Source organism: Cupressus sempervirens, chromosome 10 (genome assembly GCF_028749045.1).
Source record: "Cupressus sempervirens isolate cs-2001-9-10 chromosome 10, ASM2874904v1, whole genome shotgun sequence".
Classification (NCBI taxonomy): Eukaryota; Viridiplantae; Streptophyta; class Pinopsida; order Cupressales; family Cupressaceae; genus Cupressus; species Cupressus sempervirens.
In genome coordinates, this window is record NC_143127.1 from 68801134 (window position 1) to 69089491 (window position 288358).

The 288358-nt window shown below is 34.6% G+C and overlaps 1 protein-coding gene across 3 annotated transcripts; it reads left to right on the forward strand.

Annotated features, from left to right (window-relative positions):
- Nucleotides 1–70544: 70544 nt before the first annotated feature.
- UVH1 (Restriction endonuclease, type II-like superfamily protein) lies at nt 70545–181161 on the forward strand. 3 transcript variants are annotated; one of them, XR_016356814.1, is made up of 10 exons: nt 70545–71443; nt 102877–103432; nt 104305–104423; nt 124185–124355; nt 165087–165929; nt 179422–179532; nt 179703–179760; nt 179858–179963; nt 180066–180289; nt 180370–181161. XR_016356814.1 is itself a non-coding variant. In XM_089803881.1 (9 exons), exons 1-9 carry the CDS (start codon nt 70868–70870, stop codon nt 180578–180580), a joined length of 3072 nt encoding a protein of 1023 aa, XP_089660007.1. In that variant the 5' UTR covers nt 70545–70867; the 3' UTR covers nt 180581–181024. The 3 variants fall into 3 exon arrangements, 2 of the variants coding, with proteins under 2 accessions (XP_089660007.1, XP_089660008.1); XM_089803881.1 differs by having other exon boundaries at nt 179703–179963; nt 180370–181024; XM_089803882.1 differs by lacking the exon at nt 180370–181161 and having other exon boundaries at nt 179703–179963; nt 180066–180293.
- The last annotated feature ends 107197 nt before the right edge of the window (nt 181162–288358 follow it).

Here is a 288358-nt window from a genome sequence, read left to right on the forward strand (position 1 = left end):
ATTTTTCACTACTGCCAAGAATATGGTCATTATCTTGAAAATTGCATATGAACACATTTCAATGGTAACTACAACATATGGTTAAATGAGATTGTATGCTTTATTTGTCTTTAGACTAGTCATGTCAATAGAAACTATCTAACTTGGTCACCTGCACTAAGCAATAAAGGAAGCAAAGAAAAAGGAAAGGTTGATGCTGAAAATGTGAAGATACAGATGAAAAAGACATGGAAAAAGAAAGAATATTGCATCACATCAAATGTAGATAAGGTCACTTCATCCAATGGATTAGGTGATTGCATCACCCCCAACTAGGAAATCAAAGGTATGTGTGGAATTGACATTTTGAAAAGTTTTATTATGCATCAGTTCCAAATATCTAAGATCTGAAAAGATCATATTAGAATGAATTAAGATGCAATGAAGAGATTAGAACCAACATAAAATCTATCATTTTATTATTTTTTATAATTTTGTCAAGCATGGAAGGAATTGTAGTTGTTGTTGAGTAATGTAGATATGGTAGTGTGAGCCAAGCTTGCTATGTTAGTTGAGCATGTTAAAAATCCTATGATAGTTGAGCTTACAGCTATGTAAGCACTGAGCAATTAATATCGAATTTGAAGGGTTATATAGTCAATTTTCAACTCATTTTCACCTACCATAGTTTGAAGAGCATGAAGAGAATGAAGGAAAATTACAAAAGGAGTTTCAAGTGTTTGTGTACCAGATTCAACTGCTACTCAACATCATGCATCATATTTGAGAGGTATTTAGCTTGTGTTGGGTTATGTTGTTTTATTTTTTGCAAACCCTAAGAAGTAAAAATGGTAGCTAGCTCTTCTACAATAGTTAAGAAAGAGGGGGAGGAAGTTTTCAACGTTTAGTTAATTAGCAATGATGTGAAAGAGCCACCATTCTAAGCTATTCCTAAGATTGTGTACAAGGGAGATCTATATGGTGCATTATCCATGATACCACCAAAGGTCTTAATGGCTCAATATGTGAGATGTTGCTAAACTAGAAAGATTGGAGAATTTGGAGACATGGAGATTAGAGAAACCTATCAGAAGTTATGTGACAATGGAGTTTTGAAGGAGGAAAATAAGTTTGTCAAGCGAAAAGGGTTGTCGTGTGCCTTAGACTTTCCTCAAGGTTTTAAAATTGAATGGATCAAAAATTTGTTGAGTCATAAACATGACAATCAAATTTTGTTAGAGAATGGACCAATCGGGATTACAGAAAGGATTGTGCATAGAGTATCAGGGTACCCTACCCTAGATAGACTGAAGAGCATGTGGAGTGATGCAAATGAGGTTATTGAGAAGAACACAGGTGTCATATGGAACAAGCGAGGGATGTCAATTGATATAATTTTAGACCCCTTGGTAGCCTTTGTAGTCAAAGTAATAGCTCACAAATTATTTCAGTCAAGTCAGCTGAATAGTATTTCCTACATGGCAGTTGATCTCAATTATAAGATTCTAAAGAGAGACCATTCATATGACCTAGCCAAGTTGCAACTTCAACGATAGTTAAAAAATCTAGAAGTCATCAAGAAGGCCAAAAGTGCATATTGTAAGTTTGGATCTTTAATTGTTTGCATATTCTTCTATGTGCAAAACATGTTTCCCACTTTTGGTAAAGTTGCTTGGAAGATAAACAAGTCAGTAACACAGCATATTACAGAACTCATTGAGCCACTTGGAGATAATTTTGAGTCAGTAGTGACTAGTTATTTTGAGGATTTCAAGAAATCCATGAAGAAAAGATTGAGGATACATGTATCATTAGTGGAATAGCATTTCAATGATGTGTGTTTCCTACTTGATGCAAATTACACATACATGCAAGCAACAATACCCAAGGTTAGATGGTTAAAACCCTTGCCATATGAAATCAATGTGGATGAAGCCTCTGCAGCCATCACAACTCTACTAGTTGAAGAAATTGAAAAGGATTCTATATCTTTTGGAAACTATGATGAGGCTAAATCAAGAATAAAAATAAATTTACAAATTGCCTCGGCAATCAGAAAGAAGAACAAGATAGTAAAGAAGCTTAAAGAGAAGTTTGGTGAAGGTGGTAAGGAAGTAGAAGAAGAAGAAGGAGAAGATTATGATGATGATGAAGAAGAAGAAGCACAAGGTCAAGGACCTTTAGAACTAACACAAGGTCAAGCACTAGAGCAACCACTATGTAGGCTAAAGAAGTTGCAAAGCCTAAAGGAAAAAGAGAAAATGTCACAGCAAAGTTGAGTCAACCTGCTCAAAAGACTTTCAAGATATTAAGGAAGAAGTATAAGCCACAAGAAGATTCAGATGAGGAGAAGATAGAGTTTGGTGACTTGAGTCAATTCAAAGTGGTAAGCCACAATCCCTCTTTTGAAATTGATAATTTGTGTGAAAATATTAAGGCCAATGCAAATTTGTCAAGTTTCACACATGTTGATTTTGATAATCTAGGAAGTATAGAGAAAAATAATATAGAGGAGGCCATATCTAACATGATGGTAACTTTTAAGACCACTCATCTAGAGATTGCTAACTCATTACCAAAGAATTTATATGATAGAGTTGAGAAAGAGTGGCAATTTAGTTTTAATACTGAAAGACAAATTAGAGAAACTACTTTAGCCCAACTGATGCCTAAATTGGATAAGGAAATGATTTCTAAGGAAATGGAGAAGCACAAAAGGAAATTTTCTCCCAAATACCAAGCATTCCATATTCTAAAGAAGCAAATAGAAGATGTGGTAACCAAGAGTGCATCAATTTGGAAATCTATTTATGGGTTATCCATTAAAGCAATAACTAAGAAAAGTGAGCAAGTAGTTGCTATTACTGATAAAGAGAATCTAGTCAAGGAAGGTATTATGGAGGGAACAAAAGGAATGGTAGAGGAATTCATAGCTAGAGAAGAGCAATAAGATGTACAAGGTGTACAAGTGTCGAGTGCTAGTCCCCCATACGATGATCAAGAGAGTCAACAAGACTCATTGAGCATCAAGGATGTTCCTAGTACTACATCATAGAATGTTAATCCTTTGACTGAATATGATTTGAAGAAAATTTTACAAGACTCTATCAATGCAACACTTTTATGTAGTAATCCAATATTGGTGAGGGTGGATGAGATTCAAAAGGAAGAAGTTGCATCTAAAAGGGAGAAGCCACAAGACACATCAAATGTGCCCCCACAAAATATAGTAGTAAAGGAAAAGGAATCACTAAATCTACATATAGATCAAAGTGTAAACCTTGAACAGGAAGATGTTACACCAAAGACACCATCTATAATGCCAATAGCTATCATTCTGATGAAAGAGGCAGAGGCACAACTAGTAGCTACATCATTCTCGAGCCTACACAGTTTAATTTTACCAGCCATAATGATTATTAACAAGGATGGAACAGAAGAGAACAAGGGTAAGGAAGCAAATCATGTACCTATTCCACCATCACAGGGTGAAGTTCAGCAAGAAGGAGAAAATATTGAAGAAGACAAGTTGACTACTGCATATGAGGAGAAAATTTCAATATAGACACTGGTTACTTTGTGTTAGTGAACATTTTTTCCCTTTCAGTTATGCAAATTCATTAACCAAAAAGAACTTAGGCTTTTAGAAACACTTTTCCATCTCTTATGCTAGAAGTATTGAGAAGATAATATTGATTTAAAGACAAGCCAAAAGACTTATTTAAATTGTACTAAAGAATAATTGAATTAAAGATTATTGACTTCTAGACAATAAAATAAATAACATTTACATAGCAAAAAATATCACCATTGACCATAACCATGAAAACACTCCATATGAAATGAATCCCAATGATTAATATGGATAACCATAAATGACCAATAGCAAATAACCAATACCAATAAATCCTTGTATATATTTCTTGTTCATGTAAAAAGCATAATAAAATTGGTTCAATATAAACCTACTTAAATAACTTAAGTTACTATAACAAAAAGTACCAGAGTATCAATACCAAAAACATAAAAATTTTCACAATATATAGACACATAGAACCCATAAACAGTTATAAAACTAACTCCCCAGCAGAGTTATACTAAACTTAAAAACTGTAAGACAACTATCTTAAGGACTAAGAAACTAAAAGCTAAAGCCTTGCTTTTTAAGCTAAGTAACTAAAATATTGGCTACATTTCCTAGCTTTCCTTGATCAATGCTCACATTACCACCCATAGTTTTCCAGTCCTTGTAAGAAACTTCAAAATCCATAATCTCCTTTTGTTGCGGGACTCCTAGCTATTCTATTCTCATTCGTCAGATGGTGATGACTCGGCAGGCATACTCCATCTTCTTAATTTGCATCATCAAATGATCATAGCTAATGATAATCATGGAATCTATATAAGTGACAACTGTTAGGCTAGAGGTTGATACTTCTTTAGCTCCTTTCAAAGCTAGCAACTTACCCTGGCATTCAACTTCTACTTTCTTCAAGTCCTCATTAGACTCATCTTTGTTGCCTAGGATTTCAACATTGATGCATTTAACATCACTTTGTAGGATCTCCTTCAAGCAATTAAGCTCTTTGACTAGTTTTGAACATTCATCTAGGAACTGCTCGATGACCATGTTCCTCCACTATAGGTTAGTCTGGGAAACATACAAGAAATTTGTATCCACTCTAGAGTTCTTCTTCTTAGCTAAGAATTTTTCCACTCCATATTCTTGAACTTTTGTGATGTGGGACACAACTTCTTCCCATCTTTCTTTCTCCTCAACCCACATGTTTAACTTTGCCTCTAGGTCGTCCATCATTTGTCTGGGTTTCACTTTTATCTCTGTTAGGCAAGCAATGTAGTTGACTTCATGGGAGACCACTGATTCAAGCCACTCATCAAAAGCTTTAGAAACTAACATGTCCCTTTTTACTTTATCTATGAACTATTGGTTTGTTGGAGAGGTGACATCAATCATAAAAATCATCTAGGGTTGTTCAAGTTGTACATTTTGTAGATTACAAATGTATTCTACCAACACGTAAATGGATTGTTTTAGTTCTTTCTTCTCCTTCTAGTTCTTCCATATGCAATTGGTGACTCTCACATGTCCTGCATCAAGGATTTTCATGTTTGTTGCTCTAGAGACTAGCTTGGGGACTCTTTTCTCTATCGCATAATCTTGGGGGGTGATGTCTTCAAGAGTTTTTCCCTTGGATGGTTTGAATACATTAGCTACCCAATCGCCTGTTTGTTCATCAACTCCAAGCATGGTCTCTATCTTTAGATTTTTTATTTTTGATGATTTCCCAAGACATTTCCCAACCATAAATTCAAAGGAGATGTTTACCAACACAAACTCCTTTTCTTTCCTATGAACATATCAAACTAATTTGGTGTTGAAGAAGTACCTTTGGGTGGAGGTGTTTGTAAATAAGGGGGTACATAATTGGCTATTGTTGACCCAAAAGCATTGGCATCACCTTTTGTTGGTTGGAAACTCTGATCCATGCCTTCTTGTGCTCTTTCTTCTGGAGGTTCGAGCTAGGCTTCTATTTTGATCAAGATTGTACCAGCACTCTCTTGAATAGCTTTTTGAATCCTTTCCTTCTTAGTAAAAGAATGAGTCTGTCTTGTTTGCTGGGCCTATTGAACTAAACTTTGAACTTTAGACTAAACTTCAACTTCAGGGTTCAAGATACCTATAGAGGAAAAGGTGAAATCTTTGTTAGTATTAGTATCATTTATTGCTTGCTCTACATTTTTCACTTTTGATTGCCTTTTCTCCTTCAACTAGATTTTGGTTCTCACTATGAATGGCTCAGTCTAGGACTATAAATCATCTCCTTCAGGTGAATCCCAATCTATCTTTGGGAGGGGAAAGGCTTCAACCTATGTTATATAAAAGGGATCAACAACCTCTTCACCTTTGTCTTCCTCAATACCTTTCACATTCATTTGTAATTTGAATTCCTTTATTTGTTTTAGGGTCAACCTAGACCACCACATTTTCCTAACTTCATAGTCATCATCATTGTCAGCCCAAAAATCTTCTAGCTGAGGAACATGGTAGAATTTTGGTTGCAATTCAAAAGGGGGGTGTACAAAATCTTTATCATCAAAATCTAGGCGGGTAGTATAAGCCTCCAAGTTCATTGAGCTCAGTTCATGCTTAAGGGCCAAGGCATCTTGAACAGTTTTGCATTTATAGTGACCAAGTTCTATGGAAAAAGTAGAACCAAAACCTTTCCTAGCCTTGCAATTCTTGTCCACTTCAACTACATGTTTGCAGAACTCCATCAGAACATATCTATCTAGGAAATGCCTCGGTAGATTTAGTAGTCTTCCTTCATATTCACTGAGTCAAATATAGGTGAACTTTGCAAGTTGTGTAAAGAAACCATCATAGATTGATACAAATTACACAGCCTTCTTTGTCAACCTTCTTTGTTCTTTCCCTTGTAATTCAAAAACCAACTTAGCAAGAAATGGTTCTTGTACTCTTTTGAACTCCTCTCCATTCTTTTCCTTTTGCAAATAGGGGAAATATTCATAAATAGGCATGTCATTTACCCAACTAGTGTGTGATAGCTCGACCCATTCTTTACAACATGCCAAGACATAAAAAAAATATGAAATCATATAAAAACTAGACACTCTAGATGATTGGGAGTGTTCTTCATGTAGCCTATCAGCTATAATTTATGCCCAATCAATGTGTTTGTTTTTATCACTCAGAATAGTTTGAACAAAGAAATACATCCAGTTCTCCCAATGGAAGGCATGTTGATTTCCTTTAACCCTATTGAGGAGGGTGATCACGTCTTTGATCTTAGGGATCATATGATCTCTTTTCAATGAGTGAGGAAGGCAAGCACCCCCTTTCTTTGGCTTAAGCAACCAGTTCTTGGTGATAGCATTATTGAATGTGTTTAGGTCAACTAAAAACTTAGTATCTAAGAGGAAAATTGTCCAAGCTTGATATAATTCATGTGGCAGAATCCTCAAGGCAACCATGATTGCAACCCTATTTATATAAACTAGAACTTCTCCTAGATACATTCTTATGCATCTTTGGGTCACATCATATCTATTCTTGCATTCCAAAACTAGTCCTAGAAAAAGAACTGACTCTAGAAAACCATCAGCTTGTAGCAATCCACTAGTGACAACCTTCTCAGTAGTAGAACTAGGGTTGGGTTTGGAAAACCTATCCAACAACTTATTTATATCTTCATCAGCAAGGAAGATATCTTTTAATGCAGGCAAGAAACAAGCAAGAGAAGAAGCGGGCTTTTCTATAGGTAACTTTGGGTAGGAGCTAGCCATGAGAATCAAACTCAATAATCTTTTTTCAAAAATAATTAACAATTAGAAATAGAGTCACCCACCTTTAATTGAAAGAACGAGAAGCAACCATTAAGAGAAGGTAAAAGAAACTCACCATGTAGGAGAAACAACATTGTACTTCCATGATCAATCCAGTTGCAGACCACCTACAACTCCATACAGGGGTGAGATTTTACCTTTTTGTTGATATCACAATGAAAAAGGAAAATATCCTAGAAAAACCTTTAAACAAATACCCACAACATGACTTTACGTGGAAAGTACCAATTTGAAAACAACATTAACTTCATTGATGAGAGTATTTTCCATCCACACATAAAAAATCCTTCTACCACACTTAGTACCAATCATTTATTGCAAGGTGTCACTTCAACTTTTAAGGGAGGATCTTGGCACATCTTTGTACTATCACATACCGATCTTCTTGAAAGTTTTGAGCTCGTAAACTGAACTTTGAACTATTTAGAAGTTCAAGTTCAAGTTCAAAGCCATGAATGTATAAAAGTTGGGCATATGAAAACATTATAAACATTGTTAAAAGGGGAAAAGAGTAAAATTAGTAACAAAAATTTAAGTTTGAAAAGAAAAGCAATTTGAAGTTGTGTTTCAAAACACACTCGATATTTGAAAGAGTTTATGTTAACGCTGAACCCGACTCCATTTGGATGAGTGGGTTGAACTTTGAACTTTGAACTTAATCAGTTCAGATTTCAAGTTCAAGGTTACAAAAAGGTTCACATTGTAGGCCTAACGGAAATAAGAACTAGTGAATTTGAAGATTGAACTCAAACAAGTTCAAGATTCAAAGTTCAAAACCTAGACTCAAAAGGGATTCATTTGAAAAGCATCGACTAAGAATATGTGTGGCTTTTACATGGGTAACACTTTACCAATCTCTACATCTCCTATCAACAATCAAGCTCTTCAGAGGCCAAGTACACAAGATATTCCACTACAAATATCAAGGTTGAGTTCCACCACACCCAAGAGTGTTGAAATTACATCATTTGAGGATATAAGCTTAGATGAGGTGATTGAGATACCAAAGTTTGATTTGAATACAATCACAATTGATGAAAAATGAGCATTCTTCATCATGCTCTACAAAGGAAGAAGAGGCAAGAAATCTTAAGGAGGGGGCATAAGCAAAAGCAATTTTTGCATGAAATCAAAGACATATTCATTGATTCTTTCAGCCTCCCAAAAATAACTGAAGCTAATCCTATTATAGAGAAACTTGTCAGCATTGTGGACAAGATTAAGGATGAATACCTAGACACAAATGTCAAATTATTAGAATGATCTAAAAGGAAGTTTCATACCAAGGTTTTGGAGAAGATATCTAGTGCTATTGCATTCAGATAGGTTGATCTAGCAACCAAAATGGAAAATGTAAAGAAGGTGTTAGATAACATTTTCTCTCCATACACAGAGCTATGCAATGTTGAGATATTTTTTAGAATATAGTCCACTATTATAACTGAGAGGAGGGTGAATTAGTTATACAAATATTATCACAATTATCAACATTAAACAAACTTAACCATATAAGTAATATAAATTGAAACCACAACAAGATACTCATACATAATAACACCAGATATGTTAACTAGGGAAACCCTTGATTAGAGGGAAAACCCTAATGGGGATGGTACCCATAAGATGATGTACTAATATAAATATTCCTTGTTAGAGGATGGACCTTGTTAGGAGTCTATGAATACATTCAGTACATATGAGTCCCTATTAGGAGACTTTGAATCCCTAATAGGAGTTATGGAGGACACCTGGACCTATTGCCCAAACAGCTTCAAGGGCAAGACCAATGAATCCACTATCCAAATTATCTACATATTATTCCTTGAAAAATAATAGAAATGAAATGTACTTCCTTACTCTATCTTTGTCCTATCAACTGGACCTCTTCTTCTTCTAATCTTGTAACCATATCACAAAACTTGCATCCAATAATCCCTTGGATCTCTTTCACACATGTAGTAAGCACTCTTCTCCTTTTTGCACTTCATACAATGATCACAACATTTTTACTCACTTTACAAACAAGGAAAACAATTTTCCTTTATGCCATATCTTCATAATAATTCCTTGAGTCGACCTTGAGACTTTCCCAATTAATTATAATAAGATAATTAATTAATTACAATTACAATAGCATTATCAGCTCACAATCTATACAAAACTTCAAATATGTGATACTAGGGTCTATGCACTCACTGACATCATCAACGTACTATCCTCTATCATTGCCTGATTGTGCATCTTCTCATTGCATCTCAAATATAAGGTAGTGAACAAACATCAAGAACTATTTTCCCAATACTCTATCTCTGAACTGCTCTCTATAAATTAGGTACAACTTTTGTACATCTTCAACTTAGACTCTATGCACTTGACCACATCATCAAGACACTATGTAAAACATGTCCATAACTGTGCATCACTAGACAATCAAACCATTGTCCATACCCTTAAGATCTATGTTTGCTACTCAAACAATCTTTACAGAAACCATGCTATGTTGACATCAATGACAAACACAATCATGAATGCAACATGTCAATACTATCTAACGCTTAGAATATTCCCCCAAAGTAGTATCATTAGCATTCATGCTAACAATATTACTAAGGAAACTCAATAGGCTATTGACTAGTTGTATGGAGATTTGCAATTCACAGGCACCACATTGCAACAATCTCTAGGTAATAGTCAGTTACATTTGTAGAGGTTACTGTCATCTCAGAGTAGGCTTTTTGAACTACAAGAACAAGATGCAAATATTTAATCTTCTCTTATTAGTATCCAATCCATTTTGACACCTCACATGGAAGTATTACACAAGGAACTAGCCTATACAAATACACTATTCTCATCTTTCTACATATAAAGGCTTAGTTGACCTGTTGCCCAGCTAGACATTCAATATCAATCCATAGATAAAACAATATGAAATTGGGATGCAGCATTGAAGATAATAATGGAGCTACACAAACCATTTTGGATAAACACACTGTCAGTGTACAACCCAGTTGACATAAGTGTCAAAAAAGGGGATTATTAAATTTTGGATTACAATGTTTGTCAAGGTAGATATCTACTTAGCAAGAGTAATTGAAGAAAATATAGAAACAAAGTACCTACTCGGGGGGGAGTAATAAGGTATGGAAGATAGATTGCAAATTTTGAAAGTTTTGTATAGAAGTCATGTAGCGAATATACATTGTCTGACTTGTACACAAAATAAGAATGTATATGCCATGACAAAGTGTTTTTCCACTCATGTCAAAGGGGGATATTATTGATCTCATTTTGGTTTTGAAAAAGCAATGACAAACACTTAGTCATTATCTAGCATAATTATAGTGCATAGTGCATGTTGAGTGATCAGAGCGAGCCCAGCAATCAATGTGAGCTCAGTGATCAAAGCGTGTCAAGCATAAGTTTCTAGATAGTACAACCAAGTAATATGACTAGTATGTGTTGATTCACTCAAGTTTCAAGTAGTCTATACATACTAAGTGATTCAAGTGTTGAGTAAGTGATTCAAGTGTCGAGTAACAGTTAGTGCTAAGTTCTATAGAAGTTGAGTTATAGCATTGAGAGCACAATGAAGGCTGAGCATCAGAACCTTTGGATGCCGAGTGAAAAGTTTTTTGGCATAGTTATTTGTTATGGCACAAAATCCTATGTAAACCATTCTTGGCTAACATAATCATGAATTTATGGTTATAAGAGATAAGAATGGAGTCATATTTTGAATCCCTGTGCAATACATGCAACCAATCAGATTAAGGGAAACATTAGGCACAATATGGATCAATCACAACTATTGATCCTAACCTAATCCATCTCCACCTATGTTTATTTAAGAAAACTAAACCCTAAGAAGTTTATCATTGTGAGAGCAGATGAATGCTACGTTTTGAGAGAGCATTCATGGTGGCTATGGTGGCTATGATAGAGATATGCAAAGTAGAATCAGTCTAGAGGAACAAAGACAAGCAGTGAAAGGATTATAAAGGATAGATCTGATTAGATGGATCAAGACTCAATCGGTAAAGAGGAGATCTAATATCAAGTAGCAAGGTGCTAACTAAAGATCAGGTATTGAATCATTCTAATAGGTGATTTAGAGTAAATCTCTTAACCGAGTAGTCCTAATAGGCTGTTATAAATCTCTTAACCGGGTGCTTACTTAATTGTGAGTTGAAATACTTTAACAAGGTAAGACCTAACAGTCTTTATAATTATTTAATAGGGTAGACCCCTCACTAGGTAGATCATAGCTTATGATCAAACACTTTGTAGCCATAATTGGTCACGCTTTACAACTGCAGTAGTGAAGATTAGTGGGTGTCATCCCCACCCCAGTTTTACCTTCTCATTGGAGGGTTTTTGGGTAACAAATTTATTGTGTTATGTTTTATTTACTTTATTCTATGGATGTGATGCATGTTAAGTTATTTCAGTTTATATGTTAAGTTATGAGATGGATGTTGGTGATATGTTTTAGAGGCAAAAGTTTTAAGTGTTGATTAACCCCCCCCACCCCGCAGAAATTACTTTCCCATTGTTATTTCCAATAATCATCTCACCATTAGATCTTCTCTGGCCTTAGGTCCACTTGCTGAACCCTCAATGTCACCTTGAACTATAGTATTTATGTTACTTTTCTCATTTTTAGAGGATCTACACTCAAAGGATCTATGCCCTTCTTTGCCACTCTGAAACAATTACCATGAAAATCACCTCTAGAATAAGAATTAAATCTTCCTTGATAAGAACTAGTACCTCCTCAGTAAGAATCACCACCTTTTCACTTAGTATTTCCTTTGTCATCACTCTTCCATTCAAATTTTCCCTTATCTTGCATATAATTCTCAAATCTACCACCTTCTCTATAAGATCTAACTCTGCCTCTCTAGAATGTTGCACCTCTACCTCTTTGTCTTTGTTCATGCTTCTTTGCCAAGATCTCCTCAACTTTAAAGGGATATTGTAATTCCTCCACACTTTTTAATTTCACAAAAATCATTTCATCTTGAATCCCAGATCTCAATCCATTTATGTACCTTGCAATTTTCTCCACATCATCATCCACATGTTTAGATCTAATTTCCTATAGAATTCCTCAATATACTCCTTCACAGTCATGTCCCTTTGTCTCAAATTTTGCATCTTTCTCAACAAGCTAACTTGGTAATCAGTAGGAAGGGACTTGTTCACCATTTTCAGTTATGTCCTAATCTTCTCCTTTCCTCCCCTTTGTCTATCAGTTTGCAAATGCTTCCACCATAGTGAGGCATGACCCTTCAACCTAGTAATTGCAATTTGCACCTACCTATTATCAAATTTGTTTTCATACTCAAAGAATTTATCCATATCAGAGATCTAATCCAACACAACATTGGTGTCCAATTTTCCATCATAAGGAACAACTTCTACAATAGGCTTTGAATGTGCCCTAGATAATACTCTCAACAATCTTGCCTCATCTTGATCTTCTAAAGGTTTTGGATTAGGGTTTGGTGCTACTACTTCATCATTACTCACATCATCAAGATGCAATCCTCTCCTTTGGGCTATCTCTACAACATCTAATATGGATGCAATTTTTCTCAATGTATCCAATATGACATTGTTAGCATTTCCTCTACCTCGAACCATCTTTACAATCAAGTTCCTGCAAGATCGTAACCTTCTACAAGTTGTAGGTCAAATCATCAAATCTACTACCCTACAACCAAATCAACTTAGGATTCTACACAATCCAATATCCACAAGGATGAACCTCAATCTTTGATACCACATGACACAGGGTGGCTGATGGAAACTAGGGCCAAAGGCACACCCATAGCAGAAACACAAAATAGAGAACAACAACCGAAGGGGATAGAAGAGAAAAACACTTTTGATTCATCAAATCATCAACATACATGCCTAGTTGTGAAGCCTTCCAGGTTATGGCCAACAATATAATTCAAACTTTTGATCTTCAATGATGATATTCACATTCTAACTCTTCCAAAAAAAACTACCCTTAACTCCCACTAACTGACTAAAACTCAATCCTAGACCTCCTTAAATAGTTGTGTGGCCACATATTGGCCTATCATAGAAATTAAATGCAAATACCAAAATTACATATGAGCAAAGTTATCCCAACCTAGAACTAGACATAGAAAACTTGATCAAAGAAGGACCCCAAAAAATATTGTTAGTCAGCAATATTCGGTATATACAGGAACTCGGCACCAATAGAAAATTGACACCAACAAGAACTCTACACCAACAAGAACTTAGCTCCAACAAGAACTCAGCACATACTAGGAACTCGACAATGCTAGGCACTGCAACTCGACAGCAACAAAGAAACATGAAAAACATGTAGGATAGCAATGCAACCTAGGATGCTCTTGCATCACCATGTGTTTAGAAAATGTAGCATAGGTTCAAGGGCCCTTGGCTCCCAAGAATTTGTAGCAGCTATTCTCACTACTGGAAGAATAACTTCTGTGAAGAGTTGAGTTAAGGAGTTGAAGAAGCAAGTTCTGCTTTTGTGTAAATGTCATAATCATAAGGCCCATTCCCTTATAGAACCCTCTGCCACAATGAAATTATATATAAACCATGCAAAGGATGTTGAAGTGGTTCCCAACCTTGAAACACTCTTATAAGCAATGGATACTTGGCATCATTGCAGGGAGACTGTGCCAATACTTGAAACACTCTTATAAGAAAATACAGATGCAATACATGAAAAATTGCACAACTTGTAGTCCTCCCAATATTTGGACTATAAATTTTCAAAGACACTTGCAAGTGATTTCAATGTCATAGTACCTACTACAACACTTTCTTGGATTCTATCCAATGGCTCCCATAATATTCTCTATGTTGTCTAGCTGTTGTTTCTATCGTTTAGTCTCTTTCTAAAGTTGCTCCTTCTCCTTCTGGTATATTGCCACATACTCTCTCTTGTGCCTTAAAGTTTGATTATAAAGCTTCTAAATATCTACCTCTACCATATCTAAAATAAACTTCACATGTGTTGTAAATCTAACATAGGCATTTCATTGATAGCTTTCATTCCATCATTCAATTTTTCAAGATTGGTCAACACCCTCACTTGCAAACCTCTCATGTCAAGCACTTTCTATATTGTTTCAACATCATGTTCTTGCTTCTAAGATAACATTCCTTTAGGTGCATTTTCTTGCAAAACATTAATTTTGTCGAACAATTATAAACTCTTAGAAAGTGCATTGTTGTTTCCATGTATATATGCATATATGTATGTATGCATATATGTAAGTATGTATATATGTATATGTATGTATGTATATATGATGCAGGAGCATCCTGGGTGTAAGAGCAATCTTGCATCACCCAAAAATATTTTTCATTTCAATCTTTTCTATTTTAATAAGGACTAGTAGATAGGGTGGTTACTATTTATGGGAACTTGCTATTTTTAGTAAGTTTGTCATATGAGCTCAAAATTTTCTCATTTTCTACATGAAGGTTCATTTTAGAGTTGTAAGCCTACCATAAAAATCCCATTGCTCCAACTTAAGTATCAGAGAAATTATTACAGATTTTTGGTAGAAAAATTTGCAAAAAAATCTTCAAGCTTACCGTTGGAGGCCTTAGATTGGCCGGATGAGGTCTGAAAACTCGAGGAAAGGGTGCTTGCGCCATTCCAAGCCTATAGATCAGGAGCTGGCATTTTTGAAAAGTGATTATAATAGCCAATCAAAGCAATAGTTCATGAGTTATGGCCTTTTAAAGTTAGGCTATCTGAAATATCTAATATAATTGTCAAAGATGTATTTGGTTGACTCTATATGTATTGTTAGGGTCTGTCAGCCCTAGGTATTAAGCTTCAATGTCTAGAACCTTCCCAGGCGGCATAAAATTGCCTATTTAAGAAAGGCCTGAACGTTGTCTAGGATAACTATGGATGATAGTTCACAATCGATCTTGCAAAATATTGTAATGAAGGTGCTCATGTGGGTTAGCATATTGTACTTGTGAATTGTGTAATATTGCATTTGTGGTGCAAATAAGAAGTCCATATTTTGTTCTCACACTTGTTGTTTCTTTGTTTCTGTTATGAGTTTATGATAGTAAGGGGAACACCCACACACACACACACACACACACACACACACATATATGTGTGTTTATGTATGTATATATGTATATATACAAAGAGATTTTGTGGATTTTGGATTATGGATTATAAACAAAACAAAACAAAATACAATATTAATCATTCCCCATTTGTTTTGATCAATTTTGGAGAGTTGCACATGAAAGAGGGTCGAGAGCTCTTAATGTTGGTGGAGATCAGTGGAGATCTAGGATTTTTTTGTCATTCCCTTATAATCGCTACATTTCATTGTGGTACCCTTGTAATCTTTGCATTTTGTTGTCATGCCCTTGTGATCTTTGTGCCCTTGCTCTGCAATTTTGTTGTCATGTCATGCCCTTGTGGTCTATGTGCCCTTGCTCTATGATTTTTTTGTCGTGTCATTCCCTTGTGATCTATGTGCCCTTGCTCTGTGATTTTTTTGTTGTGTCGTGCCCTTGTAATCTATGCACCCTTGCTTTGCAATTTTATTCAAGGGGAGAAGAGGTACCTAAGTAATTGTTCTTTTTGCCCTTCTGAAAATGCATCTCTTTATATTTCCCTTGGTAGGTGAATAGAGAAGCTTCTCTTTATGTATATGTATGTGTATATACACATACATACACACATATGTGTGTGTGTGTCTATGTATGTATGTATATATACAGAGAGATCTTTTTTAAGGTGCTTATTGCATCTTAGCACAATAGAAAAATTGATTCAATTACATACATATTCCACAATCCAAATTAAAAATCAATAAAACTCACTCAGCTTGTGCTAAGTAACTTACCTCAAAATCTTGCACACAAATAATGTAGACCAGGAAAAATGGGCACAGTTCGCAAGAAATTTTATAAAAGAGTATCATTGCAAATGTTTTTAGAAAGAAACAAGTCATAACCCAATTAAATGATTCTAGTTGCTAATTAGATGGGTTGATTACAAATTTTTGTAGAATTGCCATCAGATTAGGAAAAATAAAATGAACAATCAGTTGTTCCCAGCTAGCAAGATCAAATACTATTTTCCAAGGTGATAAATTGCATGTGTTGATGCATCACTTACATGCAGGCATGAAGTTCATTCCCCAACTTATAACGATTGGTTAGATACAAAGGCTCCAAGATGATGCAGAGGTTAGGGTGGTGGGAGTCAAAACCAAGTTAATCCCACTTAAACCTATAAGGGCAGTACAAGGTTCTCCAAACCCTCTACAAAGCAAAAAGTACACAAACAACTCCAACACCTCCCCAATGATTAGGATGGGTGTCTTAGGCCAAATCCAGGTGGATTCAAAAGGTTTCAACCAATGTCTCATCCTCAAGTAACATCCAACACCCAAATCCCTCAAATTGTCATAGAGGCCTAATTGATTTCTTAATAGCCCTGTAGTGACACAAAAGTGAACTTTCCTCTCAAACTTTCCAAAGCCCTCCCTGAAAAAATGGTGGATTCACATACCCATTAAGCCATACTATAACATATCAAAAGGGTTCCATGTATTCCTTTGGACCATATCCTATTGCTACCATATTGTGGCTCAAAAATGCATGTAAAGAGGGCAATTTAACAAAGCAATTACAAGTTTCTTGCATTCCCAAGACCCCAAACTTTGGATAGTCTCTCCTTATGTTGTAAATGCTCCAAATACAAATGGAATTAGTCCCAAAACTTCTGTAACCCCAAAAGCCCCAAATCAATCTCCTACAAATCCTCAAAGGTGGGGTTTTCTAAATCTCTACCTTTTAAGCACCTTCAGACTCAATTGAAGGTTGTTTCACCTTGTCTCCAACATACCAAAGCACTTCCAACCATTAAACACCAAGATCTAATGGCTAGAACTCCTGTTGTTGCTCCATAGCCATGAATTTAGTGCCCTTTACTATACAAACTCCACCAATCCTTAGAACTTCCTATCAAAAAATTGTTAGATATGATTTTTACATATTTTTACAAGATAATTTCATGAGAATCAAACTTATACATTCATGGAATGATCAACATTTCAAGTAGAAACTCAAACTTGTTAATGAAAACAATGAAACCCTTAGAGTAGCGACAACAAACTTGAAAGGAATGAGCTTCAAAAATATCAATACATTAGGAATTGATCAAACAATATGAAAAATTCCTTATGAGATCATAAGACTACAAGAAATAAATGATAGTCAAGCCATCGCCAAATGCGTGAAAAATGAAGTTTTTATTGGCTCTCTTTATACAGTCTATACAATTGATCAATCCCAATACTGCTTTCTCTGTACAATGCCTCAAACTTGACTTAATAGCATCCCTTACAACTATGTCAACTAATTTGGATTAGTTTTAATGCCTAGCTATGCCTAAAACTCATTAAATCTACTTTCCCCCCAAAATGGAACTAACCATAGGGATTCAAATATTTGAATTTCCTAACTTACAGTTTATTGAATAAAACAACTAATTAACCCACTAAACTTTCCTATTACGTCCTCAAGACCAATTTAACCAATCATAAACCTTTGTAAGACTCCTAAGTACTCAATTAACTCCAATATGTCATTATGCCCATATTGCATTATCAAAGATCTTAAGGTCCTTATAGGCCCTTTAGGATTCATTATATTTTTATCATCTTTACAGCCTTCTAAGGCCATGATTGGCTTCAACGCATACCAGGTGATTGGTTTAAACTCCTCCTTTCCTTTGATCCATCTTCTTTTGTCTTCTTTAGGAATACTTACATGTCCTGATGCTCCTACATCACATACATTGGCCCAACAATGGAAGCCAAGGATGTAATCATGAATGTATTAGCACAGTCTCCCTACGAGGATCCCAAGTATCTACTGTTGTTGTTAATTTGGGCATCACTATATGATCCGAAATGTTATTAAGTACTAAAGCTGGTAGTAACTTCTTCCATGTCTCCAAAAAATGTAGCATAGGTTATTTTCATGTATGTATGTATATATTTATGTATCTATGTATTTATGTATATATATGTATGTATGTATGTGTGTGTGTGTATGTATGTATGTATGTATATATGTATGTATGTATGTCATGTATATACATATATATAAATATGTATACACATGTGTGTATGTATATATATATATATGTATATATACATACACACATATCTGTGTGTCTATGTATGTATGTATACAAAGAGATATTGTGGATTGTGGATTGTGGATTATAAACAAACAAAAAATAAAACATGACATTAATCATTCCTGATTTGCTTTGATCGATTGTGGAGAGTTGCACACAAATGAGGGTGGAGAGCTCTAGACATTGTTGGAGATCAGTGGAGATCTAGGATTTTGTTGTCGTGCCCTTGTAATCGGTGTATTTCATTGTTGTGCCTGTGTGATCTCTGCATCTCAATGTCATTCCCTTATGATTTCTTTATATGTATGTATGTGTGTATGTGTGTGTGTATGTATATGTGTATATATATACATACACACATATGTGTGTGCCTATGTATGTATGTATGTATATATGTATATAAACAGAGAGATCTTAGCATAATAGAAAAATAATAAAACTCACTCAACACGTAGCATGGCCACAAATGTGATGGTAATGACTATTGGTAAGTAGGTTCCTCTTTTTCTCTCTCATTTTTCATGTGTTTATTTCACTTGAACTATTATTTCTTAGGGGGGATTCTATAATATTGGATTTATTTTATGCAGGAGGCAATAAGGATATTCCTCGATGTACCTGTGTTAGATGTATGGGAACACTAAATAATTGTGATGAATTGCTCATGAGCAATGAAGATGGACTTCACCTAAGAGTAGCCCAACTTCTAGGTACTTTAAAGATTGACCCTTTCTTAAAGATTTTAGATGTTAATGGGGAATTTAGATGTAGGGTGGGCAAATGAACTTTCACCTTCATGTGGTTGGCCCTGATTAGTAGAGAATATTGAACTATTCTCGAAACCAAGTGAAGCTCAACATTAACCTATTATTGCATGACAACTAACTGTGGGAATCTCTTGGTTTCAGGCAATTCAGAAGGAGGCCATAGTTCAATATCCAATCTCAATTCATATGCATACAACATCAGGTGGAGCTGAAAAATGCAGTAGGTTTACATTTTTGTTAGAGGTCTTTAATTAGGTATTTTAAGTTATAGACCATCACGAACATTGTAACTTTGACTCTTGCAGCTAGAGTTATAATGTTCATGATGGTCTATAATTTTAAAAACTTAATAGACCTATTAAATAAATGTAATCGTGTTGCATTTTTTTAGCTCTGCCTATTGTCCATTCATATAGAATGTAATTGCACATGCATTCTCGATTCAAAGTGGCAAAATCTTATTTTGGATGCCATAGAAAAATGATATGCACCGGAAGATAGAAAAATGATGTCACTTTTGTAGGTCTGGAACCTTTCTTGTACTTTACAGATTGATCGTTTCTTAAAGATTTTAAATGTTAACGGGGAATTTAGATGTTAGATGGGGGTGGGGCCAAATGAGCTTCCACCTTCATGTGGTTGGACTTGATTAGTAGAGAATATTGAACTATTCTTGAGACCAAGTGAAGCTCAACATTAACCTATGATTGCATGACAACTAACTATGTGAATCTAGAAAATAAAAAATGGTTTTAAAATATAACACCCACTTGAGGCATAATACCCATCACTGAAATTAAGGTCAGAATGGTTGAAATGCATGTTAGGATTAGCCTACGATAGCTACCCAAGATAAAATCCCAATTTTTGTTTATCTCTTTCCACATGCTTCACAACCCCCTTCAAAATACACATAATGTGACACACTACCTTCAAATAAACATTTCAATCTATGCTTTTGATTTGTCTTTTTCTAAATCTAGATGGGGATAACATCTTACTCAGAGGGAAATTGTTGTAGACAACATGGGTTCTTCATATATAGTAATTTTCTTTGCACCCACACCAATAAAAGAAGTGTTTTGGGTTTATGATTCTTGTACACTAGCTTGGAAGGTGGTAATTCTTTGAGATAATGGTGTTCCTTTTAATGGTATAAATCAAATTATGTCAAGAAGTGTTTTGGATGTGGTGGTTAATTTCCAAGGAAAAGGAAAAGGAAATATAGGGGCATAAGATGTTTGATAGGAACATGTGGCTCTCTGGTAGTAAGAGGACAACAGAGAGCTTGAACATATAGCCATTTCATCACAACTATCCATTATTTTTATCAGTTCCTTGATATAATTGGTCACTTCTATAACTTCTTGTTGTTTAACATGAATTTAACTTCTTGGTCACATCTAGTAATCAAATTGAGGGGTAAAACATGAATTTATAGTTTTTAAAAAATAATTCAACTATCTGTTATAATTGCAATGACAAATTCTGATGGCTAGCCATCACTTGAATGACACAACTGTCACAATTACGATGGCCAATTCTAACAGTTCAACGTCCCTTCCATAGCATAGTTGTCGCATGGGTGTTGCAATTGCGACAGTGTTAGCCTAACCTCTTGCCCCTTCCTTCTTCCATGTTATGATAGTTTTATCTGTTGCAATTACGATGGATTCTCTTGCCATCGCAGTTTGCAACAACAAAAGTCTGACATCTGTCCAACGGGAGCCAATTTGTGGTTTTGCCACTTGGACAAAGGGTGGCCATCATAATTGTGGCAGCTTGTCATCGCAATTCGGGCCCAAATGTAGTAGTGAGATATTATTAATTACTTTGCAACATGCATATAAAAGTAAACCCATAATGATGAATAGTAAATAAAACCATACACAAAGAGAACCCATAACACCATTATTTGTTAACTAGGGAAACCTTGGCCAAAGGAAAATCCTGGTGGGGATTGCACCCACAAAATGATCTACTAAACAAAAGAATCCTATTAAGGATATTGATTCTGTTAGGAGTCTACGAATTACATATAGTGTCTTGGTCCTTGTTAGAGGACTTAGGCCCTATTAAAAGCTAATATTTACTGTGTGATTTAATTTTGAGTTTTGGTAATGTAGTTTTTATGTGGATTTGACTATGGAGAATATTTAATTCATTAAAAACTAATTAAATATGTATTTTAATTTAAAAGACTTAATTTGGAAGTCTAAATTAGAAAATTGGTTAAAGAGAAATTAAAATATGATGATATCTAATTAATTAGAAATTAATTAAATATGTGCTTCAGTTCAAAAGATTTAATTTAAAAGTTTAATTTAAGAAGTTGAATAAAAAGACAATTAAAATATTAAAATATTAATGATTTCATATTGCTTTATTATAACTATTTAATTATTAATAATTAACTAGAGTTGCATTTAATAATGAGCTTTTAATTATTATTAATTTAAATAATAAACCATGCATTAAATAGTGTTTTCACTGATTAATAAAGTGGAGGAAAAGAAAATAAAATAAAATTTTAATTGAAAGATTCTTTAAGTGTGCATGAAAGGATTAAATAGTAAAAGTAATTATTATTTAATAAAGTTATTGGCTTTTAAAATATTGGACAACAAAAACCCTAGTTAGGGTTATGGTTATTTATAAGGGGGTTGGTGGTTCATTTGAGAGACTCATAGGTTTCAAGGAGCAAAATTTGGAATTGGATCAAAAGAATTGTTTAAAGTTTCAAAGGGTTTGGATTTGCATGCGTTCACAGATTGTCTTAGATTTTCGCTGTGGTTTTGAGGTAGGGTTTCAAAACCTTGTATGGTTTTGTTTAAAAGAAAATATTGTTAGGGTTTAGCCATGGATAGAAATAACAATTACATTCAAATATAAACAATAACAGAAAAAAATAGATCACACAGAAGAGAACACAAGACACCAAGATTTAACTTGATTCACCCAATCCCTGGGCTACATCCACCAAACAACAAGTTCAATATTATTATGATCCAGTGATTACAATCTGTAATCCCTTACAACTCAATACCACTAGAAGAAGCAATTTTTGCAACACCCACAATGAAACAATCCCTAAATCTAAGCCCTTTTATACAAGTTTTTTTTTCGCTTTAGGGTTAAAATTAGTTACAACATGTCAGCCATAAATTGGTGAATATTAGCCATTGGTTAATAGTAGCCCACCATTGGCGAATAGTAGCCCAAAAAAAAAATTCAAAGAATTTATGCAGTATGTATAGTACTTCCCTGATCAGTCACCACAACTAACAAATATATATGTATTAAATTTATAATTATAATTTCCAATTTATTAATTTAGAAATTATAATTCAACCATTTTTTAGAGAGAATTGCCTAGACCTTTAATATGATTCGAATTTGGTTATATGGTTTAGTTTATATGTAAACAATTTTATACTAGGGAAATTTTAATTCTTTTGAAAATTTGAAAACCTTAGTAATTATAACACTTTGAAAGGACAAAAACTAGAACCCTGTTTGTAAATCGAACCTTTATGATTTCAAAATCAAATGATCTATGAAACTACTTTTAGTGTGATGCATGGTTTATTTTTACTGGGGTTCAGGTTTGACTTAGTACATTGACCAGTCAGGATGTTTACTAGAGGCTTGGGCAGATTTTGGTATGTGATGAAGTTATGGTTATCATTTGGTCATGATCTTTTATCTCTAACCATTGTGATGTATCCACGTATACCTATGATGATATTTTATCAATTGCTTGTTGGTGCTTTCTAGATACTTGTTTAGGACTAAGGTGATGGTGTGATTCTCCAGTGTAACCTTTAAGTTTTGATCGGATATCTTTTGATGCTTTCTAGTTGTTTGTATAGAACTGAGGTGATTATTGGGATTTTCCTACTATAACCTATGAGATTTTGATTAGTTGTATTTTTGTTATTTCTATTTGCTTTCATAAGATTGTGGTGCATATTGTGATTTGTCTTTAAGTGCTTTCTAGTTGCTTGTAAAGGACTGAGGTGAAAATTGTGATTTTATGAGTTGTGCTTTTCATGAGCTTAGGGTAGGTAATCTACGTGTATGTTAGGAAGTGGCTTGCAATGGAGGTTGAAGCCCTAAAGAGGTTTCCTGGGTAACCCATTATAAGTTGTTTTAATAAGTGATAATATTTCATTAAATGGGTTTTAAATAAATTAATAAGAGTCAGTTTTTTTCTTCGCCCATTCCTTCAGTGCTAGTACAGGCTAGGATGAGAGTAGAGAGGATGCTTGGTTGTGACCTTTCCTCATTAGTATTCCTTGTTTATAGGAAAGGATACTCATGCCTTGTGACTTGTACTATGGATGATTATGCAATCTAGTTATGTCATGAGGCATCTTATGTAATCATATATTATTTAATTGGATTCGTACTTGTGGTTATGCTATGATGTGGATTTTGTTATGTATTAGATTTAATCATAATAAAACTTATACATGTGATTCAACATCATGGAACCCTTAGGAGATGTAATCTATTTATGGATGGTTTGTATGTATGTGAGTTATTTCTTCTGCTATGTTATCTCTTGTTTTTTTAATCTTTCAAAAAAAAAATTGGAAAACTTAGTGAAACTTTAGGTTAATTTCTTTTGGGTTCCTTGGCAGGGTGTTACAGCTTCTTCATGAGAGGTCCTTGTAGACCTTCTTGTAGGTTCTGAATTCATTGATTGTACATGTGTAATCTTCACATCTTCCTCTAATATTGATTGTTCTAATGTGACTGTAGGGGCTACTAGTGAACTTAGTATTATTGCAGGAGTGCTAGGAAAAGTGTCATTAGCTAGTGGCTTCACAAATAGAATGTTTGACTAACCACTGGTCCCCATCTCAAATTTTGTCTTCTTTGCCTCTTTAAACTATTCCCTTATCAACCTGGAATCCTTAAGCATCTGATCAATCTTTCAATCCACTCTTTTATTAGCCTCTTTTCTATGTAATTGACTTGTCACTTCACTATATTTTTCCTCATAAGTACCCCATCTATGGCACTCCTCTTTCTTATTCAAGAATTACCTTTTCAAATCCATCAACCATTTGTTCAATTACTTCATAACCCGTAGGATTGATATATCTAACTCTAGGTTACACTGCTTCCATACATGTGAAGTTTGTCTCAACCATGAAATAAATGTCATCCTTGTACTTTTCAACTACTTATGCAAGTGTCCTTACTCTTTGTTTCATTTATTATTGGAATGATTTCATCATTTTGGTGATATTAGCTATCATACTTTCAAACTAGTGAGTAATCAAATTCATTGTGCATTTGCTTGAATTCCATTCATAGGTAGGCATATAGGAAATATCTTCATGGTATAAAAGAAAAGATATATTACCAAAGATTCAAATATAAATCCAACATATTTATCTTTCTTAATTCTTGAAATGTTATCCAATAATTGTTTCTTCAAAATCCCACACATGTTTACCTTAACCTTATGTATTGTCATCTTATATACAAGATGGATGACTCTAGTTGATACAAAGTTCTCCCTTTAAATATAATTCATCTTATATCCAATAATTTTGCTAATAAGTCTCAAATCAATTTGTTTATTCTTACTCAACATCATACCTCTACCATCCCAAATTGTTTCAATATTTTAATTAACAAGCTTCTTCACATTCTTCTCAAACAAGCATAATTGCTTCATTACTCAAACCAATCGCTTATTGAATTAGATCATTTTTAATCATTATTGGAATATTTCTTACCCAAAACATGTTTTCATGAATTTTTCTCAAAATAACTCTAGTCCACTTGGGTTGTTCAAATTCCTCATAGAACATGTACTTTTCAATATTTAACCAACCCAGATGCTCAAACCCTTGCTTGAAAGATAAATCATTGTTGTAAACTTTTCTCATGTCCTTAATAATATCATTGTTTTTGTAAACTTTTCTCATGTCCTTACTAATATCATTGTCTCCAATCGATTCAAAATTATAGTAAATATATGCACAGGCAACCTGGACATGTAAAACCCTATCCAAAATTTGAGAAAATGCTCATGTCGGATCATCTCCTAAAGACATGTAAGGATGTTTCTTAAACTTATACCAAGGTTTTTACCTATAATCACACACCATTGGATTTTTTGTTTCTATAATTGTGCTTCAAATTCAAAGCAAATGATAACCTCACATAATGATAAAATACCTCTTAATTCACAAATTTGGGCTTCACCAAAAATCCTTCCAAATTACTTCCAAACACTCCAAATATCCTTTAATTCATTGTGCTAAAACTTTGCAATATTCAATTGTTCAAATGGTGATTAATTAACTTGAATCCAACCCTTAAGTCTTCACAAAATTGGATCTTCATTAATTGCACAAGTGCCTACAATCAAAAAGTTGATATCCAATCTAGTAAACTTAATTTCTTCTATGACCTCAAATATGAAAATAAATTTTTCTATGAACTTAACCATAGTCTTAACTCATCAAATCCAAGCTACCATGAACTACATGAAACTTAGTTCCTCCATACAGGGGTCTGATGATTAACAAGTGTAATATCTCCTATTTTAAGTTTGTAAAATGATTGTTCAAGTTGATCCATAAGGTTTAGTACTTGGTATTGTTTCCATGTTACTCTCAAATGTGTCCTTTCTATTTTCAACCCATGTCTTAGTCTTCTTAGGTGTTCCCTCCTTTACAAAAGCTCTATTAAGACTTTCTACTTGCTTTCCTCTCACATTTTCATTCCTTCTTGCATTATTGTTCATTTTTCTTCTAGGATTACTTGTTCTCATGTTTTGTGATCTCATGTTAGGTGTTCTCTTACTATTGAAATTGTTCAATCTACAAAATATTGTTGCATCTCCCAAATTGTTGCAAATATGACATGTTATAACTTTGTTTCCAAATCTAGGTCCAAATCAACTAGTGTGTAATTTTTAATTTCTAGTAATATATCCAAACTTGTTGCACTTATAACTCCATTTCTGATAACATTAGTTTCTCCCAATGGTTTACTAGTTGTAGATTTAGTCCTTTCATGCATGCCATTATCAAACCTAGGTTTCCTACATTCATTAGATCTATAACCATAAATAAAATAATTATAACAATAACCAAAAAAATGGTTTATAATACTTACTTGTGCAATCCTTCTTTATGTGTCCTATCTGATTACATGCAAAGCATCTTCCATTGAATTGTCTCTTTGTATCTTTAGGTTGTTTAGGTTGATAAAGTGTTTCTTTTCTTAGATCTTCTTGATGATTAGGTTGTTTATTCACAATGTTTGGTTCTTCAATAACTTCGAATCATTTAGATTATTCTCCTTCAACATATCCAAACCCTATTTTATCTTCAATGGGTCTTTGTGCCATAATCTTCTCATCAAGATTTTTAGTGCTTGAATACAACTTCTTAATGTTGCTTAGTTTGTGTAAGGTTTCCTTTAACAATAATATTGTATTTGTCAAGTTATGCATAATATAACCTTGTAGTCTCAAGTTCAAACATCACCTTAGTAAGTGACGCAAGGAAGATTGAGTAATTAAGGCCAGAGGAACACCTAAATATCAAACTGCCTTATTGAGTAAACACAATGGAAGCAAAACATATAATATGACACCAAGGAGAGAGAGAAATAGCACTATCTTATAGATTCATCAAATGATCCAAAAATATGCCTAGCTATGAGGCCTTTCGAGTTATGGCCAACAAAATGATTACAAGTTACAAATCATGATCCATGATCTCACTGTCAATCTAATTCTATATGCTACTATTCCTTCAATGCTTTTTCTCTCCAAAAAAAACTCTCTAACCTAATCCTAGACACCTTTATTTATAATTTCCAAAATGGCTTATAGAATATTGTAGATCTTCGTATTAGAGAAGGTCTTGCCACATAATGGTTTGCACACATCCTAATGCATGGTCCTTATAGTAAATGCACAACTTAAAATAAATGAACAAGTCAGCTCACAAAGAACCAATACACATAGAAACTCGAACAAAGAAGGACTTATACATGACCGAGCATCATGCAAAATGACCATGGTATAAGCTTGGCCAATAAAGCACTCAATGAATAATGATGCTCATCACACATTGGAACTCGAACTCAGTCAAAGTTGCAACTCAACGAACACTGGAACTCAAAAAAACAACAAAGACAAGCAAGATAGCAAAGCAATATGGGATGCTCTTGCATCAGATAAATGGGTTTGAAAAGAAATAATTCTCTTGAATCATGAAGGTGTCACAATCTAAATTGAATCTAACTCAAATTGAGAAATCCATTTCGCATCTTCAACTAGTATGTTCTTCCACTTTACCAAATACTTATAGTAATCTCGCTAACTCTCTAGTCCAATATTTGTTCAGTTTGTTCAGTCTTCTTCTTAGGATAATCACTTGGTATAATAGCTTCATCATCTTCCTCATGATACTCATATAAATCAACAACATTGAATATAGGAGATATATACATGTCATTAGATAACTCAACTTCATGTGCATTACCACTGTCAAAATTCCTCAAGATTCTACAAGAACCAAACTTCTTCATTTTCAGCTTACTAAATGTACCAATAGGAAATCTACCTCTTTTCAAATGAACCACTACCTCATCACCAACTTCAAAAACAAGGTCTCTTCTAGAATTTTTTAGATTCTCCTTATACTTTTGATTACATTATTCCAAACCCAATTTAACTTCCTCGTGCAAAGACTTCATAACATCAACAAAAACTTCTCCTTTAGCACTCCTCTTCTCTTAACTGATAATATCCCTCAAATTTGATATACCTCTAGGTTGCATTCCAGTAACAATCTGAAAAGGTATTTTCCCAGTACTCCTATTCATAGGAACTATTATAGGCAAACTCATCTTGTGCTAATACCAAATCCCAATTACTCAAATTATCCCCAACTAAGCATCTTAGTAAATTACCCAAGCTTCCATTCATAACCTATGTCTGTCCATCAGTTGTGCATGGAATGTAGAACTAAACTTTAACTTAGTATCAATTTTCTTCCACAAAGTCTTCCAGAAATAGCCAACAAACTTGTTGTCTTGGTTAGAGAGAATAGTCCTCAACATGCAATCTAAAAACCTCTTCGAAGAAAAGCTCTACAACATGTATTACATCAGATGTCTTCTTACATGGTATGAAATGTGTCATCTTATAAAATCTATCCACAACAACAAATATGGAATCATATTTTCTTCTTCTCATAGATAAGCCAAGAATAAAATCCATACTAATGTCACTCCAAGGTTTATAAGGAACAAAAATAGGTTTATACAATCCAATATTCTAACTTACTCCTTTTGAAACTTGAAAAATTCCAGAACTCTTTACAAACTTCTAATATCCTTATACATATGTGGCCAATAATACTTGTCTTTAAGCAGACTCAATGTCTTATCAATACCAAAATTTCCAACCAATCCACCAATGTGCTTTTCCTTAATCAAATTAACCCTCATAGAACTTCTTGTTATACACAATTGAATCCCTTTGAACAACATATCTTCTTGAATAAAATATTCATAATACTTACACAGTTGATTTGATGATAGATTTGGTGCTCTACACTCTCTCCATGCCTCAAAAAAATTAGAATTAGTATAATACAACTCCTTCATCTCATCAAAGCCAAGAACTTTAGTCCTCATCTCAGTAAATAAAGAATATCTTCTTCTCAATGCATTCACAAGTTAGTTAGTGACTCCACTTTTATGCTTTATCACAAATGTAAAACTTGGCAAGTACTCAACCCACTTCGTATATCTATGATTCAACTTATGTTAAATTCCAAAGTATTGTAAAGCCTTATGATCAATATACAACACAAATTCTTTAGGAAGAAAATAATGTCTCCACTTCTTCAAAGCTTGAACAATAACATCATACACTAAATATTTTCTCTTGGCATCATTCAACTTCCCACTAAATAAAGCAACAAGTTTACCTTCTTGACTCAACACAACTTCTATTGTATTACCACTTGCATCACACTCAACTTGAAATACCTTATTGAAATCAGGTAAAACCAATACATGTAACTCAGCAACCTTTTGTTTTGAAGTCTCAAAACTCTTATCAGCTTCATGTGTCTAATCAAAATCCTTTTATCTCCTCTCATTGTCTTAGTCATAGCATTACAAAGAGAACTAAATTCCTTATGAACTTTCTATAGAAACTAGCCAAACCATGAAATGATCTTACCTCATCCACATTCTTAGGTGTAGGCCATTCAAGAATTACCTTAACCTTCTCAGGATCCTTCTTCAAACCATCAACTAAAATCCCAAATCCCAAATACACGATCTCCTCTTACATGAATGAACACTTCTTCAAATTAATCAATAATTGCTCATCCTTCAATCTTTGTAACACTTGTCTAATGTTTTCTAGATGTTCTTCCTTAGTCTTACTAAATATCAAAATTTTATCCAAATAAACAATCACAAACTTACCCAAGAATCTCTTTAGAACTTCATTCATCAACCTCATGAAAGTACTCGATGCATTAGTCAAACCAAAAGGCATAACCAAACATTCATGCAAACCATCCTTTTTTTTTGAAATTAGTCTTCCACTCATCACCCTCTTTGATTCTAATCTAATGATAACCACTCTTCAAATCAATCTTGGTAAATTACTTTGCTCCACTCAAACAATCCATTATGTCATCCATCCTCTACATAGGAAACCTATATTTTACTGTTATCTTATTAATAGCTCTAGAATCAGTGCACATTCTTCATTCTCCATTCTTCTTAGGTGCTAATATAGTAGGTACAACACATGGACTCAAGCTTTCTCTGATCAAAACTTTATGCAACAACTCTTGCACTTGCCTATTAAGTTCTTAATTATTGGTAGGTATCAATATATATAGTGCTTTATTCAGAAAACTAGCTCCAGGAATCAGATCCATACAATGACTTATGCTTCTTGTTGGTGGTAAACCATCAGGTATATCTTTTGCAACAATATCCTTGTATTCATTAATAAATTTCTCAATTTATGTTGGCACATAGCTTACACTATCATCTTTTGTTGTCACTCAATAAATACTTCCTTCTATCACTCAGCCAATACTATATTCTATCACTCTACCATTACTATCACAACTCAGTCATTTAGGAATTAGACCAAATTCTTCTTCATGTCTTTTTCAAATGGTTTCTCATTAACCACACAAACTTTAACAGTAGTTTAATTTACCTCATCTAGAACTTCAATCAAAGGTAATAATATTTCTTTCTTCCATTCACCCAAAGAGTATATTGAATCAATCTACCATCATGTACAACATTTCTATCATATTGCTAAGGTCTAGCCAATAGAATATGACAACAATCCATAGGCATAATATCATACAGAACTTCATCAAATTAATTTGCAATCTTGAATTTAACAACACATTGCTCATTCACCAATAACTTATGCTTGTATTTGATCCATGAAACATGACAAGGCTTACAATGTCTCAACCTCTGCAATTGTAACTTTGTAACCAGTTCCTCAGATGCCAAATTCATTGAATTGTCACTGTTAATGATCACTTTGCACCATTTCCCAGCCATCTTACATTTGTTTTTGAAAAGACTTCTCCTCAAGATAGGTTCTTCGTCTACTCTTTCACTACACAAAGTTATCCTTATTGTAAAGTTTTCCCTAGCCTCAGGTCCACTCGGTGAACCCTCAAGATCTTCTTGAACTACAACATTTTGGCTATTATAACCTTAATTCTTCCTTGTAAAAATTTTACATTTGAAGGCTCTATGTCCTTCCTCACCACATTTAAAGTAGTTAACACTAGATCCTCCTCTTCTATAACTACGTCATTAAGAACTACCTCTTCCTTGATAAGAACTACCACCTTTCCACTCGACATTGACTTTGTCTTCATTTTTGCACTCATTTTTTTCCTTATCTTGCATAGAATTATCAAATCTATCACTTTCTCCATAAGATATACTGCTACCTCTATGAAATATGTCACCTCTACCTCTTTTTATTTGCTCATGCTTCTCTATCAAAATCCCCTCATCTTTCAAGACATATTGATATGCTTCTTACAGACTATTCTCATCTTGAATTCTAGATCTCAAACCATTTGGTTACCTTACAAATTTTTCAACCTCATCATCAACATGTCCATATCTTATGTCCAATCTATAAAATTCCTTAGTCTACTTCTTCATAGTCATGTCCTTTTGTCTAAAATTTTGCATCTTCCTTAACAAGTTCACTTGATAATCGACAGGGAGGAACTTCTTCTTTAGTTTATTCACCATCTTCAGCTAGATTCATATCTTTTCTTTTTCCTTCCCTTGTCTATCAATTTGTAAATGCTCCCAACAAAGTCAGGCATGACCTTTCAACTTAGTAACAACTATCTTCACCTTCATATTATCATAAGTGCCTTTAAATTCAAAGAATTCTCCATCTCAAATTTCCAATTCAGCATAACATTGGTGTCCAATATTTCATCATAACTTATCACATCAACAATAGGATTTGAATGTGCCCTAGACAGGAATCGCAATAACCTTTCCTCATCAAATTCCACCTCAAATTTAGGGTTAGGGTTTGGTGTTCATTTGTCATCACTAACATCATCAATATGTACTCCTCTCCTTTGGGTTGTCTCCACAACATCTAATCTGGCTGCAATTTATCTCAACATGTCCATAATAGCATTATCAACATTTCCTCTACCTCAAACCATTTTGAATAGACTCCTTCAAGATCATAACCCTCTGCAAGTTATAGGTCAAACTCAGATCTGTCACCCTACAACTAAGATCAACTAGGGTTCTATGCAATCCAATCTCCACAAGGATGAACTTAGCTTTGATACCACATAACACAAGGAAGGTCGGGTAATTTGGGCCAAAGGCACACCTATCTATCAAATCACCTTGTAGAGTAAACACAACGGAAGAAAAACTCAAAGAACAACACCAAGGAGAGAGAGAGAAACAACATTGTCTCATAGATTCATTAAATTATCTACAAACATGCCCAATTGTGAGTACTTTCAGGTTACGGCCAACAAAATGATTACAAGTATAAATTGAGATCCATGATCTCAATGTTGATCTAACTCCATAGGATACTACCCCTCCAATTCTTTCTCTCTCAAAAAATACTCTCTAACCTAAGCCTAAGCACCTTTATTTATACTTGCCAAAATGACTTACAAAAGTTTCTAGATCTTCACATTAGAGAAGGTCAACCACATAACAGTCTACACACATACCAATGCATGACCCTTTCATTAAATGTACAAATTAAAATAAATGAACAAGTCAACTCACAAAAGAACCAACACACAAAGAAACTCGACCAAAAAAGGACTTAAACACGACCGAGCATCAAGCAAAATGACCATCGAACAAGCTCAGCCAATAAAGAACTCACCGAATATTGGCACTCAACACACACCAGAACTCGACCAACACTAAAACCTAAACTTGGTCAAAGTTAAAACTCAGCCAATACTGGAACTCAAAAAAACAACAAAGACAAGCAAGATAGAAAAGAAACCCAAGATGCTCTTGTATCAGTAAGATAAGATTTCATATATGTATTCTCATATCTTGAATTTGTTTGTCCTTTCTTCTCATCTTTCATCATACTCATCTTGAAGTTTGTAATTTCAAGCTCATGTTTTAGAATCTAATTTTCTTTCTTAAACCTTAAAGTTGAGTCACAATCCTTGATTTGATCATGTGGCTCCTTCTTTTCCACTCTAGTGCTCTTAATTTGTTCTTTCAATTTTAGAATGAAATCTTTTGCATCCTTAAGCTCGATCTTTAGTTTATTTCTTTCATTAGTAGTTGTATCAAGTTCCTCAAGAGCTTCTTCAAGAATCTTTTGTAATTATTCCAAATCCATAGTGACCTCACTCAATTTTTTAGCCTTCCTTGAGTAACTGTGCTATGATACCAATTGTTAGAAATAAGGAATAATGAGAGGGGGGGTGAATCAATGTTCCACAAACTTTTTTTCAACTATGGATAACATTAATAATATTTAAACTTGCATGGATGATCAAACTAAAAAGTAAATATAAGCATAACACAATGAAACTCGTAACACCATTATTTGTTAACTAGGGAAAACATGGACAAGGGAAAACCTTGATGGGGATGGTAACCACAAAATGATCCACTAATTAAAAGTATCTTGTGAAAGATATTGACCTTATTAGGAGTCTAGTACATCTATATAGTGCACATGTCCTTGTTAAAGGACTAGGCCTTGTCATAAGCCTCAAACCTCTTAGAAGTTGTACTTATAATACAAAGTGCAAGATGAGCCCATTTCTCAAACATGAAAATACAACTACACAGAGCTAATCAATAAAGATAGGTACAAAAACCTTTGGTTGCTTGTTGATATCCACAATATATGATTAGTTCTTGTAGTTCCTCTTTACAAAATATTCTTGCAACTTCTCTACTCTGATCTCAACATCAAACTTGCATTTATACCATCCATACAAAGTATAGCATCCATACAAATTAAGCATATAAATTTTATATCATTACAATACAATGTCATACTTTTCCAAACAAAAATGTAAGTCCTTTATACAAAAAAACTTTAGTCTTGTTGGCCTTTTTGCTGCTTGATACTTTGCTAAATCTTCAAGTTACATTTTCCCACATGTGTGTTAACATCTAGGAAGTCATCCCAACTTTTTTAAGAAAATATTATGATAAACCAAAATACCATTACACTTCGATTTACTTTGTTCTGTCATGTTAACCTATTACTGATAAATTGCTCATAACTCATCCAAAACTTATCAATTATTTTAGTGATCCTCCACATATGTTCTCTGGTGTCCATATTGTCTTCCTCTAAGTGTGCAAAACCTCATGTGCTTCCAAACAATCTTGCTAAATGAAATAAGTTAACTATTCCTTATATTTTTGCTTAGTACTTAGTCAAATTTATAAGTATTCTTCCTTCAGACTTAACTTTGAGTTTTTCCATGTCAAAATAAGTGATATGTTGCCATAAATGACAGCCATGTCAACAACTCTTGGCTAAATTTCCAACATATGTCATCCCCTCTACATGAAAAAAAATAAAAAAATCATATGACTAAGGGCATAGAAAAGCCAAATCCAAGCCACCAATTTGAATATACATACATAAAGACAGATCAATGGGCAAAGGCAACCCATATATAAGCCATAAATGCAACCTATAAGTATAGACTACTTACAACATCGTACAACTTGTAGACCCTACAAATCATCATACATATCCAAATCAAACAATGATAACCATGTTAACAAGAGTATAATTTGATATATAAGTTGAGTATACAATGACTATTAGAATGATTTAGAATAACTGGGGGGTGGTGAATCTATTATCCAAGGTCCTAATGTACCAATTGAACTTTTAATCACTTCAAATACTTCAAATCTAAACATTCAATAACTCGGTCTCTATAGTAAACAATTAATAATATAAACTAGCAGTCCATTATCTTAATATTTATCAAACTTGTAGAATGTAAAACATCAACAGTAAAACATCTCAAATGAAATCCACACAAGTATGACACCATAATTTAACATGGAAACTCAATTTGAAAAAAACCACTAGTAACGTGTCACCAATTTTTCACTCTTCTGAAGTGAGCTCTATTAGGAGCCAACCCTGTTAAAGGTTACAAAACACACTATTAAATGTGACCTTATTAAATTATATAATCACCCTGCTAAGAGTGGCCTTATTAGAGGACTTTAGAACATTCCATTAGAATGCCACCTTGATTAAAGGATTTAGATATGAGTGTTTGGTCAACCTTGATTAAATGATTTCAATACTAATACAATGGGTATAAATTAACAGTAGGTTTGATCTGACAAATTGTAACGCCCCACTAGGGAACCCAAAAGAAATTAACCTAAAGTTTCACTAAGTTTGCAAATTTTTATTTTTTTTGATAATAACAACAACAAATAATATATAGCAAATGCAATAACTCACATACATAAAACCATCATAAATAGATTACATCTCTTAAGGGTCCCATGACATTGAATCACATGTAAAAAAATTATGAATACTAAATCCAATACATAAAAAATCCACATCATAGAGTTATTACAAGTACAAATCCATTTAAATAATATAAAATTATCTAAGATGCCACTTGGCAATAATCATAATGCTTAATCATCCACTGTACAAGTAATAGGGTATAAAAAACTCAAAGAATATGCATCATGCATATAATGCATCATCTCATAAGATTTATGATAATAAAATACAATAAAATAGAATATAATCATCCAACAAAAATACAAGATCAGAAAGAAAGGTACATCTGCACAATCACATCCAGCATTGGTATCTAGCTGTCAGATCTCAATAGTATAATAAAAATGCACCACCACCCAACCTCGTGGAACCTAAATGACCCACTCCCACTATGCTGAGGAGATAAACTCAAGTCTCATGCGGATATCAAAACACAAGTCATAACCAACATCTAGGTCAAGGAAACACCTGAAAGCAAACTATCTCAAAACGGTACCAAGACACAAGTATCATCTAATCTCAGAGGCAAAAAAGATAGGTAGTAAATCTATTATGTAATTTGGCAAGTGTCATCACATGAGCCAACTCTAAGGTTATCCTGGCAGCCTCTCTAGACTCTAGCCCCCTAGTGTCTCTATGCGGCACCAATATCGTTTCGTACAGACAAGGCATACTAAGGAAGTAAAGTCACAACCAACCATCCTCTCTACTCCCATCATAGCTTGTACTAGCACTTGAGACATGGGCAAGGGGAAAAAAAGGATCTTATTAATTTATTTTAAAACCCATTTAATGAAATGTTATTACTTATTAAAATAACTTACAACGGGTTACCTAGGCAACCATTCTAGGCTTCGGCCTCCATTGCAAGCCACTTCCCAATGTACATGTTGGTGTTTTTTACACTACCAAGTAATAAGATACCTAATACCAAGATGGTAAAGATCAAAATAACCTAAGGATTAGCTACTTCTAGTGATCAACTAGATGATCTTCAGATCTGGACCCAACTTCAACAAAATCATAAAGATTTTTTACTCTTTTGGCTCTGCAAAACCAAGGCAGGTGCACTTGAGGGACAAAAAGATTTAAGGCTTGGTACTATTTCCACATTTCATTCATCCAATAACATTCTATCACAATACTCATCCCCTATAGCACATTGGTCATAATTCTTCTTAGATTTACAAGTAATTCTAAGTAACAATAGCTAACTATAACTCAGAGATTAAATGCAAACAAGTATTGACCAGCTATGATATTCTTCATGCATTTAAAGTAAATTGATTTTTATTTTAATATTTTTATTGATGCTCATGCATTATATCTTCATATGCTAACTAAAATTATTGATCAGTGCCTCATCCATTAGGATTCATAGTCTATCCAACTATTTGACCTAATTGATTGCATTACAATCAATATAATAAGAAATTCTCCCTAAAACCCATTCTTATGCATACCCTTATTACTGCCTAGAAATCTCATCACATTCACTAAAGCATTTTACTTAATCCATTGAATTAAAAGCAACAATGAACTGATATACAACCTATCCTAGTTGCATTAAATTGAACAAGCTTTCCCCATACAATCTCAAAACAACCAGTCAATAACAGTGAAGACAAGATTCAGAGAAAAATATATGGTGACAATTCACCTTTATATTAATTCTCTTTGAAAATTGTGTAACATTGGAATAGAACTCAAAACAACTCAAAATAGGACACCATGATCCTAGAAGATTAATGTATTCTTAGAATTGCAAAGAAAATACATCACAGAGATGACATCAAGAAAACTAGACCGAAATGGACTAGCAAAACAAAAAAGTATTACAATAGTTTAGACCCTCTCTCTAGCCTTGAAATCTCACTTATATAGTGTGAAATGCAACAAGCTTCAAGTGTAGAGAGTACTAACAGTTGTCCTTGAGACAGAAAAATATTTACAAGGTTATTGTCATGAAAGACAAAAATTGGTGCAACATAATGTTTTTGATTATGAATATTCTCTTGTGGGGCCACTTATGCTGCACCTTTTTGTTGTTGAGGAGTTTCATGATTGGTTTTAATGTTGTTTTTGTTCCTCTAAGGGTGTAACTGATGAACCTACTTGTGGTGGACCTAGTTTTGATGTCTGCAGACTTAATTCAACTCAAGGTTCTCCATCCACATCATCATGTACTGACAAAACAATAGTTACATCTAATTCTTCTACTACCATGTCATTAGCTTGGACATCTATGTTTGTTACTACAGTTGATTTTTTCTCTTTGTCTTCTTCTACTTTAACTGATGTATCAGTTGTTTGCATTTCATCTTGGTCCATCTCCTCATCATCAATTTCACCAATCACTAATTGTTTTGAATGCACAAAATCTGCCATCCACTTGTCAAAAAGTGTGTCATTTGGCTAGTTAAAACTCAAGACATCATGTTGTTTCTTCATAGCATACTCTCCCAATTTATCTATCTCAATAAAATCTTCCCATAAAGAATCATAAAATAATTGTACTTTTACAACTTCTTCAATTGTACTTGCCCACCATGCATTTCCCTTCTCATTTATGATTCTGTCCATCCTAAGACATAATAGGTCATCCAATTCCTGGGCTCATTTCTCTTTATCCTTCAACTTATCCTTTCTATCTAGGGCATGGGGGAAGAGTCCAAAATTTTTACTCTTATATTTTGCAAGATAATTAATGATTCCCCTTTTTAATGTAGTTCTTTTATCATCAAACTCAAAGAGATCATTAGTCAAGTCATAAGTCTTTTCTATATGCTCACAAGATAAATTAATAACTAAAAAACACAGAAGAGTAACATCTTTGTCCCTATTGTTCCATTCATTGACAACAAGCTTTAAAGAATCATCATTTTCTTTCAGCTCATTCCATATATTTATTACCTTTTCTAATTGCTCATAAATAATTTGGCCAACCAATTTTATCTATTAAATACATGATTGCTTTCCTCAATTTATCCTCGTACTGAATATCCAGTTCCACATGCAATGCCAATACTTTGCTCTTTTCTTCTTCAAAATCCTCTGCAGTATAATACTGAGGTCTCTGTGGTGTGTCTGGACTTTCAATTAGAGGACTAGATTTAAAAGGCTCCATTGGTGGATGAGGATAAGTGATTATGGGCCTACTAGACTATCCTTAGCGCTCTATCAACTTATTTTCTAGTTCTATTCTCTTATGTACTTCTTTATTATAGGCAGCCAGAACTCTTTCATATTTTTCTTGTAGTTCTAATCTTTCCCTTTTATCCCCCAAGGTTGTGGCTAGGGTGAGGTTGGTTGTTCCAACACTTAGCTCTGCAACTTCTTCACTTGGAGTATCCTCCACCCTTTTTACAATCAAATTTCCTATCAAATTAATATCATCAAGCTAAGAGGAACTAGCTCTGGATCCTTTCCTCATAGACCAAATAACTAATGCAACATGATCTTCATTGAATTTGGCACCTTTCAACTCCTTTTTCATCTTTTCATCTGCATTCAGTTTCTTAGTAACAGAGTTAAAAGCCATTGCATCTGCAATGTCCCAATTTGGCAGAAGCAAGACCCTGGATGATTTTATCATTTTCCTTCCCTCTTTAGGGGTCAAGCTCTGAAACTCTTGCACCATTTCCTCTTTTATTTGATTCTGCAAAGCTACCTCTTCCATCTTAGGATGTTTTGTTTTCATCTTATTACATCTCTCTTCAAATAATCCAATATTGGTCCTCCATACAAACTAGTAGAAAACTCTAGATTTGATAAAACTATCATCAGAAATAAGTTCTTGACTAGCATGTTCTACCATAGGGTCCAATTCCCTTCCTCTATAATCAACAATAGTTAACTCAAGGCTTGGCATGGGAGGTTCTTGAGGATTCACCTCTTCTAATTCTGTAGCAATAACAAAGACTCCCTCTTCGAATCCCAATTGCTTCATTTGCTCCTTAGTGAGATGTTCATCTCCTATATGTAGTCAGGACTGAGAGGGTGAGTACTCTTCTACTTGGGGCACTTGTCTCTCTTCCATCTTTTGCCTCTTGGCCATTGGCTCATTAGGTCTTTCTTCCAAAACAATACTGGCGGATCCAATTATCTGTTTACCCTTTTCAATCACAGACCTTTTATTCTGAATGAAACTATAACTAGGTCTTCTCTGAATAACTAGCAGCCCTGATCCTACTGTAGGGGTAAAAGATAACTTTTTCATGACCTCTTGGGCCTTATCAAGAAAAGAATTAATAAAAATCAATTTCTTCTCATTCATAGCCTCCATGATCTCTGGAAAAGTGATCATCAACTTATTTATTTTATCCGCCTTTGTCTTGGTATCCTTCAAAGGTTTATAATCCTTATCAAAATAATTAATAAATTCCAAAACCCTAGAGTAAAATCTCCATTTCTCTTTCTTAATCTCTTTTTCCTAAAGAGAAAACTTATTTCTAATTATGCCCTTGGGGAAGTAGGATTGATCCTTCTTGGCACCAGTTTTGGCTCTCTATCTGAATATATCAAAGAATCCCTCACTGTCATTGAAATGAACATGAGAAATAGTCATTTTATATTGATCTAAAAATTTACACAAAAACAACCAACCACCCTTGTTGATTATGAGCTGGTGAGCAACTGTGCAAGATGGGAAAATTGAGCCTCTAGACCAACCAGTTAGTTGTGCTTCCTCTAATCCACCTATCTACCATAGCATCTTAGCTATCCCTACCTTCAAAGGTACTTGGTAAGGAAGTACATGGGGGTTCCCTTGAATTCCATACACTCTAAAAAGTGTAGACACAAGGTATGGTATAATAGTTGTCTAATTGTGGGACACCTTCAAACTAGCAGGGTTGTCCATAGGCCTAATAAAATCTAGCAGTGCCTTAGGAATTTTGGGATTGTCCCTTAATATGAGGCTCCTTAACCTAGATGTGAAGTATATGTCAAATCTTAAAAAGCTAGCCTCCTCTGCATCCCAAGTCATATATGTACTCCATAACTGGACTGGCAAAGCTTCTCCCTCATATTCCCTATTTAATTCCATTTCTTTTTCGAAGAAAGTAACACCTTTAAACAAGAACATATGCATCAACAATGAATAATGGCCAGATATTTTGTCAACTTTTCTCTTTGCAATCCCAACTAAACCTAAGTGAATATGCTCTACTAGATAAGATGCAAAATCAAAGATGATATCCACACCAAAAGAAGAGATCTGTGTTATCATGTACATGAACTTTATTGGCATAAAATCTTGTTCATCCTCACCATAAACCCTACATAAAGTCATGTAAATGTTTATGGCCCTAGTATTGAAAAATTTCTTCTTGAAAGGATCTCTAGTTGATGCTATAAAAAAGGTCAAATTGCCAATTGTGGTCAAGTGTCCTCTCAATGCACCTTGTTTGACTTGATCCTTTCTAGACAAATACTCCTTTTCTAGTCCCTAAAAGTCAATGATCTCATGGTAATCTCTAATTGGCTCCAACCCAAAAACCCCTTGAATCTCTTCTCAAGTGATTCTTATCAGACACTCCCCATCTACTCTCCTCACCATCCTGCCTACTAGGTCATAATTTAGGGCTATAGCTATGAGAAGGTCTGAATCCATGAAAACCCCAGGGAATACTAGCTTTCCTAAATCAAAGTTCCAAATATTCCCATGGCGGGCAAATAATTTCCTCTCTAAGAACCATTTCTTGAACAAATGGAGCTCTATTTTAGAGGCAATGGCATCCCTAGTCCAATTCCCCTTATCATACAAACCATTTGCAATTTGAAGCCTAGGGTTTATAGGAACTAACTTCTTAATCTGGGCTGACTCATTTGTGGATTCACTTAATTGTTCGAGGAAATCATCATGGATATTCCTACTAGCATACTCTATTTTCCCAGAGAAACCCTTCTTTGGAGGTATGTTTGATAATAATGCAAAATACCAGAATGCTTTGAATTAATATATAGACTGAGATACTTACTTTGCTCTCTGTTTTTTGAATTTTTAATTTTGTAGTGAATTAATGGTATAGCAAATTCTTCATGATTTAACCAAGTGGAAAATAACACTTCAACAGGTTCTTAGCTCTCAGAAAATTAGAAATATGTTTGCATGAATAAAATCTCTTAATCTTGCACTATATCCCTGGTTTTACTTCACATGGGGAGCCTTAATTCTCATAAATGGATCATAAAGAAATAGGGTGGCACCACCTTTCAATTTAAAAAACAAGATGTCAATTTTCGAAAAATCTAATGATTGAACAATAAAACCTTTAATGACTCAGCTTCAACCCTACAAGTTGGTGGTCAATCCAATTAAATCCTTGCACATAAGCTTCTTCTTTTATTACTGGCAATTTGCATTGGACCCACTTGTGCCTCTGGACACGTATCATGCTCTCACTATGTTGCCAAGGGTAAAAGTTGAACAACTCCCTTTGGCAACAAGGTGACCACCGTTGATGATCCTAGCATCGGACCATAGAAATTTTATGATCATTTCATTATAAAAAAAGTGGGCCTACAGTATTTCCTCTTGGTCACTATGTCACCAAGGATAAAGTTCAAGCAACTTCCCATGGTGACAAGGCAACCCGCATCAATCTTGAGGAGATCTAACAGTGCGAATTAACAATACATTTCCTTCAATGTGAATCCTCTGTAGCATCTGACATTCTGACAATCTAAAATATTGACAAGGCTATTAATGACATGGAAAATATGACATCATCTTCAAAAGTTGGTCCTACCACATGTCCATGTGGTGGGTTGTCGCTATATCGCCAAGGATACAGTTCATGCAACTTCCCATAGTGACAAAGTGACCACCGTCAATTACGAGAGGATCTGACAGTATGGGTCATTCACTTTAAAACCTTATTTCTTTATTGACTGGGTCCCTCGGGCTTGGTCACTATGTCACTAGTAGTAAATACCTTGCAATTTCTCATGGTGACAAAGTGAAAACCCTTGATCTTAAGGAAGATCAAGGGTTATCGTTACTTGGTTGATTTTTTCGAATAAAAACATAAACTCGCAAAATTTTAAAGATAAAAGCTTGGGTTAAAATTATTTTGGGAACTTTAGGAAATATTTAAGCAATGTGAACAACCTTTTAAAAAGTTCCCAGAAATGGAGAGGGGGAATTTAAAATATTTATCTCGTGCATTTCAATTTGAAAAGGCACACAATGTAAACATAACCCAAAATCTTTCTAGGGCGACACTTAGTGAAACAAAATTTAGGGTTACTCTAGGGTTAACAAAATTAAAAACACCAAACCCTAATTGTCACAAAAGGAACCTAGAATATTCACTTAGAGATATATTCAAATAGACTTGTAGTGAAAACAAGACCAACAATACACATAGATTACCTACCCTAGGCTCATAAAAGTACAACTCATAAAATCATATTTTTTACCTTAGCCCTTAACAAGTGACTGGAAAGAACCTATAAATAAAACACAATAATCACCTCAGTCCTTTACAAGCAACTGGAAAGCACCTAAAGACAAATCATAACATTCACTTCAGTCCTATGCAAGCAACTGGAAAGCACCACAAGATAAATTGCAATAATCACCTCTATCATATACAAGCAACTGGAAAGCATCCAAAAGACAACTTATTGGAAAAATCAAAGGTTATATCAGGAAGTCATACCATTCACCTCAGTTCTACATAAGAATTGGAAAGCATTAACAAATATTGATCATAACTCAACATAGAAAACACATGATACGTCACCATGGTCGGGTATAAAAGATCATATACAAAACATCATCATGCCATCGCATGACATCACTAAAATAGTAACTCTCAACCTCTGATAGACATCCAAAACTGGTCAATACTCTAAGTCAAACCCGAACCCAAACATGATAAACATCATACATCTCATTAGAGTTTTAACAATTGTTTTCATAGTTCGTTAGGTTTTCAAAACACAAAGATTCAATAACCAAACAGGGTTATAGTTTTCCATTTTCCCTAATGTTGATTTGCTAATGTTTTTGTGTTCACAAGAATAATAGATTCAAAAATCTTATTTAAAAGTCAATTAAATATGACATTGAACTGTTAACCAAAACCCCAGTTTACCAATTTTTTCCAATTCACAATTCACAATTTACTGTACAAATACATTTTAATAATTAATTAATTAAAGACTTCAATTAAATATTATTAAAGTTCAATCAAGAATCATTTAATTATTAATGATTAAAATTATCTATTAATAAAATAATTACTAATCTATTAATAAAATAATAATTAACAAAACTATATTTAAAAACATTTATTAAATTATTTAAATTTAAATAAATTTAAATTAAAAAAGCTATATTAAAATAAAATATACCCAATGTCTTAGGCCTGTTGGCCACAGGCGTATTGTAGCGGCATGTCGCTATTGCTGCAGCAGCACGCTCACGCTGCCTACCTTTGCAACTACAGGGTGGGTGGGGAATTTTTAGCCCCACCCACCTTCAAACCTATTTAAATTTATTTATTTACTTTATAAACAAAATAAAATGATATCAATGCCCCCATTAAAATGAAACTTCTCAATTAATTTTACTTTATTTTAATTTTTATATTTTTTTAATTATCACAATAATTATAAATTATTGTAGTAATTATATATATATAATTTTCTAATGTGGATCTGATAGAACAAATACGAACAATCAATCGACTCTGTATAAAACAATCTTGATTTCTTTTCCAACCCCTACCCGTAACAAAATAGAAATCTCCAAAATTTACAAACGAGGGTTTCTAATTTTTAAATCATAAACATATTATTTCAAAATGAAGAACAATGAAATTTGCAACGAGGGTTTCAACCCAATTGAAATTTTGAAAATAATTTCATTTAGACATGAAGAAGACAAAGAATTCAAAGAATGGAAACTACTGCGCAAAAACCCACAAGATCCTACCTGGATCTAATGCTAAAACCACGAATGCACGAAGCTTGCAAGCAATTCCCCTTCTTTCAAAAACCTTCTCAAAAATTAGCTCCTCCAAATCTCGGTATAGAGAAATGAACTCTAGTTCCCTAATAAAGAGTTTTTCCCCAAATTAGGGCTTCGATTGTGAAATCAAATGAAACCCCTTTTCTTAATTAATTTATTATATTTTAAATTTTTTTTGCAACCTTTTGCAACTTTAATTAAAATCTCTTTTTAAATAAAACTCCTAAATAAATATAAATATGCTAAAATTAAACTGTAATAAAATCTTTAAATTTTTTATTTTTTAATTTCTTAATTAATTAAATATTGTATTTTCTTTATAAAATTTTCATTAAATTAAATCATCAAATTATCTTTTAATTTGATTTGATTATAACTGAAAATCACAACAGACCCACAAACTAGATATGAAAACTCAACTATAAGACAAAGCACAAATTCCAACTCCAGGGTCAAAATCATGAATTCATATCACTTGATGAATTCAGAAGGGTAAACAACTCAGATACTTGTCCTACTTTCTAGGACAATTGGCTTAGGTTAGGATTTGGACTCAAGAATTATCTCCCCACTTTTACCATTGAGATACTGTGATAGGGCGCTCATCCTGGCAATTCAAGGAAGTCGATGCCTGGTACCTGCAATCTGCATAAAATTTGAGCATGTACATATACATAGAATCTAACTAAATAGGCAATGGCAAGGAGTGGTGCATCATGTAGATCCTAACTTGTAGGTGACCTCCCTCCCTCAACCACATCAAAAATGTCACACATAAAGTAAAATATACAAGTATACCATACACATGCAAGTATGGGGTAAGTAACCATAGAAACTGCATATAAATCATTCATCTAACTATCATCATGAAATAACTGAAATCATTGTATGAACATACATGTATCATCATCAAAATAATCCTGAATGCATGAAATAACTAAGTATCAACTAGGTCATCAAATATATAAACTGAATATGAAATAACATCTAATCAAATCTAGTAACCAAGTACACTAATCATAAAATATAATCATAAATCTAGCAATATGAGAAGAAAAATAAACTAGGGGTAGGCATTACATCCACTCCCCCTAGACTTAGGCTTACTCTTGGAAGCCTACAAGAAAGATAAAACTAAAGCACTCACTTTGCAGATCCCATTGTTCCCCCTGTAGGAGGATAAGAGTCCACTAAAAACGCCCAAGCAAGAACAACAAAAAAATGTTCACAAAATCAACAAAGGCATAGCACCTTAAAGCTCAATCATAAGAAAATATGTTTGAAATCCAACTCAATAATTATACAATTGCTTGATCGATACAATATTTGAATAATTTGTTGCTGCCACATATTCAGCTTCAACTATTGATTGTGAAATATAATTTTGTTTCTTTCTTGTCCATGAGATTAGTCTCTTTCCTAGAAATAAATATCCACCACGTGTACTCTTTCTATCAACAACGTTATCAGCCCAATCAGAATAAGTGTATACTTTCAATTCAAACTTGATATTCTTCTTGTAATATAAGCCATAGTCTTATGTTCCTTTCAGATATCTTAGTATCCTTTTCATTGCCATTACGCAATTCTCTTTAGGGTTTGCAAAAAATCTTGCAACAATCCCAACTACTAGGGAAATATCAGGTCTATTGTGAACAACATATTGTAGTTTTCTAATCATTGATATGTATAATGCTTGGTTCACATTAGTTGAATCATCATTCTTAGAAAGCTTATGTCTTATAGCCATAGGTGTACTCACTGGTCTTGAATCTTTCATTCCAAAGGTTTTTATTATCTCCTTGATGTATTTTGATTGAGTAATGTAGATACCTAGCTTCATTTGATATACTTGTAATTCAACAATGAATTTGATCTCATCAAACATAGACATTTCAAATTCTTTCTTTACATCATCTACAAATGACTTGCATAATGCATTCTTTCCTCCAAATATGATATCATCAACAAAAAGCTTTGGATAGCAATATCTCATTGTTACCTCCAGTCTTCAAGTACATATTACTATTATCATTAGTTCTATCAAATATAATCTTTACCAAATAATTGTGCAACATTTCATACCACACTCTAGGGGCTTGTTTCAATCCATATAGAGCTTTGTGCAATTTACATACCATGTTCTTCTTGTTGGGATCTACAAATCCTTCTCGCTGTTCTATGTAAACCTCTTCTTCAAGTACTTTATTTAGAAATGCAGATTTGACATCCATTTGGTACACTTTGAATCCTTTAGAAGAATAATAGGCAAGTAGTGGTCTAACTCCTTCCAATCTTGCAACTGGAGGAAATATTTCCCCATAGTCAATTTCTTCTTCTTGTGCATATCCTTTGCATACCAGTCTAACCTTATTTTTTGTGACTTCTCCTTTTTCATTTAGCTTGTTCCTAAATACCCGCTTAGTTCCAATAACATTCTTGTCCTTTGGTCTAGGTACCAATGTCTAGGTTTTGTTCTTTTCCATCTGTTCAATTTCTTCATTCATTGCTTGAATCCAATCTTTATTCTCCAAAGCATCTTTTACTAATTTAGGTTCAACTTCAGACAATAAACATGTATCACTTCTAAGTATTTTCCTTGTCATAAATCTAGATCTTTGTCTCCAATGACTTGTTTAGGTGCATGGTGTCTTCTCACATATTTTTCTAGTACATGTTCTTTGCTTCTTTTTTCTTGCATAGGTTCATCTTGAAAATTAATCTCAAGTCCATTTTATATCTCTGCTTCAATTTCTTCTCACTCAACATTATCTTCTTAATGTTTGGCATCTACTACATGTATATTGACATTGTTCTGTTGGCGTTTGACACCCATAGTCTATTGCTTGACAACTTGCTGCTACAACTCGACATTAGTTGTTCATTATTGCTTGATAGCTTTATTCTCTTGCTTAGGTAACATGCAGGGAACACCTTAATCCACACAAGTGAATGTGCTATAATCTTCAGGTTTTGCTTTGCATTCAACTTCATCCTTTTCTAAATATTCATCTACTTTTACATTTACACCTCCACAACTTTGTTAGTGTTAGAATTCAAACACTTATAAGCTTTTACATTTACACCTCCTATTCACTCTAGCATCAAGTATTCCATTTCTATTATCCTTCAGTATATAACATTTGATTCTAAACACTTTAAAATACTTTACATTAGGTGCATACCCATACCACAATTCAAAGGGTGTAATATTTATACCTTTCTTGACTTGTACTCGATTCAAAGTATATATTTTTGTACTTACAACTTCTCTTTAGTATTTCTATTATACATTCTTCTCTGTCATTAGTGTTATAGCACAATCCATGATTGATCTATTTCTCCTTTCAGCTATTCCATTTTGCGGAGGGGTCCTAGGTGTTGATATCTGCCTTTTGATTCCTCTATCATTGTAGAATATATTGAATTCATTAGAGACAAAATCTCCTCCTCTATCAAGTCGCAAGCACTTCAAACTCTTACCTGTTTCCTTTTCAACTTTGGCTAAATACCACTTAAACAACTAAAAAGCATTAGATTACTTTAAGCAACACTACAATCATCATTCAAAAAATAGTCATCAAAAAATAGAATGAAATATTTGTCTCCACAGTAGCTTTGAACACCAATAGGTCCACAAAGGTCAGTATGAACCAATTCCAAAATATCATTGGATGAATAGGCCTTGCTCTTGAAACTAGACTTAGTCATTTTTTTCCAATTGACATTGTTTACACATAGCATTATCAGGTTTCTTCAATCTTGGTAACCCTCTTACTCTTTTCATCTTACTAATGATTACCAAATTATCAAATTTCACATGACATAACATCTTATGTCATAATCATGTATCTTTATTTTGTGCAAACAAACATGTCTCATCAAATAAATCTAGATAGAACAAGTTACCTCTTGTCTAATCACCACTTCCAATCAATTCACTAGTAGCATCAAATATCTTGCCCTTCCTGGGATGGAATTCAACTCTACATCATGATTTGTTCAACTATGAAACACTCAACAAGTTATAGTTAAGTCCTTCAACCCAATAAACATTGTCACACTTGATCTTGTTAGTCAATCATATTGATCCTTTACCTTTCACAAGACATGGTGCGTCATTACCAAACTTAACACAACTACCTTTGTATGATTCCATGGTTTCAAGCTTACTTTTATCACCAGTGATGTGATATGAACAACTACTATCAAATATCCACCTATCACCTTTACTCATGTATGAAATTAATGTAGTTTTCTCATCCTCATTAAAATCTTCTTTCATAGTAACACATACAACTTCTTCATCGTTACTATTAGACTCGTAATCAGTTTCTTCTTCAGTAATGTAACAATTTTTCTTACATTTGTCTTTGTAGTCCTTATTTCTCCTTTTATCTCGTTCATCTCTTCTTCCTTTGTACTTGCTTTCCCTTTTCTCATCCTTGTCTTCTTTGTTAGGACACCTTGCAGCAATATGACCTACTTTGTAACATGAAAAATAGATTATAGGAAGTTTACCATTGTATTTTCCCTTTCCTCTTGAAAGAATTCTTGCCATTGGTGCTTCAAGCTCATCAAGTTCATCATCAGAAGCATCACTGTCATTAGTCAAACATTTTCCTTTTCCTTTCTTACTAATAACCAATTGTAATTAAAAAGCATATTCAACAAAATTAGGAGTTAAATCATCAAATTTTGACATCTCAAAATCAATAAGCCTACCAATTACAACTTCCAAGCTTAGGCTATTACTAGGGGTGCATCTCAATTCTTATATTGCAAAAACTCTAATAACATAGATAGGAAGTAGAGTTCTCAATATCTTGTTGATCACAGTCTCATCATGAATCTTTCCATTTGCTCCTCTTATAATATTTACCACCTCTTTGATTCTTCCACAACATTGAATAATAATTTCACCTTCCATCATTCTTATTTCATCAAATTTACCTCTCAAGCTTTCTAATTTTTCTCTTGAAACATTTGTGTCCTCTCCATAGATGGTTTGCATTGTATCCCACATTTGCTTTGCAGTAGTGAAATATTTTATTTCATCAAACTTAGATAGCTAAGGGCTTATGTAATTTCCAACATAGCCTAGTTGTGTTCTTGCTTCTCTTTCATCTGTTGAGCTGTTAGAGAAACTGTTGTTATTTCCACCTATGCATTTTTTGTATAGTATATTGTACCATCTCAAATTCCTACTAGATGCAACTTCATCAAACTCTTCCATGCAAGGAAAGTTCTCTTTGTTTAACTTTGTCACCACCTTTTTGTACATCTTGATCTTTAGTTCCAAGTACCTTCAAACTTTTCTTTATAAGCACCAATGCTCTGATACCAATTGTTAGAATGATTTAGAATAATAAGAGGGGGGTGAATCAGTTATCCAAGGTCCTGATGTGCCAATTAAAATTTTAATCACTTTAAATGCTTTATATCTAAATATTCAATAGCTCAATCTCTATAGTAAACAATTAGTAACATAAACTTGTAGTCCACTGTCCCAATATTTATCAAACTTGCAGAATGTAAAACATCAATAGTAAAACATCTCAAATGACATCCAAATAAGTATGACACCAGGAATGAACGTAGAAACCCAAATTGGGAAAAACCACCAGTAACATGTAACCAAATTTTCACTCTTCTAAAGCAAGCTTTATTAGGAGCTAGCCCTATTAAAGGTTACAAAGCACACTATTAAATGTGACCTTGTTAAAGTATTTTAATTACCTTGTTAGAAGTGGCCTTGTCAGAGGACTTTAGAACATTCCATTACAATGCCACCTAAATTAAAGGATTTATATATGAATGTTAGGTCAAACTTGATTAAAGGATTTTAATACATATACAATGGTCAAAAAGTAACAACAGGTTTAATCTGACAAATACCAACTCAATTTGCAAATATAGATCACAGTTTAATTTACATGTCGATCCGTTGACTAGCCTTTTGTTAGGATTAAACCACAGACATAAATAACAATTACATAAAAATATAACCAATAATAGAAAATAATAGATCACATAGAAAATAACACAAGACACCAAGATTTAACGTGGTTCACCCAATCCCTGGGCTACGTCCACCAAACAGCAAGTTCGATATTATTACGATCTAGTGATTATAACTTGATTACAATCCGTAATCCCTTATAGCTCAATACCTCCACAAGAACCAATTTTGCATCACAACTATCAAACAATCCCTAACCCTAAGCTCTTTTTATACAAGTATTTTTACTACTTTAGGGTTATAATTAATAATTACATGTCGGCCCAAAATCCTGATAAAATAGGGCCCAATTTTTTTTTTGAGCTGATGCTCCGAGCCCCAAAGAATTTATGAAGTATGTACAATAATTTCCTGATTAGTCACCACAATCTAACACCTTTATTGTCATCTCTATCTCTAATCTTCGTAGAACTCCTTCAAGCAATCGCACTTCAACTCTTCACAACACTTCTCAGACTCTTGCTCGAGTTCGCTAATCAATAGCATCAACAACTACTTCAACCTTGATTAGATCTTCACCAACTCTGCTAACCTCTACCAACCTCTTTTAGATTAGCCCACATTCCTCCTTAAATAGGAAGTTCTAATCTTTTTCCACTTAAACATCACCGCAGATATTAGGGTTTTGTCAAATTCATTGAATCCTTCCATCATTTTGTCTCCTATTTTCTCTTCTAGAAACTTCTCCAAACTTTGCCTTGATTTCTTGCATAGGAACACTCAAACATGGTTTCTCTTGAATTAAATGTTTCAAGTCATCCATCCTTATCCTCCACATGCTTTACATTTTCCAAGAAATCATTATGTCGGTGGGAAATCACAATTTCCTTATCTTCTATCAAATGTTGTCCCTCAACCAACACTATGTTCTAACACTCGATCGTCACTGGATTACTTAGTCATTACTAACATTTCTATTTATTGCATATACTAACACTCTATCAATATTGATACTTGGTTGACATATATTTTGCTCAAGATATACTAGTGCTCGATAAACACTAGCATCACTTGGCATAAACTTCAAGTTTCATAATCTTCTACTCTTTTTCTCGATCAAGCCTATGCATTTGATCATTCTTTGATCACTTCTAGGCTTCTCTATAACTGTCTTCTTCACTTGTAGCATGATTAAATAATCACTTTATCTTGTCAAAGTCTAACTAATCAAGTACCCATTATAGTTCCTTTCATAGCTCAACCTTTCCTCTAGGTCCTTTTGTTATGTCCTTCTCAAATCCTCTTCATCAATCATCTTGATATGGCACTCAAATCATATAACAATGTATTACTAATAAGGTTTGACATCAATGACAACATAACAATTGTCTCAATTATAGTTTCCAACAATGACATCAAATTTCAAATCTCCAAAATATACCATGTCATAAACTCACAATGTTATCGTAGTTAATATAAATCATAAACTATTCAGAGCAATATATCACCAAATAAACCACGCTAAACCTACACCAAATCTGAACCAATGTGCAAAGCTCTCCAAGAGCTTACCATTAACTATTTAAAGTCCAAAGTTTGACTCTGTATGTCCAATTTATGGTAAAAACTATCCTAAAAATAAATAACATTTATCTTTTGGGCTTATAATTTACTTACCAAAATGTCAAAATCATAAAATCAAACCTATACCAAACTTTAGTGCTCTAAATTAGCTTTCAACAATTGTAAGAAGTCCAAAGTCGGACAAGATGAGTGAAATTTATGACTGTTTTAACAAGAAAGCCTATTTGGTCATATAAACCTTTTTTTTTGTGATGAAAATTCTAACAAGATTAAATTTGATAGGCATTAGGACCTACAACTAAAAAGCTTTGCATTTTCTCTCAACATGGCCAAACTATGGCACATTATCTATTAAAATTTGTAGAAAGGCCAACCCAGATCCAATGGTGAGATCCATTTTTTATTAAGAGGTCATTACTACAAGATCCTCCCTTAAACATTCATAAAACCCTTTTGACCAACAATTTCACATGCCCAAATCTGCTAACAACCCATCATAATAGGAAAACCAAAACCCTTAGATCTACCACAAACAACCTACAAAACCCATACATGTTGTCATTTCTTTCATTCTTTCATTCATTCTCATGGATTCAATCAAGTGTTACAATAATTGTTGAAGCTAAGGAAAGCTCAATCTACAACTCCCAAGAATTGTTGCATACAAACACCTGTGGTGGAAAGAGAGGAACATAGATATGGAGGATGAAATTCATAGATCCATAGAGGAGGCACTCTTGATGAGAAAAAAACAGAAATTGCTATTAATCAAAAAGTGTTGTTAATTACAAAGAGAGACCCATCCTTCTAAAGGAGATCAAAAATGTAAAGAGAAATAACCTAGATTGCATGATAATAATTTATTATTAAATGCCTAAAGTTTAGCTTAATCAAACTAGAGTTAATAAGAAATCACCTTATTACTCAAACACTCCCCCTTAAGATAAACTTAGGGAGTAGCTAAAAACCTAGAAACTACTACTGAAAGTAAATTTGGGTCCTAACAACAAGGCTTGATGAGGTACCCAACCACAACCAAATCTCTGTAAAGATAAGAAATAGAGAAAACAACATGGTAAAAACACTACTCCAAGATGATTTAGAAAGTCCTATAAGATAGGAACAAAAGGATGATCACGAAGAACACCACTAAAGCATGAAACTGTAAACATTGTCAAACTATTGATATGAAGAACCTCCATTTTATAGAACACGACCAGGTAGAGTAGACTAAGTCTAAAGATTTGGTCAATCAAAGATGGATGATATCTTCATGGCCTCCAAAAATAGGGATGAAAGAGTGTCTATATGGTAAATGATTCATCTCACTCATCATGAGGCTAATGTTATAGAAGGAACACTCACTTGACAAAGGAAGATGGCAAATATGGCCAACGTGAAACTCCCCAAGGCACTTTACAATGTAGTGCAAGTACAATAAGGCACAAAGATGTGCGAGATACCAAAAAATGTAATAGATCAATACTTTATCTCAGTGTGTTTGCAAAAGATTCTACAAAAGGATATCAAAAATTATTAGAAGAGACATAAGGTTGGTACAACAGATAGTACAACCCATGGCAAATCATCTAAAACAATGAAAAATGATCTCTGAATCTGAAACAACCAGTATATTCATTAGATTGCAAAAATGAAAAATATTGAGTAGCATGTAATTAAAGAAGAATCTGGAAGAAAAACTAATATCACTAGAAAGAACACAGAACAAGCTTTCCAAAGATATCAAGTGTTCAAAAAATAGAGTTTAGATGCTCAAGATATATCTCTTGGAGTGCAAAATGGAACCTCTAGATTTGACTATAGAAATAGGAAATCAAAGAGTATAAAAATCCAAAATTATTCGCACCATCACAACAAGCTCAGAACCAACTTTTCAAGGATATCTCATTTGCAAAAAATAGAATTCGTATGAGCAAGTTATGGCCAAAAAACCACAAGTAGATCCGTAAGGGCCAAAAAAGGCATTGAAGAGGCATGCAATTATCGCAACGAGTACCCAACTAGTTATTTCGCAATGGCTAGATGTCGTGTCGCCTATGCCTATATCACACAAACCACATGGCACACACTCTTCATATTCTTAGTATTTTGTGAGATTACCGTATTCCGTGTAATTTAGAGGGATTGTCGTGCAATATGTAATTTCAATCATTTTAATTAATACTTCTTACTACATATAAGTCAATTACCCGCAATTGGATAATTTGACAGTTTAAAAACAAATTTACAAAATGTTAAGTAAGAAAGATTATCTATCAAAAAATTAAAGTAGTTTTCTTTGCTCTTAAAAACTCATCAAAATAGGCAAGAGCCTACAACACAATGGTAAATTGTGAGCCTCTTATCAAAGAGGTCTTGGGTTCGAATCTACCGGTGCTTAATAAAAGAATAATACATAATAATTAATCTTGGCTTCGGCCTCTTACCAATAAAAAAAAACATTTATCAAAATAAATAAATTTTAATTATTAAAAATATTATATGTTTAAATCTTAAATTTTAAATTTCTATCATTCTTTTAAATTTTGATAATAATTATATACTCTAATCTAATATATAATTTATAATATTTTTTATTATTAAATTATATAACAAATTAAATTTTTTCACACATCTTAACAAAAGTCTGAACTTAATATAAAAGAATAAGATTAACACTTAATAAAAATCTTATTAAAGTATTAAAATTAAAAATTAATTGAAATTGTTCATTATATAATGATAATATATTTTTTAAAATTTAAATAATAATATTAAAATATTTATTATTCAATAAAAAAAATAAAAATTTTGAAATTCAATAAAAAAAATATTAGTCCTATTCTCATATAATTTTTATTTGAATATATAATTTTAATTTAGATCATATTTTACTTTAATTATTTTATTAAAATTATATGTTAAAAAATCATTAGAGTTTTTCAAATTAGAATAATATTAAAACATAACTTAAGGAAATTTTAGTTTTCAAATAATTATATATTTAAAGATATACATATTTTCTAAATTGAAATAATGGTATCATTAAATAATTTTTTATAAGATATTCTACAATATTAACTTACATATTATATTATAATATACTTATTACTAAACAAAAAACTAAAAATATCAAATGCAAAAAGTTAAATACTTAAAATGCTCAAATGTTGTTAATAAAAAAAAGCAATTATAAAAATGATTGAAGTTTAATCATAATAATGTTTTTTTTGTACAACACTTAGAAAAAATAGTTAACATTCTAAATTGTATGCAATACGATAATCTTACATAATACCGAGAATATAGATAGCTTGTGTCATGTGATTTGTATGACATGGGCAGCGACATGACATCGAACCATGTCAAAATAACTAGCTGAATTATGATGTCAACAAATTTTGGGCCTAAATTTGACAACCATTTGATCGTCAAACGCAAAAAAACCCTCTATTGATGTGGCATGTGACTGAGCATTGATATGGTGATATGTTGATGTGGCAGACTTGGTGACTACATGACACTGACATAGGCAAAGAAGGTGGCATGTGCCACATGGTGAATGATAGGCCTGTAGTCTATGCAATGCTGATATCAGCCTGCATCACCTTTTATTACTTTTTTTTAAAAGCTTTTTTTATGAAAGGAATGCATTTTTTTAATAAAAAGTTTTTGTGTGCCCTTAGTTTTGAGCATTGGATTTTTTTTAATAAAAATTAAAAAATCACGGCTGCCTAGATCGTATGGTCTAAGAGCATTTTTTCCCTCAGATGACAACGTTGTCCAAATTGAACATATTTTATATGGAAATGGGGGGGTTTTGGGCACTACAAATCTAATAGTGAGGTCCATTTGGGCTCAAAGTGCACCAAAAAAAGTGACTTCCAAGATCCAATACAAAAAAAAACTTTTCAAAAATAATAGAATTGAAAAAATAAGGCCAAATCTCTCATGAAGAGAACATGGGCATGGAATTTTGGAGCTCTGATACCATGTTGGATTTGAGAAATACAAAATCTATGAGCCCATGAACACCTGCATACAAAAGTTTGTCACAAGAAAAAAATGGAGATCAGACAAATTGCTCTGAAAGAGTAAAATGCATAATGAGAGAATATATAGATTTGCAATTATCGTCCTTATAAAAGGAGAAAGGTAAAATCTATAAGATAGAAATCTTAAAGAGAAATATTCTAGGTTGCATGATAATAATTAATAAAAATAATTAATTATTATATGCCTAAAGTTTAGCTTAAGCAAACTAGAGTTAATAAGAAAATCTTATTACTCTAACAAGAACAATACCATAGCTATGATACCACTTGTAAGGAAACTTGAAAGCAAAAGTATAAATGTTTCCACATAACCCATAATAGATCTAAAACATACAAGCACTTAAAATTCACATCCAAGACAATAGATATAACATACTGACAAAAAATGTGACACGAGATATACCCTAGAAAGCCCTTATTGAGGGAAAAACCTTGCCTCAAAAAAACTCTATCACCGTGTATTATTTAGCAAAATACCATTGCAATATAACCGTGGAAGTCTTCAAAACCATAGCCACAACTAAGCAATCTATGTAAACAAGCATGAATCAACACATTCCATGCCATGTTTCTAACCTCCACAAATGCTACCTTGGCTAATCTGACTCTCTTGTCTCACATCTACAACTACCCTTGCGATTTCTTTTATAGTAGTAAGCTCCCACAAAGCTACTAAGTGGTATTACATAAACTATGTGCTAAAACTATGTGCCACCTAACCCATTCAACCATTCTAATATTGTGTTTTTAACTCTCTTTTTTCCAATATTAAATAATTACATCGAATATTATCACAATGTTACAATACAACCTATCGAGAATGAAGGATTTGAGCAATACACTATACAAATCCACAAAGCCCTCGAATATATGCATGTAAAAACTTGTCACAGAGAAGAAAAAGACAAGAAGAGACGAGGGTTTGCTCTGAAAATATACAAATTGTATTCTCAGAAATGAAAAGATGTAGATTATTACAAAAGATCAATTCTTATAAAAGGAGATTGAAACCGAAAAGGGTAACCTAAAAGGTAAAAGCTATTTAATAATTACTAATTAATTATTAAATAAGAATATAAAAGGTGCATAGAGTGAAATCTTAAAAAGGGAGAAAAGGTAATTTAATCAATTAAATTAAATTAACCTTTTTCTCTAACACCCCCCCTTAAGATGAGCAACAATGCAACTACAAACAATGCATAAAGAGCAAGGAAACTACAATGCAATGCGGAAAGCAAATTTAGGTCCTGGCAATAAGGCCTAATGAGGTACCCAATCACAACCAAATCTATGAAACAAAGAAATAGATAAAACCTAGTGGGAAAAACTCTACTCCAGAAATAGATAGAAAAGAATGCACAAATGAAACATCTCAAGAGAATCTCTCAAGACCATAAGTATAATGAAAGCCTCCATGATAGAAGCTCAAGACTCCATAGCTCCCCCATAAAGGCATAACTCCTATGTCAATGAACATACCAATGTAGCTCCATTCTTAAGGAAAAAAAGGTAGTGGACAAGGATGATAATTCCCATGTATGTAAGGTGCAACTGGAAGTCCTAGCTGATGCTCAAAGGAGAAAGCATGAGAATCCTAAAATGGAATCTCTAATGGAGGTGGAATAATAGGCGTGCTAAATTTGTCATTTGAGAGGAGATGTGTGTCCTTTGATATATCCTCAACAATTGCAATAGGTGGCTCGATGACTAGATTTGCAATAGTAGGCAATGTTGAAGAGTGATCCTATGCAAGAGATGGAATCTAAATAGGAGGTGGAGGTGTGGAAATCACAACACTAGTCTTAGGAACTACACATAAGTTCAAGCAACCTGACTTCACCTTAGTAGACTCTCGTGAAAAAAGAGAACGTGTCTCTGATAGTGGAGATGGTGGACCAAATTATGAGAAGGAATATAGGTGGGAAGCATGATCAACAGTCCTTGTAGCAATAATATTTCTTGTCTCACTATCTCTGATGTGCACTGAATCTTGTGCAAACTCAATTGTACTCCATGTCCCACTGTGTGTAATCTGATAAATAGAGAAGGCTAGAGGACAAAGATGGAACACAAAGTACATCATAAAATGTACCATCATCAATGTCAATAGAACCTTTCCCACATACAATCATAACAGTGTTGTTCCCCATCAAAATTTATGGAGTAGGAGAAGTCTCAAAAGAAGAGAACAAATCCCGAGAAGATGTCATATGGTGTGAAGCAACTGAATCCAGTAACCATCTAGAAGAATGAGGAACAATATTTGCACATAATGCATGACCCCTTCCTATATCTTTACCATCTGACTAAAATGATGATGATGATGAAGGTCTGTGAGAAGTAGAAGGAATATCAATGTTGCTCTTCTAAAGGAAAGATGTCAAATCTAAAACTTATTTGGCATAGCCATCTAACTTATTCTCATAGCAATGTGACTCATCATGATTAGATTTATTACAATAAGCACATTTCAATCTTTCTGGCTTTGATTTACCCCCTTTAGGAAGAGGTGGCCCTTATGAACTGTGAGTGCTAGAATCAATCTGAGACTCTGTAGAATGAGATTTTTGAGTCTTCTCCTTTGTCCCTGAAGATGGCCAAGCTACCAATGCATGACTCTGTGAGCCTATGAGAGAATCCAACTAAGAGATCTTAGCTTTCTCTCGAGTCAACCGATCATAAAAAACCTAAAAGGATGACATGGTAAATCTATTACGCAAAGTATCTTTGGTGGAATAGAAGGTAGAAGAAAAAATCTAAAAGTTTCCATGAAGCTTAGAAAGAATCAGGAAGATACACTTAATGTTAGTCTCCATTTTCCCACAACCCTACAATAAAGATCTCATTTGTTTGAATTTCATCAAGAAGTCCTCAATGGAGGGAAAAGAATTTGGTATAAGTGAGGTAAGCTCTGCCTCAATCTGAAGTGCCCTGAACTCATTCACTATACCAAACAAGCCTTCAAGCTTGGTCCACATAGCTAGAGGGGTATTGCACCCATCAAGATGAAACTGTAGATTGTCGAAGACCTGTAAGGCAATCAATCCTATTGCCTCATCCATCTTGTTCCTATGTTGCATGACCTCAAAAGGCCTCTATAAAATTGGTTGTACTACATCTAAACAAGACCACAACCCTTTTGATAAGATAAGTTGTGTCATCAAGGTCTTCCATGTGTGATAGTTATGAGAGGTCAGAAGTTCTAGACAAGAAAATGTCTCAACCATTGTTTTAGAAGGTGTTTGAATTGTTTTTTGAATTTATTTCTAGTTTACATAAGTAAATAACTGAAACAATATGACAAAATTCTCCCCACAATGCAAAAAATTGAACCCCAACTGCTAGAAGGAATGTGTAAATGAGAGAAGAACAAAAAAGCTTCAGATATGAATCACAAATACCTATTTTTTGTAGGCCAAAAAATGACCAAATGCTAAAAGTACTGTGTCCACTCAATATTACTCCAAACTAATACCAGATGTGGAAAGTAGATGATAAATCATGTACTTCAAAAAAAATTGCATCTGAATATGTGTCCATATGAGCTCGAATGAAGCCTTTGAAGTTGCAAAAATTAGAATTTGTGATTTTTAGAAAAAAAAATTCAAAATAAAGATCACAAACAACTTGCATCAATGTGTAGATCACAAAATTCTACCTAAAACAAAAAAAATTGCTTGGAAAAAGGAGTCTATATGAGTGAGATATCGTTGTTTGAAAAATACCTTTGTAATTATTGTTTTTTGAATCACCATCGTCACACCTCCAAAAATCAAAGAAAAATGTCAGATATGTTCAATCAAACCCTTGTTCTCCTTTTTCTCTAAATATTGAACAAGCTACAGTAGATCTGACTTTGATATCATGAAATATTTGAGCAATACACTATACAAATCCACAAAGCCCTCGAATACATGCATGTAAAAACCTGTCACAAAGAAGAAAAAGACAAGAAAAGGTGAGAGTTTGTTCTGAAAATATGCAAATTGTATTCTCAGAAATGAAAAAAGATGTAGATTATTACAAAAGATCAATTCTTATAAAAGGAGATTGAAACCCGAAAGGGTAACCTAAAGGTAAAAGCTATTTAATAATTACTAAATAATTATTAAACAAGAATACAAAAGGTGCATAAAGTGAAATCTTAAGAAGGGAGAAAAGGTAATTTAATTAATGAAATTAGATTAACCTTTTTCTCTAACAAAAAATATTTCATGATAATCTCTACATGTTGCAAACCCATCTAGGTGCAACATTATATATGTTATCTAAGGTTTTGGAACCCTAAATATTTACCCTTTGAGAGATTATAAACCTACAAAACTTACAAATTATTTTGCATTTATACTATTTAATTCTTTATGGAACCCTAAATATTTCCCCTCAGAGAGATTAGAAACCTATAAAACTTACAAATTATTTTACATTTATATTATTTAATTCTTTAACGAATTAAATATTTTAAATATAAAGTCATTAAATATTAAACCATTATTCTAATTTCTCATATGATTAATTCTATAACGAATTAATTATTATTATAATATGAGGGTGAAAATAAAAGAGTTAATTCCAAGGGTAAGTTGATGGAGTAATTACATTTAGAAAAGAATGTTAAAATAATTTTAAAAATTTAAAGGATTAATTATTATTGTAATTTGCATTAGTTAGCGTATATTGGAAAGTTCAAAATAATTAATTCTTTGACAGAATTAATTACCACTGTAATGGGAAAATGGGTTTGGCAAGAAGAAGTTAGGGCAATTGCTAAACTTCTTGGCAAAATTTATTTAATGGGAGAAAACTATTGTAAGAGGGTTCTTCTCAGGTGGGGAAATGTCTGCACATTTTTTAATATAGGGAAGGCATTTTAAGTTGGAGTATTTGTAACAAAGAAAGGGAAGGAGAAATTGATTTTATTTTGCAAACTTGTTTATGATGCAGGGATAAAATGATCCTATGGTTGTTTTGTTTACATATTTTGAATAAAGAGAAATCTAATTTTAGATCCTATGGTTTGAATTTACATTTCTCTGGTTGGAAATGATCTTGTGGTTACTCCAACCATGTTCGAAATATGATCTTGTTCATTTATCAAGTTTTCTTATGTGTCATGGAACCCTGAGGTTTTATGCACTTTACATGTACTAAATATCAAATTTCCCTTTTGTTTCTTTATAAGCAGGAAGATTGATTAGATAGCCTTTGTGCTATGTATTTGATTTCTTTTCAAAAGTATTTAAACTAAGGTTTGCATTCATATCATGTTGATGAATGAATTATTAGTGTTCCTTCTTTGCCTTCTGGTTAAAGGCATATCAAAAAATTATTTATTTTGAATCAAAAGGAGGGACTTGTACCTCTATTTCAAAATTCTGAGAGCACTCGATAGGATAATTGCACGTGACTCTATTGTTGGTTTCAAGATTTGTCTTTCTTTTTGGGTATTTGAGAGTCATTTGTGAAGGTATTTTTGGAGAGGACAAACCTATTTACTAACAATTTTTGGCAACTCTGCTAGGGAAATAAAGCAAGTTCCAGTGCTTTTCTTTTCTTGGAAATTTGAAGGTTACCTCCCTGAGGACGGAGGTTGGCAACTCTAATTGATTGTGGTGAAATTTTTTTGGTATTATGGATTTGGTTGCAGCCTAGCCATGGGGGGATTAGATTGGGCCATTTTCTTTATCTCAATACTCAGCCTTACCTAAGAATTCATTAGAATATCTCCTAAAGTTTTCTAGTGATGCCAATCAAGACCCTGATGATCACATTAAAGCAATTACAGTTGCTTGCGAGATTCTTGGTGTGTAGGAGGAGAATGTTTTGTTAGATTATTTGTTGGAAGCCTCATTGGAAGTGCAACAAACTGGTTCCAAACTTTGCCTGATAGTTGCATCACTTGCTGGAGTGATCTTGAGGTAAAATTTCTACAAAGGTTAATGCCTGTGGTTGATGTTGCTAAGATGTTATTAAATTTCTTTCAAATCAAGATCAAAGAAAGGGAAACCATGAGATATTTTGTTGATAGATTTAATAGAACTGTTGGTAAGATACCCCTAACTAGCCAACCAACTGAAAACAATTAGTTGTGTGTTTTCATTACTGCTATAAAAACATAAATTAAATTCTTGCTTCTTCATTTAAAATTGCAAACACTACAAGATGCACAAAGGGAGGCTATTAGTTTAGAAGATGACATGATTCTAAGTGGAATGAAGTGTAAAGAAATTATACAGGCAGGAATATATCTCTGTGAACAACATAATTGTTTGAAAGAAAAGCCTAAACGGAAAAGGGTCATTCTCGAAGTAGTTAAATTAACATCTCCTATTTATGGAAGTTTAATGGGTTTCAATGATGAAGATCACCTAGTCTCTCCTGTGATAGAAAGCGCTCCTTGTAGTGTAGCTAGAGCCTATCATCTAAATGTTCATTGTGATGATGAGCATTCCTCACAGTCAACTAACTCAATGACCGGCCTTGATATATCTCCCACTAAACAAAGCTTGGAGAGTGTAATACCAAATGAAAACTTGTCAGAAGATTTTTCAAATTCAAAACTTGATTCTTTTATATTTGGAACTGTTAATGATATTTCATCAAGTTATGTTGTTCAGGAGGATATAAAAGATCAATGTACACAAGAGAAGATTGATGAGGAAGAAACAAAAATTTCTTGTCAATTCAGCAATCAAAAGGAATGTGTGTCTTTCTTATCTGGTTGCACACAATATCTTTAGGAGCAGTCACAACCTAAAGGGTTAAAGGGGCCCAAATACTTTTCTAAAAGTATGGTTGATCACACAATGCAAAATCCATCAAGGTGCTAGAATAACTCTTCCTGTGAGCATGAAATTGATTATGAATTGTTTCTATTTGATCGCATGGAAACTAATAAAGAGTCTCCTCAACCCAAGGCATTCAAAAGTGCTGAGAAAATTGAGATGGAGGCCAAGGGAAATTCTCTTATCCCCAAACCAATTCCATGTACACAATCCAAGTTAGAAGCATTTAGGTTTGACTACGAGGATGGGTTGATGGATTTTGGTCCTATGATGGAATCTTTTTGTTTTGGGATAGACTTCATAGACAGGTTCTTGAAACCTGAATCTTTGAAGAAGGAAGTTGCAAATTTAAATGAGAACTATGTGGGTAATCACTTCAATAATTTCAAGAAAGACTCTCACCATAAAGACTCTGTTTTATTTGCCAAGAATCTCATGGAAGACATCAAGAGTGCTGACAAGAAGCAACCTATGCAAGAAGATACTAAGGTGCCACAATTGATGAGCTATAATGTTGGCTGGCTTTTTGGTTTTAACCTGTTGTTTGAAAAGCTTATAGCTGTCAAGTTTTTCTTTTCAATGATTATACTCCAATTTTCAAGGATGGACTCACCTATGCACCAGCCATTGTTTCACACTGGCACATACTTCTCTCAACCAGTTAATGATTTTCCATAAGCAACCAAGTACATTCTTTTGAGTATGGGCTGCTTGCCCTATTCTTTGTACATGAAGTTTTTGTTGTGGCTAAGTGTAGTTTGCTCTTTAGTTTTGCTTGCCAGTAGTGTAGGTATTTTTGGTGTTTACCTTTCCTTCCTTGAGACAATCCATACTCTAATTTTTTTTAAAAAAATAAAGACTCTTATGAATTGATTGGCACACTCCATACCCACCTAGTTATACTACCCAACTTCAAATTCAAGGCTCAATTTTCAAATCTCAGCATGTAGTTTCAAAGCTTAGTTCAAAGATTGAAAAGTTCAGATGCATAGTTTGAGCTTTAAATTCAAGTTCAAGTTCAGATTGTGATATGCAGATTTTATTCAAATCCATGTGGTAGATGAGGAAGGAAATATTGTGAGTAGTGTTGTAATTATAAGTGATTCAAATTTTGTTCTGCATTGTAGCTGGTCATCCATAATATGCAGGCAGTACATTTTGAAACACACCTTGTGGTCTAAGCTTTTGTGCATAATGTTGTGCTTGCAGTGCTTGGAACATGAAATTTGTTTTTGGCACAATAAAAAGGTAATAATGATGGAGCAAAACAAAGCAAGTTTATATGAATGTGTACAACATTAATATAGCATCAGCAACATATTCGAGAAACTGGAGGGCTACACCACAGGTTTGATGAAGGCGGTATGGTTCATTACATTAATATTTCCTTGAATAAAACAAAATTTGGCTATAATGTTGACAAGTTTTATTCACCTAAAGTTGAAGTTGAAGCAACTTTGCAGTTCATGAGGAGATGCCGAACATCAGAAGGATAACTCCAATACACCTGTGTAGTGCAATGCATGTGTTGTTTAATCTACTACCTTTTAGAGTGAAGAAAAGGAAATATTTTTATTTTCAACTGTGTAGATAATTTGAAGCCCAATAATGATTTGGAGTCCAGAAGATGGTGCAACATTGAATAAACCCAAGCTTGTGGTAATAAAATAATCAAAGGCTTTCTAATGGATGATAATCAAGGGGATTTTATTTGACACTCCTATGTAACAGAGAAGTGATGAGTTGTATGATGCATTATGACAAATTGTTTCAAAGTTTGAATCTCTCTAAAGTGATGCTGCCACATACATTGCAATACTCATTCAAATGATAAGGGAAATAATGACTCTATGACCCAATGGACAGGCACTGGATAAAGATAGACAGAGATTTTGGAGTTCTCTACATCCTGACACAGAATGTAGCCCCCAGAAAGAGCCAATGTTATCTAAGGTTTTGGAACCCTAAATATTTCCCCTCTGAGAGATTAGAAAACTATAAAACTTACAAATTATTTTGTATTTATATTATTTAATTCTTTATGGAACCCTAAATATTTCTCCTCAGAGAGATTAGAAACCTATAAAACTTACAAATTATTTTGCATTTATATTATTTAATTCTTTAATGAATTAAATTTTTTAAATGCAAAGTCATTAAATATTAAACCATTACTCTAATTTCTCATATGATTAATTCTATAACGAATTAATTATTATTATTATATGAGGGTGAAAATAAAAGAGTTAATTCCAAGGGTAAGTTGATGGAGCAATTACATTTGGAAAATAATGTTAAAATAATTAATTCTTTTTAAAGGATTAATTATTATTATTGTAATTTGCATGTAGTTAGGGTATATTGGAAAGTTTAAAATAATTAATTCTTTAATAGAATTAATTACCACTGTAATGGGAAAATGGGTTTGGCAAGAAGAAGTTAGGGTAGTTGCTAAACTTCTTGACAAAATTTATTTAATGGGAGAAAACTATTGTAAGAGGGTTCTTCTCGGGTGGGGAAATGTCTGCACATTTTTCAATACTGGGAAGGCATTTTAAGTTGGAGTATTTGTAACAAAGAAAGGGAAGGAGAAATTGATTTTATTTTGCAAACTTGTTTATGATGCAGGGATAAAATGATCCTATGGTTGTTTTGTTTACATATTTTGAATAAAGAGTAATCTAATTTTAGATCCTATGGTTTGAATTTACATTTCTCTGGTTGGAAATGATCTTGTGGTTACTCCAGCCATGTTCGAAATATGATCTTGTTCATTTATCAAGTTTTCTTATGTGTCATGGAACCCTAAGGTTTTATGCACTTTACATGTACTGAATATCAAATTTCCCTTTTGTTTTTTTGTAAGCGGGAAGATTGATTAGATAGCCTCTGTACTATGTGTATTTGATTTCTTTTCAAAATTATTTAAATTAAGGTTTACATTCATATCATGTTGATGAATGAATTATTAGTGTTCCTTCTTTGCCTTCTGGTTAAAGGCATATCAGAAAATTATTTATTTTGAATCAAAAGGAGGGACTTGTACCTCTATTTCAAAATTCATAGAGCACTTGATAGGATAATTGCAAGTGACGCTATTGTTGGTTTCAGGATTTGTCTTTCTTTTTGGGTATTCAAGAGTCATTTGTGAAGGTATTTTTGGAGAGGACAAACCTATTTACTAACAATATAATAAAATAAAATAATACAATATAAACAATTGATAAGTAGGAGATAATTTCCACAAGTCAAATTATGATATTGCTATCAAGTTTTAACTGTGTGATTTTGAGTCAAACTCATTGACCCATGTTTCATGAGTAGTGATTCAACATGAATCCATCTCTCATGAGAATAAATAGAACACTTAGCACTCATTGGATCTAGGTGATGCTTACAAGGATGAAGCACCGGGACTTCCCGGGAGGTCACCCATCCCAATACCACTCTAGCTTGAGTGCACTTAACTACGAAGTTTCCTCCATGGTTAAACCCAAATCTTGCAACCCCATTTGCAAAACTTGTACCAAGTATTGTGCCGTATGAACCATTCATTATTAAGCCCCTTAAGCTCATCAATTGATAAGTAGGAGATAATTTCCATAGCAAGTCAAATTGTGATATTGCTATCAAGTTTTAACTGTGTGATTTTGAGTGAAACTCATTGACCCATGTTCCATGAGTAGTGATTCAACACAAATCCATCTCTCATGAGAATAAATGGAACACTTAACACTCATTGGAGGGTAAGTGCACCAAGTTGTGGTGCCAAAAAGATAAAACCTTTTTTTTTTCTTTTTTAGTTTTGAAAAGCGCATACGCACTATTAATTTTTTTTTTAAAATAAAGCGCGTATGCGCTATTAAGAATTAGATTTAAATAGCGCTTACACGCTATTGTGTGTACACACTATAGCGCGTACGTGCTTTTCAAAAAATAAAATTATAAAGCGCGTACATGCTATTTATAATTAAATTTAAAGAGCTTTAAATAACGTGTGCGTGCTATAGCGTGCACACACTGTAGGGCGCATGCACTATTTAAAGTTTTGCATTCTACCAAGCCTAAGGTTTGGTTTTGCCTTGGGGATCCAACCCAAAGGTTTGGAGTTTGTAAATTGGTTTGAGATGTGTTTTGCTACAAAGATACAAAAAATGATTAATTTTTCTTGTGTGCTCTCCTTCAAGTTTCCTCGTGGTTGAGCATCGATAAAATCGGGTTACATGACATTGTAGGTTTATGTATTAGCTATATAACCATATAATTTATTTTTTATTTGAAGTATTTGAAGCCTTTCATCTATAATTTCTTTTGAATGTATGTCCATTTTTGTCAAAAACCAACATGTACTAATTGGGCCATAGATTTTAGCTCGTTCATTGAATTTTGCAACAACTTAGTTTTTTAGAAACTAGACTCCATTCTACACACTTTGAAAAAAAGAAGTTTTAATTTTAGATTAGTTTTCAATCATTTCTAGGGGGAGCACATAGATATTTCATGTTTTTGGGATGTGTCTAATTAAAAAATTCATTAAAAAAAATACACATTATAAAATTACCTGAAAAATCTGGGAAAAACTACATAGTGCTAAGTAACTTTTGACTAGAGCGATTAAAGAATTAAAAAAAAAAAATTAAAATTTCAGGGGGGCCACACTTTGTATTATGTTATGTTTTTTTGAATAAATAGTACCACTTTCTGTGGCCCCCTTTTTTGAGGACCTAAAATTAAACCATTTTGAAAAGTAATTAGTAGTTTAGAAACTAGATTCAAAGGACTACTACTTTTGTTTTTGTCATATCTTAAAATTTTGAGCATAACTATCTTCAAATTCTTGTTGAAGTTCAGAAATTGTTGATTTCAGAAAAAAGGTGTCCACTTATACTCCCCTTTTGGCACCACAACTTGGTGCACTTACCCTGGATCTAGGTGATGCTCACAGGGGTGAAGCACCAGGAATTCCCAGGAGGTCACCCATCCCAGTACTACTCTAGCCTGAGCAAGCTTAACTACGAAGTTTCCTCCATGGTTAAACCCAAAGCTTGCAATCCCATTTGCAAAACCTTCACCAAGTGTTGTGTCTTATGAACCATTCATTAGAAAGCCCCTTAAGCTCATCAATTGATAATTAGGAGATAATTTCCATAGCAAGTCAAGTTGTGATATTGCTATCAGGTTTTAACTGTGTGATTTTGAGTCAAACTCATTGACCCATGTTTCATGAGTAGTGATTCAACATGAATCCATCTCTCACGAGAATAAATGGAACACTTAGCACTCATTGGATCTAGGGGATGCTTACAGGAGTGAAGCACCGAGACTTCTCGGGAGGTCACCCATCCCAATACTACTCCAGCCTAAGTGCGCTTAACTACGAAGTTTCCTCCATGGTTAAATCCAAAGCTTGCAACCCCATTTGCAAAACCTTCACCAAGTATTGCACCTTATGAACCATTCATTAGAAAGCCCCTTAAGCTCATCAATTGATAAGTAGGAGATAATTTCCACAGCAAGTCAAATTGTGATATTGCTATCAAGTTTTAACTGTGTGATTTTGAGTCAAACTCATTGACCCATGTTTCATGAGTAGTGATTCAACATGAATCCATCTCTCATGAGAATAAATGGAACACTTAGCACTCATTGGATCTAGGAGATGCTTACAGGGTGAAGCACCGAGACTTCCTGGGAGGTCACCCATCTTAGTACTACTCCAGCCTGAGCACACTTAACTACGAAGTTTCCTCCATGGTTAAACCCAAAGTTTGCAACCCCATTTGCAAAATCCTCACCAAGTGTTGTGCCTTATCATGCAATGTGTGCAACACACATAATCTCAACAATTAAATTGTCATTAAAGAGCAAAGAGGTCGGAGCAAGACTTGTCTTTCCCACTTTGCATCCATGTTTAGTCCAAGTCTTGATAACTTTTGAAGCAAAAATAAGATTCTCATAAAAAGAGTAGTCAATTTTCACCACTTATGTACTCAACAAAAATAACTGATGACAAGTTCTTTGTAGATTTTTTTGGACATAGTTTTATCTTAAGTTTAGGGTGCCATTTTATCTTAAACTTTTGAGTTGTGCCAAAGTTGGCTAGAATAAGAAGAGGAACCATGTCTAAGTAAGAGTTTATGGACATAATTATATAAGATGATAGATATAATTTAGTTTAATTAACAAGATATTGAAAATGTTGGAAAGAGCTTAGGTTTTATTAGGTTTGATTTTTAAACAATTTTGTGATTAAAAAAGAAGATTGTCATTGAAACAAATTTAAGTTGTATTTATTTCTTGTAAAAACATTTTGGTTTCCAAGTATGATTTGATTCAAATAAAAAAATAGATTTATATTTTGTTTATATTTTCTCAAAAAAAAAAAATTGTTTATCGTGTTGTTTTGATTTAAGTATTAATTTTTTTAAAAAGATTTAAATTTTGATTTATATATTAATTATCATAATTCGATAAAATTTTAGTTTAATTAAAAAGTCTATGCACTAAAATATCAAAAGTTAAATGTTACGATAAGATAAAATAAAGATAATTTATATGCATTTTGAGGTAATGTTTCACAATTACTTAGTTTTAATTCATTTAAAACAAATGTTTAAATATGATCACATATATGATTAGCTTGTTGAAAATTTCACATAATTATTTTATTTTATTACATTATCAATAATTTTAAATAATCTACATATTATTCATATACTATAATTTAATATTATTAAGTAATATATGATATACATATATTATTTATTCAATTATATTTATCAATTTCATAGTTTATTATTTATTATTAGATATTTAAGTAAGAAATATTCATGTATAGGATTTACATAATGAGTATTATCATGATTAGAGTTAGGTCTTTGACTATGGTTAGAGTTCATAGTTAGGATTATGATAATGTTTTAATGTTTATGGTAACAATTATAGTAAAGATCATGGTTAGGTTAATGTTTACATCATTGTTACCATGGCTAAAATCAAGATTTAAATTATAATTATGGCTAAGGTTAGAGTTTTGATTAATATACAATTTCAAGTTAGATTAATAGAAGAATTTCAATTTATACCATAGTTAGGATTATGATTGTGTTTAGAATTTGGATTATGATCTTATTTAAAATTATGCTTAGAATTGAGTTATAAACTTGTATAAGATTTGGATTATGTTACGATTGTGATTTATAGTTTCTAATAAGATTTAAATATATGCAAATAATAGAACAATATTTTCCCCTACTACATTTTCAACATCTTTTCTTAGTCCCTATTCCACCCTAAAATATAATTTTTAATACTTTATTTCATTCCTCATCTCTCCTCCAATCTCTATCCCTCTCCACCAACAGCACTTTATTCTAGAATGTGAGGCCTACAAGGATAGCAGGGATAAGTTTGCGGATACTATATGTGACAGTTCTTGGCATAACCTGTTCAACGAAGAGTACATTGAGCAATTGGGGGGGCTCATCATTAGTCTACACAAGAGGCGAACAGCGCTACTTAAGTCTGCTTGAGTTGTCTTGCTGTCCCATAGGCTATTTTTGGCCTCGTGGACGTTAAATTTTTTATCTATCTATCTACCAATTGATCTATGTAGAAGACAAAGTGTATGCTAAAAATTACCCAAGATTCTCCAAACTTGATCTTCAACCCCTATCCCTCTCCACGAATTGATCCATGTAGAAGACAAAATGTATGCTAAAAATTACCCAAGATTCTCCGAACTTGATCTTCAACACCTCATAGGTGCCCATTGTGCACAAGGTGCAACATTGTTCTACGGCTATGCTGGAGGCGGGTCTGTTCAAAATCGGGTCTTCAACGAGGCATAAAAAATTGAAGCAAACAAAAAGAAACTGAAGTACCAAATGTTTCACAGTTCGGTAAATTTGGCGCGTAAGGAATTTTCAGGAATATCCACCAAGTGGCCCTTCGATTCGTCGAAGCAGCTCAGGATTGGCGACGACCTGGTCGTGACAACACCGCTAAAATTTGTAATCGGGTGGAGTCAAATTCTGCCCGCAGACATTACAGATGCGCCTTTTTCAAAATCAACCGAGTCTTCCCATGCTGCCCTTTCACGAGCACATAATTGGAGAGCTTCTCCAAGATGACAATGGTGGACTGGTGGTGCTGGGTTCGGGTCTCGGCCTGCATAAACTCATTGCCTCTCTCATACGATTACACTCCCATTCAGATGGCATCCTTTTCATACTCTCCGCTTCCGACACTCAGCGCAGAACCCTCACAGAAGATCTCGGCTTGGCGGCGCCCCTTGATATTGACAGTCAATATTCGTCTCAAGACAGAGTCGAATTTTATTCCCAGGGCGGAGTTTTCTTCATCACGTCGCGCATTCTCGTTGTCGACTTGCTCAACGAAAAGGTACCGCTTAGCAGAGTCGCAGGTCTCATACTTGTCAACGCCCACAGATTGACGGAAACATGCACAGAAGCCTTCATAGTGCGTCTCTATAGATTTGGCAACAGGAACGGTTATGTTAGGGCTTTTTCCGATAGATCCCAGTCCATGGTTGCGGGATTTTCCAAGACGGAGCGTATTATGAAGTGCCTGTTTGTCAGGAAATTGCATCTTTGGCCGAGATTTCAGGTACGCAACATGTTAAGGAGTACACATATTAATTTTGTTCAAGGTTTAGGGCTTGACGGGTTATCAATATAGAAGTCTTTATTTTTTCATGGTAATATAAAAACTTATGTTTGTGTCAATTTTTTAATTTAAACGATAGTATTGAAACTCATGTTTGACACAGACTGGTTGAACACAAATTAATATTGAACTCAGTGTTAGGTGAAGATACAATGAAGACTTAATTTAAAACCTGTAAATTTTTTACATGTGTTTCATTGAATAATTTGATTCTCATGTATTGTAAAGCAGAACAACCTTAGCAAATTCACAATCAAGTTATCAACCATGTGCCTGTATTATTGATGATAAAGAGTGAAACTAGGAGGGAGCTGCAATATAGTTGTAATCCGTCTCGAGTCAAAGTTATCATAATGTATTTCTCAAAACTGTCGGGACTGAGCTACAGATATTTTATGCTAGGTAGGTTTCTCGTAACTGTTTCCCATTCAGTGTTGTCATGCAAATACTAGGACAGTCAATAGTTAACGAAGGAAACATCACAGACTAGATATCTTTAAGTTTAGTTTGTTGGAATTGCAGAGGTTATCTATGGAGACGTGGGCCTGGGTTAGGACCTATTGCGGAAGGCAAAGACATTATTTGTGTCATAGAGACACATGAGCACGAGGGATGTAAGATCCCATTGTTTGAAGGCTACTGGAAGATGGCAGTGTGGAATGAGGCAGCGGGGAATGGTAAAGGTCATGGAGGTATAATGGTTCTAGTAAAAGAAAGGGAAGGTCGTGCCATTCAGTTGGAAAAGACTGATTCTAATAAACAATTTATATGGCTCAAAATCGTGGAAAATAACACTTTTATCAGGATTGCAGCCTGTTACTTTGCTCCACAAGTATCTAAAACTTATAAAAAGTGTGGCTTAGATCACAATGACCCCTATGCTGCGTTAAAGAAAGATGTTGCTATTTTTTCGCAGCGTGGGGATGTTCTTCTTGTTGGAGATTTCAATGCTAGGACAACAAATTGGCAAGCAAGTATTTTCAGCTCCAAAGTAAATGATAACCCTATTTGGCTCACAGAAGAAAGAAATCATCAATGGGAAAGAATATCCGAAGATGCTAAAGGCTGCAATCATTTTGGGGAAGAATTGATCACTCTATGTGGCACATTTGATCTCATAATTTGTAATGGTTTGGCTAGATGGGCTAAGTCAGGCACTCTCACTTGCAACACATACAACGGGGCAAGTGTGGTAGATTATGTAATTTGTTCGCAGAATTTGTATGAAAATATTGAAGAAGTTGAAATTGGAGAGCACATTTGGGATATCAAATCAGATCATAGACCGTTGTACGTAAATTTGTATTGGGCAAAGGATAGGCGGATTGGAGCAAAAACCCAAGGCCCTCAATACCCCCCTTTTCAGGGCAGAATTTTGTTAACTTCAGAAAACAGTAACACTTTCAGAGCTACTCTTGAGGAACTTTGTATGGGACACCCTATTTATAAACATGGTGTTAACAGTTATGATTTATCAAATCTGATTCATGGGGCTCTTTCAAAATGCAAGAGAACAAAAAATAGAAAATTTGAAACTAATTGTTTTCTAGCCAATGCTTGGTTTGATAAGGAATGCAAGAGGGCTAGGAGAAACCTAAGGGAGTCAAATAAAACTAACCTTGACATTAAGGCCTACAAACAGATCCTAAAGAAGAAAAAAACTGATTTTATGTTCACAAGGAGAGAGGAGCTAATTTTCTTGGGTAGAAATAACCCCAAACGTTTTTGGAAAGAACTCCAACCAAGGAGAAAACAAACTGAAAATAATAATATTACTGCCACCCAATGGTTTGAATATGCTAAGAAACTTTATGAACAAGAGGGTGGAGTGGGACAGCCACCTTTGGTCAATGATGATGCAAATCTTTTCACTGTGCAAGAGATAGAGGCAGGGATAAAGAAGTTAGGTGGAGGTAAAGCAAAAGACCTTGTTGCGCTCCAAGCAAAATATCTGAAGTGGGGTATGAAAACTCTTGCACCGCACATCACTGAAATTTTCAACAAAATTTGCCAAGAAGGGTTTCCGAAAGATTGGACAATCAGCCTTGCAATACCACTTTTTAAGAGTGGTGATGTTAACAATCCCTCCAACTACAGGACTATAATGATCAATCCCCTCTTTGCTAAACTTTTTGGCAGCATGATAGAAACTAGGATCAGCAAATGGGTAGAAGAAAACCATAAACGTGCTAAAGGGCAAGCTGGTTTTAGGCCAAAGCACTCGACAGTGGATCATTGTGTCACTTTGAGACACATTATTGAAAAAGAGTGGGAGAAAAAGGAGGAGGTATTTTGTTGCTTTGTCGACTTTAAAAAGGCTTTTGACACCGTCCCGAGAGACAAGCTTTGGTTTATGATGGAAGAATTGGGGATTCCGATGCATCTCAGAGCTGCTGTTCATAGGATGCAAGAAGAGGTGAAAGTTAAAATCAGAACTTCAGATGGCATTTCAGAATGTTTTAGGAGCGATATCGGGGTCAAACAGGGCTGCCCTTTATCGCCTACTTTGTTTGGTTTATATATTGACAAACTGGAAGAGTGGTTAAACATGCAAAAGGGTGAAGGCATTCAGCTAGGTGAATTTGTTATAAAGCTGCTCCTATATGCGGACGATCTCATTTTAATTGCCAAATCTGCCTGTGGTTTGCAAGATCATCTATCTTCTCTTGAGCGCTTTTGCGGAATGGTGGGGATGTAGGACAATATCAGCAAGACTAAGGTTATGATTTTCTCTAATAATAAAAAACAACACCAACATGAATTTTATTACAATGGAAGTGTTCTTGAAGAAGTTGCGGAGTATAAATATCTTGGCATCGATTTCAACAAAAAACTAAGCTGGTCTAGCTGTAGGTATAAAAGGATATTAGGTGGGTGGAAGGCTTTTTATGCTCTTCAGAATAGGTGCCGTGAAGCAGAGTTGTGGGATTGGAAAACTATTCAAACCTTGTTCGGTCTTCTTGTGCTGCTAGTTGTTCTTTACGGGTGTGAATTATGGTCCAGCAACACTACTATAGCACAATGGAAACAAATCGAAGGAATCCAAAAGCGCTTGATCACAAGCAAGTTTAAAATCAAAAGCACTTTTTCATATGATATCATGCTAAGTGAAATGGGGGCCGCTCCTATTGAGGCACTTGCTATGGTTCGCCTTCTAAGCTATCTAAAAAGAATTGAAAAAATGGAAGAGGATAGATGGCCTAAAGTTGTCTTTAGTGACAGACTATGTAAGCGAAAAAGGACATGGATGCAACAAAACATCAAATGGATGAGTAAATGGAATATTCAATTCAATATGTGCCCCACAAATAATAAAGAAATAAAGGTCTTTGTCATGGAGAAATTCTACAAGAGAAATTGGGGAAGCGAGATTGGAAGAAAGAAATTATATTATATAAATGAGTTCGACCCCGCTTGTGATCAACTCCAAAAAGCATACATAGGAGCCAACATTTCTTGGAGGGCTAAAATTCTTATTGCTCAGCTTAGAACCAACTCTCACCAACTTCGTTGTGAGACCAGACATTGGAAGAGACCAAAGGAGGCTTGGGAAGAGAGATTTGCAGATTCTGCAATTCTGGGAAAGTGGAAACTGAACAACACTTTATTTTAGAATGTGAGGCCTACAAGAGTAGTAGAGATAAATTTGCAGACACTATATGTGACAGTTCTTGGCATAACCTATTCAACGAAGAGTACATTGAGCAATTGGGTGGACTCATCATCATCCTGCACAAGCAGCGAACATTGCTACTTAAGTCTGCTTGAGTTGTCTTGCTGTCCCATAGGCTATTTTTAGCCTCGTGGACGTTAAATTTTTATCTATCTATCTATCTATATAATTATAATCTTTAACGACGTTTGACAGTCCGCCTAAAATTTATCCTTTTATCTGACGCAATCTTCCAAAAATGAGTTTTGATTCTCTTTTATAGTGCACATGCATAGCGTTATGACTAGTGGTGTATATATCCATCTTCAAGTAGGACCAAAATCTCAGCATATTAAAGCCAAATCACCCATAAAAAGAAAAAAAAACCTAAGAAAAAAGGTAATAATCATTGAAAATTATCAATAAAGGGACATGAAAAAAATGCCAAATATTGAAGCTTGTTGGTTTTGGAAGTTAAAAACACCCATCTCTTTAAAAGAAATAGAACATTTTTCTCTGCAAGAAAAGATATATACCAATAAGTATACTTGATTTCTTAGATTTCTTATGTCTGTGTATCCCATCATATGTACACACACATAAAGGGGAAAGGGACCCTGCCCATATATGTAACACACTAAATATATAGCAATATGCCAAATTGCCATAGTGTGATACTCAATGGTCAATTCATTTATTATATATTCTGATTATAATGATGTGATTGTTTTTACCTACACACATGACCATGAAGAAAATAATCATGCATGTGATGATCCTCTATGGTCATCCTGTAGATGATATATTCTGATTACAAAGACATGAACTATTCTTTCTGTTTTTTTTGATCATTAAAGATTATTTTATTAATATATATAGAGCAAATGAAACATTAAAGTTGAGATATATCATTATTCACAATTTCACCCAAAATCTACCCTCCCTACTTGATATTGCCAAAAAGTAGACCATTCAGTGACATATATAGCGGCCATATACAATTGATGGGTGGGTAAGCTGTACAAAATTAACCTTCTATGACCAAAACATGGCATATACATCTGTTTTCTCACAAAAAAATGTTATCGTTGCCCATACCACCTACGCCTATTTGCAAACTAGAAACCACAGACACATGACAAATGATCTTTCTTAGGGAAAAAGGGAGATGACAATGGGGAGGATGATGAACCACCCAGCTCATTCGTGCCTCCACCACTCAGCGACTCACCAGCCTCAAAAGCAACACCACCCAACTCCACACATACAAGAGAAACCCCAATAACCTCGTCCACCTTAGAATGATTGCCACGAGTGCCAACACTAGACCATAGCCACAAGCATGATTTCTGTGGGGTGCACGACAAAACCTCTAAGCTCTCTTGCGCTTGCTTGTTAGGATTTAAAGAGACAAGAATAACAATTACATGCAAATATAACTGATATCAGAAAATAATAAAACACATAGAAGAGAATACAAGACAAAGATTTAACGTGGTTCACCCAATCCTTGGGCTACGTGCACCAAACAACGAGTTTAGTATTATTATTATCCATTGATTATAACTAGATTACAATCTAGAATCCCTTACAACTCAATACTACCGCAAGAAGCTACTATCACCTCACACATAATGAAATCCCTAACCCTAAGCCATTTTATATAAGCTTTTGCCGCCTACAAAATTAGGGCTAGATAATTTTGACAAGTTAAGCTAAAAAACCTTTGACGAGTCAACCTTGGGAAATGGTTGACGAAGCTTGCCTGTTAGGATCTAAAGAGATGGGAATAACAATTACATGCAAATATAACCAATATCAGAAAATAATAAATCACACAAAAGAGAATACAAGACATAAAATTTAACATGGTTCACCCAATCCCTGAGCTACATCCACCAAACAACCTTGGGAAATGGTTGATGAGTCAACTCAAAAAACCTTGATGGGTCAACTCAAAAAACCTTGACGAGTCAACCAATTTACCAATTTTTTTTTTGAGACGATGCATCGAACCCTAAAGAATTTATAAAAACTGTATAATACTTCCTTGGTCAGTCAACACATATCAACAATCTCCCAGTTGGGGAAACCACCTCGCACTTGGAGACTGACCTTCTAACAATGCCACTACCACATGAGGCTCTCACTGGACCAAACCACCCTGGACGTCGATTTTTTTTATTCTGTTCAGTTTAGAAGACCAATCGAAGTTGAAGAGGAGTTCAACTTCTCCTTGTCACTACCTTTGTTAACATATCTGCTGCATTATCATCTGTATGTATCTTGTCCAACTTTAACTGTCCATCATTCAAAATTGACCGAATGAAGGTACTGCAATTGTATGTGTTTTGTGTTTGCATGCAAAGCAAAATTGTTGGCAAGATAAATAACACTCTAACAATTTGTATACAGATAATTATTCCTCTATGGATGTCCCAATTCTTCCATGAAGAATTGAAGCCATATCATCTCCTTGGCTGCCTCTGTCGCAGCAACATACTCTACTTCTGTAGTGTATAAAGCATTCAACCTTTGTAATCGAGAAGCCCAACTCACTACTGTCCCACCAACAGTAAATACATAACTTGTAAAACTCCGCTTGGTATCAAGATCCCCAGCCAAATCTAAATCAACATAGCTTTGTAAATCAGTAGAGTGCCCAAAATGTAAACATGTACTGGATGTTCCTCTCAAATATTTGAGAATCCATTTGACTGCATTCCAATGCTTGATACTTGGATAACTTATATAGTTGCTAACAACTCCCACTACATGTGCAATATCCTGCCTAGTACATACCATAACAGACATCAAACTTCCTACAGGTGAAGCATAAGCTACTTTGGACATTTTATCCTTCTCTTATTGTGTCTTTGGACACATCTCCCTAGTCAATTTTAAATGACTAGGCAAAGGTGTGCTAACAACTTTGGCATTCTCTATAGAGAAATGTTGCAACACCTTCTCAATATAATCAGCTTGAGATAATGTCAATTTTCCATTCTTCTTATCTCTGCAAATTTTCATACAAATGATTTGTTTTGCTGCCCCCAAATCCTTCATAGCAAAGAAATGTGCTAACTCTTGTTTTAACCTCTTAATGTGATCCATGTTAGACCCAGCTACAAGAATATCATCAACATATAAATATAAACTAATATAGCTGTCATCATCCAACCTCTTAAAATAAACACAATGGTCAGAATGACATCGACTTTAACTATGCTCATTCATAAAATTGTCAAATTTAAGATACCATTGCCGAGGCGCTTGCTTCAAGCCATATAAACTTTTCTTCAATTTGCACACTAAGTTCTCCGTACCTTTGACCTCAAATCTCTGTGGCTGTGCCATATATATCTCTTCATCCAAATCAATATGAGGAAAAACTCTTTTGACATTAAGCTTCTCCAAATGCAAATCTTCAGTAGCCACAATACTTAAAACAGTGTGAATAGAAGTCAGTTTAATAACTGGAGAAAATATCTCATCAAAATCAATGCCATTTTTTTGTGCAAATCCTTTTACAACTAATCGGGCTTTAAATCTTTTCTTAACTCCATCCTCTTCTTTCAACCTGTAAACTCATTTATTCTGTAAAGCCCTTTTACTTGTAAACAACTTACATAAATGCCAAGTTTGATTTTTCAGCAAGGATCCATTTCTTCTGTCATTGCAGACTCCCATTGAATCTTTGTATCCACCTGCATAGCTTCATCATAACATTCAGGTTCACCAGCATCTGTTAATAAAATAGAATACAAAGAGAGAGAAAATATTTCTGGTGTCTACTTAGCCTTGTTGACCGTCTAACATTTACTAGGGTTTGTGTTATTTGATGTTGCGGAGCATGAGGGACTGTTGGAACATCATCCTTTTGAGTGTCATCCAACACTACATAATCATTTTCTTTCTTCTCATGTTGCTGCAACAGATCTTTGTACAACACTTTCTCATTGAATATGGCATCCCTACTTCTTATGATTTTATGATTTTCAAAATCCCAAAGCCTATAACCAAATTCATTAATGTCATATCCAACAAATACAGATTTCTTTGGCTTAGCTTCCAGCTTGGTTCTATTTTCATAATCTATATATGCAAATGCTTCACAATCGAAGGTTCTGAGAAAATAATAACTCACCTTACTAGTCCATGCTTCCTCTGGAATACCACAACCCAAAGGAGTAGTGGGACTTCTATTGATCAAATATACAATAGTATTGACAACCTCTGCCCACTTGTTTAAGGGCAAGCCAGCATGCAACCTCATGCTCCTTGTACGTTCCATTATTGTCCCGTTCATGCATTTAGCAACTTCATTTTCTTGTGGAGTCCTTGAAACAGTTTTCTGCCTATGAATACCATTAGTGGAAGAATATTTCTCAAATTCATTGCTGCAATACTCACCACCATTATCAGATCTGAGATATTTTAGCCTTTTACCAGCCTCATTTTCAACAAAATTTTTCCATCTCTTAGAAGTTACAAATACATTAGATTTCTGTCTAATGAAATAAATCCACACTTTTTTAGTTGCATCATCAATATATCTAACATAATAATCAGAGCCACCAAGGGAAGATACCTTAGCTGGTCCCCATACATCTGTATGCACAAGCTTTAATTTTTCAATTTTCTTTTCCTTCCTACTCTTTACAAAACTCAATCTCTTTTGTTTTCCATACACACAACTTTTATAGAAATCCACATTGATACATTTCAGACCTGGTAAAACTTTATTTGAATGAAGTAATTTCATACCTTTCTCACTTATGTGCCCAAGTCTATTGTGCCATAGTGTTGTATCAGAATCTACAACAACTGTTTGTTCTCCCTGCTCATGTGCAACAATTGTTCCTGAACATTCATTTTTCTCTGAAAATATCAAAGTAGAAAGAACAATATGACCTAAACAAAGATATAAGATGCCTACTTTCCCACCTTTTGCTACTATGAGGGAACTTTTTGAAATCTTTCAATTTTTATCATTAGAAGTAACTGTGAAACCCTCATCACCTAGTTGTCTTGTTGAAATTAAATTCCTACTCAGTCTTAGAACATGTCGTACCTCTTCTACCGGTCAATGATTCCCATTCTGCAATTTAATCTTAATTTTGCCCTTTCCAACAATCTACCAGGGTTTATTATCCCCCAAATAAACAAACCCAAAATCCCTTTGGACATTAATCAAGAAAATAAGCTCTATGGGGAGTAGTATGAAATGAAGCCCTTGAATCTAAAACCCATGAATCATCAACACTTTTTAAGGAAAGAAGCAAAGCATCCTCTTCGGATTTATTATTTACCACATTTGCCTCCTCGTTCCTTTCTTGTTTGTCTCCTTCATTGTTCTTTTGAGTCCAACATTTTTTTTTCTTATTCCTTGGTTTTCCACAGTGTAGCAATCTCTTCCTCCTCTAGATTGACACCCTCTTTCCCTTTGATTTTCCTCTTGATTTTCCACGATTTCTAGAATTGTTTAATGAGAAATACCTTATTTGAAGCGGAGGGTTTTTCATCAACTTTGCTAGGGTTTGTATCAATTCTTCTGTTGTCTTTGCTTTTGTAATATTAAATGCAACAGATTGCGCTAGGCATAAAGAAATACTTCCAAGTGCCTTTCGATTCAAAATATCTCAATTCTCATCTGTCATAGCGGTCGATTTCTTGGATTTTCCTTGCAATGGCCGTCTTTAATCCTTCTGATAAAGATAGTTCTCCATTTTGTATTTTCCATAACTAAAAGCTGTGTCCATTAAACTTCTCAACCTTCAAATTACCCTCGTCTGCCATAGCTCCCACTCAATCGTGAGACTTTCTTGCAGAGGATATTTGAAAAATGCCTTGCTCTGATACAACTTGTTACGATTTAGAAAGACGTAAATAACAATTACATGCAAATATAATCAATATTAGAAAATAATAAAGCACATAGAAGAGAGCACAAAACAAACCATGTAAACAAACCATTTCGGATATCCACCTCAACAAGCCCATTGTTTGTGCATAAATTTGCAAAATCTTCTTGAGCTGGACTCATCCACCCACTACCACCTTTTTTCTCACCTGGTTTTAGAATGACATTGAAATCCCCCCTAGAAGGACAAGCTCTTGATCACAGTTAGCAATGATCCGTGTAAGAGTCCTCCATAAATCCCTTTTTAGATCTGAATTGGCCGACCCATAAACATTGATCAAATTTGAAGAAACCATAAGTTACTTGGAAAAAATCTTCAACTAGATCGAAGATGAGTTGTTACCCATCACAGAGACCAACATAGTACATGGGTGCCATAAAAATCCCAAGCCTCAGGAGGCTCCAAGGGCAACCCAAAAAACACAATTCGAATGAGAGAATCTCCTCTTAAAGGTTGCTAAGTTTTCCTCCTTCAATTTAGTCTCCTGAAGTGAAACTACATCAGGCCGCACTTGACCAAGGCAATGCTTGATCGGGCGCATTTTGTCAGGGGCATTGCAGCCCCTAACATTCCATGAAATGTCCCTCATTGCTTTTGGTGATTTCTGTAAGAGTCCTCCATAAATTCCTTTTAGATCCAAACTGACTGACCCATAAACATTGATCAAATTTAAAGAAACCATAAGTTGCTTGGAAAAAATCTTCAACGAGATACAAGATGAGTTGTTACCCATCACAGAGATCGAGTACTTGGGTGCCATAAAACTCCCAAAGCCTCAAGAGGCTCCAAGAGCAACCGACAATTTGAATGAGAGAATCTCCTCTTAAAGCATTCAAAATCTTCCTCCTTCAATTTAGTCTCCTGAAGTAAAACTACACATTAGGCCACACTTGATCAAGGCAACGCTTGATCAGGCTCATTTTGTCAGGGGCATTGCAGCCCCTAACATTCCACGAAAGGACCCTCATTGCTTCTAGGAAAGGATATTGCCCAATAGCTTGGTTTGATTGATTGCACTGAAGAGCACATGAATATATTGAGGGGCGGGGGGGGGAATCAGTATATTATCAAATTTGCCAATTTAAACTTTAATTTAAACAATTGACTTCAAATTCAAATACTAAAATGAACAATTATGCACATGAACACAATAACACAATTTTTACGTGGAAACCCAATGTGGGAGAAAACCACGGCAATTAAATTGGTTTTATATATAACTTTGATCTTTTGCAAAATTTTGTACGCTCCAACCGACAAGAGGCTCTAACCATGAATTTTACGAGCACCAAACCGCTGGAAGCTACAACTTCCACAGTTTGCAGGCTCCGATCCCACTTCTCATATGAACTCTGAAATTCCATCTTTTATATGGTTGCTTGCTCAACCTAGTGATGGGTATAAAATGTTCTCCAATCTGAAAATATAATTTTCCTTTTGTTTCAGCCTTTGATTCTGCAAATATAAACTCTTCTTCTATATTCCTCTTCCTCTATATTCTGATAAATATATATCAGATTAAAAAATCTGAATTTATATTTATTATTTTATTCCTGTACTTCTCTTTTTTCTCTCTGCTGACTTGAATTTAGAATGATTTTCTCTCCCTTCTTATATCCTTCTCATTAACAGTTGTGTCTTCTCAATATGAAGTATTGCACTTTTCTATTAAATTAAAATCATACCTCTTGACTTTTAAATAATTTTATTATAATCATAACTTGATTTATATCTTAGTTGTATTTTATGGCACTTTACACATTTTATTTTAATTTACTTTACACATTTTATTTTAATTTAAATCTTCTACTGCATAAACACTTGAAATATTACTTTACATTCCAATGTTTATATAGATCAGCCCAATGGCTTTTCTGGACTATCCTTTCTGTTACAAGAATTCCTGCCTTAATATTTATTTTGCCTGTCACAAATACAAAGGTCTTGTTATTGATTACTGTTGATTCAACCATGATATGCCGCTGACTCAACCATTTGTTGACTCACAGATTCTATGTTGTAGTTGACCATTGATCAAATATGATTTGGATCGTAGTTGAAAAACTCGGTTTCGGCAATATCTCGACTAGCTTAAAATTTTTGAAAAACTTACTAGCTTAAAATTTTTGAAAAACTTGGAATTGCCAAAAACTCGGCAATAAATCGACACTTTTATCGAACATTTGAAAATATATAATTAATATAGATATATATTAATAAATAATTATGAAGACTATAAATAAATATATTTGTTCTCTATAATGAATATATAATTTATAAACACTATAAACTTATAAACTTATGAATGCTGTTAATAAACAATGCATATGCATATTAGCATTAAGAATAAATATACAGTATTATAATTTATTAGATATACAGTTATTAATTTATACTAATTTATAACTCTCTACAATGAATTTATTAATATACAATATTATACTACTTTAGTATTAATATATTGTATTATAAATTTGTATAATACAATATAATAAATTTTCAAAACCAGTTCAAATAAATTAAAATTTGTATACTATAAACTTATCTATAAACTATCGATCATCAATTCATAACTTATAATTATATAAATTTACAACTTATAGCTCAATAAAAATATATATAGTGATGTTGATGTGTATACAAGAGCATAACAATGATGTGTATATGAGGAGATTTGACTACTATGCGTTGACTTTCCAAGTCATTCATTGGGTATGAAATTTGGCGTACTTAGACAAATTTACATTAAATTTCCAAAAATGTTTTCTACAACTTGTTGAAGAGAAAAGCCATTATGTGTGTATCCTACAATCAGCACTCCATGTGATGGCATCTTTGAGGCATATCGTCCAAATAGTTCTTGTGTCTGAGTTTGTGCTTCTACGTTTTCTTTGCAGTCTGAGTCTGTGTGTCTTAATAGTCCTCACTAGTCACACCTTTCCTCAGCAGCTATCACAGCCTTTTTGTTAGCCATCGCAGCCTGCGGGAAAATGAAAAAACTCTAAACATTTTTTAAAAAACTGTATTGTTTTTCAAGTTAACTTAATCAATGGGCTTTTGATCCAAAAATTGTAAAAACTGTGATTTTTTCATCCCAAATGCGGTGCAATTTTTTCAAAATATCGTTGGCGATTATATCGGCTGGCAGTTTTGCTTGCAATATTACCAATTTATCGCAGTTTTTTAAAACTGTGATTTGGATGATTCTGATTATTTCTTCCACTTTCAGACACTCTTCGCCCCATCATCATGTGCATAACTTGACTCTTACAACAGATGTTTATGTGTTGTGCTAGATAAGTATTTGCTTTGACACCGCCGTGGGATCATCCGCCAGTCTTCTATGTCCCGACTTCTTGACTACGGGCTTCCTTTGTTTTCCGGCACATTATACATCTTCAGACAGTCTTAGTATGTTCGTGGTATATATATTTCCTTTGTCAATGACTGCAGATTTACCGTTGCAAATTCTTCTTCTTGTATAATTTAGAGTGATTACGTATCACTATTATATCTGGCTTTTTACGAAACTGTCATGATGGCTTCATTATCATGGCTTTTTCCTGGCACAAATGAGAAAAGAGTTCTTCTGCCATCTTATCGGGCTTTTCAAATTTATCGGACTTTGTCTTTTTATATGCTGACTCATCTTCTAAACTTCTGTCTTAATACATCTTTGCCCATCAATTCGCATATCAATAGTGCCGCCTGTACAAATGATTTCTGCCGTATATATGTTTGGTATAAATCTTCTTCTTTGCAGTAATCCTTCAATAACCTCTTATCGCTGCTGAAGACATCCAAACTTTTGTATCTTCCAATGCCCGCTGTGTTTGATAATTATTTCTGATTTAAACAATTTCTTTCTCCACTATCGAATATAGTTAAGATTCAAGAATATTAAATTCTGTCTCATTAGAACTGCCTACACTTCCTTTCATTTGCAGTCTTCTGTATCTCTGTTTACATATATATTTCATTCTGTTCGAATGGCACGAACAAAATATAATATTTATTATGTCGTAGGTATTCTTGCCCAATCATTGCATTTTCCCTTCATTGCTGCTTACATACTTTCTGCCTCATACCATCTTACTGCTTTCTCTCTTTTCAGCTCTAGCGTATATGCTTGGTACAACTTGCTTCATAGTTGTTGTTCGATCTTCATCTCTATTTAGGTATGCTACATAGGTGTGATTATTATGAGAAGACTATTTTGTTAATGCATCAATTTTTGTCATGAATGACAACTTTATCTTTGTTTCTCTGACATCAATAACAATAACTCCATCAATCTCCCCCTTTGTCATTGATGGCAATAACAAATATTCTCAAATGTATGCAAGTCTCCCCCTTAGTTCACTGCTCCCCCTTTAACCAGCAGGACCGACCACTCCGTGGTACCCATAGACCTGCGAGAATCTGTCATCGAGAGTATGTATTGCATGATGGCAATTGAGACCTTCCTCCAAATCTTCTTAATCTCATTGGGAGCATAGTAAGTCTTATCAATTTTCACCAAATTATCCCTTTCTCTTGCTTCTTAGGAAATTTCTTGATGACAGAGTCTGTGAGCTTTCGATCTCTATAAGTCATTGAATTGTTATTATCAATAGTAACGACCAAGTTATTTTATCAAGTCTAAATGGAGTAGTGACAGTTTACCTTCGAAGCACTGAGATTATATCCGAAGATGTTTTTAGGAAGAATATGGTTGTGACTATTGATTGGGAGCATATATTTAATATAGCTGTATCTAATGAATTTGGGTATTCTGTTTGTCATGAATAGTGGGTGGAAGACTATAGTTTGGACTATTATATCAAATACTGTAGTCATGTCAAATATTTTTAATGCCAAATAATGCACGGGTGAATATAGTTGAGTATCAGGCTTGAACAATGACTGCACTATTGACATTGATGAGTATCAAGCTCAGCGATTCACAATTTCCAGCACAAGATTATTGTAGTGGTATGATGTTAATCAATTATGAAACAAATGCATTCTTGGGGCCAAACATTGAATATATTTAACCGTAACTTGCAGACAATCAGAAATGAGATGCTGGTGACTTCTTACTTTCTGAAACGAATGTGCTTATCTTTTCTGTGAATAGTTGGGTCTGCTAATAACTTCATAGTTCGCAATTGTGGCTGGAATAAATGATACCAAGAGTTGTGTTGGTTCATTGGTGAGACTATGATGGAACTCTTGCTGCAAGCTTGAAGCTGGCAAAATATTCTGAAGGTTGATAATTATTTCTTATGTGCATAACCAGAATTCCAAACCAGGAATTAGAAGTTGGTTGCCTATTAAGTGTTCTTTTCTCTACAGAAGATATCCTTAGTCATGAGTCTATTCGCATTCCCGTGGAGGAAGAAGTTACACAGGCAAACTTTCATTGGGTAATTGGCCAAAATCACACGTCATTTCTTCAATGGAGTATTATTTGCCAAAGACGATGTTCTTGCCATAATATAATAATTATTGGTTTGTCTGAATACAAATTCCTGTGAGAGTATTTGTTGGTCGATGTTCTCTCACGAGTTGTTACTGTTAGAAACAATAGTCCACCAAGATAACTGAGAGGGGGGGGTGTGAATCAGTTATCCAATAATTAAAACATTGATCAACCTTCAATAATCTTATCCATTCAACCAAAGTAAACAACAACCATAACAAGATGCACATAGACAATTACACCAGATATGTGAACTAGGGAAACCCCTTGATTAGAGGGAAAACCCCGGTGGGAATGATGCCTACAAGATGATGTACTAATATAAATATTCTTTGTTAGAGGATGGACCCTGTTAGGAGTCTATTACAACATTTAGTACATATGAGTCCTTGTTAAGATACTTTGAATCCTTGTTCGAAGATTCCAACCCTGTTAGGAGTTGTGCCAACTTTGTTAGGAGTTGTAGAAGACATAAGAACCCACTGTCTAAACAGCTTCTGGGGCAAGCCCACTGAACTCACTGTCCAATTGATCTCTCAACTATTCCTTGCAGAATAATTGTATGTACTATACTTTAACTTCGTTCCTCTGTCCTGTCAATTAGACCAATCACTGTCAGACCTTGTAGACCAGGTTACGAACCTCGTATCCAAGTATCCAACTTTGGATCACACAATAAAACCTTGGCAACAAATTTTTCTTCACCTTCGCTCTGCTCTGTTTATCTTCGCATTCCGCTCTTTGTGCTGCTTACAATCATTCACATTCATCGATACATGATAAAGGAAAATGTCCTTCCTTTATACTGAATCCATAAAACAATTCCCTGAGTTGGCTGTTACACCTCAATTAATTATTATAGGACCACATTAAGAACATGTTACACTTAGCGATAACATTAATCTTTCGCCTTGCAACTTGAATAACTTTTCGTACACGTAACATTATGATGAGCAAGCTTAGCCACATCATCACCAACATGTCTTCTTCACATATTTAACTTCGGCTTCTCAGAATAACAACTCTGCTAAGAGATATAAGTTTCCCAGTTTATCAGAACATGCCTCTATAAACTCTATCTAAGAACAGTCTTCACAGAAACTTGCATAACTTCTTCAAGACTTAATATCCTATGCTTCCAAGGTTAGCTGCGTATACTAGACACATAGTATAATCTCTCTTTAACCTCATTATTGAAAGTACTCAACGATCTGTCCATACTAATTTGATGTTTACCGCCGTTCTTCTGTCAGCTACCACAGGAAACTGCTATGTTTACATCAATGACAAATACAGTCATGAATGTAACATATCATCATGATAATAATCTAATCATGTTTCTACAATACCCCCCCATAGGAATATCATCAGCATTCATGCTTCAAACAATCTCGCCCTTTTGCATTGATGACAACATAGTTGGAAAACATCTAGTTCTAAGAATACCAATTGCAAAAGACTGTTAACATTTCTTTTCAAATCATCTTCATCAATCATTTTCAAATCCTCTTCATCAATCATTCTCCCCATTGATATACCTCAATGTGCTTTACATCAAACTGTTTTTCCATGTTGTACTTCTCTTGTTGTACTTCTTGCCAACTGATTTTTCGAACATGCTGTACTTGTTTTCCATGCTTTTCAAATTGTTTTTCCATGTTGTACTTGTTTTTCATGCTGTACTTCTCCCCCATTGACATCAATGTCACAGGTTTTAGCAACCATCAAATTCTGTAACAACTGTTTCTGACTAGCTCAAGTGTCCAAAGACACCGTTGAAAAACAACATCCAACAAGAGTCCTAGATGACTCTGTCCATCACATATACTCCCCCATACAGGAAGCATCAACATTCAGTCTAGACAAACAATAGTGCTTTGTAACACTGGATTGATGCACTCTTGCATCATCTACTCTGATGTAGGAAGGGGCATAACCCCTAGCATACCTTACAAATACTCAAAAGTCTCTTTGGAAAGAGGCTTAGTGAAAATATCTTCAATTTGCTCTTTGGTGTTTACATACTCCATTCTAATTTCCTTTCTGCAACTTTCTCTCTCAACATGTGATACTTGATAGCAATGTGCTTGGTCTTAGAATGCAACATTGGATTCTTAGACATATTTACTGTGCTTGTGTTGTCACAATGTATGACAACAGGTTCACTGAATTCTATCCTTATATCCTTCAGCATCTGCTTTATCCAAACAACTTGATTACAATTGTTTGTTGCTGCAACATATTCCGCTTTTGCTATACTCTATGAGGTATAATCCTGCTTCTTGCTTAGCTAAGAAACTAATCTTCATCCAAGAAAGAAGGCTCCACCACTAGTGCTCTTTCTGTCATCCATATTGCTTGCCCAATCAGCATCAGTATAAGCATATAGAGTGAAATCATCAGATCTATAAAACCACAATTTGAACTCTGGTGTTCCTTTCAGGTATTTAAATATCCTTTTGACTGCTTCATAATGTGCTTCTCTGGGATCAGCTTGGAATCTTGCAACAATTCCAACTGCATTTGCTATATCTGGCCTTGTGTGAGTCAGATATTGCAATCCTCCAATCATTAATCTGTACTTATGCTCAACAGTAGGTGTCTCATCCTTTGTAGATAACTTGTCTCCAGTTACCATAGGTGTTCCAACGGGTTTACATGTTTCCAAACCAAACCTTTTCAGTAAATCTTTCAAATACTTAGTCATAGAAATAAAGATTCCTTCTTTGTCCTGTATAATCTGTAATCCTAGAAAATATTTCATTTCTCCTGTCATGCTCATTTCAAATTCCTTCTTCATTTCTTCTACACACTTGTCACTTTCATCATCATTTCCTCCAAATATGATATCATCAACAAATATTACCGGAATCATTTACCATCATCAATTTCTTTCCAATAGAGATTACTATCTGCCATACCTTTGCTATATCCAAACTTTGTCAAATGCTTGTCTAACCTTGCATACCAAGTTTTGGGTGCTTGCTTCAAGCCATACGATGCTTTCTTCAATCTGCATACTGTGTCCTTATCATCTGTTAAAGAACAACCTTCAGGCTGTTCAATGTATACCTCTTCTTCAAGTTCTCCATTCACAAATGTTGACTTGACATTCATTTGATATACTTTGAATTTCTTATATGCTACGTATGCTAAGAATAACCTTATTGCTTTTATTCTTGCCACAAGAGCATAGGTTTCATCATAGTCTATTTTTTGTTGTTGTGAGTAAACTTTATATACCACTCTTGCCTTGTTCCTTACTACTTCACCTTGTTCATTTATCTTGTTTCTGAATACCCATTTAGTTCCTATCACATTCTTGTCTGCTGGTCTGGGGACCAATTCCCATGTCTCATTTTTTACTATCTGATCCAATTCCTTTTTCATAGCTTGCTTCCAATAGTCATCTTTACATGCTTAATCTACATTCTTAGGCTCAACTTGAGATATGAAACATAGTTCTTCCTTCATTGATTCTGCTTCTTATCATCACACCTTTATCTCTGCTTCGGATGATCTGCTCGGGTGGATGATTCTTTGTCATATTCTTACTGAAGTAGGAGTTGTTATCTCAACTCTTAGCTTTGTTTGAAGGTTCTGAGCTTTGTTCCTGTCTTAGCTCTCCTTCATTTTGCAAATCATTGTTAGTCTCAAGGAATACTTCATCATTCCTTGGTTTAGTAACACAATCTTCATCTAAATTGTAATCAACTACTCTTTCTTGTAGCCTGAATTTCTCATCAACTCTTACATTTGCACTTTCCATAATAGTCACCAAAGTTGTTTCTTCTATTACTTCCCCTTTATTAACCAATCTAGGCTTATTATCACAGCCATTCAAGAATTTTTCCATACTTGTTTTAAATTCTTCAACTTTATCAGAAAGTAAACTCTTTCTAGTTTTTCTTATTCTCTTAGGACATCTAGTTGAAAAATGACCAAATTCTTTAAGGAACAAACAAAATTTTTCATACCTTCTGGCTCTCTTTTCGTAAGTAGATCAATACCTTCCTTTATCTTTATGTCTTCTTCGGATCTGGACTTATATTTCCTTGTGCTTCTATTCTTTTGTATACAAAAGAAGGATTCTGGATCTAAAAACTCAATGCTTTGTTCTTTACACAAATTTGATAACTCACCAAGAATTTGCACCATCCAAGTGTCAAAATTTCCTTTGCCTAACTTGGGACAATCTTTCCTGAATATGTCACCATGGATCTCCCAAAGTTGTTTAACTTTATCTTCAAGGACCTGATGCTTTGATACCAATTGTTAGAAATAATAGTTCACCAAGATAACTGAGAGTGGGGGGGGGGTGGTGAATCAGTTATCCAATAATTAAAACATTTATCAACCTTAAATAATCTTATCCATTCAACCAAAGTAAACATCAACCATAACAAGATGCACATAGATAACTACACTAGATATGTTAACTAGGGAAACCCTTGATCAGAGGGAAAACCCCGGTGGGAATGATGCTCACAAGATGATGTACTAATATAAATATTCCTTGTTAGAGGATGGACCTTGTAAGGAGTCTATTACAACATTTAGTACATACGAGTCCCTGTTAAGAGGCTTTGAATCCTTGTTAGAAGATTCCAACCTTGTTAGGAGTTGTAGAAGATAGAGGGACCCACTATCCAAACAGCTTCTGGGGCAAGACCCTTGAATTCACTGTTTAACTGATCTCTCAACTATTCCTTGTTGAATAATTGTATGTACTATACTTTAACTTCTTTCCTCTGTACTGTCAATTGTAACAATCACTGTAAGACCTTGTAGACCAGGTCACAAACCTTGGATCCAAGTATCCAACTTTGGATCACACAATAAAACCTTGGCAACGGAGTTTCCTTCACCTTTGCTTTGCTCTGCTTATCTTCGCATTCCGTTCTTTGTGCTGCTTACAATCATTCGCATTCATCCATACATGATAAAGGAAAATGTTGTTCCTTTATACTGAATCCATAAAACAATTCCCTAAGTCGGCTGTTACACCTTCTTAATTAATTATGATAGGACCACATTAAGAACAACACTTAGCGATAACATTAATCTTTTGCCTTGCAACTTGAATAACTTTTCGTACACGTAACATTATGATGAGTTAGCTTAGCCACGTCATCACCAACATGTCATCTTCAGCTTCTCAGAATAACAACTCTGCTAAGAGATATAACAAGTTTACCAAAACATGCCTCTGTAAACTCTATCTCAGAACAGTCTTCACCGAAACTTGCATAACTTCTTCTAGACTTAATATCTTATGCTTTCGAGGTTAGCTGCATATACTAGACACATAGTATAATCTCCCTTTAACCTCACTATTGAAAGTACTCAACGATCTGTTCGTACCAACTTGATCTTTACCGCTGTTCTTCTGTTAGATACCACAGAAAACTGCTATGTTGATATCAATGACAAACACAGTCATGAATGTAACATATCATCATGATAATGATCTAATCATGTTTCTACAATACTCCCCCATAGGAATATCATCACCATTCATGCTTCCAACAGTTACATACCTCCCTTGGAAATGCAATTCAAAGGGAAGAGGAATTTTGAGACCTTAGTGTAGTTCCCAGACGACACTAAGTTTATCTACTGGGTAAGTCTTTGTTCTGGAGATACTGTGAATTCAAATATTTGTCAGTTGTGGAAGTTCAAAAGTGGTCTAGATTGGATTTTGTGTTTAATAACACCATTGAATATTAATATTTGCGTTCATTATTTTAAATGCTCAACTCTCTCTCTAATGATTTGTGATGAATCCTTTAACTTTGAGACGTTTTCACCTGGAGTTCAATTGATTACAAAACATTTGGTATTTGTGCAATGAACAAGTACAAGGAATCCTATTAGGTGATATCATTATTGTGAGAAATTTTATTGTAGTTTAATAACGACAACTAGTAATCTTTCAAGGTTTGAGTGGGAGTTTGGAGGAGTATATGCCGATTTGTTTCTGGTAGGGAGCTGTAGGGAACAAGTATGTTAGAATAATCAAGAAACTAAAAAAATATCATTAGGAGAAATCACAAATCATTCACTACTAGTTCGTTGAGCCTACAATTCGACAATATCGTTTATGGTTATATGGCATGAGTAGGCTGCAATGATGTCTTGTGGCTTGGAATCATTTATTTCAAGGGAAGTCTTTTGGACTATTCAATCTAGATTTAAATCTAATATTGTGACTAGATATTTTAATTATTACATGTCCGTGGATAGATCTATGACAAGATTATTAATTGATGTTATGCCTGAATATTCTAATGGAGATACCTTTGACAATTAGTGTTGATGTTTTAATATTTATTGTCTAGACTCCAAACTTTCTAATGTTGGCGACTAGAAATTATGTGTATGTAGTGACACTATATGTAACAACCGGATTTTCCCGGTCTAAATTAACATCTAACATATGCATAGAATACGGTTATAACTTCGATTTCATAAGAAGGTAGTTACATCATTCATGTTCATGTGAAGAAGATTTACCGTTCAGTCAGTTAAACAAAAATTTCTTAACTAAATACTTGAAATACCTTTTAATGATATTACTTCAGAAATTGAAATCACATACTTTGGAAAAACTGAGACTGAATATCATCTAAGTATGCTTCTGCAACCACCCGGGTTAGTTCACAAATACACTATAACAATTTCTCAAATCGATTGCTATCTCAAAAATCATTTGATGAATACCACTAAATACCAATATAACGTAATTAGGGCATCACATATCATCTTACCAATTAGGGCATCAATTACCATCGGTTTATTTAGGGCTTCTAGTACGGCTTATCACTTAGGGCTTCTGCGACCACGGATTCAATTTAGGGCTTTCGCGACAACGGATTTTATCTAGGGTTTTCGCGACGACAGATTCAATTTAGGGCTTTCGCAACCACAGATTCAACTAGGGTTTTCGATACCACAGATTCAGTTAGGGCTTCCAATACCACCATATCAATTAAGGTTCCAACTGTCACTCAAACAATTAGGGCTTCGGATTTCTTTTCCTTCCGATTGCTTATCTGTGACAATTTCTCAAGATTAGATAATTACTTATATTCAGTATTCATTTATATGAAGTAAAATGATGATAACAATGAAATACTTCAATTTAATCTTACCTCATAAATAAAAATGATATTACCTATTTTTCCGATAAGCATTTGAATACTTGGCTTATCTCTATCTGACGCACAACTGACATCTTGAGAGGGTGAAACATTGTCAGGGGCTTTACCACCCAACCTCGGACCTCAATATATCCCCACACGATCTCTAACGAGAGAGGCCCTCCCTACCTGGAATTGGCAGGCATCCACTGGGCATCATGACAAATAGCACGCCATACGACTTGGCAACAGAAGATCATAGTTACAGGAATATGCATGAGCTATTAATTAATTCTTATTAAATGGTAAATATTAAAGTGACATAATTGATATTGATTCATGTTGTTACAAATTCCTCTTTTCCATCTCGTCACCTTTTTTTCTTGGCTACACAGTCGGGTGAAATCTAGGTGTTAGAAACTCTCAGCACAATTGGTTCTGCCAATTTTACATGCATCTAACATTTCACTAGCTGTGATTTCACAATAATGTTCTTTAAAGACTTCAAATTTATGTTTGATTAATTAATTTCCCACCTCTTCACCATAATGCCTGAAGGTTCCATGATGTTTGGATTAACAATAATATCTTCTATCTTTGCATGGCATGAATGAATGTATAACAATCTAAGCTAAAATAAATTATTCACAGCTTTCTTATATGCTTAATTAATACGCTCTTTAAGTATGAATCGTTTCCAATAACTAGTAATCTATTACTGTCCATCATAATTCAATTTGCGTTTATACTAGTTCCAGTACGTTGGAATTTTTCATGATTTCTTATTCTTTTCCAGATTGAGTAAAAATGGAATATTTTAGATTCTAAACTTCTTTGCATTTCCTTACATCAAATCGAGACCGTTTATAGTTAAGAAACAATAAGCGATAAAAACATGCTTTATGACCTAATATCTTGCAAGTTAATATCCAGCTGGTTGAGAAACCTTCTAATCATTGATCTTAAGCGATTTAGAGAAATTTATACTCGGTTATGTAATCATCATCTCATATAGAACAGAAATAAACAAACACAATCGAATCTAGAAAACTTAGTACTTTACAAATGGATTGTGGAAATCTGTTATTGTTAAGAGAAACATTATCACATAAGGAAATTCGTTATTCTCCATATAAACTACAACAGACTTCTCACAAATATTGTTGTTGTATAACCTCTAAAAGAAACGACATTCTTGGAAATGGAAAAACAATAGATCTTTTATTCAATACAGTTTCATTACTACCTGCTAACGCTAAAGAAAACATGTTCATAACTGCTGACTCACGGGTTATAATATGTATTCACAACATCAATAAAGTACAATGGCTTCATGAGTTTATCAGGAATCTTACATGGCTCTCTGTCATCTAAAATTGAGACGAGCCTGCATTTTAATAACCCCTCCCCCGACCTTGCTCTGCAATCCACGCTAGATGATAAGGGTTCAAATATAAATCAGAAATGATCTAAACAAGGCTCGGTCACTTATGCAATGGTTCACAGGCAACTCCATGGCTAAGCGTTTAGAGAATCCGAAAAAGAGTGGTGAAAGAATGGTTGAGAAAGTTGAATGCCAAAAGACGTTAAAGAATTCCATAATATAGAATAAGTCAGACTCTACAGCTTCCAATCGTTACAAGAACCATTTGAAAGCCAAAACAAATCGAATTTGACGAGGAAAAAGAATAAAGGAAGAAAATAAGAAGTTGAAAAGAGAATTGTAAAATTATAATAATCAATTCTTATAATTTGATAATTATTCTAATAAATGATGCCAATTCATTTTTAATATTTAAAAGTACAAATTTAAATATTTACAATTAAAATCCTTTTAAATACATTTTATAAATAATTTAATTATTTTAATTAAATTATTTACCAAGTAACTCAATTATTTTAATTAAACTATTTATTAAAATAACTCATGCGGTTCCACAGGTATTTTCCGTTCCAAGTCGCTAGGTCTTCTACCCATCTGTCCAGTGTTGGCGATGCTCCTGCCTAATTCTTTTCCAACAATGTTTCCACCCCACTGACAGTTTCCCATTTCGCGAGATTACATCAAATTAAACTGCCAACTGACTTCATGTTAACCTCAACGTCTATATTTCAAGCTAGGTCAAAATTTGGGATGTAACACTATAGTGATATAATTTCAGTCTTGGTGAGCCAACATTAAAAAAAAACTTTGGTAGAATCAAGAGAGTCATCATATTAGGCATTTGCATGGTGTTGAATACTTTATCAGCTATTGAAGATGGAAGCAAGATCTCATCAACAGAGGCACCAAATATTCATCTTATGTGATTTCTGGGAAAGAATTTACAGATAGTGGGCTTGTATCTTGATGTGACTGCAATTTGTGGGTTCTTCATGTCCAGTATATTGCTTGGTTCAGAGGAAGAGATTTGAACTAGAGGCCATCAAGGCGACCTATTAGAGGGTTAATGCATTGGAGAATATGATGAAGTCAAGACTGGAGAATACTATTAAATACATAAAGGGAGACCTTGATGAGCTGAAGTGGGAGGATTCTTTTAGGCTCAAGAAGATTCAAAGGAAGCTTGAGTGACAATGGAGAGTGCCAAGTCCTTTGCAAAGGATCAACAAGTTTTAGAAGTAGTGTGACTTCAAAGGCTCTTTGCAGGATTGTTTGGTCAAACATTGGAGCCAACTGTGATTCATTATGAAATTTGCACATTTTTGAAAAATGTTGCCCTTTCTGAGAGGGAGTCCTTGTTGAGGAGTCCCAACTAAGAGGCTGTCTCAACACCAGTGACTCTTACTATCTACTAGAAAATAACAGTGTTACAAGACTCAAAAAGTCTTTCAAGGACTCAGCGAGTCTCGAGGTGAGGCAGCCTTCCAGAGGCTAGTGGCCTCTTGCCTTGTACTCGACCGAGTCTTGGGCGAGTTTCCATGGAATTGCCAGAATCAAAGAGTTCCGTTGGCCTGACTCTGTTGTCAACCAACATAAAAAAGGTGCAAAAAAGAACATATTTTAATTATTTTTGTTTTATGTTTTTGGTATATATTGCATGACTAAGACCTAAAATGGTGATTCTATCAGTTACTAACACAAACAAGAGAGAAAGAAGGATTGAGAGAAGAGTATTGGGGTTTAGGAGATAGATTGACAAATCGGTTGGCTCTTATATATCGGTTACTGTTTGTTTGTGCTACTTTGTAGCTTGCATCTAAGCATTGAGTGAAGTTAAAAGAAGCATTTGGAAGAGGCTTCTACACACTTGAGTTTTTCTAGTTTTAGAGAAAATTTGAAGAGGTAAGTTACATTTGTTTGTGTTTGTAAATTTTTTGCATTCATGAATCTTTTTTTGTTTCCATTTGTTTGTCTGTAGATTTGTTCCATTTTATGTTGATGAAAAACTTGAAAAGTAAAGCAGCTTTAGTGTTTATAAATTTGATTTTCTATATTGAAGACGCTTTTTATTTATTTATTAATGATATAATTGCAGCAGCAGCAACATCATGTTTCAATTTGAGGGTAGTGTATCTAGGCCTAAATTTACTCTTGATGCTGACCTTGTTACAATATCAAAGGATAGGGCTTGGTAATGACCCATTCTTGGCCAAAAAAAAGGAGTTGTTACATGTAGTGGGGGAGGCATTAGTAGAATGAAATATCACCTTGCACATATACCAAGGCGTGTTGTTAGACCTTGCAAGGTAGTACCCCAAGATGTCATACGTGATATGCAAGCTCTTTTAGAGGTATCTCAAGAGAAAAAAAAGAAGAAATAAGCCACATAAAGAGATGGCATACTTAGGTGGAAGTGGAGAGGGCTTTTCAAGTTCTCTCTTTAGTTCCATCTTTTAGTACTACTACTTTTGTGAGTGTGAGCATTGGGCCTCAAGTTCGTAAGAAAAAACCACACTAGATTCCATCTTTGTTCCACACACAACTTTAGGTGTGGAACCATTGATTGAGGGCATGGGTTGGAATAATGAGAAGCATGAGCAAGCAAAAATGGCACTTGGAGATTTCTTTTTTTACAACCTTTCATTTAATGCAACAAGGTACTTGTTATTTTAATTTTTAATTTTTATGTCTTACTTTTCGTACTTTCAAGACTTAAGCATTTGTATGTCTTACTTCTCTTACTAATAACTTAATAAGTATACTTATATGTTTATTTAATTTGTTTAAGGTCCTCTTATTGGCAAATTGCGATAGATGCTATTACTATTTGTGGTTTAGGGTTCTAAGCCCCTAATGATGAGGAGCTGAAAGGTCCTATTTTGATCCGACAAGTGGCTGATGTAAAAGTTGAAATTGAGGAGCAACGTAAGGTATAGAGGACAAAGGGTTGCAACATCATGACCAATGGTTAGACCGATAGAAGAAATAGAACAACAGTGAATTTTTTGTCTCTTTATCAGGTTATTCAGTATTGTACTTAGAAAGTAAAAGTTAGAAGTTAGTATTAAATTGATCATTGAACTAAATTGGTTGATCATCGTACTAAATTTCTTAAATTTTTCTCAGGTGCCATAGTGTTTTTGAAATCAATTGATGCCTTGAGGAAAACAAAAATGCAGAGTATCTTTGTGAGGTATTAAAGGGAAGTGTTGAAGGAGGTGGGTGAGGAGAATGTTGTACAAATAGTCACAGAGAATGCAGCAAATTATGTTGCTGTAGGTAAACTTATTATGGACAGACACCACCACTTGTTTTGGACCCCTTGTGCTGCTCATTGCATTGACCTCATGTTGGAGGATCTTGGTAAACTGCTTTGGATAAAAACACGTGTAGAGCAAGGAAGAAATATTTGTAAATTCATATATAATCATGCTTGGGTCCTCAACCTTATGAGGCAACACACAAAGCAAGAAGAGTTGTCTCATGTAGGGTTACTAGATTTGCAACAAATCTTCTCACATTGCAATCCTTGCTTAAGTCAAAGGCCAGTTTGAAAGGCATGTTTGTATGTGAGGAGTGGACAAGATCATCACATACAAAGAGCAATATAGGGATTGAGACGACTGATTGGGTTTTCGATGCGAGTGGCTTTTGGCAACCGCCAAAGGAGATTGTGGAGGTAATTTTTTTTTTTTTTTTAATTTCCGTTTCATTTCATCATCTTTGTTAAACACCTGTTTATGTTCATAGTTCATTTTCAAAAACAAAACTTAAAACTTAAAGCTTAATGTTTCACCTTTCATAATGAGTGCAGTTGATAGATCCTCTTATTGTTCTCCTACGTATTGTTGATGAAGAGAAGCCCTCAATGTGATACATTTATGAGTGTATGGATTGGTTGAAAAAGGCGATTGGAGCTTTTTATGTTGGGAATCAAGATAAATATGGTCCCATATAAGATGCCATCATAGTAACACGGAGACGCGTCTCTCCCATTTTTTCCCGACGTCTTGGAGACTTCAACGCACCGGAGACTTGGGGACTTCATCTCCCCTTCCCCAACGGCACCACCAGATTCCGCCACCACCACTGAGGATGAGGGACATCCTGATATTCAGTATTTGTAGATTCGACTTTTTATGTTTAATGTTTGATGTTCCAATTCAAAGCAAAGTTCAAATATTTACTCTTTTACATCTTTATAGCCTATATTGCAATACATATTTTCATAACTATCATTTTAAGTACCATATGCATAGATATATACACCCCTCTTGTTCCCCCCCACCATCCCCCCACCGTCCCCAAATTAAGGCCCCCTCTGTCCCCCTATTGCGGGAACTTGTCCCCCCATTCCGTCGTCCCCTGTCCCCTAGGACGGTGCAACTATGGATGCCACTGATAGGTAGGGGCGCAATCTACTTCACAGGCCTATACATGTAGCTGCCCACTTCCTTAATTTGACATACCAATTTAGGTGTGGACTAGCCTCTATGATGTTATAGAGAAAATGTCACTTGATGAAACAATTGGAACAATTATAGCCAGTGAGATAGAAATGTATAAGAAAGCACATTGAGACCTGTTTGTATGAGACTTATGCAAGAAAAACGAGACATAACTGATGCATAGTAAAAATCTACGATTCCAAATTCTAATTTCTAATTCTATTACCACTTTAGATTGATGAAGTCAAAGTAATGGAATGATTTCAATTTATCTTGTTTCAGATGTATGGTGGGAGATATTTGGTACTAAGGTGCCAAATCTACATAGGATTGCAGTTCGTATCTTGAGCCAGCCATCTAGTGTTGCAAACACAATTGGAATTTGTTCGAGCATATACACTTGAAGAAGCGCAATAGGTTGGTAGTGAAATAGTTGAATGATTTTGTGTTTGTTCACTACAACCTTTGCCTTCGTCAGAAACAAATCTTTTGCATTGACACATCATCTATTGTATTAGAGAAGGTTGATCCAGGGTGGAACACATAGATTGATGATCTTGTCTCCAATGATGAAGACTTGGAGTATATTGATCAGGTGGATCGAGAGGCAAAGGTAGTAACGATGGTAGTGTTGGAGGCTAGAGCACGAGGAGACCTATTGCAGGACTCTGAGGTTGAGAGTGATGGATCCGACCCTGAAGATGAGGATTATGAGGATGAGTATGGTGATGAGGAGGATGATCATGAGCATGTCATTGAGGTTCGACCTCAGACATAGGGAGAGAGGATGGCTCTAGAGATTTCCATGATCGATATCTTAGTTGTACTCATAGGGCAGAATCTAGTATGAGCCTTTATTTTGATATATGTTTTGAACTTTTGATTCCATGGATTACATTCCATGAATATTGTAGACATTTGACAGTGACACTACATTTTTATTATGTTATTTAGTTTAACTAATTCCCTTTAGAAATTCACATTTATACTTATGTGATCAATGCAAAGTAGCTTCTATTTATCTCAATTATTGTGTATTTGATGCTAATTGACCAAATGATGCATGAGAAAAACTTTAAATCCTTTTCTTTGAATTTCTTGGGTTCTTTGATTTGCCAAGCCCTTGTCGTGTCCTTGCCGAGTCCGAGTCCGAACCCAATCTTGGCTTGCCAAGTTCGAGGCTTGTAACACTGGAAAAAAACATATTTCTTTGAGATGGAGAATACGAGGTGAAAGCCCTTGAGAGATGTTTGTTAATGAATATTTCTCTATTATGGATAAATATGAGGTTAAAACTCTTGAGAGATGTTGCTCTGTAATGCATATTTCTCTCAGATGGAGAACTACGAAGTGAAATCCCTCGCGAGATGTTGCTCTTTCTACATATGGGAGTAGCCATGGTGGGCGTTATGTTGAGAGATTCCATGATGACATCATGTCGAGTGACTCTGTAATGGGCACTTGAGTATAAACTTCTTTCCACACATGGGAGTAGCCATGGTGGGTGTTGTATTGAGTGATTCCTTGATGTTATCACATTTAGAGACTTCATGGTAAACTTATTTCCACACATGGGAGTAGCCATGGTAGTTGTCATGTTCAGTGATTCCATGACGTTATCACGTTGGGAGATTTCATGCTAAACTATTTTCCACAAATGGGTATAACCATTGTGGGTGTCATGTTGAGAGATTCCATGATAGGGATATTTGGAAAGATACCTCCCTAGTAAGAGGGAATGTCTATGTTATAGCACTGGGAACTATCTTTCTTTCCTAAATTTGAGATATATAAATCATCTAATTTTTTATTGAAGTCATCAAAGGGTTCTCACTATAAAGCAACAAGCATTGAAGAGTCGAGGTGTGGAAGAGTCAAGACAATGCAGGGTCGTCATTTTATAACAACAAGACAATGAAGAGTCAAGACAATTTCATATATTCTTCCGGGAGGAATCCATATACAAAGATATAGATTGATATTCCTTGTTTTATCGTGACATATATGTAGGAGTATTAAGCTGCTGATTTGATATTTTTTGTTGAGTGATTATATCGAATGGATATTTCATTAATTGTCTGCAGATCATAGGAGTGATGATCATTGCTTCAGTTTTGGGCATTGTGAAGCGGTCCTCTGCTCTTTCTTTAATCTATAAGTGATATATTTGTGGCTGTGTTTTTCTCCCTCAAGTTGGAGGGTTTTTTCGCAGGATAATTTACTGCGTCTTTTGTTCATTTATGTTGTTTTCTGTTTATCTTCGTTTCTGGCATGAAAATTCAACATCTGTAGATTTCTTGGGTGCACCACAAATAAATATTTACATAATAAGCATTATGCAAGGTGAACAACACACCTTTTACCAAAAATAAGCAGGCTCAAAGTTCAATCAATGGCTTTGTTGTGTCAGCTTCTTGATGCATAATTTGGTTTTTAAAGAAGTGCATTCTATAAGATTAACAAAGCACATCTATTTGTCTATCCATCTATCTATCTATCTATTGATATATATATATTCCACAGCTGTAACTAATGTCAAAAAGACACTCAAAACATAGGTAAAGAATAATTAATGCCGATAGGCATTCTACAATGGCAGAATGGGGGAGTGAGATGGTGTGAGTGTGTTAACTTTAACTTTACTCTTTTACTCTTTTGAGTTTGACTCAAAAATCACACAGTTAAATCCTGATAGCAATATCACAACCATCTACATGTCAAAAGTTTAAATCTTATCATAAATAGAATGTACTTTTAAAAATAATTTAATAAATACCACATTAAATATCCGTATAATTATAATATTTGGAGATATAAATCATCCACTTTTTAAGAAATTAAAATAAAAAGCTTAGTAAAAAACTAAATAAATGGAGATAAAGGAAATATAAATATTTTTAGATGTAGTAAATTAAATTATAAATATTTTGTAGTGGAAATCTATCGGCATTTCTTTAGATAGATTTATTTAAGATATTTATACTAGTTTACATGATTAGCTGAATGTTACCCTATAGTCTAATTGCACTTTGATGTGTGAAGAACAAGGCATAATGAATGTCAAAACCTTGAAAGAACCTCACCTTTCCTTTGAAAGAAGAAAAAACAGCTTTTGAGTATGAAAATATGTAATTATTAAGTAATTTTTTTCACAATGCAATAATATTTATGCAATGCAATTTCCTGTAATCTTTGACTAATAATATATTGTTTCTATAGGGAAAAGTTAAAAAGATCTGTATTAGAATTTGTGGCTTGTGTTCATAATCAAAGAATTAACTTTTTTGATTAAAAAGTATTATTATTGAAGAATGCAATCTGGTGGATATTAGCCACTAAACATTTTTTTCTGGTTTCAGGTTTTTGTTTCTGATATACTGGAGAAGAATCCTCCTGAAGTTATTGATGTTCGAATGCCACAGACCTCTCTAATGTCAGGAATTCAATCTGCAATAATTGAGGTCATGGATGCTTGCTTGAAGGAGCTTAGAAAGACTAATAAAGTTGATGTGGAGGATCTGACTGTAGAAAGTGGTCTTTTCAAGTCTTTTGATGAGATTGTGCGGCAACAACTGGATCCAATTTGGCATATTATAGGGAAGAAAACAAAGCAGCTGGTCAGGGACTTAAAGACGTTGAGGAAACTAGCTGATTATTTGGTTAGGTATGATGCTGTGACTTACTTGAAGTATTTGGATGCATTGAGGGTGTCGGAGGGTGTGAGATCAGTTTGGATTTTTGCTAACCCTAGCCATCGAATTTTTGAGTTAGCAAAGAAACGTGTTTATCAGGTTGTGAGATCTAATGGTGGAAGAATAGGGTCTGCAAATGGTTTCATTAAGGGCGTCAGTGGAGTAAGAGGGGATGCAAGCAAGCGCAGGAAAACAAATGTGAATGATGTAAAACAAAACAAGGGTAAGAACCTTTGGTCCTTGCTTGGCTGATGCTGTAGGTTGGGTACAGGTGACATGTCTGTGCATCAAGTTTTTTAGTTAGTAGGTAAAGGAGACCTTTTAGTTCTTGGGCTAGCCAGTATACAAACTTTGCGTTTAATTTACTCTCTGCTTTTACAAGAGAACCTTTTTACTTTAACTGACCCTGACTAAGCTTTTGAGCAGACCAAGGCCTTGCTAATTCATCTACACCGCATGTAAATAATTTAAGGAAACATAAACAGAAGCTCAGAAAATTTGTCAAATTTTGATCTAGAAATGTATTCCTATTTTATAAATTTTGCTGAGTGTTGGAATTTTGTTTCAAATTTCTCAAGATTTTAAGCCTTATTTACGGGAATTTGCAATTTTTATTACTTGATAAATCTCAGGTGAGAGTTTGGGAAAATCTTCCAGCATGGTGTAAGCTTGAATGTTGCCACTTATGTGATCCTATCCACAGTGTGGGAATCCTTGGCTATCATAACAATTGAATGTGTTGGAGAGTGATGATAAGTTTAGATTTTGAGATCAGTTATCTTCTTTGATAGGCCAATATTAGACTCTACAATTTCTTCTGATTTTGCAACATCTGGTAGTCTAGCATTATGACTTCTGTTGTACTTTGTATCCTATGTGATATGTTGTTTGATGAGTTTAACTCTGCTATTTGGTGTGCCATGCGGTAGGCGATTCTTGACACATTTTGTTTATATTTGTTATCAATGGCCATGGTGGCAATGGTTGTATAGGATTTTATGACGTGGATATATATTGTAACTGCAATTTAGTGATTTATAGAGTTCAAACCATCTTTTCTGACAGCGAGGTTCTCTTTTCCATGTGCCTCTGTAGCAACTGAAGCATCAGCTTCAGAAGGGAATGGAGAATCTTCAAATGATTTGTCAAAAGAGGCCTCAAGTGTTGAGCTAGAGGTTGTTGGAGAGGAAATGCCCAAATGGAAGGTGTTGCGAGTGAGTGAGTCCTTCCCCTACAATTAATTTTCAACAAATTATTATGGAATAACAGATTGACTTTGGAAGTTTCAAGTATGCTTTTCCTTATGCATAATATTAAGTGCTCATTCATTAAGAATAGAGTTAGTTTTTAAACCAATATGTTGCATTACCGTGATAATTTGAAAAATTGATTTTAAACTATTTTTTGTGACCAATCAGTATGCGAGAGTCTTATGCGAAAAGAACAATGACAACAATAAGAGTTGAACTTATCATTATTTCCTTCAAATCTTCACAGATGTTTTATCTTGTTTTATATCCATTGTATTGAAAATTAAAGTTGGCTGTTGATTAGGAATGTTAGTTACTATTTTTTGTTTAATTCTATTATCTGATCATGGATATGATAGTTGTAGGTTATATCATATAGAGAAATTATTTATCTTGATTATAGATTTTTCCTGAATTGAAACAAAATTATGGCCCCTCCATGATTCATCATCTCCTTTTGTCCATTCCACACTTTATGCTCTAGATTTGTTCAATCATGTCTGCATTTTTTTGGAAATTTGAAAGCCATAATCCTCTCTCCTCACGCATCTTCATGAGTTACTAGCCTAAAAAGTAATTGACTGATTATTTAATAGACTTAGAAGACGTTATATGCCATAATGCCAATGGCTTACAATCCTTAAAAAGTATATAAATTTTTATTAAATAGATTTTGACGAAACGGTAAGGCATCAAATGATTGTTTAGCATATTGTGGAAAAAAATAGTGACAAAATTCCTCATTAAGACATTATTTGCATCAAGGGTTCAGTAGCTAGTTTGTCCTTAAACCAGTATATAAATTTTTAAATATTATTTTCATTCTGATAAGAATTTTCATGTGCGATCAGCTTTGTCATTACACATTCAAATTTCAGACTTTTTCAGACTATGGCTAATTGTAATGCCCCCTTGGTGGAATAGATTTATTAATAAAAATAATAATAAATTAATAATAATAGAATAAAAACAAAATATGATATAATTAAAACTCAATTAAATTTAACAAATGGTCGAAAGACATGAAATGAAGACTCCCTCAACCATGAGATATAAAAGGGAGAATAGCTCATTTGAAAGGCATTTGGAGGGAGGAAGGAAAATTGGAAAACAAAATATGGAATAATCATGTAGGAATTGGAGGAGACTCACAAATAAACCGGAATTAGAATTAAAGATCGGCAATTAAGATGAGTGATTAAGAAAGTGGAAGAGACACGACACTTGGGAAGATACATTGAGAAGCTGTATGGTGCATTTGAGGAGAGCAAGATCTGCAAATGGGAAGATAAAAGGGAATCTTATTCTCTATCTTTTCCATTATGCATTGAGACCTTGACTGAATCTTTCATGGTTTAACTTCGGACAATATCCTTCTTTTCTGGTAACTCCTTTTTGCCTTGATCTGATGTGTTATGGAATGTTAGCACAGTCCTATGCCTTGATAGGGAGCTATGAAAACACACATCTAAATTGTTACTAATTGTGCCTTGGTACTGCTTATAACAAATTAATTGATTGATGGTTTTGATTTTCAAGTCGTAGACCTTGCTTCTATAAATCTATTCTCCATATTTTTTTTTATGCATTAAGATATTGACCAAAATCTTTCATTGGTCTGATGATATCCTTCTTCACTTTGTGACTTCTTTTTGCCATGATCTCATTTGTTGTGGTTGTTAGCTCAGTCATTTGCCTTGAAAGTTGATAGTGACCTATGAAGACACTTAACTAAATTTTTGCCTTGTCGGTCTATTTCTGAAGGGTTTGTTTTGTAGTGGCATTGCCTACCATTGTTTGTGGAAGTTGTACATGGAATGGCTCACAGATTGTAGTGCACAAGTACACCATGCTTGCCCTACTATGAATAGGACTCGGCCGTCCACGATGAATAAATCCTTCTCTCTCCTCTTTTCAGTGAGGCATCATTGTGAGTTAGGCCATTAATGAAATTTTATCCAATTGCAATCATCTTCTAGTGACTGAAGGGCATCCCAGTTACTAATGTTGATATCTATATTAAATATATTTATATTTATGTTTTTTATCAGTAAAAGATTTAAATTTTTAATTTTATAATGATTAATTTAAAAGTTACATCAAGTAAAGTGGATTGACCACAGATGCATACTGAATTTACACCTTATATCACCTTATTACAAAAAATGTCTCCTCTATATAAATGCAACAACCATCAAACTTAGAACAAAAGCAACGGCTGGTTTTTAATGCTTAACCAAAGATTTGAAAACTACATAAAACAGGAAAGGAACAACTCTAACATGCTAAATTTTTAATTGAATAATAATAATGAAATCATTACTGCAACACTTCTTAAAGTAACTGCAAGTAGATTCTAATCTAAATTTACGTTTCTTTTGCATCATATTCAAACTAAAGAGAATGGAAATAATTTTACTTTACATCTAGTAACCGACTCTATATATTGTTCTCTGTATGTTTTCGAGACACTTGACTTGCATATGAACATACACATTCAGCTTTGTTTCTTAAGTTGTGTGCTTTTAATAGTACTATGTCAATGTAAACATGTGAACCGTTCAGCGTGGAGCTGCACCATGCAAACTTCCGGTCAATGTACTCCATTAGGTCCTCATTCAATCCTAACTTCCTAAGTACACATGCCAGAGCGGTTTGCTTTTGTTATGCAGGTCCATGCTGAAAGAGTCATTGACAAGTTTCAATCTAATCAAGTGAGCCCCACAACTGTCCCAAGGACCTTTCACATAATCAGAAAAGTACCATTCACGATGTCCCTTTACATCCCCTCTATAGAAGGCTACCTTTACTGTTAACTTTTGGACACGATGGTTTAAGAATATCAGTTATAGTCCGTAGGCAGTTTGAACAGCAAGAGAATAATTCCCATTCTCTTACACAGTTATTTCTTACCGTATTGGCAATGTTAAAGAACACTAAGGTCTAGTTTACTGTCAATAACTTTCGAATATTTGTTTGTGTCTAAGTCAGCATCCATCACGCAATCTTATTTTTAAGACAAGTAAAATCTGAGGTGTGTTTTTTTCAGTTCTATGAGGAACGGTGAAAGAAATAAAGACTAAATGGTTTTTGTTGTTTTTTTCCTAGTGGATCAGAATAACAGACTTTCTAGTCATATGGCCGTGTACTTAATTTAGAAATCTTCTCATCCTTATTACCAGTATCCTGACAGCCTTGATCACCCTTGGTTGTAAGGAATGATGTAATAAGGATAAGCTCATTTCTTTATTACAAAAACAGCAGTATTAGACCATCAGCCAAGAAGGATACTAATTAATAAATTTGTTTTCTACTTGCAACTAAATGCAGAGTTATAATCCTCTCTGCCTTCAAGATTGCATAAGAACTGCACCATGAATCTTTTTACTGATAACTAATAAGGAACAGCACAAATAAATCTATTAGCTGTAGTAGAGCAGCTCCATGAATCTTTCAGGAGCTATAAAAAGTATAGCACTAGAAATGTTCCAGCTTTAATTAGAATAGCATTCTTTTTAACCACCAGCAGAAGAAAACACAAGTAATGAAACTCTGTTCTTATTTTTAGCAGTAAAACAGAAGAACATACTCTATATGCCACTAAGACTATGTATGTGTTGGTTCAGTGTTTCTTTGTGTTAAGTAAAAGCCATTATTCTTTGCAGCTTAACAAGATTAAGCATAAAAATAAAATGATCAGGCTTTGTTGAACTTAGATCGTTTTCTGCAAATGTACTAACATTGCCAATGTGATTGATGTCTTCCAAATGCAGATTTGAAGAATCATAAATATGAGAGGAGGAGACATGTCTTATGAAGAGACATGTCTCTATAGCTAATCATCATTAGTTAATATATTAATAATATAAATAACCATATGTATAACTCATCTTTAAGCATATATGTAATATGTTATAATATATATATATATATATATATATATATATATAACAAATATTATATATATAAGATATTTATCTTAAAGATGATCTACCATCAACAATGTATCTCATGATAAAATCAATCCGACAGCAGCTACAACCTTAACAGGCTTAACGTACCTGTATTAGCAGTTTGAGGAGATTGTTTGTTTGAGCAAGCTATCTTTTAAGTTACTGCTCTTGCCTTTCTGAACTGAGAACCCCAATTGCAACCAACAATGCAGATTTCCTGTATTCTTCCTCCGCCACCAACAAGAAAAATAAAAATACAAATGAAAAAAAATCCCTCCAGAACTATTTTCACAGGCTAAATACGAACACAAGAATGCATTCCTTATGTTTGATGAGTAGGCATGATAAGTCAGCCCCCTCTCATCGCGAATAGAAGCAGTATGCTCCTCAAGCATATCCACACAAACATCTTCCAATTCTATGTTTTTAAATCCGTAATAATTCATAGATTAATTTGAATGAAATTCAAATGTTTAGAAGTGCCACGAATAGTGTTACCCAGGGTTTTGAAACCCTAAGTTTTCCCTCTTCCAATTTAAAAAATTAAAATATTTTAAAGGTTAAAATATTATAAATTATTTTGCATAATATTTAATTACTTATATAATTAAATATTAATAAATCCAAAATAATTAGACATTAAACTTTTAAAGTAACATGTATTTCCCTCATAATTAATTCTACCAAGAATTAATTATTAATGTGATCATGGAAGTAGAATGGTAAGTATGGAATAGGGTAAATTGGAAAGTTCAAAATAATTAATTCTTTAAGAGAATTAATTATCATTGTAATGGGAAAATTGGTTCGGCAAGAAGAAGTTGGGGTAGTTGAACGTCTTTAGAAATTTATTTAATGGGGAAAAAAGAATGGTAATGGGTTCTGGTTCTTCTCGAGTTGGGAAATGTCTGTACATTTTTCAAAGGGGAAGGCATTTTCAGTTTGAGGATTTATAACAGAGAAGGGAAGGAGAAATGGATTTTATTTTGCAAACTTGTTTATGATGCAAGGATAAAATGATCCTATGGTTGTTTTGTTTATATATTTGGAATAAGGAGAAATTTAATTTTAGATCCTATGGTTTGAAATTACATTTCTTTGGTTGGAAATGATCTTGTGGTTACTCCAGCCATGTTAGGAATATTACCTTGTTCATTTATCAAGGTTTCTTATGTGTCATGGAATCTTGAGGTTTTATGCACAGTACATGTAGTGAATATAAAATTTCCCTTTTGTTTCTCTGTAAGTGGGGAGATTGATTAGATAGCCTCTGTGCTATGTATTTGATTTCCTTTCAAAATTATTTAAATTAAGGTTCGCATTCATATCATATTGATGAATGAATGTTAGTGTTCCTTCTTTGCCTTCTGGTTAAAGGCATATCAGAAAATTATTTGTTTTGAATCAAAAGGAGGGAGTTTTACCTCTATTTCAAAAAATTCAAAGAGCACTTGACAAGATAATTGCAAGTGACTCTATTGTTGGTTTCAGAGTTTGTCTCTCTTTTGGGTATTTGAGAGTCATTTGTGAAGGTGTTTTTGGAGAGGATAAACCTGTTTACTAACAAATAGCTCATCCGACACCTCTCTCAAATTTCCATTTAATAATTCAAACCATAGTTCTTGACATAAAATGACCGACCAAGAATATGTTAAGCGACCATTTACTGCATATGGTTAGTAAAATGTCTCATTAACAACCAACTCAGTAGATATTGTAATTTGCTAAAATATATTTTGTTTTTAGATATTAAACGCTTACTTATCATAATGAATAAATAATATGTTTAGATATCCAGTTACTTAAGTAATGATATGTAGATACACATGCAAATATAGTTGCAAAATGTGTGTGTGTGTATAGAAAACTAATGGTAGGTGACATTATGGAATTCAACCATGTTCACCAGTAATACAACTACAATATTAAAGAGCTGCAACTATCAACTAGAAAAGCAAATACATACAACCATATATTTAATATGGTATAGCAAAGTCAAGAAAGGCTGCCCCCAAAGTCAAGAAAGGCAGCCCAATGGGCATTAATGCTGTCATTCTCCCCCATAGTGATCATTGGGAAGAACATGAAGTAGATCTCTGAGCTTCTGGAACCTTTCACGAGCTAGAGCCTTTGTGAAGATATCTGCAACCTAATCTTCTGCACTGTAGTACACAATCTTAATCAAACCTTGTTGAACGAATTCTCTGATATAATGGTTTTGTATCTCAATTACTATGAACAACTGGATTCTTTGTCATTTGTATAGTGCTTTTGTTGTCACAATACAACAGGGTAGGTACATTTTGAATTTGGTGAGAGTCTTCTAGTAGTCTTCTCAACCATACAGCTTGACAAGCTGCTGATGTTGCAGCTTTGTATTCTGCCTCTGCTGTAAGAAGTGACACTGTTGGTTGTTTCTTGGACTTTCATGAGAATACTGCAGAACCAATGCTAAAAGCGTAACCAGAAGTAGACTTCCTATCTTCTGCAGAGCCTGCCCAATCTGAATCTGTATAGCCAATCAATTGACTATCCTCTGAATGCTGAAATTTGAGACCATAACTCAGTGTCCCTTTAACATATTTGAGAATCCTTTTAGCTGCATTCCAATGTGTTTCCTAAGGCTCTTACATGAACCTAGAGACCAAACTCACTGCATATGTGATATCTGGACGGGTAGTTGTTAAGTAGATCAAGCTTCCAATTAACTGTCTATAGAGAGTGGGGTTCACTGGATTTGACACATCTAAAGTAGACAACTTAAGTCCAACTTCAATAGATGTTGCAACTGGTTTGCAAATTTGCATTATAATTTTTTGTAGGATATCTGAAGCATATTTCTTCTGGGACATAAATATTTCATCTTTGTTTTGCCATTCTTCTATACCAAGAAGGTAGTGCATTTGTCCCAAGTTTGTCATTTCAATCTCAGTAACTGTGGCTGTTTTAAACTCTGCAAATAAAAATGGATTATTCCATGTATAGATAAGATCATCAACATAGAGAACCAAGATAAAATATCTTTAGCCGAGCGTCTGATATAGATATTTGGATTAAACTGACTTCACGAAAAACCTTTCTGTTGTAGATATGAGTCTATTCTTGAATACCATGCTCTCGATGCCTGCTTAAGACCATACAAGGCCTTCTTCTTTAATCTGCAAACATAATGTTCTTTAGAACGTACTTCAAAACCTCGAGGTTGTGAAACATACACTTCCTCATCAATATATCCATTCAAAAAAACACTCTTCACATCCATTTGATAAACTATCCAACTCTGCTGAGCTGCCGATGCCAAAATCAATTTGATAGTATCCATTCTTGCTACAGCTGCAAATGCCTCAGTATAATCAACACCTTCTTGTTGAGTATACTCTTTGGCTATCAATCTAGCCTTATGCTTATCAATGCTTCCATCACATTTATACTTAGTTTGGTATACCCATCTTGTACCAATAACTTCCTTACCAAGAGGTAACTGAACCAAATCCCATGTGTCATTCCATTCAATTATGTCTATTTCATTGTTCATTGCTTCAATCCACTCTTCTTTTTCTTGAGCTTGTTCAAATGTTTGTGGCTCCTTATTTTCCATGATTTGACTCATTAATGCAAAATTAACTTTTGTGTTTGACCTTGTTGTTATTCTTTCAAAATTTGAATCCAACATAAGAGTTGATGGATGGTTCTTGTTTGATATTTTTAATATCTTTTCTCTCCTGTACTAGATGATTCGGGTACATCCTCTTCTTGTGCTTCTTGGTCTTCAATCTCATCAATTATTATCTCTTTTCCTTTTGTTTTATTTTCTTTGGTATATTCTTCCAGTTCATTGATACCACATCTTTGCTTATCAGAATCTTTTTTCCTATTGGATCATACAATCTGTATGCTTAATTTTCAGTTCCATAACCAATGAAAATGCATTTAAGGTCTTTATCATCTAGCTGAGACCTTTTTTCTTTTGGTATGTGTGCATAAGAAACACACCCAAATATCTGAGGTGATCAACACGTGGCTTATCCCAGACCATGCTTGTTTAGGAGTTATTCCTTTAATTGCTTTTGTTGGACTTCTATTTAAAAGATACACTGTTGTGTATACTGCTTCTGCCCAAAAGTTTTTATTCAGATTTTTTCCTTTCAACATAATTCTTGCCATTTCAACGATTGTTCTATTCCTCCTTTGAGCAACTCCATTTTATTGTGTAGTGTAGGAAGTAGTGAACTCTCTCTTAAATCAATGTTTGTTGCAAAAATTAATAAACTGATTTGATTTGTACTCACCTCCATTGTCTGACCTTATCACTTTGATATACTTACCACATTGTTTTTGAACCGAACTCTTGAATTGTACAAATTTTTCAAATACTTTTGATTTTGAAACCAAACAATATACCCAATTTTTTCTTGAGTAGTCATCAATGAAGGTTAGAAAATACTTGGATTTGTTCAAATAAGGTGTTTCCATAGGAACACACAAATCTGTATGGGTTATCTCAAGATGTTGTTTTGCCTTGCTGGATTTTCCAACAGGAAATTTTATCCTATGTTGTTTGCCAGCAATACACTTTTCACACACTTCTTTGTGTCTTCAATTAATGGTAGATCTTCAACCATTTTTAATCTTTTGAGTAAAATCAATCCACTAAAACTGAGGTGACCTTATCTTTTATGCCATATTTTACTTTCATTCTTCTCACTAGTCCTCAGTGCTTGGTTACCATTAGTGCAATGAATAGGAAACATCCTATCACTTGTCAGTTTTGCTCTTGCAACAACTGCATTCCTTTGGGTTTTATCTCTTATTATGCACTCATTCTTATCAAAAGTGACTGGATAATTTTTCTCTAACATTTGTCCAACAGACAACAAATTCTTCTTAAATGCTAGAACTAATAGTGTTTCGTTGATACGCTTCACTTTACCATATTTTGTTGTAACTGCAATGTTCCCTTACCTTTGCTTCCATGAGAATTATTATCTCCTAGTACTATAGTACTTTGATGGTTTTGATTCAAATTGACAAATAGATTCTCATTAGATGTCATATGTGAAGAACATCCAGAGTCTAGCACACATTATTTTCACGAACAGTTGTATTGAAGCAAGAAATGAACAAATTTTGCTTATCTTCAATAGTGTTATGAGCACTTTTTTTTTCTGTTTCACCTAGTTTAGTCCAACATTCTGAAGCATAATGTCCAAACTTATTGCATTGAAAACATTGAACATTCTTTTTACTATTATCTCCCTCATTACTGCTATCTCTTCCTCTTCCAGCTCCTCTGAAGTTGCTACTTATTCCTCTGGAATAGTTTCCTCTTCCTCTAAAATTGCTAGATTCACTTTTGTATTCATTTTTACTGTTATCATCACTTTTGTTATGATTCTCGAAGAATATGTTTCTTTTTCCTCTTATATTTTCTTTAGAGGAAAATGCGTGCTCTGAACTTTCTTCATTGCTTTTCTATCTTTCTTCAACTGTTAGTAAAATCCCACTTAGTTCATCAATTTGCATGCTTGAAAGATCTTTAGATATCTCAATTGTAGAGACCACATTTTCAAATGTTGGAATCAAGCTTCTCAAATTTTTTTCAATGACATGCTTGTCATCCACATCATCCCGAAGTATTTTCATTTGACCCACTAGAGCTTCTTCCTTTGTCAAACGTTTATTGACAAATTCACCAGTCGTCATTTTTACATTTTAAAAATTCTTCCTCATTGTTTGTGCATCTTGATATGCATTGCTTAATATTTGCCATGCTTGCTTGGAATGAATAGTGCCACTTATCCTAGGAAAGATAGCTTGAGTGATTGCACCTTGAATCAATAATAGAGCTTAATTATCTTTCTTTATATTTTCTTTGTATTCCCTTTTTTATTGATCATTTAATGCATTTACATCTGCAATTTTAACATGGCCATTTTGAACAATCTCTAACAAATCTTTAGATTTGAGTAGTGTTGCATTCTAGTACACCAATAGGTAAAATGATCTCCGTCAAAGACGGGAATCAACACATTGGATATTACATTGCCTGCCATATTTGCCATAAAAACATGCACAATGACCAAATGCTCAACATAGTATTTAGGAGAGATATCTGCAAATGAATACTTTCCTTGTCCCTTCAAATTTAAAAGTGTCAGTTACAACCGATAATGCACTTAATTACAAAATATCGATTTATCAGTTTACAACAAACTCACTTTCAAAATAATTATTTCTTACAAAATCAGTTATCACTTTTTCACTATTTGAAAGCTTTTTCTAAGAAAAAAATCCGCTTCAAAAGTAATCAATGATTTTTCTTTCTTTTCTGTTTCACTCATGCACTATTAGATAAAAACTTTCACTTACACCCTCTTTTCAAAATCTGAGAAAATAAAAAATATGCACGCTGCTGGCTTCTTCTTTTCAAAATAACAATAGGAATAAAAAAAGATGCACACTGCTGGCTTCTTCATTTCAAAAACCACAATAGGTGGCTGGCTGGGATCTCTTCTGGATCTCTTCCAATCTTTAGCTTGCTCTCTCTGTAAAGATTCTCCCTGCAACAACAACAAACAACTCATGCAAACTAAAAATAAATGATAATAATCAAAGCTGAGTTGCACTCTTTAGCCTCTTCTAACTTTCTTTGCAAATGAATCTTAAGAGAGATTTTTCCTAGCTCTGATACCAGATGAAGGCAACTGAATCAATCAACTAATGATCTGTTGATCATAAAACAAAGAAACATGCGAGAGCCCCAAATTGCCTTGAAGAGATGAGAGGGAAGGCATCTATTATATAGAAAACTAAATGGTAGGTGACATTACGGAATTCAACCATATTCACCAATAATACAACTACAATATTAAAGAGCTGCAACTATCAACTAGCCATATATTTGATATGCTATAGCAAAGTCAAAGTCAAGAAAGGCTGCCCCCAAAGTCAAGAAAGGCAGCCCAATGGGCTTTAATGCTATCATAAGGTATTCAATTTGTTTATCTACACCCATGTAATTGCATATATATACAATGACTACATATACATACATATATTTATATCATCACTTGATAAAATTAGTTATTTAAGTATTGACAAGGAAATGTCGATAGGAAACATAAACAACGTCCCAAGGTAAACACATCCGGACTTGGTGCATGTTGGTGGCACTACCATCTAACGACTCTATGGTTATCACCAAATTGGATGAAGGCATAAGTGAACACCCTTCTCAAAATCTTAACAGGGACATAGGCGAACAAGTGTGACACTAATCTATTCTAGTTAGTACTTATCGGTCCTCTGCAAAATTAGTCATCATTGATCACAACCATATTTCTTCCCTCTTTCTCGGTGATATCTTTTCCCCCCTTTCCTCGGAGGCCAAGTCGATTCTGCATGCAGTTGCCAAAACAAAAGTAGTCAGTCTGAATTCCAGGCATTATAACATTAATATTTGTAGAATGCTAGAAACATATGTACATTTATTCTAGATACAAATGAAGCTCATCATGACATCTATACAGGCTATCTGAATCTAGAGCATCATGAAACAAGAGTAAAAGCAGTTACTATCTAGGGTATCATTCAATTTAAAACCACTGTTTCTAGCATCTGAAACCATCTAGGGCATAAATGAAACAAAACCATGGTTAGTATATACCAGAAATCATCTAGGGCATCAATCCATTAAAATTTAAAAAACATTGTTTAAAAGAAAACTAGATACCGCTTAGGGCATCGACGTAACAAGTCATCAAAATATGAGAAATATGGAGGGATGTGACAATAAATTCATCAGAGGTACTACACAACTACCTACAAAAAGTTAAAAACTAATTAAGAGCCCTTTTGATTTATCAAGAATGCTAACTATAGTGTAGGCCAAATTATAATTTTTTTTCGATTTTATACAAAATTTGGCAAAATTAATAGAATCTGCTGAATTACTCTTCTTTCTTTCCTCCTGCTGTTGTCGCTTCAAATAATCAGCCTTCAAAAATTGCCATTTTTTCTTGATTTTTTATATTTATGTTATATATTAAAATACTATATTGATTATAATAATAACATTGTTATTATATCTATCTTAAATCATTATTTGTATATTATAATATTATAAAACATATATTTATATATTATTGCATAAATATTTATTATATTTAGTAATTTATTTTATTATTAAATAGAAATATACATGGTTTTTTAATATGAATGAATCCAAGCCCCCAAAGTTTTTTGCTAGACTAGCAAGTCAATTCCATGAACCCAAACTAGGATCTGAACCAGAACCAGTAACATAGTTAAAACTTACAATTGCCTGGATAGTCAAAATACTAATATAGCTGCAGCTACTTTGGTTGTAACTTGTCGCTGAATCCTATTGTCCCTAGTTTTCATCTAAAGACAAATACTATGCTAGGAGATTAACTTAAGTCTAAAGGATTTGTATGAAGGTCTTGACATTCCTTATGAATCGCCAGAGGGAGCTGTAACATTCCAGAACAATCTCTTGACATAGTCTGATGCAACCAGTTCTTATTTGTTTGTAGATATTAATTTTAGACTATTCCAATAGGGGAGCCGCTCCATTGCTTTGTTGCTACTGAATTCATCTATTTTATAAGTAGGAGATATTTTACACAGCAAGTCAAATTGTGATATTGAATTGATCTATTTTGCCACCATGATTTTTCAAAAACGTGATCGCAGCTGGATTTTGTGGAAATTGCAGCTTTTGGAGAATATCTCTAGCGCCCAGTTAATAGTAATCAGTAGCAAATAAATTCCTTTGGTCACAGCATTTAGTGGTAATATGATTTGCCATACTACTATCAAGAATAGTTGAAGCAATCAAATGGGCAGTGAACTGGTACCATGTCTTATGGCAATGTTCAAAGTTAAAATACTGGTGTGACTCTGTTTGTGGGGTTCTATACATATCCTATGCTAGCGGTGGACTGCTTTACTTATTTTTATATGCTGACTCATCCTCATGTCAGAAGTACTTGTGTTTGGAAGGTGCAGAATTTAATAACTGTGATTCATATCCTTGTGGATGCTAATAAAAGTACAAGCAGTTGCAGTATATTCTTTGTTCTATTTTAAGGTCTACTGTACTTTGTGTGCGGATGTACAGCTGTTATTTATTATATGGTTTACTGCTATTCTGTGGTTTTAATTTCGAGCATGAATTTGGTCTGAAGAACGTCTTAGGGTTTTGATTATATTAGCTCAGTAATTGCTGTTTCCCATGATTGTTATGAGTTTCAGTTAAATACATTTTAGAAGGGTTTTCTATGGTTTTTGAATTAGAAGTTGTCATTTTTAAAAATCAGATATATTATATAATCTGAGCAGTTTTTGGCTAGATTCTGTATTGATATTGTAATTGTTTGTTATCTGTATGGCTTAGCTGCCATATCCAGATACCATATCATTCAGTTTTTGTGATTGCATGTGTTGTCAGGTAAATTATATTTTGGGAATAGCTAATTGTGTGTTAGGAGGTGCTAGTTACCGAAGACGTTTTGTCGCAATGGTTGAGTGGCAATCCTTTGGCAATATATGTATGCCTTTCATGAACAAGCAAAGATATCATATGAGATCATATCATCTTATGTTGTTCCTTGTCTGAGTTGTACTGCGATGTGATGTACTTGAGAGAAACGTTAACGAAATAAACAATCTGGTTTCCTGAAACATTGTGTTGCATTTACTTCTGCGTTATGCTTTTTGATTACTTCTGTAGCTTGTATTGAACCTAGTTTACCCGTGATGGTAAACATTTGGTGCCATTGCCTTTAAAGGATTCTGAGAAGCAGTGATTAAATGTTGAAGGGAATCTGATGGAAAACCAGTAGATAATGACTGCAATAGTGAAGAAGATGAGAACTCCGAGTTGTTTGAGGGTGAACAAGAGTTGGCAAGAGACTCCGTGTCACTACTTCAGGCATCCGTAGAAATACATGTGCGTTGAGAAGCTGCATAGGAAGGATTTCTTGAAGGTTTTGTTTCGAGCGTACTTGGAGTTAGCCCTGTTGGTGATCGTCTGATGAGTTGTCTCCCACGGTTACTTGCACAAACATTTTTGGCACTTAAAAATCAAAGGGAGGAGATTAACTAGGAAAACCAATATTAACAAATTCTTGAGAACTTCTATCAAGAGCAAGAGGAACGTCGTTGTTGAGAGGAAGGTAAAGCCCGCCATAGGGGAGTGATAAAGTGAACTCGAAGGTGAAATGAATAAAGAGAACACAATGTCATGATTATGTCATATATTGAAATGAATTGTAGACAAAATATTATATAAATAAAAGTGTTCTTTAAGTGTTATGATGTGTTGTTTCTTTTGTGTGGATGAAAAAGTGAAAAAATTGATGCCAAACCAATTGAATACAAATAGGAATACTAAAAGGGAATTAGAAGTGTGGGAAAGTACTAGTCGAGTGGTACTATTGCAACAACAAGCCGAGAGAAGGCAAAGATTCTAGAGGATCATCAAAAGACGACTGGAAGAGATAGAAGGTGAGGCCGTAGGTAGTGGGCACAGAGAGGAGTTTGGTTGTGTTGACGAACGAAATAGTAAGGATTTCATTGAAGAAACAAGGAGCTTGCTTGGGAACCTAGCCTTAACTCCACGAATGGAGGCAAGGGAGGCCTGAAGGAGGGAGAGACAAGTCGAGGGGAGAGATGTCGAGGATACTACTACTGCCACAAGCATCGAAATGACTGATGGGCACAGGGATCAAAGCAGTTTACCGAGCTTAGATACTCCCAGCTGTTCATTCCGTCCGTTTGTAAATTATATTTCAAGAATAGCTAATTGTTAGGAATGTTAGTTACTGAAGGCATTATGTTGCGACGGTTGAGTCGCAACCCTTCGGGCAATATATGTATGCTTGTCATGAACAAGAAAAGATATCATATGAGATCAGATCATCTTATGTTGTTCCTAGTTTGAGTAGTATTGCAATGTGATGTACATTAATGAAATAAACAATCTGGTTTCTCGACACATTGTGTTGCATTTACTTGTGTGTTATGCTTGTCCATTACTTCTGTAGCATGTATTGAAACTAGTTTATCTGTGATGGTAAACAGCATGCAGTTAGATTTGTGCAGCTTGCTGCCAGAAGCTAGTGTACTGGCCACCATATGCTCTCCTCTTGCCCATCTCAATTTGTGGGTGATCAAAAGGCGTGATGGTTTGCATTTTCATCATCAAATATTTTCAAAAAAATAAAAAATTGAGGGACATTACGTCCAGACCGTGCTTAACATAAATTACTCTACTGCCACCCTAAAATGGTCCTTTATCTAGATAAATATTGATGGAAAGACTTGTTGCTTGATACCTCTCCGAGTCTCTTGGTATCCTGGAAATGGCAAAATGTATTCTGTAGAGGTTAGAATCATAGTTTAAAATTGAAATTGTCAGAACAGTTGAAGGCCTAGCTTGAACATTCCAAAATCTTCCATTTGTTCAATATCATTTATCTCAGTGAGATCCCAGAAATAAAAAGCAATGCTTATATAAACATTTCTGCTCATTTGAATGAGAGTTAAATGAATTCCTCAAACTTCCTTGAAGAATAGGTTGTCCTTGATGCTGATGGTTGCATGTAACATTATGAGAAATGGAGCTTACTTTGTCGTCAAGGTAGACATATGATTGTCTGGTGAAATTTCTACCCTCTCTAATTAGAGACATATTTGGTACAGGTGTGCTATTTTAAGGTGAATTTCGTATATTGTCCTTTTATACAAAATCATCAGTTAACCTTGGACAATCTCAAAAAGAGAAACTTTGCTGGTCTCTTGCTTACAAATAATTAAGAGCGTCTGCTTATCAACTACCACTTGCATGTATGCTAGGGTGGTTTGGAGACACATCTTGTCAATAAAATTTTCAAATGACTCAATTCTGGACGCCCCATGAAAAATCTTTATCATTCACCACTATTTCTATGATCTTCATTAGGAGCAACCTAGATTTCTCATATTGAAGATTGGATTCCATGATACAGCTTTTGGTGTTGGTCTCATCCCAGGTAAACTACTGGCTTGTAATTGCTCATTAACCTTTAATAACAATTGTTTACTTGTTGCAAACAGTAATTCTTTCTGCCTTTATCTGACTGCCCCTTTTGTATGTTTACTCTGCACACAATGCTCATTGCTAAGCAGTCCTTGTATTACAATATTTACAATACTGTTAGATACATAGAAGTTCCAATCTTTTCTGTTCAGCCATGAAAAATCTATGCCAACCAGCCATGCAATCTCTGGCTGGGATAGCTTCTTGTATTTCTGTACCACTATTTAATTTTTTTTATATTAATATTACTTGTAGAGTCCAATGAAAAAACAACCATGTCATGTTTGAATCTTTAGACCGCTCTCTTTCTTCCAACAACAAAGCAATCAATGTATTGGATTAGATGTGTTCGCAAACCTAATATTTTCACAAATTGATGGTTGATTGTAATGTCCCCATTTGTTGCCAGCATCAGAGTTTCAGGTATTAGTCTAATATTGGATCCTCGTAGTCTAATGAGGATGGTTAGAGGTTCTTCTGAGGATTGATTCATCTCCAACATTCAGGGATTTATGGATTTGGCCTTTGTTCGATATCATTTGGACTTCATTTGCCATACTTACTATGTATAGTAAGTCGGTAGTAATAGAGATGGACCCTTTCTATTTTTAGAAAGTGTATTTGGTCACATGGGGAATTATGAGGAGAGATTTCTATTTTAGATGGCATGGCAATTAGACAAGTATTTCAAGAGATATTAAAGTTCAAGTGACTTAAGTGATCTATTTAAATATTTAAATGTTATTGTAAAGTTATAAAGTAACTTATAATAATAAAGTCACTCTAATATTATAAAGTGCAAATATAAAGTTACATTATGATTTAAAGTCACTTTACGACAAAAGTAACTTAAGTGACTAAAAGATGAAATAGTCTTTTATCCCACATTGCTAAGTTGTTCGTACCTCTCCTCATTTCGAAGTTATAAAGGAAAGCATTTGCATTCGGATTGTTACAACGAATATATGTTATTAAATAAACCCTAAAAGGTTGCTTATTGTGACTGGATACTTCCAAAGGACAAAACCCCTTAAGGAAAACAGTGAGACTAGATGCAAACCTAGTATCTCACATTTGCACATTAGAACTGTGACTCCAAATTGATGTATTGAAGATTTATGAGAAGTGGGAGTTCAGTGGCAGAGACACTACAGGTGTTGAAGTCATTTCAAGGAACTGGTACGTACAGTTCAGTACTGGTATTCTTGTGTTTGGATGGCAGACAGTAAATCCATAGCTGAGGGAGTGGTACGAGTATTTTGCGGAAGCATATCTTCAGGTGTTAGTGGCTCATATAATGCCAGCAATCTGCCTGGTATCAACTAGACAGAAACAGGGATTCACGTGAGAGTTGGAGTAGGCTGGATAGCAGAGTGGACAGTCCCCTCATAACGTAAAAGGGAGGAATGCTTGCATGAATCTGCAAGGCAGTATCAGGTTATACTGCAGCAGCAGTGCAGACATCCACATAGGCAGCGTCCACTGTGGTAAGCAGGTATCAGGGGGTTAGCGTGCAAGAGAGCATTGGTCTGAAGAGGTATTGACGGGCTGGGTCAATTCAAGTAGCGAGAATCAATTTCAAACTGCAGTTCCAGCTCATTTCGGGTCTGCATACATCATTCGAGGTTCCCTCTATTGTATTTCATTCCGGCATATAATTACTGTAATTTTGTGGTAGCTAAAGAAGTATTTTATTTAAGCTCACATTTCAGTTGATTGTATCTGCCAGTTCCTGTATTAGAAATATATATATATATATATATATATATATATATATATATATATATCAATGAAATAGCATTGCCATTCTTGGCCGCCAATGGTATAACTATCTTGGACATCTGTGTTAAATTGTTTTGGGTCAGTATACCATCGGTTTTAATAACAGTCCCGGCTAGAGTATCACAGGGATATCAGAACTTTCATGTTTGGGTTTGCATATAAACTGTTCGTAGAAATGCCATTAGAGGAGTTCGGAATTTTCTACAAGTCCTAAGGGTCTGGAATATTACATTGATATAACTTGAAGAGACATTTACCTATCAATTCTCTATGTAAAAACTCAGAATATTTCCTTTCGTTGTAAATCATAAACAGTTTTACATTAAACTTGTTATTTCTTAAGTTGGGTGTCTGTGTTTTCTTTGATTTTGAGATGAAGTTCCTTTTTTGTAGCTTGCCTAGAGATTTTCATAATAACTTTTGGTTGTCTAAGGTTGTATCTATATTGCTTCAGAATTTGGTAACAAACTCTGTGAAAGTGGATATCTTTCTGTACATCTTACTCAACCTTTCAGCATTTCAGAGTTGTCATGGGTCATATTTTTGTGCATCGATAATTGAATCTTGATGCTAGAAAAATCTATTGGAAAGAGGGACAGCCAACCTTTGGGAAATGAACAAATTTGCTTTATGCATCTAAATTTATAATGAAACAGCAGCCAGCGTGAAAGCAGCAGCAGATGGCAAGAAACTGAATTAGAAATGACAATCTGTGATGGGGAAATGAGCATCCACTGTTTGAGAAACAAGTTCGGGATTCATTGGATCATATCAAAGGCTTCATTGTTTTAAAATTTAAACCCATACACTCTCTTATCTTCAATTAGTGTTCTAGAAGTTCAATAAGAAAATATGTTCCGTACATGTGACTAAACAAGTGTATTGTGTTGTATGTATGATTAAATAATGCAATTAATTTCCTATCGAACTGAAACATAGATATGGTGGTGTATTTTGCTATGTTCCTTTACTATTAGCATAGTGTTGTATGGACTTATTTGTTGTTGCATGTATATGCACACATATTTTGAGAATTTATGTTTTTGTATGGACAAAACCAAAATGAATCCGAACCCACCCCAAATTTTTTTTTGAACGAGTTTTGAATCCAACTCTGAACCCAAATCTGAACCGGCAACTGATTTGAAACATAAACATGATGGTACACATAAAGAAAGAAAGGAGCGCATATAAAAACAATTTATTCATAGGTATAGTGGAATGAAATGTGGGCCAATAGATCTTATGTACAGTGGGTTAGAATGGCTAATTAGGAGTGCAAGAAGCACCTCTACAATTGAAGGTTGAAAGGGAAAGAACTTGACCATTTTGAAAATCTAGGACCAAACAAATCCAAACAGGTAAATCCTAGACAAAACATTTTAAACAAAGCTATGTATTGGAAAACAGAGATCTTGTAAAATATCCCGAACATAAAACTTTGTAAATAATTCTAATGATTTAAAAAAATGCATTTGTGCATCTTTGTGAGCTGTAAGGTGTTTATGGAAAGAGAACAGCATTTGGAAGGTGCAACATGACCCACTAATTAAGGCTCTTCGTCTTCAGTCTTAGCAATGAAGCAAGGTTCTATTAAACCTGAATATATCTTTAAAGAACTTGACTTCTTGAGGGTTTTTAGTTTTGATTGTGTGTGGAAAGGCTCAAGTAAATGACACTTGCACTTATTTTGTGTTATTCAATGGAGGACTTACCTGTTTATTGCTTTGCTTTGTGTGCTAAAGGCACATTAGGACATCACAAATTGATACATTCTCCAAATGAACATTGTTTCATTACTTTATTGTATGGTTTGGTTGAAAAATAAAAGTCTGTTGACAATGTATCAGTAAAATCCAATATAATATCTTGAGATTTCATTGACAGGAAGTTTTGGAGGAGATAGAAGAAGAAAGAATGAAGCGGAATGTGTCTGAAGCGGGTTTAAATTCTTTTCAAGATGTAGGGGATGATGTTGGTGGTGCAGTTCTGGTAACATGTAAAGATGAACGCTCATGCATGCAGCTTCAAGATTGTATCTATAAGGGACCACAGAAGGTAAATAATAGTTATGCTTCTACTTTCCGTTCTGATGTACACTGTTAAGTTGTGAACTTGGGAAATTTGGACAGTCAATGAGTTGAGTTCTGATTTTTCTGTAGTAATTAGACGGTAACACAAAGGCTTAATGGAGCAGGGCCAATTTTTTAGCGTGTACACATGTTTCAGGATAGTTTTTAGAAAGGTAATGATTGTGTTATAAAGTTGAAGTGGATAAATAAACTTCTTAATTTTGATAATATTAGCAACAATTTTGATTAGTAATCTTCCCATCCTGTTGTTTTGGAGGGGAATGAGGTTACTCCTCAGCAGGTGAACACTTTCTGTTTCAAACTTTTGAAGATTTTAGATATATCAGATTTGGAAATGGCTTCTTCAAATCTTGCTGCATGCACTAAGGCAGAAAAAATGTGCTTCTTACTTAAAAAAAGTGATGCCGAGTGACAATTTTCCTCAGTCCTGTTGTTTTGGAGGGGATGGAGGTTCTTCTCAGCAGCTGAATCACATGTTTCAAACTCTTGAGGACTTTAGGCAAATCAGATTTGTTATCTGTTTGCTCAAATCCAGCAGCATGTACACACTACACAGGCAGAAAAAAATGTGTTTTACTAAAAGCATTATTGTTTGTTGAGTTTTAGGGTCAGCTGCTTAAACAATACACACACACAAACACACACTTGAGTTTTAGGGTGGGCTGCTTAAATAATACACGCGCGCGCACGCACACACATGCATGTGCACGTGCGCGCGCACACACACAGAAGTGAAAACTTTCTGTTTCAAACTTTTGAAGATTTTAGATATATCAGATTTGGCCATGGCTTCTTCAAATCTTGCTGCATGCATTCAGGCAGAAAAATGTGCTTCTTACTTAAAAAGAATGATGCTGAGTGACAATTTTCCTCAGTCCTGTTGTTTTGGAGGGGATGGAGGTTCTTCTCACACACATACATATATATAAACTTACCAAAATTAATTTTAACAAACTTAACAACCCAAAAATTTAAGAAGTACAATAATTTCCGTTGATTTGATGTTCCAAACTTCCATCTGATAGACTGATAGCCATGGACTAAGTCACAAGATACGTCTAATTTCATCCATGAGATTTGAATTTCAGTGAATTTTTACCCTTTCCGAACTTCATCCGAATTTTATGATATTTAATATAATATTATCATTTCATATAATATTATTTTATTTTAAAATGATATTGAGTTATTTAGTCAAATTTTTAGCAATGTTAAACTATTTTGACAATTTTGTGGATATATTACTAATATTTAAAAATACATAAATGCATAAATCTTAAATTTAATGTCAATTTTTGTTTTTGATTTTTTACCCTTGTTGAATTTCATTCGAATTTAATGATTGGCAAACTTGAATTTGAATTTGAACCTTGTGACTTAGGCCATGGACATGCCAAAATGTAGATTGCTGCATCATGCATTTTACATAGCTACACTGAACAGCAGTCTTCAAAATTAGAGGCATTTGAGCAAATGCCAAATTTTACGAATCATAACCCCCCAATTTCAAACTGCAGAAATTAAAATCTAGATTTCCATTTTTCAGTTTGTGGCGCTGGGCCTCCAAAAATGAAAACCAAAAACTTGCCTCTCCGATTCTTTGTAATCTCCTTTGAACCCAAACTTAGAAAATATCCAGGAACTGTCTGTTCACTGATGAATACAGAAAATTTTCACTAGAGAACTGCACTGATCCCTCTCATTGCTTTCTCTACAAATCTGCAATTTGTAACCTGAAAATGCTATAAAAATATCATCACCACATAAGTTGCTGTTTTGCAATTCTGAAAAATCATCCCACAGGTTTATATAATCAATCTTTTCATAATCCAGTGAATCATCAAATTCTACCTCTGCTTCAACTTCATTGAATTTGAAAAATACATCGTTGGCCCAAACTTTCTCTGCAAATCATGCCAATCAAGCACAGGTTTCAGATCAGAAGAAACAAAAAACTCATATACAGTCTGTAACGCATCTTCTAGAAACATTTCTTGAAGGCAATCACCTTGGATGTTGAAACACAAATTGTTCATACACAGGCAATGCTTCAAGTTGTTTTGTTGGGCTATCATATTTGCATTCATGTTTATCTTCCTCTACTAATTTGGGTGCAAGCTATTATCAGAGAGTTCACAATTACCACATTCAATAAAATCAACCACTGCACCAAGGTCCAGAACGAATGCCCAAGCCTTGTTTACTCACATTAATGCATTCATTATCAAAGGAAAAATTTTCATTTCTACACTATATGGTTAATCATCCACCAGAAAGCATTTCCACCCAGCATCAAATTCATCACTCAACATTGTTATATACGAATCTGGTTTTCAAAAATATCATTACCTTCATCATGCAAAAGAAAAGCTTCTGAATGTGCCAGGCAATTAACTGTACTACCACTACCATTCTTGAAGGTACAGGCGGAAATGTCAATACTGACATCATGATCAATGATTTAATCTGCATACTATTTTTTCACAGCTGATCACAAGTTTTATTGTTTTCATAGCAAACCGTACATTCCTTGTGCATCAAATTCTCTTTATTATCATGCACCATGTCATATCTTTCTTCACACCCGTCAACTTGATAATTGCTAACAATACTCTGAGATACAAGATTATTAAGATTCCGAAACAGACAACACATCATCTGGTTCAATTTGTTTACGGGCACAAATTCCTTTTCATTATCCTATAGTTGCAGCAATGTACCCTTTTGATATTCCAAACTTTTGAAAGTGCTTTATGTCTATTCACTCTATTGCCACCCCAAAGGCCTGGTGAAGTTGAGCAGGATCTTTATCCCTTATCAGATAGCTCATTTCCTCGTAAAATGCACCAAGATAAATGATTGAACAGAAGCTTCATTTGGTTTCATGTGTTCTGAGATATTTCTGATTGCCTTCGTCAACCTTAGGTTGCTGGGATCAACTCACTTTCTTCCTTTTGAATATGCATAAAACCATTAAGCAATATGATCACATCTATCCTTTCACGGAATTGCTCTATAAATGCAGCTTTGAATTCAATCAATGATGAAATAGATCATTCACGTAAATACAAAAACCAATCCCTTGCATCCTATTGAAAGGATTTTACAATAAGACTTATCATAACCTATTCATCACCAACTTCATCATCATCCATTATATTGCAAAACTTTTGCAATTGATTATCTGCTGATCCTGAACTCTGCCAATCATATTTAGGCAAAGATAACCTAATTTCTTTTGGAAAAACATTTGGGTATCCATAGTTACCAGTACCACTACCTTTCCTTAATTGGACAATTCATTGTCTGATTTGAAAATACCAATTGCAAATAAAATGCAATACCTGAAAGTGTATTGCTGCCCCAGACATACTCTGAGTCACCACCTCTTAAAGAGGACAAAATCAAACTTTCTCGATTTCCCCTTTCCGGCAGATCCCCACTTATAATTTTATAACAAGCTGCTTAACTTTCTAAATCAAATTCTTCCATTCACTCGACTCTTCCTAGTGGTAGTCTTCTGTGTTCTCCCTAGAAGAATCACCATTCTGTTGGTTCCCAAATCTGCATGCATTAAAACCTAAATATTTCCCGTTAGTTATGATTAGATCAAGAGTAGAGTTGGCCAATGAATGAGAGAGTGCTTGCAACTATCTCCCCTGCACTTCAGGCTCTGTCAAACCTAGGTGGTAACCCTTGTCTCAGCAACAACAAATATTTTTCACATTAATATGTGGCAGATATGTTCTCACAGATGCAACCTAGATGGGTAAGATAAACCTGAAACTTGAAACATTTTTAGTTTTATCTTACCATTTAGTCCGGATAACATGTAGCACCTATGTCTAAATAAAACATAAAACACTTATTCAAATGATTTAACTTTAACTTCAATGGTTGCCTGGACATTTGGGAAAACAGATCAGTGCCTTAGCTGGGCTACAGAGTCAGATTAGACATTGCAAATGCTCCTTCACCACACCACAACTCCATATTCAGGGGGCACACATGTCAGTGCATTACACAGACAAACCCAAAAATAAATACTTCTGCAATTCTTCTTTAAGATCCATAACTGAACACACAATTCTTCACATTCCACTTAAAACATTTTAATTCATCCCTTGAATGAAAGTCATAATGAAATATGCAACTCAGAAAAACTGAGTAGACAAACAGAATAAGTCCTCAACCTCTCTGCTTGAAAGAAATGCACAAACACTCATGGAGACAATGGCTGGAAATATGCACAGCTGTGCTTGCATTAAATCAACCTGAGCAAGAAAGCATCATGAAGAGAATATCTCATTTATAGTTGAGAAATCTTCTCACTAAAACCCAAAACCTAGCACCTTCTCCTGCAGAAACTTGATCGCAAAATGCGTGGACAGTGTGTGTCCAAAGTCCTAGAACCCCAAAAACTGAGTTATAATTTAAAATTCTGCTTTTATTTTTTGACAAATTTCAATACAAATCAGCCTACATAACTGAAAATATAAACCTTTATATATTGGCCAATTATTCAATAATTGCCATATTGGAATTTATAACTTTCACCTGATCTGTTTAAATTGGAATGAGCTTTAAAATCAATTCTTTCTTTTGTCAAATTACTATAATTGTCTCATTCCTCTGAAAACGATAAACTTGCTATTTTTGCTGGAAAGAGTCCGTGAACATTCTATATCTAGTTCAAAAATTTGAACTTAATTATCACTACAACATTTTCCTTCATTATGATCTGTACAAATTTTGCAAATGCTATCTGCAAAAAAGAAAACATTATTATTAAAAATCAGACTGCATCTTTGTCTGAAAGTTCTCCTTTGCAAACTTCCTATATTGGTGAATTCCTTCGTTATTCCCTTTCCAGACCCTCTATAATAATGCCATTGTCATCCAGATATAAACCTTTCCCTGTAGTAATTTTATTTACATGTCAGAATATCCACGCATAACAAACTAATGAGAAAGCCTGAAAATGCGCACTGTTTATCCACTTCAAAACTGTACTGTCTATCACCAATTACTTATCAACAGAACTTATCAATTCCATATGTGTTTTTCTGCAATACCTTTATCTTAAGCACATTGAACTAGGATTCAATACATCTATTGCCAACGCATTTAAACGTCACATTAACACTTTGAACCTGACCAGTATAATAACTGACAATTGCAGAGCATTGGTTCAAACTCTTCATGCATCCTGAATGCCATGTCATATCACTGTTTCACCTTTTGAAATTTTAAAACCTTTTTAACTTTGTGCCTCTACAAATTAAATTTTGCCATTAACAAGATTCAATTTCCTTTCTTCACAATTTAGTTCCTATGTGGACTATATTGGTTGAGCCTATAGTTAAACAATATTTTTCTTCACCACCAATGACATCAATTAGTCTTGCACCTAAAGAAAAACTTTCTCTTGCATGACATTTCTGAGACTTGTCCATTCATTTGAGCCTTTCACACCACTGCAGCTTGTGACTAAAATCTCTCTTGTCAGAATTTTATTGTGGTTCGTATTATGAATGGCACCATTAAATCAGAAAAGAATATCTATGTTTTTATCATTTGATGAAGTTGCTCTCCTTCCAAACTGAAACCGCTTACTCTCTTATAACTGCTTCATTACTTCAATTTCATTGTGGATAATGCTTGGCACAAACTTTTCCAAATATCATCTAGTGTGAGCACAATGCAGCTACCACACAAGCTTCTTTTCTTCACTTCATGGTTCAGTATGTGCTGCTCATTTGTATTAAATGAGTATATTACTATGCAATTGGTACCCGACCATGAAGTTATTACTATGCAATCGGGCACCATTAATCTCATAGTATTGGCCGACCATGAAGTAACTATAAATTGGACCGTAGTATTCAACATTTGTTATGTCCCCAAATTATGAATACCCACATTTACCCTAGATTATAGGGTTTTTTTTGGGCAAAACATTATATTCATATTAATAATAACTGGTTCAAAAAAGCTCTCGGAGAAAAGAACCAGAAAAGAAAAACTCCGGTCATTGCCTGATACAAAAAAGGGATGCAGAAGAAGAAATACTGCATCAAGAGAGAGTATCTATCAACACTAATGAATCTTGACCTAGAGATTCTTAGATCGAGAATATAGTAATTACAAAGAGCCCAAAACTCATATGAATACACTTCATTGATTGGTGCTAGAGACAAGACCCAGAGCCTAGCCAAAAACAATTGCAGAGATTACCATCACTAATCTACATCCAAAACTTTAATTAAGACCATGATATTAGAAAGCCATCTGATGCAAGTGTAATCGAAGACCCTGACTTGCATATAATATCTCAAAAGAACAAGTGAGATCCATAAAAGAAAAAAAGTGCGAAATCATAGAGAAGTCATGATTTACTATCAAATAAAATATGAGGGCTCAACCTTATTCTAAACATATTCTTTTGTCATAATATTTACCAAGTTGGGGAGATCAAGGAGGTTAAGTAGGGTTTTAGAGTACCTTTTTGATTCTTGTGAGATCCTGCAACAAGTTAGGGAACATTATAATCATAATTCATGATTCATAATTACACATCCTTAAGTTAGGATTAAGTATACTAGCACTTGCACCCAAAAGAGGTGCAAGTGTTAGCCTATAGTAATATATGTTTTGTTAGATTTTCTTAAAAATAATATAATTTCATTTTTTCATAGATTTATATATAATAATAAAAATTAACGTTTAATATTTTAGGCTACTTGATTATAATGTGTTAAATATTGTTTAAAGATAATATATTTACATGTATATTCAAATTATCATTAATGCATATCATATCATTTTTTCATTCATTGATCCTCACCTTAAATTAAGATTTAATAAACAAAAATAAATAATTTCAATTTCAGATTGTACCATAGGAAATGAAAGCTTTGTAGTCTTCTTAGTTCTATTTTCAGAATGCGTTAGACTATTCTCGTACAGAAACAGAAACAGAAACTGGACATCTGTATTAGGCCATACATTAATAATAGTCAAAACATTTAACAATTACGATTAGCATAAATACAACATTTTAAATACTATTTCCATTATATGAAATTAAATTATGATGCAGATTTTCTTGAAATAAATTCGTTAAATTGTTATATATGTAAAAATAAGAAACGTGTTATCAAAATATGTTATCTTTAAAACAACTAACATAAAATTGTCATTAAAATAAAATATAATTTTCAAACTATATTTTTGAAAGTATTTATTTTTTTCAGTTATTTTGTTTTATTTGTTTGTTGTATTTTTCAATTTTAATATAATTTTATCAACAATAATATTATATAGATTTAATATAGTCAAAATAAAAATATACAAGTGATCTTGATGCAGGAGCTTCTTGGGTGTAAGAGTAATCTTGCATCAACCAAAAAATATTTCATTTCAGTTGTTTGAATAAGGGTTGTCTTAATGCAGAGTTGCTGTCTGTGGAGGCTTGCTACTTAGTAAGTCAGTCATACGAGCTCAGAATGTCCTAATTTTAGAGGTGGATGCTCATCTTGGATATATCAACCTACCAGTTGAGGCTCAGTGCCATATCATGCGTATTTATGGATTTATTGCGGATTTTTGGTGTGCAATTTTGGTATAAAAACTTCAAGCTCATTGTTGAAGGCCTAAATGTGCCCTGATGAGGCTCGAAAACTTGACGGATGGACTCTTGTGCTTATTTAAGCTTTTAGATTAGAAGTTGAGTTCTCTGAAAAGTGGTTATAATAGCCAATTGGAGCAATGGTTCGAGAGTTATAGCCTTCCAAAGTTGGGCTGACCAAAACTTCCAAAATTAATGTCAAAAATGTATTTGGCCGACTATATATGTATTGTTAGGGTCTGTCGTTCCTAGGTATTAAGTTTGAGTGGCTAAAACCTTCTTGGGCGGCATAAAATTAACTATTTAAGAAATGCCTGAACATTGTCTAGGATAGCTCTGGGTGATAGTTTGCAGCTTTGTCTTCCAGATTATTGTAATGAAGGAGCCCATGTGGGTTAGCATATTGTAATTCTGAATTCTGTAATCCCACATTTGCGGCGATAATAAGGAGCCCATATTTTGTTCGCACAAATTGTTGTTACTTCTTTGTTCATATTATGTGTTTAAGGTATTAAGGGCAACACCCTTCATCAAGTGGTATCAGAGTTAGAGTTCCTGAGTGTGCGGACAAATTATCGACTATGAGGCAATTTGCATCAGGATCGTGGTTTGTGTTGAGCATGTAGATAGATCGTTAATTGTGAGGCAATTTACACTAGGGTTTTGGTGGCAGTGCGGAGATGCTTCGACGAAGAGAGCGTGGTGGGAGAGTTGTAGGTGTTACACCTGAGGGTTGTAGAGCCCTCCATAGGCAAATGCAAGCATTGCAAAGAACAAATGCGTAGAGGAATGAATCTTGACGTAGGTGGCGACGAAAAGGAGGATGAAAGGGAAGAAGGAAATGCTAACCAAGTAGTAGAAGATGAAGTTTTGAACCTAGAGGAGGAAAAGCTTTTCAAGGCCATTTCTAAGATTGGAAAAAGACTTAAGTTTGATGTTCCCACATTTTCAGGAAATCTTAGCCAAGAGGAATTGATTGATTGGATCAATGAATTGGAAGAGTACTTTGAATATGAAGATATTGAAGATTCGGATAGGGTCAAGTTTGCAAAGGCCAAACTGAAGGGTCATGCAAAGATTTGGTGGCAAGAGATCCAATTGAAGCGAAATAGAAGAGGGAAAGACAAAATCACCAGATGGTATTGAATGATAGCTAAAATGAAGCAACAGTTTATTCTCGTGGATTGTGAGCTTGATTTGCTGAAGAAGATGCAATGGTTGAAGCAAGCGAGAAGATTTGTTCAAGAGTATATCGAGGAGTTCTACTGAGTTCTCATAAGAACCGGCCATGCGGAAGCTAATAAGGAGAAAGTTGCCCGTTATCTTAATGGGTTAAGGCCAAACATTCATGAGGAGTTGAGCTTGGTTCGAATGACCACTATTGATGAGGCGTACCAGTTTGCCCTAAGAATAGAGAAGCTGAGCAAGAAGTTTGATAACAAAAATAGTGGTAGAGGTCGTGGTGGAAGATCTGGTGGACAATCTTATGGAGGCCGAAATAATGATCAGAAGAACAAGGATGAGGGTGGAAGTAGTAGTTAGAACCAGAGGGGAAACAATTCCAATTGTTTCAAAGATCAGAACAATAGAGATCATAGAGGAAGAGGAAGAGGAAGAGAGCAAGGATCTGGAAGAGGGGGTTTCTGTGGAAAATGTTTTCACTGCGGAGAAGAAGGCATAGAGCATTTGAATGTTCCCAATGCCAAGGAAGGACAGATTGAAGAACAAAAGGCTAGGCTAGAGTTGCGCATGTTGACGAAGATGCCAAATCATCCCATTATGAAGATGCTGAAAGAGGAGAAGTCCTAGTTAATCGAAGTGTCCTGTTGAGCGGTGAGAATGAACTTGATCAAAGGAGGAGTTTGTTTCATACTAGGTGCAAATTTGAAGATAAGTGTTGTGATGTGATCATTGATGGTGGAAGCACTAAAAATTTGGTGTTAGAAAAGATGGTCACAGTTGAAGCTGAAGAGGCAAAAACACTCGCGTCCATACTGTATTGCCTCGGTGCAAGATGACCACGAGGTCATGGTCAATGAGCAATGCTCAGTGAAGTTCAAGATTGGAAGCTACTAGGATGAGGTGTTGTGTGATATCATACCTATAGACATATGTCGTATGTTGCTGGGTAGGCCGTGGCAGTTTGACAGGCATGCTGTACATGATGGGTGAGAAAATACCTACACTCTGACAAAGGATGGAGTGAAACATAAGTTAAAGCCATTGAAGGAGAAAGAAGAAAAGGTATGTAGTGCTGCCAGAATATGTTTTGTTGATGGAAAGGAGTTTCTCCAAGGTATGAAGCATGAACACGTGTTTTGCTGTAATCCCAAAAGATAGTAAAGAAGTAGAGGAGGTACCTGTAGAAGTTGCACATTTGTTTGGAGAGTTTCCTGATATTGTGTCAGATAATCTACCCGATGGATTACCCCTAGTGAGGAAGATCAGTCACCAGATGGATCTAATTCTAGGAGCCAATTTGCCAAACAAGGCAATGCACATAATGACACTAGCAGAAAGTAAAGAGTTGAACAAACAAGTTCATGAGTTGTTGTAGAAGGGGTTGATTCGAGAGAGTTTGAGTCCATGTGTTGTACCAACAGTATTAGCACCAAAGAAAAATGGAGAATTGAGGATGTGCACAGATTCATGGGCTATCAACAAGATCACGATCAAGTACAAATTTCCATTGCCAAGGATGGATGATATTATGGACTATTTGAGTGGAGTTGTGTTATTCACAAAGATAGATATGAAGAGTGGATACCATCAGATTCACATCAGAGAAGGCGATGAGTGGAAGATTGCTTTCAAGATAAGGGAAGGACTATAGGAGTGGTTAGTCATGCCTTTTGGGCTAACTAATGAACCAACACTTTCATGCGGCTCATGAATGAGTTACTGAAGGAGTTTCTTGGTAAGTTTATCATTGTTTACCTAGATGATATGTTGATCTTTAGTAAGACATTAGAGGAGTATTTGATGCATATTCGAAAGTTGTTTGATAAGTTGAGGGAAGAAAAGTTGTTGATAAATTTGAAAAAATGCAGTTTTATAAAAGAGGTGGTGTACCTGGGATATGTATTTTTAGCAGAAGGTTTGAAAATGGACCTAGAAAAAGTGAAGGGTATCGTTGAATGGCCTACTGCAAAGAGTGCTATAGAGGTAAGATCTTTTCATGGACTGACTAGTTCTTAGAGAAAGTTCATAAGAGACTTTAGTAGTATTTGTGGACCCTTTGATTGAAACAATGAGAGGGGATAGGAAAGAATTTAAATGGACTGTAGGATTAGATAAAATTTTTAATATGTTGAAACAGAAAGTTATAGAGCAGCCTGTTTAAGCACTTCTAGATTTAAATAAGGTGTTTCAAGTCGATTGCGATGCTCATGGTACTGCAATAGGAGTTGTTTTGAGTCAAGAAGGTTGACCTGTTGCTTATTTCAGTGAGAAGTTGAATGACGCCAAAAGAAAATATTCTATTTATGATCAGGACTTTTATGCTATAGTAAATGCATTGAAGAAGTGGAGACACTATCTTCTTCCTAAGGAGTTTGTTTTGTATATTGATCATCAAGCTTTGCAATATTTGAATAGTTGAAGAAAATTGAACCAAAAACATTTGAAGTGGGTTGAGTTTTTGTAGAGTTATACATTTGTTTTGAAACATAAGAGTGGGAAGTCTAATAGGGTTGCAGATGCTTTTAGTAGAAGATTGTTTTTGTTGGCAAAGATGCAAATTGAGGTGGTTGGGTTCAAGGAACTCAGGAATTTGTATCTAGAGGATCCTGATTTTGGTGAAGCGTGGAAGGTTTGTACATAACTTGTTACTCTTGATAGGATGAAGTGGTTGGATTTCATAATCTAAGATGGTACGTTGTTCAAAGGGACCCAGTTGTGCATTCCAAGAAGTTTAATGAGAGAATTTCATCAAGGAGAAGCATAGTGGAGGATTGATTGGACACTTTGGGAGAGATAAGAGATAAGACCATTGCTTTGGTTGCTGAGAATTATTACTGGCCACAGTTGCAACAAGATGTGAAAAAGTTTGTGCAGAGTATGTCAGATGGCAATAGGCGTGAAGCGTAATACTGGTTTGTATCAACCACTACCTGTACTAGAGAAGCCATGGGAGGATGTCAGCATGGATTTCATTCTTGGATTACCTAGGACTCAATGAGGACATGATTCTATTTTTGTGGTGGTTGACAGGTTTTCAAAGATGGCACATTTCATTCCTTGCAAAAAGACTAGTGATGTTATTCATGTGGTAGAGTTGTTTTTCAGAGAAGTGGTGAGACTGCATGGTTTGCCAACGAGTATAGTTTTAGATCGTGATACCAAATTTGTTGGGTATTTCTGACATACATTGTGGAAGAAATTGAAGACAAATTTGAAGTTCAATTCATCATATCATCCACAGACTGATGGACAGACAGAAGTTGTGAATTGCAATTTGGGAAACTTGTTGAGATGTTTGGTTGGTGATAAACCAAAAGGATGGGATTCGAAATTACCACAGGCAAAATTTGCATGTAGTAATTCTGTCAACAAGAGTACTGGTAAATCACCATTTCAAATTGTATACGGGAGTAGTCCCAGAAATGCTTCTGAACTGAGGCAGTTGGATAAAGGAGAGATAAGTAGTACTGAAGCAGAATAATTTGCTGAACATTTGAAGAACATCCATGAGGAGGTGAGGAAGTACATTATAAAGATGAATACACAATACATGGCTAAGGCAGATGTGAAAATGAGGTACAAAGAATTTCATATTGGAGATGAAGTCATGGTTCATTTGAGAAAAGAGCATTTTCTAGTGGGTACATATAATAAGTTGAAAATGAAGAAGTCTGGACCATGCAAGATAGTGAAAAGGCATGATTTTGGAAATGCCTATGAAGTGGAGTTGCCTGCCCATTTGAATATTTCACTAGTATTTAACATTTCAAATTTGATTGCGTGTTATGAAGGAGATGGTGGAGATGAAGTTACGGAAGCTCAGTGGAGTATTCTAGCAGCTAGTTCGGCTACAAAGGAGATTGAGGAGAAACTGGACAGTCGTGTTGGCAAAAGTACAAGGAACATAACTTATGAAGAATACCTGGTCAAATGGAAAGGGAGGCCAGTAGAAGATTCATCAAGGCTAGCAAGGGACGAGGTTAGCTGTCTTGGTTTTCCTCTAAATACCTGAGACGTGACATGGTCACTTTTCAAATTACCTCAGGTGTCTGACGCAGGAGCATCTTGACTGTAAGAGCAATCTTGCATCAACCAAAAAAAATTTCATTTCAATTGTTTGAATAAGGGTTGTCTTAATGTATAGTTGTTGTCTGTGGAGGCTTTCTACTTAGTAAGTCATACGAGCTCAAAATGTCCTAATTTTAGAGGTGGATGCTCATCTTGGATATATCAACCTACCAGTTGAGGGTCAGTGCCATATCATGCATATTCATGGATTTATTGTGGATTTTTGGTGTGCAATTTTGGTATAAAAACTTTAGGCTCACCGTTGAAGGCCTAAATGTGCCCGGATGAGGCCCGAAAACACGATGGATGGGCACTTGTGTGTATCCAAGCTTGTAAATCAGAAGTCGAGGATTCCAAAAAGTGGTTATAATAGCTAATTAGAGCAATGGTTCAAGAGTTATGGCCTTCCAAAGTTGGGCCGACCAAAACTTTCAAAATAAATGTCAAAAATGTATTTGGCCGATTGCATATGTATTGTTAGGGTCTGTCGGCCCTAGGTATTAAATTTGAGTGTCTAGAACCTTCTCGGGCGGCATAAAATTAGCTATTTAAGAAATGCCTGAACATTGTGTAGGACAACTCTGGGTGATAGTTCACAGCTTTGTCTTGTAGATTACTATAAGAAAGGCGCCCATGTGGGATAGCATATTGTTAATTCTGAATTTTGTAATTCTGCATTTGCGGCAATAATAAGAAACCCATATTTTGTTCTCGCAAATTGTTGTTATTTCTTTGTTCTTGTTATGTGTTTAAGGTATTAAGGGGAGAACCCTTAATCAGATCTACTATATATATTACACTATTAATATTTACATTAATTTACAGCTTTATTATTAAGTGGTTGGATTAATCCAATTTCACACTTAATTCACATCTTTGACAAGGAGCTATGCCACCAAAGATGAGTTATTTTAATCGAACTTAACCCTTGCATATTCCTTCACACCAGTTGGTCTGGTTGTACAAACTATTAAAGTGTTGTTGTTAACTATTCTAATTTTTTATGGTTGATTTTTCATTTTAAAATTTCTTAATATTACTGCTGGGATATGTAGTATATACACAGGGCTATGCTACAAAAGCATGTCTATTTTCATATCTGTTAACTGTGATGGTTTCCTTACAATTTTGTCGACCTTATATAGGTTCCTTCTGCCCTTCCATTGAGAGTCATATCTTATCCTCAACAGTTCATCAACAGTTCATCCCTGTTGGTAAAAGAATTGTTGACTTTTAGTAATCATATTTTTCTCTTTGACTTTCTGTATGAGTTATCACTTTATTTTCGTAGGAAGTGTATGATTGCGCCTCTCTAATGGAGTTGTAATCATTTATATTACCTAACAATTCTCTGTCTAATTACTTAATAAATTATGCAGTCCCTGCCACTTATGGACAAATGATTTGCTGAGTTATCAACATCTTCACTGCTGTTGCATGATCGCTGCATATGCACTATATTGAATTTTTTTTAGATCGATATATACACATCGATTGTGTGTTGATATGATCGATTGGTAATATATTGTTCTTGTTCAACTCAATTAATACTCCTAGGTGTGGCAATGCATCCATTACCCTTTCTTTTTCACATTAATTCCTTAATTGCTAATTAACGGAATCGCTGATAAGGGGTAGGTGGAGATTTTATGGTAAGTGATGGGATGAAATTCTGAAGTCTTACTGTGGTAAGACAATTTCATTCTGTTCAGTTTGTTCTTCCTTTGTTGGTTGAGGGTCATAACAATATTCCTTAGGCTTTCTCACTCAACACCAATACTGCTTTGAATTTCATGACTTCAAATTTCCACAATTGAAATGTATTGGTAATATATGGCTGTTACCACTTCTAAATTAAATAGTTTTAAATAACAATTTTCTGCATTTATTCATGCATTTTTTCCATCACTATGCACATCCTCAAACTATTAATTATGTGTACTCATTGCAATTCCATTTGCAATGTTCATCGATGTCTGTAATCATTGCTTTCACGACTCCAAGCACTTCTGGTGCTTTCTCAAATTTATTTGGGAATGTATGCAGTCATCATCAATATCAGGATGAAAATTTATTTCTCTGCGCATAATTCTTTTCACATAAAACTAAATTGTCTCATCCATGATACACACTTGCTAAAACAATAAAAATAGTGCAATTCACATGGTCTATTCATCTCTCAATTATCACGGCACCTCAATATGTATCATCTTTGTGCCTTCTTCATTTTATGTTTGCAAGTGAAACAATTTGCTTGGAACCCAGCAGCATTATCTATCTCATGATGGCTTGAGATAATAATACTCCTTCACACACTGCTCAACTGTTCACTTTAACTATTAATTTCTCCACTATTGGTGAGCAGCTCATTTTTCTTCAGCAAGCTGTACAATTTCAAACTAGTGCTACTGATGTGCTCAAATTTTGAATACCCACGCAGCTCATTTTTCTTCAGCAAGCTGTACAATTTCAAACTAGTGCTACTGATGTGCTCAAATTTTGAATACCCACAGTGTGTTCGATTATCGGGAGACTTGCACTACTGTAGCTGTTGGCATTAAGGGTCATGGTCTTTTCCAACATGTGGATACTAGTGATTCTCAAGAGTTAGCCATGGCAGCCAAAAGTTCTTCCATCACCAGTCTTTGGCATCAACTGTGTGGGCACTTAAATGTGCACTATCTCTCTTAGTTGGCTCAAGAGGGACTTGTAGCTGGTTTACCTGAGATCCAGACTCAACATCATGGTGTTTGTGGAGCTTGTCAGGATGGGATGCAACACAGGACACCATGGATGTTGACTCATGGTGAGCCTCTAAGGTACTTCAGTTGGTTCATGCTAATGTTTGTGAGCTAGTGAATACACCTTTTGTTACTGGTTGCAAGTATTTCTTGCTTTTTGTTGATGATTTCAGTCGTAAAATATGGGTGTACTTTCTTAGACAGAAATCATGTGTTTATTGTATTTTAGAAGTTTAAGGCCTTGGTAGAAAAAGAATCTGGTTGTTGTATAATCGCTCTTAGGTTAGATAACGGGGGGGGGGGGGGATTATGTTCTAGTCTAAGTTGTTGGTTCGGATGCGGGTTTGAAATTCGATCAAAACATTTTTGGGCTGGGTTCGGGTTCGTTTTGGGTTCATCCGTACAAGAATTGTAAAAAAATAAAATAAAAAATATATTGTAAAAATATGCTGCAGCATGCCAGTTCATACACCACTATGCTAATCTAAAGCAATTTAGCAAATTCAACCACCACATATATTAATGATTTGTTCGATTGGCATGACAAAATGTCAAAATATACCACTATAATACCATATGAATGTTTCAGTTCAAAACTTTAGTTTTTAAAACAACAATATCAACATTACTAATCACTGAATTAGTAATCAGTAATCAGTCATAGACTCATATGTGATCAAATGACAAATATCAATGTATCATCAAAAATCATCAAAGAATTCATCATCATTAGTCAATTGCTGATTAGAAGCACAATTAGTGCCACTAGCGTCAGCAGTCTCAACCGTAGTCTCAACCATAGCCCGTAGCCTCAAGATCGGCTCCATCAGTACTATGTATCTCAGGATCGCCATCTTCAATCGCAAGTGCATCAAAGTGGACTTCCAACTCCGTGGCCTCTGGTTCGACATCCCATTGTTTTGCCTCCCCCTTTTTGTACATATTCTCTTTGTGAGTTGTGAGCCTCAAGTTTGAATGTACAAACACCAAGTTATCTGCTTTCTTGGAGTTTAGTCGGTTGCGTTTTTTCGAGTGGATGAAGGAGTATGTGCTCCAATTCCTCTCAGATGATGATGAACTAGCAACCTATCAAGATTTGCAAATTTACCAACAATAAACTAGAAATTAGAGTTTTGAATATTTAGTATTTACCAACAAGAAACTAGTAATTAGAATGTTAAGATTAAAAAACTAACCTGAGATAAAATTTTGATGGCAATGGGCTGCAAGTGTTGGTATTTTTGACCATGGTAGTACCACCATTTATGAGCATTAGCATTGTTCTTGTCTTCAAGAGCCTCAATACCACAATCATTGGTGCTTGCAAAACTCATAAATTCAGACCTCACTACAGGTCGTAGGTGCTCAGGAAAGAGTCTTCGAAGGGCTGCCTTGTACCCTTGACCAACTTCAGGATCTTTGTGTGGGGGAACTCTAGTGGTACTCCCCTTGAGGACCGATTGGCTATAGAACCTGGGGCTCAATGCAAAGGCAAGTAGATGCAAAGGGGTAGTCATTTTGTTCCATCTCTCTATCATGATTAACTGTAGCTCCTTGAAGAACTTTTCATCAAGATCTTGCTCCTTCTCATTTACAATATTTCTAATGTCCTCAATCATGGAGTCAATGCCATCATATACCTCACCCAAGCAAGGCCTATCCATGTCAGTGTATCGGATTATGCTCAATATAGGCTCGGTGATCTTCAGAAGGTACTCAGCACAATCCCACCAAGATTCATTTAGTATCAATCCCCTTATGGCAGTTGCTTTATCACTATTAGATTGCCTCCATACGGTCCAATTAGCACTAGTTACCATTCTAGTTAATGCGTCTTTAACCTTGATAAGGCACCTCAAAACAATGGTGTTGGAGGCAAAGTAGGTCTCAGCAACCTATTTTAAAATCAAAACAGTAATAGATTACAAATTTGAAAACATAGAAAGTTTACTAAAGTGGCTAGATCTCTAAAACATGTTTAAATTTTAAACAATTCAACTTACCTTCAAGAGCTCCAATTTCGAGAATTGTTTGAATATGGCTTGTGTCATATGGTGGTTCGTGACAAACATTTGGATCTCTTGTGCCTCTTCATACATTTTTTTTATCCACTCAACCTTAGTGCCAATTTTTTTCAGCATTAGGTTGAGTGAGTGCATTGCACAAGGTGTCTAAAAAATGTGTTCATACCGCTCCTCAACCAATACGCTGGCATCCCCACAATTCTTCGCATTGTCGGTTATTACTTGAACAACATTTTGAGGGCCAACTTGCTCGATAGCTTGGATGAGAATGTTTGCAATGAAAGGACCATCCTTTACCTCTCCTTCACAATCCACTACTTTTAGAAACATTGCACCTCTTGTAGACACTGCAAGAACATTCACCGAAGGACGGTTCCTTGCATCTTTCCATCCATTTGATACTATTGTCACACCTGTTTTGACCCATGCATCCTTGATGGGCAACATGGCATTCTCTACACGGGCCACCTCATCATCCAATAAAATGGTGCGTACCTTGTCATACCCAGGGCACTTGAACCCCTTTGGAGCCACATTAATTGCCCTCACCATGTATTGCCAATACGGTGAGCGAACAACATTAAATGACAATCCATTTGCATAAACACATTTGGCTATGGCTTGATCAACAATGTCTCTAGCTTCATTTTGGAATGATGATTCCAAGGGTCCAGCCACTGTTTTACTTACAATCTGTTGTTGAGGAGGACGCAAGAATGGATGGCCCTCTGTAGGTGGCTCACTAGGAGTGGTAGTTGAAGACAAATGATGTTTTTCCTTTCTTTAGAGGCCTACCACTTTCCAACGGATGTGAAGCATTTGCCCTCCCAACAGCTTCCTTTGCTTGCTTTTGCTCTTGAATATATTTGTTTATGATGTGATTTGGAAGAAAGGTTTCAGGTAGCAGTCTGTTTACTCTTGGCTTCCCGGTGCAAAATTTGATGCCTTTTTGAGGAATAAAGGACAAATGTGCTTTTACTCTATTGTAAGAGCTGCTAAATTCCTCCTTGCAATGGCTACAAATCCACACATAACCTCCTCCACCCGGCATTGATCGAATCATTTGCACATGTTTCCAAAGAGGGGAACATCTGTCGATTTTGAAGTGGGGATTATTGCCAACCGAATTACTTGCAGCCATGATAGAATCTACAAAAAAATTTAAAAATTACACAATACATAAAAGTTCAAAACAAAAAATTAAATATGGAAAAAGCTTATTTATCTACTCAAACTAAACTGTAATGGATACTTAACATATATCAGTAAGTTCATAATGAAAATTTAAAAACTAAGAACAATTTGTAAGAAGTTAGAACAATTCAAATCTAAGTAGTTGCATGCAATTTTTGATTTTTACCTACCTCTGTTTTTATCTCTAGAGTTGGAGAAGAAAATCTGAAAATGTATCAAATACAAACTGTCAAACTGCTACCTCTGCAATCTGCAATCGCTGCCTTTGGAGTCAACATTTTGGAAATTTGGACCTTTGTTTCAAGAAGCAATGCACACAACTGAAGCTTGAAGGTGAGTCAACCACACAAAAACAAATGAAAAAATATACTGCGAGCAGAAAGTTGAAATCCAAAAACAAGCTGTCGTAAAAAGAAGTGTGAATGCCGAATATGGGTGAGGGCATCATTTTAGGGTTTGGTGTGAATATGAGATAAAAAATCGACTATAATAAAGTAAAACGCCTTTCCAAACGATTAAAAAGTCAAACATTTTTTTCAAATTTTTTGTTGTATGTCTAGATTCGCTTGAAATTCGTTGTCATTCCATCCGGGTTCTTTTTTCGACTCCCAAATTCGCTAACATTTGTCCAGGGTGCGAAATGAAGAACCCACAGGGAATTTAGCAGATAGTCGGCGAATTTGGATCGAACCAGGACTGACTTTGATTTGATGCGAATCAAATTTCGATTTTGCCCCTTCAGGAGCGAATACGATAACTTAGGTTCTAGTGCATTCTCCAACTTCTGTGATACACCTGGTATAAAATATCAGTTAACCACACTCCTTAGCAAAACAATGTTGTAGAGTGACGCAATCGTACTATTGTTGAGATAGCCCGTTCCATCTTACAACACAAGAGTGTTCCTAATAAGCTTTGGGTAGAGTCTGTTTTCATTGTGGTCTATCTCCTTAATAGTCCTCTACTCAGGTTGTTAAGGAAAGACTCCTGAAGAAGTTTGAACTGGTCGCAAACCTAGGGCTAGTCATCGCAAAATCTTTGGATTCCAATTATCAAAGCTTATGTTCAAAGGGTACAACGATAACCATAAGGCTTACCAATTGATAGATGTAGACGCTGATCGTCTTGTCTTCAATAGGGATGTTGTCTTTGATGAAACACTTGGACCTTTTCACCCATCCTCATTTGTGCAGAATTATGAGAAATAACCTTTGAAGGCTTCTTATTGGAGTGTCCGTCTTTTGCTAGGTCTATTTGATGGGAGGGATGATGCAGATTTTGAGTTTGAAGATGCTCAACCCGAGTTTCCTCTAGATGATGGTAATATTCCACTTGTTAAACCTGATCGAGATCCAGTACCAGTTCTAATGTCTCCATTTGATGTTGGTTCTTCTAATGTCCGACCTAAATGGTGGGCTAAGACTATTGGTGATCATCATGATGAACTCATTATGGGTAGATCATCCATAAACAACAACCAACAACATACAATTAATTTTGGTCTTGTGGCCAACATTCACAGTGTTTATGAGTCTCCAAAATATTTAGAGGCTAAAGGGATACCTGAGTGGGAAAAGGCTTTGTAAGTCGAATATCAGAGTCTTCAGAGAATCACACAAGGGTCCTTTATGATTTACTTTAGGGAATAAGCCCATTAGCTGCAAATGGGTGTATAAGGTGAAATACAAAGCTGACCTTGACAAGAAAAAAACTCATCTCGTTGCTAGGGGGTTCTCACAGAAGGAAGGCATGGACTATGAGGAGACTTTTGCTCCTACAACCAAAATAAGTACCATTCATCTTGCCCTTTCTTTAGCAACCCAATTTGGTTGGAAAGTTCATTAGATGGATGTTAAGAGTGCTTTCCTCAATGGTGAGTTGAAGGAAGAAGTCTATATGACTCAACCTCTGGGGATCAAGGTTGGCGATCAAGAACACGAGGTGTGCATACTAGTAAAAGCACTCTATGACCTAAAATAGTCTCCTCGAGCTTGGTTCATCAAGATTGATAAGTACCTCACAAATCATGGCTATCAGAGATGTCCATCTGATCCTAATTTGTATGTCAAACTAGTTGGTAATGAGATTCTTTTAGTTGTTGTCTATGTTGATGATCTGATTGTTATTGGCAGCTCAAAATAACTGATTGGTGAGCTAAATAGAGTTTGTGCAGCTCCTTTGACATGATAGATTTGGGACTTCTCCATTATTGTTTAGGTGTTGAGGTTTGGCAGACAGAGAGCAGTATCTTCATCTCGTAGTCCAAGTATGCTTGAATTCTTTTGGATAAGTTTCGAATGCAAGATTGCAAACTTGCCTCTACACCCAGGGAAAAAGTGCTTAAGTTGTCAGCTAAGTTTGATTCACCTGCAGTTGATGAATCGTTGCTTAGGCAACTAGTGGGTAGTGTCATCTATCTCACTGCCACTATACTTGACCTTAGTTTTGTAGTGAGCTATATTTCATGCTTCATGACAGCCCCTAATGCTGATCATTGGGTAGCAGCAAAGCTTGTGTTTCCTTATGTGAAGGGCACTTCTGATTTGGATTCTTGTACACTAGGAGTCAAGATCCTAGACTTCTTGGTTAGACAAATTCAAAATTGGCAAGTTTAGTTGATGACAAAAAATCAACATCTGGGAATGTAATCACTTTGGTACTGGTGCATTCACATAGACTAGTAAGAAGTAACAGGTTGCGGCTCACTCCCTGAAAAAAGCAAAGTATTGTAGAGCTGTTAAAGTTGTAGATATGCAAATATCTCAAGTAGGTCCAATTCCTTTGTTTTGTGATAATCATGGAGTTCTCAAACTTGCCAAGAATCCAGTCTATTGGCTTGGATTTTCACCTTGCATATTTTGTTACCCCCCATAGTGAAAGAACCAATGGTCATATTTTTAAAATGCGAGTTGTGTTAAAAAAGCCTAGATGAAATTATTAAAATTTCATGAAACCCTTGTTGTTATGCCCTAGTCTTCAAAGATTCAGAAAGTAGTATTTTATTTGAAAATAGCGTGGGAAGCTTTTTCACTTTAAGGTTTTATCTTTAACTTTTCCCGTATTTATTTTAAAATTACTTTCCCAGAGTTTAAATATATTTTGTCGTGAACCTTTATCTTAACCATGGTTTTACCCTTTGTTAATTCCTTAATATTTCTTGAAGTGTTTTAACCACTACAGGGTTTGCATTTGATAACTGTTGATCTTTGGAAGATCAACGATGAGTGCTTGCTCGCATTGAGAATTTGCTCGACCTTAAGCAAATGTGGGGAAGCGCCTGATTGCCACGTAGCCCTTTGTGACATTAGCTCTTTAATGCGCCACAAAAGCTATGTCAGATGGGCATCAGAACACGTTGGAAATTTTGTGTCATCTCATTGGTCAAGTTGAGCAACGAAGTTACCTTTTTACAATATAGCATTGCATCGTCGATCTTGGGAAGATCTACGGTGAGCGCTTCCCCGCAATATAAAGATGTGCGATGTTTATGAAATGCGGGAAAGCATCCTAGTGACGTGTATTTGATGAGATCATGTGCCCCCAGTTTGGGAAAAGTTGGTAGTATGATTGGAACAGTTGGCAAACATCAGACACGTTGGAAAAGGTAAATCATTTTATTTGTTGTTTATGCTGACTGAACTGTAATAAGGGTGAGATATATGAGACCGTCGATCATTCGAAAGATCAACGGAAGGTGCATTACTGCTTTATAAAAGTGACCAAAGTTTAACTAAAGTGAGGAAGCGCCTAGTCGCCATGTGGACAAGTGGGGCCAGTCATTTAAAGGGTCGCCTAGTCACGCCAAGTTGGAATACATGTTGACATGGTACATAATGATTGGTGGAGCAGTCTACGTGTTCATTGAGTTGGAAAGTGATTGTATCAGTGGGCCTGAAACTTTGAAGCCGGACTTATAAAGTTATAAGGATTTTCATGATCATCGATCTTTGGAAGATCGACGATCAGCGCTTTCCCACAACATGAAAGTGCTCGAGCTTTAACAAATGCGGGGAAGCACCTTGTTGATGCGTGGCCATTTCCAAAAAAGGTTAATGCAATCTTTTTGGTTTCAAACTAAGCTATCCGATTCTTGAAGATCGACGGTGGGATTTCAAACTTCACGGCATGACATAGAATGTGACTGTTGAAGCATTAATTTTGATCAATGCTGTTTCGTGCGAGCTTAATGCTGTAATAAAACTTCCAATTCTCCATTATTGAGCAATAAGGTTGCATAATTCATCCAATGCAAAGATTTCTAGAGTAAAGGGTGAAATTTTCGAAGGGACTCGACATATTGCCAAGCGATTTCTAGAGAAGAAAAAGCAGAAAAACGGGTAAGTCTTTTGAGCTTTTGGAAAATTGAAAAGTTATATTTGCAGTATAGGGAAACTTCTAAACATGCCTCCATGAAGGGATTTTTCGGGGAAAGTAGATTATTTGAAGAGAGCAGTACATGATGATTTTCTAGAACAAATGCCACAGTCTATGAATGAATTAGCTAGGGGAAAAGAGCTTATTCCAAAAAGCCCTAGGTTATTGGTCAGTGAGGGTTTTTACAATAAAGCAAATTGGTTAAGGGATGCTGAAGTGTCTGCTGGAGGAGTAGGGCTTTTTCGAAAGTGGTTTGCAGAGAGAAAGTTAGATACTCCCTTGAACAATGTTTGGGAATTCGATATAAGTAAATTGATTATTCCAGGAGTTTTCTTCGATGATGATCTACTGGTAGTTGAGGAGAGAGAATTGTTGGGTAAATCTAAAGGTAAATTTTTTCCACAGCTTACTATTGTTCACAATTTTGTTTTTGTCAAGAAGGGATGGAGAAAGTTGGAGAATTTTTTAGACAAGTATCAAATGACTTAGTCCCATGCCTGTTTTATAGACTCAGAGGGATTTTATGACCTCTTCAGAGAAAGAACAAAGCTAAAGCTCATAAACAAATGGTATACTTTCCTGAGGACATTGTTAGAAATAAGTTCTCATTACAAGAACAAGAGCTTAGGAAGGAAAATGGAAAGTATACAGTAAAGTCCTAGACTTTATAAATGCTTTTGAGCCAAATTATGATCCCCTAGTAGATAGAAAATATTGGGGTATGAAAGTAGATATGCTGATGGATAACTTTGCTGGGATTATGCAAACAAGGAATGAAAAGAAAGAAATTCTCACACAAAGCATACCTAGGCAAGGCCATTGAGGTGGAAAGGAGGTTGGTAAGCAAAATGATTTTGAAACCTAGGGCAGTATACATTGCAAAAAAGAGCTGGGTATATAGTGGCTAGGAGTGTATAGTATGTTCCTCCATACAAAAGACCAAGGTCCGAGAGCCCACCTGATACACATATTCCCAAGAAACAAAAATTGGAGCTAGGATCATCTTCTAATGTTGAAGAGTACTCACCTACACAGACTCCACTCAGGATAGATGATGAAGTGTGCTCGAGAGAATAGTTGAGACAAATTGGAGGGGAGAGGGATAGTGTGGTCACAACTGCAGATATTGAAGGAGTACTTGAAGAACCTCCTATGCCAACATTGGATCTCATTGTGGGAGATTATAAAGGTAAGGAAATAGATTCTGTGATAGCACAGGCTACCAAAAAAATTATTGATGATGAAAGTTTTGTAAAATCTAGAGCTTTTGCTCAATTCTTGTGGAGGAGAAACATTGATAATTTTGAGGCTAAGTGTAAACTAGTCAAAGCAGAGCAACCTAATAAAAAGGACTCTAAAATTGAAGAGGAAATTAAAGCTAATAATATGGAAGAGTTTGCACAAATAACCCTTGAAGGGGGAAGACAACTGTTGAAAGATTTAGGAATTTTGATTTTACTTGAATGAGACATTGTCAATGCTATGATCTTTGATGTTGTGAGGAAAGCAAAGGACACTCAGTTTAAAATCGAGGAAGAGGTCTTGCAGGCACACAAAGGATTGAAATACAGTGATGATCATCAGACATTGGTGATATGGTCCATTGAAAAAAGCGATAAGACCAGGACACAAGAAATTTCAAATGCTAAGCATACAAGCAGCCTCATGGTCTACAGAGCAGAGGAAGTGGATAGTGAGAAAGTCTCTACATGACCAAGGAAATGGTGGACTTCGGAGTTGTGGTTGCAGCAAAGGACAAAAACAAATTCCTTGAGCTCAATGCTAAGTTTGAAGAGATGCTCAAAGCATATGAGGAAAGGGGAAATAGGATACATCAGCTAGAAGCTCAAGTGGCCCAAATGGATAAGCAACTTGGAAAGAGAAAAGTAGGAGAATCCAGCTAGCCTTGGATTGCTTATCCTCGTCCTCTAGTTGAGCCCTTCAAATCAACTCCTATTGTAGAGCTCCTAGATACCTTGCTGAGGCCAAAATTTTACATTGTTGAGGAATTTGAAGAGGAGAAGAATAAACTCTGGGCATTACATGTGGAGTTAAATGATTTGTATGAAGACAAAATCAGAAAACAATCTTGTATTTGGTGGATAAGATTGAATGGGCAATATTTTATGAACAATTGGTAAAAATACTGGAAATGTGGAATGAAACAAAGGGTGGTGAAGATGCTTTGAAGCCCATTATGAGTAAATGGGGTAGTAGGGACAAGGATGTCATGCTTTTGTGTGTTTCAGTCATTAGTTTGTCTTGTGAGTAGATAGAAAAAACTTTTGACATGACTAATGATTTATCTGACTTTGATGAGAAGACGGTTGCAGTACAAAAGAGGATAATAATTTGTCTTTCTAAGTATCTTGCTGAGAAATTTGAACTTTCCCCCCATGCACTTAGAAAAATAGATAAATTAAAAGAAAAGGAAGAATGGGCCAAAGAAATAGATGATTTATTATGCCTTAGAATTAATGGAGTTATAAATGAAAAGGGGCATATATTGTGGGCAATGAAAATTGAAGAAATTGTTAAAGTTCAATTATTCTATAATTCTATTAGAGAAGAATTTGTTGAAATCAATAAGTTAAGAGATTATGTGATCAAGAAGCAATGAGAGGTTTTGAGTTTTGATTGGCTAGATGACACAATTTTTAATAAAGGATGGAAGATTTTGTGCACTCAAAACAGTTAGTGATTGGAGAGACTGATGAAGAGGAAATGACCAAGATGAGATGCAAACAACTGATACATTAGTTCAAGCAGAAGAAGACAAAGAGGAACAATCAGCTGCAGTAACAAGCATAGAAGTCCAAACTGATGACATGGTAGCAGGAGAATCGATTGTAACTGTTAGTTTGTTAGTGCATGATGACGTGGATGGAGAGCCTCAAGTTGAAGTAAGTCTTCAAACATCAAAATTAGGTCCATCACAAACATGTCCATTGGTTATACCTTTCCGAGGAACAACAACAATAAAGCCAATCATGAACCTCTTAGCAGCAAAAAGTGTAGCAAACATGGTCCCCACAAAAGAATATTCATGATGTAAATCATTCTGTTGCACCAATTTTGTTTTTTGTGACAACAACTTTGTAAATATCTTTCTGTCTTAAGGACAGTTGTCAGTACTCTCTAAGCCTGACGCTTGTTCCATCTCACATTATATAAGTGAGATTCCAAGGCTAGAGAGGGGTCCGAACTATGATGTAAATTTTAGTTTTCTTGCTAAGTTTGCATTCGGTCCAATTTTCTTGATGTCAACTCTGTGATGTATTTTCTCTACATTTTTCTAGAGAATACATTAATTTTCCAGGATCATTGTGTCTTGTCTTGAGTTGTTTTTAGTTTTATTCCAATGTTACATAATTTTCAAAGAAAATTAATACAAAGATGAATTGTCACCCTATATTTTTCTCTGAATCTTGTCTCCATTGTTATTGACTGGTTATTTTGAGATTGCATGGGCAAAGCTTGTTCAATTTAATGCAACTAGGATAGGTTATATATCAGTTCACTATTGCTTTTAACTCAATGGATTAAGTAAATGCTTTAGTGAATGTGATGAGATTTCCAAGCAGTAATAAGGATATGCATAAGAATGGGTTTTAGGGAGAATCGCTAATGATATTGATTGTAATGCAGTCAATTAGGTCAAGGAGTTGGATAGACTCTGAATCCCAATGAATGAGGCACTGATCAATTAAGTTCAGTTTGCATGTGAAGAGATCATAGATTAACATCAAGCAAAATCTCAAAATTTAAATCAATTTACTTCAAATGTATGAAGAACATCATAGCTGGTCTATACTTGTTTGCATTTAATCTTTGAGTTATAGTTAGCTATTATTACTCATAATTACTTGTAAATTTGAGAAAAATTATGACCAATCTGCTGTAGGGGATGAGTATTGTGATAGTATGTTATTGGATGAATGAAATGTGGAAATAGTACCAAGCCCAAAATCTTTTTGTCCCTCAGGTGCACACGCCTTGGTTTTGCAGAGCCAATAAAGTAGAAAATCTTTATGATTTTGTTGAAGTTGGGTCTAGATCTGAAGACCATCTAACTGATCATTGGAAGTAGCTAATCCTTAGGTTTTATTGATCTTCTCCATCTTGGTATCAGGTATCTTATTACTTGGTAGTGTAAAAAACACCAACACAATCTTCCATGAAAGAACCAAGCATGTAGAAACTCATTGTCACTTCTTTCAGCTGCTTGTTGAAGACAAATCCATTCAGTTGTTGTATGTTCCAACAGTGTATTAGACATCAGATATCCTCACCAAGCCCCTCAGTCCAGCTAAGTCTGTAAAATTCAGTGTCTCTATTGGTGTTGTTGACAGATTGAGCATTAAGGGAGGGTATTAAAACAATGTTTTATAATTTATGTAATGCTCAATAATATACACATTGTAATTTTAGGTGAGAAGATCATCTCTAATCTTATTTGCAGTTTTTTTTAAGAACTTGCTTATTTTGTAAATATTGTAAACTTATTTATTGAGCATCTTCGCTTATTGTTAATACATCAAATAATTTACCTATTACTTGTGTAATATATTTAACATTCATATTATTAAATATTTGTGATACATAAAAAGGAGGCACGGGATTTCGAAATTGGGACTTTTGCTATATGTTGGTGCCTTGAGAACTAAGTAGTTGATAAGTAGGAGATGATTTACACAAGTCAAATTGTAATATTTCTATCAGAATTTAATTGTGTAGTTTTTAAGTCAAACTCATTGACCTATGTTTCACAAGTAGTGATTCAACATGAATCTATCTCTCATGAGAATAAATGGAACACTTAGCACTCGTTGGATCTAGGTGATGCTCACAGAGGTCAAGCACGGAGACTTCCCTGGAGGTTACCCATCCCAATACTACTCTAGTTTGAGCGCGCTTAGCTACAGAGATCCTCCATGGTTCTTCACCTTTGTGAGTATCACCAGGATCCAATGAGTGCTAAGTGTTCCATTTATTCTCATGAGAGATGGATTCATGTTGAATCACTACTCATGAAACATGGGTCAATGAGTTCGACTCAAAAATTACACAATTAAATCCTGATAACAATATTACACTAAGTAGTTCACAAAAGATGCCCCTTTAGTAGTTTAACATGGAAAATCTATATTTATGGATGTTATGAAAACTGTAATATAATTGTAAGGGCTTAAAATAGGGGAGATCATTTTGCATGTGAGACTCATGGTGGATAGATTATTTATGATGATTGTGACATGTGTAAGAGAATTTTTGCATAAGCTATTGATAGTTTATAATGCATGCAATAGCCTAACAACTCGTGAAAGGGGGTAAGAGTCATGTAAGAGACTATGTTTAGCATGTAAGGGTCATATGGAATTTTACATGGTATTTGGGACTATGTTTTGACCCATGGGAATGTTATATGGTGGTATTTTAGGCCTCCATGAGTCTATATATTGATGGCTTGAAATGGAGACATTATGAGGAGTTTTACAGGCACATAAATGCTATTCGTTTGGATGTAGGTTTAAAAGAAGTTGAATGTATTGTAATCTCTTTGCAGATAATACGAACTTGCCCTCTTTTCTAGTGGTTTTATTTAACCAGAAAGGGTTTTCTCCACATGAATCTTATTTGTATGGCTTGAGTATTGATAATCTTTGTTGTTGCTAGTTCATATCATTTTAAATCTTTGTTACCAGAAACACATTTCCACCCCTAAACCCCAAATTTTGGAAATGGGGACAATTTCGGGACGGTTAAGGACGTTTCCAAACTATCCCCGACCAACTCAAAAAAGTGGAAATGTTTGGTGGATAGATTATTTATGATTCAACACGAATCCATCTCTCATCATAATAAATGGAGCACTTAGCACTCATTGGATCTAGGTGATGCTCACAGAGGTCAAACACCGAGACTTCTTGGGAGGTTACCCATCCCAGTACTACTCCAGTTTGAGCACACTTAGCTACAAAGATCCTCCATGGTTCTTCACCTCTGTGATTATCACTTGGATCAACTGAGTGCTAAGTGTTCCATTTATTTTCATGAGAGATGGATTCATGTTGAATCACTACTCATGAAACATGGCTCAATGAGTTTGACTCAAAAACTACACAATTAAATCCTGATAACAATATCACACTAAGTAGTTGACAAAAGATGCCCCTTCAGTAGTTTAACATGGAAAACCTATATTTATGGATGTAATGAAAACTGTAAGATAATTGTAAGGGCTTAAAATAGGGGAGATCATTTTGAATGTGAGACTCATGGTGGATAGATTATTTATGATGATTGTGACATGTGTAAGAGAATTTTTGCATAAGCTATTGATAGTTTATAATGCATGCAATAGCCTAACAACTCGTGAGAGGGGGTAAGAGTCATGTAAGAGACTATGTTTAGCATGTAAGGGTCATATGGGTTTTTACATCGTATTTGGGAACATGTTTTGACCCATGTGAATGTTATATGGTGGTATTTTAGGCCTCCATGAGTCTATATATTGACAGCTTGAGATGGAGACACTATGAGGAGTTTTATAGGCACATAAATGCTATTCGTTTGGATGCATGTTTAAAAGAGGTTGAATGTATTGTAATCTCTTTGTAGATAATACAAACTTGCCCTCTTTTTTGGTGGTTTCTTTTAACCAGAAAGGGTTTTCTCCACATGAATCTTATTTGTATGGCTTGAGTATTGATAATCTTCATTGTTGCTAGTTCATATTATTTTAAATCTATGTTACCGGAAACATGCTTCTACCCCTAAACCCTAGGTTTTGGAAATGGGGACAATTTTGGGATGGGTAGGCACATTTCCAAACTGCCCCTGACCAGCTCGGGAAATTGGAAATGTGTCCTGGAAACTTCAGAAGTGGTCAACACGTTAAAGCGTTGACCGTCTCAGGAACGACCAAGTTGTCCCTCTACCGTCTTGGGGACTGTTGACATTTTCGATTGCGTCTATACATTTAACATAATTTTTATTAAAATTTTGCAATTTTTTTGAATTAGTTTAAAAACTTTAAATGTTTTCCTTCAATAATTAGGATTTACTATTTTATACTGAGCATTTTGAAGATGTCATATTTTGGTTTGTTTGCATTGCATGCACTTTCTTAACAAATTTTAGCATAAATGGTTGTTAACGGATTTGTCTCTTGACAATAGACAACTATGTGTTTTGTAATTGATTCTCAAGTCTATTGACACAGTATATGCTTATTCTATCCATGCATTTACTTGAGTACCTCCAAGAATGCCATTTAGAACTATGAGTAAAAATCTAAGCATATGTTTGAGAATCATTATCAGATTATTTGGAATTTCTTGTTCTGGAATTCATGAATATATTTGAATATTCAGATCTCTCTCTCTCTCATATAGCTATCCCCTTTCATCCCTACTTCAGCCAAAAAAAGGCCTAGAAACTTGTTTCCCTGTCCCCCATATTGGAAACTCGGGGTTACATAGTTTTAAATGTCCTTTTATGTTCTACAGTATAATTGTTTTAGATTTACAAGTTTATTTCAGATTCCCATATTTTTGTAGTTTCCTTCATTTACAACAAATTACCCCTATCTTAAAACACTTGCCTTTTTTTTCACATTGCCAATCTTTGAGTTATGATGGTTATGCTCTTCATGTTGTATTCTATAAAAAAGGTCAAGAACTGAAGAAGCATAATCTTTTATGAAAATGCAGAATGGTTGCTTCTAAAATCACACAAAAAAGACAGTCTTAGTTTATAAGTAGCAAGAGCTCATGAGTAGCAATTTTTTTGAGCATTTTCAGATGCTTGTTTTCCCTACTTCGATTTCCAAAAGAGCTATAAAAACAAAAACTTAAGGAGCTCTTGGTTTAAGTTGAAAAAGGATTTTATAAATTATTATTTATTTACTATTCTATAAATTTGTAATTTAATTTTTGGGTATACTTTTAGATTTTTAATAATTCTTCATTTTTAAATGTCTTTACATAAGTTTTGCTACCAAACAATGTATATTGTTCTTAATAATTGTATCCTAATAAGATAAAGCCATTGAGATTTCAACAACTTAAAACTGAAGGAATTCTCAGTATAGCTTTAAAAAGGATTTATTCATTATTATCTATTTTAATATATTATTATCTTATTTTAACATATACTTTAAATTTTTCAATAACTAGTCTTTTTTATAATTTGTTAGATAGGTCTTGATGGTAAAAATTGTTATTTAATAATAACAATAATATGGTCTTGATGGTATATATATAGATCATATTTTAAAAACTCGATATCGGCAATATCTTGGCCAGCCCAATTTTTTTTGGAAAAGTCAGAATCGGCAAAAACTTGGCAGAAAATTTCGCAATAAATTGGCACTTTTATCGAACATTTGAAAATATACAATTTACTAAAATATTTGTAACACACATATACACCAAATTTGTAGAACATATAATAATTTGACATATCCACCATACGTTAGTCAATACTCTAAGTTAAATAGTATTCATTTTTTAAAAACATTTCATCTTATATTTATTAATTTAAATTTTAAATAAATACAATTTACAAAATTTATAATTAGTAATTTTTTGTATATTAACTATTTAGTAATATAGTTATACATTAAATTAATTAATTTAATAAAATTCTTATTGAATTTATTAATTTAATAAATATTATTAAAATTATACTCTTTACTATATATTTAATAATTATTAATATAGACTTACAAGGTATAAATCTAATAACAGTATAAAATTATAAATTTTATAAATTGTACTTATTAATAATAGTATAAAATTATAAATTTTATTAATTGTATTTATTAAATTAATAAATATTAAACAGACGGATGAGACTGGATTGATGAAATCAAGGCTTTTTAAATCGAAAGGTGATCGCAGCTATGTGAGAGATAACAGAATCAAGGAGAATTAAACGTAAAACTTAAAAATGACAAAAGCGTCAGTATTTTTATGTGACTTTATAGACACGCTCTGTTTTTATCTATGTCAACAGATGCCAGTAATTTTAAATGATTTTTCAGACTTGTTAAGTCTAAGCGTTGACCGAGATATACCCAAATAAACTCGCGAAAATTGGCGTTTTTTTGTTATTAATATTGCTGCAATACAAACATAATTTCGGCAGCGTGTTTTTTAGTGATTAAATCGGCCAGCTGAACTTGTGGCGATATATCGCGTTATAGGCGATATATCGCAGATATTTGAAACTATGATATAGATACATAGATAGATAGATAAATAATAAATACTTTATTTAATGCTGAAGTTATATACATAAGAGTTGTAGAATATAGTAGCACTGAGTCTATATTACTTCTCAAGTATATATTGGTAGGTGTTAGAAAGAAGTTGATGTCAGTTTTGTACCACTACATAACATATAGCAATTGAATACTTGACATGGAATTTCAAACACTCAATCCCTCTCTTGAAAAGTAAATACTCATGAAGACATGAGAAAAACTCCAATGCTCCTTACACCTGTGGATACTAACTCAGTTATAATAATGTGATTTGCTGGTTAATCACGTAGGCAGGCTTACGTTATTCGTTCGAAGATGTTGGACTTTTGCTGTGATGATGATGAAATCTAGCTTTGCAATGTATACTTGTGCCAAATGATGTTGATGGTAATGATGATGGAGGGTATGTCTGCCAGTGATGCTTCTCCTTTTCTAACTTTCTTCTTAAATGAACTCCAACTACTGAACTACTTGCTGCTTTACATCCACTCCTATGAATGGAAAGACTAAATCTGATGACAGCTTACTAGCGGCTCTACCTTCATAGATGCAATGATTCAAGGGAAAAAGACTAGATTACCATGCAAGGCTTCCTAACAAGCCACTAGGATGCTAGTGGCCTAGTTTATAGATCCCTGTCAAATATCCACTAATATCACCATACAACTATACATCTACTTTTACTCTTAACAACTTTCCTGAAATAAAATCTACTTTAACAATTTCAATGGAATTTAACTCTAACTATTGGAAGTAGAAACCATGCAATAACACCAAGTGCCCCTAATCACCATGCAAGTCACAACAATGATAAGAGAAGCAATTTTGGTATTATCTTAAGCAACAATTTTCTTCAACCCTTTAACTTTAACTATTGGAAGTAGAAACCATGCAATAACACCAAGTGTTCTTATCACCATGCAAGTGACAACAATGATAAGAGAAGCAATTTTGGTATTATCTTAAGCAACAATTTTCCTCAACCTTTTACAAATGAGAGTAAATGGCCTTATATAGGGGCCAAAATTACAACCAATGATAGAGATTAAGAGGCAAAATCAACGATCCATATCGAATCCCATAAACTCTAATTAGGGTTGCCACCTCATTGGCCAATGAGAAGACGCCACCTCATCAATGGACCAATGAAAAAAAGGAAAAGTGACAACCAATGAGAAGGCACCAAAATGGTAGCCAATCAGAATCAAACACCTATCCTACCCAAGAAGGAGAATTTGCCACTTGGGCTTACATCAAATGATCCTCTGATATAATTCTACCCTTTTCTTCAATCTTTTTAGCCAAGGCAATGAACTTGGCTAGCTTGTCATTGACTTCCTTCATGGGAGGGAAAAGTGTGTGTTTCATTTTGAGCTCAACTGAATTCATCATGTTGCTTGCCGCTTGAAGTGTCTTCTCATGATCCTTCTTATACTCTTTCGCATATCCGATAAAGGCGCTAAGGGAGGCAAGGGTGACCAAATGCTTCTTCTTGATGGCAACCTTCCCCAACTCATCCAATCTTGACCCAAACTCTGTCTCATTGATGTTCTCCTCTTTGATATCTTCAAAATCAAGTGCAGCCCCAACATCGCTCATCATGGTTGAAATGAAAGTGTCAACGCCTGGGCTGTGTTGTGCAATCTCATTCAGTATCTCTTCAAGTATCCTTAATATGATGGTCAAGGCAACAAATCAAGACTCTACCGTACTTATTCCTCCTTCATCTACCAACTTGGTTCTCTCCAAATATCTCTCCGGTAGCTCGATAAATGCCTATAGCCTGGGAATGGCTAAGTCCTTGACTGAAAGGAAATCCTTCCGCTCCACTTCAAATGTTCTGAATTTGTCTCTAATAGCCACCAATGACCTGAATGTCGAGATAAAGGAAGGCAAATAATTTTGCCCATCTTGAATTATATCACTGGTCCAATCGTTGACTTCGTGTAGTTGAGCCGATATCTCTTCTATGTTTCTCCCACTGTCTTGCGAAACGGTTGCCTGATGCAACTGTTGGATAGGCTAGCAATCTCGCCAATACTTGTTTTCGGCCCCCAACTTTACAATCCTCTCGTTTGCCTTCCTCAACCTTTCTCTAATTGAAACCATGTCTTCCTGAATCTCCTCACATTACATGTCATCCATGGTTCTTCCCAAGTTATGCTGTACTATCTCATATTCCTGAGCTACAATCTCATCCACTGCCTTGCTAACCTTTGGTATAGCAATCTAAACTTTTCGATGACCCTCATCATCGCTCTAGATTACCTTTGCCACCATTTTTGCAATTTGTTTATGTTTTTCACTATCTTCCTTTCCACTAACCCTTGAATATCTTCAACTATTCAGACAGTCATCACCTTGCCTCTTGGCATAAGCATTTGCCTAACCATAGTGGTGCAGTGCATTTCCCCAAATTTGGATTCGGTTCGACTAACAAAGCATCACCAACGGTCTCGGGCGCTTGGCTTATTTCCTCAATATCAATTGGCCTATCCTCTTCTTCACTAGTGGCTGTACATCATCTCCATGTTGGTTCTCCAAGAGAGGAGAGTACTTGGTACTGTCGCTGTAACCGCTTGATTCCGAATAAGAGCTCGCCTCTACTAGGACCCTTTGTCCACTTGTATTAACCTCTCGGCTCTTAGCCTCAATTATGCTCCCCCTTGACGGTGTTGCATTCTGTCTCTTTGTTGGAGGCTCTTGATGTTCTTTACTTTTCTCAACCTCCAAATTTCTCTTCTTGCTCTTAACTACTCTTTGTTGCCGGCTACTACCTCCACCTTTTTGTCCGACTGACTCCGCTTGACCTTCTTCCTCCGGTTTCATCTTCTCATAAGTAAGGCGTACCTTCCAACTTTGTAATTGTCTTAACTTCTTATTATACCATTACTCCATGTGTAGAGCAACTGTCCTTGGAACTACCTCTAAGGAAGGATCCTGATGATCATCCCAATCCATCGGACCCAACTCCGTTCCATCGACTGTACCATAATCTCATCTTAGCACATTTTCATCATCTTCTAGTTGATCGGGAATGTCAAGGCCTCTCCATCTAATTGCCCTCATCATGCCCACTGGCAATTTTGAGAAAGCTAGCTTTCTCACATTAAAGTCATATTGTGCATTGGCCCAAAAATCTTCTATAGTAGGAATATGTTTGAATGTGTTTTCGTGAGATGTCTTGATAAGACTATTAGGATCGAATCCCTGTCTTGCTCTATACCATCTTAGATGATACCATTCTAACTCCACCGCAGCTGTAAAGGAGACAGGATTGGGGCAAGTATCATTGCCTATTCCAAATGAGAAGGTGATCCCTGTCTCATCCTTAAGTTTCATCATTTTGTCATAATGCTCAAGTTGCCTAGCCAACTCCATCAAAGCCACCTTGTCGGGTGGGTACCTTGGAAGTCTCTTGGGACAAACTGTACTTTCTACTACTCTAATATATGTGAATTATGGAAATTGGATGAACCAACTTCCATACTTAACTTTTGCTTCTGCTTCCAATGAGAGCCTCCTAGCAGGTGTCCCTTGTAATATCCTTACCGTCTTCATGGAAAAGGCATCATAAAGCATCTTATAATCTTTGGTGTTGTGCAAATGAAGCTGTGGATAGCACTCATGCACCAAACATTGCCCCGACCCATTGTTAATCACTCCTAAGGCCTTAAGTCCAAGATTTTCATATAGTCTCGCAATCAGAGAGAAAAGATAGGATCCCATATAGAATTGCTTTTGATTTTGCACTGTCCTAAGTTGGAACTCTAGATTTTCACTTATAATCCTAGCCCAATCAAATTTTCTCTTTCCATTTTCAATTTCATCAATAAAATAGTACATCTAGTTCTCGAATTGCATACCTTGAGCCATGCCCATGATCCCGCTGAGAAGCACAATAAGGTTGCCATACTTAGGTTTGGAATTTGACTTGGTGAGCTTTGATGACTTGGTGACTCCCTTCTTGCCTTCGTGTAACCAGTTCTGCTTTAGATGAATGAAGTAGGCCTCTTGGTTACCCTGAAAGAACTTGGTTGTTTGATCCATTGTTACCACCGTCATGCCTCTATGCTAGGGAATATTGAATACTTCTTCGATCACTTGTCCGTTGATGTTAGCCAACGCTCTCTTCCCTTCATAAAAAATGATGGACTTGGTAACAATATCAAACCAGGATGTACATTCCATTACCAATTCCCGACAAGGCAGGGTAGGAGTGAAAGCTGTTGCGTGTACGATTATGCTCTTGTAGATCTTCTTTGCCATGGGGGATTGTCCTTCCTTCAATCTATCCTTCAATTGTACTGTGCTTATCGTGCCAATATTGGTATCACTTATTCGCCTCACTTTCGAGTAGAAGGTGGTCTTAGTCATCATGTCTTCCTTGTCTTTTTTTGGTATTCGTTCCCTTTAGGTTCTTGCTTGCACTAACAACTACCATCCTAAACACTTATTTTTGCCCCTTTGTTCTAAATGATATAGACTACACTTATCAATCTCCAACCTTCTTTCTATCGATGGAATCTAACTTATTTCTGCCTCTCCAAATCCTTTCTCTACACTTATCAATCTCCAAACTTCTTTCCTAGGGATGGGACTACCACTTATTTCTGCCTCTTCGTTACCTTAGGATGGACTGCACTTATCAATCTCCAAACTTCAATCCTAGGGTGGTCTAGTTTATTTATACCTCTCCAAGTGTCCTATCATGAAATCTACACTTATATCTCCTAAATTCAGCCCATCAATGGAAATGATGAAGTGGTGGATGAAGAGTGCAAGAAGAAGATAAGGGAAACAAACCAAGGAAGAACAAGGAATAGAATCCGCCTTTAAAACCAATCTTCACCTCTAAAAATGAATGAGAGTTTTTCCTTCAATCTGCCTTTACCAATAATCGGGCCTTTTCAAGTTCAGATTTGATCTCAGAAATTTCAATCCTCCTCCAAAATATGATGCACTAGCAAATGAATTGCTTGCAAAATCTGCCCTAAATTAGAATTCCGACTTCCCAAACTCGCCCACAAATGCAAAAAAATCAGACCTCAAATCGCCTTGCCTCTTCACCAAATAAAATCGCAATAGCTGAATAAGAAAATCGCAGCCCTTGGAGGAAAAATCAGACTTCAAAATTGTTGCCAATCTCGCAAAAACAGGCTTTCCCTCACAAATTTGAACTCGGGCAGAAATTGCATAGCTTGCAAGAATAAGATCTGCTCATTCAAATTCGCCCTAAGGCAGAAATCACTCGTCCAAGGAAGAAGAAAATCGCTGCCAAAATGCAAAATCAGATCCCCAAAAATCTCCTTGGCCGGAAATTTGCTTCCTAGAAGAAAATCACTTCAACTTGCATGAGGAGGTGGAAGAATGAATGAGGAAATAAGAAAGGGGAAGCCCCTCTTATACCAAACTTTTGCCTCTTCAAGTGGGCCGACCTGCTTGGAGGGAAAAGAAAATTTAGTCCCTTGATTAATGGCCCAAATTTAAATGCAACATTAAAATTAGTTAGCCCTATAGTGAAATTGGCCCATTTAATTGCTAGTTTTGATCATAAATTGCAAAATAGAAACAAGGTGAGCCTAAGAGATGTCAAAATTTTCATTTAATAATGTTTTAGCAATTAACATATCATTAAAATCGAATCTAGCAAGCCAAAATCAATTTTCAATTCCAAATTACCAATTTCCTTTAACATTTCTAAAATCCTCTAGGCAAAATTTCAACCAAATTAATGAGATTTTGCAATTTAATCCAATTTCAATTTTGCAATGCAATTTCAATTTTTTAACAAAGTAAATCCTTTTCCTAGCGGTCAAAATTCAAACTCTAAATCCAATTTCATCAACAAAAATTTCTTTCCACCGAAAAATTTGAAGACTTTCCAAAATGACTAAATCAAACAAATTCATTTTGAAAATGCTCAAGCTTATACAATTATTTCAAATTTTCAAAAATCTATCTAAGTAAATTTGCAATTTTATCTTGCTAGATATTATTTTAACCATCGAAAAAATGTTGTTGTTGAATTCTGTTTGGCCCAAGGACAAAATTACATATTCCGGAAAATCAAGTTTTGCATCGGGTGAAAACAAACCAAATCCCTTCCTAGCCTGAAGGTGTCCAGGGTGTAAAAAATTGTCAATCTGAAAACCTCTGGACAACTCCAAATCCGCTAAGGCAAAGAAAGACTTACAATACTTGCGAAAATTGCCAAGGCCTGCCTAAAAAAGGGGGTCCCCAAAGTTTTGGGGCAATGGTGTGAAAACCTCACAACAAAAGTAAACTCCACCAAGATAACTGGAGGGGGGGGGCGGGGGGGTTGAATTAGTTATCAGATCAATATAACTTTTATCAACCTTATTAAGCCTTAAGCATGTGAACAATATAATCAACAACCATAAGAAGATATACATACACAATAACACCAGATATGTTAACTAGGGAAACCCTTAGTCAGAGGGAAAACCCCGGTGGGGATGGTACCTACAAAATGATGTATTAATTTAAATGTTCCTTGTAAGAGGGTGGACTCTATTAGGAGCCAATGAAATACATTCAATACATATATGTCCTTGTTATGAGACTTTGAATCCCTGTTAGGAGATTCCAACCTGTTAGGAGTTGTGCCAACCCTATTAGGAGTTGTAGAAGACAGATGGACCCACTGTCTAAACAGCTTTAGGGGCAAGACCACCGAACTCACTGTCCAACTGGTCTCTGTATTCTTTCTTTTAGAATAATAGAAATGAAATTGATCTTTGCAACTCAAACTCTTTCTCTGTCCTCTTACTGTGCCAAATACCGCACCAAATACCTTCTCATATCTCAATACTAGATCTTCAAATTCTCATCACACCGATCCCTTTGATTGCTTACACGCATTTACCAACTTCTCATATCACTTGTACAATTTTCACTTGCACAATTCATTCACATTTTCACCACAAGGAAAATAACCTTCCTTTATACCATATCCTCAAAACAATTCTTTGAGTCGGCCTTGAGGCTTTTCCAATTAATTATAATAGGACCTCATTAAGATATTACAATTCATTACATCTTTTCGTAATTACAAAACACTGTCGGCTCACAGTAAATACAACTTCTCACACGTGCAACCTCTGACCTCGTGCACTTGTTGACATCATCATCCGGCTATCTACTGTCACTATCTAACTTCGCTCGTCACTATTCTATCCCTGTTAAGAGATACAATCAAAACATCGGAAACCACTTCTCAGATACTCTATCTGCACATTGTCCTCTGTAAATCATGAATAACTCTCACATTTCTGCACACGCACTTGTCCACATCATTAGGACATACTGTAGAACATATCCTCAACTGCGCTTGACCTCAACTTCAATACACAGTATGTATGACCTCGTTCTCTATCTTCTACTCTTCCAGTATTTACAGAAACAGTACTATGTTGACATCAATGAAAAACACAATCATGAAAGCAACATGTCAATTATGCTAACAATCTCCCTAACTGTTCCAGCAATGCTTAGGATACTCTCCCAAAAGAATACCATCAACATTCATGCTAACAGAGGGGTCCTTGTAAAAAGGTCATATCATATCTGTGTTCATGCAACGCAAAGTTAATATGATAAATAGTTCTTTTGAAGCTTTCATTCTGGAGGAAAAACAGATTGCATTCCTAAATATGTCTCTTCCTAGGATGACTTAGGATGACCAGGAGTCTCTGCATATAATTTTCATGTCCACCGGTATTCTATGGAGGTTGGCGCCAATGCCTAGTTCTGGAGGCTCTTTGTTAGTTTGTTGCTCACATTGAGAAATAATTGCATACACTTATTCACCAGGCACAATTTTTTTAAAGATTGTATGCATATTTTTGGAAGCATGGGGCCAGTCAATGTTTCTTGTAACAACATAGCTTGTAATCTTTGTAGCTGCTATTTGTTTCAATGTGGTGTATATTTTGCAGCTGATTTGCCACAGCCTTTGGATCAAGTCTAAACCAATGTGGCTTAAATTTTTTCCTTTACTAATTTAGTATAAATTGCTTTTTTTTATTAAAAATAAGCATTCAATTTGTGGAGAAGTGGTGTTTCTATTGTTCCTGGACTTGTCCTGAAAAGAATAGTGTTTCTATTAAGGTGGTTTATCAGCATTAAGGAGTTTTGTTGGTATTAGTGTAAAGACAAAACTAAGTGTCCATTTTTATTGCCATTGCAGGTCATGCGTGAAGAATGGGAAAATTATTTGCTGGGCAAGTCAGAGTTACATGGATTACGGACACATAAAAAAAAGAAAAGTCAAGGACCTAAAGGTTTTGGTATTTTGGATGGAGAAATTCCTTCAGGGCTTGGAGATAAGTCTGAATCTAACAGCGCATATAGGCTAGAACAGGATGCTTTACTAGCTGCAGCTGCTCAGGTTGCAGTTCATGAAAAAGAGGTAATCCCTGTTGGAGATGATCTTTCTTCAGGAAAGGGAGTTAAGGGCCGAGGGAGAGGGAGGGGTGCGAGAGGGGGAAAAGGAAGAGGAAGAGGGAGGGGGAAGAAAGATACAACAGTGGAGGTTCGTGCATTAATAAAATATCAAGAAAAGCAAGCAAGAATGAAAGCTGAGACATCTAAAGAATCTGAACTAGCAAATAGAACAAGGACAAAAGGGACATTGGAAAGTAAGGGAGCTTCTTCAGAATCTGTCCAAAATATTGATGAAAACTCTACTGAAAATGTGAATGCGAAAAGAACAGGGAATGATTGTGATGATCCAGGAATCAACTTTGCTAAGCCTGTTCCTATTGCACATTATTATGCCCTTGAAAATGATCGTCATATACTAGATATTGTGAAACCTTCATATATTGTAGTTTATGATCCAAACATGGGGTTTGTGAGGGAAATTGAAGTCTACAAGGCAGAGAATCCTGGAAAACCATTGAAAGTATATTTCCTGTTTTATGAAAATTCCACTGAAGAGCAAAAGTTCGAAGCAAGTATACGCAGGGAGAACAATGCTTTTGAATCCCTAATCAGGCAGAAATCTATGATGATGATACCTGTTGACCAGGTCAGGTTTCTAATCAATGTACTCATCTTTCATCATGATTTTCTATCTAGAGGTTCTAAGTGAAGGATTTGTTTTATGTTTGTTAAAGACACCGTTATAGCTTCTCAGTAAACTCATTTTTTCTAAATAATAAAATTTTCACTTGAGTCTTGCATCACTATAAAGTCAGCATGTCAAAACAACAGGAAGGGATACAATTGTGTTAGCTCATCTTTCTAACAGCTTTAGGGCTGTGACCTAATACTATCCAACATTTTAATAGTGTCCTTGGCTGTTTAAAGGAATTTCATGAGTGCAAGTAGTATGATAATTGTCACTATATACAAGGAAAAAGTGTATCACTATATACAAGGAAAAAGTGTATCTTACAGGGAAACATGTCACTCTATACATGGAAACATGTCAATTCCGAAAGGCATTCATGTACCATGGCTAAAATAACATATTTGAGGGTTTGAAGTTTGAGTGACTTCTCTATACAAATTTGAGAAGTTTTGGCTGTATGTTGTGGTGAAAATCAAGGTGAAAATCTCCCATTTATTTATTGTGACCATTTCTCGTAACATGCTGGTACGTATACCTTCTTACTATGTCTTTCTTTACACGCTTCTTAAATTTTTGAACAATTATTGTTTTCCATGTTCAAAAGAAATTCTTTGGATCATGTTAGCACACCATTTTCTTGTGTCGCATTGGTCTTTTCTGCTTTATAAGTCTGTGGTTGGTCATGTTCATCCATGTATTGAATACCTATTTGTGATACTCTATATGCATCTAGACGTTTAGGTGCTTTCCCTTTTGTCACCTTTCACTTTCCTTTTCAGCCATTTGATCCAAGTTGGAGAATCTGAAGTAAACATGTTTTTTAGCTTTCTTAGAGGTTTTTGAATCTGTATCAGCTCCCCACACCTTCCGTAGCCTTTTCACAGCTTTGTCTACACTTGACATGATTTCTCTAACCTTCTCTTGTTTGTCATGTTGTCAGCATTTCGAGGAGGCTCTAAAATCTCTGTTGAAACCAGAAATCATTTTATGTTTTCTAATCTCTTAAGACAGTTTCCTTGTAAATGTGTAAATCTTTGTGCTTTAGTGAGTTTAGAAGGTTCTGAAACCTCATTGGAAGCTGACAAACTCTTAAAACTCCCTAAGTTTTCGATGGAAATTTTTGTACAAGGTTGGTACGTGTCATTCCAACATGTTTTGGGAGTAAATATTCATAAATTGTTTTTGGATTCTAAATGTGTACATTTTTAGCATTCATGTTCCAGATCACACTCTGTGATCCATCATCAGGATAGAATTGTAGAGAAGAATGAGAGAAATGCAGACCTGGACAAGGTAAAATAGAGGAGAGAGGGATGAGGTGCACAAGATGCGAGGTGAGGAGAAGAAAGGAGAGAAGGCTGAAAATTAAGAAAAACCAAGCAAACCAATACAATAAAAAACTAAAAAAAAAAAAGAACAAGCAAATATAGAAAAAGATAATAAGAGAGATAAAAAAATGAATTATAAAATAAAAGAGGATTTATAAATTAAAAAAGGCTGAAATTAAAGAAAGACCAGGCAAACGAATACAATAGAAATAGCCACCCTGTTAAGAATATTAACCAAGATAAACCTACAGGTCTGACAGTACAGACCATACTTCCTCTTAATAGAAATATATCTCTAATGTTGCCATTTAATGATATATATATATCTCTCCTATAGGTGCCAAGTTAGGAAGGGTAGAAAGGATATATAAGTAGGTTGTAAATGCAGATTATAGGACACACAGTTACAGCAGTCTGCTCCTATAAGCATTTTATATCTTGCAATTTATATCTAAGATTCTCTATCACAATAAAAGGTTAAATATTCAGTATTTTATCTGCACTATAATAAACACTAATTTCATCAATATTCATACTACTTAGAAGATCATTCTCAGCATATAAGACTGGATTAAAAGTCTGATTAAGAGATAAGGATTTAGCAGAAACTTTACATGGTATCAGAGCTCTGGTAATCGAACCTAGGCTCTGCTAAATTTCAGTAATCAGACTTTGTACACATCAAGCAACAATTTTCCATCTTCCATGGCTTACACAATCAGACCCAAGGACAGGTTTGATGGGAAAAAACACTTTGAAGCCTGGAAGTTTAGAATCATGATGATTCTTGAAGAGAACAATGTAAAACAATTCATTGATGGAGCATCCAAACAACCCCCAATTGAACCTCACAAATCTATCTAGAGCAGAGGAAATAGAAAAGCTATTCAAATCATCTTGGATGGAGTTAAAAATGATATTGTACCTATGCTTACAAAACATCAAACTTCCTTTGATATGATGAATGCATTCCGAAATGCTTATGAAGTAAACAATGCAACCAGGGTTCTTGCACTAAAAAGGCAATTGAATCACATTCAGATAAAGAAAGTAGAATCGATAAGTTCTTACTTCTTAAGAGTTGGCGGCATTAGAGATGAACTATCAAGCATAGGAACCATCATTAGTGACACAGAATTAACACTTATGGCTATAAATGGATTGCTAGATTCATGGGAGACATTTGCATAAGGAATAAGTGCCAAAGATCAGCTCCCGGACTTTAACAGACTCAATAATGATTGTCTTCAAGAGGAATCCAAAAAATTAAAGAAAGGAGGGAAACCAAAAGTAGAAGATAAAGAACTTCACGTTCTTAATACAAACTCCTATAAATGCAAGAAGAAGCATTTGAAGAAGAAAAAGGGAAATCAAAAGAATGGAAAGCCCAAGAAAGATTTATCTAAAATAAAGTGTTTCAAATGTGAAAAATTTGGACACTATAGGTCTAAATGTCCTGAAAATTCCAAACAATAGGCAAATTGTACAAATGTCATTAGAGAAGAAGATACTTATGATCTTGAGAACCGTGTTTTGTGTTCCTCTCTATCAAATGAAACTTCAAAAAAAGCATGGGTAATTGATAGTGGATCTTCTAGACATATAACGGGATACAAAGAAACTCTAGATTCTTTATCAAAGAAGCTTAACGGTGAAGTTACCATTGGTGATAACTCAACACACTCCGTTGAAGGAATTAAAAATTGTACTTTGAAACTAAAATCATGAAATACTCTTCTTCTTAACGGCATACTCTATGTACCAGGGATTAAAAGAAACCTAATCTCAATTACAACACTTGAAGATAATGGACACAATGTTGCATTCGTGGATGGAAAAGTATTAACTTGGGCTAAGAACTCTTCTATCAAGAAAGCAAAGTTAATTGGTCAAAGAAAGAGATATTTGTATGAAGTGAATATAGAATCTAGTCGATCCATTCAAGCCCTAGTCCACGAAGTTGAAGATTCAAATGAAATATGGCACAAAAGATTAGGGCATCTAAATTTTAAAACTTTATCAACTATGGAAAAGATGGTTACTGGATTACCCAAATTAAATAAAGACCACTCTAGTATTTGCAAAGGGTGTGCTCTGGGTAAAAGCACCAGAAGTCCCTTTCATGATAGTACTAGGAAAACAAATAATGTACTACGCTTAATTCATTCAAATTTATGTGGACCTATGTTTGTTCCTTCTCTTGGAGGATTCTGGTATTATATCTTGTTCATAGACGACTTCTCTAGGAAAACATGGATTTACTTTCTAAAATGCAAGGAATCAAAAGAAATTCTACAAAGATTTAAAGAATTCAAAGCATTGACTGAAAATTTTTTAGGACATAAAATTAAAGCCCTTAGAATTGATAATGGAGGAGAATATACATCAGACTTGTTTAAAAGGTTTTGTAAAGAATCAGGGATTAAGAGGGAGTACACTGTTCCATATAACCCACAACAAAACGGGGTAGCAGAAAGAAAGAATAGGACAATTATAGAAGCTGCTAGGGCTATGATTTTTGACCAAAATCTAGAATATTATCTTTGGGCAGAAGCCTTTTGTATTGTTGTATATATTCAAAATAGAAGTCCTCACTCCTATCTTAAAGATAAAACACCCGAAGAAGTATTTTCTAAAGTAAAACCCAATATAAGTCATCTTAGAATTTTTGGATGTCTTGTATATATCCATGTTCCAAAAGAAAAGAGAACTAAGTTAGAACCTTCTAGGAGGAAAGGTATTTTTGTAGGGTATAGTGAAACTTCTAAAGCATATAGGATTTTCATACCTAGACATAAAACTATTAAACTTAGCAGAGATGTAATCTTTGAAGAAGATCTTGCATTTAAAAGAGCCATAAGTTCTGATGAACCTTCTCCTTTATCTAGTTTTGAAAGAAATAGTGAATCTGGGTCCCAGAGGGAGAACTTAGAAGAAATCGAAGATGAAATTCAAAATATGAACCTTGAAGAAAATTCAAAGAAAAGACCACTTTGGGCCATTAAAACAGTTGAAGCAGCTCAAGACTTTGTTGCACCTTCCAGAATAGTCAGAGAAAGCAAAAGACCTAAAAGATTCTCTGGTTATATAGCTAACATAAGTGATTTATTCAAAATAGAGCCAACCAATCCCTTTGATGCTATTAAACATACAACTTGGAAAGAAGCTATGACAGAAGAATATCAATCTATCATGAAAAATGATGTTTGGGAAATTGTTCCAAGACCTAAAGGAAAATCTATTGTTTCTTCCAAGTGGATATTTAAAATAAAGCATGCTACTGATGGTAGTATTGAGAAGTATAAAGCCAGATTTGTAGTCACAAGATTTTCTTAGAAAGAAGGGATTGATTATGAAGAAACCTTTGCTCCTGTTGTCAGATATACCTCTGTAAGAGTAGTCTGAGAAGTATAAAGCTAGATTTGTAGTCACAGGATTTTCTTAGAAAGAAGGGATTGATTATGAAGAAACCTTTGCTCTTGTTGTCAGATATACCTCTGTAAGAGTAGTTTTAGCAATTGCCGCATCAAAGGGATGGAAGGTACATCAGATGGATGTGAAAACAACATTCCTAAATGAAAAGATTTCAGAAGAAGTATATCTGGGGCAACCTGAAGGATTTGAAACTCATAATCCTAATGCTTTTGTTTGCAGGCTCAAGAAAGCTTTCTATGGGCTTAAACAGGGTCCCAGGGCCTGGTACGAAAGAGTTGATAAGTATCTCACCAGCTTAGGATTTTCCAAGAATGAAGCTGATCCAAATTTATATTATAAAAGAGATAAAGATGATATGGTAATTCTGATAGTGTATGTTGATGATCTACTAATAATAGGTGATGATCATCTCATAGATCAGTGCAAGAAAGATCTAACTAGAGAATTTGAGATGAAAGATTTGAGACTTCTTCATTACTTCCTAGGACTGAAAGTACGACATAATTTTGACAATATCATACTAAATCAAGGGAAGTATGCATCAGATATTTTAAAGAAATTTGGAATGTGGAATTGCAAACCTGTCTTCTCCAATGGAGACTAATCTACATAAACTTAGGAAGCAGCTACATAATCACCATCCATAGATTCTACTCTCTATAGACAGATGATTGGGTCTCTTATGTACTTAGTAAATACAAGACCAGATATTTGCTATGCAGCTAATGCCTTAAGTCAGTTTATGTGTGAACCGAAGGAGATTCACCTAGTCGCAGTTAAACACATTATGAGATACTTACAAGACACTCTTAATCTCGGACTCAAATATGAGAAAGTTGTTTTAGACTTACATGGATTCACTGATTCAAATTGGGGTGGAAGTGTTAAAGACCGGAAAAGTACTTTAGGATGCTGTTTTAGTTTGGGATTAGCAATGATATCTTGGATATGTAGAAAACAGTCTTCAGTAGCACAGACTTCCACAGAAGTCGAATACATTGTAGTAGTGATGGATTCCTGAGAAGCAGTATGGCTGAGGAAGTTACTTGTGGGATTATTTGGGCAAGCTATGAATCCCACGATTATTCATTGTGATAATCAGAGTTCCATCAAGCTCTCAGTGAATTCAGTTTTTCATGACAGGTCCAAGCATATTGAAATTCCTTACCATTATGTAAGAGATATGGTAGATAGGAATTTTGTAAAATTGGAATACATTTGCATTGCAGATCAGACAACAAACATACTCACCAAACCTCTATCTAGAGTGAAGATAAAACACTTCAGGAGGAGACTTGGTATGGTTGAGTTGTAATCCATTTGTACTTTCTTGATTATTAATAAAATAATTTTATTTTGTCAGGCTGTTGACTGTTATGGGCTCCACCATTTGTATTCATTATTTTAAGAGGTGACGATTTTTGAAAATAATGAACACTTGTATAAAACATTATGAGAGGTGACGATCTTTTAGATAATGTGCTAAACAGTAGAGTTCTACTGTAAGATCTAGATGAGTTCAAGATCATATTGTGATGTTGACATTGCTATGTTCATGGGTCACAAATTGGGGAAAGGAAGAATCTTAGTATTCTCCGGGTTTATCTTGTATTCTGGTAGATCTTATAATTCAGGATCATGTTGTGATATGGAAATACCAGTTTCTATGAAATCATAACTTGGATAAATGAAGAGATTACTCTTCAAATTTATCCTATATAATATCACTAATGACAGTGATTTGTCATATCATAGGTTTAGTAACATGACTTTGTATCATGTGTTCTATGATACCACATACTAAGAAGAGACAGATAGATATAGAGTATTAATTCTTGCTTATTCATCTGTATTGGTGTTGCTAGATATAATATCTCTTTGTAGGATTATCAGGTTAAGAGGGAGTGTTATGAATATTAACCAAGATAAACCTACAGGTTTGATAGTACAGACCGTACTTCCTCTTAATAGAAATATATCTTTAATGTTGGCATTTAATGATATATATATCTCTCCTATAGGCGCCAAGTTAGGAAGGGTTATGTCCCTTGAGGGACATACCCTTTAGAAAGGATATATAAGTAGGTTGTAAATGCAGATTATAGGACACATAGTTACAACAGTCTTCTCCTATAAGCATTTTATATCCTGCAATTTATATCTGTGATTCTCTATCACAATAAAAGGTTAAATATTCAGTATTGTATCTGCATTATAATAAGCACTAATTTCATCAATATTCATACTACTTAGAAGATCATTCTCAGCATATAAGACTGGATTAAAAGTCTGATTAAGAGAAGGATTTAGTAGAAACTTTACACACCCAAGACCTAGAGGCCTAATGTATAGCACCATAATAGGAGAGAATGAATATGATGAGAATGAACTGTATTCTCATAAAAAACACAATAGAATCAATGATAGAATATAGGAGACACTTCGGTGAAAGAAACCAATGTGCAAACATAAGAAGGCATAAGATTATGACACATGTCATAATCTTATGCCATGATAATCTAGAGACAACTTATCACCCACCTAAGGTGGGAAAGTGGAAGTGTCACATGTCAACTAAATGTGGATCAACCTCCAAAGTCGAAAGAAATATGTGCAACACATCCACAAAAGGTTGAAAAGTAACAAGTGCCCTATAGGTGGGGTCGTCACATAAAATGGAATTTGAAACATGGTAACACCACCTAAAGTGGAGATGCTACTAAAAGCTCCATGTGGTCCCTAAGTAAAGTAAGTGTGTCTATGTTGTAGGAGAATGACCTAGTAGGTACAAAACTTGAACACATCAATACATTATTCTATCTCACTCCTATCTTTACACTAATTAATGAAATACAAGATGTTCACATTAATCCTTTGTAATGTCCCTATTGGGAAATTTCCTGGTTTGTATGCTTGCAAGTAATATTAATCACCAATAACTGATATTAGAAATATCAAAGATCAAGAAATTATTATAATATTCAAACCAATGCACACAGCGCCATTTATATTTGGATCAATAAATCATGGCATATTCTTCGCAGCCAATCACATCACAAATCCCATGGAAATGCTTGCAAATGGCAATTATCAAGGTCTGTCATCCTTGACTTGCTGACAGCATAGAAGTTGTAGACGCTTCTGTCTCTCAGTCCACCTCAGGCTTTTCGTCCTCTTTCATCGTGCCCAAGAATATGGAAGGTTGATTGTTCATCCAACTCCTTTTCAACTTGATAAGAGCATGAAAGTTGGCTTTGTTTCATCTCTTGTGAACTTGTAAGGGATTTTGTCCCTCTTATTTACAAGGCCACTTTCACAAATTCAAAACTTATTTCTCAAAAATTTGATAGGTTATTGCTTACTAATTACCTCTTGATAAATTAACAAGTTAATTCTCAAATGGCTACAACAAATCATTGTCTGCTTGTATACTTATTCTTCAATTGATGATCTGAAATCTTTAATTGCTTATGGATCATGCCATCTCTAATGAATTGATCTTCCCTTTTAAATCTTCCACTGAGGGGGAAAGTTGTATCTTTTCATAAAGTCCATTGCCCTTGCAAGAGCTGTACCTTTTCAAAACTGCGTTATTCCTTGAACGATTTAACAAGTTAATTCTCAAATGGCTGCAACAAATCATTGTCTGCTTGTATACTTATTCTTCAATTGATGATCTGAAATCTTTAATTGCTTATGGATCATGCCATCTCTAATGAATTGATCTTCCCTTTTAAATCTTCCACTGAGGGGGAAAGTTGTATCTTTTCATAAAGTCCATTGCCCTTGCAAGAGCTGTACCTTTTCAAAACTGGGTTCTTCCTTGAACGATTTAAAATAACAATTCTAGGACATGCAATTTTCTGAAGGAGGCTAACTGGAAGATGAAGGTAGTGATCTATTCTAAAGTGAGCCAACTAAGATTAGTTAAGGGGAAGCAAACAATTTAAATTTAAATCTGTTTGTTGCCCTCTAACTAATCTCAGTGATGCAGGGCCATTTTGGGTTTAAGGGCAATTTTGCATCACCCAAAAAATATTATTTGGTTTGTCTTTCCAATAAGGTCCATCTCAGTGTAGAGTTGCTATTTTTTAAAGTTCACTATTTTTAGTAAGTTGGTTAGAATGTCGTAATTTCTTCCCCGGAGGTTCACTTTGGATATATCAGCCTGCCAGTAAAGTTTTTGTGCAAGATCAAGTCTATTTGTAAAGATATTGAAATTTTTTGGTATTGGCAGCAGGGTACAAAAACTTTGAACTCAGTTTTGAAGGCTATAGAGGCTCCAAAAAGGGGTCAAACTTCGGCTGACTGGATCTCATGCAAGATGGGCGTTATAGAAAAGTTTGTGGCATTTTTGAAATGGGGTGATAGTAGCCAATTCAAGCAATTGGTGATGAGTTATGGTCTCTAGAAGTTGTGCTGCCTGGAATGAACAAAAATGAAATTCCTTCAAAATTTCTTGAGTTCCGAGTTTGTTTGGGGTTTACTCTAATGTAATAAAATATAAATAATAATATATTAGGGTTGGCTGGTCTCGAAGTTTAGGGTTAAATTTCTAAAACCTTCTTGGATCGTTACAAATTTCCTATATAAAAAAGGCCCGTAGGGTAGTCTAGGTCAGTTCTAGATGATGTATACAGTGGCTCTGACTTGCGGAATATTGTAATGAAAATACCCATTTGGCTTTGCATGTCATATTTTTGAGTATTGTAATTCCATTTTATTGTAGATATTAGGAGCCAATAGTCTGTTCTTACAAATTGTTGTTATTTCTCTATTTTGTTGTGTGTGTGTGTGTGTTAATAAGGGGAGTACCCTTTATCACTCAGTTGGCCCACTTTAGAATAAATTGCTACCTTCTTCTAGTAGGCCTGCTCTGGAAAATCACGTCTTGAAATTGTTCTTTTTAATCGCAGTCAGCCTCTTGCTAATGTTTTCTATTTCGTCGCCTAGGCATTATTAAAGCAGTGATAAAGTCACTGCTTTTCATGGCGGGGGATGACATCCTTAAAAGTGAAATGCAAAATAGAGTAAACCAAACCACTTAAACTATTTTCCAACATGTTCACACTGAACTTGTACAAAAGTTTCAATCTGATTAAAAATAATTTTATGGCTTTGAACCAACTTCCAAACCCACCAAAAATAAGTGGGTGGTGAAGCTGTGGTACATTAATTAAGCCTAACTAAATGAAATTGAAATGGATGCTCTCTGAAGATTAAATGTCCTTAAGTGTGCCCAAGTTGATTCAATGTTTGGTTTCATAAGGAAATCCAAAGTTGATCCAATAAAATTGAAATCTATATATATATATTCATCTTTTAGGGTTATTGGCTGGTCGAGTTTGACCAATGATACTTGGTGAGTTCGGCTAGTCTAATAGACCTAGTGAGTCAAGCATAATCTGCTAAGTACTAGACAAGTTTTTGGACACTAGCAGCATTGCTGCAGATATTCATTTGTAGTTATTACATAGCTGTTGTGAAAAGCCATTCATAGCATCTACATAGTTACTATTGGAAGTCATTCCATGGTAGACATAGGTGTAGTAGAAAGTCATTTCTCAATAGTTTTGTAGTGGTGACAATGAAGAGCTAGCTTATAGAAACCATGTTGTTTATAAATCTCTTTCTATAGTGTTTAGATGGAGGTTTTGAATATTGAGCTACCTAGTCAATTTGAATGCATGGTTCACTCCACCCAATGGGTTACTTGTGGGATCCAAATTCTTCCAAAGGGGAAACATGTAAGACTAGTAATGACTTGGTTGTTGACTGTTGTGAAACCAATCACACCCACATCCTCAAGATGATAATTACAATCTTCATGATTCTTTCAACTTGATCGGTGTGATGCTCAAGTCCAATATCATAAGAGACTAGGAATTAGAAGGTTCCTTAAGTTCAAATTTGTGACTTTCAACGATGAGCAGGTGGTGATGGATGCCATTTTGGCTATGAGTGGCAAAGAATTGGACATAAGGGGTATTGCAGTCAATTAGGCTTTCACTAAAACTATCAATAATAGATGTAGGCCTTCAAAATTGTTTATCGTCGGTATGTACAACACTAATGTAAAAGGAAGATGCACCTGTAAATGTTATCAATCTTATAGTCAGACTGTTATACTGTTATGAATTTAAGGATAATGAAGGACAGGTTTACTGACAGAATGGTAAATAGTCTTGCAGGGAACTTTACAAAGTGTTGAAGAAATATTATAGTACTGAAGTATTGATTTGGGAGCCTATATTATAATAGACTGATCTGCTACTGTCAATCTGAGGATAAAAACATTTATTTTATTTTGACGTTTATTCTCCTACAGCCGGTCAGTATATATATCATATCTACAGGGCATGGCATGAATAGACATGACCTTTTGTTGAAGAGCCTCTTTGAAAAGACATGATGACTAAATCCTTAACTAATCAAGATGCCATATTATGATTGGATATTATTAAGAGAATTAGTAAACACTTAGACTATCGGGCATGCAAATATGCATCACATATATGTAGATGGGATCATTTACTTGATCCACCTGATCAGGAATATGCCATCTGAATTTAGGAGAAAACATAATCACATATACATACATTTTCGATTAGATTAAGGAAAAATAAAAGGTTTAACTGATATTTCCTTGGGATCTGACTGACGCTACTATTCTCAACAGCACCTAGTTGTCATAATTAGGAGCAGGAAACTAATAACAAATGCATTATCCCTAGTGGAGTCAGAAGCGTAGCAATAGTTTCAAGTTTCAACTCAAGAGGTGAACGGACATGAAGAGACAAGACACCAATTGTCAAAATACACAGGTCCATGGATCTAAATGGATTGTATCTATGTTACTGTGTTCCTCTAATAGCCCCAAATATTTTAATAGGTACAATTTGGGTGTGGGTCTTGGGCTGCTCCCCCACTCTGTTTGCCTATGGTCCTTCCTGCACACCTTGAATTCCTTGTATATTCTTCGCATGAGGACCCAATAGGGAACCTGGGGTGCTTGGGAGGGACCGTAGGTAAACCTGGGCTGAACCCAGAGGGACCCCAGGGCTAGCCAATTTTTTTATGAAAAACTGAAAAAACTATTTTAAAAAATCATTTTTTATGAGCAAAAAAAGTGATTGCATATATAATTTCATCGTTAAGTGATAAAATTGTGAAAATGATGCATGTCATGAAGGTTTTGTGCGGTCTCAAAGGCCTTAAGTCAGGCTTGGTTATAATGATGGGGTGATGAGGAATTGGGATCTAACGCAAGTGCTTTGACTCAGATGTTACTGTTGCACAACCTTCCAGAAAATATCATTAGATGAGCTAGCTTGTATAGTACATGGCTAGTGGAAGTGGCGTTATAATTCATTGTGGTTCAAGTGAATTGGAACCAAATGTCGACTTTGATGCTTGCGATGAAGATTAATATGAAGATTATCAAATATTTATTGTAATATTTCATTTTGTAATGACATTTGACAAACCGTTGAATTATGAACTTGTGAGTATTTTCAGTTTTGCAAACACACACAGACACACACACACACACATATCTGAACTGTACATGTTCCAAGGATTTTTTTTTGCCATTCGACCGTACCAGTACCCGTAGCTGTACCCAAACCTGAGCCACTAACTCAGATCTAATCATTAAAAGTGGTGGGAATGTTAATAGATACTCTTTTGTCTATTGGATTTGCAGATGGATGATATGGCATGTATTACTGATTAGTTGTATTTTCTAAAAGTAACTCTGTTGTCTATAAAATGATTTTTTAAATTTTTTAAATTTTTTTAAAAACTTTTAATAGATAGTCAATTTACTTTAAAGAATTTGTTTTTCCTCCAAGCATACTTGTTTGAGATAATGTTTACCTGGTTTGAAGGTGTGGTTTTGAGAAGATTACAGGCAATACAGACTGCAGAGACATGGGTCCATGGATTATACAAAACATTGATGTAATTCTGCAGTTACAAGTATGCGCCAGGGGCATTGTTTAGATGTTGGGTGCACACTCCCATTTAACAATTATTCGGGGGGTTTCTGTATGGTTCTGGTGACTAGGCTTCCCGATCAGTATGTTTCTTGGATTTAAATTATCCTACAAAGCTTTACATCTTTCACATCTCAGCATCTAGGTGACTTGTTGTGGAATAGGCTACTGCTACTTCTATAATACCCAAAAGGCCTCTGCAATAAAGTAGGATAGTTTCTAGAATTGTTGAGAAGTAAATACTGCTTATTACAGACTTCCTCTGGTTGGTGGTATGTCCTAATTTTCTTCTTGCGTACATATTCCAGCACCTAATGATTTCAGGTGTCCAGGGTAGTACAATTTGTTGTGTGCTAAGGTCTCTATTTATAATGCCTTTTAAAATAAATTTCCAGAATCTAATTTCTGGAGTCTATTCTTACCTAATGTTAATTAGTTAAGGAGAGTCATATACCCTTGGTTTATAAAAAAAACTCTCTATAGTCTTTCTGAACATTTCTGTAATTTTTGTAATGGAATAAACTGCTTTCACCTCTGTAATGTGCGAGAGACCACCAAAAGAAAATTCAGTTTCTATTTAATTCATCTGAAGGCCGATTGCCTCATTTCGTTTTAAGATCTGCTTGCTCTCTTCCATATTTCGTCTTGCACTGATGTTTTCTGCTCTTCTATCTCTATGGATATCAGGATGGAAGATGTCCAGGTCCAAGCGCACCGACAGAACCAATATCAGGTGTATCACAAAATGCATTAACCAGAAAGGCAGGTGGAAGGAAAGCAGCAGAGAAACAGTTACAGGTTCAGTATATTTTTGAGAATATTTTGTATCAACTTCATTTGTGTATGGATTTTTTGCAAGTGTAAATTCTTTTTTGGGTGTTCTTTATGAACACGATCCGATGTCCACATCATTCCATTTATGTGGGTAAGATAACTTAAATCCAACATAATGAAAATGTTTCATACAGGTTATAGTTGATATGCGTGAATTTAGGAGTAATCTCCCAAGTGTTCTCCATCAACAAGGTATGAAAATTATTCCTGTGACCCTGGAGGTGGGTGACTACATTCTTTCTCCGGATATTTGTGTTGAGAGAAAAAGCATTGCTGATCTTATCAACAGCTTTATCTCTGGCCGCCTCTACCATCAGGCTGAAACAATGACACGTTACTACCGCATACCAGTGCTACTCATTGAGTTCTCACAGGACAAAAGCTTTTGTTTTCAGGTAATTAAAAGACAGTTAATTCTGTTATTCTACTCAATTTTTTTTAAGTTCTCAGTTCTTATCTAGTTGCCAAATCCATTTTCTTTTATGTCTTGCTTGCAGTCTGCAAATGATATTGGAGAGGATATTTCACAGTTCAACATCATATCGAAACTTTGTCTGCTTGTTCTTCATTTTCCCCGCCTCAGACTTGTGTGGTCTCGCAGCTTGCATGCAACTGCAGAAATATTTGCTTCTCTTAAAGCAAATCAAGATGAACCTGATGTGAGCACGGCCATGCGCGTTGGTGTTCCTACCGAAGATGGTCTGATTGAAGGATATATAAGGTGAGACTAAATTCATGTTTTTGTCTGTCATTAGTATTGGGATAGTAAATGGCATTAACATAATTGTATACTGAATTCAGAGCTGAGAACTATAACACCACAGCCGTGGAGTTTCTGAGGCGGCTTCCTGGTGTAACTGATGCTAATTATAGATCTTTAATGGATGGTTGCAAAAGCTTAGCAGAGCTAGCTCTTCTTCCTTTGGAGAGACTTGCAGAATTAATGGGAGGACAAAGGCCTGCTCGAATGCTGCGTGACTTCCTAGATGCAAAGTGCCCCAGTTTGCCGTAATGCAATGCATTCAATAAAGAAAGATTAACGATATTCATATTTTTTATTTATAATTGGGGGTTCCAAGGCCCAGCAATAATAACTGGTCCAAAGTGGCCCACCTCGACGTATCCTCTTATGTCTAAACGAGGAAGACTGTGTGTCATTCATATGTTTTTTCTTTGAGATTCCGAAAGTTTATCATGGAATCTCTTGTAGCATTTTCATATCAGAACACCCTGTACAACTATTGCCAAACTGTTTTTTGCTAGATGAGAATCCCACCGTTGGTAAAAGAAAACTAAGGTGTGATTGTATGGGAATCAATACAAATTGCATTCAGATGAGGGGGAACACGGAAGAACACTTGTTCCGTATTCCATATAGTTCATGAGGAAAAATTGGATTATTCGATTGCTTCAACTCTTTATCACTGAAAACCCTTTAAAGTGGGTCCGGTTCAAACGTGGTCTAGATCGTGGGCTCTGCGATGGACCTGGATTGAACTGGGTCTATTGCAGGGCGATACTGGGTGAATTAAGGTCTGTTTTGTAGGCCTAGACAGAACGTGGGAGAATATCTCCGAAATTTTTTTTTTTTAACTTTTTTTCTTTTCTTTTTTGATTTAGACAAAATATAGACTGAGCCCTAAATCCTTAGAGAGCTTTTTAAACCATTTGAAACACTAAAGAAATTATTATATGTTGTTTTAACAAAAGTGAAAAAAAATCTTTTACTAAATTATTTAAAATCGATTTTTGTACATATTTTAAAACAGTTGGATTGCTAGAAAGAGTGTCAGTAATCTTCTAATACCCGAACCTTTCAGACTAGGCAATAATAACTAAATAAATGGCTCAATAAATAATTGCATAATGCATAATATATAAATTAACATGTACAATAATTGCATAATATATTTATAAACATTTATTATATTATGTATAATTGATCTATAAACATTTACTATATTATGAATTATTGATCAATGAGAGTGAACAATTGTTGGTGCATTTGTTTTTTTAAATGTTCACAAATGATGCTACATGCAAGTGGTTGAAATTCATACTATATTCTATTACAATACTAAATTGTATAACTATTTATGCACAGTATTGTACAATACAAATAACTAAAAATTTTATACACTTTTCATTGCACATTCTCCTACACATTCTATTATATCTTTATGCATTTATTCTAATTACTATTGATACTTACACACAGTTGGTGGTGGAAGGCTCCCAAATAAACAAACAAAAAAAAAAAAACAAAAAAAATATTGAATTCACGACGTCGTTATTATAGCAATTTGACCTAAATGGCAAACATGTGTAGTATAAAATTGGCAAATATGCACTCTATATTTAAAATACGTTGAGATGTATTAAGATGAATGATGAAAAAATTAAATGCCTTGATACATCTTGGCACAATTTAAAATATAAATATTTATTTGCCAGTAACACATTGAATAAATTTGCATGAGTAGGCTTAGTATTTAGGGTTACAATTTATACCATAGTTAGGGTTCTCATTAGGAGTACAATTTATATCATGGTTAGGGTTAGCATTAGGGTTTAAGTTTGGTTTAGATTTATTATTATGATTAGGGTTAGTGTTAAATGTTAAGCTTGTTTTTTATGACACGATTTATATCATGGTTAGGGTTAGCATTAGGGTTAAATTTTGGTTTAGATTTATTATTATGATTAGGGTTAGTGTTAAATGTTAAGCTTGTTTCTATGGTCATAGTTAGGAGTAGAATTATGGTCGGGATTGGAATTATAATTAGGTTAAGGGTGAAGATTTAGATTTGGTTAGGACTATGGTTTTAGTTAGGGTTAAGGTTTACGTTACGTTTAACATTAGAGTTAATATTATGAATGGGGTTTAGGGTTGGGATATGAATTAGGGTTTAATGTTAGGATTATGATTATGGTTTTGGGCTAGGGTTTAATGTTTGGATTAGGGTTGAAGGTTAGGATTATGGTTAGGGTATAAGATTAGGATCATGGTTAGGGTAAGGTTTTGCATCGTGGATAGTATCATAATTTGGTTAGGATTTAATATTAGGGTTGAGGTTAAGATTGTAGTTAGGTTTAAGATTATGGTTAGTGTAAGGGTTTACATTATAGTTAGGGTGGGGGGATTTTCTCAAAATTAGGATTATAACTTAGGGTTTCAGATTGTGATTGTCATTAGGATTAGATTTTACATCATAACTAGTATTATGGCTTAAGATAATATTTTGACTAGGGTTAGGGTTAGGATAAAATTATAGGTTCATGTTGTGGTTGGGGTTGTAATTTGGATAGGATTAGGGTTAGGACTAGGGTTTAACATTTAATATTAGAGTTTGATATTTAGGATTAGGGTTTTAGCATTTAGGGTCTTTTTATCATTTGAAATTACACCCCTATCAAGTTGAACAAACTCAACATTTCAAGGTAACATAGAGTCACTCCTAGTTGAGGAAGACTTAAAAGTTGGAGTGGATATTTGGATTAGGCTGACTCCTATTTGGTTCTCACACTGAAACTATTGATTCTCAAGAAAAGAGAAAGAAAACTTAAAAAGAGCAAAACAAAATTGGCAAATGAAACTTAATGTTCAAACCACACTGACTAAAGTGATGCCAACTTAGATGGAAGTGAACACTTGGGAACAATACTTAACTCATATGTAGAGAAAACAAATGACACAACTTATTAAAGCCATTCATGCAAAAATATTTCTTAAGACCCAATCACCAAGAAGGAAAGCATAAGCTTTCACAAACTGGTACTCACTTTATCGACCAACAGAGTTAACAACCTACGCCAATGATCACTTACAAAAAGGTATAGAATCGTGAGACATAAGCTATGAACAAAGCTTTTAGCAAACACTTCACATCCACTTCATCAATCACATACCATATACTTAATTGCAATAACAAGCAAGCTAAATAAAATCTGCACATAGAATGAGACTTGCAATGTATTTAACTTCCAATATAAATTGAGTTACAAAATGTAAGAAATAAGATAAAGGATCCAAGAACCATAATGTCTCTAAATCCAATAATTAAACTAAATACATCTCTCAACCACCCAGGGCCAAATTCAAAAAAATTGCCCCTAAAAGAGGACCTAGAAACTCAAAACATGAAGTCAACTTACTCCAAACTCAACAAAGTCATAAACAATTCTATGACTCATCAAAACATACCCTAGAATCACTCCAACTGGCCATGAATGCCCTCTAACTGCCCTAGAAAAATCAAAATGATCCTCAACTATACTCTCTCCAACCCCTAAGTACACTCTAGATATCTGTAGTTGTCCTATATGTCCGGTCAACATATAAATATAGCTCTATCCCCATCTCCTTTAGCACATATGTTCCCATAATAAATACAATATGCAGACTTCAAATCTTTAGAAAATATCTTCCCTTAACAACCCTAAAATGGTCATTTCATGCTTTGAAACTTTTGGAGAAGCGTTAACCTATAGGGTTGAAATCGTAGATGGCATGAAGCTTGAACAATTGAGATTTTGATGGATTTTTTAAAGCTTGAGTAGTTGCAAGGACTCAATATTTCACCATTTCTACATAGGGACCACTTGGTGAGCAAAAATTTTGCATTTTCCCTTCTTTTTGTTGACCTTTTGTGATTTGTTTATCAACTTGGTGGAAAAACCGGTAGAACCTGGGACATTTTAGTCAGTTTGGAAAGAAGTTTGTTATATTTGAAACAACTTTCATCTTATTTCTAAGCGTCATTACCTTCATTTCCTATTTTCCTTTTTGAAAATGATATACGATAATGACTTATAGAAGGTTGATGCTTGCTAGAATAATTAGGTTGTAGACTAGGGTTAATTACCCATTAGTTTTGGATTGGATACCCTCAAGTAGCTACCAAATGATTCCTTAAGTTCATTTACACTATCAAATGGAGATGTTAACTTGAAATGGTGAAGCAAAGTATATGCTCTAAACCAAGGTAGTTGTCATCACATGCTATGGAAATAAAACACTTGGAAGTTAAATGATGAAATTTCAATCCTGTTTTAGAATTTGGGAATGTAAACATCTACTCTATTGAAAGCAATTAAACTACAAACAAAATTTTTCTATGCCCATCTTTTCTATAGGAACAACCATAGGTTCTGTTACTGCGTGGTTGCAGAAACAAAAAACTATAAGATTACCCCTAAGAAAACATGACAGTAAATCTAACAACAAGATTCACTCGCCAAGTGGGCCCCCTTGGATGAGTATAGAACAAGTGCTCAAGATAAACTAATGGAGATTGAAACCTTCATTTTATTCATACTTGAGACTACAATTATAGACTAAATATAAAATGCTTTATTGACTAGTAGTGTGTCAGATTACAATACAAATTCTTGACTAATTGAAAGAAGTCTAGAAGGTAGCTTATTTATAAAAAAACATTCTAAACAAACTTCCTATATTTAAAATCCTTTCAGCCACTAGGATATAGAAGAGAATTAATGAATTACAACAATTTGAGATATTTTCTCATTCTTCATAGAACAAGTCTTTCTTTAAACGACCACCCATAAATATAGAACTTTATGGTATTGGATTTGAGCACACGCAGATGGTTATTGCATTAACCTACTCACTGAATAGTGGATGACAATTAGTTGCCTTTCTTCCTGTAGTTATTACTTGAACCAGTCAATCTCCTTATTTGTTGGCGCTCCCATATTTTGTTGACCTGTACCTACACCAAATTAGTAGTACATGCCATATTTCACAACATATTATACCATTATTTCATAAAAGCATTTATTATACTAACTTATTTTTGCACATATAGGACACTTGGCTGTAGGAACATCTACCCAATAAGAACTTAGGATAAAAGATAATTAGTTCATTAATATGCATACTATTGACTTTCTTTTCATTTATAACCATAAGTACGGATCATAACATTATATCAACAAAACATCAAACCGTGATAGGTACCTGCAGTATGGAAGTTTATATATGACAATATTTTAAAAGAGTCTTTACGAAATAACACATAAAAAATCCTTAACTATCATTTGAACTAAGGGACATATAGGCCATTAATTGGCCTCATCATCTCCCCCAACTTAGATTCTTGTTGGACCCTCAACAACTATGAATTTTTTGACCCGGGCCATTGTTTTGAATCTGCAAGTAGACTTTGTCTAACACCTCCATTGGCATAACTCTCGTAATAGCCTTTTTTTTCTCCTAATTGCTCCCAATGTCTCACTTCCATTGCCATATCATGATTGTCAACATCTTCAATCATTCCAAGAAGTGGAGGTTGAAACCTTAAAAGAATCCAATACTCAGTCTAGTCCTACCTAACATGATATACTAGGATGCTCTCTAATTGGCCATGATGAAATTCTAAAGAGAGTACGACTCTTTAATTCTCAAATCCTTTGGCAATTTGATCCATGTTTGGGAAATTGATTCCAAATCTTCCTGTACGTCCCTTCCAACCATATGTTCATATTCTCTATAGGAAGCCTCTCTGAGAGGATATATCTTCTCACTCCTTGCGTCAATTTTGGTAATCTTCAACCAATCATAATAGTAATTTTGAGCATCTCTAGCCTCTGGATGTATAGGCAAAGGAATATTCACCTCTTCATGTCTATATGGGCAAGATTTCCCCTATTTAATTCATTTTGCACCCAAGATATATGCTCTTGACTGAATATCCTTAACATAGAGAAGATGATTCAAGTCATTTGGAACAACATTATTATGTAAGTATAACTCACATAGTAGATTCTTAATTGCAACAAGAGAAGATTGAAAGGATGAATATGACTCATGTCGAGTGTCCAGGGATGGATGAAGTCACTGAACAAGGCGATTCAATTTAAGATTCAAAGATTTCTCTTTGAGATACATGGCATATACCTATACTAGTGGCCTGCACTATATTAATTCTAGTATTATAGTGGTGATTTGTGTAATCTGCTCCATCAACATAGTTATCTCTTCCTCCTCCTCAATTATCTTATGATATACGTCATCAATTATTTTCTTCAATTTTCTCTTTTCTTCTTTCCACATTGCCCTTTCTATGATCATTTGTTGGTATAAACCAAGAGCAATTGTCAATGGTCTAGAAAGGTCTAATGGTATAAAAGGTCCTTATTTCTCAATATTAACCCATATAGACACAAGAGGTAGTTTTTTTTATCATCCCATGTTCTCCTAGTTGGCTTTCTAGTGTACAATATAATTTCCCTTTCTGGGTTATCGACTTCAGGCTATTGTGCAACTTGAGCCAAAGTATCCATTCCTTCATTAAAAACTTGTTCTACCACTCTATTCACAACACTCATAGCAATCTTACGGTTTTTATTAAAAAGATTCTTGCATGAAGCTAAAAGAATATCTTCTTGAATGTTCTCTTGTCCAAATATATAATCCTCTTGCACCATTATATCCTCATTATCAAAAGAATCTTGATCAATACCCATTTCCTTTGGAGCTTTTCCTCTCCATGTAAACATAAATTTTTGCCTTTATAAATCTAAGCTATTTTGATCATCTTAAATTATAATTCCAGAGTCTCTATATTCCATGTTTCCTTCCTCATCTCCCCTTTGAATATTATCATCCTTGTTCTCTGTTGAGCAATCATGCATTACAATATCCCCTTGCTATTTTGAATTTTCTTGTGCAATATTACTGCCCTTGGTGTCAACTTTAACCTTTTATTCAGTCATCCTCTGCTCTAAAGATTATGAGGATTCAACATTAATTGTTGAAATTTCACAAGAAACATTTGGATTGGGGTTTCATTTTAACCACATACTTCTTCTAACAAGGGTTTCTTTTGTAGGCAAAGGAGTTTTCTTCTTCATTTTGTGAGAGGACTCTCCTATAATAGTTGCTGTAGAAGTTTCTTTTTGTGACTGCCTTCACTTAGAAGGAAGAAGGGTATCAATAGTAAGATTTATGTTTTCCCTATCTTTATGTACTTCTTGTTCCTGCAAAACCTCCTCTCTTTCAACTGACTTCCCTTTTTTCTTTTCAACATAAGACCTGGTTCTTATAGAAGGTTGAGGGGTCTATTTTTTTATAGAAGAGATTGTTTTCTCTTTATCTTGACTAGAAGTAGAAGCATTGGGAAATTCAACATCTATTTTTCTTTGGGTAGACCTAGGGTTTGTAGAAGGGGAACCAAAAGAAGATGGTTCAAATCTTTCTACCACTTTATTAGTGCCTTGGTCAGTACAGATTTATCTCCCTACCCCTTTTCCTCTTGGGCCTAATAGTCTTTGTTCAAAATGACCAGATAAAAGAAATTCATCCCAAGAAACCGTTGAATGTTTATTTAGAGCTCTCTTAACTAGAAATTTTATCAAATAATGATGGTAAATTTTTTTTGGCTGACCTTGTTGAGCTAGGTTTGATCACTTCTCCAATAGATGAAACAAGAAATTTGGAATATTTATAGGCCTATTATCATGTCTCACATAGCTGAGCAATTTGAAATGCACCCCATGAGAATATGTATGCTAACCTTTATAGGTAAGGTATTGTGTGATGTGCAATGCACATTGTCTATAGGGGTCTAGCAATTTTTTTTATTGTGTAAATTGTTTATTGTCCACCTCTAGCTACGAATCTGTGTGGAGAGAAAATCGTTCTCTAGCTATACGAGGGCCCATATCCTCTATAATTGTTTATCCTTCCTAAAGAAATCCTAAGATCTCTTCTATGATCTTCTCAGTGAACTTAACCCGCAAAATTTTAACCCTGGCTTCCCCATTATACAATGTATTCAAGAACTAAAACACAATATCTTCGGCATACATTGTTAGCCTCTGAAAATGCCCTAGCCAACTTCTTGCCTCAAGTTTAGGTATACACTCTTGATAAGATAGAATAATGTCATGCACAGTGGGCTCATGGCGAATCAAGTCACCTCTCATTTTGACTATGTAGTAATATCTTAATTCTTCTCAAAGATTTAACATGTTTAGTCACACAATGAAAACTTATCTGAATTTGTAGAACATATTTTGAAAGCAAAGCACTTAAGAAAAATACATGGGTATTCACAAATTTAGGGAGCAAAAGAATGTCATAATTAGCAATGAAAGTCAATACATAACTTCTCATTAATGAGCATTAATGCTAGAGATGAAGTATCACATGCTTGAAGTCACATCATCTGGAATTCAAAAATATTTATCCCATAATAACATGATATGGACTTATAGAAAGTTGTAAAATCAAATAAATATATGAAAAAAATTAAAAGATGTACCCTCCCTCCAACTTAAATTAGGCAATAGGTCTTTGCTAATGCTAATATGTGCAAGAAATAAGTTCATATAAACCAAAAGCTTAATTGAGAAATAAAATGATATGAAATATATGTAAGAAGGCATAGTACGACATACCTTTTGATGATTGTTGAATGACATTTGCTTCATGGTGTCCTTGCACCAAAATGATAATATCAGGTTGAAGATGATGTAGACATAAGGTGAAGTGAATTTTATTATGAAGATATATGCTTTCATAGAAGGTGAATGATTTATTATGAAACCTTTGAATAAATTCAAAGGGAGGCCAAAATTTAAGCATGTGGCCCAGTCTTTGGCTATAGGAGTGGTAGTATGTTCTTCAAACCAATATTGACGAAGGAACTCTTTCTGGCTATGCGATTTATGATAAACTTTGAGTCTATGATCGTTGACTCAAATTTTGAACCAAACAGGATCAATATTAGAAAGTTTCACTATGCCATTATAAGAAATTGATAAAATATCATATGGCCTCAACCACCAGGTTTGGAACTTCCCTGGTGTGTGTTAGCAATGAGAATCATAGAGAAGGGCCCAATCATCTATTACAAATTTCTTTTCCTTGATAACTTTATCATTCCATATCTTTTGTTGTCCTTAAATATTTCAATGTTGTGAAGAGAATACTTGTAGTATTCATCCAGTCCATTAAGCTGAAGCATCCCTTCTCATTGAGCTTGTGTTAAACCAATGTTCAATTCTAGAGATGTACGAAGTGTTTTGTACTCAAACTCAACATGCATTACAACTTTTCCATAATATAACTCAAATGGTGTGAAAGTAGTTGTTATTTTCCAAGTTGTGCAATAGGTCCATATGGCTTCAGAAAGTCTAAACAACCAATCCATTTTGTGAACATTAATTGTTTTGGTCAATATGGCCTCTATTTCCCTATTTGTGATTTCTGCGTGTCCATTTTCTTGGGGATAGTAAGGTGAATATTTACCATATCTATTTGTATACTCATTCATCAAAAGAAATTATTAAGTTTGATATAAACTAAGCACCCCAACTAGTCACTAATTACCTAGGAACACCAAACCTAGTGAAGATAGTCTTATATAAGAATTCAATAACATTATTATTCCTAGCATGTTTCATGGATTTCACCTCAACCTACTTAGAGACATAATCAGTATAAACAAAAATATAGGACTTACCATTGGAAGAGGGTTCTATAGGTCCTACAAAATCAATACCTCATTTATCAAAAGGAGTGGAAACTACTCATGGCCGTAATGCATCTCATCAAACTTGGTTGGCCTTCCCATCCTCACACTTCTTGGTCATCTTGCAACATACTTGTGTAATGAAGGCTAGTAGTGTCATGTAGTAAGGATTTTGAATGTTGTTCTTTTGGAAAAAAAATAGCCACCACATGGCTCATCATGATAAGAATGTAGAATGTCACATGTTTCATCTTCTTGTACATACCTATGCATTACCTGGTTAGCCTTGTATAAGAATCTAGCTATTCAAGAAAAATTAAAAATTTTCTCAACTAGCAACCTTCTTTCTTTTGTAGAAAAATGTTCAAGTGTCCTTCCCGTAGAAAGATAATTTGCAATGTTAGCATACCAAGGATTATGGGTAGATAGAAAAAAGAGATTCTCATCAGGGAAACTGTCATCAATTGCTGCAGGATCATCTCAAACTTGTAAGCATGAGAGATAATCGACCACTACATTTTCTTTTCCGAATTTATCAATAACCTTGATATCAAATTCCTGCATAAGAAGCAACAATCTAGCTAACCATCCTAAGATAGTAGGCTTGTACATCAAGTATTTAATGGTTGCGTGATCTATGCACACAAAAATATCATATCCTGTTATATAATGCCTAAATTTGTTGAGAGCATAAATAAAAACATGTAATTCCTTCTCTATGATGCTATAGTTAAGTTATATTAGCATGAATGCTAATGATACTACTTTGAGGGAGTATCCTGAGCATTGGAGAACATTGACATGTTGCATTCATGATTGTGTTTGTCATTGATGACAACATAGTATGGTTTTTGTAGAGACTGGAGGAATAATAGTTAGAGATCTTATGTTGCATAGTAACTGAGTAAAGGTTAAGTGATGCATAGTTAAGGACATGCTCCTAATAGTGTCTAATGATGTGGTTAAGAGGATGAAGTCCGAGTCAAAGATGTACAGTAATTGTGTTTGATTTACTATGAAAATGCAGAAACAAAGCATCTGTTTGGCAGTTTCTGATGTTTGCATTATATCTTTAAGCTAAGATATAATGAGGTGATGCATAGTCAACCAGTGACATAGGATAGTCAGGTGGTGATGTCAGCAAGTACGCAAGACCTGGAGTCACACGTGTGAATTTTTGTAATAGACTGTGAGCTAAAAATGCTATTGTAATTGTAATTAATTATATATCGTATTTTAATTAATTGGGAAAGCCTTAAGGCTGACTCAAGGAATTATAATGGAGATATGATACAAAGGAAAGATATTTTCCTTGATTGTAAGTGTATCAAGTATCTATTGTGCATTGTATTTGTGAAGTACGAAAAGGAGCAAAGTGTTGATTGAATGCATGTAAGCGATCCAAGGGATTATTGGATGTGCAGTTCGTGATCTGGTTACAAGATCAGAAGGAGTAGAGTCTAGTTGATAGGACATAGATAGAGGAAGGAACTACAATTTAGTTCTATTATTTTGCAAGGAATAATACATAGATCATTTGGACAATGAGTTCATTGGTATTAACCTTGAAGCTATTTGGGTAGTGGATCCAATTGTCTTCCACAACTCCTAATAGGGTTGGCACAACACCTAATAGGTTTAAAATCTTCTAAGAAGGATTCAAAGTCTGATAACACCGACTCACATATATTAAATGTTGTAATAGATTCCTAATAGGGTCTATCCTCTAACAAGGAATATTTATATTAGTACATCATCTTGTGGGTACCATCCCCACCAAGGTTTTCCCTCTGATCAGGGGTTTCCCTAGTTAACATATCTAGTGTTATGTGTATGAGTATCTTGTTGTGGTTTCAATTTACATTACTCATATGGTTAAGATTGTTTAAAGTTGTTATTTGTGATATTAGTTGGATAATTGATTCACCCCCCACCCCCTCTCATTTATATTAGTGGACTATATATTCTAACAATTGGTATCAGAGCATCAGGTCCTTGAAGGATAAGCTGAACAACTTTGGGAGATCAATGACAAATCTCTTCAGAAAGGATAGTCCTAGATTTGATGGGGCCAACTGTGACAGTTGGAAGGAGAAGATGAAGACTCATCTTTTGTGCATGGGTCTAGGATATTGGCTCTTGATAAAAAGTGAGAAGACAATTGTTAAAGAAGAAAACCTTGAAGGTTGTAGTGAAGAAGAGAGAGATCTATTCATGTTTAACATGAGAGAAAGAGAAGCCCTACTAACAGCTCTTCCAGAGAATGAGTACATTCAAGTAAAGTCATTTGCAACATCTCATGAAATTTGGAAAGCATTAGAATCTACTTTTGAAGGTGATGATCATGCAAAAAGAATGAGATTACATAATTGGATATGTCCATTTCAAGATGCTAGAATGATGGAAGATGAATCTATAAGAAGTTATATTGGAATAAGATCAAAAATGATTGTAGGTATTCAGTGTCATGGTGGAACTAAGAAAAATGGTGAAATCATTTGGAAGATCTTGAAGAGTTTGACACCACCTTTCAAGCCAATAGCCCAGATGATTCAACTAGTAATGCCTTGCACTAAGGATTTCACTAAGGAAACATTACTTGGAAGATTAGAATAAACAAAAGTAGATATGAGATAGTTTGGTGAACTTGTAGGAGTCAAAACAACCTTTAGTTCCCTAAACATTCAACCTAATTTGATAAGGAGTGCAAGCACTTGTGGAGATTTTTCTAACAACAACAAAGCCGATGAGGACAAGAAGATTGAGGAAGGAATAGCCCTTCTGGTGAGAAGAGAAAAAGATGGTAAGAAAATATTTAAATGTTGGAGTTGTAATGAATTTGGTCATTATACATCTAAATGTCCTAAAAGAGAAAATAAGTATAAGGGAAGGTTTAACCCTAGAAGAGATAGAGATAGAAATTTTTTGTATGCAAATGAAGATGAAGAATCAGATGAGAAAGGTCAAAGTGAAAGTGATGATGAATTAGGATTTGTGGCTATCAAGGAAGATGATCTTGCTAGAGAAATTAGAGAAGAAAGAGCTCTAGTTACCCAAGTAGAAAAGAAATATGATTGGATAATTGACAGTGGTTGTTCACATCACATGATTGGTTATATGAATAAGTTTGTTAAGTTCAAGAATTATGATGGAGGAATTGTTAAAGATGGCAACAATGCAGCTTGTCATATAATAGGAATTGGATCCATTACTCTTGATGGTAAAACTAACACTGATGATGTCTATTTTTTTGATGGATTGAAGCATAACTTATTGAGTGCTGGATAGTTAGTGGATAGAGATTATCAATTGCAGTTTACTGAGAAGACCTACACTATCAAAGATAGAGATGGTAAGATGATTGGAACTGACACTAAATCCAGAGGTAATATATTTCAGTTGAATCCTACTAAATGACATGTTTTTTATCAAAATTTGATGACAGTTGGTTGTGGCATAGAAGCTTTTGTCATATAAAATTTGATAATATTGTGAAGGTTAGTAGTACATTTGCAGTAAGAGATCTACCTAAGATTGTTAATCCTACTAAAATTGTATACAAGGAATGTATTTTGGCTAAGTAGAGGAAAGTGTCTTTTCCTAGCAAGAAGTTATCTACTACAGAGAAATTGGAGATTGTTCATGCATATCTGAGTGGTCCTGCAAGAACCAAAGGATTCTATAGTGAAAGGTATTTTATGATTTTTGTTGATGATTTCACTAGAATGTTGTGGGTAGCATTTATTAAAGATTATTCTAAAGCTTTTGAGAAGTTTAAGATATTCAAGAATAGAGTTGAGAATGAATTTGGTTTTAAGATTAAGTGTTTGAGATCTGATAGAGGAGGAGAATTCACCTCTAGAGAATTTAATATATTTTGTGAAGAAAATGGAATCAAAAGACATCTATCTGCACCTAGAACACCTGAGAAAAATGGGATTATTGAGAGAAGAAATAAATCTATAACAAAAAAAGCTAGAGCTATGTTATTTGAGAATGATGTTTCTAAGACATTCTAGAGAGAAGTAGTAAACACAACAATATATGTGTTGAACAAAGTACAAATCAGAAAAGGTATGGACATGACAACTTATGAGCTATGGTTTGGACTTTCACCATTAGTCAAATATTTCATAATATTTGAGAGAAACTATTATATTAAGAGAGACGATGACATTGGTAAGTTTGATACAAGAAGTGATGAAGGTATGTTTCTTAGCTACTCTTTGAAAAGTAAGGCTTATAGATGTTTCAACTATAGAACTAAGACAATAGTTGAATGCACAAATGTAAGGATTGATGAGAAGTTTGTAACCAAAGAAAAGATGGTAGATTATAATTCAGATGAAGAAGAGGATAACTTTGGAATTGTTAGACAAAATGCTAAAGTTTTGTGTAAGACTCAAAATGAATTGTAGAATGATGTGCTAACTTTTGAGTGTAGAGGAGAACAAAGCTCTAAACCTAGAGAAGAGATAAGAGTTGAAATGTCAATTCCCACTCCTAACGTAAATCTGACAAGGAATCACCCATCTGAGCAAATAATTGGAAGTAAATACAAAGGTGTTATGACAAGGAATAGAGTAAATGAGGAGATATGCTTGATATCTCAAGTTGAACCCAAGTACATAGATGAAGCAGTCAAAGATAATCATTGGATCCAAGCAATGAAGGAAGAATTGGATCAAATAATGAAGAATGATACATGGGAATTGGTTCCTAGACCAAAAGACAAGAATGTGATAGGAACTAAATGAGTTTTCACGAATTAGATGAACGAGAAAGGAGATGTTGTGAGAAACAAGGCCAAACTTGATTGTAAAGGTTATTCACAACAAGAAGACATTGATTATGAGGAAACATATGCACCTGTAGAAAGAATGGAAGCAGTAAGGATGTTCCTAGCTTATGCAGTGAACACGATATTTAAGGTTTATCAGATGGATGTTGAATTAACATTTCTAAATGGAGAATTAGAAGAGGAGGTTTATATTGAGAAACCTAAAGAATTTACCTTATCAGAACATAACGACATGGTATGCAAATTGAAGAAATCCCTTTATGGTCTAAAGAAAGAACCAAGAACCTGGTATGCAAGGTTGGGCACTTACTTGGAAAAGCTTAGATTTGCTAAAGGTATGGTAGACAATAACTTGTGTCTAAAATAAATTGAAGATGGTTTATTGATCATTGTAATATTTGTTGATGACATCATTTTTGGTGGAAATGATGAAGCTAGTGATAAATTTACTAAAGAGATGAAGAATGAATTTGAAATGAACATGATAGGAGAAATGAAGTTTTTCCTAGGATTGTAGATTGTGTAGAATTATGATGGTATATTCATTTCACAAAGAAAGTATCTAAAAGATTTGTTGAAAATGTTTGGTTTGGAAAGTTGCAAACCTATTGGCACACCTATGATAACTGGTCATAAGTTATCCAACAAAAATGAGACACCTGCAGTGAAGAAGAAGTATAGATCAATGATTGGATGTTTATAGTATCTGACTCACACTAGACTAGATATAGAAAATGCATTTGGAATTGTAGCTAGATTCCAAGTTGATCCTAAGGAATATCATTTTGCAGTAGTAAAGAGAATATTTAGATATCTGAAAGGGACATCTGACTATTAAATTTGGTATGATAAATCAATTGATTTCACTTTGTGCACATACAATGATGCTGATTGGGCAGGCATTATGGATGACAGAAAGAACACCAGTGGTGGAGATTTCTTTCTTGTAGGAAGATTGGTTTCTTGGTTAAGAAAGAAGCAAGATTGTATTTCATAAAGCATTGTTGAGGCATAGTATGTTGCAGTAGAAAATAACTGTAATCAGGTTATGTGGATAAAGAAAATGTTGAAGGATATCAAAATTGAGATTGAAGAACCTATTATAATTTACTGTGATAACACAAGTACAATGAGTATGTCTAAGAATCTTGTATTGCATTCTAAAAAAAAACATATATCTATTAAGTATCATGTGCTGAGAGAGAAAGAAACATAAAAGAAGATTAAATTGGAGTATGTAAATACTAAGGATCAGATTGTAGATATCTTCACAAAGCCTTTTCATAAAGATACTTTTGAGTACTTGAGAGGTATGCTTGGGGTTATGCCCTTGCCTACTTTTTAGTAGGAGATGTAGAGAGTGCATCAATCTAGTGGTACATAGCACTATTATTTTACTAGACTGAATTATGATACTTCTTGTATGGGGGAGTATCTAGTATGTGCTGAGTCATTGAGAAATCTTGGTATTGAACAATGTCTTTGGACACTTGAGCTGGTTAATGACTTGGAGCTGGTTAATGACTTAGAGCAACTAGTTAACAATTGGTATGTAACAATTGGTATTGAGTTTGACACCTTTGACATTGATCTCAATGGTGGAGAGATATGCATAAAAAACACTTCCTAAGGCATAAGGGAGAGTAGGTATGGAAGAACTCCAATGTAATGGGGGAGAGATATCTCTTTAGAGAGATTTATAAAGATTCATGAAAGGAAGCAGGAAGATTTCAAACTTGGTTGATGAAGAAGATTTGAGTTGACAAGGACAACAACATCAGAGTATTACTTGGTATTCTTGGAACTTAGATAGTTTTTCATCTATGTTGCCATCAATACCAAAGAGGGAGATTGTTAGCATGAGTACTGATGATACTAATTTGGGGAGTATCCTAAGCATTAGAGAACATTGACATGTTGCATTCATGATTGTGTTTGTCATTGATGACAACATAATATGGCTTTTGTAGAGATTGGAAGAATACCAGTCAGAGATCTTATGTGCACATTAGCTGACTAAGGGTTAAGTGATGTGAAGTTATGGACATGTTCTTGAGAGTCACCTAATTATGTGGTTAAGAGGACAAAGTTCGAGTCAAAGATGTACAATAGTTGTGTTCAATTTACTATGATCAATGAAGAACAAAGCATCTGTTTGATAGTTTCTGATGTTTGCATTATATCTTTTAGCAAAGATATAATGAGGTGATTTGCAATCAACTAGTGATAGAGGATAGTCAGGTGGTGATTTCAGCGAGTGTGCAAGACCTGGAGTCACATGTGTGAAGTTTTTTAATAGACTGTGAGCTGACAATGCTATTATAATTGTAATTAATTATATATCTTATTTTAATTAATTGGGAAAGCCTTAAGGCTAACTCAAGGAATTATTATGAAGATATAGTATAAAGGAAATATGTTTGCCTTGATTGTAAGTGTATCAAGTATCTATTGTGCATTGTATTTGCAAAGTGTGAAAAGGAGTAGAGTGTTGATTGAATGCGTATAAGCAATCCAAGGGATTATTGGATGCATAGTTCATGATTTGGTTACAAGATCAGAAGGAGAAAAAGTCTAGTTAACATGACAAAGACAAAGAAAGGAAGTAAAATTTAGTTCTATTATTCTACAAGGAGTAATACAAAGATCATTTGGACAATGGATTCATTGGTCTTAACCTTGAAGCTGTTTGGGTAGTGGGTCCAATTGTCTTCACAACTCCTAGCAGGGTTGGTACAACTCCTAATGGGGTTGGGATCTCCTAACAAGGATTCAAAGTCTCCTAACAGGGGCTCATATGTACTGAATTTTGTAACAGACTCCTAATAGGGTCCATCCTCTAACAAGAAATATTTATATTAGTACATCATCTTGTGGGTACCATCGCCACTGGAGTTTTCCCTTTGATCAAGGGTTACCTTAGTTAACATATCTGTTGTTATTGTGTATGAGTATTGTACATAGTGGATTCATGTATTCATGAGACCTTAGAGTAGAGTGCAAATAGAATGACAACGAACTAATCTAGACCCAAGAAATCATTGTCAAATAGAGACTTTATGAACATTCCATGTTTCCATAACTACAATCGCTAAGATGGCTCTTAGACTAACATCTCAGTGACAATTCTAGAATAAGAGTATGCTATGAATGGAGATCTACAAAGATGTATGCATGATCTATGTGAGAATGCAAATTATAAAAGTATAATAACCCTAAAATGTTATGATATGAGCATGCAATAGGCTAAACATGTGGATAATGATACTAAATAACATGAAAAGAAGGCTAAAATGCTATGAAAATGACATGAAATTATTATAATGTGATGCATGAGCATCTTGGGTGTAAGAGCAATCTTGGATCACCCAAATTTTTTTCTTTTTAGTGTTTTCTATTTTAATAAGGACTAGTAGATAGGATGGTTACTATTTATGGGAACATACTATTTTTAGTAAGTTTATCATATGAGCTTGAAATGTTCTCATTTTCTACATGATGGTTTGTTTTAGAGTTATAAGCCTACCATAAAAATATCATTGCTCCAACTTAAGTATCAGAGAAGTTATGATAGATTTTTGGTGGAAAAATTTGTAGGTAAATCTTTAGGCTCACTATTCGATGCCTTAACATGCTCGGATGAGGTCCAAAAACTCGACAAAAGGGCACCTATGTGGCTCCAAGCCTGTAGATCAAGAGCTAGAATTTTTGAAAAGTGGTTATAATAGCCAATTAGAGAAAATATTTGTGAGTTATGGTCTTTCAAAGTTGAGCTACCTGAAATATCTACAATAATTATCAAAGATGTATTTGGCTAACTCTATATGTATTGTTAGGGTCTGTCGGCCCTAGGCATTAAGTTTTAATATCTAGAACCTTCCTTGGCAACATAAAATTGCCTATATAAGAAAGGCCCAAACATTGTCTACAATAGCTCTGGGTGGTAGTTCACATCTTAGTCTTGCAGATTACTATAATAAAGGCACCTGTGTGGGTTGGCATATTGTAGTTTTGAATTCTGTAATTCCACATTTGTGATGCAAATAAGAAGTCCATATTTTTTTCTCGCATTTGGTGTTGTTTCTTTGTTTATGTTATGTGTTTATGGTATTAAGGGGAACACCCTTCATCAAGTGGTATCAGAGCTAGCATTCTTGAGTGTTTGGATAGATTGCTGATTGTGAGGTAGTTCACATCAGGACCATGATTTGGGTTGAGTGTGTAGATAGATTGTGGATTGTGATGCAGTTCACATGAGGGTTTCCCCAAAAGAGTGAAAATTCCTCCATGAAGGGAACGTGGAGGAAGAGCTATAGGTGTTACACTTGAGGGTTTTAGAGCCCTCCAAAGACAAATGCAAGCATTGGAAGAATAAATGTGCAGGGGAATAAATCTTCCTGTAAGAGATGAAAGTGAGGATGAAGACAAAGTAGAAGAAAATGTCAAAGAAGAGGTAGTTCTAGACCCAGAGGAAGAGAGGATTTTTAGGGCCATCTCCAAGATTGGATAAAAGACCTAAGTTTGAAGTTCCCACATTTTTGAGAAATCTTAACCTAGAGAAGTTGATCAATTGGATCAATGAATTGGAGGAGTACTTTGAGTATGAAGATATTGAGGATCTTGATAGGTTCAAGTTTGCAAAGGTGAAACTAAAGGGACATGCAAAGATCTGGTGGCAAGAGGTCCAGTTGGAGCACAATAGAAAGGGAAAGGATAATCACCAGATGGAATTAGATGATAGCTAAACTAAAGTGATAATTCATTCTCATGGATTATGAGCTTGATCTATTAAAGAAAATGCAAGGGTTGAAGAAAGCGGAGAAATATATTGAAGAGTATACCGAAGAGCTCTATCGAGTTCTCATTAGAATTGGCCATGCAAAAGATGATAAGGAGAAAGTGGCCTATTATCTTAATGGGTTAAGGCCAAGTATTCAGGATGAGTTGAGATTGGTTCAATTGAACAATATTGAGGATGCATACCAGTTTTCCCTAAGAGTTGAGGAAAAAATGAGTAAGAAGTTTGAGAACAAAAATAGTGGAAGAGGTCATAGTGGAAGATCTAGCAGATGAATTATAGTGGCTATAATGATGACTAGAAGAACAAGGATGAGGCTAGGAGTAGCAGTTAGAAGTAGAGTGGAATTCAAGAGAAAAAGGACCCAAGTTTTAGGCATCTACACTATAGACATATTTAGAGTTATCATCTTTTAGCATTATCATTATGATGAAGAGTGCCCCCCTTAAAACCATAAACTCATAATAGAAACAAAGAAACAACAAAAAATGCGAGAAGAAAATTTGGACTTCTTATTTGCGCTTGCAAATGCAAAATTATAGAATTCACAAGTACAATATGCTAACCCACATGGGCATGTTCATTAGAGTAATTTGCAAGACTAAGCTATGAACTACCACCCAGAGTTGTCCTAGACAATGTTCAGGCCTTTCTTAAATATGCAATTTTATGTCACCTGGGAAGGTTCTAGACATTGAAACTTTATACCTAGGGCTGACAGACCTAACAATATATATTGTGTTGGCCAAATACACCTTTGAAAATTATTTTAGATATTTTAGGTAGCCCAACTTTGAAAGACCATAACTCACAAACCATTGTCTGATTGGCTATTATAACCACTTTTTGGAAATGCCAGCTCCTGATCTACATGATCAAAATTGCACAAGAACCCTTCCTTTGAGTTTTAGGACCTCATCTATGCACTCTAAGGACTCCAATGGTGAGCCCAAATATTTTTCTACAAATTTTTCCACCGAAAATCTCAACAACTTCTTTGATACTTAAGCTGGAGGAATGAGATTTTTATAGTAGGCTTATAACTCTAAAATGAACTTTCACATAGAAAATGAGAACATTCCAAGCTCGTATAACAAACTTACTAAAAATAGAAGTTCCCATAAACAGTAACCACCCTATCTACTATTCCTTATTAAAATAGAAAAGACTGAAAATAAAATATTTTTGGGTGATGCAAGATTGCTCTTACACCCAGGATGCTCCTACATCAAACACCTGGGGTAATTTGAGAAGTGACCTCATCACATCTCAGGTGTTTAGAGGAAAACCAAGATAGTTAACCTCCTCCTTTGCTAGCCATGATGAATCCTCTGCTAGCCTCCCTTTCCATTAGACCATATATTCCTCATAAGTTCTGTTCGCGGTACTTTTGCCAACACGAATGTCCAGTATCTCCTCAATCTCCCTTATAGTCAAACTAGCTACTGGAATACTCTACTACACTTCTGCAACTTCATCTCCATCACCTTCTTCATAATACTCTGTTGAATCTAAAATATTAAATATTGGTGAAATATTCAATTTCACTTCATAGGCATTTCTAGAATCATGCTTTTTCACTATCTTTCATGGTCCAAACTTCTTCATCTTTAGCTTATTATATATACCCATTAGAAAAAACTCCTTTCTCAAATGAACCATGACTTCATCTCCAATCTAAAATTCCTTATACCTCTTTTTCACATTTGCCTTAGTCTTATACTATGTATTCATCTTTATGATGTGCTTCCTTATCTCGTCATGGATGTTCTTCAAATGTTCAACAAATTCTTCTTCTTCAACACTACTTATCTCTTCTTTATCCAACTACCTCAATTCAGAAGCATATTTGGGACTACTCCCATATACAATTTGGAATGGTTATTTACTAGTACCCCTATTGATAGAATCGTTATATGAAAATTCTACCTATGGTAAAATCATATCCCATCCTTTTGGTTTATCTCCAACCAACATCTCAACAAGTTTCCCAAACTAGGATTCACAACTTCTGTCTATCCATCAGTCTAAAGATGATGTGATGAACTGAACTTCAAATTTGTCTTCAAATTCTTCCACAATGTATGCCAGAAATACCCAACAAATTTGGTATCTTGATCTAAAACTATACTCTTTGGCAGATCATGTAGTCTCACCACTTCTCTGGAAAATAATTCTACTACATGAACAACATCACTAGTCTTCTTTCAACGAATAAAATGTGCCATTTTTAAAAACCTATCAACCACCACACAAATAGAATCATGCCTTCACTGATTCCTTGATAATCCAAGAACAAAATCCATGCTGACATCCTCCCATGACTTCTCTGGTATAGGTAATGGCTGATACAACCCTGTATTCTGCTTTACTCCTTTTTCCATCTAACATACTCTACAACTCTGTACAAACTTCTTCTAATCTTGCTGCAATTGTGGCCAGTAATAATTCTCAACAACCAAAAAAATGGTCTTATCTCTACCAAAATGTCCAACCAATCCTCCACTATGCTTCTCCTTGATGAGATTCTCTCTCTTTGAACTTCTAGGAATGCACAACTGGCTTTCTTTGAATAACATACTATCCTAGATCATGAAATCCAACCACTTTGTCCTATCAAGTGTAACAAGTTCTGTACAAGCCTTCCACACTTCACCAAAATTAGGATCATTTAGATACAAAGTATTGAGTTCCTTGAACCCAACCACCTCTATCTACATTTCTGTAAGAAAAAGTTATCTTCTAATGAGAGCATCTGCAACTCTGTTAGACTTCCCACTCTTGTGTTTTAAAATTAATGCATAACTCTGCAAAAAATCAACCCACTTCAAATGCCTTTGGTTCAATTTTCCTTGACTATTCAAATATTGCAAAGCTTGATGATCAATATAAAAAACAAACTCTTTAGGAAGAAGATATTGTCTCCACTTCCTCAATGCTTGAACTATAGCATAAAATTCCTAATCATAAAAAAAATATTTTCTTTTGGCATCATTCAAGTTATCACTAAAATAAGCAACATGTCTACCTTCTTGGCTCATAACAACTCATATTGCAATACCATTAGCATGACAGTCTACTTGAAACACCTTGTTAAAATCAAGAAGTGCTAAAATAGGATACTCAATAACTTTTTGTTTCAACAAATTAAAACTCTTATATGCTCATACATTCCACCTAAACTCTTTCCTATCCCCTCTCATAGTTTCAGTCAAGGGTCCATAAATATTTCTTAAACCTCTTGTGAACTTTTTGTAAAAACTAGCTAGTCCATGAAAAGATCTTACCTCCGTAGCACTTCTTAGAATAGGCCATTCAAGGATAGCCTTGAATTCCTCTATATCCATTTTAAGACCTTATACTAAGAATACAAATCCTAGGTACACTAACTCCTTTACAAAATTGCATTTCTTAAGGTTTATTAGAAACTTTTCTTCCCTCAACTTATCAAACACCTTGTGAATATGGATCAAGTGCTCCTCCAATGTCTTACTAAAGATCAAAATATCATCTAGGTAAACAATGACAAACATACCTAGAAAATCCTTCAGTACCTCATTCATGAGCCTCATGAAAGTTTTTGGTGCATTGGTTAGCCCAAAAGGCTTGACTAACCACTCATACAATCCTTCTTTTGTCTTGAAAGTAGTCTTCCACTCATCACCTTCTCTGATACGAATATGATGGTATCCACTCTTTAGATCTATCTTTGTGAAATAATTAGCTCCACTCAAATAGTCCATAATATCATCCATCCTTGGCAATTGAAATCTGTACTTGATTTTGGTCTTGTTGATAGCATGAGAATTTGTACAACACATGGACTCAAACTCTCTTGAATCAACCCCTTCTATAGTAACTCATGAACTAGCCTATTCAACTCTTCATTTTTTGATGGTGCCATTTTGTGCATTGCTTTGTTTGGAAAATTGGCTCCTGGAACCAAATCCATCTGGTGACTGATCTTTCTCATTGGGGGTAATCCATTAGGTACATTATTTGATACAATATCAAAAAACTCTCACAACATATCTGGAACTTTTGCAAGTACCTCCTCTACTTCTTCTTTACTATCTTTAGGAATTATAGAAAAACACATATGCTCATGCTTCATACCTTTGAGAAACTCTTTTCCATCAACAAAACATATTTTGGCATCGCTATATACCTTTTCTTCTTTCTCCTTCAATGGGTTCAACTTATATTTCACTCCATCCTTGGTTAGAGTGTAGGTATTTTCTCTCCCATCATGTACATCATGCCTGTCAAACTAGCACGGCCTACCCAACAACATATGACATATGTCCATAGGTATGATATCACATAGTACCTCATCTTGGTAGGTTCTAATCTTGAACTTCACTAAGCACTTCTCATTGATCATGACCTTGTGGTCATCTTGCACCCAAGCAATACAATATGTATGAGGGTGTTTCTGTCTCTTTGGCTTCAACTTGGTGAACAATGTTTTTGACACTAGATTATCAGTACTTCCACCATCAATGATCACATTACAACACTTATCTTCACATCTACACCTTGTGTGAAACAAACACATTCTTTGATAAGGTTCATTCTCACTACTAAGTAGGACTCTTCTGTTAACTAAGACTTCTCTTTGAACATTTTCAAAATGTGAGGATCTAACATCTTCATCAACATGTGCAATTCTGGCCCAACCTTCTCTTCTTTGATCTTTCCTTCCTTGGATCTGGATATATTCAAATGCTCTATGCCCTTCTTCTCCGCATGAAAACATTTCCCACAGAAGCCTCCTCTTCTAGATCATTGTCCTCTACCTCTTCCTTTCTAATCTCTATTGTTCTAATCATGGAAATGATTGGAATTATTTCCCTCTACTTCTAACTACTACTTCCAACCTCATCCTTGTTCTTCTTATCATCATTACAACCACCATAAGATTGTTTGCTAGATCTTCCACCATGACTTCTTCTACTGTTCTTGTTGTCAAACTTCTTGTTAAGTTTTTCCTCAACTCTTAGGGAAAACTAGTATGCCTCCTCAATATTGTTCATTTGAATCAAAATAAGCTCATCTTGAATACTTGCCTTTAACCCAATAAGATAACAGGCCACTTTCTCCTTATCAGCTTCTACATGGCTGGTTCTAATGAGAACTCAGTAGTACTCTTTGGTATACTCTTGAACAGATTTCCTCGCTTGCTTCAATCCATGCATCTTCTTCAATAGATCAAGCTCATAATCCATGAGAATGAATTATCACTTTAGTTTAGCTATCATCCGCTCCCATCTGGTAATTTTTTTCTTTCCCTTTCTATTTCACTCCAATTGAATCTCTTGCCACCAGATCTTTGCATATCCCTTCAATTTTGCCTTTGCAAACTTGACCCTATCAGGATTATCAATATCTTCATACTCAAAGTACTACTTCAGTTCATTGATCCAATTGATAAGCTTCTCTAGGTTAATATTTCTTGAAAATGTGGGAACTTCAAACTTAGGTCTTTTTCCAATCTTGGAGATGTCCCTAAAAAGCCTCTCTTCCTCTAGGTTTAGAATTGCCTCTGCTTTGACATTTTGTTCTACTTTGACATTTTGTTCTACTTCATCCTTGTCCTCACTTTCATCTCTTACAGGAAGATTTATTCCTTTATGTATTTTTTATTTCAATGCTTGTATTTGTCTTTGGAGGGCTTTAAAACCCTTAGGTGTAACACCTACAACTCTTTCGCGATTCTCTCTTCATGGAGGCATTTTTGCGCTTTCGCTGAAACCTTAGTGCAAATTGCCTCACAATCGATGATCTGTCTACATGCTTAGCCTAAACCATGGTCCTAGCATGAACTAACTCATAGTTGGTGATATGTCCACACACTCAAGAACTCTAGCTTTGGTACCACTTGATGAAGGGTGCTTCCCTTAAAACCATAAACTTGTAACATAAACAAAGAAACAACAACAAATGTGAGAAAAAAATATGGACTTTTTATTTGTGCTGTAAATGTAGAATTACAAAATTCACAAGTATAATAGGCTAACCCACATGGGTGCCTTCATTACAGTAATTTGCAAGACTAAGTTCCAAACTACCACCTAGACCTGTCCTTGACAATGTTTGGGCCTTTCTTAAATAGGCAATTTTATGCCACCCGAGAAGGTTCTAGATTCTCAATCTTAATACCTACGGCTGACAGACCCTAACAATACATATAGAGTTGGCTAAATACATATTTGACAAATTATTTGAGAAATTTTGGTAGCCCAACTTCTGAAGGCCATAACTCTCGAATTGTTGCTCTGATTAGCTATTATAATCAATTTTCAAAAATGCCAGCTCCTGATCTATAGGCTTGAAATTGTGCAAGCACCCTTCCCTCTAGTTTTTAGACCTCATCTGGGCAATCTAAGGCCTCCAATGGTGAGCCTAAAGATTTATCTACAATTTTTTCTACTGAATATTTGTAATAACTTCTTTGATACTTAAAGACAAAAGCCTACAATGCAACGATAACTTGTGAGTGTTGGAGTTGATAAAAGCCAACTTCGAACATGCCCAAGATCACCTGCATGTGAAAACTTGTCAAAGAGAAGCCAAGGAGAGGAAGAGCATGGAGCAAGGGAAAAACTCTAAATGGACATGAGAGACCACAAGATACTAAAACACAATGAAAATGTATTTACAATGAGAAGTGATGTGATGTTCTCTTGAAAATACAAAGAAGGAACTCGCTTATAAAGAGCTCATGGAAGCTTGTAGAACAAGCTAGAAGAAGGTGGTAGAAGATAAGGATGACAACTCAACACACATCCAAAAAAGGTGGAACATGCTAGAAGGGAACAAACTCCCATGTAGTCAACAACTAACCACTACATGCATTAAATACAAAATATTAAATAAATGCATTTACCTAAATAAGCTTAAGTAATAGAATAAATAATTAATAAATTAATTATTTACTTTAACACCCTGCTTAAGTGCAACTTAGGGAAATGCCTTAAGCTCACAAAACTAAGATGAAATGCAGAATGGGTCCCGTCAATGAGGCCATGTTAGGTACCCAAGAACAATGCAAAAAAATGCAACCTCTGAAAATGGGGAAAGAGAGAAAACCACGTGAGAAAAACCCTCCCCCAAAAAGAGGTAAGAACCTAGTGAAGAACTGAAGAAGTCTCCAACTAGGGGAATGTCCCCTAAAACAGGAACAAGGAGTGATTGTGAAGAGCATCACTGAAGCATGTAGAAGCCGCAAATCTGTCAAACTACTGATATGAATAACCTCCATGGAAGAAGGCATGAACCGAGCATGTCTATATGGTAGATGATCCATCTCACCAAAATGCATAGGTAGCCAGCCATTGCAATTGCCTTGTACATAGGATCAACCATTGAATACATAGTTCACACTATGGAACCATCGAACCATAGATGCATTAGAACAACAACATAATCCCTCCTTAATGGAGACGGGGGGTGATGACAGGAAACTGAGAAGGTGGCTAAAGTCTCCTGCAGACGAACCAAGAACAACGAGAGAGGAAGAGAGGTACAGACACCTATAAAGACACGATCAAACTGACTCTACATGGGGCTAATTTCATGGAAGAGACTCACTTGACAAAGGGAGAAGGCCTAAAATAGAAAACAACTATCCCCCCATGGTGCTTTATGAAAATAGTGCATGTACAACTGACTCAAAACAACATTCATGACCTCCGAAATGCAAAAGTGGCACTTTATCTCAGTGTGATAAAAAAAATGCTTCAAAATGATAGCTACAATGATCAAAACTAAAAATTAGCTATAATAAAACAAAGTACAGTAAAAAATAAGAGAAACCATGCTAGGAAAATGATTCTCGGGCCTAAAACACTCAAGATATCCACCATATAGCAAAAATGCCAAAACTATGATAGAAAGATCATGGGCCAAAAACTAAGAAAAAGGACTACATTTTTGAAAAGGTGACAGAACTAGCTTTTCAAAAATATAAAGTTTTCAAAAAACAGGCATGGGACACAAAATATATGCTTGCCAGAGTCAAAAATAGGACTTTGGACTTCAACAAAAAAAAAAGGCAATAAAATAGCATCAAAACCTAAAAATACCTACACCAATGTCTTTGTCTCAGAATCAACTTTTTGACACTTCTTTCGGATCGAAAAAATATATCCGTATGCTCAAGTTATGGCCAAAAAATTGCAAGTAGGTCCAAAATGACCTTGGAGAGGTGCAAGAAGGATGATGTGCTGACATCATGCTGATGTCTGCAAACTGCTGCAAAAAATTTGACGACCATGTGGCTATCACTGCAAAAAAGAGGCCATGTGGCGGGCAGCTGACGTGGTAGGTGCCACATGGCAAAGTGCCACATGGCGCTTGTGTCACGTGTCATGCGTAGATTGGCGCTGACTCAGCAAAAAAATTGATTGTATGCCTGCTGATGTTGCAAAAAATCAGTGTCAACTAACAACTGTGCAAAAAGTGCTGACGAAGCATACATGCAGGCGGGCGGAGAACGGGCGGTGAAACCAAGTGGAGTGGCCAGAGCAGACAGAGGAGACTAAGCAGAGACACCGACGAAGTCACCGCCAGAGTGTTCAAAGGCATTGCTAGGAGGAGGTCGAGCTGTGCAGCCGAGTGCAGGAGGAGTGTGAGTGGTCGCCGGGTGGTGCTTTAGCATTGCTATAGTGGCAAGTTTTTAAAATTTTTTTTGACCCTACATCCGTACAGTCTGTACGAAAGATCCCTGCAAGCAAATTTTTTTTGCCTCCTGGAGCTCTGTCTCTAAAATCGAAAAGCTTTATATGAATCCTGACTGCAAATGGCCTTTCGGATCCCCTGATTTGAAGAAAAAAATGCACAAACAAACTAGGGTTTGTGACTTCAAATCATGGCTTCAAAAAATCTTCAACGAAGCAGCAACAGGAAGGCTCTGATACCATGTTGGAGTTGATAAAAGTCAAATTCGAATACGCCCAAGATTACCTACATGGGAAAACCTGTCAAAGAGAAGCCAAGGAGAGGAAGAGCATGGAGCAAAGAAAAAACCCTAAACGAACATGAGAGACCACAAGATATTGAAACACAATGAAAATTTATTTACAATGAGAAGTGATGTGATGTTCTCTTGAAAATATAAAGAGGGAGCCCTCTTATAAAGAGCTCATGGAAGCTTGTAGAACAAGCTAGAAGGTGGTAGAAGATAAGGATGATAACTCAACACACATCCACAAAAGGTGGAACATGCTAGAAGGGAATAGACTCCCATGTTGTCAACAACTAACTTCTACATGCATTAAATACAAAATATTAAATAAATACATTTATCTAAGTAAGCTTAAGTAATAGAATAAATAATTAATAAATTAATTATTTACTCTAACAGCGAGCCTCTCATTTAGGAGGTCTTGGGTTTGAATATTTAATATATAATAATAATTAATCTAGGCTTTAGCCATTTACCAATTAAAAAAAAAAAAAAACTTCTCTGATACTTAAGCTAGAGTAATGAGATTTTTATGGTAGGCTTGTAACTCTAAAATGAACCTTCATGCAGAAAATGAGAACATCCCAAGCTCGTATGTCAAAATTACTAAAAATAGGAAGTTCCCATTAATAGTAACCACCCTATCTACTAGTCCTTATTAAAATAGAAAAGATTGAAATAAAAATATTTTTGGGTGATGCAAGATTGCTCTTACACCTAGGATGCTTCTACATCAAATAGTCAAAAGACCTTTTACCCTTGTCATTTTCAAACTTCCTTTTGACTATTGGTGATTTGGAGCTTTGAGCTAGCAAGGATGGTGGTCCCTTTATGAAAGCATAGATTCGAGAGGGGTCATAGGTACGAGCGTCCAACTGACTACGGTGCCCCAATGAGTCGTCGAGATCCTCTATTTTTAAGATTTTTGAATTTTTACATGATTTTTTCAATTTTTGCACAGATTTCTATCATGAATGTGGTATTTTATATGTTTTAGCACTTTTACTCTTTCTTTTAGCGCATTTAAAATCTTTTAGTGCATCCACTGAATATAATAGTGCATCCCTGTAGCAAAATAGCGCATATGAAACCCTAGGTTTGTAGCAATTAGTGCATACACAAAAACAATAGTGCATACATGTTTTTATATAGCACATATGAGTGTTTTACCACATATGATGTATCCTATAGCGCATATGAAATGTAGAATAACACATTTGCTTTTGAGGGTTTGGGTTAATAGGGTCATGTTGATAGGTTACATGAGAGTGCACATGATAGATGTTTTAGTGCTTATACCACTTGCAACACTGTTGTGTGTGTAAATAACACATATCAATACTTTGGTAGCACTTTCATATTGAATAGTGCATCCACTAAATCAAATAGCGCATACGATGAGTTTAATATATCTAAAATAACATGGCCGATGAATGGATTAGTGCATATGAATAAGGAAATAACACAAATAGTCATTGAAACTCATTTATGTGTAAAAATAGTACCAATGATGAGTGGGATAGCAGAAATGGATTGTGTAGCATTTACTGACCATAAGATAATGCAAAAGGCTAGGGTTTTCATAACAAGTAAACAGTAGGGATCGTGTAGTCACAAAGTGATGTTGTAATAGCAATTCGACGATGTTGTATAGGTAGAAAATGATGGCCCCATTAGGATATAGAGTAGGGAAAATTAAAATATCTAGCTTAGGATACAAAGTAGGACAAATAATTGGTCCAAGATAGAACAATTAGCTAAGTAGCTAGATGTTTGACATTTGATTGATGTATGATGATCATTTGTGAGAAAAATTAACGTTGTTGGTTGATAATTTGATGAAATGGGTACATGGGAGCAAGCTCATGGTGTGGGGATTGTATCCATGGCCATTAGAGCTGATTGGTATATTACATATGCTAGATTGATAGATGATTGATAGATGTGGATTCACCTATTTGTTACAAATGCCTCAATTCCTAGTGAATAGAGGATTATTGATAGCTGTGGCCGAATGGTGGCTTTTGAACCATAACACCTTCCACATGTCACTAGGGGAGATGATGATATCTCCAGAGGATGTATACTAGATTCATACAATGGGAGAGCTTGTGTACTATGATTAGATTACAGATGTGGCAACATTCAAAGATATATATGATGATGATAGCATCGGGGATGATAGTGTATCTTGGTTTCAGATGCTACAATATGACCCATTGCCTGTCGTGTTAGCCAAATTGATAGATGGATTTTTGCTACTAGATAGGTGAGGACAGGGAGGTCCAGTGGGGTGGGGCTAGATTATCCAAGTAATGATTGATCAACCATAGAGGTTTGCATGGGGCAACTACATATTGGCTCATTTATATCATGATTTGCACCAGGTTGTGTATTCTGGTGCCTCATCATTATCAACAAGTGCAGTCTTATTATAGATATGGACATGGGAGAACCTTCTTATTACTTGACTGATATGTGTGTGTTAATGATCATAGGAGATTCCATACATATATACCTATTTAAGTGTGATCATGCAACCCCATCTGTACAAGACAAAGTATTGGCAGCAGATGTTGGATGATATGGATGAGGTAGTGTAGAGGTCATATAGGTATACTGAGGTGTGGGATGAGGATGATGATGAGATAGTATACTTATTTTGTCCAAGATTTTTACTTGGCTAGATTCTAGTAGTGATCAAGAGGATTTTCTTTAGGAGGGTAGTGAGACAGTTTAGTTGGTGACATGGCATGCCACAGGGATCAACACATTATGCACGAGTTTAGTCAGAAAGGCTGGTATGGGGGCTAACCTTGGAGTATGAGGCCTATTGGGAGGAATTTGTGTAGATGATAGAGGCACCACATGTATGGGCATTGAGAGATGTGAAGGTAGACACAGGGATGGAGGGAGATTATGCACGATGGTTCCACAAGCATCCATTCTCAAGATATACGAATCCTATAGAGCCAATACTTGGGATTGAGGATCAATTGAATGGAGGAGAGGATGAGGATGATGAGGGTGGAGGAGGGAGAGGTAGGGGTCAAAACTTAGCTAAAGGAAGAGCTAAAGGTGGAGTGAGGATATGGGGGAGATATGGAGGGCAAGGCCGAGTAATAGTGCTACCATAGCCGAGGGTCATTACATAGGGCCCAGTGTAGAGACTGATAGACTGAGAGGGATCCACAACCAAGGTGGGGTGGGGATGAGGGGAGGTGTAGGTAGTGGTTTTGGGTCTATTCAATAAGAAAATGAGGTGAGTTAAAGAAGGAAAAAGTAGGTCAGGACCAAGTTATCTAATGATGTGTAGTTTATTCGATGACAGAGGCTGCGAATACAGGTTCAGATTCTAGGGGCACATGGATTACAACCACTAGGGCATCAAAAGATACCAACCTAGGTGCAACTACCACTAGATAGATCAAGTAGGTCAAAGGGAGTGGATATGTGGATTAATGCCATGGAGGCACCAATGAAAGTGATGGGGACATAGATTACCTAGATCACTAGCACTTTGCATGCATTCATGGCATCAATGGCACCAAGGCCGCCACCGCCACCACTGCCACCAAGAATAGATGGTGCTATAAAAAGTTAGATGAAAACAACCATACCTATCACACTAGTGATAAGTGCAATATAGAAGGCTTCTTGAGATGAGAGGAGTGCCCCCAGCGATCACGGACCTCCAGAGCAGACACCGATAGATGATGCAGATGGTGAGACACAAGGTTGATCAATGTATCATTTTGTAGCACACTCTTATTGACTTATTATATGTATCATTGATGAAGACCTATTGATGTCCATGTGGATGTACTCTGTGACCCTTTTATGTTCATGTTGATATATGTCAAACTTTTTGATGTTCATGTTGATGCAATACTTTTGATATATGATTATCAAATCATTGAGATATTATGACTTTGCACTTGTTGTATCATGGACTCTTGTATGTATGTTATGTTGTGATTTAATTGATATGATAATTGTATATGTTGATGCATTGTGGATAGTATATAGAATGTGATTTAATTAATGTAGTATACTAAAGTAACATGATATGTGGATAGTGAATGAAGTAGTTAAATGATAGGTATGAGTGGAATGTGCTAATGAGATGTGTGAATGGAATGTTAGGTAACGAGATGCATAAATGACATGAAATGTGATGGAAAAAAATGTAATGTAATGTCACAAATGTAATGAAATATGGGTAAATGAAATGAAATGGAATGTAAATGAAATGAAATGGAATGTAAATGAAATGCAATGAAATGAAATGTGATGTATAACTGAAATGTAATGAAATGAGATGTGATGTAATGAAATGTGATGAATGAAATGTAATGAGGAAATGAGATGTAATGAATTGAAATGAAGTGACTGAATGAAAGGTGATGTAATGAAATGAAATGTGATAAAAGGAAATGTAATGTAATGTGATTAAATGTGGTGTGATGTGATTAAATGAAATGAATAGATGAGATGTGATGACCTAAAAAATGAAATGAAATGTAATAAAAGGAAATGTAGTAAGATGAAATATGGTAAAATGAAATGTGATAAAATGAAAGGATATGTATGAAGTAAAATGATGGATGAATGAAAAATGAAAAGTGAAATGTGATGCTAGGATATGTGGAAATGAATGTAATGTGATGAAATAATAGGTAATGTGAGGAGATGAAATGAGAAATGAAATGTGAGTAAATGAAACATGATAAAATGTGATAAAATATAATGAAATTTTATGATAAATGAAGTGTAATGAGATAATATGATAAAGGAGGTGAAAGAAAATGATGAATGAAACATGATAAAATGACAAGACAGATGAAGCAAGAAAGAATGATAAATAAAATGATGTGATAAGTGAAATATGATTAGGGGTAATGAAAATGATGGAATGAAATCAAATGTGATAAATGAAATATGAGGAAATGAAATGATAATGATAAATGAAATGAAATGAAAGAAATGATAAATGAAGTGATATGAAAAGTGAAATGTGGGGAAATGCAATGAAATAAAATGGTAAATGAAATGATAGATGGAAAGAAATGTATGAAAGAACATGATTGTTCTAGAGATGAAAAGATGTAAAGGAATGGGACTCAACATTTGAGATTCAAAAGTCACAAATGAAACTTGAGATCCCAATAAGAATATGTGAAATAGTGAATGCCTAAAATATGATGAAAAGTGTAATGAATAGTAACCAAAATTGGTTGAGGTTCGAAGGTCACACAATGTAATAGATGACATGGTGTAAAGAAGCACGAGATAAAATAAGAGAAATTAGTAACCATAATTGTTTGAGATTCCAAGGTCACATAGTGCAGGAGTTGGAATAAATGATTTGTGAAAATAAAGTGTGGTGCAAGGTGGTAGTGTTGTGATGAGACAAAGTCCATAATAATTGAGTGTTAACTGTGCACTAGTATGTTATTTTGTGTTTTGATATTTGATAGCCTTCCTTGGATTGTGTAGCCATTTTTTAAAATGGTGTTTGTTAAGCTTGTCTAAATTTTGTGCCAACCGTTTGCTTTCAAGGAACCTAGGATGAAAATGAAAACTAAATGAATGCAACTAACTGTCACTTTTTGTAAAGAGATGCAAATTAATTGTCATCATAGAGGGTTTAGTAAAAAGTGACCTAATACAACCACCATTAGCTCAGCTATGCTGATATGAATACTGTATCACACTGAGAAGTATGACCAAACAAAGGCAATGTACATGAAAGATACGAAAACCATTAAGAATTTTTTTTATAGCCATAGTAAATGAAAAGAGGAACACAAATAATCACATGTCAAGTAAAGAACTTCACCTAAGATATCACACAAAAATGCTCAAGGTACACCATGCCTTCCAGCTGAGAGAAGGCACTTACAAGTGGACACCAATAATGTCAAAAATCAAAGGATCACTGGAGCAAAATACTGAAAAATCAAAGGAAAATAAAATATCATGATTCCTCCCAGTACCTCTAGTCAAGTACACCATCAAGGTACTAGAAGCTCATAAAAGTAGGAAAAACCATTATTTGTGGATTAGTGGTGCTGACAATTGTGTGCAATTGTGTCAAGTTTGTTCAATTATGTTTGGAAGCACTATTTGTAGAAGTCTAGTAACAAAGTGTGGGGTGTGTCAAAGACAATTCAACAGTGAGATTTGGTGATTGTGTTGGAAGATATGTGTTAGCAAGGTTTATAGTGTAGGTATGTTAGAGCTGAATGGTAAGTGTACCTGGTATTGGTTTGATGGGATGTAGAGAGTGGACATGTGGCAAGGCTAGTAAAATGTAAGTCATGATGGGTGATGGGTAGAAATAGATGACGAATGTGTCCATGAAAGAAAGCACATTGAAGGAGATAGTGCAACTGCTTAGTTATTATGAAAAGTTTGATAAGTCTGTGAATGAAAGCATGTTGGGCTCACTTGATCAGTTGTATAGGAGGGTGATGTTAGCTAGGGAGGATGGGTGAGGTAAGGATGTAGGGAAAATCACATTCAGCGGACCTTTGGGGAGTTGGTTTATCAATCTAAACTTCAAGCATTAGTTCATGAGTGAGGTGAATCAAGTCATGCAATACTAGCACAAGCACAACTTGAAGGTTTAGGAGTGAGAGTGGAAGAAATGCCACTATCACATTAACGATGTTGTCAGGGGGTGCAGTGCAGCTAGTTTTGTAGGTGGTATTGAATGAGAAACTAATGGCGCAGGTAGCGACTAGTCTGCTTGGGTTGACTAAGAGTGTGTTAGAAGTGATGATGGAGTTAAGGGAGAGGGATTCATTGGAGAAAACTATGGGGAAAGCTCAGAGATGGTAGAAGAAATTAACATGGGTGAGGTAATGAGTGTAGTAAGTCCATTGATTAGCCTCAAGATTTTAGGGAAATAGTCAACAAAAGATGAGGTAAGTAGGTTGAGTGTGGTGGAACCATTGTTAGAGGCAGAGGGTAGAGCATTGGTGATAAGTGAGGCAGAGGACTTATGGAAAATGCTATCCATAGAGAGACTCCAAGTGGATAATGCAGAGCAAGAAGTTACATTTTTGCTGGGATTGATGGAGAAAGCTCATGAGGATGGAGCACAAACAAAAACAAGGTGGCTTTACTAGGTGGTGGTGAATTTAGAACAAACACGAGTTTAGTTGTTGGAAGCAAAACTACGAGTGGAATAGTCACGAGCAGAGGGAAATGATGCAAGTTTGTGGGTGGAGCGATCATGACACACAAATTTTAGGAGTCATTGAAGATGGTGCAAGTGGGTTTAGAAAGTGTGCAAAACAAGTTAGTGTTACTATAGGCATAGTTTGAGTCTTTTAGGGAGGTGATTTCACACCCTGTCATTGCAATTGCAAGTGCAGTTAGCATTGAGCGAGTCAAAGGTGAGACAGTCACAACAACAATTAAGTGAAGAGAAAGTGGATGTAGAGCATTGGAGAATGAAGACTGATCAAATGCAACAAGAGCGAGATGTGGCTCAATGAGCGATCACTGTACCAGGGACACTAGTACAAAAACAACAATATATTACTAAATAAACTACTAAAAATTGTACATATGTGACTAATTTTGATCACGTGACCAATGGTAGTTTATTGCCAAACATTTATCTCCCAACCAAATTTATGACTAAACTATTTTAATCATTAATTAGGTCATTGATTTAGTCATTTATTGTTGTTACTTGATAGTTTATATGGTAGTTTATTTGATAAGTTTGGTAGTATATTGGGTAGTATATTGGGTAGTATATATGGTAGTATATTTGGTAGTTGATTTGGTAGTATATTTGATAATTGATTTAGTAGTTGATTTGGTAGTTTTTTGGGTAGTATATATGGTAGTATATTTGGTAGTTTATTTGGTAGTTTATTTAGTAGTATATTTGGTAGTATATTTGGTAATATATTTGGCAGTTTATTTTGTAGTTTATTTAATCATGAATTTAGTCATATTAGGGCACGATGGAATGGAACCACCATCCTCCTACTTGTAAAGTAGGTGCTCTTACATTGAGCTAGCAACCTATAAAGAATTATTTAAACAGTTGTCAAAGTTTTATTCACAACATTAGATCTACCATGATAATGGTCATTGTAACATGATATATTGTTTTCAAAATACACAAATTTTAGATATCATGAAAAAAAACAATCTAAATCTCTATCAATAGAAATTCAACAATTTTAAATTCTTATGTTCAGGAATTTTAAAATTAGATTGCATGTCTATTAAAATTTTCTAAATTCCTATAGTGATAGATTTTTATATAGTATATTTTAAAGCACTTAAAGATATTTGACCAAACACAAGTCTTATTACTTATGGTAACTTCTCAAAAAAAGAAGCAAATAATTATGCAATTCATGTCAAGCAAATAGATGCATATTCTACTACCTACCAATTCAAGTAATCAAGAAATGCATTTAAAACAAAAAATGTAAATGATATAATTTTTAACAAATAACAATAGAGAAGAAGTCTAAATAATACAAAACTACCATTATTCCACACATATGAAGCCAAGCAATAAGATGCTCATGAGATATCTTCACAGTTTGTTAACCTTAAGCTTAGTCTATAAGGCCAACTATATTTTGATAAGTTTTTGCGTTACATGATTATCTATATATATTTTTAAAAAATTGTAATTACCATGCTCAATTTTGATTAACCTATTAGTAGAGGGTGCCAAGCATTCATTGACTTTATGCAACTCTTTTAATTTTTGCCATAAAATGTCAAACCTCATAGCTTTATGGTTACATGATAACTATATTGTTTAGCTCAACTATTTGGATTTCATTGACAAACACTACCAGGTCAAGCATCAACTACATCCACATAAGAATGTTGTAGAATATGACTTCTAGTACATCTCATATTGGAGCTTACCAAGAGAAGAAAAAAAGCTCTACACTTCTCCTTCACATTATTTGAGTTATACCCATATTTTTTGTGTCATTCTCATGCTGTATAGTGTTACACCATGCACATCATATAAAAAGTGTTGTGCCACGATAACGTTCTCTATAAAAGACATTATGACTAATCACCGAGGTTCCTATTAGAACCTATCTCAAATTAAAGTTATGAACTATAAGTTTCCCGAATATTTATTTTAGAATTAAATAACTTACTTTGATGTCAAAGAGGAATGAGAGAGATTGCAGCTTCATAATTGAATAATCAAAGCTACAAAACTATTTGAAATGATTTAAGGAAAAAATGATAATGTTTTATTTGTAGAAGACTTGAAAATAGTGGGGAGCAATTTCAAAAAATATTTAATGAATTTGACCACTCAAATTGGATTGGAAATCCTTATGGAATCAAAATCATAAATAAAAAGGGTGGTTTTGTGCCTATACTAGCCCCAACTCCTGAGCTTTGTACACTTGTGCTAAGCCACTGGACACAAATCCTATACATAGTATATATCAGCTTTGTTATCTTAATTTTAGAAATGTATCTTGGGTGTATGGTAATGGAATCTGGTACTAGAATCTTATAATAGTTAAAGTTCATGAGTTTCAAACCACTAGATTCCAAGTGAATTTTGTGGTGTGGTTGATGTCACATTTCTAGATCTTCCTCAGCCATGGTTGGCTCTTGCCTCAGCACTAGAAGTAGTAAAACTTGATGGAGTTCTCTTCTCATTTTATCCTGGCATTGAACAAGTGCAACATAATGTGACTTGATCTAACCAGTACTACAAGATGACCATAAAATGTAGCTCCACTAAGAAAAATGATGTAGTTTGGACCATTTCTGATTGATTGTTTTATTTGCATCTCAACGTCATAGTACAATCTATGTATTGAGCTTTGAATTTTAACAAACATTATCTATGGATTGAGGAAAAGACTGACCTATAAAATGCATACTGGTCGAAGCTTCATATCTATGTTGCACCAGTTCAATGGAAGGAGAAAATGAGCATAGAGCTACATTAGGTTTTAATACTTTTTTTGTTGAGGTAAGAGCTAACCATGGTTGAGGAAGATCTAGAGACACGACATCTGTGTGCTAGAAAATGTGACTTGCAAGAAGCATGGGTTAAAAAAAAAACACTAGTTTAAAACCTTCAAAATGCATCAAACATTCATCAAAACACAAGGAATAAATATCAACTAATGCTTGCTTGGGTTTTGCAACCCTAAGCAACCAACAAATACAACCTTCCAGCCACCTCTACAGCTCAACAAAGGCACCCATGAGAGGCCTTGTTGGTGTGTTAAGATGGGGGGATGTTTGATGTGCTCTCCCAAACACAACAATAAACGAATCTCTTGTGTGTATGGGTGCAAGTGTTAATGCAAATTTGAATGAAAATGCACTAAGATCCTAAACTATGTGGAATGAAGAACACTTCAAGAAATGGCTATGGAGAAAGCCATTGTTGAAAGCATTCAAGAGTGAAGATGATATGCAATAAAGGAAACTAACTAGGAATGTAAGCTATGGAATGGAAATACAAATGCATGAAGAACACTAAACAAACAATGTAAGATGCAAACTAAATCAGCTACCAAATGATTAGCATGAACCTACAAAATCACTATGAGAACTCTACCAATGCAAGCTCAAACTACCATGAAAGCTCAAATTATGAATGTAAACTCAAATCTCAAACCAACATGATAACAATGCAATAAAAATGAGATGCCAATGCTTGAGACAAGCCCTCTATTTATAGGCTTGAGGGAGGGCTTGGTGAGGTGGAATCCAAGTAGGTGCCACATAAAGTGACATGCAAGCCATGAAAATGGTCAAGAATTCAAAGTTTTCTCACACATGTGTGAGCAAACTTGAGAAGAAGAGTGGGAGACAAGAGTGTGTAGGCATGCCATCTCACACATATGTGAGCACACTCTTAGGCTAATGAGGGGGATTAGGGAGATGATTAGGAATGATTAAGTGGGATTAGAGAAGAAATAGGCTTAAGAGGATGAAAATGATGGGTGTAGACTAGGCTCTAGGTTAGGCTTAAGACTAAATTAAATGAAATTTAATTTAATCATGGATGTAGAGAAATTAATAGGATGTGGGGAATTTAAATAAATAAAATTTATTTAAAAAGGGGGGAAAGATGGAGGATCATGTGTTAAATTAACACATTAGAGCCAGGAGTATTTAAATTAAATTTAAATACTTAGGAGAATGAACTTATTTAATTAATTAATATAATTAAATAAGTAGAAGAATGTGAGCAATGTAATTAATTAATCAATAATTAATTACAATGTCACGGGCAATATTAATAAATTAATATAGTCTTTAGGGATGATTTTAAGTGTCTACAACATCAACCTCACCACAAAACTTACTTGGAAATCTAGTGCCTTGAATGTCACAAACTTCAACTATTATGAGACTTCTCAAATCATCCTTTTTAAAATCCTCCCTGGGAATGCAAAGGAAATAAAACAATAAGTTACTATAAAAATAAATAGAAAAAAGAAAGTAGAAAAGGTGACTGCTAAAACAAAAGACTATTGAAATTAAATTGAGAAGAAAACATGCACATCATTCTTCTCTATTTTGAAGTGTTAATGTTTCCCCAGATCATTTCTCTCATAACAATTGTATGAATTTTCTCAAAAAATTTACTTGGACTTAGACATCTCAATCAACAAAGACAACTTGTTGATCTCAATGTGTAGGAAAAAAAAATTAAAAAATGGGAACCGAGCAGATTTACAATGTGATGCTAGTTTCAAGGGGCAAACTCCTAGCATGATTATAATTCAATGGCATGACACAAAAGCCAAGATTCACATAACCTCTAGTGCTCGCTTCATTCAAGCATAACCAAGTAGTAAAAACAAATGTGCCACATATCAACCACTAGATAGCACAACCATACATAATGAAATTGATTTGAATAAGGGGTTAGGGGCATGGCACATAAAAATTGCAAATGCAATTCAGCTTCTAAGGGATCATAATCACTATGTATGAATGAATGTGACACTATGAACATTGCAAATAGATTCACTAGACATTCCTTTCACATTTCAGCTTAGCTTTTGATACAAACCACATGAATCTTCAATTATTTATTACAGTTTCACAATAAATTGCATGTTTTTTTGTATTTCCATTTTGTTAGCAGACTTGAATTTTTGCATTGATAAATAAATTTTAAAAACCATCTTTAGTTAAAAAGAAAATTCAAATTTTGCAACAAAAAACCTTCATTCAAGCTTGCCCATCTAGGTTGTGGAAGCTAGTACTTTTCACTTGCACTTCAAAAAGAAAAGAAAGTAAGGGAAAAAATCTTACCCTGTGTGGATGATTGTGCATAATGTGAACAACTTTTTGATTAGTCAAGTGCTCCCAGAGCCCATCAGATGAAAATATTATGAGCTAGCCATATTGCTATAGTTTATGGATGTAAATTGAAGGGTCGGCCCTCAACTTAGGCCCACGAAGAGATTCAGGTAAACATAAATTTCAATATAAAGGTTCTTGGTTGATTTCAAGCTCTTTCAGGTAAACATCACCAATTTATCTAGAAACGTGATATATTAGAAAGAACATTATAGGGTTAGTTAGGATTATGAGTAGTCAAACATATAGTTCTGATAATTAATATTAACAAATGGAGAGTGAACATAAATAGAGAAACAATCCATCCCATAAGGAAAGAGTATCAACAAAAAATATGGGAACGAAAAAGTTTCAAATAAAGTGCTCACCAAAAATGACTGATTTCTATAAAGCCAAAAAAGTGCTTCTACCTAAGCCACTTGACTATGTGCCATTTATATATTGTGGAAATAGTGAAACTATCCAAATGACACCCACATAGATTGAGAAACACATGGAATGACAACATTTAAAGCTAACAATTTGTGGACACTAGTAGCAACGTACCTCTATATGAAGAAAATTTGATAATATATATTCCTTGCAAATTGTTCATTTTCAATTCATTGATCTACTGTTGCCCTAAACATCTAAACTGAACAGTTTACATGTCATAGAAAAAAATGATTCAATTCACAAATTAACATTACAAAGTAGACTAGGACATGAAACCTACAACAACTTCCTTGATAGTGGCAAATAATACTGCCAGTTAATGAATCAGGTTGCAGCAAAGATAAATGTGTCAAAATACTAAGCTAAAGGAACATGAATGTGATTCATATGATTCATCAACATGAATGGAAACCATCATGCTAATATATAAGCATATTTACATAGGATTTAACCATTTAGCTTCAATTGTACAGAGCATACAATTTGAACTTCACCTCTCTTGGGGATATTTATAACAATCACTTTTATAAGGTTTTTTCCTGGTGAAATTTATGCACAGCTAAAAACTAACACTGTACCTTCATTTGAAAATTTGAAATAAAATAATAAATAGAAAAAATCATTTCCTTTGAAAGGCAATCTTCAAAAAACCACAAGCAATATGCTGGACAAACGAACCATTAAAAGATACAAGTAAAGGTCATAGGTTAAAATCCCCACCTTCAATTGCTAAATAAGTGCAATTTCAAAAATATGGGACCAAAAATTATAGGGACTACAATAATAGGACCTTGCAAATGGGGTCCTTGTACCACCAGCAATTAAGGGCAAAAACTAAATATTAGGGTAAAATGTTGAGGAAAATTCTTATATTTTTGAGATGTTGAAATCTAAGGGAATCCTTGTTATTAAGAGGAAAGGTATCATGTAAGCTTCAAGCATAGAAGATTGCTTCTAGAATGGAGAACATTAAAAATGGATTAGGTGTGATTGATAATATGAAAAAATCCTTGGAAACTGACAAGTTGAAGTTATTGCGACATGATGAAACTAATAAAAGTGTCTCTTGTATTGACTCAAGCATAGTAAAGAAAAATTTGACATGTCATCTACTTAGCACAGATGTTAATGGAAATCACATCTCCATAACATTATGAGAAAATAAACTCACTAACACAATTCTTAGTGGGAATGGAGTTTTAAAATTTTTTTTCTTAAAATATTTTCAATTCCATTGCTAAAGTTCTCTTTACAAATTTTCTTTTCTAGGTTTATTGGTGATCCACCTCTTCCCATTAGCTTTTTGGATTGTTCACTAATTTGGTCTATCATTCTACAATTTTTCATTTTGTTCTACAGTCCCATCCATATCTCCTTCTATTTATTTGTATGACCCTTAGTTCCTCTCTTATTCTTGCACTCTTCATTATATTTCTAGCCATTCTTCTAATTTTACATAACTATAGGATAATAATCCACTATTACACACACATAGTATAATTAATAGGGCACACCAAAGAAGAAACCAAAATACAAGAGATACTCTTGTCTAAGTTACATATTGAATGCTTCAACATATATCCTCAACACCTTGGCTTCTAGTTATCATCCAACCACCGGATATGATTCTCTTAATATCTTTAAAAAATGGTCTACTATCACCAACATTTTTGTACACTGATAGGGTTTATGGCATTGCTTTTGATGGAATTATTCATGAATCTCTTTCTAGAGTAATGAATAAGATTTATAGGAGTTTCAAACTATGAACCTTTGGAGAGGATTTTGCATTTGTGCAATGTAGAAAATATTAACTAGAAAATAAGAATGGAAGAAAGGAAATGACTCAATAATCATACACATCCCTCAAGGTGCCTACATATTTCTCAATACATTATTTTTAGAACCATACAGACCTCTTTGTGCATGTCACTCCTCTAGGATACGACTGGTAAATCGAAGGAACTTGGTCTTTGGAGAGGATTTGGGATAATATAGATGAAAACAAACTACGTATCAACACTCAAAATTTTGGATCCTAAGAACAAAAAATCTCTAAGTTTCCAGTAGTTAGATATAGCCCTATCCATAGAAATGAATATTCACGTTTCTTACATATTGGAGCATTAATTAATCACAGTAGACCGAGAGAGTAATGAAGTCTGTGTGAAGTTTGGTGATAAGGATCTTGTATTCTTCCTAGTGAATGGGTGACAAGAAACTCAACAATCTCAGGTGTTATCTAGAATATATGAAATCATGGGTTGTCATGTAGGAGACATCATAATACCTCATCATCAAACTTAGGAGGAATGGTACAATGCAAATGTGCTAAGAAGAGTAGGAGGGAACAAGAAGATACCATCATTAGTCACAGAGGTTTCCATCATCCCTAGTGCTTAAGGACTAGGTAAAAGGAAGTCCAAAACTTTGTAATCATCCAAAAGGAGTGGAGAAATCATTGCGTGTAGACCTCCAGAAGACAGGAACTACATTTTGGCAACTAGATCATTATCAGGTTCTGTCATTTAGATTAGATTGTATTTATTGCATTTCCCAACTAGTTACAGTTTGATTAGGTGAATGTGAAATAAGACTATTATAAGAATTAGGTTCCTGAAGATGCCCACTACATACTAGATAAATATGTCAATCGAATATCTAATATTTTTCTATTTCTTATATCAAATATTAGTCATGGGGCATATGCCAATTTTATGTGTGAAGGTTCTCTATTTTTGTAAGTGTGTGATGACTGAAATGAATTGCAAAACAAAAGCTATATGCCTATTATCTTGAAATTGTTCTCAGTATCCTAAGAACTAAACAATGCATCTTCATAGATAAATTTAATCTTTTACAAGTGTATAAACAAATTGTGTCTTTTGCGAATTCATGATCAGTAATAGGATAGTTATTAGACATTGCCACATTTAATTATAGGAAACCTTATTCCCATCACATGCCCCCACCTTTTAATTTTGGAAAAGTCAAGCATAAGCAATAGTTGGTTCAGAATTGTGACATTACTATTATTAGACATTTTACCTATTACTCTATCCTAAATATAATTCTGTTTGAAGGGTTCTCCTTGTTAAGCTCATGAACTTTAAAAACATTGACTATTTCATGAGTTTTATTGACATCAATGAAAATGTAGTATATTTAGATTTCCTTTCTTTTAACAAAGAAAATCTTATTTTACTTAAAATAATTAAATATGTTTTCCAAGATTTGACCAATGGCTCTAAGATCCAGCTCTACAACTCTTTCATTTTTGGGTGCCCAAGTTACTTTATTTAAGAAAAGTGTGTAAAATGATGCCACTTTGAATCATTTTTCAACTACTTCCATCATTTTTTAAGCTTGTTACTTCTCCAGTTTATATTGTTCAAATTTTGTACCTCTATATTTTGATCTCATGACCTAATCTAATGAGTCTGTCTATACCCATATTCCATAGATTCATGCATACACTTGACATATCAAGTAAAAATTAGGATTAACTTGATCCCAAATGTGTCAAATGATAAATTTATAAACTCATAGATATAGAGATGATTCATAGACATAGTACTATCAATGCCATGGTAATAGCTAAATCCCATACTGTCTCATATAGGAAAGATAACAAACCTATGTGTGGTCATGTACTTCCAAAGGTGATCCATTAGGTCCCTTTTCTGCAATTTGAAGAGACTACATCAATAAAATAAAACGTGTGAAAAGTTAGTGAAAAATGCTAAACAATTATAAATATAATCAACATTTTCACCTCTATTTTAGGGATTCAAGGGATGTACTTATTAAGTTGTTTCTGTCATATTTCAGACTATGAATGAAGGGGTGAAGAGTGCAAGCAAAACCGTACAAGATTTTAACCCTTGAAGGTTAATTATCTTTGAAATAAATTTGATTTGTAGAAAAAAATAAAAAATATATGCAGTTTTAAAAATCCACCAACATGTGACAACAATGCATTATAATGAACAAAGCCAATAGTTTATAACTTAATATTATTTCTATTAATGATTCTTAGAATCTTTTGTTATATAGAAGGTAATAAATATGTAGATATTTTAAAAGTGGAATAGTATAAATTTCTCTCATATAAAGATGCCAGTACCCTGATTAGGTTTTCAGTAATAGGAGTTTTTGGGGCAATTAGAACCAAAAAAATCATAAAATCTATGCCAACAATAACAAATAATTACAACATAATGAGCACCGTTACACATCAGATGTTCATCAAATCTCAAAAGAGAAATTTTGTATAAAGATATTCTTGGATATAACTTGACAAAAATTGTTTTGGGATGCTTAAAGAAAAATGTATATCATTCTTCTAGCTACTCATGAAATGATACATGGAGTTCCAAAGTTCCTACTGTAACCAATTTGTATTTTCTTCTAACCTAACTCTTGAATCTAATAGATTGATTGCTTCCAGCTATTAATTATGTGTCTGGGATTTGGCACGTGTCTCTTGAAGGTGTTCTTAGGATTATGATGTGTGTGTGGGTGTTGTTGTGAAACTTGAATACTTGCATAGTCTATCTTCTACTTCTTGACATGGATTTGTAGGTTCCCTGACAGTGTCTTAGCCCTTGTTGGATTCACACATATAGTGATTGAAAAAATAGTTATACAAAAGATGTGTAAGTTACCTCCAACAAAAAAAGAGTTGATTTCATGTATTTGTAGAAAGAACATAGAAAACAAGTGTCAAATATAGATGCCAGAGAGATTGAAAATATATTAGAGTTTGAAAGATATAATTTCATGTTCAAGATCATCTTAGAGAGTCTAAAGCTTGATAAAAAGCATGATGTGATTAACATAATGGAATAGTCATTCAAAGTTGGTAGGCATGACTTGGCTTGATTTGAGTTCATGTGAGGTAAACCATGACAATGGATAGATCTGACCAAGGTCTTTCCTTGTAATTGTCATCTAATATTTTTTTGTTACAACAATTGGAAACCATGAAAGATTTGTTTGTTACAAAAATTGGACACACCATGAAAGGTCACCTACAAATGTGTTGCAAGTTGCTACTGCCACAAATGTAAAGGCTAAATCAGAAGAGCTTTTTAGCAATAATGGTGCAAATGATAGCACATGTGTTGTTCCAGAGTATGTTTCTACTTATGCTTTTCATGTTTTGAAGAATCAAGTTGCATGAATTATTCACTAATATCCATGAGAATTTTGGCTTCCCTAATTATCATGCATATTCCACCATGATGGACTAATATTTTTTAAGCAAACAAAATTTCCATATTTTGCAAAACATAAATGTATATAGTTGAATTCTTGAAAAAACATGAAGTTAAATTATATGTGGTTTTTTTCAAAACTGACCTCTGCAATCTATGCTTTAGTCAGACAATTATTTTTTTGTTTCCTTTCCTATCATTCTAAAATAGGGGCTCCCTTCTGCAAGTAATTTTACTCAACAAAGAGGGACCAAATGATAAAGGAAAGCATGCATAACCTTTATACATGGTCCCAACTCTCCAATATCATCTCCCATAGTTAGATTTCCATTGTTAGGGAAAATGTTTGGTTTCATTTAAACCATTAATTATAGGTTTAATATAAAATAGCTAAAAATATTTGATAGTTTAAAAAAAAAAGATTTATCATGGCAATATTTGAAATAAAATCATTTTGATTTTGAATGTGGAAAGATTTACATGTATTCAAATTTTGAATATAGCATGCAACAATAAATAACTATGTCACAAGTTGTGAAGATTTTAAAATTATGAAATAACTATGTCACAAGCTGTGAAGATTTTAAAATTATGAAATAAAATGAATGATGAGTATAGTTTGTTACACATTTAATATTAAAAGGTGTACATTATTTTTTAATATTTTTAAAAAGATCCATTCTGGAGATCTTGTATGTGGAGTCATTTTGTTGTAGTTTTAACTCCGGAAGATCTTTATCTATAAAGGAACCCATGAAGTTTTGATGCTGTAAAAATATCTACATCTTTGGTTTCAACTTTGTCACATATGAATCACTTCTTTTTTACATATATGTATTGAATTTTATGTATTATCGCCAAGTCAAAGCTAAAGAATTGGCTTGTCAATATTGGGGAACACATGGATCAGATTAATGATTTTTCCTCTTAGCTACTAAATGTATGACTCAGGACTATGTGGATCAACCAAGGGGAAATTTCATCTAATTGGGTGGGTCTGGAGTGTTGGAATATTTTTTATATTTTTTTTCCTGTGCCCACCTACCAACCTAGCATCCCCTATCCAGCTCCAACAATCATATGCATTTACTATGGTAGGTGATTTCAAATTTGGAAAAGAGGGGAAAATTTTGTGTGGACAACAGAAAGACAAAAGAGAGGGAATGCCATTCATTCCATATTCTCCATTCATTCTCATACAGAGTCAAATTTTTTGTAGCAACAACAACAGAGAATGCTTTTTTGAGTATTTTGTGCAGCATCATCATTAGTTGTTTCATCCTATTGAAGAAGTGATTGCTCCAGGTCTTTTGTATCCAACTATACTTGCTACAAGTTTATTTCATGCACAATAGTTGTAGTCAGTTGTAGTTTTTTACATTTATGTTATGTAATATTTCATTATTGGTTAATAGAAAGCAAGCAATCAATCTTGCATTACTTCCTGCCTATTGCACTTGTGTTGTCTCCTTCCTTGTTTATTCCTCTGTGTTCTTGGTCTTAGGCAAAATAGAGTAGCACTTTGTTCTTGCTGTTTGCATTTTTTGTGGAATGTTTTTTGTATTTTTCATGTGGGTTAACACGCTACTGTGATGGGTGTTAACATTACCTGGCATGTTCCTAGTTTGTGCTTGTGCTGAGTAGTTTCTTTGATGGCCGAGTGATTTGGTCCTTCATGTGCTAAGTTGTGTGGAGTTAACATGCAGGTTATCCCCCTGTTTTGAAATATTTTACATGGAGGATATTCGATATAAGGATTGGTAGATAGAACTACCTTGACACACTTTGGGTTCCCAGCAAAGGTTACCTTGATGCATTATGAGAACCAACACTGGACTAATCTAAAGTTGGTTACAACCAGGATCATACTTCATCATTGCAATTGTTGTCACCCCAAAAGTTTTATTAATGGTGGTCATTAACAACTCTAATACAACTAACAAGAAGAAAATAATGGATTGAGCTCTTCGTCTCACTTATTAAAGGGCTTGAATAAGGGGTTTTAGCCATCTTTTCCAAATTTGTGTGTTTGGGTATGTTTTTTTATCTACAACATGTAGATAGGATCGATGATATGACAAATGGGTTGAGGTTCTTCTTGTCTTGTGCATTGTAACATTTTCTTTTAATTTTAATGAAGGGAGCTACCCCTTAGGTAGTACTTACCAACAAACAAAAATAAGCTTCTTCACCTATTTTTAAAAAGATAAATAGATTGTTCAAAAGAAACTATATAATTTCTATAATTAGATCTGCACATTAGACCTGCATCATTTATTTTCCTTCCTATGTCAGGCCCTAACTCAAAATGGTTGTAATGTGGAAGTTCAAAATAGTTTTAGCAAGAGAATGATTTAAAAATTAATGTAATATAGTTATGCTCTCTCTCCATAAAAATGAGGCGCACTCTTTATATGCATGAAGAAACCAAAATCCATATAATGTTATTTCTATTATGATGAAAATATTTCCTATTGTTACAATTCTTATCTTCCATCCTTTCTAAATGAAGTAATGTACATTTTAATGAAGATCTAACTAGAAATAGACTACCAAATTCATAACTTGTTGCAAAGAAACCTAAAATCTCATTATGGTTCTATAGAAGTTATTCTTCATTCAACTTTTTCATGTCATCGCAACTTTCAAATACTCAATGCTTTGTCATTTTAATGATACATATTGTTTATCTACATCTGGATGAAACTTTAAGTTTTAATCTGATCATAGATTTTGGCAATCATTGAAAAGAAATAAAATTATAGATTATGAACCACACTAATGAATAATATTTGGTATGTTTGAACTTTTCCAGATATCATAGACAACCTTTATACATTGAACCATTTTTCGTTCAAATATTTGGATCAATTCTTCTTTCTAATATGAACTCACTCTTCATCATTCATTACAAAGGAATCAAAGTCCTAATCTATAGGTGTAGCTCCAAAAAAACTAAACTCTAATAATATATTCGTCCATAACAAATAAACATTAGGTCTTGTTTCAGGTTTTCCAGTCATCATAAACACAAATTGCAGTCAACTTCATGTCAGTCACACATTAGTATCTCATTGATTGGTACTTGGATTAAAATTTAACTACCAATGCACAAAATAAAATGTGATCCACAAAATAAGAATTATTTAAAGGAAGCAAGAAAATTTTGAATTACAATCTACATAATAGATTGCATTTTATCATGCATGCATATAATTTCATGTAAATTGAGGCCCCTTTCAGCTTTAAATCTTACTTCAAAAAACATATTAAATTACATTAGAATAATTCCAAAAAACCTAACTGTAATAATGACTTACAGATGGACTCTAGTGGCATAGTCTGACAATTAGGGTCAAACTGATTGATCTTCATGATTTCATAAATATGATTAACACTGAGTGTTGCTATGGTCTTGTGCTTCCAGCTTGAATTCCAGTGGCCTTTTAAAGTAACTTAGGGCATTGAAATCTCGCTGATAGCCACATCCTCCATGATTTCTCACATTCCCAGCTTGTTAGAGTTTTCACTACCCTAAAATGGAGAGTAATTGTACATTTATTTTGATGTTTATGTTTATATCATATTTTATAAATTTGTATTATTATGTTTCTATTGTTAATTTCTAAATTATTTTAGCATATAATATAGAAAAAAATTAGATAAAATTTTATTATTATATTTAGATTGTTGTAAATTTTAAATTTTTAGAATAGATGCATAAAATAGCTATTACTCATTTCTAATAAGTAAATATTTGTAAGAAAAATATTAATTTTTTAATAACTTGTGTATTTAAATCATAAATCAAATTTATAAACAAAATATTTTAAAATAAAAATATTTTTTAAGGATAATGTTAAGATATGACAATAGATACCATCATGTATATATTTTTTATGCTGGTATTCAATTTTTTCATATTTAAAGTTTATAAGATTAGTTCTTAATAATTTCAAATTAAAATCATTATTATTATTAATTTTAAAATTATATACTTAAAATTTACGTTTTAAATAAAAATATAACTATAATTCTATATCAGGCTATGGTATATTCATTTTATTGTTTCATAGTAATAACATTATGATGCATTTTATTTTATTTTTTATTTTTATAGTATAGTGAATTGAATTTTTCTTCAAAATATATTTAAATATTTATTTATGTAAAATTAATAGTTTTTATTTTATTACTATATATTCAAAATTGAAAAATATAGTAATAAAAATATGTGTTGTTTTCTAATTTATATTATTTTATTACATAATTAAAATTTTAAAATTATTGGATACAATTAAGTTCTAGTAGTAAAAAATCACCTTGATTAGTGAGTTTAATCTCATCTCTCATTCTACCCAATATATACAATTTTCCAATTATTGCAAGTTTTGGGGCAATAAAACATCCAACGGGCCTACTTATGTCAAAAATGATGGGAGTTCCATGTGGACTCAACGTGTACAAATATGTTGCACCATAGCCATTGGATCACAGAGTGTGATCTAAAATGTTGGTGTCAAAAAAACATACATAATCAAATCCAGAAGCAAAAAAATCACCATAGCCATTGTTTTAACTGAAAGGGATTTGACAATGAAATCAAAAGTGTTATTCTTAGAAGAAGTGTGGGAGTATCTAGACTATGCGCATTAGTGTCTAAAGTAATTTAAATCATATTTATTTCAAAGTTTAATAGTTTTAAATACCGGTTCACACTATTTTCTAAATACTGAAATATGTAAAATGTAATGATAATAAAGTAATGTTATATTTTATAAAGATGGTTATTAATGTGATTAATAACAATTATATGTTAAGATTATAAAATTCTTATTTCATAGTTAATTATTTTGATATGCAAAGATAGACTTAGAGTTTTCTTTTGGCTACATAGAGGTCTTTTATTTACTTTACGAGCCCACGTATAGATTTTGGGGAGTTTGAGTGCAGATTGAGGTGATTTTGAGTTCATTTCTAGTTCAATATTAGTTGAGAGGACATTCAAGGAAGTAAACTGGTAATAAAGTATTATAGACAAAAAGTCCATCAGTGAGTAATAGAAGTTATAATTTTTTTATAAAATTTATTAATATGATAAGAAAAAATTGCCAATCATTCATTTAGTAATTTGTTTGGGTGACTAATTCTTCGTGACTAATTGTTTAGTCATGTATTTGATCATTTATTTAGTCACTTATCTTTGTCTAACCTTGTGATTTTATTTGATGACCAAATTGGTCATTTATTTAGTCACTTATACTTATAAGTTATAAAATATTACTAAAATTTGATCACTTTTAGTCACATGACTAAATATTTTAGTCTTATGACTAAATCTTTTAGTCACGTAGTCATTTATTTACAAAAAATCTACTAGTGGGATAAACAAGCTGGTGGAGAATGTGCTTGTGGATATGCAATAAACTAAAAAAAGTGCACCGAGAAGCTGCTTATTATATGGGGCTTTATCATTAGTCACTCCTCGAGGAGAAGTGACAAGAGATTCAGTTTTTAGATAGGGAATTCACACAACTACTAAATGCTCAATTGCATGATGGGAGGTTTCCAATTCCCATGAATGTAGTGTGGGTGTGAGGAGGATTAATGCTAGGGGCCTCATCCTCTATGGTTGGGTTTGTGAAAATGCCCCTGATCGAACACCCCATCCTACCATCTCCTTAAGGTAAGCCAAAATAAATGATCCATCAGATGTTATTTTAATGTAATAGTGTTGTTGCCATCATAATAGAATAAAAGTGTGTGTTTTTTTGTGGCAATTAAAAAAAAGGTGACTGGTGCTCATGTTAATGAAATATGTAATTGCAAAAAATGTTGGATATGAAATTTCATTTCTCTTTTTGATATTTTGTGGATATATTTTGGCATTTTTGGCATTTTGACGAATATGAGGGTGTTTTTGGAATCTTTCATAAATATTTGAATGTTTTTGGAATTTTTGCAAATATTTTAAAGTTTGTCAACCTCCATAAAAGTGGGAACAATGAGATATGTAGAGAACAATTGACCTTCACTTATGTGTAGGAACTGAATATTGGTGTGGGCTCTCAATGAAAGATGAATACAAACTTGTGTAGCATTTGAAGAGCCGCGATGCTTAAGGTGGAACAAGAAGGAAGTGCTAAACCAAAATTTGCAAGGCACAATTCTATATATATTTATAGTCTTTGTAGACAAGCTAAAGATAAAAGTTGAGATTTTTCTCTGGTGTATGTTGAGGATGCTCATGAGGCTTGTGAAAAGGCATTTGGGTCTATAGGAGGCTTTGATGGCCGAAAGAGGCACAAGAGGGGCCTCAAAAAAGGTGTTTGGGGGTCCAAGAAGGACATTTGGGCCTTGAAAAAGGGCCATGGGGCCCAAAAAGGCACTTGAGGGCCCAAAAAGGGCATTTGGCCTTGAAAAAGGCACAGGGGGCCTCAAAAGGCAAAATTGGGCCTTGAAAAAGGTGTTTGAGCCTAAAAAGGCATTTTGGGGGCCTAAAAAGGTGCTAATGGGGCCTTAAAAAGGTAGTGAGGCCTGAAAAGGTGCTATAGGGCCTTTAAAAAAAGGTGCTAGGGCTAAAAGAGGCATTTGAGGGCCATGCAATCTCTCAAATGCATGCTTACTTATTCTGAGCCCCTATTGGATGATGATGAAAAAGTTCAACAGATATTTGGGCCTTTCGGGATAGCATTGATATATTTGTTGAAAGGTTTTTGGATCAATCGTGGTCACTACAACATAAATAAGACTGTAAATCCATCAGGATTTGTTGTTCTTGACGGGAGGAAAGAAAAGGGACTCTGTCAAAACCTTTTTTGCTATTTGCGTTGAGCCAAATTTTCCAAAGCTCAGCGAGATGTTTCTAGACATAACTATGCTACTTCTTAATAAATGGGTGCTCTTATTTATTATTTTTTCCAAAGGTAATAGGGCAGTAAAATATGCCATAAAATATTTAAATATTTTTCAATATAGTGGGCCTCACCATTGATTTCACATAAAACTAGTTGAGGTACACAAACTTATCCTAAAGGAGCAACACTTATAGATAGACACTAGCTGAACATGAAATCAATGATTCATTGGTTTGAAAAATACAAAAATAATTTATGCAAAACAAAAAATCCTATTTGAGATGAGTTTGTTATTGTTTGGCTTGATTTTTTGGGCTATTTTTTATATTTTCAAGATTTTTTGACTATTGTTGAGAATTTTGGAATGTTTTTGATGATTTTTGACATTTTTTACTATTTTTGATTATTTTTTACGATTTTTGAATGTTTTTGACAATTTTTGAATGTTTTTGATAAATTTTTGAATATTTTTGATAAATTTTGAATGTTTTTGACAATTTTTGACAATTTTTGATTTGATAAGTAGGAGATAATTTCCATAGCAAGTCAAATTGTGATATTGCTATTAGGATTTAACTATGATTTTGAGTCAAACTCATTGAACCATGTTTCATGAGTAGTGATTCAACATGAATCAATCTCTCATGAGAATAAATGGAACACTTAGCACTCATTGGATCTAGGTGATGCTCACATGGGTGAAGCATTGGGAGTTCCTGGGAGGTCTCCCATCCCAATTTTACTCCAGCCTGAGTGCACTTAACTATAAAGTTTCCTCCATGGTTAAACCCAAAGCTTGTAACCCCATTTCCAAAACCTTCACCAAGTGTTGTGCCTTATGAACCATTCATTAGAAATCCCCTTAAGCTCATCAATTGATAAGTAGGAGATAATTTCCACAGCAAGTCAAATTGTGATATTGCTATCAGGATTTAACTGTGTGATTTTGAGTCAAAATCATTGACCCATGTTTCATGAGTAGTGATTCAACATGAATCCATCTCTCATGAGAATAAATTGAACACTTAGCACTCATTAGATCTAGGTGATTCTCACAGGGGTGAAGCACCAAGACTTCCTAGGAGTTCACCCATCCCAGTACTACTCTAGCCTGAGTGTGCTTAACTATGGAGTTTCCTCTATGGTTAAACCCAAAGCTTGCAACCCCATTTGAAAAACCTTCACCAAGTGTTGTGCCTTATGAACCATGCAAAAATTTCACCAAATGTGATTGCAAGATTTGGGTTTAACCATGAAGGAAACTCCATAGTTAAGCATGCTCAGGCTGGAGTAGTACTGGGATGGGTGACCTCCCAGGAAGTCTTGGTGCTTCACCCGTGTGAGAATCACCTAGATCCAATGAGTGCTAAGTGTTCCATTTATTCTCATGAGAGATGGATTCATGTTGAATCACTACTAATGAAACATGGGTCAATGAGTTTGACTCAAAATCACACAGTTAAATCCTGATAGCAATATCACAACTTGACTTGCTTTGGAAATTATCTCCTACGTATCAATTGATGAGCTTAAGGGACTTTCTAATGAATGGTCCATAAGGCACAACACTTGGTGAAGGTTTTTCAAATGGGGTTGCAAGCTTTGGGTTTAACCATGGAGGAAACTCCATAATTAAGTGCGCTCAGGTTGGAGTAGTACTAGGATGGGTGACCTCTCGAGAAGTCCTGATGCTTGACACCTGTGAGCATCATCTAGATCCAATGAGTGCTAAATGTTCCATTTATTCTCATTAGAGATGGATTCATGTTGAATCACTACTCATGAAACATGGGCCAATGAGTTTGACTCAAAATCACATAGTTAAATCCTGATAGAAATATCACACTTTTTTGAACTTTTTGACAATTTTTTAACAAATTTTGAATGTTTTTGACAAATTTTAAATGTTCTTGACAAATTTTAACAATTTTTGAAAGTTTTTGACAATTGTTGACTATTTTTGACAATTTTTGAATGTTTTTGATAAATTTTGACCTTTTTTTATAATGTTTGAAGTGGTGGGAATGGACTTAGCATGTGAGTGAGATTTTTTGGAATAGGGAGATAACCAGAGCCTTATTGGAGCACATGAAGAGTCAAGGAGACCAAAAGTGGGCCAAAAAAAGGTTAAAAGTGGGCTCAAAGATTATATTTGAGATAATGGAGGCAAACAAGGAATTTTGGGACTTCAAACAGATTTTATGAAGGCTAAAATGGTTATTGGGAACTATTGGTCATGGTAGACATTTGAGATGCACTGATTTTCCTGCAATTCATGTCTACGATATCTTAGAACATAATTGGACTCCATGTTTCCTCTGACCTGCTTGTCTTCCTTTTGTTGCTTTTTTTTTGGGTGTCTCTACTGTTGTGAACTATGTCTGATGCCTAGAAGCCACTAAATGGTAATGCACAAGTGTTTTTCAATTAGGTATGTGTAAAATTAACTCAACTATAAGAAATCTACAAAAAAGAAAAATTTGTCTTAGAGAGAGTTGCTTGTGTCACACCTTTTTATCTTTCAACATTGAAGGATGTGTGTTGTTTAGGAAAGTCCAAAGGTGTTATCTCTCGCCCCTTTTAAACTAAAGGTGATATTTATCATTCCTTTTGCAATAGTTTTTTTTGTGTCTTTTTTTTGAATGTTTTCTAGTGGTTTTAATTTTTTGGTATTTTCAGTGATGAGGTGCTTCCTTAAAGTTTTTAGACATAAAACCTTTTGAGATGGATGCTATTGATGGGCTCTACTAGTTCCTAGCTGTCACAATCTAAGAGTCTATAAGTACCAGTCCCAAAGGATTATGTGAAGATGTAAGGACCAATCAAATTGTCCTCCCATTTTCCTTCCTTTTCCCTAGGTAACTAATTCCTAGGGTTTTCCCAAAGAACTAAGTCACCAATATGAAAGACATGAGGTTTGACCTTTTTTTTATAGTGTCTAGACAACCTATTTTGATACACTTTGAGGTGATCATGCACTATACACTGATGTTCTTCTAAGAGTTCTAGTTGCTCTAGATGGGCCACTCTGTAGTCTTCATCTGATAAGGTATCACAGAGAGTAACTCTCAAGGATGGGATCTCAACCTTTAAAGGAAGAATGACTTCACAACCATAAACCAAGGAGAAGGGTGTAGCACCTATAGGCATCCTAACACTCATCCCGTAGGCCCAAAGGGTAGGGTTTAGTTGTAAATGCCAATCTCTACCAATATCATTGATGGTTCTTTTAAGAATTTTGATAATGTTATTTTTTGTGGCCTTTGCTTGGCTATTACCTTAGTGATAATAGATTGACGAGGAATGGTGTATAATGTGAAATTTCTCACATAAATCATCAATTATATGATTTTTAAAATATAAGGTGTTGTCCATTAGGATGGCATGAGGTATGCCAAACCATCAAATGATATGGTTTAAAATGAATGAAGATATTTGTTTTCCTTTAGAGTTTACAAGCAGTGCCGCTTTAACCTATTTGGCTAAATATTTAGTTACGGTGATAATCCATTTATGTTCACCAGAGGAATGTGGGTGGATGACTCTGTTCAAGTCAAAGCCCCATTGATAAAAAGGTCATGATTTGGCCAAGGAGTTGACTTCTTGTGTTGATGCATGAATAAGATTACCATGTATTTGACACTTTTTACAAGTTTTAACATAGTTGATAGAATCCTTTTCCATGGCCAGAAATAGCCCATTCTAAGAATTTTTTTTGCTAGTGTAAACCTATTGGAGTGTGACCTATAGCTACCTACATGGACTTCTTGTAGAGAAACTCTAGACTCATCCTTTTTAAGATATCTAAATAAAGTACCATCAAGACCTTTCCTATACAACGTGTCAACCACGAAAGTGTAAAACGAGGTTTGTCGAATGAAGTTACGCCTTTGGTTTCATGAGAGATTAGAGGGGATGGTGTTATTATGGAGGTTGGTGGTGATGGAGTCATACCAAGGGGAATTAGGGGTTTTGAGATGGTAAATAATGAGGGATTCAAGTTGAGTAAATGTGGGTTGAACCACCTCTTCTACTAAGAACTCATACTACTTGTGCTAATCTGGTAATTGAAGTAAGGAGACCAAGGTGGATGTTAGAAGTTGTAATATTTCCTTGTGTATTTATAAACCAAGGTTAGACCTTCTTTATTTATTGTTGTAATATATTAGGATATAAGCCAAGGTATCCTAATATATTTCTTTTTTGTCCTTTTTCCACTACATCTTATTTTGTCATCTAGTGGAATATGTGAGGATAAATATGTATTGTAATTTCTAATTTTAGATTATTCCTCCTTAAGAGGAATCTCACACTTGGCCTCACACACTTATGAATGGTGGCATTCATAGACATGGGAGTTACATTCTAACTCCTCTCTCTCATCTCTATTTAAGAGATGACCCTCTTCTCTCATTCAACAACAATGAGGTTTCTTCCTCTTCTCAATTATTGTATGAGCATTGCTCTCTATCTCTCTCTTCCTTCTTAGGCTTTTCATGCCTCATTCATAATGTCACAAGGGGTTTTCTTTGCTTTCCCCTTTGCAAATATCTTGTCTCATGGTGTTGGAGCTTGAAGCTTTCTCTCTCTTATTTTATGGTAATATCTTTTCATGCATTTACTCACTTAGATTCTTTCCTGGTATTGCTTATTTACAGATTTCTTTTTCCATTTCTAACATGGTATCAGAGTAGTTTAATCTTTGTTTTGAGTGTTTGCATGAAGGTACGATTCAAAGGAGACTTTTGAGAGAGATTTCACTAATTTCTTCTTTAATCTTCTTAAGATGGAAGAAATTGAATTTTTTTTTGAGTTTGGCTGGTTTACCGCCAAACCCGATTAACTTCTGTTTGCTCTAATTTGTGCAGGTTACTTCTTATTTTCATCTAACCCCTTTTCGAAGACTTGCCGCCAAAGGGTTTTTTCTATCTTGATATCAATGTTTGTTAAAAAATTGTGATTAATTTTCCAATTTAAAAAAAAATTATCTTAAGGGCTATGGCTCTGTAAGCAATGGACATTGTGATCAACGTGATGCACTGGATCAAATCCCTGCAAAATCTGCTCTATCCCATATGTATTTTCTATTGAAAGAAAAATGGTTTTAGAGCACACCCATTTGACTCCCTCATGCTTGGACTGCTACATTTTATATGTTTTTTCTCGTTAGCTCGGATTGCCTCTCCGATTGCGAAAATGGGGAGTTCTGCGAGCATCTTTTGTTGATTATTTTTCTCAATCTCGTCTGAAGGTAGAGTGCAGAGAGGCAGCTGATCTCTGGACAGTACACGAATCTGGGCTTTTGTCTCTTGACACATCTACTCAATAATCTTACCACCCTTCCCGAGCAAGCAGCCCAGATTACCATGGGTAAACCCTTCCGGGAGTAAAAGCCCACCTGGCTATTGGACACCACAAGCCTCATCTTAATATTCTTGCTCTGCCCTTCCAAATCCTCAATGCTGTTCTCAAATATCCTGTATGGACCTTAGAAAGCACCTCTTGCGCGGGAGAGATATAATTGGTGTCCCTACCGTTGTCATAGGACGAGATCAAGATCACACGCTCTTCGGCCCCTGGCACAGGGTCCTGTATGTTGATACGAGTGCCAGTTTCGACCCTCAAGCTTTCCACTATGCTGCCACCTTTCCCAATTATGCTTCCCACCTGCGCCTCTGGGCACAATATGAGGAAGGCTATTTCGTTTGCTGAGGATTTTGGTGCTCTCGGTATATGAGGAGGCGCCCTGCAAGGTGAGTGTGCGAATTGGTGGCATTTGTAGCAACCCTGGTATTCAAACCCCTGACCTCCCCCTCCAACCTCTTCGTACTGATAGCATTTAGTATTTCAAGATCTTGAATAATCCATGGAGGCGAGGAGCTCAAAAACAGAGGTATCGAGTTTGAAGCTCGTCAATGCTGAGGAATAAGCTCTGGTTTCGACTTATCTTTGCCCGATAGGGAACCGAAAGTCACGGGTTTGAAACTCCAACCAGGACACTCAAATTAAGGTCTATATTTCACAAAAGAACATCTTAGAGGTCACGAGTTATAAATCCAGAATATCCAGAGGCGTAGGAAAGTAGCCTATACTGTTCAAGTCTCAAGGTCACAGATAGTACGGCCATGGCTCGGGATCGAAACTCATACAAAGATGTTAACCTCAAAACCCTGTCTGTGACAAAATTGTGCATTCCAAACTGTCGCAAGGAGTGCAAGGGAACATTGCCTTGTTTCGGTGGTCAAAACTTAATGCGCTTGAAATTACTCCGCTAAGAGACAATTGAATTCTACAGAGCCAAGATAATATTTCATGCAATCTCTGAGCATCAAAATTCAGTGGCAGATTTGTGAGAATAAATTCTGTTGGCGCTGAGTTTGACTAAGATGGGCATTATAGCAAGGTACTCAGATTCTCCTAGAAATGGATGGCTCAGATTGTTTCTGCCTGCTGCACACGGGATTCAACTTTTGATTCCAGTTCCTCGCGTTCCTGCTCTTTCATTCTTGCTCTTAACGAGGACGGACTTGCCGTTAATTCGCACAGCCAGAGACGTAGACACAAGAAAAAATCTACCAATTTAGCCCATACAACAATAGACAATGGCCAGATTTATGATAATGACGACCTTCTTTTGGCAGATTCCTCCACTCTAAGGAAATGTGCCACTGTTGACATCGGGTGCCTGGCAGATCTCTCTATGGGTGAAGATCAATAATTGGCCGGTTTAGATGCCTTTGAAACGGCTATTTGCCACTTTTTTTTGGGTTCGCAATGAAACCCTTGTCTTTCCCTAAGAAAATTTCTTTAAATTTCTCTGCTTCTTTTCAAGTTTTTTTTAAGATGATTGCCAGTTATGGTGAGAATTTTAAAAGCAGAATCAGACTGATTGCTGCTCTCTCACCTTTTGTCAGTATGCTATGACATATCTCTACTATTCCTAGTAACTTTTTTCTTGTCTTTTCATGCAAGATTCTTTTTCTTTTTTTAGCTCTTGACAGAGGCATCATTTATTTTTTTATTATTGCCTCTTGTCAACCTATTTTTGGCAGGTAATCATTCACTATCAGACAAGTGTAATATTCTATCTCTCAAGCCTTTTTTAGAAAAGTTTTTTTAACTCTTTTTAGTATATTCTTATCTGCCAGATCTAAACTCTATCATTATTTACTAACCTTTTTTGCAGGATTAGTTGTAACAAATTTTACATAAAAAGAAGGGGAAATCATTTTTTTTTAAGTATAAAATCATTTAATAATTGTAATTGTATGATTTCATACTATGATATTTTAAGTATACTTATTCAAGTATATATGGGTGCACACATATATACCAAGATAAATATACCAACTATTATAATTTTCACATCCATGGAGTTTTATACCTGATATCTATATTTAGTTGATCTTCCTTAAATCATTTTACTTAATTTTGATTGGATTATGAGTAATCTTACACATTTGCCTTCATTTTGATATTTTGATGTGCCCATAGTTGCACTTTTATGCTTTTATAGCATTGTTCTATGCCCATGTTGGCACTTTATGGTTTTATACCATTGATATACATTATTTATATGATATTTTGTTTGAGTTGCATAGGGAGCCAATTTTTTCAAGGATAACTATGTAGGTCCCCTCAGTATAAGTGATACATAGTTTCCTTATCTGGCCCATGGAGTATCCCTCCATCCTATATTGGTGTGTACTCATATTTATGGAGTTTCCCTCCATTTGATCCTATCTGTTCCATTTTGATAGGATAATATTTTTATGGAGTTTCCCTCCATTTGGTTCTATTGGTTCCATTTTGAAAGATTAATATTTTTATGGAGTTTCCCTCCATGTTATTCCTCCATGAAGAGGATGTTATTATTGGAGTTTTCCGTCCAAATTTAGATGATTTGATCCAATTTGAAGGCAATATGTTGTTCTATGCTAATAATCCATTCTTTTGATTATCCTATCAAATCATGATAATTCTAATTTGATCAGCATGTCTCTCTTTTACTTTATTTTCATATATTAATGTGATAATGATCTGCATTCTTTATTGCCTAGATCATGGGTCATGTAGGTGATGGAGTCGCGACCCATTCACCTGTAGTGGGATGACTCATTAGTGGACTGTCTATATCCACATGATTGATGCAATGTTGATGCACATATCATTAGTTGGCCTTGTCTGTGGTCATTTGTGCATTAGCATAATATTCTTTTCATGAGAGCATTGATCAAACTTTTTACTCAATTTGTCCTTGTTGACAATTTTTTGAGCAGATACTTTATCTTGATATCAGGTTATCTCCATTGTTTTGTGGCAACATGTTTTACTCATTGTTTCTCTCTGAGATTTTTATTATCCTTATTCGAAAGGATTTCAAATTTGCATATGTGATGGCATTCTACTTGTGAATTTTTGTATTGTTGTTCTTTTTTTTTAGGTGATCCATCAAGGAACCTCTAGGTTTTCTACATATGAAGATATGCCTATGCTTCCACATGATCACATTCAAAGGACTCATGTACTTCTATTGGATCTACACATGTTCCATATGGCTTGAAGACAATCAAATTACTTCATACTGAAGTTTAAGTTGCAGATTTTGTAAATTATGGGTTTAATACCCTTTGATGTAATTACCCCAAGTAAAGATTAAAGGGGGGTGTTAGAAGTTGTAATCTTTCCTTGGTGTATTTATAAACCAAGGTTAGACCTTCTTTATTTATTGTTGTAATATATTAGGATATAAGCCAAGGTATCCTAATATATTTCTTTTTTGTCCTTTTTCCACTACATCTTATTTTGTCATCTAGTGGAATATGTGAGGATAAATATGTATTGTAATTTCTAATTTTAGATTATTCCTCCTTAAGAGGAATCTCACACTTGGCCTCACACACTTATGAATGGTGGCATTCATAGACATGGGAGTTACATTCTAACTCCTCTCTCTCATCTCTATTTAAGAGATGACCCTCTTCTCTCATTCAACAACAATGAGGTTTCTTCCTCATCTCAATTATTGTATGAGCATTGCTCTCTATCTCTCTCTTCCTTCTTAGGCTTTTCATGCCTCATTCATAATGTCACAAGGGGTTTTCTTTGCTTTCCCCTTTCCAAATATCTTGTCTCATGGTGTTGGAGCTTGAAGCTTTCTCTCTCCTATTTTATGGTAATATCTTTTCATGCATTTACTCACTTAGATTCTTTCCTGGTATTGCTTATTTACAGATTTCTTTTTCCATTTCTAACAGTGGACATGACATCTGCTACCTTGTTCTTATCTCTATGATTTTTTTTCAAAAGTAATGTGAACAAAGCATGCCTTAAGTGTGTCAACCATATGTTTGTAAGGCTACAACTTTTTATCCTTGGTTTGATACATGTTCGTAACCTGATTAATGATCAGCTGAGAATCCCCATAAACTTATAGTGCTGTTAACTTCCATTCTAAGGCTAGTTTGAGGCTTAAAACCAAGGCTTCATATTATGCCATGTTGTTTTTGCATGGGAAAAGTAGTTTTGTAGGACTTGGGGATGCAATCACCTAGGGGCGTAATAAACAAAATACCAGCACTTGAACCTTGATGTGTGTAAGAACCATCAAAGTAGAACTTCCAAGTGACCGGTTCCATTTAAAGAATGTGCATATCTATAAAGTCAACTAGGATAGGATTCAATCTCTTTATTGGCACATCTGCCAATTGGTCAGCAATGACTTGTCCTTTTATAGCTTTCCTATCGATATACTCAATATCGAAATAAATTAGGATCATTATTCATTTGGCCAATCTGCTTGTTAATGTTGTCTTGTTGAGAAGATACTTGAGGGCATCAATCTTGGATATGAGTTTAACTTTGTGTGTCAAAAGATAATGGTGTAGCTTTTGTAAAGCAAAAACTATGACCAAACAAAATTTTTCAATAAAGGTGTAATTGAGCTCATAATTGACCAGGGTGCGATTGATGTAATAAATAGCTCTTTCTTTTCCATGGTCATTTTATTGTGCCAAGAGGGCTCCTATTGATTTGTTTGTGAAAGAGATGTAGAACAATAGAGGTTTGTGCAACACTAGAGGTACCAACATAGGTTGATTCATTAAGTAGTTTTTGAGTAGATCAAAGGCCATCTGACATTGATTATCCCATTTAAAAATTATGTCCTTGTGGAGGAGGTGAGTGAAAGGCACAAACTTTTTTGCTAACTGAGATATGAGGTGATGAATTGATTGAAGTATTCCTTGGAGAGAACACAATTAACTCAAGTTCTTTGGAGGTTTCATGTTGACTATAGCTTGTACCTTTTCAGGATCAACCCCAATCCCTTTGGTTGAAACAACGTACCCTAGGAGCTTGCTAGATTTCATGCCAAAAGCACATTTTGCAAGGTTTAGCCTAGCTTTGAATGCTTCTAGTAGGTAAAAATCCTGTCCAAGATAGGAAGATGATCTTCTTGGGTATGGTATTTGGCAAGGAGGTCATCAACATAACCTTCCATAAAGGTCTGCATCATGTCATAAAAAATAGTGGTCATGGACTACTGATAGGTGGCCCCTACATTCTTGAGGCCAAAAGGCATGACATTCCAGCATAATGTGCCCCATGCACAAGTAAAAGTTGTTTTCTCTCGATCCTTTGGTGCTATTCTAATTTGGTTGTACCCTAAAAATCCATCCATGAGTTGAAACATGGAATGACCCACTATTAAATCTACAATTGTGTCAATGTTGGAAATGGGGAAATCATATTTTGGATATGCCTTATTGACATCCTAAAAATCAATATAGATGTATATGCTACCATATTTCTTTGAGATTGGCACACTATTTGATAGCCATGATGCATAAGCTAAGGGCCGGATGAAGTTGGTGCTGAGCAATTTCTCCAAATCTATTTTGACTAGAAAGGCTATGTGGGGATGCATTTTCCTTAGATTTTGCTTAACCAGCTTGGCCTCTAGAGAAATGTTGAGGTGATGAAGGATTAGAGTTGGGTCTAACCCTGATGTGTTTGCATAAGACCATGCAAAATTTATTTACCTATTTGAAGAAGTGAATGAATCTGATTCTTTCTTTTGTGTTTAAAGACTATACCAAATGGATTATCCTTGGTTCCTACTTTGTCCCAATGTTGACTTTTTCTATAGGTTCAATTAGGATAGATGATCTTTCCTCTAAGTTCTTAGGTAAGGTATCGATCATCTCATCTGTGGGTGCCATAGTTTGGTTTTCACCATTGGATGAGTCATTTTTATTTATTTTAATTTTTTTCTTAGGATTATCTATAACCTAGTGTTGGTCATTAATACTTTGATGTGCTTGACTAGTTCTAGTAGGAATGAGATGATTGTTATTAGACCCATTTGTATGCATTTCTCCTAATCTTTTTAACTAAGATGGTTCAACCATGTTAAGGTAGATGAAAACATTGTGGTCAGTGTCAAAATTGGGAATATGGTGAGGGTTGGTTGTATCCCAGCTGATGAGCTTGGGATGGATTAAGGAGAGGGGTGTGTAATATAGATAGGATTCAATAGGGTTTAAAGATATGACCTCAATTGAAAATTCATACGCTATATCAATTAGATCTATAACATGTGCTTCCTCTAAAGTATCAGGAAAAGTAGATCTTGTGAGTGGCTCATAGTTCTCATCTTTGACTTCAACTAGAAAGAAGTTGGGAAATAAAGTTGAAAACTAAAACCCTTCAATAGGTTCATCATCCTCATATGATGTCATTTTCCATGTCTATTTTGTATCAGCCTCTAAGTTAGTCTAATGTGTGTTGGCTATTGGTGAAGTGAAGCCTGAACAAGAGGTTGATCCTTGTGCAATGGAACTATTGGATGCCAGCATGTGAACAAAATCACATTCTTTATCATGAATGGACTCTCCAGATAATGATTCAAATTTCCACTTGGTAGAATCAACTATATCACCTATTTTAGTAGAGTAAAATGAAAACTAACTATTAAATGAAAGCATTAACAATACTAAGCAAGCTAATACTTAAGATAGGACCAAAGAAGACAAAATTGAGGAAAGTAGACCAAAGATGGTAAACTCCTCAAGTGCTTCTCATGATGACGAAGCTATGTCCCTGATGGATAGCAGATCTATGCTCACGATGTGCTCAAGCTCCAAATGGATGAGTGATAATCAAATATGAGTGTGGATGAATGATTAAATAATGAAGGTATGGAGGGGTTTCAACATTATAATAGTATTTTGGTAGTTTTTAGGCTCTCAAAATAGCATTATAAGTTTGCTTCAAAAGTAGATTATTTTAGTGAAGGGAGAGGCTTCTATTTATAGGGAAAGGGGTGGAAGGATGGACAGTCAGGATGCAAGGATGGTAAGATGGTGACAGAGGGCTAGGATGCACTCAAAGGGGAGCACATGGATTGTGCTTGTTTAAAGCTAATTAGGAGGTGACACATGTCATAGGGTGATTGGATGTGAGAGGGTAGGATATGGGTTGTTCAAAGGAGTAATGAGGGAGGTTGAGCCATAAATGGGGATGGTTGGGTCATAAATAGAGATGGTTGGGAGGAGGATGAGATTGTTGACTTTGGCTTGGGTTATAAATAGAGATGGTTGGGAGGAGGATGAGATTATTGTTGACTTTGGCTTGGGTTAGCAAGTATTAACTCATGTTTATGATTGTGCACATGATTAGAAGAGGATTAGGCTTGGATTAGAGGGGGGATTAGGGGGTAAGTGGCTTAGATTTGATGGGATGGGTTAGTTAAGTGGCTAAGTGAGGTTAGTATGTGTGAATGGGTTGGATTAGGGGTTACAATAGGGTTTAGGGAGGCTCTTAGGATTTTAGATATTTTATTAAATGATTTATTTGATAAAATAGGGATATAGAATTAAATTGAATAGATTTGAAGATTTATTCCATTTAATAGAGGAATAGGGATTTAATTGATAAATTGATTTTGGGTGATCTTTATCAATTGGACTATAGTTAATTAAATTAACTAATTAACTAGGGGATGAAAATAGATTAATTAAATATTAAATACTTAATTAATGATGCCTTAGGAGATGACTAAATAGGATTACTTAAGTGATGTAATTAGATTTAGGTGTCTACATCAACATCATCTTTGTTATTAGAGGTGTCCATGAATGGTTCCCTTGTATGATGTAAATTTGGGATGTATAGATTTACATTCTTGTTGTTGATTTCTTTCAGGCTATTATCATCTCTTTCTTTGGGCACCCACACCAAGGTGGAAGAGGAAGAATCACTGTGTTTAGAATGGGACTTGGAAGTGAGTTGTACATTATCTTATTCAAAGTACCTTACCCTTATTTTCAATTTGTTAGACCTGAACTGTGCTACTAGGGGTTTGACGATGCCTTTCCCTTTGCCTAAAGGGCCATCACTCGTATATCCCATCTTTTTCACTAAATCAAACCCTTTTCCATATAGGTAAGTGGAAATGCCAATATTATGTATTTTTTTACTGATTTCTTCTATAGAACTTGAAGGCACATCACTATCTTTGACAAAATGCACATGAAAAGGCCTAGTGGTGGATGATGGTTTGCCATGAGATCTTAGAGAGAGTGGGGGATTAAATAATGAGACTGAGTACTTTCCTACCTCTTTGTATTGTAGTTTGCACTTCCTATAAAACTCTTTCATTAAGTGATCCATTTCCTCATAATATGACTGCTTGGGCTCTTTGGGCGATGATGGTGAAGGAATGGAAGAACTGGAACAACCAACTTTCTCTTTACCCTTAGTTGATGTATATAAGTGGTTGTTATGTTGGCTAGTAAAACATGAAGTGTCTATTGATGTGGACAAGTTGATGTCATCTATTGGGGTGTCAGTTTCTTCAGTGTTATTAGCAACAAGGGAGTTACAATATTGGGCAAGGTTTTGATCCCCAAGTATGGTCACCTCTTGACCCATGTATTTAAATTTGAGACATTGATGGTAAGTGGAAGGAAAAACTTGCATGTTGTGGATCCATGGCATTCCTAATAGGATATTGTAAATTAATTTCAAGTCCAAGACTTGACAAATAGTTTCTTTTACAACTAGACCTACCCTGATTGGCAGAATAACCATGCCCTTGGAGGATCGTTCCTCATCATCATAGGCCTTAATGGTGATTCTCTTCTTTGGATCAACCACATATTTTGTATACACTAAGGCTCTGACTAAATTCAATGTACAAATGCTTAGGCCTACTCCACTGTCAACCAAGGCTCTTTTGACTCTGTTTCTATGAATTTAAAGACTTCAATGTGCAATGAAGAATTTTGTGGATGGATGACAAACATGTCATCTTGGATTTAAAAATATACGCAATGAGGGACAACAAGGTTACTTACCATGTTTTGAAGTTTGCTAACATCTAGGTCATTTGGCACTAAGGCTTTGGTGAGGATCTCTTTATGCTTAGGGAAAATTTGCAACAACTAAAAAATAGAGATATGGGTAGGAGTCTTGAGTAACTGGTTGACCAAGCTATATTTGGGTAAGGTGGAACTTATAGTTGCATGAATGGAACTTGTCATGGGCCCTAGTAGAATTAACTTAGAGGCTTGACCTTGGGTAACAATGTTTGGTGACTATTTCTTATGTTTGTCTTTAATTACAATAACATTTATGAAATCATCTAATCTAGAGATCATACTAATAGTGTTATCATAGTGGTGAGCATAATTAATTTATCATGGGAAGATGTATTCCAATTTTCTTTGGAGGATTCACCCTTCTCATGACCCATGAAAGGGTTTTTGAAGGCCATCTGGTCTTCATTGTTGTGGAGGTTATTCACTTCAATAGTTCCATTGTTGATCAATTTTTGTATAGCCCTTTTAAGGGTGTGATAGTTGTTGGTTAAGTTCCCCCTGTTTTGATGGTAGGCACAAAAATTCTTGTCACTCCACCACTTTGGTTTAACTTTTGGTTCATAGGGCTTGGCCTCAGGGAGTACAATGAGTTCATTGGCTAAGAGTGTTTGCAATGCACTATCGTAAGACACTCCAATAGGTGTATATTCCTTAGGTATATCATAAGATTGGTATCCTTTTATGGGAGGAGCTTGATTATAGGCTACTTGTTGATTGGATGTTGAAGGAGTAGCTAGGTTGTGTTAGTAAAAATGGATGAACATCATCTTGTTTGGGTGGGTTTTTCCTAGTGTTCACATTGGTGTTATTGATGATAAGATACTACTGGTTTGAATGGGGTTGAGTTTGTGGTTTAACATGATTAGCTTCAACTGCTCCATCATTGACTGTATTTTTGTTGTTATTTCTCCACTAGAACTTTTGTTTATCAACGAACCAATTAGATGTATTGTGAGTCTATGAGGAGTTGTTTGAGAAACCCTTACCATCTTTTGATAGCTTGATGATATCATTGTTTATCAGGGTTTGTTCTACTTTGGTTGCATTTTATAATGTGGTCTTAAAATCCTTAGGACCTTGAAATTGGAGCTAGTAATTCACAGGTTTTGAGGGACCATTGACGATGATGTCTATCTTCTCCTTGTTTGGGATGTCTCTGTGGTACTTTGCAAAAGTGTGTCTCTACCTTTGCAAGAAGACTTTGAATGACGCTTTGGGGAGTTGTTTGGTATTGCATAAATCAATCATGGTAAATTCTCTTTTGATATTATATGAATATTGTGCTATGAAGATTGAGGCTAATTAATCAAAGGATTTAATGTTGGAAGGCAACTTGGAGAACCACTCCATGGCTTTCCCTCCTAGGCTTCTAGGAAAAAACTACATTAGATAAGTTGTGTCATGGAAAAATTCCATACTTAGAGACTCTATCAACATCTCATGTTTCCCTAACTACAACCGCTTAGATTGCTCTCAGACCAACATCTCAGTGACACTTCTAGAATGGGAGTATGCTATGAATACAGATCTAAAAAGATGTATACAAGATCTATGTGAGAATGTAGATTATATGAGTATAATAACCCTAGAATGTTATGATATGAGTATGCAATTTAGGCTAAACATGTGCTAAATGATACTAAATAACATGAAAAGAAGGCTAAAATGCTATCAAAATGACATGAAATTACTAAAATGACAATGCTAAAATATGATAACTCTAAATGTGCCTATAGTGTAGATGCCTAAAACTTGGGTCCTTTTGCTCATGAATTTCCCTCCTATTTATAAGATTTTAGAATGGGTTGGGGTGAAGATTGAAATTTCACTTTTGACTAGAGGGTAATGGCAAAACTATAAATATCTCATAAGACACCAAGAGGAAGAATCCAACATACTTAGTTTGTGAGGAAAAAAGAGGATTTTCCAATTCTTTTAAATCTAAAAAGGAGGATTTTCTAATTCTTTTAAATCTAAAAAGGAGGATTTTCACTTTTGTGAGGATAAATGGATTTATTGATTTAATAAATGTTTCATTTATTTTCAATTTTTGTCTTTTCCTTTTTCCTTTTTTTAATTTTTTTTTTTTTAATTTTATGATTTTGTGAATTGTTTTTCCTATTTTCAAAGTTGATTTAGGTCCTTTTTGTTTTGATAGATGATTTGATTGATTAATGACCTGATGTAATTATTGATTTGAAAGTCTATTGTTTTCCTGTGATTTTATCGTCATTTGATAAAAATTGTGTTGTTTTAGGTCTATGCCAATTTTTACATGCCCACAAGTATCTTGATGTGGTTTTAGTTTAAATTGCTCATATGGTAAAGATTGTTTAAAGTTGTTATTTGTGATATTAGTTGGATAATTGATTCACCCCCCTCTTAGTTATATCAATGGACTATATATTCTAACAAGTTACGTTCCTTGTAAATTCTTGCTACTATAGTAGATGACATGTTCCAATGGTCCTTTCTTCTGACCAAGAACTACACCAATAGAAAAAATAGATGCATTTATGTGAATATGAAATAGCAAAGCCCAATTTCAACCTTGTAACATTGGTGCTTTTTTTTAATGATGTTGAAATGGCTTATCACAGTTTGGACTCCATGCAACTTTAGATTCATTCTTAAGAAAGTTGTATAATGGTGTTGCAATCTTTTTGAAGTCCTTAAGAAACCTCCTTTAGTATCCAACATGTCCTAAGAAGCTTCTAACATACTTTTTCTTTTCTAGTGTAGGTATTGTACTGATCACTTCTATCTTGGCTAGGTCCATTTGGATCCTAAGTAATGAGATATAATGTCCCAACACAACTCCTTCCATCATCATGAATTAGTGTTCACTATTAGAGATAGGTTATGTTCTTGAAATATTTTAAGGATATTCTCCAAGTTATCTTGAGCTTCTTCAAAAGTCCCATAAGAAGTGAAATTATGCATGTATATTTCCATACAATCAGTAGCAATATCAAAGAATATGCTGATAACAACTTGTTGAAAAGTAGTTGGTGCATTATACAACCCAAATGGTAACAATGAGTATCAAAATTTTCTCCAAGGGTAGAAAAAATTTGTTGTTGAAGTTGATGAAGGATCAACCCCACAGCTCCTAAGAATTACCTGCATGCAAACACCTGTCACAAAAAGAGAGAAGCAAAAGCTAAGGAGGATGGAATTCCCATATCTAAAGATCAGACATTCTTGATGAGAAAAAAGAGAAATTACTATAATAAAAAGTGAAAAATTACAAAGAGAGATCAATCCTTATAAAGGAGATCGAAACTCTAAAAGGTAAAACCTAGGTTGTATGATAATAATTAATAAAAGAATTAATTATTATATGCCCAAATTTTATCTTAAGTAAACTAAAGATAATAAGTGACTCAATAATTAAATCAATATGATTTAATTTACCTTATTACTTTAACTCCCCCAGATAAACTTAGGGAGTAGATAACCTTGAAACTAGTACTAAAAGTAAATTTGGGTCCCAATAACAAGGCTTGATGAGGTACCCAAGTATAACCAAGTCTTTGAAAAGATGAGAAATAGAGAAAACCACATGGGAAAAACCTTACTCCAAAAAGAGATGAAAATAATGCTAAAAATAACTAGTGAAGGACTGAAGAAGCCACTAAACTAGGGAATGTCCCAAAAGATAGGAAAAAAAATAATCATGGAGAACACCATTAAAGCATGAAGCTACAAACACTACCGAATTATTGAATGAAGAACCTCCACTATATAGAACATGAATAGGTAGATAAGACTAAGTTCAAAGAGATGATAAATCAAATATGGAAGGTATCTTCATGGCCTCTGAAAATAGGTATGAAAGAATATCTATACGGTAAATGATCCATCTCACCAAAATGCATAGGTATCCTGCCAGTGCAATCACCTAGTATATAGGATCAAATATTGAATACATAGCTCACTCCATCTAACCTAGAAATCAATAGAACCAACATAACCCCCCTATAATGGTGAGATGTAAGACATGAATAGTGAGCTTGAATGAAATATCTCGTACAAAAAGAAGAACCAGAAACATCGAGAGTGCAAAAGAACTACAAACACATATAATGGTACATGTCATCAACACATAATGAGGCTAATGTAATGGAGGGAACACTCACTTGACAAAGAAATATGGTGAATATGACCAACATAAAACCCCTAAAGACACTTTATAATGTAGTGTGAGTAAAAAACAACACGAAGATGTGCAAGATCCTGAATTGCAATAGAGTGACAATTTATCTTAGTGCGTTTGCAAAAATACTAAAAAAGGATGTCAAAAAAGTTCAAAAGAGGTATAAGGCTAATACAAGAGATATTAAAACCCATGAAAAATCATCCAAAGCAAAAAAATTGATCCTTAGACCTAAAACAACCAAAATATCCACCAAAATGCAAAAAAGAAAAAAGAAAAAAGCTGAATAAAATGCATTTAGAGCAGAATTTGGAAAAAACTAGACTCAATGGAAAGAGTACAAAAATACCTTTCCAATGATATACATAATTCCCAAATAAAAAATTAGATGCTCAAGATATGTCTCTTGTAGTGCAAAACAGAACCCCTTACTTTGAGAAAAAATAGGTACAATTCTAGATAAGATTACTAGTAAAACCTACATCAATGTGTCTAACTTAGAGTCAACTTTCTGGAAATATCTCATTTGTACAAAATGGAGTCCGTATGCCTAAGATATAAGAAAAAATGTGAAGGTAGGTTGAAACAGAGTTAGAATGACAGACATAAGTGAAATGCCTCGATTTCCATGCAAACATGCCTTGATTTTTGTGCTAATGTGTCACAATCTCCATACCAACTTGCCTTGGTTTCTATGCAAACACATCTCAATTTTTATCGAGACATGCACAAATTGCCTTGATTTTTATACTAAATATCTTAATTTCCATACCAAAAATCATGATTTTTGTGCTAGAAAAATCTTAATTTCTATGCAAAAAACTTGATTTTCATGCCAGAAAAGTTTAATTTTTGTGCGAGGAATCTTGATTTCCATGCCAAGATATATAGATTGCCACCTTAACAAATGTGCCCAATTTGGGAGCAATTTTGTTTTGCTTCAAATTCCAACTGTGTCCAAATTGGATGTGCCCTATATGAAAATTGGGGTTTTTGGGTGCTACAAGCTCAATAGTGAGGTCTGTTTTTTTCTCAAAGTTCACTAAAAATTTGTGAACCCCAGATCCAATATAAAAAACCTTTGAAAAATGAAACCCTTTGAAAGAAAAAATATAGATTTGAAAGTCAATCCAAACCTCTCATAAATAGAATAGGGGCATGAAGATCTAGAGTTTTGATACGATGTTGAAGTTTATGAAGGATCAACCCCATAACTCCTAAGAATCACATGCATTTGTTATAGACATCAAGAAGAAAAAGATACAGAGGATGGAATTTCCAGATCCACAAATGAGACATTCTTGATGAGAAAATAAATAAATTGTTAAAATCAAAAGTAAATAAATTACAAAGAGAGATCAATCCTTATAAAGGAGACTAAAATGTTAAAAGGTAAAACTTAGGTTGCATGATAATAATTAATAAAATAATTAATTATTATATGCCCAAAGTTTAACTTAAGTAAACTAGAGATAATAAGTGACTTATTAATTAAATCAATATGATTTAATTAATAAGAAAATACTTTATTACTCTAACAGTTATTTTATCCTAATCCTCTAGTGCTATCTTAATTTGATCGTACACAGTAAACCCATCTAAAAAGGAGAAACATTTACTTCTAGCTAAATTATAAAGGATTGATCTATAAATGAAAAAGGAAAGTGATCTATCCTCATAGCTATATTGAATTCCATATAGTCTTTACACACTTTCCATTTGTACCCCCTTTTAGGCACTATCACTAGGGATGATACCCAATGGCTGTTAGAAATGGGATAAATATAACCAACATCAAGTAATTTGTACAATTTAGTTTTTACAATATCCTTAAGGACTAGATTTACTTGTCTTTGAGGTTACTTAATAGGTTTATAGTTAGGGGTGATGTGGATTGTATAGGTACAAAATGTAATATCTATTTCCTTCATATCCTTATAGTCCCATGCAAATGATTTTTGTTGTCTTGCAACAACTTTATCAAGATTCCTAATTGGGAAGTAAAAGATTTTTATTGGCATTCAACTCCCTTCTTGATGTAATTTCTATATTTGCAACTTTGTGTACCATGAACATTTCTAGAACACTGGTTAAATTTATTTGATGAGGTAATAAGGAATATAGATAGGTAGATGCTATAGGAAAGCTAGGCATGGACCTTGGAGGAAGTATAGTTTGTGGGGAAGAATCATTATCAATACAAGTTTAAGAATCGACCCTATATTTATTTGAAAGGATAACAATCAAAATATCATCTTCCTCTTGGGATACCATAAAAGGCTTCAATCAATCATCATGATTTGACTAATTGAATTGACCTCTACCTCATTATCCCCCAAGTTTGGCTATAAAAATAGATCATTATCCAACTGAGTTTGAGCTGGAGAATATAAAACTAGATTTTTAGTAGAGAACCATTCTAATATAGTCATTTTTCTCAAATGACATGTTATGTAGGCATTGGTTGTGGCTAGCCAAGGTCTACATAATATAACTAGGTACTCGCCCATGGAAATGGATTTTGTAGAGAAAATGACAAAGTCTGCAAGATATTCCCTTGAATCTAAAGTCACCATTACATCGTCAACTACTCCATCCAACTTCATTGTGAAACTATCCACAAGCTATGGGAAAATAGGTCTCTCCCTGATATTATGAATATTTAATTACAACATTATGTCTTTGGTCATGACATTGATGGATGCTACTAAGTCCACTAAGGAATCCTTAACCTACACCCCATTATTATGTATGGTAACCATAAGACTCCATAGATCTGAATATTTAGGGATAGCTATTTTTTATAAGATAAATTCAGAAAACCTTCCTAAGACATGAATATTCCAAGGATATTTCCTCTTCTTGCAAGGCATTTTGATGAAGACATCCCTAATAGCTCTGGTATAGATCAACACTCTCTTAATGGCATCTAGTACTACATTCTTAAGTTGGGTTATAGCCTAAGTAAGCCTTTTGAGGAAAGGGAGGAGATGTGGACGTATAATCTTGCATAGGTGTGGGAGTAGCTTTGACATGGTCTTCCTCATTCAAATCCTCATCAGTGGTTACTTTAGTTATGACCAGATGAGCTGGTAAAGATAAGGTAGTTCTTGATCTTAAATGGATGTTGTGGACATTTATGGCATAGGTGAGCTACTAATTTAAATTGGAAAAATAAACTTATTGTTATGACTATTTATTCATGGGGTTAGTGTAGGTTAAGATGGAAAATGGATCTTCTTAGGACTTGTATTGGCTGCAAGAGGTGGAAGCATTATAGCCTAGTGCCGGTGTTGTTGTAGGGAACTATATTGAAGGTTATGCCTCCATTGAGGTGACTATTTCCAATTACCTTATGGAAATTTCCATTGGTTAGGTGGTTGCTACAAATTTTGTTGCAATTACTACCATTGGTTAGGAGGATTTGGTTGTGATCTTTGTTATGGATGTTTCCAATTGGGATATTGTCATTGATTATGAAGAGTCTACTACCAATTTTACTGGTTATCCCATTGGTTATGAGTTTGGTTAGGAAAGGAGTTATTCCACTTCTAGGGGTTTTGATTTTGGCATTGATTATTATTATAAGAAGTATAATTTTATAGAGGGTCCTAAGGCATACCTTGTCTTTGGGGCCAAGGCTTGCATTGAGCAATGAAAAACACCTTATCATCTCCATCAATAGATTTGAACTCTATAGGTAAGGGATTTATATCCATATTGGTAATTGTCTTACTTCTACAATTTCTTTTCTTCTCCCTACAATGTGAACAAAACTCAACTACAATAGCTTAAACTTCGTCATGCTTCTTCTTTGCTTTCATTGTATCCAACCTTGTTTCCATGTTGTTGATAATGTCTTCCTTGAAGTTAGATAACCAATTCTCTATTGGAATTATTTATAATAACTTGGGGGGGGGGGGGGGAGGTGTGAATCAATTATCCAAGGTCTAGATGTACACATAAAATTTTTTAGTGCTTAACAAATCCATATCCATAAAACCATAACATGCATGCATCTATTACATCATACAATACCTTAACTTAGTAGGTTACTATTCTAGGTCAAAATAAATTTGCATAAATGTATAAATGAAATACCATAAGAACATTCACACAATTCAACACAAGGATTTTACATGGAAAACCAACTTGGAAAAAACCACCAGTAACATGCTACCCAATTTCACTCTTCTGAAGTGATGCCCTATGAAAGGCCAACCCCGTTAAAGGTTACAATACACACTGTTAAATGTTTCCTGGCTAAAGGATTTCAATCACCCTATTAGGAGTAAGCCTTGTTAGAGGACTTTAGAATATTCAATTAGAATGTCACCTAGTTAAAGGATTTACAAGTTACTATTAGGTCAACCTTAATCCAAAGGATTTTATCCACACTAGTACAATTGTTAGAAAGTAACAACATAACTTGATCTGATAAAACATACAACTCACTTGCAAATTATAGATCTCTAGTTTAGCTCTCCATTTTGATTGGCATTCATACTCTTTAGCTCTAATAGATTGTTCACCCTTCAAGCATTCACCCCCTTAAGTCTTCTTGCTTTGTATGCCAATTGCATTCTCTTTTGTTCAACCACTAGATGAAGCAACACTCTATACTTCTTAACTTCCTTAGGGTCTCGCACATGACAACCTTTGCTTCTGGCTAGCTATCTCTATAAATAGAGAATTTAGATCTTTTTTTGCTTAACCACAATCATCCATTTTAGGGTTAGGTAAGATTCAATGAATCTACCCACTTTTCCATTTTAGTTCATCTAGACACTTCCTCTACAATCTTCCTTGAATTCATCTCAAATTAGTTTACCTAGAATTCTATGCCACCAGCTCATCAAGCTTATCATCTACACACTTCACATAATTCAAAAAGTCAAATTAGTTGGCTCAAATTCATCAAATCTTTGATTTAACACTATTTGTTGTCACTCAGCCAATACTAGTTTACTTAGGAAACACTAAAGTTTACTAGTGCTTGGCACCAACTAAAATTTACTTAACATATACTAAATTTCACTTGGCTTCTATTATTTTTCTTCTTTTCTTGACACCTATTGATTTTCACTCAACTTCTACTATTTCCTGCTCAACTTGCTATAATGCCCCACTCGAAGATCCTTGGAATATGGTTAAATATAAGTCGAGATAATTTTTTTTTACAAGTGTATGAGCACATGACAACAACATACATAGATCACAAAAATCACAACAGAAGACTGAAAATCATCCAAACACCAATGGATCTCTGAATGCCACTACTAACCAAAGTACGACAAGAAAACAAAAGAGAACACCCAAGCTAGAAGACAAAAGCTGACTCCTAAAATTGGCTACGTCTAAAATTCAGAAGCCTTGAAATTTGGCTTAGCCTAAATTTTTGAAGCCCTAAAATTTCCTAGAATCCTTATCTTAGCTTGTAGAGGTCTGGAACCTATGTCAAAAGAATCATCACATATATTAAAATATATCTTAAGTATAAGGAATATAGATCAACTTATACTTAAACGATATATTTTAAACCCCAAAAGACTAACAATGAAAAGACTCAGAATTGGATTCAAATAGAAATATTCCAAGTCCAAAATGTGACACCAAAGGATTGGAGAACACCAAAGAAGGTACCTAAAACACTTCCCAAAAAATTTAGGTCTTACCAAAAAGTACCCGCTGCCTGCCTGCACAGGTCTTTGCAATTTCCAAGTGATACTTTAAATTAGTACTGGGTGATACTTTCTAGTATCATGTGATACTTCTAAAGAAGCAAGGTCAACATATCCCTATAAGTTAGTAGCAAAGCCCCCAAAGTGTAAACACTTACTGGATGTTCCTGTTGAATATTTTAGAATCCATTTAACAATATTACAATGCTCAATTCCTGGATGATTCATATACTAACTAATGAATCCCACTGCATGTGCAATATCTAGCCTTGTACATACCATAGCATGCATCACACTTCCTATAATTAAAGCATAGGGTACCTCCTCTTCTTGTATCTTGGGACACATCTCCTTGGTCAACTTCAAATGATTAGGTAAAGGTGTGTTGACAACTTTAGCATTCTCCATAGAGAAATGTTGCAACACCTTTTCAACATGTCAACTTTATGTTCTTCCTATCTCTAAAAATCTTCATACCAAGGATTTGTTTTGATGCCCCCAAATCCTTCATAGAAAATACATGTGCTAATTGGCATTTCAGCCCCTTAAGATGATCTATATTAGACCCAGCTACAAGCATATCATCAACATATAAACATAAAATAATATAGCTGTCATCATCCAACCTCTTAAAGTAAACATAATGATCTGAATGACACCTATTATATCCATGCTCATGCATAAAACTATCAAGTTTCAAATACCATTTTCGAGGTACTTGCTTCAAGCCATATAAATTTTTCTTCAATTTGCACACTAAGTTCTCCTTACCTTTGACCTCCAATCCCTATGGTTGTGCCATATATCTCTCTTCATCCAAATCACCATGAAGAAAGGTTGTTTTAACATCAACCTGCTCCAAATGCAAATTTTCAGTAGCCACGATACTTAAAACAATGCAAATAGAAGTCATCTTAACAATAGGAGAAAATATCTCATCAAAATCAATGCCATTTTTCTATGGAAATCGTTTCAACTAACCTTGCTTTAAATCTTTTCTTACCTCCATCATCTTCTTTCAACCTGTAAACCCATTTATTCTATAAAGCCTTTTACCTGCAGACAATTTGCATAAACCCCAAGTCTTATTTCTCAACAAAGAGTCCATTTCATCTTTCATTATAGACTCCCACTGAATCTTAGCATCCACCTACATAGCTTCATCATAACATTTAGGTTCACCAACTTCAATAAGTAAAATAGAATACAAAGAGGAAGAGAATCTTTCTAGAGGTCTAATTAGTCTTGTTGACTGTCTAACATTTACTAGTGTGTGTGGTATTTGTTGTTGCAATTTTTGCATATCATGAGGGATGGCTAAAACATCCTCTTTTGGAGTATCATCTATCACTACATAATCATCTTCTTTCTTCTCATGTTGCTGCAACATATCTTTGTACAACACTTTCTCATTGAATATGACATCCCTTCTTCTTATAATTTTATGATTTTCAAAATTCCAAAGCATATAACCAAATTCATTAATGTCATATCCAACAAATACACATTTCTTTGACTTAGCTTCTTGCTTAGTTCAATTTTCAAAATCTATACGAGCAAAAAGTTCACAACCAAAGGTTCTGAGAAAAGACTAACTGACCTTTGTACCAGTCCATGCTTCCTCTGGAATACAACAACCCAAAGGAGTAGAGGGACCTCTATTAATAAAAAATACAATAGTATTGACAACCTCCACCAACATGTGTAAGGGAAACCCAACATGCAACCTCATGCTCCTTGTACGCTCCATTATAGTCCTATTGTTGCGTTCAACCACTCCATTTTTTTGTGGAGTCCTTGGAATCATTTTCTATTGATGAATACCATTAATAGAGAAATAATCTTCAAATTCATGACTGCAATACTCACCAACATTGTCAGATCTCAGGCATTTTAATTTCTTACTAGTCTTATTTTCAACCAAGCATTTCCATTTCTTAAAAGTTTGAAATACATTAGATTTATTTTTAAGGAAATAAATCCATACTTTTCTAGTTGCATCATCAATAAATGTAACATAATAATGAGAGCCACCAAGGGAAGATACCTGAGTCGGTCCCCAGACATTGGTATGCACAAGCTCTAATTTCTCCTTTTTATTTTCCTTCCTAGTCTTCACAAAACTCACTCTCTTTTGTTTTCCATACTCCTTTCACAGAAATCCATATTAACACATTTCAGACCTGGTAAAACTTTCTTTGAATGAATTAATTTCATCGCTTTCTCACTCATGTGCCCAATTCTATTGTGCCACAATGCTGTATCAGAATCTACAATAACTATTTGTTCTCCTTGCTCAACTACAGCAACTGTTCCTGAACATTCATTTTTCTCTAAAAAAATTAGAATAGAAGGAACAATATGACCTACAGAAAGATATAAGGTGCCTACTTTCACACCTCTTGCTACTACAAGGAAACCTTTTGAAACCTTCTAATTTTTATCATTAAAAGTAACTACACAACCCTCATCACCAAGTTGCCTTACTGAAATTAAATTCCTACTCAGCCTTGGAACATGTCTTACCTCATGTAGTAGCCAATGATTCCCATTCTACAACTTAATTTTAACTTTTGCCTTTCCAACAATCTGACAGGGTTCATTATCCCCCAAATAAACAAGCCCACAATCCCCTTGGACATAATCAATAAAATAATCTCTATAAGGTGTAGCATGAAATGAAGCACCTGAATTTAAAACCCATAAATCATCAACAATTTCTAAGGATAGAAGAAAAACACCCTCTTCAAATTTGTTACTTGCCACATTTGCCTCCTTGTCGCCATCTGGTGTATCTCCTTCATTTTTCTTTTGAGTTCAACAATCTTACTTTTTATGCCTTGGTTTCCCACAGTACCAATAGTCATTTAGTCCTCTCGATTGAGACCTCCTCCCCTTTGACTTTCCTCTTGATTTTCCATGATTTTTGGAATAACTTTCTCTCTCAGTCATTCTACCTTGACTTTGTACATTCAAAGCACTTCCTAATGTAGATCTACTTGAGGTTTTCCTATGAGTTTCCTTTCTCAAAATAACATTAATCACATCATCATATTTTAGGGTACTAGATCCAAAAACAGAATTACTCACAGCCATTACCAAGCCATTCCATCTTTTAGGAAAAGAACACAAAATCAAGAGAGCCCTAATTTCTTCATTAAAATTAATACCCATAGAAGATAATTGACTAGTAACAATATTAAACACATTTAAATAATCTGCAATAGATCCACCTTCTTCCATTTTCATATTAAATAAACACTTCATGAAAAATACCTTATTTGAAGCGAAAGGCTTTTCATACAATTTCCTTAGGGTTTCCATCAATTCTTCTGTCATCTTCACTTTTGTAATGTTAAATGCCCTTGATGGTGCTAGGCATAATCAAATGCTTCCAAGTGCCTTTCTATCTAAAATATCCCATTCATCATTTGACATAGATCCCTGATTCTTGATATTTCCTTCCAATGGCTTCCATAAATCCTTCTGATAAAGATAGTCCTCCATTTGCATCTTCTGTAACTGAAAGTTCTACCCATTAAACTTAAATAATCTTAACCATTCAATCAATGTAAATGAACACCATACTAAAATGAACATACATAATTATACTAGATTTCTTAACTAGGGAAACCCTTTATTAGAGGGAAAAATTCAATGGGAATGATGCTCAAAAGATGATATACTAATATAAATATTCCTTGTTAGAGGATGGACCCTGTTAGGAGTCTATTAAATCATTCATTATATATGAGTCCTTGTTAGGAGACTTTAAATTCTTGTTAGAAGATTCCAACCCAGTTAGGAGTTGTGCCGACCCTATTAGGAGTTGTAGAACACAAAAGGATCCACTATCCAAATAGCTTCTAGGGCAAGACCATCAAACTCATTGTCCAATTGATCACTCAACTATTCCTTTCTAAATAACTATCTATACTATACTTTAACTTCTTTCCTCTATCCTATCAAGTAGGCCAATCATTGTCAGACCTTGTAGACTAGGTCATGAACCTTGGATCCAAATATCAAACTTTGGCACACATTAAAACCTCAACAATGAAGTTTCCTTCACCTTTGCTTTGCTTTGCTTATCTTTGTATTCTGCTCTTCATGCTTCTTATAATCATTAATTAATCCATTCCATACATGATGGAGGAAAATGTCCTTCCTTTATATTGAATCCATAAAATAATTCCCTGACTAAACTATTAAACCTTCTCAATTAATTTTTATAGGACCTCATGAAGAATATGGTACACTTAGTGATAACATTAATATTTCACCTTGTAACTTGAATAAATTTTCATACATGTAACATTATGACAAGTGAGATTAGCTATGCCATCTCTAGAATGTCTTATTCACATCTTTAACTTCAGCTTCTTAGAGTAACAAATCTACCGAGAGATATAATAAGTTTACTAGAAAATGCTTCTATAAACTCTATCTCAAAACAATCTTTACTGAAACTTGTATAACTTCTTCTAGAATTAATATCTTATGCTTCCAAGGTTAGCTGCATATACTAGACACTTAGTATTATCTCCCTTTAACCTTGATTAGTGAATATGCTCAACTATCTATTCATACCAACTTGTTCTTTACCGTTGTTCTTATGCCAGATACCATAGAAAAGTGCTACATTGACATCAATGATAAACATAGTCATGAATGTAACATATCATCATGATAATGATCTAACCATCTTTCTACAATACTCCCTCATGGAAGTATCATCAACATTCATGCTTCCAACAATCTACCCCTTTGGCACTGATGGCAATATAGATGAAAAATATCTAGTTCCAAAAATACCAATTGCAAAAGACTGTTAATCTTTCTTTTCAAATCCTCTTCATCAACCATTCTCCTCCATTCATATATATTTCAATGTGTTCTATATCAATCTATTTTTTGTGTTGTAATCTCTCCCCCATTAACATCAATGTCAAAGGTTTCAACAACAATCAATCTGTGTAACAACTATCTCTGACTTACTCAAGTGTCCAAAGACACTATTCAAAATAACATCTATCAAAAGTCCTAGATGACTTTGTCCATCACAGATACTCCCCCATATAGGAAGCATTAGCATTCAATCTAGACAAACAATAATGCTCTATTACACTAGACTAATACACTCTTGCATCATCTACTCTGATGTAGGGAAGGGTATAACAGTTGCATACCTCACAAATACTCAAAAGTCTCTTTGGGAAGAGGCTTGGTGAAAATATCTACAATTTTCTCTTTGGTTCTTACATATTCTAATCTAATTTCCTTTTGTGCAATTTTTTCTCTCAACATGTGATATTTGATAAAAATGTGTTTAGTCTTAGAATGCAACATTGAATTCTTATAAATATTCACTGTGTTTGTGTTATCATAATGAATGACAATAAGTTACCTAAATTCTATCCTTATATCTTTCAACATCTACTTCATCCAAACAACTTGATTACAATTGTTTGCTGCTGCAACATATTCTACTTCTGTTGTACTTTGTGAGGTATAGTCCTACTTCTTGTTTAGCCAAGAAACCAATCTTCCTCCAAGAAAGAAGGCTCCACCATTGGTTCTCTTTCTGTCATCCATACTTCCTGCCCAATCAATATCAGTATAAGAATATAAAGTGAAATCATTAGTTTTTTCATACCATAATCTAAACTCTAGTGTTTCTTTTTGGTATCTAATTTATATCCTTTTGACTACTACATAATGTGCTTCTTTGGGACCAACTTGAAATCTCACTACAATTCCAACTACATTTTCTATATCAAAACTTGTGTGAGTTAGATATTATAATCCTCCAATCATAGATTTGTACTTCTTCTACTCAACAATAGGTGTCTCATCCTTTGTAGATAACTTGTCTTCAATCACCATAGGTGTTCCAATAGGTTTACATGTTTCCAAACCAAACCTTTTTAGTAAATCTTTCAAATACTTAGTTTGAGAAATAAAGATTCCTTCTTTGTCTCACACAATTTGTAATCTTAAGAAATATTTCATTTTTTCTATCATGCTCATTTCAAATTCCTTCTTCATTTCTTCTACAAACTTGTCACTTTCATCATCATTTCCTCCAAATATGATACCATCAACAAATATTACCAAAATCACCAATCCATCATCAATTTCTTTCCAGTATAGATTATAGTCTGCCATACCTTTGCTAAATCCAAGCTTTGTTAAATGCTTGTCCAACCTTGCATACCAAGTTGTAGGTGCTTGCTTCAAGCCATACAATTCTTTCTTCAATCTACATACTATGTCATTGTCATCTATTATAGAAAAACCTTTACAATGTTCTATGGATACCTCTTCTTCAAGTTCTCCATTCAAAAATGCTAACTTGGCATCCATCTAATACACTTTGAATTTCTTATATGCTACATATGCTAAGAATAACCTTATTGCTTCTATTCTTGCCATAGCAGCATAGGTTTCATCATAGTATATTCCTTCTTGCTACGAATAATCTTTACATGCCAATCTTTCTTTGTTTCTTACAACTTCACCTTGATCATTCATCTTGTTCCTATCACATTCTTGTTTGCTAGTCTAGGGACCGATTTCCATGTCTCATTCTTCACTATCTAATCCAATTCTTATTTCATAGATTGTTTTCAATAGTCATCTTTACATGCTTCATCTAAATTCTTAGGTTCAACTTGAGATATCAAACATAGTTCTTCATTGATTTTGCTTCTTGTCATTACACCTTTCTCTCTGCTTTCGATGATCTGCTCGAGAGGATGATTCTTTGTCATATTCTTACCAGAAGTAGGAGTTGTTATCTCAAGTATTAGCTCTATTGAAGGTTTCAAGCTTTGTTCCTACCTTAGCTCTCCTTCATTCTGCAAATCATTGTTAGTCTCAAAGAATACTAGATCATTCCTTGGTTTAGTAACAATATTCTCATCATCTAAATTGTAGTCAACTATTCTTTCTTGTATCCTAAATTTCTCATCAAATCTTACATTTTCACTTTCAACATTAGTCTTAGTTCTCAGATTATAACATCTATAGGCCTTGCTTTTCAATGAATAACCAAGAAATGTACCTTCATCACTTCTAGAATCAAACTTACCAATATCATCATCTCTTTTGATATAACATTTACTACCAAAATTTTTGAAATAATTAATTGTAGGTGAGTGACCAAACCATAGTTCATAAGGGGTCTTGTTTGTGTCTTTCCTGACTTGTACTCTATTCATAGTGTAGACTATTGTATTCACAGCTTCTCTCCAAAACATCTTGGATACATCATTCTTAGTTAACATAGCTCTTGCTACTTCTTTTACTTACCTGTTTCTTCTCTTTGTAATGCCATTTTGTTTAGGGGTTCTCAAAGTTGATAACTATATTTTGATTCCATTAGCTTCAAAAAAGATGTTAAACTCATTTGAAGTAAATCCTCCTCCTCTATCTAATCTTAAAAATTTAATTTTCATACCTCATTCATTCTCAACTCTATTCTTGAATATCTTGAACTTATCAAATGTCTCAAATTTTTCTTTAAGAATGCAACCCACATCATTCTAGAAAAGTCATCCACTAAAATCATGAAATACCTTTCACCATAGAATCCTTTAGTCTTTGTAAGACCACTAAGATCTATATGTACAATCTACAACTTTGCTATAGTAGTAAAATTCTTGCTAGGAAAAGAAGTTCTGTTATGCTTTGCCAATCCATACTCCTTGAAAATTGTGTTAGTAGGATTTACAATCTTAGGAAAATCTCTAATTGCAAACATACTTTTAGTCTTCACAATATTGTCAAAGTTTATATGACATAATCTCTTATGCCATAACCAACTGTCATCTACCTTAGCAACCAAACATGTCATTTTAGTGGGATTCAATTGAAATACATTACCTCTAGATCTAGTTCCTATTCCAATTACCTTTCCATGTTTGTCTCTGATCATGCATGTCTTCTCTATGAACTGCAGCTGATAACTTTTATCCACTAGTTGTCCAACACTCAGAAGATTGTGTTTCAAACCATCAATAAAATATACATGTCCTCAGTATTAGTCTCACCATCAAGAGTTATAGATCCAATACCTTTAACATGACATGTTGCATTGCTTCCAACTCTAAAAATTCCTCCATCATGACTTTTGAAGTCAAAAAACTTGTTCATATCACCAGTCATATGATGTGAACAACCAATATCAATTATCTAGTCAATTTTCTTTTCAACTTTTGATACAAAAGCCATTTTCTCTGAAATTTCTTCTTTAATAGCTACAAATCCTATTTCATCATCACTAGCACTAACTACTTGTTCATCATAATTATCTTCTTCATTTGCATACAAATACTCTTTATCACTTCTAGGTTTGAAATTTCCTCTATACTTTTTCTCTCTTTTAGGATAGTTAGATACATAATGACCAAACTCATTACAATCCAACATTAAAGATTTTCTTACCATCCTTTTCTCTTCTTACCAAAAAGGCTACTCCTTCTTTTATCATCCTATCTTCATCAGATCTACTACTACTAGCAATGTCTCCGCTGGCACTTGTGCTCCTCAATAAACTAGGTTAAATATTTAGCAAAGTCTCTAGCTCTCATGTCACACATGAAAAGTTCTCTCTCTTCCTTGGTACAAGTTTCCAAAGCACTTTCAACAACAATTGTTTTTATTTTATTTTATCAAGATCCAATATCCTAGACCCATACACAACATATGTGTCTTCATCTTTTCCTTTCAACTGTCATAATTTGTTCCATCAAACTTTAGATTATCTTTTTTGAATATTTTTTCCATGGATCTCCCCAAGTTGTTAAACTTTATCTTCAAGGACTTGATGCTCTGATACCAATTGTTAGAAACAATAGTCCACCAATATAATCAACCTTAAATAATCTTAACCATTCAATCAAAGTAAACAAAAATCATACTAAAATGCATTTACATAATTACACTAGATTTGTTAACTAGGGAAACCCTTGAGAAGAAGGAAAACCCCGATGGGAATGATGCCCAAAAGATGATATACTAATATAAATATTCCTTGTTAGAGGATGGACCCTATTAGGAGTCTATTACAACATTTAGTACATATGAGTTCCTATTAGGAGATTTTGAATCCTTGTTAGAAGATTCCAACCCTATTAGTAGTTGTTCCAACCCTATTTGGAGTTGTAGAAGGCATAAGGACCCACTATCCAAATAGTTTATGGGGCAAGACCACTAAACTCACTGTCCAACTAATCTCTCAACTATTCCTTGCTGAATAACTGTATGTACTATACTTTAACTTCTTTCCTCTATCTTATCAACTGGACCAATCACTATCAGACCTTGTAGACTAGGTCACGAACCTCAAATCCAAATATCAAAATTTAGATCACACAATAAAACATCTGCACTAAAGTTTCCTTCACCTTCACTCTGCTTTTCTTATCTTCACATTCTGCTCTTTGTGCTTCTTGCAATCATTAATCCATTCCATACATGATAAAGGAAAATGTCCTTCCATCATACTAAATCCATAAAAAAATTCCTTAAGTTGGCTATTAAACCTTCTAAATTATTTATTATAGGACCTCATTAACAACACGTTACACTTAGTGATAACATTAATCTTTCACCTTATAAATTGAATAACTTTTTGTACATGTAACATTATGATGAGCGATCTTAACTATGTCATCTCTAGAATGTCTTCTTCATAGCTTTAACTTTAGCTTCTCAGAATAACAACTTTGCTAAGAGATATAACTGTAGACACCTAAAAACCTTTAGAAAATAAAGTATTTTTATTTTCTGAAAAATTCCTGATGACATCATCTTTTATTAATTAATTAATTAATTTATTTTTATGCCATTAAATCCCTTTATCTTAATTAAAAATATTTAATTAAGGAATCCCTCCCAACAATGTCTAAATCTTATTTAAACATTATTTCCTTATTTATTAATTATTTAATTAATAAATTGAACAAAAATCTCAAAATAAATAATTTATTTATTTTTTTCCCAAAAGTTGGCCAATTTCCTTAAGACCAATAACCTCTTCCAAAATCTTCTAATCCTTCTTTAATTTCGATTAAAGGCTAATCTCATCATTTCCTACCCCTAATCCCAACTCAAAATATTTAATCAAGATTAAATATTAATCCTCATGTTTATTAAAAATATTTTAATAAATATCTCCTCAACCCAAACCCTTGAAATAAATAAAACTTTATTTATTTCATAAAATCTTATTCTAGGAAGTTCTAGACTCTTCTAGAAAGTCTTCATCCTCATCCAAAGCCTAGACTCTTCTAGAAGATGTCTTTAACCCTAATCCTAATCCCCTCCTAGCCTTGTCACATTTCCTAAACATGGGTTAAGACTTGCTAACTCAAGCCAAAGTTAACAAATATCTCCTCCTTCACCCACCCTCATTAATTGCAATCCACTTGCCATCCACTTGCCTAGTCCTAAGCCATCTCTAACCCTTCCTCTAATCATTTTTACAACCCTAAGCAAGCTTAAAACCTCCCTAAACCCTCAAATTCTAATTTCATGGTATCTCTCACAAATATCTCAATCATAAAACTTTATGAAGCCCACTAGGCCATAAATGACTCTTCCAAGCCCTTTTATTGCTCTTACAAGTCATTATGAGGGTCTTTATGAAGATTTTATCCCTTGAGCCTCCTTTGTTGACTCATCCTTCCCTTTTCCTCCATCCTCTCACCATGTGACATGTGTCACTCTTTGATTGGCTGTAAGGAAGCACAATCCATGTGCTCTCTTCTCATGCAATCTGAGCCCTCCATGAGCTTTTTCCCATCCTTGCATCTTAGCCCTCAATCCCTCAAGCCTCTTGCCTATAAATTGGATCCTTCCCCTTTGCAAAATAACACAATCCATGAAGTAAAGTCATAATTCCGTTTTGAGAAGCCATTTTACATCAAAACCATACACTCACACCCGAATTCCAACTCCATTTGAAGCCCTTTTTGAAGCATAAAGCTTGAGCATACATCCTATCTATTTAGACAAAGCTACTCAACAAAAGAGCTTCTCATTGAGAGAGCCCATTAATGGCTCATATTCTCAATTGAGAGTTCATCTTAGTCTATCTTGAAGTTTATGAATTTTGTTTAGTTTGTAGAAGCTTTATTTAAATTTGGTTTCTATTAGCATACTAACATTGCTCATATACATTTTGGCATGCCTGGTGGGACCCCGCATGGGTCATCTTCATTAGCTTTTTTAGTCAAGTTTTGTATGTCATTTGCTGATTTTGGCTAATTTTTCTTATTTTTGTGATTGGTAGGATTGTATAAATTGGTTTTGTAGGTCCACATGAGCATGAAGAAGACAAAGAAACTCATAGTCTATCTCATAGTATTTGCAAATTTTTCAAGCTTATAGGTGGACAAAGCACTTGGAATTCTTCTTCCTCTTCTTGTCTATATTATTCTTATTCCATTTACTTCTTCTTCTTCTTCTTGTGGGAGATCTTGGCCATTTTTTTTAAGGAAGCAAAATCATACACATTTCTTTTTAGTGCTTAAAATGAACCCCCAAATCATTCTTAAATCCATTAAAAAATTAAAAATTTGCAAAAAAGTAAAAATATTTTAACAAGTGAAACTAAACCAATCCAATCATTTGCATCCTTGCAACATCAAGGTTTTAGATGCATTCATGCAAAGTTAAGAACACTTCATTTTTGGGAATTTAAAAAGAGCTTCAAGTTTCCGTTTCAAAAGGTTCAAAATCAACACTAAGTGCACACTAAAATCTAAATCAAACTCAAAGCATCAATCAAGGATAAAATGAACCTCATTTGCAAATATTTTAATGTTCTTTTAAAAATTTCATGAAAACTAAGAGTCCTAAATGGTTGCCAAAAATTGTCCTAAAAGCTTTGTTATTTGTTCCAAACAAATTTCTTGTTGCAAAATCTTGAATGTTTCTTAGGTTTTCCATGCATCAAAACAATCTAGGAATATCATTTTTGGGCTTAAAATATGCAAACTAGAACACAAAATCTTGAATGAAAACCAAAGTCCAAAGAGTCATTTTCACTTTTGAGTCCAAAACAATCTTAAATGATATAAGGTTAAAACAAAGCACTTTAAGGTTCTTAAAACAACACACAAAATCTCAATCTTGAATGCTCAAAGGAAAAAACTTGAATGTTTAATCACTTGTCTTTGAATGCATGTTGCTAAAATCACTCTTGAGTGCCATGGATTAAAATCAAGTTTGTTTTTTTATGAATGCATGATTAAAACAACAAATCCAATCTTGAATGTCATAGATCAAATAATCATCTTTTGGGGCATAAAAAGAATCCACATTTTTGAAATCTTCTAAGTTATAAAAACTAATAAAGATGCTTTGAGTAAGTTTGTAGTTGGACTCACCCTCTTTAATCACCCATCAATTTAACCATTGATTGCAATCTCAACACCATCTATGGGGATGGGTCTACCTAAGAGGGTGTTAAGTGCTCCACAAAGATCAAACTCCACTCACTTGGGTCTTTAGTGGTTTTTCTAAGTTAGAAAATTTCTTGAATGCGCATTAATCTCACTCACACTTCATTTGGGCATAAAAATTGGACAAATCTTGATGTGGGGGGCCTCTGGGTGCGCGCTTGGCAATCAAGTTTCACACATCTTTGTTTTGGGCTTAAAACAAACTCACACTCAATCTTGAATGCCTAACAATCAATGAACATTGCATGGTTTGGACGCATTTTAAATGACGCTCGCATTTTTTATGTTGATGATCTCTCGAATTTCATTATGCTGATGATGTTGTCAAATTGGAATGAACATTGTATGCCATAATCACAAGTTTTTTTAATCATAGCTTACAAAATCTAAATCATCAATTGGAATAAACGCGCATCTTTTAAAGCCCAAGATCATGTATGTGGTCTTGTTTTACACTTTTTAGGAGGCCTGCTTGGGGATTTCATCACCCCTTGGGATGACCTCAACTCCAACATTCCAGCGGAGTATAAAAATTGGGAGGTGAATCCAAAGACACCTCTCTTGGAATCAAGATTTTGTCACTCGGGCTAAGCCTCAAGGAACTTTATACCCTTGAGAAGTGAAAGAGGAGAAGTGGGTTACCGCTCCTCTCGGCTATGTGACATCTTTTTGGTTTCATCTATGGATTTGGGCCTCACGTACCTTGCGTATATCGAGGAATCCCTAGCTATAACAAATTTCATCCTTGTAGAAAGCTTCCTAGGATGTTGGTGTGTTTGATGTGCTTGCTCCAAAATTTTTTCTTCTTGTTTGTTCATAGCTTTTGAATGAATGTTTGCCAACTTTGGTCAAAATCCCAAAAAAGTAGAAATCTCCCAACTCAAGGCATACTTAGTGTAGTCACTGCCTCATAAGAAAAACATCTAAGCTCCCCTGCTGCAACCGAATCTATCTAGTTCCTTGCTTTAGAACAATCCCAAATCCAAAGTCTCTCCAAACCATCCCCCCTAGCCAGCTAGCAACCCAATCCAAAATCACACCCAAGCCTTTAGAGAGTTGTTGTCATTCTGCTAGAATTTGCTATCCAATCAGTCCGACCAATCCACCAGCCTCACCAAGGTTATCCCTTTGACAGAGCTTTGTCTAGGGTAATCTATCTTTGTCACTTGTTATCCCTCATCACCTTGAGCTAAAGGTTGGGATCCACAAGTGGTCAATCTTGTGTCATGCCCATAGGATCATTAGTCTATCCTTAAGTTGACACAATCTCCACCAATCCAGTGCATAGGAAAGTAAAACTCTCACTTTTTGACAGCATGCCCTTGCAGTCTTCCATCCACAGGAAAGCCAAAAATCTCTAGCCAATCCTCCTTAGGTCTGTCATACAGCTTTGACTCTCCCTAGGAAATCTTTCATCAGCCAATCCAAAATCTGTGCTTAATCCAAATCCAACCATGAGCTTCCGTGTTCATCCATATGCAAGACCCCATCCCCTTCCAACTCATCATCAAAACATGAAATCCCAAACCTATCATGATGTGTTTGGTCGTATTGTCCTTTCTCCCGCTACATCCTATTCCAATGATGATAAAAATCTTGTTGACTATGACGGGTATCTTGAGAGCCTTAGAGGCCTTCCACCAACCATCCCCCAAAATCCAAGAGTTATTCCAAACTATCTAGTCATGCCATCTGATATCCCAGCTTCTCCTCCATCACCCAATCAACCAAGCTTCCAATCTTCCACCCTCATCACACTAGCTATTCCTATCAATCCACCACCTCCACCTCTGACACATGAGTCTCCAAGGAATATCCTAGAGGAAATACAAGAAAAGCTACCTCCAATAGTCGATAAGCCATGTCATCTAATCCAACCATGTGAAGTAGTCAGTAATGAAGCTTCCCCATCTATAATATCACCTCCATCTCCCATAGCTACCATCCCCATACCATCCATCAAATTGCTTAAAATCCTTCCACTTCCCACAAGTGTCAAAATCCCACCACTCATCGAATCGCTCCAAATCCCATCCACATCTCCTCCTCCAAGAATTATCCAAATCCCATATAATGAACCTCATGCATCCACTCCCATCCATTCCTGTCAAGATGTTGTCCAAAAGCATGTTGAAATATCCTCCGACAGAACAAAAAATCTTGCCATCTCACTTATTCCCCTACATAATCCACTTTTACCATCCCCTCCATATCTAAATCCTACCATCTTACTTACTCCATCTCAAGATCCCTTTCCCTCATCCCACCCAACTCAAGATCCTATCCTCCCATCTCCTCTGCTTCAAGATCATACATCTCCCATAATCCATGATGATAGATCCATCGAAGAAGAACTAATTATCATATCCAAAGCTCCAACTCCTTCAACTAGTAATGGACTCACATCTTGTGTTCCAAATAATGAACATCATATTGAAAAAATAAATGAAAATGTATTTCTAGATGTTGGTATCCCCGCTATTCCTGCATGGTCCCAATTCCTTCCATCTCCACCCCAAAGTTCCCATCCATCTTATTCTGCATCTATTTTGGGCCCTCATCCTACTCCTTATCTCCAACCCTCCATTTTGGGTCCATATATCCCTTATCTAAATCCCACACCCTTTCCATCCATTTTGGGTCCTTACATACCTAATATGAATCCTTTATCCCCTCCATCTATTTTGGGACCTACACCTTCCCCGTTTCCATCTATTTTGGGCCCATATCCTTCCTTCCCTCCATCCATTTTGGGAAATTATATCCATCCATATCCTATGTTCCAATCTATCCTTCCATCCCCTCAAATCCACTAGCTAGATCATCAAAGGCACTCACCCTTGAATCCCTTCCAACCTTTAAACCCTATCACTCCATCAATTATCCCTCCATCTCCTCCATGCTCTTGTTCCCATCCCATGGCTAATAGAAGCATATTGGATGCCAAAATACAAAAGCATAAATCCAAAAATCCACAAAAATCCAAGTCTCAACATGTCCCTTCTAAAATACATGTTCAAAACAAGAAACATTTAATCCCAATCAAAGAAAAAGTCAAGAGGCCACAAAAGCCCAAGCTAAAAAATTCAAAAATCATGTGGATACCCAAGATGCTCATAAAAGAAATGCATCTCAAAGAAAAATCTCAATTGGCATCCATTCATGCTACTCAAAAAGCCTCATCCATCCATCCTTCATCCCCCCAATCCACTTTTAGTCCATATGCTTCTTATCCTAAATTTCCCATCCTCCATCTTCCAACTCTACTTTAAGTCCTTATCTTTCTCTTCCTCCATTTTCTCCTCAACCTCACTCAAAACCATCTTTCCCACTACTTTATCACCTCTCAAGGTGTGTGCCAATTATGATCTTTCCATTTTCCTCATCCATTTATCCACAAGCCTTATGTCTTCGCATCCATTATCTGTCAAACTCCCACCCACCATTCCACTTGTTGAATCCAATCCTTTTTCATCCATCCTACCAACATCTATGAGCCAAAAATAGCTGAAGAAAGCCAAAATCATTCCAGCTAAGTCCAAAGTCAAAAAGTCAAAAAAAAAGTAAAAGAAAAATAAAGCGTCCATTGGTGAAAACTTGGCAATTCAAGCACCTTGGACAAGTACCATGATGAAAACTTGGCAAACAAGCATCATGCGTAATCCAGCCATCCCCAACTTAGCCTATCATCCTCATGCTTTTGGTCATCTCTTGACATCCAACTCCATCTTCCAATCTATCCACCTATCCTCCACCCTCCATCTTCCATCTCACACCATCCACTTATCTCCTGTAGCTTCAGCCAACCATCCTAGCTATCATCCATCTCCCTAGCGCCTTCAACTTTTCCATCCTAGCTTCAATCCTATCACATCCATCATAAGACCTCCTTTTGCATGTTATCTTCTGATTGGGGGCACTATATTCCTTGGAGATCTTGTCTTGTCCATCCTCCCTTGTCATTGGTATCTAGCTCTAGGTTATCCTCATGCAAACCCAATGTCATCTCTTTATATCCATCATAATCCTAGCTATCTACCATCCTATCTAGCCATCTCATCCTGCTCCTCTAGCTATCCTTGGTCACAAAATCTCTCATCATCATTGGATGCATCCTTCCAAATCAATATCTTTTGCTATCACCCCACCCTTAGCTTTTGCATCTTGCACAACATTGAACCATCTCGCTATCCTCTCATCCTGAGCTTTTTATCCATCTGTATCATACCTATCATTGGTCTGTTAGCTTGTACCATATCTTGATTAGCCTGCTTGTAAATATCTTGGTTTGTCAGCTTGTATATCCTCTTTAGCTTAGTACCATTGTATCTATCTAGCTTCTGTGTTAGTTCCTCCTTGATCAGCATCTTGCACACATCACACAACCCTTGGTTAGCTATCCCAATGCATCCTTTAGCTAGATCTCTTATCACCAAAGTGTTATCCTTCTTAGTTCAGCTTGCCAGATGCTCATCCAGATCCACCAGCTTAGGTGCTTTCTGATAGATCCTTGTAGGATATAGCTTTCCTCATGTCTGATCTTGGTCCGTTAGTACCTCATCCTACCCATCTCATTGGCAAATCTTTCTCTTTTGGATTTTCACTTTCTTTTGATTTGGAATCTTCCCTTTTGGGTCTTGAAGTATCTTTTCCAAACAATCTTTTTGTTCCCTCCTCAAAGTTGCCACGATCTTCCATATCATGGTATACTGTGAATGGGGCAATCTGGGCATAAGGTCTTGATCAAGTCTTTCATTTGTTTTTTTTTTTTTTTCCCTTCTTGTGGGTTACCCAGTATCGTTTCCACACTGCTTCCTCTGGGATTCATATGTGATACTAGGGAAATCCTTGCGTGTTTGTTTTGAGTCAGTTCATCAGTCCTCTGGACAGTTGGTGAAAAGGCCTTGATGTTCTTGGTAACCTTGGTAATTAACCAACAGTCCTATAGCAAATCTAGTGCTCAACTACATGGTGGTGCTTCTCTTTGAAGTATCCCCCCGCTCAAAAAGCTTCAATGGTTTTCCTTCATCTCCATTATCCCCCATCCATATCCAACATCTGTCTCTCCTACCCCATCTTATGCATCAATATCTCTTTGAATCGCTCCTCACCTTTAGCTTTAGGGATCCACAATCCTAGTCTTAGGGATCCACCAATCCAAATCAATCCACCAAGCCTCATCTTTTGAGATCCACAATCCTAGTCCTAGGGATCTCCGAAAACTATCTTCCGCCAATCTGACTCTTTGAAATCCTATTGCATCAGCTTTTTAATCCCCTCATCCATCTCCCCATCTTGGATTCCTTTTATAGCGCTTCGCTCCTTCATCCCCTGCAATCCTTGAGATCTTAAGCTTGCTTCCTCTTGTGCCTCTGATTCTCCCTTTATCATTCTCCCGTAGTGAGAGTTTGAGCTAATTCAACCCCTTCTCTTATTTAAACATTATTTCCTTATTTATTAATTATTTAATTAATAAATTGACCAAAAATCTCAAAATAAATAATTTATTTATTTATTTCCCAAAAGTTGGCCAATTTCCTTAAGACCAATAACCTCTTCCAAAATCTTCTAATCCTTCTTTAATTTCGATTAAAGGCTAATCTCATCATTTCCTACCCCTAATCCCAACTCAAAATATTTAATCAAGATTAAATATTAATCCTCATGTTTATTAAAAATATTTTAATAAATATCTCCTCAACCCAAACCCTTGAAATAAATAAAACTTTATTTATTTCATAAAATCTTATTCTAGGAAGTTCTAGACTCTTCTAGAAAGTCTTCATCCTCATCCAAAGCCTAGACTCTTCTAGAAGATGTCTTTAAACCTAATCCTAATCCCCTCCTAACCTTGTCACATTCCCTAAACATGGGTTAAGACTTGCTAACTCAAGCCAAAGTTAACAAATATCTCCTCCTTCACCCACCCTCATTAATTGCAATCCACTTGCCATCCACTTGCCTAGTCCTAAGCCATCTCTAACCCTTCCTCTAATCATTTTTACAACCCTAAGCAAGCTTAAAACCTCCCTAAACCCTCAAATTCTAATTTCATGGTATCTCTCACAAATATCTCAACCATAAAACTTTATGAAGCCCACTAGGCCATAAATGACTCTTCCAAGCCCTTTTATTGCTCTTACAAGTCATTATGAGGGTCTTTATGAAGATTTTATCCCTTGAGCCTCCTTTGTTGACTCATCCTTCCCCTTTCCTCCATCCTCTCACCATGTGACATGTGTCACTCTTTGATTGGTTGTAAGGAAGCACAATCCATGTGCTCTCTTCTCATGCAATCTGAGCCCTCCATGAGCTTTTTCCCATCCTTGCATCTTAGCCCTCAATCCCTCAAGCCTCTTGCCTATAAATTGGATCCTTCCCCTTTGCAAAATAACACAATCCATGAAGTAAAGTCATAATGCCATTTTGAGAAGCCATTTTACATCAAAACCATACACTCACACCCAAATTCCAACTCCATTTGAAGCCCTTTTTGAAGGATAAAGCTTGAGCATACATCCTATCTATTTAGACAAAGCTACTCAACAAAAGAGCTTCTCATTGAGAGAGCCCATTAATGGCTCATATTCTCAATTGAGAGTTCATCTTAGTCTATCTTGAAGTTTATGAATTTTTTTTAGTTTGTAGAAGCTTTATTTAAATTTGGTTTCTATTAGCATACTAACATTGCTCATATACAATAACAAGTTTACTAGAACATGCTTATGTAAAATCTATTTTAGAACAATCTTCATCGAAACTTGTATAAATTATTCTTTAATTAATATCTTATGCTTCTGAGGTTAGCTAAATATACTAGACACTTAGTATTATCTCCCTTTAACCTCACTTAGTGAAAATACTCAACTGTCTATCTGCACCAACTTGTTCTTTACCACTGTTCTTCTAATAGATACCACAAAAAATTGCTATGTTGACATCAATGAAAAACACAGTCATAAATGTAACATATCATCATGATAATGCTCTAATAATTTTTCTACAATACTCCCCCATAGAAGTATCATCAAAATTCATGCTTCAAACAATAATAAGCCCATTGGGATAGCTTTTATTGATTGTGGGAGGTGAAAAGGTTTCTACATTCTTGAATGATGTTTGGTTCAATTACATTGAAAATGTTCAAGAAGAATAAATGCTAAAAGGTTGAATCATATGAGATTCTAGATAAAAGTAGTATATAATAAGCTCCCACTACAAATGATAATGTCAAATCTATATCCAATCCAATCAAAACATCTCAAAGAAGTGAATCCATGTAGTATCAAGGACATTGACAACACATAAACCAATAACCTGTAAGAACAACTCTCATAACATTTCTCCAATGCTCTCCCATGTCCTCCACAACCAATAAGGAAAGAGATAAAGGAATAACCATATCATCTCTCACATGAAATATATAAGCACAAAGCAATGATCACAAGATCCAACCAATCTAAAATCTAATGTAAGTGAAACTAGACATCTAGGAAGACAACCAAGAACAAAGAGAAACCATGTAAATCATAACCTATATCATGTCTGTCTACACACCTTTAGATGTAAACTATGCTAAGTGTGACCTCCTCAAAAAAATACAAACCAAGAAGCCACAATAACATCTAAACCATACCTTATAACTAATCATGGATGCAAGCCTCTCACAAGAAGATCAACCTCATAAACCATTCCTAAACCAAGGAATAACCATTTCTGATCCAAGGAATAACCATTTCTGTTCCAAGAAATATGTGCAATATAAAACCATCTCCCTAACTAAACCAACATTATAATAATATATGCACAAGGAGATAAAAAATATTAAACCATCTCTCAAATGAACTCTCTAGAACTAACGCATGTACCATAGCTCAAGATTCATATAAATGAAACACAAGCATAAATATAATACACCCAAGAGAAAAAATGGGCTATACCTCACAAGTAGAAAACCATTGAGTAGAAAAAGAGTGGAGAATGAGAATGCTCATAGATATATCCAAGTCTCCAACTAAGAATCATCTTATAAGAATAGTCTCCTCTTAAGTCCATATAAGGTGAATGACCCTAAAACCATCAACTGTCCCAACAAATAATTCTCTAGAAATCAACATTACCACAATCTCTAAGTATCCATCAGCACCTATAGCCAATCAATCCATGCCAACTACAAATGCAACGCAAAAATATCATGAAGTATCCAACAAACAATCAATGTACTCAATGCCAAGAAACTAAACAAAGATCAATATCAAAGTTCCAGCTATGGCCTTAGGAAAAAACATGAAAAAATGATCTAAACCATCTCAACTAAAGAGATAACATGCTCCATATGAACATACCATAACATGTCAAAAATATAAATGTGTATCAAGGGTATACTATGACATGATAACAAAACCATCCTAACACTAAGGATAACATGTCAGAAAAAGCATACACCACATCTCTACCAATAACCCCATGAGTCCTCAAGATGAAACCATCCCTACACACCATGAAGATAACCACCACCAACAAGTGCACCATGGAAATTTCAATGACACTTCTATAGTAATAGGATCTAAGACATCATACAACATCTGAAAACACTCAATAAATATATCAATACAAATAACTCCCACTCAAACATGGTACCGAGTCACCTATGATATCATAAAATCCATCTCCTACATGAAGATTGTCCAAATCTAAACACACGACCTAAGTGTTAGTAGCAAGTAGGGCCAAGATATCTAAATCAACAACATACAAACCAAACTAGGAACTATTCATGCACTTCCACCTCATCACTGTCAAAAGCTCTCACTAAACTGTGTAGATAAGCTATCCATACATCATGATGAAAAAACCACCCTCTAACCATGAGAATGAAATAATGAATTAAACTGCTAAATAAATGAAAGTGTACATAATGAGCTCCTAAAAAGAAATTAAATAACCATGATCCTCAACCAAGAAGGTATACTACCATAACCAAATCAGGAATCCAAACCAATGAAAACTGACAAAGTAGTTGTATATCCAATTATGTCATGCCAAAATCTATGTCACCATGATCACATCCATTAATTGTGCATCTAACTCTCAAAGTGTCCAACCTATCAACATAAAATAGTCAATCAAAATACTCCACCATGACTATACCTAGTACCAACATCTCATTTCTTCTACATGATTATAAATCAAAAAATCATGTGACAAGGACATAAACAACCCAAATCAAAGCCACCAATTTGAATATGCATCAATAATGAAAGATCAATGGGCAAAGATAACTGACATCCAAGCCATAAATGCAACCTATAAGTATAGACCACTTACAACATTGCACAACTAGTAGACCTAACTAGTCATCATACATATCCAAACCAAACATTGATATCCATATCATCATCTGAAATACAAGCTAAGTATACAATGACATCAAACTCCAAAACTCTGAAACATACAATATCATAAACTCACAAGGTTACCATAGTCAATTTATATCATAAACCATTCAGATCAATATATCACCTAATAAACTATACCAAACTTGCACCAAATATGAACAAATATATAGAGCTCTCCAAGAGATTTCTATTGACTATTTGAAGTCCAAAATTAGACTCTGTATGCCCAAATTATGCCCACATTTGTGCTTAAAATAAATAACATTTGACTTTCAGGCTCTTGCAAGCTGAAAAAATATCAAACTCACAAAATAAAACCTACACTACGTTGTAGAACTCTAAATTAGCTTTCTTACAATTGTAAGAAGTCTAACATCTGATATCTTGAGTGAAAGTTATTGTCATTTTACCAAGAAAACCTTCTGACCACTTTCAAGGTGACTTTTTTTTGTGATGAAAATTTTGATTGGATTAAATTTGATGGTTGTTATGGCCTAAAACTAAAAAGACTTTGCTTTTTCTCTCAATATTTCCAAACTAGGGCATATTATATATCAAAATTTATGAAAAGGCCAACTTGGATCCAATGGAGAGGTTTATTTTTTCCTAAGAGGTCATTTTTGCAAGCTACCCCCTAAAAATCTCATTTAAATGAAACATCCAAAAACCCCTTTTGATCAACAATTTCACATTCCCAAAAGCTAACAACAACCCATCATAACAATAAACACAAAATCCTTAGATCTACAATAGATAACTTACAAAACCATGTATTTTGCCATTTCTTTTATTCTTTCATGCATTCCCATGCATTTAATCTAGGGGAACAATAACAAAACTGTAGCTCTAATGCCACTTGTAGGTAAACTTGCAACCAAAAATATTATTGTTTTCATATAACCTATAATAGATCTAAAAAAATACATAATTAAAATCCACATGCAAGAGAATAGACAACATACCCACAAAAGGCGACACAAGATATACCTTGGGAAAACCTAATTGAGGGAAAAAAACTCATCCTCCAAAAGAACCCATCACCATGTATTATTTAGAAAAATTATCATTGTAATACAACTGTAGATGCCTTCAACACCATAGCCACAACCAATAAATCTATGTGAACAAGCATGAATCCATACATCCCATGTCATGCTTCCAACCTTCACAAATGCTCCCTTGATTAACCTGTCAATCATTATATTGCTCGACTTTCTTTTTTGCCTTTTCATCCCCTTTTCTATAACTATCCAAGTTTTCATTACTTTTATAGTACCAAAATCCCACAAAACCTTCAAGTGGTATTACATAAACCATGTGCTAAAATTCATTTAATATTTTCTCCAATATTAAATAATTTCATCAAATATTATCACAATGTTACAAAACAACTCATCAAGAATATTCTATGGAAATCTCTACATGTTGCACCTCCATCTAGGTGCTCAAGTGTAACATTACATAATAAAATAATAATAATAAAATATAAATAATATTATACAATGCGTGTAACATAGACAATCTTAATAGGGGGGAGGTGGTGGGGCATGATACCTTTTCGGTATAAGGTATATTTGACTCCTCATTATTGATATTTTGCATCTCTTTATTATGTATTTTAGGCTTTTTTGGTTTATCAATTAATGAAATTGATCTTTTGTATGGATGACTATTGCATAGTAGTGATTTTTTTGGCTTCAATATTTGCACCATCCTAGTCAATCAATGATTTTTATCCATTGTTTGTGCACCCAAAATCAAATGTATGTAACTATAATTCAAAAACACTAGAAATGAGCAGTCTCGTTACTCAAATATTCAGCTAATGATATTGTGATTTTTGAAATCAGCTTAGACATTCACCCACAAGTCTTATTTAATGTTGTTGTTCTCACAAAATTAGCTTATATATGCTACTTTACTTGACATAGTGCTAGAAATGAAGTAGCAATATAGCATGAGATAACTTAGACAGTTAAATGGAAAGAAACTATTTGAAGAACATCACCTTAACATTATGTTTATGTTAGAAACCTATTGTGGGAGAAAAATTCCTCAAGTGAATTTAGTAAGTATAGTTCAAAATTTACAAAACCAAAACCTCCCCTCCCCCTCCTATAATGATAATGATATATATACACATACTATTTTGACTCCAAGAAAGCATGTCTATGGTGATTCTTTTCTTACACATGTACACACTAGGCTAAGGGAATCCATTTCAAAGTGGCCATAGGATTCATTCGTACTCATCTTTGATGTGTGCCTCTCCACACATCCCATCCTGTCCCATTTTCCAAAATATCCTAACACCCATATATGAAGTCAACACAAAATCTCCCCACAATCGGCCACATATTAGATTTTGCAAAAGAAAAGGTGGGCATCTAGAAATTTGGTAGAGTAGTTGAAATAATCCATTTTTTTTCTTATGTTTCCGTGAATAGATTGGGAAGAGAATTAAATAGTGGAGGCTCTTAAGTTTGGTTAAATCTTGGATTCAAGTTCCATCCCAAATTGATGAAGAGATCATAACACATTATCTCATGAGAAAGTTCTTGGACAAAAATTTAATGATGTTAATTATAATTTTTGAGTACAAAGAAACTAGGAGTGATCATATGAAATAAAATAATCATATCCAGTGAGAAAGGTTTTAGACAATAGTTTAATTTTTAGATAATCATATGAAATAAATTATTCATATCTTGTGAGAAAGGTTTTAGGCAATAGTTTAATTTTTAGATTATATATAAAATGAATTATTCATATCTTGTGATAAATGTTTTAGACAATAGTTTAATTTTTAGATGGTCATATGAAATAAAATGGGCATGTGAGTATAAAAAAACTAGAAAGACATTGTGTGCAAATGTAGGTATAAAATGAATGATTAAAGAGTACTCAATACATACACTCAACATTCAATATGCACATATCATCATTCAAGATAAAATGGGTGTGTGAGATTATACCAATAGTGAAAAATAAAGTGTGGGAATGTTGTCATATAATTTTTATAGTTGGCAATACACTAGTAGATACATATGCAAAATATAGAAGAATAGACAAGGCACATTATTCTTTCATAGTATACATTGAACAAGAGAATAGTTCATAATAATCTAAATTATAGATTGGGATGAAAATTTATAATTAAAATAGTTCTTAAAAAAATTGGGTTGAACTTGTATAATTAGAATAGTTCGTAATAATTGAACTATTCCAAGTATGATTTGTAGCTGCCTCTAACTATTCCAATTATGAACTAATCATTCATAACAAAATTTTACTATAGAACCTTGATAATATTTGAAGATCTTCTATTGCACAAGTATCTTCTTCAATTTTTTTTTTTCTTTTATAAACTAGAGTTCTTAATTTTGATTACATAAGGATATAGAGAAGCTTGACACAGATTACAGGTATCTTAGAATCTGTTGACCTGATAAGTGGTAATGAAATATTTAATTATAAAAAAAGTTCAATGGTTTATTTTTATACTATTTTTGTTGGAAATATAATGTAGGAAAGGTTACTGAGAGGGGAGGGGTGAATCAGGAACCAATAAAACTAAATCTTACTTCACCAATTAATCCTTTATATAATAGTCCGATCTAATTGCATGCATGAAAGAATGAAAGCAAATAAACATTCATAACACTTTGACACAAGATATGGTGACCTAGAAACCTTCCAATTAGAAAGTAAAACTAGGGTGGGGATGATACCCATAAGCTTTAGTATTGCAATATAAAGTTAACCTGTTAAGGCTTACAATTGACCACTTCTGATGATCTTCCCTATTAGGAGCAATAAGGATTGTGAGGTCCACCTTATCAAAGGATTTACAAACCTACAATGAAGTATGCACTTGGTAAAGAGATTTAGCAAAGATTATTAAGTCTACCCTATTAAAGGATTTGACTGATGCACTTGTTAGGATGAACTGGTGGCTAATCTTTGATCTACAACTATAATTTTTCAGTTCAGATTCCTTATATTGTAATGACCACTTGATTGTGATAGATAAACCTTTGTTGTCCCTTATACTACTTGTAACCTTTCTTAATTTGCACTTCTTCTTCTCATATCTCTTCACTTATATCTTATTTGGATATGATACAATGTATTACATAAATACAAACCCAAATCATAACTTACTAGAGTTAGCTACAATAGCAATTTCATCATAATTCACAAAGTTGACCCAATTACTATAACTCCGGTTCTAAAGACAAAATCAGTGATGTTTTGATACACAAGAAACACTATCAACAATGTAGCAAGACTTATTGCCTTTTTCTTTGTAATCTTTGTTGCCTTCATCTCTTCTACTTTTATACTTGTGTCCACCTCTATAATTCTTCTTCTCTGGAGATCTAGCAGCAATATGACTAACCTCATTGTACTTGCAACACATGATGGGTAACTTACCTTTGAATTTTCCTTTGCCTCTATGAAATATCCTTGCTAATAGTGATTCAAGTTTTTCTACATCCTCCTCATCTATATCACTATCACTGGAAACATATTTTACCTTTTTCTTCTTCTTCTCATTAGGTTCTTTCAATGACAACTTAGCTTTGAAAGCATATTCAACATTTTCAAATTTGAAGTTATCAAAATTAGATAGCTCAAAAGTAGTGAGCTTACCTACTAGACCTTCAAGAGTCAGATTAGAACCTAGTATACAACTCAATTCTTGTATTGTAGAAACTCTAATAGCATAAATGGGCAACAATGTTCTCAAAAATTTTCTTAAAAAATCTCATCATCTATTTTACCAGTAGCTCCTCTTATTGCATTAACAACATCTTTTATCCTAGAGCAATATTGAGCAACATTCTCACCTTATTGCATTCTCATATTATCAGCCTTACCTCTAAGATTTTCAGATTTGGCTCTTAGAACATTTTTTTCTCCTCCATAAATGGTATTAAGAGCATCCCACATTTTATTTTCACTATCATAACCCTTGATATCATCAAACTTGACATAACTTAGGGCAGAGGTAATCTCCAACATTGTTTGGTTTTCTTCTTTCTTCTTTTTCAGATCTTCAGTAGTTAGGGCTCCAACATGGTCAACATGCTCTATGATGATGCTAGATTAATGCATGATCTCCAAGACCTCTTAGGTGTAGCTTCATTAGACTTTCCCATGTAGGAAAATTATCTCTATTAAGCTTGGCTACCTCTCTTTTCGACATCTTGATCTTTTTCTTTTAGTACCTTGTCCTCTTAAGCATATGCCTCTGATACCAATTGTTAGAATTCTTTAATATAATTGAGAGGGGGGTGAATTAGTTATCCAAGGTCTAGATGTACAAATAAAAATTTTCACAGGTTAGTGAACCCATATCCATAAAACATATTCATCATGAATGCATCCATTAGATCATACAATCACTTAAAACTTGTAGGTTACTGTCAAATCAACCTTGCAAAAATGTAAGCATGAAACATAAGAAATTCAATAACACATTTGACACAATAATTTTACTTGGAAGCCCAATTTGAGAAAAACCACTAGTAACATGCTATTCATTCTCACTCTTCTAAAGTGATGCCTTGTGAAAGGCCAGACCTATTAAAGGCTATAAGGTACACTGCTAAATGTGACCTAGTTATAGGATTTCAATCACCCTATTAGGAGTGAGCCTTGTTAGAGGACTTTAGATCATTCACTTGGAACATCACTTGGTTAAAGGATTTACAAATGACTGTTAGGTCAAATGTAATCCAAAGTATTTACACTAGACTAGTACAATGATTAGAAAGTAACAATAAGGCTTGATCTAATAACAACTTACAACTCATTTTGTAGATTACAGATCTCTATTTGAGTCCTCTATTTTGCTTAGATTTCACACACTTTAGCTCTGATAGCTTTTTCACCCTTCAAGCATCCATACCCTTAAGCCTTCTTGCTTTGCTTGCCAATAGAAATCTCTTCTCTTTGGTCACTAAATGAAGCAATACCCTAGAATCCTTTTCTTCCTTAGGTTCTCCCACATGACAACCTTTTCTTCTGACCAGCCATCTCGATAAATATAAATTTAAGATCTTTTTCCATTCAACCTCTATCATCCATTTTAGGATTAGGTAGTATTAGGTAGGATTTAATGAATCTACCCATCTTTTCATTTTATTCCCTTCTAGAAACTTCTACTTCAATCCTCTTTGAATTTTCCACAAAATGGTTCATTTTGAATTCTGTGCTACCAACTCATCAATTTTATCTTCTGCATGGTTCACACAATCAAAGAAATCAAAGTTGTTAGCTCAGATTCATCAAATTCACAATCTTTTTGATAATGTTGACACTCAAAATAAATTGATTCTAATGCTTGACACATACTGCATTTCTCGGCGTCCACTATCAAATCACTTGGCACAAACTTAAGTTTACTAATGCTCGACATCAACTAAACTTTACTTGGCAAACATTGTATCACTTGGCATACACTGAAATTTGACTTTGTTCGGCTCCAATTGATTTTTTGCTTGGCTTGCACTAACATTGCCTGCCATCTACTGTGCATATTGTTAAGCTTAGCATACTTAATTCATTTTAATTGTTCTTTTGAACTTAATTAGTGTATCCATCCTTTGCAACCTTAACTAGATAATCAATGCACTATAACATCATTGTCTTAACTGATCTTTATACTTCTTTTTCATTCCATAACTCAACATTTCCTCTAGGTGCTATTGTTAATTCATTTGATCAAAATCTCTTTATCAATCAAATAAATGATAGTACTCAAAATCATTTAAGCAACTATCTTACCGACAAGTAGCAGGTTTGACATCAGTGACAAAATAATAATTGAAACACATTCTCATACTTGTATCAATATATTTTCAATAGATTTGTGTCCTTGTTTCTTGCAATTGTGACATTTACCTTCAAACTTAGGTTTCTCTTTATATTCACTTGCTCTATGACCATGCTTATTACAACTATAACACTTTTCATTGAATTTTTCTTTACCATTATTGCAACATGTGTTTGATGTATGACCTATCTTACCACAATGATTGCAAATAGGTTTTTGATTCTTTTGATCTCCTTGTTGAGATGAGTCACCTTCATCTATGAATCCTATTCTAGCTTTTCCTTTGTGTCTGTACTAACTTTGTTCATTCAATTGATTCATACTTTCCTAAGATTTCATCATTCTTTTATAGGTTTTCTTTTTAGTATTGAGATCATTCTATAGTCTTTCATTTTCTAACCTTAGATTCATAAGTTCTTCATTTGCATTAGTGAGATGATCAATTAAGTATGCTTGCTAAAGGGATAGATGTTGAATTTCATTGTTCTTTTCTTTGATCTCTTCTTTGGCTTTGTCTTTTGCTTCCATGACTTCACATAATCTGATTGATTGAATTTTTTATTCTCTTTTCAATTTTCTAACTTCTTCTTGAAGATAAAAATTCTTTTCTAATAGGTCTTTGATCACTTTATTAGCTTCATCTAAATTTCTTTCTTGATATATATCTTCAATTCTTTCTTCAGTGTAGAGATTTTCATTCATTTGCACTGCAAGATATTTCCTTCTTTTCAATGATTAAGAGAGTTGCTCCTTTGCTTTCTTTAGTTTCCCAATGGCTAATTCAAGATCTAAATTTTCATTGTCAATAGCCTTATCTAGCCCCTATACCTCCATTGCCTTTGATCTTTTCTCAATCTGTTAAACTTTTGATGTGAGAACCTGAAAAGCTCTGATACCAATTGTTGGAAATATAAGGTAAGAAGAGCTATTGAGAGGGGAGGGGTGAATTAGGAACCAATAAAACTTAATCTTACTTCACCAATTAATCCTTTAGATAATATTATGATCTAATTGCATGCATGAAAGAATGAAAGAAAATAAACATTCATAACACTTTGACACAAGATATTGTGATCTCGAAACCTTCCAATTAGAAAATAAAACTGGGGTGGAGATGATACCCACAAGCTTTAGTACTATAGTATAAAGTTAACCTATTGAGGCTTATAATTGACTACTTCTGGTGATCTTCCTTGTTAGGAGCAATAAGGACTGTGAGGTCCACCTTGTCAAAGGATTTACAAACATACAATAAAGTATTCACTTGGTTAGGAGATTTAGCAAAGACTATTATGTCTACCCTATTAAAGAATTTTAATGATACACCCGTTAGGATGAACTGGTGGTTGATCTTTGATCTACAACTTTGATTTACTGGTTGAGATTCCTTGTATTGCAATAATCACCTGATTGTGATAGATAAATCTTTGTTGTCCCTTATACTACTTGTATCCTTCCTTAATTCACACTTCTTCTTCTCATATATCTTTACATATATCTTATTTTGATATAATACAATGTATTACATATATACCAACCTAATTCACAACTTACTAGAGTTGGCTACAATACCAATTTCATCATAAATCACAAAGTCGGCCCAACTACTGTAACTCAGGTTCTGAAGACAAACTCGGTGATGTTCTAATACACGAAAAACACTATGAATGCTCATAAATCTTTGGCACTTGGTTGAACTTGAAGCTTGGTCCATACTAATCACTTCCAAGTAGCTTGAACTTGGTCAACACTATGTGACTTGGTGAACTCTAAAAAACTCGATAGCAATTGGATCACTTGGTTGACACTACATGACTTGGTCAACACTAGATCCAATTTTTTAACCTTGTGAGCTTAGTAGACATTGATGGACTTGCTTAACACTATAGAGCTTGGTTAACACTACGATCT

Excerpts from the sequence above, each read along its gene's own strand:
- UVH1 (XM_089803881.1), top strand. The coding sequence starts at position 70,868 with ATGCGCCTTTTTCAAAATCAACCGAGTCTTCCCATGCTGCCCTTTCAC. Across the intron at positions 124,356-165,086 it reads TCTATAAGGGACCACAGAAG|GTCATGCGTGAAGAATGGGA; the intron begins GTAAATAATAGT and ends TTGCCATTGCAG. Across the intron at positions 179,533-179,702 it reads CAGCAGAGAAACAGTTACAG|GTTATAGTTGATATGCGTGA; the intron begins GTTCAGTATATT and ends TGTTTCATACAG.